We start from the raw sequence: 288,358 nt of genomic DNA, 5'->3' as shown, positions 1-288,358 counted from the left end.
CTTATTTTCAGTCCTTTAACCTAATTGCTTTCAGAGGAATGTTTGTGGTGGTTGTTGTTGTTTGTTGTTGTTTAACACTGACCTATGAATTATTACAAGCATAAAAACTTACCAACCCAAAGGGTGAATCAGTGTTGTGTCTGCACATAACAGACAGCTTAACCGAATACCTTTAGTCACTTTGTTACCAGCAGCCTGTCACAAAAAACCCAATGTGCTCCTATTTCTTTACTTAAATCAATCACAAATGCCAAAGATAACTCAGACAGGTATAAAATAGCATTTTTGCACCAGCAAGGTGTTTCCCAGAGAGCTATTACCTGAAAGCTTGGCATACCTCCGTATGGTGTGCAGTATGTCCTGAAATAAACAAATGCAGGACGAAAGAAGTGACGACCAAAAAAAATCAATCTCCAACAAATGGACAGTATCTGAAAATCATGTCTTTAAGAAATAGGAACAGATTCGTCAATGACCTGACCAAGAACGCAAGAGATGCTTCTGGCCTTTCAGTTGATCCATCTACTGTTCACCAAAAGACTCATTAGAAATGATCTCAGTGAAAGAGTGGCTGTTAAGAAGCCATTCTTCAGGAACAGAAACATGGAGAAAAGGCTGAGGTCGACCAGATTACAGAAGAACTGGACTGAAAATTAGAGGCAACTAAAGTCATTGAGAGATCCAAATTTGATCCAAATTTTTAGTTTAACTCCTCATCAGTATGGACGGAGTAGGTCAGGAGAGGCTCTGTCAGGGTTTGGACTGCATTTCACATTTTAGTTGTGGTGTTGGAGATCTTGTTAAAATTGATGCAATAATTAGCACAGAAAGGTACCGTCAGACTGTGAACCACCATGCATCACCATCTTGAAAGTGTTTGGTTGGCAATGGCTTCACCTGCCAGCATGATAATGATCTCAAACACACGGCCAATGGAGTAAAAGCATACCTGGGTAAGGAAAATAACACCATCAGTCATAGATTGGTCTCCCCAGAGCCTAGACCTCAACGTTATTGGAGGAGTGTGGGATCATCCTGACCCAGAACATAGCATCCAAAGAAAAGCTTTGAATGTCCTACAAGAAACCTGGAGAACTATTCCTGAAGACTACTTGAAGATATTACAAGAAAGCTTTCCTAAGTTTTCATATATGTTTTCCCATGTTTAAATTGTTTTACCAATTTCCCATTTTCCTGGTAAAATATAGAGAAATAAGGGGCTAATCGAGACTCTTGCACAGTATTATATTAGAAGCTATTTTTGGGCATGTATATGACCTTGTAGTTTTTCATTTCATTTTCAGATTTAAGCCCTTCCAGACACTTTTAAACTGTTAAACAATCTTACTGGTTTTATTTCAGCATCCAAAAGCTTTGATGTTTTCAACCAGTAATAACAGTGATCATCCCAATATTTCCAACACTTGATAAAACTTTTGATTACAGCACAAAACAGAAACTCGCAACACAATAGATGAGAGCAAAAACAAATTAAACTGGAGTCGACCTCAAATCTTCTTTAAATTCCTTTTAGAGATTATCTTGCGTTTGGCAGATCCACAAGAGAAAAGCCAAGGTTTATGGTCACGTCTTTCATTAATTAAGCCTTAACCTGCAAATATCACCTTTAAAACCCTTTATTGATGCAGACTGGCATAGCTTCATAGATTGAAATGCCCTCCTGTCCACCACTTCCATAGCTATGCGGAACATTTACAAAGCCCAAAAGCAAAAAAGAGCTAAATAAAGCTGCTGTTCAATGAGGCAGTGTTTATCTACTGTAAAAGGGGGTCTAATGTACAGAACTCTATATATTCACAGCTCAAACCTGCTGGCACCCTTTGCCGGGAAACCAGTAACTCATGTGACCTGCCAGAGTTCTGTACTGGTGCCAGCCCTCACTGCCCAGCCAACGTTTATCTACATGATGGACATGCCTGCCACAACGTTGACGGCTACTGCTACAATGGCATCTGCCAGACTCACGAGCAGCAATGCATCACTCTGTGGGGAGCAGGTAAATCAGTGGATGCTTGCCACCTGCAAATTTATGCATAATCTTTGCTTTTCTAAGGTAAAACATTGTTTCATTTTCATGATTACATTGTGGGGGGTGGTTTCTTGTTTGTCTCTGTACAAAGGAGCAAAGCCCGCCCCTGGGATCTGCTTTGAGAGAGTCAACTCTGCAGGCGATCCTTACGGGAACTGCGGGAAGGACTCCAAAGGCTCCTTTGCCAAATGTGATGCAAGGTAATGCTGCGGCTGCACTGATGTGGTAAAGGTAAAGAGAAATTACTGTGGAAAACAAAGCTAATTAGCTCACGTAGTGTCATTGGCAATCATCATTATGCTGTGATGTGATCTTCAATCTAAAGTTTGCATGGCTGAATAATGTAATTTCAGAAAGATAGCAGCTAATTAAGAAAGTATTCATGAATCAATTTATTCTATTTTTGTCAGCTAATTGTTCTTAAGATCTTCTCCCTTCTGGTAAATTCTGTAATCAAGCTTTTTGTTAATTGATGTAATTGCTTTGATGACCGGAGGACTGAATCACTGCAGGCCCCTTCAGCACTCTCTCATCCTCCTCTGCAGTTACTGATCTTCCACTGTGATTGACAGAGCAGCATTATGGCTTTTTTTTTTAAGTTGTACTATGTGTGTGTGTTTCTGTATGTGTATGTGCTCCATGCAGTGATGCAAAGTGTGGTAAAATCCAGTGCCAGGGTGGAGCCAACCGCCCAGTGATCGGAACAAATGCCGTTTCCATTGAAACTAACATCCCTCTGCAAGAAGGAGGACGTATTCTGTGTCGAGGAACACATGTTTACCTGGGCGATGACATGCCTGACCCTGGACTGGTGCTGGCTGGCACAAAGTGTGGAGACAACATGGTGAGTGATCAGTAATATAAAGGCCTTCAATTCAACCGTTAAAACTTTATTTATATTCAAGATTTAATGTAATGAATCGAGTACTGCTCACCATTATACCCCAGTATCTACAGCAGAATTTTATAATATTGTTCTTTTCTTTTTTTTCATTAACTACAGTATCGGTTAGCTTGTTGTTTGTTGTCCTATAAAAACAGGATGCAGTTTAATTCATATTCTCTAGAGATGCTAAAAGGCTCGCAAGTGCATGAACCTGAAGTTGCATTCCCTTGAGGAGTACCCGACCGTACAGCAAGGTTTTCACTTCCTATAGAAAATGGCCAATAAAGCTAACTGTGTGAATCCACTGAGCATTTTTGCACATCTTGCTTAGGGCTGAATAAGACTTTTTTTTGAGCTCTTGGTTTTATTAGGTGTGTCTCTCAACTTTTCTCTGTCTTTTTGTTCCTCTCCAAACTTCTCTCACCACATCACTGACATCAGTCCCTACTCCTGCCAAGTAGGAGGCTAATAGCTTTCGAGTGGATAACTTACCGACCTAACTGCCTCTTCAATCTACAACATTTGCTGATTTGATGATAATCGGTTGAGGGAGCACACACTGATCAGCCAGGACATTAAACCCACCTGCCTATTATTGAGTAGATCTGTTTCCATATTGCCAAAACAGCTTTGACCCATTGGGGCAGGGTCACAAATGCTGGGCTTGGCCCATGGTTTCTGGCACCAAGATGCTGGCAGCAAATGCTTTGAGTGACATGCTGGGACCACATGGACTCTTCATTGGACCCCAGCACGATGCCTTTTTCATGCCTTTTGATCCTCGAGTCATATCAGGTTTTGGGAGGGGTTTAAGGCCAGTATGCATGATCTGAAATTATTTTTATGGACATAGTAGGTGTTGGAGTTATCACTTGACTTGATTGGTGAAGCTCCTGCAAGTCAGAATAGGTCATTGAGCATTAAATCCTTGCAGATATTCTTGATGCCTGCTCGGGAGTTCTCAGGCATTTTTAGATGATTGCATTTACCAAATCCCCCCAGAGCTGTGGATTTGGACTTGTGAAAGTCATTTGTGATTGAAACTTGGCTAAACGTGTGAGGGCTGTGTCACAAAAGAAATTAACCAGGTTTCACACGGTTGTTCTTAACACAGGAGACATTTACTGTATTGCATAAGGTTACGTATAAAAAGTGTTTCAAATTGCTGTGTTTCTCTTACAAGCAGTGGAACTAAATAATAGGGTCTACAAGTGTGCTTTTTCGGTTGCCTCCGGGGATGTACCTTGGTGCCTTTGTACCTTCCCCATTGAGCTGTGTGTGCAAAATGGACGTCAGCCAGGTTAGTTTGTCTCCTGGCTACAGTCTCCCAAGTCATGACTTAGCGCCCTGGAAACTTTGATGGCCTGGAGGTGGCTGTTTGTCATGTGCCTTTGTTCTCTAAAAAAAGGATTTGTATTTCCATGCCAATCAGGGTATTAAGTTAGCAGCTCACAGCCTGCACAGCAATACACAGCAAAATCTCCAGTGTTAATTTAACACTGGTGATTTTGCTGTGTAGCAGTGAATAAGATGAGAGCTGCTTGCCTAATGCGGGCCTTATTTTCTACATAAAAGCAACCGTCTTTTTTACATTCTGATGTTTTTGTTTGATCTAAAGAATAGAAAGCTTATTGTGATTTTTGCCTCTTCAGCCCCGCACCGCATTGCAGCTACCTGAGCAGCATTCGGCACTTCCACCTGAGTGGGAAATTGCTTATTTCGCTGTAAATCTCCCACAGACGTCTCTTCAGATGTTAGCCTAATCATGACATTTATATGCAGCATGTGTAGTTTTAATTGATCATGTTAATTTCAACTTCAAGACCGTTTGATAAAAATTCACAGGGCAGCTGCACTCTTCTGTTTGAGTTAGCAGCAGGCATCAATGATGCTCCTTTATGATGTCCATAAATAAGATATTTTCCAGCTGTTCTGCAGAAGTATAAACCCTTCTTCTTATTCTTAGTATTTCTGTTCATCTTCATGGACTCTTGAATTCAGCACCTCCTGAAATATTTAATGGTGCTTTTCTCTTTATAGGTGTGCCTGAATCGGCAATGCCAGAATGTCAGCGTCTTTGGTGTGCATGAGTGCTCGGGAAAGTGCAGTGGACGTGGGGTGAGTGCAAGTACATATTAGCTCAAATTTTTGTGTTAAATTATACACTGTAGCCTTTGAAACAGTGTCAAAAGCCTGTGAGAACTCTGTATTTATCTATTCAGTTGCATTTGGAACAGCTACATATACCCCGTAATTGCAAACAACAGCAGAGCAACAATGTATTTACAATACAGCCTTGGACTTATGGCAGCTTCTCCTATTACGTACAATCAATCTTCATTGTTCCACCGAGGTTAAATCAATCACTTTTACAGCATCATTTAGGGGCTACTTAAATTGTTGTCCATCATCTTTTTTACTACACAAAGGGAGAAGAGCCAGTGCAGCACGTCAGGGTGTCCACCTGCACACAATAGTCCTTTTTTTGCAGCATAAAAGCAGCTCGCACTGCTCTAAAATGATCACCCTTTTCTCTTATTAATAATTCAGCAAAGGGTGCTTTTATGATTTATTTAGTTTGTTGTTTAGTTCTGTGAATCAAACATTCACCGCAGGCGAGATGAATTTACAGACACCAACTCAATTACGGCATCGTAAAGCGCCGAGATTTTGTGCAACAAGAAATCAAAGCTATGATTCTGAGATATTTTTTTTATCCTCTTATAATTTGCTAAATGTCTGTGAAACAAATTAGCTTGTAAATGGAAAATAACAGCAACAAACAAAATATTGTAGCCGCGTGTTGATTGGCTCAAAAATAATCACATTAAAAATGACTTTGTGGGGGAATTTGAGAAAATTATTTTCCCACTGTGCGAAGTAGAGCTGCATCTCCCCTCCTGCAGAAATATCTGCCAAGAATAATTTGCCTACCATTTTGTCAAACACCTCGCACAGTACGAGACCTGACTGGGAAAGCAGTAATGGTCTGAATTTACCTTAGGAGCTTGCCTGCAAGTCCTCTTGCTTTATCTCACAATGCATGCGCTGTATTGACGCTGGAATCTATTTTTTGTTACTTATTTAGCAGGTAAAAAAGCACTTTGGGGGCTTTTTTTCTGCACCTTTTAAACACAGATCAATGCCACGTTTTCTATAAATAATCGGATCAAAATGTGTGTCTGTGTGCACCAGAGTAGCTGATTGTGGTTTCATCTAATTACCATTTCAAGCACATAGATGTTCTTAGACTTTTAAAAGTAATTAATGGCTTTTACATGTGCGCATATAGGAGATGTAATCCATTTCTCTATAGCTGCCCCACAGAGTTTTAAAGAATTTGATGCCTACTTAGATTTCGCACATCTTTCACACATCTGCTTCAGTTTTTATTCATGACGCATTATGGTAACATTTCCCTTCGCACAAATATAAATCTCGCTCAATCCATAACTCCCTCTCAACCCCCCAAGTGCCTCTTAACCCTATCAGTTGATGCAAAGGAGTGTCCATGGCCTGGAGGCAGGGAAGTCTCTGGACTGTACGTCTGTGCTATATTAATCCCCTACAGCTGCTCAGCTCTCTATTTGTCTCCTCTTCTATCCACCTGACAGCTGGACTGCATTATTTCACCAGGGAATCCTCCTGGATCAAACTTCTGCACTGGAAACTCGAGGCTTTAGGGGACAGTCTCTCCCTTCCACATGCTTTATCTATTATAAGTGTACACACACAAGCACAGTCAGTGCTCTGTTGGATTGCTTTATTTAATGGTTTATGACCAATTTAGTTTGCACCTTGTTATTTTGCTGTTAGATCTAAGGCCGTTTGATACTATTTGATGCCGGAGACAAAAGAAATAGTCAATATTGCATCTAATACACACTAAAAGTACCTTGTTTACAGGTTTGCAACAACAAGAAGAACTGCCACTGTGAAGCACACTGGGCACCGCCGTTTTGCGAGACAGCCGGCTTTGGTGGGAGCATTGACAGCGGGCCAATGAGAGCTGCAGGTAGTGTGGACAGTTTAAGTTCTATCGTCACTCATCTAGGCAGACAAACAACAACACTAACTCAGAAATAAGCAGGAACACAAAGCTCCTTATACGTCTCTTTCTTGCAGAGTCATTTCTGGATTAATGTGTGGTTTGGACTAAAGTGTAACTTTCCTAGTGCAACACAACTCCCTTTCCACCCTGTAATACATTATACTGTAAACAGTTTTTATTAAAAAAAGAAAAAGAAGGAATAGAGTGAGAAGCAGAAATGAGCAGAGAAATGTGAACTGTGTGAACTGCTGGCCATGGCCGAGCTGTAACGGTCTTTACGTTATGTCCTGTCATTGTTCCGTGCTGTAGATGTGCGTGTGTGTGTATTAATGTGCGTGTTGTCATATATGGCATCAGCTGACAGCGTGCTGATTACTGTGGCAATCCTGGTCACCCTGGTGAGTCTAATGGTAGCCACCGTAATCATCTTTCTGAAGAGGAAGACTCTGCTGCGCTTCCTCTTCACCAATAAGAAGAGCACCTTGGAGAAACTCAGGTAACATTTCCCTCTGAAAACCCGTAAGAAGAAGAAAATTTCATAAAAATTTGCATTTTTGTTTTCTTGCAAGTTTATTTATGGGAAACTTGTACACAAAATATACATAGTTGACAATTTTCGTAACTGCTTATATAATTCAGGGTCATGTGGGCAAGGAGTCTGTTCCATCTCAGGATTAAACCGATCGTTTCACACTCACAGTCACACCTACAGCCAATAAGCAATCCCCAATTAACCTAATGTGCATATATTTGAACTTAGCCACCGATCTTTTCTGGACAGTTTACCCACCGTGCCACATATTTGTCACCAAACCTCAAACAAACACAGTCAGTGAAAGCTGGTGAACGTTATAAATCATTTCACTGCTGACAAGGCTGATATTTCCCTCAGGAGTTTTTAAAGCACCAGCAGAGCTAAAAGCAAATGAGTAACAGATTTACAAACTTGAAACTGTGATTTTCTAAGTTGATCTGCTTCATCAGGGGTGTGATCGCACTGTTAGATACAAATACAGCAGTGGTAGCAGGAGTGTGGAAGTATAAATAGGCAGACAACTATCATTTTTCGCTCTTTTTTGTTGATATGGGTAATATTTCTGCACTGAGAAACAAGAAAAGGCTTCATTTCTAATGTGCTCTACCTTCCCTATATCATACCATAGCAGGAGGCATGTAGTGAAATATAAATATAAATGTCTAAATTAAAAAAACTGCTTACACTGTGCTCATAGATCCGTGGAAGCTACCAGGCCAACCAGCCCCATCAGAAGCGAGTCCATGTACAGACCCACACCGCAGCGCAAGCCTCCCCCCAAACCCTCCGGGGCTAACATTTTTAAGGTCAGTGTCTCCATAATGTGTCTGTCAGACAGCTTTCTTTATGCGTGTCGGCCTACACCGTGTCTTCATACAACCGTGAAATTCCTCTATATGAGCGTGTGCGCGCTCATTTCTGTCACAGGCCGTTTGGTTTCTTTTGTAATGATGACATTTTCTTAGAGCACTTCACTAACATGCAGTCAGGCCTCGGCGTAGAGCCGTAACGCTTCCATGCTCGTTGACAAAACAAGATGATGGCATGCCGGCTAATCGATTCGGTCTCAATCTATCTGTCACTCGAAGCAGTATTAATTACAGTGTCGTTGTTGAAAGGATGCGGAGAAACTTTAATTGAAAGATTACACTATCTATGAGAGATTGTAATGTTGTTATTTGAGCCTCTTTAATAGTTGTTTGTTTGTTTCGCTGTGAGAATGAAGCAGAGGTGATTGATTCAGGCTGAGGAAGAAAATAGGCTTTGATTTGTTTGTTGGAAACGATAAGCACAGAAGGAGATTGCCTATCACTTGTGTTTGTGTGCCAGAATAAAGGCACTTGCATTTATTTATCGTGGGTGTGTGGATCTGGTTTGTGTTTGCACTCACCAGTATCTGCAAAAAATGTGCAAAAATTGTTATATTAAATATAATAACTGAGTGAGGTCGATCTGTCTGTCTGTTCTCGTTATTCTGATTACTTCAGCCAGTTGTCAGAAGTCCAGATGTCAGTCAGCTGTCTTTGAACACATCTGCATTTTCTCTTTATGTGAATGTGTGCTGTCCAGCAGCCAAATCCTTTATGGCCATTTTTGGTGTTATTGGGGTTTTTTTATTTTCGTTTTTTCTGGAGCGGAGGGTGAACAGCTGGTCAGGACATGTTGTCAGACTTTTACAATTTCACAACATCACATCTAATGATTTTGTTTTCCAGTTTTATGGCTGATTCTGACATCAGCTTTCTGACGCTAATGAGACTTTATGACTAAAGTTGGGTTTTACTTTTATGTTACCTCAGTTTCACCCTAATATCACAGGCTTCAGCTTTTAGAACCATTAGACAAAATTAGGCTGCACCTAATGACTTCATTGTGCAGATTGTGTGTTTGATTATTTTCATGTCTGAAAGGGTCTGAAAGGTTCAGAATATAGTGAAAATAACCGTCAAACCATCAGCTATTGGCCAGCAACAGATCAGTGCTTCAAACAGTCCTTTTGGAGCAGACTTTAAACAAATGGGTACGCAGCAGTGGCACACTGAACAACCTGTGTGGTATTTTAAGCTGAAACTTGAAAGACACCTTCTAGGGACATGTGAGACCTGAATTAACTGGCTAATAAGGGGTGTAATATGGGACCTTTAATTTAGGATCTGTGAAACCAACCGGGGCCAGACATCAATAACTGTTTTTTAAAGAGAGGCATGAGCCGAAAGGCCATAGGACACCATCTAATATAGTCTAGAGGGTAGTAAGATTTAATCCAAAGTGTGTGAGACATTTTGTAGTCTTTGTGTCACCTCAGAAATATATTTTGATGATGTTCTGTGTGCAGTGAGACTCGCTAATGAGTCCACGTGGATCCAGAATTAACATACAAACCTGACCCAGATACAGCATGTGGCAACCATTCCTAAATACTTTCAGTTGCTGCTTGAGCTTTTCAACATGTAATGTTTATCAAAAGGAGGCAGTTAAGCTGGTGCGAGGATCTGGATTCAGCCGAAGTGGCTCCTAGGTGAGGTCATTTCAGCGTGTCGTAGAAGTGGGAGGAAATGAGGTTACGTTTCTCGGCTGACCCGAGAACGTCGATGGATGGGTGGAAATGTCCTCACAGTTCAGAAGCTGCAGCTGAAATATTTGTGACATTTTGCTTAATAAGAGAAAATGAATCATCAAAATGCCTGTCTGCGGTTCACACATTCTAATTATTTTAGCACCAACAAGACTAAATTGCAGGGGTTTAGAAAATAATCTTGGTAAGAGAGAGTGGAAGGTAAAAGCCTGTCAGATGAGAATTTTCACATTTGCATATGTTATATTTAAAAAAGCAGGTAAAGTTTAATTTAGTTATAGTTTCATTCTTTATCTGTCAAAGACTAAATATAAAAACTGTGATCTCATGAGAGAAAAGATGCCTTGTTCCAGATTTGGCCGCAGTCCCTGAACATAATGTATAAAATCAGTTTGATTTCTAAGTTTTAGTTTCAGGATCATTTTATTATGTATGCTACCTCACTACAATTTATGTATTACTGGAAATAACATGTGCGATCTCTTTTCAGCCATCTCTCCTGAGTGCAGAGCCTCTTCTCCCACCGCACAACTTCCACTCTCACAGCCTGCGCAGACTGCCCCTCTACCAGCCCCTCCACATCAGTCAGCCCATGCCGGTGTCTCTCAGTGTGGGGCAGCCCACCCTGCCTCTTCTGCCGGCACACTACAAAGTCCTGCCGACGGACGCGTCCGGCTCCCCGCCACCTAGGGTGCAACCTTTTCTCAGCCTGCCACGCCATCAGTCGTCGTACAGAGTGGACCAGGTTAGTGTGAAAAAAAAAAAACGTTGATAAATGCTTTTATTTATTTAAACACTGACAGACCCTTTTTTCACAGCACAGCGTGACTCACACAGAAGTGTGTTTAATATCATCACTAACACTTCTGTTTACCTGCCACTTCATGGCATAATTGCTGTCGTGAAACAGGTTTAATGGACTTCCTTTGATCTCACAAGCTTTATCTTTGCCTTCGTCTTAAATTGTTACTGTAAAGTTTAAAATTGCAATTTATTTTTGTTGACCACAGCTTTAATGGACTGTACATTCTCAACAGCCCATTAAATTCAAGTTGTGTATATGTTCCTCTACATTACTCCAGACTATATTCTCAACCACGCCACACATTTCTACACTTATTTTCCACAATATCTAGGCCGCCATCAATTTTATTACATTTCAGTAAAGTGCCAAAGTAACCTGCCAAGACCTGAAGCCTCCCTGAAATAGGTCACGGTGAACATTCAGGTATTTTTTTTTGTTAAAGTTACATCCTCAGTCAATTGCAATGAATCCCTGGCATTTAAGGACACTGTGACAGCTTAGATTTGAGTCAGTTTGCAAAAAAAAGCAATCTTCCTCAGCAGATGAAGTTTGCTTAGCACTTATGGAATAGCAGATGCTCAAATTTCACGTTTTCTAAGCACTTTAAGCCCACCTCATCTGTAAAAGCTAAATTCTTTACCTTGGAAAAAAAGTCGCTGACTCGATCAGAAGTCCTTACGGTCCTTAATTTGAATATCCACAGTTCAATGATTACAGGGCAGACTCCATCTGCAGAGGAAGATTCATGTGGTGCGGCTGAAAGGTCCAGATATTGTGCTGAGATAAATGTGTGTGTGCTTGGAGATCAGAATCAGAAGCAGTGGTGTTATGAAATTGTTATGCATGATTTTGTTATGCATGATGATTTACTTTTTTTCTCTTTTGATTTCTTTGATACGTTTTATAGAAATTTAACTTCAACAATAAACAAAGCAGAATAGAGCTCGCTGTGGCAGATGAAAAGTGCATTTTAAGTCTCAGAACCTACTAAAAGTAACAGAAACCAATGGATTGTAGGGTAAGAATTAATATGAAAAGCTATGTACCCTTAAAAAATGCTCCACAGTAATGTAAAATATATGCAAATTGTAGCTAATGGCCTAAAACTTGAACAGCCACCTGTGTCGTCATTTTTAAAGGCTGTAGCTAAATGTTGGATAACAGAACCTGCTGGATTTCTGCACTGCAGTGGGTTCGCCTGCCCACATATCGACAACAAATTCAATCTGTCTCCCTCACGGTGACCCAGCTCCTGAGTAAGGTGCTGCTTTCTGCTGAGCCGGCAGAATCAGAGTCGGTGGAGATAGTAAATCCATCTGTCCGCTCTGGTGGTGGATCCAAATCCCGATTTGTTCCCGGAGTAGCACAGCGAGGAGAGCTGTGCTGGATGACGGCGCTTTGTGAGCCACAGCGGGGTGCAAGGGAAATTGGCAGATGTGTCTGTCTGTTTAAAATAGAAAAATAAGGAGGAAGACATTCGTTTTGCATCTGTTTCTCTGTTTGCGTTAGAACATAGTCCCAGATGTTAAAGCAGAGCACGGAGAAAGGTCCGGTTTGTATACCTCCGAGGATAACATGGTGGAAATTAAATGAGCACATGTGCTCAAGTTTTTTTGAGATTAGTAGACACAAATAGATTGTCTCAAGAATGGGATCAGGTTTTTAAAATGCAGCGATTTGCCAAACACTTTCAAATGCCTCCTTCTGCAGTTTTTATAATAGAGGCATATCCCCTGTAGGCTTCCTAAATCACTTTATTTCAAGTATTGTATTTGCTGTCCCAAAAACATACAATTATCCCACATAAGAGCAAAAAAACGAGAGAAAAGTTTTGTAGCAGAACTTTCATAAATTTCTGCCATAAATCACCTGATGATCATATACAATCAAAGGAGCTGCTACCTTTATTAGATCAACTTTATGTGGGGTAGTAGTTAAAACCATCAATATCTGTTACTGCCACTTATACATTGATGACTCTGTACTAACGGTTATATTTCAGTCATAATAATGCCTGACCATGCAAGAGATGCTTCTGCTTTTTTACATACATAAATTACTTTATACAATGTAAGTGTATTTTAAATATATATTAAAGCATTGGCTACTTTTGCATTAGTGAGCAGCAGAAACACCTGGCATCGCATCCACTTCTGGATGGTTTTGTGGTGTCCATGTTAAGCTTTGCAGCATATTACCCTTGATTGCAATGACTGCGTGCCAACTAAAGATGTACTTTAGCTGAAAGGCCACTGTTTGCTCTATAAATTGGCTGCTCACTGCCTGCCAAAACAGTGAAATCCCGCTACCTGCTAATATCTGTTAGCTCGTTTCATTGCAATGAAACAGATGGGCGAAGTAGAGATGGCACATGTGGGTCAGAAACAGAAGACAGAGTTCTGCTGACATTTAATAGCAGGCCAACAAGGACGAACAGGACATCAGTCCTTAAAAAGAAAGCGTTTAACAAGTTTATTGTAAGACTTGACACAAACCCCAACCTCCGCTCTCTGTGCCAGTATGTCTTATTTTAAACAGCGCCTTGTCTTGCAGTGTTTCTCTTTGTGCCGAGCGCAGTCCATTAATATCAAGGTGTTTCCAGGGCAGTAAATTTTATCCCACGTTTGTTGCGATGAAAACAAAACTGCATGGGACCCGTTTTTTTTTTTTATCTAGTCTTGCTGAAGGAAAAATACAAATCAGATACCCGTAGAGTCCAATAAATATGAAACAGATCAGTTTTGTTGCACTGCACAAGCATACTGCAGCGTCACACTGGCGAGGAGTGAAAATCGTGCCTTTCCAAAATGTCATCTTTTAAGGAACCTAGAAAAATAGTTTTGTTTTTGGCAAGACGACCGCGCATTTTTCAGTTCCTCCGGTGGGTTTTGAAAGGTGCTTGTAGGCTCAGGGCTCATAGATCTTTCTCAAGCCACAGAGGACGGCGCAATCCTTCATTGTGAATTAAGACATGTGAACACCACCAAGTTTCCAGTTACAGTTTGAGGTTTTCTGCCAAGAGTGGTATTACAATGCACATGGGTCTTGGATTAATCTTGCATTACAGTGGATGCATCTGTCTATTTACATCTTAGTTTTTTCTGCTTTTCCCTGGAAAACAGCCTGATTTTCTTCCCTTAAAGAGTTGGTCTTCACTTAAACTTAATTCATGTAGAAGCTTGGCAGTAGTGGAACGACGCTCACAGGAAAGGACACAGTGGGTGATACACAATATTCACACAGATATCTCAAATTGGATCACATAAAAATCCCACTGTATACACGTTATTACCACAAACACTACATAATTAAGGAAATTCGATTAAATTCAATGTTTTTTATACAGCCCCAAATCACAACAAAAGTCGCCTAAAGGCACTTTATATTGTAAGGTAGACCCTACAATAATACATACAGAGAAAAACCCAACAATCATATGACCCCCTATGAGCAAGCACTACTGCTTGCTCAAAGTGCTTTGGCCACAAAGGAGCTCTATGCAGTCCTGTGAAAATTTAAGAATACTATTACCGCTTCCACAAGAATTAAGCCGGTAAGTAGAAGCCAGGTGGTGCTATTCAAATGCACTTCATTATGCACAGAAGTGGTAATCCCAGCAAATTCACTCCAAGTTCAGACCGTCCAAAGCTCAGAAAAACACAAGAGCTGCATCTCAGACTCTACAGACCTCAGTTAGGATGTTAAAGTTCATGAGAGTATAATTAGTAAAAGACTGAACAAGTACAGTTTGTTTGGAAGGGCTGCCAAGACAAAGCCTTGCATCTGAACAAACAACAAGACTGCAGCAACAATGTCCTTTGGATAGACCACCAGACCAAACAGGCGATGTTTGGCCATGATAACTCGCCCCACGTTAGGCAAAAACCAAACACAGCATTAATTTGGGCTTGTTTTTCAGCCATGTGACCTTCCAGTCACTGAGTCAACCATGAATTCTTCTGTATACCAAAGTACCGCGGACTCAAATACGAGGCTATCTGTCTGTCGGCTTAAGCTTGGCCAGGTCATAAAACAGGAAAATAATTCCAAGTACGGCAGCAGAATGCTGAAAAGGAAAAAGTTAAAGTGCTGCAGTGATCAGCACTTTAACTGTGATCTAACTGTGATTTAACAGTGATCACACAGATACATTCACTTCATTCTTGCTAAAGGTGGTTCTATAAGCTTTTGAGCCAAAGGGTGTGTTTTTCACAGGGCTGCATGATGTCCTATGAAGACTTCCTTTTTCACATGACTGTCTTTAACAACATGCAGTAAATGAAAAGAGCTCTTCTTGTTCTAACTGCTTCTTGCAGACATGACTCTTGTTGTGGCCGAGCAGATGTCAGCAAAGCTGTTGTAAAGCTTTTATTTTGGACTGCTGGTTGGAAAAGACTGGCAAGAAAAATTGTTAGGAGGATTTTATTTATTTTCTGACATTTTATGGACCAGCTTCATTTCTGGTTTTATCCAGAAATTAAACCGCAGATTATTCTGCCAAAAAATGAAAACATTTGGTATTTGCTGCTGTAATATTAGTTTCTCCTTGCTTATTTCAACCTGCAGCAACACACTAACATACACTCCATGGACAAAGTGCAGGGTGAGTAAGAATAGACACACGATTTTTGGAGCTTGCCTGCATAGATTTACATCCATTCAATCATCAACACTAGACAAGGTAAGGTCTGACTCATATCTCCATTTAAGGTGGATGGGGTTGAGGTCAGGGACTGATACACAAGCTAGTCAGTTCTCACACACAAAACTATTCAACTCATTTTTATGAATCGTGTGTTCCCCTCAATCATGCCATAAATTTTGTGGGGTTTTTCTATTATATAAACATTCACTGGATATTTTATTAGGTTGATCTTGCTAGTACCAGGTTAAACCCCCTTTGGCCTTCACAACTACCCTTGTGGTAGCAAGTTTACTGGAGCAGCTTTTCTATTCAAGGCCATTTGTCAGGTTCATGAAACCAGTTTAAACTGGTTTGAGCTTTGTGACTTGCTGGAAGCAGCCATCAAATGATGCTACTCTGTTGTCATAGAGGGATGAACATGGTCAGCAACAATACTCAGGTAGGCTGCGCTGTTAAAGCAAAGCTCAGCCACAGCACACCACCACCAGCGGCAGCCTGAATTTTTGATACAGGGTAAGATGCAGCATCACTTCATCTTGTTTATACTAATTTCTGAATCCCATGCAAATGTCACAGCATAAACTGAGACACATCAAACCAGACAGACCTGATTTTTCCAGTCTTCTAATCCAGTCTAGTTTTGGTGAGGCAGTGCAAATTGCACCCTGAGTTTCCTGTCCTCGGCTAACAGGAGTGGTACCCAGTCTGGTCTTCTGCTGCTCTAGCCCATCTGCTCAAGGTTCTAGATGTTGTTTGTTCAGATATGCTCTTCTGCACACCTTGGTTGTAACTTGTGAGATATTGTTGCCTTCCTGTCAGCTTGAAGAAGACTGGTCATTTTCCTCTGACCTTTGAAATCAACAATCACCCAGCTGCTTTTTTTTTCTTTTTTTGGGGGTTGGGGGGGTTGGACTAATCTCTGTAAACCCTAGAGATGTTTGCGTGGGAAAATGCCAGCAGATGAGCAGTTTCTGAAATATTCAGACCACCCTGTCTGAAACCAAAAATCAAAGTTACTCAAATCACCTTTCTTCCTCATTCTGATGCTCAGTTTAAACTTTAACTGTGTCTGGTGAGTTTAAAGTATCACTGCATTTGAATTTCTTTATTGCAATTTATGTAAAAAAAAAAAAAAAACGAAGAAAAAAAGCATACATGCAGTTAGTGTTGCCATGAAAGATTGTCACATTTGAGGCGCCTGGGTTGCGCAGCAGTGAACACACAGGTTTATAACTCTTGCATGTAGATGTGACAAACTCGGTCACATCTTGGCTGCATTCATGAATGTTTTAAACCATCCAGCTTTCTGAGTCTTATCCATGCATGATGTGGGGATTTTTTTCTTCTTCCACATGCAGATTACTTAAAGTTTGCTCATGTAAACCTGCGTGCGTGTGCCATGGCGTGGGCAGTTGTGGGAAGGTTTTGTGCATGTCCGTTTGTGTGTGTGTGTGATAGCAGCCAGGCAGCTGGTAGCAGATGTTTATCAACTGCGCGCTCCCTCTGTGTAGATTAGTACCACATGATGACACCTCATCCAGATAACCTTCTACCCTCTCACAGCACTGCCACAGAGGTGGTGGAGACGAGCAGGGGGAGGTTTGGGATTCATCTCATGTTAGCTGTGGGAATTCAGAGGAGATAATGATAACACAGTGCCCTCTAGTGAAACGCATTTGCGTCTGTGTTCAGATAGCTGCTGCACAACTAATCCATACTGAAAAAAAAGCTTAGAAGGTCACTTGCTCTGTGCACTGACTCAAGATAAGACTGACGTGCTTTGTGGTGTTTTTTAAATTAGTACATGAACTAAATTGGCACTTTTTGTGTTCTTTTTATAGGACTTTGAGAAACCCAGTCCACCCCAGAAGCCCCTACCTGCAGACCCACTTGGGAGGAGCTCTCGACTGGGTAACAGTGTCGCAACAGCAGGGGGGCACATCCCCGGGAAAGCGGCCCTTCCCATACCTATCCCCACTGTGCCAAGGCCTCCACCCTCCATCCCTTTACCAAGCAGGTCTGTGGAGCATGACAAAAAAATACACTATTTAAAAGGCCTTTTCAGACGTCTTCATCTCTCTGTTAAATTGATGGCTTTTTTTGTCACTTAGTTTTTGGTAGTTTATTTAAAGAGACTTAATTCTTGTGTGACATTTTGCACCTAAGAAGAAGCCGTAGCAGTTCGGGAAAAGAGTAATGTCATCTTTTCTGTCACAGGCTGCATCACTAATGGAGTTCAAGTTATTTTGTGATTAAAGGCTAATTAATGATTGTTGTGAGCGCGAGGGACGCTCATTTACTTGTGAATCTTTTGACAAATTTGTTCACCAACCTCATCATTTTCAACTCTCACAACACTCATTAAATTCAGCTTTGCTGACGCGCTCTGTGTGAAGTATGCTGTTGGATATTCATAACTTCCTCCTTATAGTTGGGAGTGCTAGCCTGGCTATTACGGTGGTTATACAAGGATTATTACCTCTTCTGTCCCAAAGCATGAGGGCAAATAAAAAATTGTTTTTCGCTGCATAAACTTTTCGCATTTGTGATGCTTCCTGTTTTATTAAACCACTTTTATTATCGCTGTACACAAAAGCAGTGAAGTGGAAGATTTGATATACTGAAGCAAACAAAGCATGCTTTTAACGCAACAGCATTAAATTTCAGTTGTACGTCACCATCATGCAGAATGCACAACTAGTTTGGATTTATTAATTCCTCTGGATTACTTATAGTTAGTTTACTAGTAAAAGTCATATTTCTTGCAGTTTTGCCTCTGAAAACCACCACACTGGAATTTGAATCAAATATACACTGTTTTATTGAAGTTCAGCCTTTAAGCTTTAATTTAAGGGGATTACTGACATTTTTAGACACAGTCCCACATTTTGAGAGACTCAAAATTAATTGGACAAACTGACATAATCTTAAATATAAGGAAAGTTTTTAATAATCTGATGAAAAGCCTTTGCAGTCAATGATTGTCTTAAGTCTAATATCGCTAGACCTGTACTGCAGCTGGCTTCAGTTGCTTCTTGTTTGTGGCTTTCTCTTCCTCCAGTTTAATAACTGAAAAGCATACTCTATTTTGTTGGGATCAGGTGACTGAGCTGGCTGTTGAATAGAAGAAGAAGAATGTCCCATTTCCTTTCCCCTGAAAAACTCTTGGGAGTCTTTTGGAGTATGCTTTGGGCCATTATCCATTTGCACTGTGAAGCACTGTCCAATCTGGCTGAATCTGAGCAGAGAGTATAGCCTTGAACACTTCAGAATTCATCCTGCTACTTCTATCGGCAGTCGCATCATCAATAAACGCGAGTCACAAATCCAGCTTGGCTGAATTAGTTTCTTTTCATTTCGATCAAAGGCTCTAATCTGTCCTTCTTGATGTAAACTCTATATTTCTATTCATGAAGGCATCTCTCGATTGTACAGCGATGCTGAGTTTGTGTTGGTTTAGTGTTACTGAGCTCTGAGTACCCCAGATTGTTTATTTGGTGACTTGTAAAGCTTTTGTTCTCTCACTGATAGATTTGTTTTGTTTTTTAACCTAGTGATGGCCTCCTTCACTTACACTGACGTTTCTTTGAGCCTCATATTTAAAATTACAGTGGAAAAGTATAAAATATAAATTGAAAACTTTGAATTGACTTCAGATATTATGCCTGCTTCACTTGTCACAACACAGCCAGGGAACAAGACATGGCCAGACAACTGCCTGTCAAGTCAACTGTCTAGTGCGTATCGAGTGCGTAGTTGATTTAAAATAATCTTTGGTGCTGTACAGAGGCAAAACTACAAAAACTGTAAAAACTGTGTCTTTATTCAAAACTTATAGACCTGAATATACTTCTTGTCTCCAATCTAGTAATAAAAATAATGCCATTATCTCTTTCTGAGTGATGTCATTATCGACAATGAGATTATTCTTCTTTTGCCAAGTTACATTTTCACAGTCAGTCCAGTTTCCAGCATCGACCACTTTAGTTACTGGAAACGATACCCTACAAAACAAAAGCGCTATCCTTTTCCAGTGTGGGCTGAGCAATCCAAGCTCCCTTTCTCAAGCAGATTTCACAACTGGTGGTGAGCTGAAGTGCACAGTGAAAGAGACGCTTAAAGAGAACCTAATGGTGTCATTCATCTCTCCATGTATCTATTATTGATAAGCTAAAGCAAAGATGTTTTCCATTTGACTTCTCTCTGAATTTAGAGATCCATTCAAACTGGACAGATTATCATCATGTTTTAGATAATATACATTTTCAGAAATGAGACCAACCTGTCTGAAAGGAGATATTTATATAGTTACTTATTATTACCATTGTAATGTTGTAATCTATTTGTGTTGTGTTCACTCTTCAGACCTGCACCGGCACTGCCATACAGACCACCAAAGATTCAAAAGGACTGTTGAGCTCTCAACTTCATGGACATGTAGATCTCCGACTAATAGATGGAGACTTTCTTAATTTGCACTAATTTCTGAGACTCTGTTAGACCTTTGGGACAATTGGAAGTGTCACAGAGTTCCCAGCAAAAACGGGGGCTAACATCAAACCTTGATGCTACGCCTCTAAAAGGTGCTTTGTCATCCTTGCTCAGGTACCAGTGAACTATTTATCTATTTAACTATTTAACTAGGATACTACCGGTTTGTGCAAAGAGGACTCTGATGAGGGATGATTCTCTTCGTGGGAAACTCGAGGAAAAGACGAACGCGAGGCGTCATTACGGACACTTCGTTTTTGCATTCTGTGATTGTTTTTATACATTTTCTTCTAAGCAAAATGCTGAAATATAAAGTCTTTTTTATAACTCGTCACGTTGCTTGAATGATCAAAGTGCAAAACATTTTGTTTTTTGACTTGGATGATGATAAATGGAGATAGAGGACGAGTCGGTAAGTAGTGGCGCAATGTTATTTCTCCAGTTTTTCATTTTTTATCACGTACTGAACACCAAATAAGTCCTCTATGTCCTTGTTGCCTCAGTGCTAAAAAAAAAATCTCCTATTTTTGTGAAAATACAGCTATTTTCTTCATGAATCATCTAAACGCTGGATAAAAAGAATTTGATTCCCTTTTAAGACGTAGACTACATTTTTATTGTGGCATTAATCCGCTCACTTTACAGTCTGTGCACCAGGCTCTTTTATTCCTTATAAGTTCATTTTTGCAGGAAAGTACAAAGAGGAAAGTAATTTTCACACACCTCAGCCTGCCTCTGACATACTGCTCGGGGCATGCGTTGGACTCTAGACATGTTTTCTCCTGATACTGGCAAGTGCTGTGGAGTGTCAACAGACTTGACAGACTGACTGTGTTCCAGAGAATTACACCACCGCCGAATGATTCAACATCAATACTGGCGTTTGTATGTTTAACGTTTGCGCTCGCCTCGTCCTTGAGAGGGCGAGCCAAGCCGGATGACGCCACAAGCTTTCCAGCGAGATGTTTTACCGTATCCGTCCTGTTCTTTTTGTTGCTTTCACGACATTCCTTTTGGAGTTTCTATGACTTCACTGTTGTCGAACGCCGAGCTCACTCACGCATTCACAGCGGCGCTCATTGCACCCCAGAGCATGAGTCAGGCTCTTTTTCTTTTTTTTTTCTCAGTGTTAGTTGTTGACTTGAGGGACTCAATTGTTAACTTCACAGCGCAACGTGTCAGTGTTTGCATAAGGCATTTTGTACTTGCAAAAGTACAAAGTACTTGCAAAAGACTGAAGCCAGTCACGCCCTGCATACCTGCATTGTGTTTTTGTAGTATCTAAATGATGCTTTATTTCCCTTGTTTTGGATGTGTTCAGATGTGTTCAACAGAGTCACCGCTCTGCTGGAAAATATGTCTTATTGCTGTGTCAATTAGCTGTTCAATGTTTATGCCATCTGTAAAAACCTAAATGTACTGTGTTTATTAAATTTTAAGTGTAACATGTTTAAAAACCATTGTAAAGTGTAAATGTCAGTTTTTCTTTTTTGTTGTTGTTGTTGTTTTCTTCTTCTTTTTTTAAAGCACAGAAATGTAAAGAACTGCTTTGAGACGTTGCCACTATTACATTAGGAGGTGAAAACATGGTGTTGGACGATTTCCAACGTTTTAAAAGAATGACAAAGGTGTCAGGATTACATTTAAGCTGTGAGAAGACATCAGAGCCAATTAAATGTCCCCTGTTTACAAGACGGTGTTTTAATTTCATTCATACTTTGATTTATGACTATAAGAATGCAACACACCACATTAAAATCCACAAAGAAGCCACCATGACCAATAAGGACGATGCAATAAACCGACTGACCAACTAGCAACTGAACTGCCTTAACTTTTCATGGCGTAGATTCAGCAAGGTGCTGGAAACATTTCTCAGGTATTCTGATCCATATTGACATGATAGCACCGAACAGTTGCTGCAGATTTGTCTGCTGAAAATCCACAAAATTAATCTCCTGTTCCACCACTTAAAAGTGCTCTATTGGATTGAGACCGTGGTACCTGCGGAGAACTTTTGAGTACACTGAACTCACTGTCAGGTTCAATAAACCACTTTGAGATGATGTGAGCTTAACACGGCATGGCGCATTAACCTGCTGGGAGCAGCCATCAGAAGACGGGTACACAGAGATCATAAAGGGATGGACATGGTCAACAGCAATACTCAGGCAGGCTGTGGCATTTAGGACCCAAAGTGTGCCAAGACATTAAACCTCCACCAGCAGCAGTCTGAAGGGGTCATATGAGGCAGGATTGATCCATGTTTTCATGCTGTTTATGCCAAATTATGTTCCTACCATCCAAATGTCACAGTAGAAATTACAAGACTCATTAGAACAGGAAACATTTTGCCATTTTTCTACTATTGTACAATTTTGGTGAGTCTGTGTAAACTGTAGCCTCAGTTTCCTGTTCTGAGCTGACAGGCGTGGTAACCGGTGCGGTGTTCTACTGCTATAGCCTATCTGCTTTAAAAGGAGATGTTCTTCTGCAAATCTTGGTTGTAACCAAGTTAGTTTTAAAGCTCAAACTAGATGTGAAAAAACCATTTTAGTTACATAAAATAAAAATAAAAACTAAACTTGAACAGCCAAGTTTGTGAATGCAATGACTTGAGAACAAAGCGACGTAGGAGTTTAAAGCTGATACCATGGATGGTTTCTGCTAAAAACCTCTGGGAAGTTTGAATTTCGTTTACTTTAAAATGTCAGAGATCACATTTTCTGAAAACTGATGTAGGATTTTGAAATCGATACCATAGTTGTATCTATTTTTTAGTATATTAAAAAAATTGTAATTTTTATTTTTACAGTTTTATTGCAGCTTGCCCGATGAGCCTTTAATGGATGTGTTTATTGAGATTCTGAACGTGTACAAGACTGTGAGTGAACTGCTTTCAGAAAGGTCTGTTTTTATTTATTATGCCCTGCTTACAATACTAATTAAAAACTACTAAAACTAAACATTTTCAACATTGAAAGCTAAAATTAAACTTTTTTTATTATTCATTATGATTTTTAAAAAGATTGAAAAAACTCTGGAGGTAACAAGCGGTTATTTGAGTTGCTCTTGTTGTCATTTGGACCTCAACGCAAACAAAATATATTTTCTCTTTTCCGCACCATTGTGTGGGAAACTCCTAGTAAATCATCGATTTCTGGAATACTCAGGCCGGCACTAAAAAGCATCACCTTTCTGATGCTCAGTGTAAATTTCGGGAGGTCATTTTTACCATATCTGCATACCTAAATGCACTGAGTTGTTGCCATGCGATTCACTGATTAGATATCTGCATTAGAGAACCCTTGAACAGGTGAACCAATAAAGTGTCTGAATATATTACTCTGATGAAAGCAGCAAATATGAAAAGAAAGACATCAAATGTCCTTTCTTTTATTTTTCGTTCTATTAAGCAGAAATCTGTTAGCAGGGTTTCTTTGTGTCACTTAAAGGAGCGAGACTGAGCTATGGCTCATTTTCTCAGTGACGTCTTTTATGCAGGTCCTTTCAGGTACCTCATGAAGTCCTGCACTGCTTCAGCGGTTGATCTTAGTTGTTCAACAGTGCCACCTGCTGGAAAACATGGCTCATTACAACAACTGCAGCGCCGCCCTCTCTGGGGTTCAGCTCGTTATCTTGCCATAATGTGCTCGAACTACAGGCTGAAGTTGATTAAAGGTCAGCTCCCCCAGCACTTGTTAACACCACTAGCACTGGAAAAGCACACAAAAACAGGAAAACCTCAGAGATCTAAGCTGCCCTTAAATCATCATATAATCAACATCAGAGTCTAGACCCAGAAAGGTTGGACATCTACTTCTATCGCCACTCCATGCTGTCAGATTTTCATACTAAGCCTTAAATGTCTCAGTGGATATGGGCTGAGTCAGTTTGCCACAGAATCTTTTGTCACCTACAAACAGACATAAATTCATATTAACTACATACATTCAGGGTCCAGCCAGAACCTCATAAATCAGAAACAGAACTTAAGCACAAATAGTTCTGCATTCACTTCAGGGCAGTGATTTATATAGAAATATAACCATAATACAACCAATTCAGTTGAGTCCCGTGTTCCAAAAATAATCTTTTTCAGGTAAGTTGACACATCAGTGCAGACCGTTGCTCCAAACTGACTCTCTGCCTTTATAAATTAGAGGGCAGTTATTTACAACCCTTTCCCAACCTGCCAGAGACTGTAAGTCATTCTGCTTTGAGACTGGCAACCCCTGCAATCTCTAAAGTAGTTGCCTACAGTGGTCACAGGAACTAATTGCAATCGGTCACCAAATGCGAAACAGTTCACACAAATCACTGGACATCAAGGTTATTTCCTGGTTGCACCGAGGTTGCTGGGGGGGGGTCTAGCTCCTCAAATTTCCTTTTTTGTCTGATATATAAATTTGTTTTCTTTTAATTTGAAAAGTTTGGACCTATTTAAATGCTGACTGCAGTGTTGATCTTTGTAGAAATGTCATTTCATGTATGTAAAATGTAGCTAAAATAATTAGATGTGGTTTATTAAAGATTTTTTTCAGTTGATTGGTTGGTTGCCTTTCAAGAAGTTAAAGATTAAAGCCAAATGACAAATAGCAGTGATCCAAATCATTAGACCCATATTTCAAAGATCTTTTTTAACATTTTATCTTAATAATTTGTAGTGCTTTTCCTTACAGTTAGTGCAGTTTTAACAATATGAGACAGTAGATTTGACAGAAGTAGGGCTGACTGCTTACGGTTCTTCATTTGATGGCACTTTTGTTCATTTAATTTGAGTAGGATGACCACTGATGAAATCAATTTCTAAATTACACCACAGTTGATAAATAAATGCATTTTAAACTGTGCACAAGTTGTGATCTTTGTGTCGCAGCCAGATTTCATTGTAAACACCAGACCACTCTGAAACTCTGCCCACAGATCTCTGTGTGTGTGTGTGTGTATGTGTGTGTGTGTGTGTGTGTGTGTGTGTGTGTGTGTGTGTGTGTGTGTGTCATCTGTTGGTGTCCGCACTTCTGTGAGATTAGTGGCCACATGACAACACTGGGCTGGCCGCCTGGTGAGCCTTTCATTTGGCTTCACTTGCGGAGGCGGGCTGAGTGCTGTCCAACAGTTTACTGAGAGCTGGAGACCTACAAACTCAATTTCTGTGGCTCTGTAAATGAAGTGTAAACCTGACAGACCCGGAGCCTAGTTGTGATGGCGCAGGACGTTACAACTTTAACTGGAGCGGACTATTTAGAGGGGAAATCACCCTGTTGTTCAGACACAGGAGCTTTGAACGAAGGAGACAAAGAATATGACGACATCTTGGAGCTTAATCAGTTTGATGGACTGCCTTATTCCTCCAGGTTTTACAAACTGCTGAAAGAAAGGAAGGAACTGCCAGTGTGGAAAGCAAAGTGTGAATTCATGGACACTTTGGCCAAAGAACAGTTTGTTGTTGTCAGTGGCTCTGCCAAAACTGGAAGGAGCTCTCAAGTGAGTACTGTGGGGTATTCAACACTTCAGCACTGGATGGTTTTTCTTTTTTTTACAGCAAGACATTTAAGTCATTTTTCTGGAAGCATCTGTAATGTAAGCAATTTGTCTTGTTGATCTTACTCTGAAACAGATACCTCAGTGGTGTGCTGAATTCTGCCTGTCAGTCCAGTTCCAGCACGGCATGGTGGTTTGTACCCAGATACATGCACAACAGGCTGTAGATCTCGCCCTCAGAGTGGCTGACGAGATGGATGTCAACATCGGTCACGAAGTTGGGTACAGCATCCCTCTTGAAAGTTGCTGCACTACTGACACAGTCCTCAGGTGTGGTACAGCAGCACTTCCTACGTTTCCCACTTTATACATCCAATGTTTCTTTCTCAGAGTCTTTCTCTCAGCATGGCGGCTATAGTAATGCACGGTCATGACACACAAAGCTAAATCACCCCGCCTTTTCTTCTTCTCAAAGGGGAGGTGAACAAAAGGCTTGAGAGGCTCTTTTCAGCAGTTCGTCCACAGCTGCCCGACTCCCTGTCTCCCCGTCTCCCCATATGTCACACTCCCTTATGTGGGTCCCTCATAGGTTAGCCAGGAAACAATGAAACTAAGCACATTAAGGGGAGGGAGACAAGATAAACAGGCACCCGGCAAGGATCCCCCTTCTCAGACTAATTATTAGAGTAAATTACACTAATGGCAGCAAAGCTGAAGTGTAGACAAAGTGTTTTTCATTAAGTTGCCACCTTCAGGGATGCTGAATGGATTTTCTTTTAACATACTGGTTTAAGCATGCAGGCTTACATTATAGAAAAGATTAATTTCATGCTATATCAAAATAGATACAGTGTGCCTGTGCGTACATTTACTTGCTCTTTCCTAATGTCAAGCATCATTTTATGGCCTTTTAAAGATACTGCACGGATGACATGCTTCTGAGGGAGATGATGTCAGACCCTTTGCTCGCACACTACGGTGTTGTGGTCGTGGATCAGGCCCACCAGAGGACTGTAGCCACTGATGTTCTCCTGGGTCTGCTGAAGGACATCGTCCTGCAGAGGCCAGAGCTCCGTGTGGTCCTCCTTACAGCTTTCCCACCCAGCCCCAAGCACCTGGCCCACTTTACCGGGTCGGCAGCGCGTTTGATTCACCTGGAGACCCCGGGTGCAGGGGAGGTGGTGTACAGCAGCACAGGCGACGGCTATTTCTGCTCTGCTCTCCGTCTCGTGCTGGAGATCCATCGCTCCAGAGAGAAGGGGGATGTGGTTGTGTTTTTGGTGACAACGCAGGTAAAAAAACCCCCAAAAAACCCAAAACATCACCGCATGACCAGTAGATTCAGAAGCCTGAAACTAATGCACGTCTTTCTCTGATTTTCCTTTTTGTTAACTCTCTACCAGGAGATAGATCTGGCCCACAACATCCTGTCCCACGAGAGGAAGAGCTTACCCATCGATCTGGGTGAGCTACTGCCAATAGCTGTGCACCCTGGGCAGCCTGGGAGTCTGCCTGTCCTGGGGGAAGAGGAAACCAGCCAGACCCGCCGAGTGTTCCTCAGTTCAAGCCCAAATGAGGACTTTTTCTGGCCTGTTAGCTCGATAAGCTTTGTTATTGATGCCGGGCTTGAGAAAAGATATGTAAGTTGGTTGTTATTTGCATTATTTAAATCAGCACTTACATGAAGGCTGATTTCCAGGGTTAAAAATTACATCGCTGATGCAGAGACCCAGTTGCTGATTAATTAGAGAGTTTCATGTGTTGAAAAAGCAGAGATTTGAATGCATTGTATGGGACTTCCTATGCAGAAAGAAAATGAGAGAAAAACCGATATTCTGAAGTCTCACAAAAAAATGTTAAAGCTTAAGCTTTGGTCTGGAAAACAAGGTACATCTTATATTATAGCACAACACAATAGAGACAATAAGTCAAGTTTTAATTTTAGCCTCTTGTCAGTGTTATGTAAAGATAACAATTTAAATCATCAGTCTTTCTCAAATTATTTTCTAGATATTTCTGTGTTATTTGGGGTGAAAATATTTGCCATCAAAATGTAGCTTAGTTAACGTAAATCAAGGTTAACAGCCCGCTGTGCTGTTGTAGGTCTACAACCCCAGGATCAGAACAAACTCAGTCATCATTCAGCCTATCAGCACCGGTCAAACCGAGAGTCGAAGGCAACTGGCAGGTCCGGCAGGTGAGAAGTTAAAATGCTACAAAATCTGTGGCTGCTACTTCACTGCAGCTGTCCCATCTAAAAAATGATGTTTGCTTCCTGTAGGCAAGTGTTTCCGTCTCTATCCAACGGATAGACAACTTCCTACTCAGATACGCCCGCATATTGTGGAGTCTGACATCACATCCACTGTGCTGTTCTTGAAAAGGATGGAGATCGCCGGACTGGGTCACTGCGAATTCATAGACAGACCAGGTGAGATCTGCATAAAATCACTGTAGAAAAACTGATTTTTGTCTGAACCATTGTTCCCTAACTTAATTAAAAATCCGGTTCATTCAGTTCTTTGCCTTTTGTTCCAGCACACAGGAACTTTTTGTATTGGAGGGCAGTGAGCCGTGCTTCAGCTAAACTGACAGCTCCTGTTCTGCGTGCGTCCTTTTAGAGCTGACCTGCTTTCGTTTGCTTTTGTTCCCCCGGACTTATTCACCCCCACAAACACACAAACACACAGACACTGAGCCTCACATTAGCTGATTAGAGCACAGACATGGCGGAGTTGGTATGAAGGACAACACAAGATAATAGACAGCTGTGGTTTCATAATTTTTCCCTTCCTCTCATTTTGTCTTGAGGTCTGTGTTTGTATTTCTATAGGGGAAAAAACGCATTTGTTTAAAAAAGAAAATAAAAAATAAATAAACAGCTTTATTTTGCATAGTGATACATGGCAGATGTTGGTGAGGATTATAAAATCCTAATCTGCTGCTGCCCATTCACTCCAAGCATTCCCACTGGGGTGCCAGTCCACTGTGGGGGGCTGTCCTGGTGCTTTGGATTACTATTTGGACGGCATGAAAAAATGGCACACAACACTTTTACTCAACATGTATTTCAATGTAATTAATTATCTCATATGTTTTTATGGTGCTTAATCCAAAACCCTGTCCAACCCAGATCCTGCAGGCCTCATGCAGGCTTTGGAGGAGCTCGACTACCTAGCAGCTCTGGATAATGACGGCAACCTGTCTGAGATGGGCATCATCATGTCTGAGTTCTCATTGGAGCCACAGATGGCAAAGACCGTGCTCGCCTCCTGTGAGTTTGACTGCGTCAGCGAGGTGGTCATCATTGCTGCTATGCTATCAGGTAATGTGACTGTGTGGCTGTTTAGCACAAATATGCTATAAAGAGTCATGTAGATCTACAAAACCGTGCTTTGCTTTTTTTTTTTGGATTCTCTTAGCGCCATCTTGCTTCATGGTTCCTTCTGTGGAGCTGAAACCAGAGGCGACCCAGTGCTATATGAAGTTCCAGCACCCAGAGGGAGACCACTTCACCCTGATTAATATCTACAAGGCCTTTAAACAGTGCCAGCAGGATCCATGTGAGTGAGCAGAGCATCGCCACGCACAATCTCATAATGTTTATACCAGTGATAAGTTTCCTACAGTTTAGACCAACGGTGTCAAACATAAGGTCCAGGGGCCAAAATCAGCTCGCCAAAGATTCCATTCTGGCCCACTGAACATTCTTGGAGCATGTGAGGAAGGACATGAATTTTAGACTTTTTATTGCATTTATATAAGTTTTACAGCTTTTCCTACATGGCAGTTTATACAACACTAAAGTAAATAAGTAACAGATAAACAAATAAATAACAGAAAGATCCTGGTGTTTTTACCATCTACTATAGAAATTTGGGATTTTTACAGTGGGTTCACAGTAAAAGTTATGAATAATATAAAATATAAAATTATAAAAAGTTATAAAAATGTAAAACACAGCTTTCTATTAGACTGTAAAATGAGCTGACATGTTTTTTCTGTAATATTACACATTTATTTCTTACAATTACATTTTTTTAATCAAGTAGAAAAAGTGAGATTTATTTTTGAAACTGCACTTCTTTTTCTTATATTAAAATATCGCGGGGATTAAATGTGTAGTTAAACTTTTTTACACTGACAGAAAGAGGTGTTTCACTGGTTTGGCCCATTTAACATCAAAGTGGGCTGAACCACAGTGTAAGATGAGCTCGACTTCCCTGGTTTAGACAGTAGGCAGAAAAACTAAACACATGGCAGTTTTAAGAGTTTAATTACTGCCACCGATTCAGTAATTCAAACCCATCTTCCTGTTTTGTCAGACTGTAATATAGAGAAGTGGTGTCAAGACTTCTATCTGGACCACAATGCTTTGCTGATGGCCGACGGGATTCGCAGTGAGCTCACCGACACCCTGAAGAGGATCGAGCTGCCCATTTCAGTGCCCGCCTTTGGTTCCCGAAGTAACGCGGTCAACATTAAGAGAGCCCTCTTAGCGGGTTTCTTCATGCAGGTCAGAAAATGTAATTTATTAGCGTCCATCCTCCCATTTTCATTACTGCTTTTCAGAGTCAAGGTCACAAGGCAGGTAGGGAGAATCCTGCACCCATCCATGCACACGGCCATATTGGAATAAACTGTTAAGTTAGAAATCCTGTTTTCTTGTTGTTGTTTTTTATTCCAGCCCAGAAAGCACAGCAACTGTATTCGATCTGCAGTGAGAATTTAAATACTCTGCTTACAACAAACACCCACAGTCCTTCTAAAGACTCTTAAAAACATTAAACTCTCCTGAGTGGAACTAATGGCAGCATTATGAAGGGTGTTTTAATCATGTGTAATTTCACTCAGAGTTTAGTCTCCATAATTAACGGTCAAAGAATGGGGCCCATTTCGAATATTAATGCATTTCCATTTATTTAGCATGTAGGTGATTAAAGACATGCTGAATAATTTATGACTAATTTAAACAATCAAAGCTGACAAACATTATCATTATATTATTTAGCCCCAACAGCTTTACCACCATGTTGCCTTCAGCTTTGAATACAGATTTTGACTGATTAATTAAAGACTTCACTGGTTTGCATCTTCGCTTCTTTGCACACTAACTTCAGTTATTGAACTTAGCTGTATTTATATTTTAATTCTAACCACACACTTCAGTTGCGTTCATCACGTCGCTTTGGCTCGAGCTCACATTTCAGCTTCTGTCAATCTTAACACCTCATCAGACTCTTTAAACACCACGTATTTTGTGCTCTCAGAGTCTACCTCTCAGCCGACACTTCTACTCCTTTCGGAACTTGCACTTGTTTAACTCCTCGTCTTTAAATTTGACTTCACTCACTGCTTATTTAACCTCCCCTTCCCTTTCAACTTATTTCCATATTTGCATATAGACTGCCAGATTGTGAGTGTGAATTCAGCTTTTTTGTGTGTCATTTACTATGGTTTTTATTTTTAAAAACTGTATTATTTAAAGGTAAAAATGACAAGTATGAAATCACATCCTGCACCAACTCTTTTTCCCAGGTGGCACGTGATGTGGATGGATCTGGGAACTACTTTATTATAACCCACAAGCACATAGCGCAGATCCATCCTCTGTCTGGCTACGGAGCCAAGAGTCCCAAGCTGGGCCTGCCTGAGTGGGTGTTGTTCCACGAACACTCCTTTTCAGAGGACAACTGCCTCCGCACCGTAACCCACATAACACCACAGGAGTAAGTCTCAGCCTTGTTTCCATTTCCTTCCTTTAACATTTTCATTTGTTGACTTCTTTAACATTTGCATAAATGACTAGATGCAGTTTTTTTTTAGACCACCCTTCTGAGGGAGGCTTAAATGTAATCAGATGGACACATTCCCCTTCCCCTTTGAACCGTATGTATTTAAAGGCCTAGTTCAGCTCAGACTGGTCATGCTGGTTGTGGAGGGAGGTCCTATAATCCTGCTTTCTAAGTATCTGCTAGTTGAAGAAGGGATTATGGATTGCACAGATCTCTAAGAATGTGGAGCTGCAGCTTAATGGAGGGAGAGAAAGCTCTATAGCCTTTCTCATGCTGTCTTACGTTTCACATCCCGAGCATGTGCAAATCCGTTCACTGTAGCTCGAATATGAGGAGCAGACACACCGTAAGTCTTCTTTCCAACAAAGGCGTGTGCCGCTCAGCACTAAATGAGATCGAAAACAGCTTTGCAAATTGAAATTAAGTTTGCATTAGTTAAATTCATCACAAATTAGAAGGTCTACAGTTGTTTTTTTCGGTGCACAGAACACTAAAATATTCTCTCCTTCGTTAGGTTCATTCAGATGGCACCACAGTACTTTTTCTACAACTTACCATCGAGTGAGAGCAAAGACATCCTGCAAAACATTTTGAACCACGGGGCTTCTCAGTACCAAGAAGAGAAACCACCAGCAACACAAAAGGAATCCCATGAGGATCAGACTTCTGACCGCTGTGTTATACAGTGACTGATGGAGCCACTGTTTCAAGTTATTGGGACTTTTTGCACAATATAGTACAGAAAGAGACTGGATCATCAAGTAAAGAATCCTATAATTGTATTACTTTTTTGTGGCACAGTTACTGTGCCCTAACCCCCAATCCCAATATAGTCTTTGTATGTTATATTTGAATAGCTATAAAAAATGAACTAATATATGAAATAAAAATATTGCTCTTTTTAAGCCCATATTATTCGCATTTATACGTGTTCAAGATTTTTTACATTGCCATCGAGTCCTTTAAAGATTTTCTGACTTCCCTTCCTCCTCATCTCTCTTCAGCCATCAGACAGATAGCACTGTGTCCCCGGCCTGATTAATGAGTTGCAGTAGCAGTCTGGACATGTCTGCAGCTCCATCTGGTGTGAATATAGCTGACACCAGAGGGCTGACCCAGTTCACTGACACCACAGTGAAAACATCTTTCACCTCTTTGGTGGGCTTGAACAGCGCATCAAGGACGGTTGACCATAACCCACAGGGTGCCATGCTGCCTTGAAAATTGCAGGGGCTAGTTTGATGGCAAAGCAAACTGTACCTTTTTTTTTTTCCCCAGAGATACAGTACTTTTGCAAACTGGTGTCAAATGCATATCGTTAGCAAGCAACAATTTAAGAGAAAACAATATATCACAGGATGAAATTCAAAAACATTTTATTATTATCATCCCACAGCAAACCATGCTGATTTAAAAAACAAACAAACAAAAAAAAAAAAAAAAAAAAACCCTCAACAGCACTGTGGACGAACTAACCTCTAAAGCTTCCACTGTATGCTTCCAATTTATTGCACATTCTAGTTTTTGGAAAAGCAAATAACACGTTTTAGCTTATTTAAGCCTGTCACACATCAGTTTATTTTATTCACAGCTTCACTGGCATTATTGAATATCAAAAACGCCAATTAAATTGAAAAGAATATTTTCCTAAGCTTGTTATTTTTAAGCTCCTTTGTGTTGCATTTACATTTGGTAATAACCGCTTTTAAATTGTCATCACATTTTTTGTGTCTGTAGAAAAAAAAAAAAAAATAATAATAATAATTTTAGATGTTGTTTGGTACAGTCATAAATGCGTAAGAGCTTTAGAAGTGAACTAAAACTAGCTAAGCCATCATAAAATTAAATAATAGCATCTGAATTTACAAGTCTTCACAAAAATGTACAGTTTAAAACCTGTGATGCAAATGTTAGAAAAAGATGAAGGCGCTGGAGGTGAAGTTAGCCTTGAGACTGTAATTCAGAGTAAGACAGGTTGGCCTGAGTGTTTGCCTGTTATTGTGACTACAAGCCATTATTTTATATCATCGCATCTTTGAGGATGTCAAGTCTTCTCCAAAATGTACCCTGGAAGTTCGGCGAGGTCCAGAGAGCAGAGTCAGATTCTTGAGCGTCTTCCTTGTTATGGCTTGCGTGTGCCTGTGTCGTCACTTCCTGTCCGCTGCATCAGCTGCTGCAGGAGCTCAACGTAGAGTTCGACGCGGCTGACAAGAGGAGCGTTTTTCTCAGCACGAAGCAGCTTGGAGTATACATTCTTATAGGTTTTCAGCAGCTCATCGTCCTTATTGCTGCAATAAAGATGAAAGAGTTCAAAAAGGCAGATGAAAAGGTTGCTTAAATTCACAATTAATCTCTTTTGTTCTTGTTTTTTCCTTTTTAAATACATTTCATGTAGTCATAGTAAATGTTGCTGTACCCGTATACTGTCAGGTAGGACCGCTACTTAATTATTACAATGTGATAAACAGTAAAGAGTATGATCTATTTTAGCTTTATTATATCACCTTTAAATGTTTCTTGTTTCATTAAATCCAGGAACTTTTCCCTAAAAGTTTGATCTAGTCCCAATGGGTTTCTTTTATTATTTTATGGCTGTTTTACAGCAATAGCTTCTTGCCATCTCATGATGGTAAGCAATAAGGCAGTGACATTAAAGACTGATATTAAAATAAAGGTCTGTGTAAAATTTAAGTAGATTTCCTAACCAGCTTTCATACTGGAGCTCACCTTGGTTTACGTTTCACTGTCGTCGTCAGTTTGATCACCTGCAGGAGCAGGAAGGAGAAACTGGGCTCAAATACGCCAATTAACTTCATCACTTCCTGGAGGTTCAGTCCTGCCATTGGGCCATTGGCTACGTTGGAAGACTCTGCTGACTCAGCAGAGTCTGTTTCATTCAACTATGGAACAAGAAGTAGAAGGAAAAGACTGTATGTTACCAAAGCTTTACAAATTCAGTCATTTCCACCAAGTTATTTTTACTACTCAGAAGAATTTAGCTGTAATGGGGTTACTGGGGCTTCATTAACATAATATACACTCATTCGATTTATTAAATGGTCAGAAAACACTTAGATTTTTGTTAAATAAGGAATTTGAAACTCCCTGCCTGTGCTGTATGCTTAAGTGCATAAATCACACCCCTGAGCCAGGAAAAATCCTCCATGAGCTACTGTGAAACTCACCTCTGTCTGCTCCTCCTGTAGCTCTTTATGAATCAGCTGGAAAGCATGGCGGGTTTCTGTCATGATCTCTATTGCCCCAGTCAGGCTCTTCAGCTTAGCTGTGCTGCTGTTCTGACCTGTGGACAAACAACATGAAGAATTATCAAAAGAGGCTTTGAAAAGAAACACTGTTTTTCAATTCAACCCTCATCTGACAAAAATAAAACAAAACATTGCAGCCAACATTGTGATAGTCATCATAATGAATAGCTGCGCACCTGCCATCGTAAACTCAGCAAAAGCCACCCTCTCCAGTAACGTGCGGAGCAGCTCGCAGGGTGCGTCTTTGAGGCTGAGGAATAAACTGACAGCCTTGCTGTAGTGAAGCTCTGCCAAGCTCCGATGCTGCTTTCTCAAGTGTTCATCCCCCACCTGTCACACAATTACAGCCAGAAACACAGACATCCATCAGCTCATTATACCGCTACAAGTATAAAGACAGGCAGCGTATCCCACTTCTGTTCTTTTCTAGTCAGTGTGAACGTCGTTTCCTTACCCAGAGTCACATATTTTATTTTTGGCATGCATAAAAAGCATTGAGCCAAGAAATGCCAATTATTAACACAAAGAGCATCCAAGACATTGGAAAGGAGAATGGTTTTCTACTGTTCTATAATTTTACATAACTTCCCACCTGATTGCGAAAACAGCTGTGGTACATAGAAGCCAAGCGGTGGTGGATGGTGGCGGCTCTGTACTGGTAGAGTGGCTGCCGAGCAGAGTCAGTCTGCAGGTCGCAGTACTTGAGAGACTTCATCATTGCTTCGGTCACCTCTCGCTCAATCTGGTAAGACAAACAGGAATGGATAAATAAAAAATTACTGTGTATGAAAAATAAGAAATAAAATGTACTTGTAAATGTGATGAAAATATGATTAAAACACAATATTTATTTACTTTCATGGCTGAGAAATGATGATATCAGGTATAATACAATATGATAAAAACATAAAAAACAAACAAACAACAAAACAAAGCAGATAAACAAAAATACCCCCCTCCCCCAAAAAAATCTTGTCCTTGCTTTTTTTGGCGAAATGAGGAATTCTTTCTCAGCTGCAAGTGTGAGAGATTCAGCATAGCAAGGATAAAGCTGTAAACTGAAGTGCTACCAACAAGAGTGACTAATGGACTGAAATCATTTTCCAGCCAAAGATTCACTATAATGATTATTCAAGTGGGGTGTGTGGTGTTTGCTGACCCAATTCATGCACAGTGTGTGTCCCTTTATCAGCGCAGAGCTGGTCCTGACACAAAAAGGCTACAAGTCAGACAAGTAGACCAAAGTGATCTGATAACAAAGGGAAGGTGTCCACACATGCATCATTAGCAAAAGAGGGAGAACTGCAGTGAATATAAATTGCATGTACCGTGTAAACTAGCCAAAAATATATGCAAGTACGATTTTGATATCCTTAATAATGTAAAATGTGTTAAAGTCTTAATATTCTACCTAGCTCCAAATGTGTTAAAACCCACCTGTTCCTGGGCCTTCCTGGATACTGGGGCATAGTCCTGCAGAAGGGTGGCCAGTGTGAAGTACGTAGTGGACAATTCCCAGTTTACACTGTCCCACACTGCTGAGTGCTTCTCTCTGCTTGCCAATGCTTTCATGGCCTGCAGGTAGTAGTCTATAGCCTGAGGTAATATTGCAAAGATAGTATGATTAGGCACAGTCAAGATGCAGTGAGACAGATGGTTGAAAAAAAACAAAAAAAGCAGAGTGTTAGTAAGAACACTTAATCAAGAATTTAAGAAAACGTCAGTGTGGCACCTTGTTGTAGTAAAGAGCCTCTTCAGGTGAAAACTCTCCTCTGCCTTCATCGCCAGAGAGGTTACAGTGGGCCTGGGCACAGATTCTCATCAGCCTGCCAGTATTACACAGCAGTAAGGCTGTGTTAGTGCTGTCCCCAATGGCTTCAAAGTCCTTCATCCCTTTCTCAAAGAAGCCAAAGCTCTTTTTCCACATCTCCTGCTCTGCTGCAGACACAGACTTCTTCACTAGAAGGGGAACAGGAGAATAAAAAGGCTGGTGATATACTACAAAAAAAAGAAAAAGAAAGAATAACTCTCGCCGTACTCTTTTAAACAAACTGCATTTGCTGTAATGTAACTTACCCTCTTTCTCAGCCTGCATGGCTGCAGCCTGGTTCATGTAATAGACTCCCATCTCATTGCGTATGTTCCCCAGTCGTTTGAGAACCTGACTCAGCTGATCTGAAGTAAGATCTTTCAAAGGCTCAGAGACAAGTAGTTCATATGCTGCCTCATAGCACTTGCTGCTAACAAACAGCTGGTACTCTGGGTCCATCGCTAGGTCTGTTGCCATGCTGAAGGCTAGTAGATAGAGAATAAAAGGAATGGAATACTTTTTAGGACATTTTGCTAAACAATTTATTGTGAATGACTTTGAAGACAGTGAAATATTTAAGACACTGCACACCATAGCAGCAGGAATATCAATATACTGAATTTCTCTTTAGAGACTGACCCTGGCAGCTGCTCTCTCTGTGCAGGCTGTGCAGAATCTCCTGGTCCTCTTTGGTCTGGTAGCTGTATTCCTCCAGGTAAGCTGCTCTGTTGTTTGCATTTTGAGCCAACATCAGCTGGATGTCCCCACACAGAGACAGGCACTGGCTGTGAAACAGCAGCACATGTGGGTGCAGTGTACCGCTCACTGAACAATAGGCATCTGGAAGATGAGGGGATGGAAGAAGACAATTTTGAAGAAACTTGTCACTGTCGAGATTAAAATTAAACAACAAAGAAATGTAGTTTAAGTTTCAATTAATTGATTATGAAACAGTTAAAGAACCTCACCATAACACTGCAGAGATAGCTTGATGTAACGCAACGCTCGCCCATACTTCAGCAAGTTAGTGGCCGCATCAGAGAGGACGTAGTAGGCCTTTGAGGCTTTGAAGAAGAGTTTCAGCTTCATATGATGCTGCCAGGAGCCGGGGATCATCCCTGAGCGTGTTGTGTGCTTCTGCTCCCCTTGCAAGGGACCTGCTGCTTAAAAAGCAAGAAGACAGGAAAAGGAAGCCTCAGTGAAAACCATGTTTGTCTATATCACGTTTTCTTCTGCAGTATTATAAGTTGTTTTTACCCCTTTCAAGCAGGAGAGAGATGCCTTTCTCAGTTGCACAGGCTCCAGTAGCACTTCTGTCTTCATATTTGAGAGGGATGGGTGTGTTGGGGTCAGCAGCTGGAAGATCGCTCTCTTTCTTGATGCTGCCATCCACCGCCTTTAATCCCTGTGGATTATGTTACAGCATTACAAAACTGTATCCAATCAATTTAGTAACATATCGTTTCGACGTGTCCAAATTGACACCTAGACTTTTATACATAATGCATCTTGACCACCAACAGTCCAATAACAGATCCAGGCAGTAGCAGTTATTGTAGCCTGAAGCTGCTTGTCTGTAGCAGAGATGGGACACCGTCTACAGACATCTGACAACCTCACTTCTTTTCAAAACCACACTTTTCCCCCCCATTTTTAAACATCAGACAAACCAAACAGACACTGAGATCACTTCAGGCAGTTTAACAAAACAGTTTATAAACCAAGAGCTGCAAGAAGACTTTGATGTGTAAATGTGTGTAGGTGTATTTGTCCTTTAATATAGAAGAGAATGTCAAACTTTTTGAAAAGTCACATTTTTTTTGCACTGCAGGCAAACAAACATTCACATTAAACATTTAGAAAGTCACCTTAAGCACATAGCTCAGGACAAGTCTGCATCTCTCTTCCTTGTCTTGAGAAACGGGGAAAGCACAACTTGGCTGAAGAAGTTTAAAAAAAAGAAAAGAAAAAGAAAATATTAGTTTGTATGTATATAAAGATATTTATTTCTGTACTCCACTTTCCACCATTCAGTCGATGCTAAGAAGGCTGTGGAAACCTTTACAGATTCACTCACTCTGATCTGGTGAGTGGATCTATACTTCTCCGGGACTGAGAGCTCCCCTACAGAGCGGATCACAGCCACCGCTTTGCTATCATCCTGCGGGCTGGAGCAGTTACTGTAGGAACCATCATCATCGCTGTCCTCCGTCAGATCCTCCTCTTCTTCCTCCTCCCTGTCTTCGTCACTGTAGCTGTCCTCTGAACCACCGGCCCGCAGCGACTCCCCTCCATCTTCTTCAAGAGGCTCGTCGAGCTGGAACAGCTCTGACAGCATATAGTGGGCAGAGGCAATGATCTGAGCAGACAGAAGACAGAGGAGATCAGGGCTGAAGTCAAGTTCAATCAAATCGAAGTAATGGCATACTCAGAGTTAGTCAAGTGGTTTCACATTGCATTTTCTCCACTGTCTGAACATACATACGAAAATAAGAATATCAAAGAAGAAGCAGGAGAAAGATAGTAAGGACTTAGATCCATTAATAGTTGGACAAAGTCATCTAAAATTTGCCTCTTTATACCACAAGTCCATCGCTCCACATTTTAAGAGGCTCACACTGTTAGTGTTTAGTATTAAATTTAAATATTATTTTTAACTTAAGAAAACAGCAGCGAATAGAAAAACACTGCAAAAGCACACTTCTTCTCCCTCACAACATTCATGAAGCCTCTGCTTCTTTTAACCGTGTCTCAGTGCAGTCCTTCAGAAACACTTCCATTGTTTTTTCTACTTCCATCCATCAATTCTCTTCCGCTCATCCTTTTCAGGGTCTCGGGGGTGATGGAGCCTATCCCAGCTGTCTTAGGGCGAGAGGCAGGGTACACCTGAACAGGTGGCCAGTCTGTCGCGGGTTTTTTCTACTTCCTTTGTGTTTTATTCAACTTCTGTTGTGCTTTGTCACCTTTTGCAGCATTTTTTCTATTTTGCTGGTGTTTTCTTAAGTTGCAGTTCATTTGACCTTTCAGGGCCACCGTAAAACAACCTGTTATTAACTTGGAAAGAGTATCGACTTTCTCATTTGTCTGAAAATCTGCACCTACCTGAGGATGTCTGTCTTGATGTAGAAGTTTGACACAGTTTAGCAGCAGAGTTCTGATTGTGCCATAGTGCTTTCTGTTTTGTCGCGCGTTTAGCATCAAGTTGCTGGCCACTCTGTGTCACACACACATGAACATAAAGTTAAAACAACAAGAACACACTGACGTACTAGCATGCCCGGTAACTACTGGTTTAATTTGATTTACACCTTACAAAGCTCAACAGTTTATCAAAGGGCTATCACACAGAGACAGATGTCATTCACATCCTCATCTCAGGCCAATTTAGAAGAAATCAAACTAACATGACAGCTGTTAAACTGCACCTGGATAAAAACTGCAGTCACGTGACAACAGGCGGACTCCACACATCTATTCAACTGGTTTACACCCTGAATCTTCTCGCTGTGAGGTGTCAGTGCTATCCAAACACCCACCCCCACACTTCAAACTTTACAACCACTTTTCACAGCTGCAGGACTCCTACAACACAAGGCCGCTCGTATTGTCTGTCTTAGATACTTACTTGTATAATAATACAGCCACAGGAAGAGTGAAGGGATTCTGATATTTCTCTTCCTCAGCCTCCTCACACAGAGTTGTAAGATCATAAAGCTTCACAATGTCACTCCCACTGGCTGTGGATTTAAGAAATTACTTTAGAAAACACTTTTTCAAAATAATACAACTTTTAGATCATTCCTGCTCACTTTTCCCCCCACCTTTGAAAAGCCAGTACGTGTGACCCTCCTTAGTGCAGTTGGACTTCAGGAAAGAAAGGACATTTTGGGCGATGTCTTTCACGACTCTCGTGGAGAAAGTCGAGTTCTCCAGATGAGGGATGTCCTCTGTTTTTATCATCTCGTATTTCTGAAGTAAAAATCAAAAACAATGAGAAAATTTCCCACCATGAGCACCACAGCACAAACTGCTTATGCTCACAATACTTGCTGTTTTATTTATTTATTTATTTATTTATTTTTCCCACAAGCAAAGAAAAACTTTATCCTAATTAATATGCAAATTGTTTCAGTAAGGATTACCACCATTTAATTGGATCACCAATTGCATATGGGAGAACCTCTTGCGTAAGCATGAAGTTGAACTATGTATTCCTCTCACTATATTACATTCACACATATCCTTTTAATTAAACCAATCATCTTATCACATTTAACAGATTTTTCATTCCAACATGTTTGTCTTTTAATGTGAAATCGTTTTGAACTTGTAGACTAAGTCTAAGGGCAATTTTTCCCCTGATTTAAAAAACTAATTTATGCAGAGATTTGCTCCAAAAACTAATTGGATCATATATGCTGTACACACTGCTCTTTAGTGAAACTTGGTGGAAACATCGACCAAGTGCATTACATACAGGCACAGGCACTGCCTAGGCTTGTGGTTCGTGTTTTACTCCCCAATGACATTTGCAGCTTAGACCCGACACACAAAATGAACTTAATTAATGAACATGTGTTATTGATTAAAAGAAGCCATAAGCCTGCTGATTGTTAAGCTGTGGAGGCCTTCTTAAATTAAATCTCAAAAGGACAAGCAGGATTTTATTTACCACTGCACCCTTAATGTCTCTTGTGCTGTTGTATTATATTCTTACATACAGTATAGAACAATTTCAAATATCTCTGCGCAGCGAGTTACAGTCTCCTCCTTCTGGATGAAGCCTTATAGTCCCAAATTCTCAAAAACACATTATGCAAATAGCTTTATTCCAGCAGCCACCACTCAGATGAACAAATCAATATTAAAATTGTAAGTACCAAGTACCATCATCTTATCTAATGATTTTCTATTAGGCATGGCTACTGTATGAAATATTTTAGCTTACCTGAACAATGCCATTAACGTGAAAACACATGACAAGTTCTGGGACGTTACACATCAGATTATCAAGCCAGTAGTCGATACCTGTCAGAATGTTGATTGGTTTATTGTTGTCCCTGAAAAAAAACAAAAACAAAACACAGAGTTCGATGTTTGAGACTGAGCAGGAAGGATGTAGCAGGATGAATCCAATGATGCTGGTGCATCTCTTAAAGTCAGTTATCCTAAATTAAAAGATGACTCTAGGAACAATATTTACATGCTATGATGCCCTACATCAGCAGTCTCCAACCTTTTATGTGCCACGGACCGGTTTATGCCCGACAATATTTTCACGGACCGGCCTTTAAGGTGTCGCGGATAAATACAACAAAATAAAACTAGTACCGGTACCGAAAAAAAGAAGATTTATTCATAACACACATGAAAAGACCCAGGAAAGCTGAGTTAATGATAAAAACGGTAACAAAATAACGCTGAAAACCGATAAAAACCCTGAAAACCACACATTTCACACCTGAGCCTCAACTCTCGCGGCCCGGTACCAAACGAGTCATGGACCGGTACCGGTCCGAGGCCCGGGGGTTGGGGACCGCTGCCCTACATAATGTATGCCAACCTATTACATAACTGTTTCATTATGTCATAAGAATAATTTAACATTATGTTGGTGAGACAAATACCCAGAAGGAGCTAAAAGAATCAAATTGAAATACAATTAAAATGCATGACTGCACTGTCATTTAGCTCCTAACGAGTGCTAATTTCAGATCCTGGGTAGGAACCAATGAATTAAAATCCTACCTGAGTCTCAGACTGACGGCAGGATAACGACCACCACCGAAAATAGGCATGTTGGACCCAACCAACATGTGTATGTCTTCAAAAGTCCACATGATGTTTCGTACAAAGTCATTTCTTAAACCCTGTCATGCAAGGGACATCAAAGTGTAAAAAAATAAAAAATAAAAAATAAAAAAATCAGAAGATACATGTAGACACAGGGCATGTGCTTTTAGCTGTAGTATTATACTATTAAGGAAGGATGAAAAGATTGTGTTACCTGGCCGTTCTCTCCTTCGTTGAAGATTGTCGGGAGGTTTTGCTCTTTAGGAACAGAGGTCACCTGGCCCAAAGCAAAACTGCTGTCGACGGTAACACTTTCCTGCACATTTAACAGCACACTTCATTTTTATTTCATCTCATGTGACACAAAATACTTTTGAATGTGGAACAAATACAAAATTTAATTCCAGAGATGACTAAAAGCTTAACTTACCTGTTTGGGAGCTTCTGATTCTTCTGCATTAGACGTGCTAGTGAAGGCTGTAGGCCATGAAGAGCTGAACTCATCAGCACCACTGTCCTCCTCTCCTTCATTCAGGCCATCTGATTGAGGCTCAGCAGCCCCATCACCATTTATACTGCAAGAAACAAAACAATAACGAAAACAAAAAAGTTGTTTTACTATCAGATTGAAGAATAACTCTCGTTCAACTCCAGCATTTATTCGAGCAAAGCCAACTCCTCACCTATAATAGAGAAACTTTGACAGGATTGCTTTTTGATACCAGTGCTCTTTACTCTTCTTTTTTCTCTGCCACTTCTGATCTATTAGCCGCTGGTAAAACTCCTTCAGCCATGTCCAGTCTCCTGTCTACAACACATAAGTTGCATTGAGAGTTAAATAATATATTCACTTAACAGTTACTACCATGATTAATAACAATAATAATAATTTTAATATTGGTACTAGCCAATATTCACTTCAGCATATTGTCAAAAAAATAAAAATAAAAATTGCATTTACACATTTCAGTGGGCGAAACTAATCTGTTGTGTCACATCAATTTTGCACAGGGTGAAATGTTCTCAATGTTTTTACTAAATCTAAAACATCAGTTTTAGAGTTCTGTAAAAATGTATTTTCTCTGAAACAGGAACAGGAAATAAATAACACAAAAATAAATCAATCAATCACTGGAAAAATATCCATTGGGACTCCCTATTCATCAAGCTTTTATGTTAAACATTGATAGATGCCCCTTACTTCACAGTTAAAATTAATAATGGAGGCAATATCCTCTTGATTTTAAAAAGTGTCGCTCGGCTGTACCTGAGAGGATCTCATGAAAAGCTCTTGAATGTCCAGCTCATCTAAAAGCAAAGTCCTCCCCACACGATGAACTGCCATACTCAGATGGGACTTGCTGTAGGGAATTTTCAAAAGCTTCTTGATGTTCTGAAGGTAAAAAAAAGAATTCTGTTAACATCAACTGCATGCCTCTGAAGCTAACAAAGAAATAGCTCTGCAGCAGCTCCACAAACCTCTGAGTCTGAAACCACATCAACATCATCTCCGATGCAGTCGATGAACTCGTACGCCATCCCAAAACTGCAAAAGAAGAAAAACAGTTTACTCAATACAAACTAACTGCATAGCAATAATTAAAGTCTTCGTCTTCAAGCGTATCCATAATTTACCCACTCACATCCTAAATGAAAGTGCAGCAGCTTGGGGGGTTTTAGTACTTTGAATTATGTAGTGAAAAGTCCTCCACTGTGAGTTTGAACCATAGTTTTGCAACTATGCTATACTCCATTCCACACCTCGTTTATTGCGGATAGAGTATCAGTCTTCATGGGTCTCCACAAGTGCATAAGGACCAGTAACACAGGTGATCTGCTAAGCAGATTTTCACAATTAGGAAAAGAATATCTGCTGCTAATAGAAACTTTACCTAGTTTCTTCTCTCATCCAGACATAGTCGCAACATCTCGAAGACATAGAACTGAATGTATTAAAGCTGCATATCCTCATAAATGTAATCTTGAGAAGTAAACCATTTTTTTTAAATAAGGTAATAAGATATAACTAACATTTTTTTCTTAATTTCTTGTTTCTTATGATTTCATTCAGACACACCCACACCAGTGGTGGTGAAAGCCAAAGTATACATTGGGCATTTGCATTGTCCAGTGTGTACCTATCCATAATTTTAACTGCATTTGGTTCTGACTCATGCTGTGCCCTCTTTAGTTATTTTTGCCATATAGTTAACCATTTCGCAAATTACATTTAAGCAAAAGATTTAATACTTGGTGTAATGATAAAAGTGGTGCCTATCTACCTCAGTCATGAGCTCGACACCAATTCAAATTCAATCTTTCCCATAAAAACTAAACCCGTGCCCCCTTTTCTAAATTATACCTGGAAAAGGGCTTGCTCTTGCTGCTAGATCCTAATATAGTGGTCCCAGCGCTGCCCAGCTGGGGGTTTTCTCTCAGCCAGTTGGCAGGAGGTAGCTTCAAGTCGGTCTTTTCCTGCAGGAGGGCATAGCTGGTAGGTGGTGGGGCTGCGCAGTACTTGACCACAGCACGGCTTTTTATTTCACTGCTGCCTGAGCATATTGAGGATTCCTAAAAATAACAATATCAAGCTTGTGAGAATGAATGGACAGCACTGACAGAGTAACATTTAAATAAGGATATGTCTGGCAGTTGATTATCATGAGTATAGTATGCACACTGATGTTCTTCTGTCAGCTGCACCCTTTTAGGATCACCACAGTGGATCGTCTGCCTCCTTTCAACCCATCTGTACCATTATACTCTGTCAAACCAACTCTCTGCATTTCCTCCTTTACTGCTTCCACAAATCTCATTGGTTGTCTTTTTTCCTCCAGCTCCATATTTAACATCTTTTGCCCAGTAAATCCACTATCTCTCTCCTGCAAATGCCCAAATGCCCTTTTTGTCAGTGTCGCGGTCTCCAAACCATATATCACAGTAGGTTTGTAGGCCTTTTTGATGTCCTTTTATCACTAATCACACCTGGAACTCCTCTTCACCCACTCCACCCTGTTTGCACTCACTTCTTCAATGCTCTTGTGTACTGTCCGTTACTTGATGATGATGACCCCAGGCATATGGAATCCTTTACCTTCACTACTTCTACTCCTTTCATCTACACTGTCTCGCTCCCCTGTCACCTGTCTCGCTCTTATTCACTCACATGTATTATGTCTTGCTTTTCTTGACCTTCATTCTTCTCTCCAGAGCATTCATCCACCTCATCAGGCTCTCCTTCACCTGCTTCCCACTCTCACTAAAGTTATAGGATGTTTACAGATGGCACTATAAATCCACTGTAGCCTAACTCAACATTAGCACTTCAAATACTAATTAAAGAGTGTTATACATGACAACATACTACATACTAGATGGTAGATTATCCTTGCAGACTAGTTACTTACATGTTTACTGTTGTCTCCAGTGCAGGTAGGACCACTGACTTCTTCCTTTGCATTATCCAAGGGGGTGCAAGGCTCTCCGTCTCCAGCTGATGCGCTCATACTGGACATACAAAGATCTAATTCACCAAACAACTCCGATTTAATAAACAAATAACATGTCCATGGCTTCGACAAGCCGTGGACCGTCTATACATCAGTCGAATAACGAATGAGGTAAGTCAACATGTTGGCAAAGTTAGTTAGCTTGACAAGCTAGCTCCTCGATAAAGAAACCCTGGCACGTAAAGCTGTAAAATGGAAGTTTCACTAGACTAATTAAACCTAAACGACACGAAGGCGAACAGTTTTCCTTGCTTTGTAAACGACTAATGTTTAGCTCTTAGCTCCGTGACTACTTACACAAGCCTGTAGCCTGCAGCCAGTCTATTGACAGAGCAGTCGCAAGCGCTAGCAATAAGCCAACAACAACTTCCTGTTTCAAGGCAAAAAGAGTTACAAAACTAATTTTATCAGTTGTTTCGAAGAATAAAACTTTTCAATAATAATAACATCTTTACATTTACATTTTAAAGCTATAACTTTAGATATTTGTTTTAGTAAAGGAAAAATATTTTATCTGAAACGATTTATTGTGAAAAATAGATGAACCGGAAGTGTTTTCATAAGTTCTTTCTGGAAAAGTGGAGCACATTCTTCTGATACCTTTTATTCTGAAATTCCCTGTTCACACCATTGTTTTTAATTTAACGTGAGCTTTGCATGTGGTGTGACTTTTCTCTTTTTAAACAATTTGATTCAGTGTGAGGTACGCAAACAGTTCCAGTGCAATTCTGTTCAGGTATTTAGCTGTTAAAAACCTGTAAAAAGTTGTGATACTTTTTTAAATATGTAAAAAAGCATCTCAAACAAAAGCATTTAGGTGCAGGGATATTTTTATAAATTATGAGATGATAAGTCATGAAAATATTAGCAGTGGAGGGACAATTTAAGCATCTAAGTAATTATTATATTCGAGTACTAATGTTTCTGCTGTCCATAATATAATATAATATAATATAATATAATATAATATAATATAATATAATATAATATAATATAATATGGATCCTTGTAAGAATGTCTAGCCAGTAGTGGAATGTCAAGCTGGTGAGTGAAAAGGGAGGAGCTGTGAAACTTTGCTGAGTGCATTTAATTCCTGCGTGGATGACACAGACTTCATGTGAGGGCAGAAGACGCTGTGATCCAGCTGCTTTAGTATAGTCTATACTGGATGCGCAAACGTGACAGGTTTTTCCTTAAAGTGTCCATTATAATGGGAAGTTGGAAGAATCACGTGCGCCAAGGGCTGCAGCATAGAGACCACAGAGAAAAGCTCCCCTTTGTTGGCGTTTTCACAAGCTGTAAGATTAACTTTTCTCTGCCTCTCTTGATGCTGTCCTCTCTATCAGAGCCTAAGGACGTCTGCCTGTTTTCTTTTAGTGTCTCAGCTGGAGGAACGCTTTGAACTTCGCGACGAGATTTTGGCTGATGTTCAGTCTCAGAGGTTAGAAATGCAGAATTTAACTTACCCTACATCTTACCCTACATCTGGCGTTTGCGCTGATCGGTTTGTCCTCTGCTTGATTTTTTTTTTGTAAAGTATTTTAAATCTGCTCACTTGTTTTTATTTTCAGTTTAGAAAGACATGGAGTTGAGGTTGGGGGAAACGCCACACTGCTTCGACTCCGGCTGAGAGAGAGTGAGCACCTGGTAGATAAGGTGGGTTAAATGAGGAGTAATCCAATGATTAAACGCCCCAGCGGCTCAAACTTTCTACTACAGGGAAGACGTTTACGTAAAATGCAGAGCAGCATATTTGCACTGATATGCATGAACACCACATCTCACAATATGAAACAACTTTCAGAGCATTTGACCTTTATTTTAAAAAATGAATAAATAAATAAACATTCATTATTGCAACTGGTTCAGAGGAGTGGAGAAAATACTTTAATAATCATCTTTAATGGGTGTGTGCTGTTGTCTGCTTTTGATCTGGGTCACTTCACCCTTTGTTTTGCCTACCCAGTTATCTCAAACTGTCTCCGACCTTACCACCGTCCTCCATCTCAAAGAAGATGAAGTACAGTACTGGCAATCACGGTAATTCAAATACCTTTGTTAGTACTGACTATGATTCCAAGATTAAAAAAACACACTAGGTGACACAGACAATGTAAAAGCAACACATGATGGACCAGATTGAGGAAAGTGTTAATTCACGGTATATTTCAGATCTAGTAAAGGTATTTTTCAAATTGAGTTTCCCCATAATTAGTCAATATGTTGCCAATTAATCCTAGAGTAGTAAACAGTTAATTTGGTCATATAATAAATTTATTTTATATTCGTAGGAATACTGAACCACTGAAATAAAGAAGTATAATTTTCCAGGTTAGGCCGATTGTTGGGATTTTGCATTCAGAATATAAGGGATCAGTTCGTCACCATTATAATACTTTGCTGTTACAGTGTGTCTCAGTTCCATCAAGAGGCACTTACTCTGGCTAAAGGGAGTAACACCCTGAAGGAAGCCCTTTCAGAATATGAGTTCACCATAGAGTGTCAATCCAAAGAGTTAGCAGCCCTGCGTGTGGATCAGCAGTGCCTAAAGGAAGCTCTTGCAGATGCACTGAAAGAGAAAGAACGGCTATTACAGCGATGGATGGAGGAGAAAATAAAGGAAGCGGACAGGCTGAATAATTACAACATCACTCAGGCAAGGTGAGATAATGAGTTCAGGAGTTTCTGTGTGACTTGCAAAGCTCAAAAATTTAAATATGTTAACTTTATATGATAGCATGGTCACACTTTAAAGCTTAAAAGTTGTCTGGGACTGCTCCCTTTTACCAGGTGGCAACATTTGACCAAACATCTGAAGAAGCACCTCCAGAAAGGTGTGGGGAAAGAGCATGAGCCCACGCCGACCAATTCTTCAAGTGATGCAGCACAGTCTACATCAGCCATTCAGAGTAAGAATCTGCATATAGATATTAACACACATTAGATGCAAACAAATGGCTGACTTTTAGGCCGTCCTTTTTGCTCTTTAAATTAAGAAGCTTTAGGTCGTAGGTTAAAGACAAGTGTGCTAATGAAAAAATGAGACAATAGTGCAAAATGATATTTTTTTTGTTTGTTTGCTTTTAACCATCTAACTAGATAGCAGTGGCAACTTCATAAGAGTTACAGTACATGAAGTACTGAATATGAACTCTTGGACCCAGCTACTAATAAAACCTAATGGTAGTTAAGGATTTAATAGGAAATTCATATGCAACCACTTTGATATAATGCTATTTTTGAGCAAGATTTTTTTTCCAATTCAATTTATTTATATAGCACTCTTCACAGCATAAAAACTACAAAGTCCTTCACAGTAAAATAAAAACAGGTAAACAAAAAAAATAGCACAATCAAACATTCAGCACAAATCTAATTAAAAGCCAGTCTAAATAAATGAGTCTTAAGCTGCTTTTTAAAAGAATAAATGCAATCAATGCAACGTAATGATGGAGGGAGAGCATTCCACAACCTGGAGGCCACCGCTCTAAAAGATCTCTCTCCTCTGGTCTTAAAACGTGTTCGTGGGACTAGCAGCAGCCTTTGATTAGATGATCTCAGGCTGCGAGAGGGAGCGTGGGGTTCTAACAGATCAGAAATGTAGGCAGGGACATCACAATTCAAAGCTTTAAAAGTCAGTACCAAGATTTTAAAATGAATTCTAAAATGTATGAATGTTGCAATAATAGCGAATACATTAAAGTCTTTTTTTCCCCCACCACTTTAATCTACAGCTCAAGACCTTTAATTCAATGTTTGGTCAAAAGAATCAGTGGTAATTGTTTTGTGTCTGCCTATCTTGTCCTCAGGGATCAATAATCCAACAGATATGCACAGTGGACTCCCAGACCAGTGTCACATCTCAGGTCCACCACAGGCCTAATATTCCCTTCAGATCGCAGGGAGAACACTTTTTTTCTCCCCAGTGCTTATAGATGAAATGATGACATAAATAATGAAAATGTAGTTGGTTTTTCTTTGCAAATGTTAGGACAAATTGCTCACATGGATCTATTTTTATTATTTATCTAAAAATATATTTAAAGATCCACTATACTATGCAAATTTGTTTGTGACGTATAGTTAGAGTGCCTAGTTTCACATCACAAGTCACCCTGAAGTTTAGCTGATCACATGTGGACATCATCTTCATGATCAATGCATCAAACCCTTCCGGTTCTACGATTATTATTCTTTTAATCAGTTAACCTTTGAAACAACTTCATATAGTTTTCAGTTGTTTTTTTTTTTTTTAACATTTTAATTACTGTTCAACGAATTAAACATTTAGTAATTTTGAAAAATCAAGCTCAGTGTTAGTTTACTGCACACTCTTGTATGTAATTATGTGTTACTGTCTTCTTTATCACCTGTAAAAGAAAATAAAGAGACTTTTTTTTTTTTTTAAATCCCCTCTCCTGAACAAAGACTATTATTTTAAACATTGCATGTTGTATTCCTTAACTGATTAAATACTAAGAATTTCATTGTGGTGTATTTCTCATTCTGTTTGATTACAAATCTGAAATATTTCAAAATGTTTTGGGGTTGTTTTTTGTTTTGTTTTAATCATCAGAATTCAGTTTCTGATCTCTAGGATCTGATTGCAGTTTGTTTGCTGCCTGTTTCCATGGTCACCAGTGTTGGCATTAGTAGTTAAGTTGCACAGTTTGTGGAGTGCGTGTTTGGTTTTACTGATTGTGGTCTAAACACCTCAAGCTGTAGTGGAAAAATGGTAAAAGGCGGAAAGCGTCATTTTTCAGTGAGCACTGATTGCAAATGGGTAAGAAGTCTTCATTTCATTGGTTTAATTAAATCATAGCATTCTAAACCTAGATGTGTAATTAGGTTTTCTTTCATTTTGTTCCCAGTTTGCTCATCCAGGTTTATCAGAAAATGAGACAAAGACTGGAGAGAACTGTACAAGCACTGGGATCATGCTGACTCAAGTGAAGTCATCGTTGCCTCAGGCTTTAAACTTTCAACGCTATCCTAAATGGAAAAGTCAGCAGGTGTGTATGTAGATAAGGCATGGCCTTACTGCTTTTGATATCATAGTCACTGCCAGTGGCCTTGATAGTTTTTCTTGGACTTGCTATCACAGTTCTGTATTTAGTTGCTCTCCCAGTATGAGTTTTATGGGTTAACTTGCAGAAATCCAGAGAGTATCCCTTCTCAGACCATGACAACAAGCACGCCTTAAAAGACGACGTCATTGTATTCTCTCATGTAAGTATGTAGTGAAAGGTTCAAGGTTTTGCTGAACACAAGATTCACCACATTATACCTTTAAAAGGGGACCGTGTCTATTCTATGTTGATGTACTTCAGAGTGTGGGAAGAAGGAAGTGTCTTGATGATCGCAGACAGCATATCTCCCGTTTCTGCCTGTGCCATGGTGGAACTGACAATAGCACCAAAGAGACTCGAGGGAACGCCACAGCCTACCAGAGTGACTTCATAGTGAAGGAGGTTGTTGATTCTGCATCCAGAAACCGGCGCTTCCCTCACAACCACAGGCAGAAGTCTGCAGAGGCAGCTTTGGCACAGGCGGGGGAGATGTTTATGTGGTTCGGACGAGACGATTCTGACCAGTCTGACACCCTGCAAGTGCTGGCAGCTACCAACTGCTCAACACCATCCAAGCCTTAAGATATTCTTACATTTAATGCCCAGATGGCATCATTAGGGGGCCATAGCATGCACAGAGCTTCCTTCACTTGCATATGAGCTGTAATCCATTAAAAATTGTGAACCAAGATTTATCCCACAGCATACTCAATATCAAATGTTCCAAGATTGGAAAAAGCATTAACATAGTTTAAGTAACATTTATTGCATAGAAACTATGCAAAGTGATTACTTTCAAAGTTTAGAACCTGCAAAAACTACTTCAATACTTTTGCTAGTACTTAAGTGATTTTATCTCTGTATTTCTAATATTGTAAGGCTGGTGATAAAATGATCAGAATCAATGGCAGGTACTTTTTGTATCTCAACTGTTGAGAGTATAGTCAGCCTCAGGCAGAAGAATGAACTATCAGCTAATGTTGACTCTATTAAATGTGCCAAAGTTGCTACAAACATTTCATAAACGCAATATAGCAATGTAGCACAATGTTATTTGAACTCAAGTTAGCATAAGCTGAGTTAACGTAGCTATGGATGCATCTGAACATCAGTGTGCACAGGCCTGATTTGAGTGCCACTATTAGTCTACGTGAGGACTGTTGGTGGTTCACAGTTTTGCCAGCAGAGGGCAGCAGGGTTACATGAGCCATTTGGCCTGCCTAGCCAGTGAGTTGTTCATTGTTCAAGGGCCAAGTTGTATGAAAAATGTAATAGCCACAAAACCCCTGTGTAATATGCATGAGAGAAAATGTGGGAGGGGGGGGGAGGAATAATTAGAAAAATGATCCTGCTATTTTTATTCAATACATATCAACATGGAGATATTCAATTAGAGCATGCGAAATAAATTAAGTTTGATTTGAGTCATAATGCATGGGCTTGTTTCACCCCAGGGGATGAAAAGGATGGATATGTGTGTGTGCAGCCCATAAAGAGAGAGGAGGAAGCGTGGGAGCCAATGACAGCGAGCACTGCTCAGAGAAAAGCACTTAAGTGAAGAGTGTCCCCGACCACTCTCTCCAATAGCTGATGTTTTCTCCAGAGCATGCTCTGACCAGCTGCTTTCTTTCTTTAAATACTCACCGGGGAGATGGATTTTTCTCACAAGCTTTCTTTCAGCTGTTGTAATTAGCTGATCCACATACCACGCTGACCTTGTAGGCGTTTGTTTCACTTTTAAAAGGTGAAGCAGACCTCAGTCTTTTCTCAGACAAGATGGCTGAGAGATGTTTGTGTGAATCTGTGGGCCTTTTGCGATTTCACTTTGAGATTATCTGGCACATCGCCGTCAGAAAAAACGATCCCCTGATGCAGGTGCACAATTAGGAGGGGGATGTCTGATGAGGAGATTACTTTTGATGGTTTCCAGGTCTGTTTTAACCCTATTTCTGCCATGTCACTGAGACAACAGCCTGGAGCATTTTGCTATTTTGCCTAAACTATTGTCAAATATTTTGTGAAGGCCAGCAGTGTTGCTGATGAGAGAGAAAGAAGCGCTTATTAAGGAAAAACACCTGTGCTCTGGTTTGATGGTTGGTTGTTCCTGGTCTCGACTGGTTGTCTGGCACCTCTGTCCCTGTGGGTGCATTTCACAGACTGCACTTTTCTTTGGACTTGCCACAACTTGAACAACTCCTCCGCACAGAAGCCACCAACACTTCAAAATCATAAAGTCTCATTAGCTCTGTCAGAAGAGCAGTAAGGCTTTTAATACTCGACAGAAGAGTGAGAACGCTGAAATAACATGCCAATCATTAGTCGTGTCAGGCTGTGCGTACTGTATGTGCCATGTTTAGTGTGTTACTGCATGCCTGTTACATCACGTAGCCGGCAAGTATATGTAAATACAGTTGCATGGTAGAAAATCAATCCTTCTCCCAAGGACAAAAGGCACATCTCAGTAAACAAGCATTCAACCACCAAAGCCTTGCACTTCATGAATATTAAATCAGTCACTTTGAATCCTACCTCTTTGGTGTTGGTGGAGGCCCTAGTCTGGATTCTTACCATTTGCTGTGATTTATTCACAGGTGCATGTGTCTCTTTGATGTGTTGAGTTGAGAGGTTTTGCACCTGTTAGAGAAAAAAATGCTTTGAAAACAAGAGGTGGATTTGCCAGACAGTCAAAATAACAGCAACAGAAGGAAGATTTGTGTTGCCATGGTACATTGTGTGCGTGTATGCGTGTGTGCTTGTGTGTTTTCTTTTCAAAAAAAAGGCTGCTGCGCTGTTTTGACACATTCTGTTGTGTGCAGCAAAATTGGTTTTTGTCAAACAAGATCTACCTTCCTTTTTTTGTAAATCCCACATCAGTTTTGGCATCCGTTCTGACATTATGAAGTTGTGCATTTTTCATTTTGTGCATTACCTATTCATTAAAGATGTAACTTGAAAGAGAGTTGCTATGGAGATGCTGCGGTTAAATCGCATATCTCAAAGATTTTTTATTTCTGTTTATTCTTTTGCCAATTATAACTACGTCTAGCTATCTTGACTTCTTTCAATTTTTCACCCCACTTTCAATATCTTTTTTGATACGATGTCAAGGCTCACAGTAGGACTTTTCCTTATGCCTAACACTTAATCTTGTTCAAACACTCAGCACATAGTCTAAACAGCAACTATAGAGTCCAAAAGTCTTTCGAATTGGCTGGGTTAAACTACACCCAAACTTTAAGACTCCTTCCAATCTCCTGTCAGTCATTTCTCTTGCAGTGCTTCCAATTCCCTGGCAGTGTTATTTTTTCAGCAGCCAGTTGGTTGGTGTCCCCTGGCAGCCTTAGTGGTCCTTGTTGCAGTAACGGTCAGGGGCCCTCCTGAGTCTGAGGGTGGTGATAAAGGTGGCTGGCTATCTCATTTCCACAGAGGACTAGATAACATCCTGAGAACATTCCCATCACTTGAAGAGTTTGTTCAGTTGAGATAAGAGTTCCCCTGCTAAAACCCAGCTGGGAAGCTCTGTGTTTGCCTGAGTGTGTGTGTCTTTGCACTGTGCATGTGTGCCTTAACAGAGTACTTTGGAGCATGTTAGCTGCAGCTCTTTTCTGTGCTGCAGCTGTGAGGTCCGCCAGGCTCCGATCGAGACGCTGCCTCAAAAGATCAGGCCTATCCTTGCATTAAATCACATTCCCCCATGCATTTTTCAAACCTCCGACAAGGCTTGCATGTTAATTTGTGCGTAGGTGGTGAGAATAATTACATTAGCCTGGTTGTAAACAAAGACCTACAAGCAGCAGTCTGTTCAAGTATCCCACCAGAGAAAGAACAAGCAAGTAGTTTATACAAGGATGGATGAATTTATAATGCATGCTTTACATGAAGGCATTCATAGCTGTTGTATCTGTAATTAAATAGCAACATGAAGAAAAATGAGCTGTTTTTCAAGCAAAATAAGCCTTATGCATTCTTGATTTTTTGTCTTTTGTTATATATTTAAAATAAGGGGAAACAATGCACAAACCACAGAGGATAGTTTTCTTCAGAAACACACTTTTATAGCCCCAAAAGCTTTGACTCGATTGCTGCATGTGCACAATGTTACCAAGTGTTTCATCACTGCTTAAGAAGCTCCACCTCTTAGTTCCACCACACTGCTCCTTCATAACCACATTTTAATCTCATTAGTAAAAGGCATAATGCAATGTACAGAACCAGAGATAGGCCACACACACACATCCAAGAGTGCTTATGCAGTGTTTCATACTTGAACAAAAGGGGGTCATTCATACAGGAAGCTGATCAAAAATATGTCAACAAGTGAAGGCTGCCTCAGTCTTCTCATAGGAAGAGCAAAGTGACACAGCTAAAATACGGAGATTCTATTTTCTGCTCCGACAGAGAGCCTGTGTAACTTCCTGCTTTCAGCCCCGCCGCATACTGTATGTAACTGTTTATATAGTCAGCCCTGAAAACTGCTTCAACATCTCATAATCACAGCATTCTATTTCCTGCTGCAGACCTCACAACAAGTCTAATTAACCGTTTTCACACTTATTTTCCAGTCAAACGGGTAAATCTGCCTCATTTGCATTCTATTGAAGGCATAAATATGAGGCAATGAAGGCATTCTTATGTCCTTTAACGGATATGACAGAAGCCTTAATGCAGAGAAATATAATTAGATGTGAGTGTGGCCATTGTTATTATCATGAGATTTTGTGCCATCTAAAAAGCACAAACTGCTTCACTGTGTGTCTACTAAGTGTACAATGGCATATTCCCATGAATCTGACATTATTATCAAATGTAAATTACACTGCCATGAGCCGCTCATTACAATGTGTGGAATGTGTCACAAGTTGTTAAAATCTCAATTTAACATGATCTCCACATTTTAGCTGTGGATAAAGTCTTCTAGTGGTGAAGTTGAACTTAAATTAAATGCACTTCTCCTCCTCGGGAAGGACGAAAGATGTAAATGATGTAGCCAGTGTAAAAGTAGCGGAGTTATGCACACTGATTTATACAAGGTTATTTTTGAATAGCAACATATTGGATGCATGGACTGAATGAATAAAGATCTTCACAGTTTATGTTGATGTTAGAAGACATATGAATCAAAAGAGCCAAGTATTATAGTACGCACACAGCATCAAGAGCCAGTAAAAGGAAATGCTATGCAATAAGGTGATTTAAGCATGAGAGACTGAGTCAAGGTTGCAGTGAAATATTCATTCAAATGAGGTAAAGAGTGAAGCAGCATAAGAATAACCCGCCTTTAAAGATTAACATAACCCTTGGAGGTGTTATTGTATCCCCATAACCAAGTCAGAATTCAGCAGGTGCAGAACAGCTCTCCCTCTCTTTGAGTTACTGCATTAAGTCCCTCAAATTTAGTAGCACAATCATGAGCCTCCCGTTCACTCTCTGGAGTAGAAGAATCGCTTTGCATTTTAAAAAGGTCAAACACTCAGATCTCTGCCAGGAGGAACTGAGGGAAGAAATAATGTCTCTCTGCAGAAATATGCAGTCGCACACCACTGATCCTCTCCAATACCCACTGTACAGTGAATAGATTATAACTCTGTGTGTGTGTGTGTGTGTGTGTGTGTGTGTGTGTGTGTGTGTGTGTGTGTGTGTGTGTGTTGACTGACATCCTCTAACAACTACTGTATAAACAAAGGCAAATCATAATATTGTATCAAACCAAATGTGGTGAATATTTCAATAATGTGGAAGATAGCACTGATCAATTTTTCTACAATTAGACATATTCAATTATTATCAATATATAAATAGTGCATTTGTACTCTATGAGCCGCATCCACTCATTCACAACGCATTTTATATATCCTTTACACACTTTTTTACCTATAATGCATTCACATACAGACAAATGCATCAGAGGCTTCAGTATGTTGCCCAAGGACACTTTGATATGCAGACTGGAGGAGCCGTGGATCGAACCACACAGTTGCACAGTTCCTAATGGTTGTTTTTACTTTCAGATGTGCTTTGGCAAATAAAGCCTTTGCATATTTGTTTTTACAGCAAGGGCTTTAACTATGTAAACTGCAGTAAACACAAAAGAGGATCAGCTCATGATTAGCAAACATTGCATTTTGCAGGATTTAATTTGTCACAAAAAAGCTGATTTTAATCACCCTTTGCCTTCAAAATGACACAGAGATAACAGATGATGCTGCCACATATGTCTAATAAAAGCACATTAATGTATGGGTCTTACATACTTCATTACGCATGTCATTTGATATCATTAAATGATGTAATATGTCATTAGCTTCTAAATATATTTGTGGCTAACAAATACTCTCTGTTTCTTTATCCTCCCTTCCCCTCTTTTTGCGCTGTGAACATATGCTTCTATTGGTGTCCCTTGTTGGCTAGTGATGGTCTTTGGAGTGTTTGGGTTTCTGCCCAGTAGTTACATTGTGCCGGAGACAAGATGACCACAGGGAAGGATGGTCTCAGGACAGGGCCAAAACCCCCCAGGCCTGGGACCACACATGCAGGATACATGGTACAGCAGATACAAACAGAAAGTATGGAAATGATTCGTCTGCTGCTTGAGGTGGTTTTCTTTGTCTTTGTGGAAAGCTCTACTGGACGTGCTGGAAAACTATGCAGAGACTGAAGTGACTGGGAAATCCAACCATGCTCTCCGCCATCTGTGCCGTGTTATATGGCTGGCACTAATGTGTGAGTGAATCGAGGGTCTAAAATAATTGTACTGCAGGGACTGGAACTAAAAAGGAATATACGCTGCATGTTTTGACATGAAAGAACAGCTGCAGTTGCTGCTATCTGCACCTGTGGCACGAAGAACAAAAATCTTTGCATTTCATCTATCTATCACATCATATAACACTAAATTACAAGTTTCTTTACTTAATTGTTGGCCCAGAGCTGATATCAACTATGTGTAAGCTAATATGTTTATGGATTTCAGATAAAAACAAAAGGAGGCAGCTTAATATGAAATGTGGTTAACCTGACAGTTAATCAAAATGTTGTTTAAATAAGATTGGTTTTAAACTGCACTTCACGAACAAAGAGAATGGTGAAGCTTATCTCAAGTGATCAATCAGTATTATGCTAATGCCTACAGCTAAATGTGTTTAAATAGTGTAAAAGGGGTTATGTAATATCATACGGGTGATACTTCTGACCTGCGCATTAAGCAGTTGAGCTAGAATACATTTATCAATTTCATGGATGGTATTTGGGCATTTGGCTAATCTTATTGTATGTTAATAGGTCTAATTTATATATTCTTTTTATTTAATTCAAATTAATTAATTAAATTCAAAGTCTTAGCTGTCAGCCATATTTTATATAACATGGAAAAGCACCATAGGTTATGGCTAATGCTAGTTATGGGAGTTAACATTATCTGGCAAACTACTGACATAACATAACATGTTGTATTATGTTAGTTTTAGAATTTAGGCATCAGATAGTATTTTGACAAGTGTTAGCTCAGGTTTGCTAACTTTTTTTAAATTTGTTTTTATATGAGAATACTTTTAAATTCAAGTAGGCTGTTATTATTAGAAAGCTTGGCTAGCATGATTAGCATAATTGAAGTACACTCAGCATTAGGGTTATGGACATGCCCTGGGGTTCCAGAACCATCCAAAAAGGTCACTGTGCTTCCTCAGCTGAATCCTACTGACATACTTTTACAACTATAAGTAAAATATAACCAATCAGTTGTTTCAGCAACAATAATTCAATTCAATTCAATTTTATTTATATAGCGCCAAATCACAACAAAAGTCGCCTCAAGGTGCTTTAATTATTTAGTTAATAGTAGCTTAAAGTATCTGCACCACCATGACTGAGGACACTGATTTTAGAGTGCATGGGCTTATGCAGTATAACACAGGTGACAGTTTAAACCTGCACATAAGCATCTGAGTTAAAATTCCATGTATTACTTTAATTGGTGGTATTTGGCTAATAATAGTATATGTATGTTATTATTTTCTTTTTTTACTTAGTTAAAACCCCCCAGTTAAGCAGTACTCAAGTGCTAGCCATGAAGCACATTTTACATTACACCATATAAAAGCACCATCTGGGTAAGCTAATGTTAGGTCTGCTAGTTGAATTTTGGCAAATTACTAGCATAACAATTTAGAAATTTGGGCCATATTATATATATTTTTTGTAGAATATAATTCTGTTTTTGATTAAATATCTGTGCAGTGTGTGACCATCTTAGAATATACTAATAGTATATACTATTACTTTAAAAATTATATATACTAACAGGCTGTTAGTCTTGTCAGTTAGTTGTTATGTGACTAACACTGTTAGCATTATCCAGGCATGTTGTATTATGTTATTTTGAGCATTATATATATATATATATATATATATATATATATATATATATATATATATATATATCAGGTCATGATAGATTGCTTATGCTTCATTTTGTTTGTGTAGGCTGTAAAGGTGAGGCATTAATGTCTGTTCATTTTATTTATTTATTTTTAGGGTAACAAAATAGCAATGTGAGTTGAACATAACACTTGCTTATCCTGTCTATCTGCTCAGACTAAAACCCTGTGCACACTAATAAGCTGTACTTAAATTAGTATTAGAGACACTGTATAGATTTGTATATATTGTCTCTGTACTGGTCGGAGAAGATATTACAAGGAATCATTGCTGCATCTCAATTCAGACGTTCAATAAATAAGTTTGAAAGGAGCTGGTGGTAAGAAGACAAGAGTTTTCAGACAAACCATACAAACAACAAAGAAAAAGACAATGAATACAACCCCCCCCCCCCCCAAAACATATTTAACTGTAGTAACCGAGGCTTAACATTACGAAGGAAAATGTACTGAATAATAGTCGAGTCTGAATCGCCTATCTCGAAAATTCCTACTGTCCCATCTATATCAACTGGAAGGAGAGCCTCTCATCTGTGCTGTGCGCGCGCGGGCCCGCGTGTAGAGTGTTGAGTGTGTGTGTGTGTGTGTGTGTGTGAGGGAGAAGTGGGCAAAGGCTCCGCCTCACTCAAAAAGCGAGAGGGGGAAAAAAGGAAAAGCAAACTGATACACACCTCTCAATTCTGGCAGGAGGAAAAGAATAGGAGTGTTTATGAACCGTATAAGTAAACAGCAGGATAACCAGGCACACCGAGAGCCGAGGCTACTTCCCCCCGTAAAAACCGACACCAGGCACCGTTTCCCTGCGCCGGAGATTGTCCCGTTGCGTTCAGGATTAAGTTTTTATGTCATCTAAAGGTGGATCATTATCTAAATCCGAGATAACAAGCGAATTTGAAATGCGTAGCCTGCGATGCTATTTCTGGAGCCCCCAAAGCCGACGTTTGAACTCTCAGTAAACATCCAGTCGAGGTAGGATTCAAGATTATTGCAAAGGTGGTGTAAAATATGTCGGTGTGTGCTCCACCGGGGTATAGTTTTGAAAGCTATACTCGCATCGCTGTCCATGTGTCCCTGCGCCATCAGCAAGGAGAGACAAGGGAGGGTGGGAGTAGACATTAGCCGATACTCCACTTCATAGTGATGTGGAAATTGGCTTTATTAAGTTCCTAATGAGGCTGGGCAATTAAAAGGTAACGGTGAACATTCATTAAACGTCCAATCAAGATCAGCTATGAGTGCTTTAAATAAAATTTAAAAAATTGCATTGATAGATTTTTTTTTTTTTTTCATTTTTCATCCGAAACCAGGAAGAACATGCACGGAAGGAGTTTGATTAAAAGTTTAGTACTGGTGCAGGCCTATTTTGCAGTTCTTCCTGGCATCAGTTTGGACATCTCTAATCAGCTGTAGCATACTAATTAGTGAGTGCCAAATAAGTTAATCACTCAATCAGATATCTATATGAGCATCTGCACATTTTCACACAGAGGATGGTCCTTCTATTTTTTAATTTTGAGAAGCACAGAGTAGGCACTGATTCTCATAACTCTCACTCCCTTTTCTTTTCTTTTTTTTTTTTTAAAACTGCATTTGGAGGCTCTAGTGAAAGAAAGCTTCAAGTGGAGGAGGAGGACGAGGAGGGCGGCTCCATTGTCTGGCCAGTGAAGGGGTGGGGATAAGAGGCTGTATGCAGATGTGCTGCTGGCAACGGACATCTGCTCTACCCCCTTGGGCATTGTCACAACAGGCAAGGAAACTTAGTGTGGAGCCTTCCTGCGGAGAAAAGACCTTTGTTAATGATGTGCAGGCCATGACCTGCACCCTTCCAGATCCCAGGGTTTGCATTTTAAACGCTACATTTAGCCGAACATTTAATTCGGCTTGCTTTGAATCAGATAATGTGGAGTTTCAGATATTCTGATTTTGTTTTTCCCAGCTCCTTCAGTCCCACCTGCAGCACCACCCTCCCCGTTTGCCTTTCCCTATCTCTCCCCTCATCTGCCAACCTTCAGCTCTGATGGGGGAGTTGTGGTGGTGGTTGAACTTACTTTCCTGTTGTCTTTGTGGACTGTGTGTGTTGAGATATGAAAGCTGGCCTCTCAAGGCAAATGCATCACAGGCAGCATCAGAGTGTACATGGCAGCTCCTATCAGGCCTTTTGATTCATCGCTGAAGGGGAAAATGCCAAGAAAATGCAAAATCACCGTTTTAATATTTATGATATATACATACATACACACACAGACACAGCTTGTGCTTCATGGTAGCGCTCGGTGTTGATGTGCCTGTGCGCCTGTGTTTGTACTGGAAAACAGGAGTCTCATTTGCCTCAACAGATATTCCCTGGTGACTGCTGGAGTCACTGTACTGTGATTAGGAACATGATTTGTGCTTGTACTGAGCACCGTTGTATATGGCTGATTTGCTGTGCAACATGCTTGTGTAGGGACTTATTTGTGTGTCTCCACTGTGTTATACCATGCTGGAGAGTTGAGATGCAAACTGGGGAGCAAGTGCACCAGAGCAGGAAAAGATGATAGTCTTTGAAAGCACAGCTGCTCTTACTGGCATGTGCCCGCTTATTTGGCATTTGCTTTTCTTTGGACAGAGGTCGCATGTTTTGTTTATTAAGAAAGCGAGCACTTACTTGAACTATATCCATGTCCCGTTGTTGATATGATTACTCTGTAAAGAGGAACAGCTAGAAGCACAACAACAGCAAAAGGAAAATCATAATCATGCATCGACTGCCTGTTTTGAAGTCACAGAAGCAAAGCAATTACAATTGGTTAATCATATTCTCAGAGCCTAATTCTCCATTTAACACAGTAATTTAGATGCTGCTGGAATAGCTCTTGTGAGCTCTTCTGACAATTCCCATAATGGCCAGAGTACTAACGGCTCCCTAAAACTTCCCGTAGGTTGGTTTGAGAGGATTGTACTGTCATGTGATTTTTTTGCTGTGCATTGTGGAGAGGGGGTAACGGGTGTGAAATTGCACTGTGCCAGTTGCAAGAGGCTGAAAATGTACCAACTATACCACAGGTCTCTTTGAGCATGACTGCAATTAATCTTTTATCGGATAAGTCTAGGTTTTGATTTTCTTTATGCGAGTTTTGTTTGAAAAAAAAAAAATCAACTACAGCTAATTATCCAGTTCAGTTTATTTCGTCACAGTTTGAAGTTGAAATTTGCATGTTAAAAAAACAAACAAAAAACCCCCCAACACAATACACAACAACAACAAAAGTTTTTTTGCACCTCAGCGCATGTGACACAGATCTTTAGACATCTTACAACTCAATCCTCAGATTGCATTAAGGCTTTGATGCTGAAAACAAAGATTGCGCTGTGATGTAGTGCACTTTGCAAACCGAGGGCTGAGCACTTGAGAGGCATTACAATGATGAGGGAACAGTTGTACTTTAATTATTCTTTGAGCAACTGTTGTGCTATGTTAACAACTGCTGCTGCCTGGTAATAGTTTTTTCTCAAAGAACACACATTTAAAAATCTGCTGTGTTTAGTTTAATTGGTGCATTTTGCAAATCTTCTGCACCTGCTTTCTCCCTGTGCTGTTGTGCTGTGTCTCTGAGTGTGTCGTTTTTTTCCTTCTGCTTGTCAAGGATAGTTTTGGGAGAGTGGATGTGGACTGCAGCAGACAGCAGCAGGTGTCTGATTCTCCTCGCTGATAAGACCTGTTTGCTCAGTGTGCTTAAAAGTCGCTGCGCTCTCTGACTCGCTGTTTGTACATGTGGGTGCCATGCACTCTTGTCTGCCACCACTGATAGGATATACACAGTATGGAGAAAGGAAAACATCCTCAGTGGTTGCTCTTATGTACAGCCAAACCCTTTCCCCCCTCCCCATACTCTCATGGGTGTATTCTTTATTTATTTTTTTTTACTTTGGTCCTGCAACACTGGCGTCTTACAAGCCTCTTTGAAAGCTTAGCCAATTCCACATAATGTATTTGAATTGCAGTTTAGCTAATGCAGCAGCCAGGAAATAAGCAAGTTCTAGCCCACTGCTGTATTTGAAAGCATTAAGATTTTTAATTGAGACAATCAAACGCAAAACTGCAGAATCATAGTGTTGCCAAAAGCTACACATTAAATCCAAAGTGATGCCATCACTGAGGTGCATTGTTGCTTGTACTGTTTTTGAGAGATGCTGCGTAATTTCTGGATGTCTGGGATCATATTAGGAATGTCACGATGCCATAAATGTAATAATCGCTACCAACAGGACTAATATTGGTAAAAAAAAGGATTAATACAATTCTGGATACCCAATTTGCTACTACATAAAAAAAAAAGTAGCTACTTAAACACGAACATTTCAGCATATATGGTAAAGTGATAGGAAACAGACTGAAGTGTTAAGATAGTTGCTGAGTAGCCTACTAATGTTACTATAAGCCTATGGAACATTTTGAATTTCACAATAGCAGTGTCAGTGGCCTCAAACAAAATGGTAAATAATACTTTGGATGTTGTTAATATGGACTGAAACTTACTCAGCTTGAATTCTATAAAAAGATCCAAATGTCATTATTTTAAGTGCTTTCCTAAATTGGATCTGTTTCCTCCCTTGGACTGAAAGCATATTGCATTTTGCCTTTTTTGAATTAATTATTGCCCCTTGATCGTCCATCCCAAACACAGAGTACTTCCATACTAAGCTGGAGCTACCGTAGCAGCTCCACTAGAAAATCTAGATTTTGTTGTGCCATTTGTAGTTTTTCCTGTTTTTGTAGATGACCTTATTCTGCTTCTTCGCATGTAAAGAAAGACTACATGGGGCGATCGTGGCTCAAGAGTTAGGAGTTCACCTTGTAATCGGAAGGTTGCCGGTTCGAGCCCCGGCTTGGACAGTCTCGGTCGTTGTGTCCTTGGGCAAGACACTTCACCCGTTGCCTACTGGTGGTGGTCAGAGGGCCCGGTGGCGCCAGTGTCCGGCAGCCTCGCCTCTGTCAGTGCGCCCCAGGGTGGCTGTGGCTACAATGTAGCTTGCCATCACCAGTGTGTGAATGTGTGTGTGAATGGGTGGATGACTGGATATGTAAAGCGCTTTGGGGTCCTTAGGGACTAGTAAAGCGCTATATAAATACAGGCCATTTACCATTTACAGTACTTAACAGGGTCAATAGCGGCTGTTTTTGATATTTGGATGCTATTCTAGTGATTGCATGACTACTATGTAGATTTTCAAATGGAAACACAAAGACTACAAAGAGTCTTTGGTGGTGGAGTTTAACTCTGCAATATTTCATAACATATTTTTAATATTACAATAGAGATATGACATGCAGTAAACAATTATTGAAGCATGCATATTTCACGATTCACACTCTGCATGTGTTTTAGTAGATTGTTTGTTAACATACCCTCCAAACACTGAAGAGCCTATACCTACTGGAATGAAATGGATTCGATTCTCAAATGTTTGCGTTCTGAATATGAATGCATGGTGTATGTACAGAAATTAACTTTCCTGCTTATGATGTAAATGCTCATACTGCCCTGAAAGTCAAAAGCTTTTTTATCTATTAACTATAAAAAGCTGAGCTGCATCATCCATGAGGCAAACTGGGTATGTGTTTAGGGGCTTGGACCATTTGGGGGTCCAAAAGTAAGTTTTTAAAAAAAATTTTATTTATTTTTGAAACCAGTCAAGAGCATGTTTGTATTTTCCTACACAGAATATTACTCATAAAATACAATCTTTCCATGCCAATCCCCCTTTCACAGATTAGTTTTCCCTCTTAAACCAAGCTCGCAATTTCCTTATCAGTTGAGGGCCTACTGCCTTTCATAATCAGAGATCCAAATAACCTGCCTCCACTCGTGATTGTTGCTTAGGAGGTTAATTATGCTCTCTCACTAACAACCTTCTGACATGTCATCTTCTAAATGGTGAAAAAGTGTAAGAAGATTATATAAGATTATATATTCTCCGTCAATGGGGAAAAAGACACTTTGTTAGTGGTTTTTGTGTTTGTGAAAAAATGATCTGATCATTGCACTTGCATGTTAACTTTGATTTGTGCTCTTTAGCCGCTGGAACCGGGAAGGTGAACACCAAGCTAGTTCAGAAGCTTGAGGGAGAGATGCAGTAGTGGAGAGTGGCACTGAAGCATGAAGTTACTGACATGTTTTTAAGTTCAATTCAATTTAATCAAGTTTGGTTTTATTTTAATAGTGCCAAAGCACAACAACAGTAACCTCAAAGCACTTAAGGTGAAACCAGACTGATCACTTAGATCTCCAACTAACTGAAATCAATTTAAAGTTTGACTCTTTTCTTACTAAGCATATTAACAAGTTTGGACAAAAAGGGCAGAGGCAGCACATCTTATCTTTCATCCACTGTATGTGAGGGATTGATTCAGCAAATGGGTGAAAAGAAAAAAGCATATATAGTCACAGAAATACAGCAGGCAATTTTTCAGTTCAGTTCAGACTCTACTTCTGATCTCTCACATACTTGCTAGCTTACATTAATTTTGGATTCGTGGGGAGGGGAAAAATAGTTGAAAGATTTGTTGGCTTTGTACCAATTCGGAGTCACTCGGGAAAGCCTGCCTGAGGTCGTACTGGCCATGCTTGGCAGTTTAAACATAGATCCTAAAAACTGTCGAAGCCAGGCATATGATATGTAAGTAATATGACGGGCCAGTATAATGGGCTGCATTCTCACTTAAAAAAAATCCCTTAATCGATGTGCAGCTTAATCTCTGAATTTGGTGGATGTCAACAGTATATAAGGACGCAGCTAAGATGCAGAAAGTTTCTTTGACCTTTGCAGTTTTTATGTGTTTTGTACTTTTAGATTTTAAAAATGATTTTTTTTTAACAACATTAAAGTGGACATTATATTCACACGCTGTAGTTTCCATGCAGATGCATCTAAAGCACTTTGTGGAAATTATGTGCAATAATGGATGTTCCTAATGACATATCCTCTGATATGGATGGAAAATGCAATGCATGCCAAGAGGCAGCAGAACTGTTTTCCCAAGCTGTGCTGTCTTAAAATTCACGGCGCAGTTTTGGGACCGTGTTTTAAGCATATTCAAAGTGACAAAAGGCCGACATGGATCCACTCACTGCTTTTCGTCTCTTTGTGAACATGGGATAATTCACTTATAGATCAGCTTGATCACAAGATATGCAGTGAGTGTTCCCATTGTGTGCCAGTCATATAAAGGTGAACTGCAGCACACCAAGAAGCCTAAAGTGTTTGCAGATGAATCTACCGAGCACAAGTAACACTGAAAGGCATGGATCTTTAGGCGGTAGAAACATTTAACCTCAATATTGACAAGTGAGGTGCCTGTTTATACCACAGATTGGCAGCATTAGTGAAAATTTGGGATTCTACTGCACATGGAAGCTGAGGATGTGAATATTCATGCTCATAAACTAGCTGATGCACCGTGTGCTTATACCGGTCTGATTTAGATCATAACTTTGCAAAGGAAATGACCCAATTCTGATGCTTTGTACAGAATGAACAGGATACATCTCTAAAACATCTCAAAACAGCTTTTCCCATACGTGTTTGTAGCCCTTCATATGTTTTTGAATTTGGCTGTAACTAAACGTAAAAGACTCAACAGCGCCTCAGTGTGCTCTCACTGATCGCCATCGAATCTAAACTTACTATAAAGTTTGAAGTTGTGACAGAGTAGAACAATGACGGAGACTTAGAGGATGACAATCATGCAGAGACAACTTAAAGTCTGGGACGACTTAAATTTAAATTATTGCTAAAAAAAAGCAAAAAAGCTCTCTGTGTTAATTTTGATGTAACATCACTTCCTTTACATTTTTCTAATGAAGTACAGGGCTCTAAATAATGAATAAGAGCCGCTGTTTCTATCTCATATGTCTAAATTCCTTAATTTTTTAAATCCTGACATTACAAAACAGAATACTGGGTTATGTTTCGTCTTTTCTGTAGTATATGTGGCTTTTTCGCATTTCTAGAAAAAGACAGAGGTGAAGAAAAGAGAAAAAGATGGCAGATGAGGGGAATGTAAAGCTGATTGATAGACACAGAAAAAACTTGGAGAGCAGTGGAGGAAAACAGGAGAAAGACAGGCATTTGTAGGAAGACAGTGTACGGTGAACTCTGTATTCCCCCAATAAAAGAAAAAAAACCCCAACAGATCTGGTTGTTGTATTTCCCATTCAACATTAAATAATATAAGGCGTTTCGAGCAGTGTTGTGTTTCTTTTTAAGTGAGGTACACTGCACTCTCCATAATGAAGAGTGTGCAGTACATGCTCTGCATCTATGTCTGATTGATTAAAGAAAAAGTCTGGATATTTGTTTTAGAATTTGAATGAGTTTTGCCCTGTGCAGAATAATATATTAAGAAAAAGGAAAAAGCCTGACCACTGCACCATGTTGATTAGGGCTCCATTAAACATGTGTGCCTAGGAGTCTGTAACATCATTCGAGCCTTTTAATAAGCACACTCTAGATTTTTCAAGGGGGGTGACTGAAGCCTATATTATAGTGAATGTGGCACAATATGTGATGAGGAAAGAGATGAGCATTTCTCTAAATTATTAACTCATTATATGATTGTAGGAAAGCTCTTGGCAGCAGTGGAAGAGCAGTGGTGGATGTTTGCTCTTCCTTATATTTATGATTGAGGGAGTTTGCTAACTCTTGCTTGGCTGTGTAATAGCCTCCCACCTGGCACGAACTATCACACTGTGGATTCACTGTTCCTTCTTAATGACTGTCTATTTTCCTCCATAGAAGTCCTAATTACTCTCAACTGCATTCATGGACATTATGCCAGAGTAAGACAGGATGAGGAGGGGAAGGATAACAATGGATGAAGGGTCATACTTTGGAGATCTAACAGGACTGTAATACACCTTTTCAACATGGAAAAGTGTGTGTGTGTGTGCCAGCGGAGAAAAAAAAAAAGAGTTGATCTTCTCCCATTTACCTCCCCTCCCTCACTTGGCATAGCCGGAGCTTTAAACACCTGCCATTAACTTTCATGCAAACCACAGAGGATTAGGAATGAATAGTAGTACCAGGTTCCAGCTAGGTGTGCAAGTCGCTGTGCGTTTTTGCGATTGGTGTCTGCGTGTCACTTTTGCAGGAACTAGCAAACACAAAGCACCATCTGCACACAGCAGGCTGTCCTGACTGCCTGCTCTGCTCACTGGGGCAGAGAAGAAGCTTTCTGCGAGCATTTTTTAAGAAACTGACTCTGCTTCTGCAGTGGCTACGCTGGTTGTTAATGCTGACAGCTAATAATGTCCTCCTGGATGACTGTGCCTCGCTGGAGCCAAAGAGAATAGACAGAGACTAATGAAGAGAGGCAGGAAGTGAAGGAGAGAGAAAGACAGGAACAGATAGAGAGGAGAATACCAGTGGGGCGTTCAGCTCTCGCACTCCTAGCTGGTGAAGTTTCCTGCAGATTACACACATATACACACAGGCTGAAAGTGCAGGCACATGTACTGTATTTAAATTCTTCGCTTTTTTTTTCTTCCCCGTTCCTTCTTAATCGCTCTCTCCTGTCTCTTGAGGGAGGTGGCATAAAGAGGAGTAGGGGGGAGGAAGCAAGCTCCATTGTGTCTCTGCAGAGACCCTATTCCAGTGCAGCTGACATAGACTTGTGTCAGGAGGATCCATCCTGCTGATTTAGGCAAGCTGTAAACTGAAAGAGATGTCTAAAGTGCTGAAGTGGGCCCTGGCCAGTGGAGAGATGGCTCTGTTTGTTTGCCATTCTGCTGAGCACTACTTCACAGAGAAAACTTTTCTGTCCAAATTTGCTGACGAGGAGAAAAGGGATAAAAAAAAGATGGAGTTTGGGTTTTGAAAGTCACTCATGGGGGCACACAATGCTTTGGCCATTGTGGCTCTTTGACACTGACATTTGGACTTGGTGGTCGAAGGGGTGGAAAGAGTTAAAAGCTTACTTTTTTCAGCTGTCTCTTAACAGACAAACCTTTTTTGCCACTGCTCACAATTCTCAGAGACAGCAGTCATTGAACCTTCCTACGACATGAATATGCATGATAAGTCCGCTTTCTTCTCTGCCCTCTGAGCTGTATTTTTTTTTCCACCCAGAGACCTGTCGTGTTGTGTTTGATTGGCCCTGACATTTGAAAAGGTCCTTGAATAAAAAAAAGAAAAAAAGAAAGTTGTTTATGACAACTGGAGAACTCTCCTCGCAGCAGAGTAAAAATGGCATTTTGAAAGGAGCGCAGCGCCTGCATGTTTAAATGCTAATGGCTCTGCAAATGTGCGTGCTAATAGGATATTTTAATCTGGAGTAGTGCAGTACGTATACTTTCAGCATGCATGCACACTTTTTGAGTGTTACTTCTAATAGCAGTAGAAGGTGTGACAGCTTATTTTATTAACTGAATGTGGGGTTTTTTTCTAATAAAAGATTCCATTCTGTCTTTATGGAAGTGTGGACATTATCTAAAGACAAAGAACAGGCTTATACCCAGGAAAAAAAACCCTTAGGGAAATCTGTTTGTGAAAATCAGGCATCTGCTATGTATTATTGCAATGGTTATGATGCATATAAAGTGTAACAGCTTATTTTACAAGCTTACTGATGCTGTGTGGCAGAGTAAGGCTCTTAGTCCTTAAGAAAGGGCCCTTGGGGTTCTGGTTGGGTAGCACTGTTGCGAGGCATCGGCTCCTTGTTTTCTTTGCAGTAGCCAGCCAGAAGTGCCAGGAATCTCACTGGAGATTCATCGGCTTCTGAAGTGTTTTATCTAGTTGTTCTTTCTGCCCTTTAGGTTTTGCATTGTGTCAACATGAAACAGTAAAAGATGAAGTTGAATCTGAGGCAGTTTTCCCACATTTTTCTCCAAAATAAAAAAAAAAAATATTAAAAATTATAGATGTGTGTATATATATATATATATATATATATTCCTGTCATTATTGTTACTTTATGTTTTACCCACAAACCATGAAACAATTGCCAGAAAATTCAAAAACTCATGTATTATATATGATACACTAGGTTTAAGCCATGTCTGCACTGACCTGAAAAATATAGACATCTTTATTTCCAGCATATGGTTTTGGTAATATGCCTATAAGCATATAATATACTCATTACCTGTAAATTGCAATGGAATCTGAAGTAATAGTTCTGTTTTTTTTCAGTGATCATGTGAAGGACTGTGAACAACAGCAGTTTACTACCTACCTTTTTGAACCATCACAGATGATCCAACCTTCTTAGCACAGCCTCCAAGACACTATTTTTAGGGAGTATGGCTAACTTGTCGTTATCTCTGGAGGGTTTTTAGACTAATGTGCTTTGCAACATTAGTGAGGTAAAATGTGACACTGAGAAAAAAATTCTTTTTTCTAGGGTCTATCTACTCATCCTTGGCATTTTGTTTGCACTGTTATATAATTTCAGTTATGAGTCATTTAAGAAGGAACAAAGGGTTTTGATTTGGAAAGCTAGGTAACTAGATGGCAAGCTCCTTAGACAGGGTGTTTAAGTGATTAAAGGCTCAGTTGCACAGCCCTAGTGACTTGAACTATTTTCTTGATTTAAATCCACAAATTGATGGTTGTTCTAATTTTACACTTTCACTGTAATATTTATCTGTGTTTGTCTTTGAGTGGGTGCTTCAGACAACAGAACAATAAAATTCCAAATTTATATTTTTACTTTTTTTTAATGCCATAATTTTAGCTATCCAGTCCAGATTATTGCTTTCTGCGTGGCACATTTTCATGCATTGAACAGCCTCTTTACTTGCATAAATACTGGCAGGATTCCAGGCGGAAAAAATCTGGCTGATATCCATGAAACCATTTGACTCCTAAAGCACACTGTTAAGTGAGAGGATGCACTTCTCCTTGATTTAAATGAGCAGTGGGTATCAGCAGTTTAGCTCCTGCGGAGCATCAGCCCCACACACACACACATGCTTACACATTGTCACATAAGATAAGTTATCTACTTGTTGCTGTATGGAGAGCTAAAGCTTCTGTTATGAAAAATGGGCTATTATCTTCTTATTGATCACATTGTTGATGAGACAAATGGCGGAACTGATAGATGGAGTTTTATCACCTTAACTGTTGTCAGTATGAATATGGATATCATCAATGTTTGGCGAGCCAGAGGCTAACGCTTTGATTCTGTGCTGCTGAGGTGCTCAGTGGGACGGTTGGCTTTTCAACTCGTCAGCTTGTTCGCACAAAGACATGTTTGATTTCCCCCCCATGTAGAGATGTTTGATTCCTGGTCCTGAACAAAAAGGATTTACTGTGGGTTAATGTTTCACTGAGCCAGAGAAAATCCACAGACTTGGTCACTCCTACTCAGTCCTCTGTGAGTACCCCCCTCGGGACTCTTCGTGAGGTTGGAAATAGGTGTTGCTGGGCTTTTAAGGCAGCTTTAACAAACTCTTGACATCACATACATCTAAGCTCCACGTACTTTTATTCTTCACTTTTATTCTTAAACTAAATATCTGACATGCCGATCTACCTCCAAGCATCTTTTTAGCTGATCAACATTTTTCCAATAATTAAGTTTTGTGCCATGAGGAGAGAGGGGTGTGCAGTTCATTGCTATTGCCATTGTCAGCGATTTTGCTGACGCATGAGCTCCGTGTAATACCTACAGCTCTACTGAATGTGCTGTTTAAAATGGCAGCATAGTCAAATATAAAGAAAGTGAGAAGTCGCATTATCCAGGTTAGACATGGAGCCAGTGCAGCATTGCTGGAAGCAAATTTTTTTTTCATAAAATTCACATACAAAACGAAATACAGGATTTCCTGACACCAGTCATTGTGTCCTGGTATTCTAAATATTACCCATTAGATTGTGTTTTAACACCATTTTTCTTTTTTTGTGCCCTGAGAAAAGCGTTTTCATTTGAATGCGTACAGAAATGTGAAATGATGATAAACTTGAAGGTTATATGCTTTCTGCTCAATTCAGCCTCAGGGGAAGTTTGAGCTTGTGAGATATTTCAAATAACTCAAAGAACATAGTTTTTTCTGTTCCAGTTTTTACTTACTCGCCAGTGTCTTCTCTCCCTTGGTTAAACCTCATCCCTGACCTTTCTCTTCTCTGCTCTTTTTCTTCACAGTTAAGCTCTCTGTCCCTTATTTTTCTATGAATATCAGTCATGACTCCTAATCCGTCTGTGCCCTTGTCTTATCCCCCCTTCCAGTTTCATCTCTGTATGCTTTTACTCACAGGTGGTGATTTTTTGTTTTTTCATAGCTGGCTCTTTATGTTTCTTCTCTCTGGTGTATGAATACTGGCTTCTGTCCTTGCATGGGGGTTTCATCTTGGTATGACCTGACTTATACACACTTATATACATGAAAGCAGGTGCACACACACATGCCTGCACACAGACAAAGGCAGGAAAGTGTGCACATGTATGCAATTATATGTTGTCAAGTTAGTAATTTCACAAAGAAGCTGAAAAGAACTCCCACAAGCTTGGCTGTCCTCAGAGGTGAAATGAATAGAGATAAAATGTCATTAAAAAGAAGTTCTTTCAGTTTGTCCTGAAACTAAATGTTCTGTGCAGGTAGTAGTCAGAATTGAGAGAATAAAACCTTAAATGAAGACTATTTGGAATGATGTCCATGACCATTGTCACTATCTCATGTCTGGCTCCCCATCCTTTCATGCTGGGCAGACTTTCTCAGACCCCCTCCCTAGAGGCACGATGCAGCCAGACACCCACCTTGGCCCCAGTTCCCATCCGACACGTCTGTGTTTTTTGGTGTCTGTCTCTATATGCGCATACATACAGTGTGTGTGTGTGTGTGTGTGTGTGTGTGTGTGTGTGTGTGTGTGTGTGTGTGTGTGTGTGTGTGTGTGTGTGTGTGTGTGTGTGTGTGGCAGCAGCGTTCAGCGATGTTCTCACAGCCCAGCTGAGACTGACAGATGGAATCATTTCACACACAGACAGAAAGGCAGGATACAGGAAACCGGGGTGTGTTTAATAGTCCTGGTGCTGCTGTGGTTGGTATTAATCTAGGTCAGTGGCGTTCAGCTCACGGCGAATTGGCCTCTGGGGCAAGCTTGGCCTTTTCGTAACCCCATTTACTCCCTATTTTCTGTACTTACAGTCCAGTTGCCATATGTAGTTTACCATTATAAAGAACCTTACAAGATGTTTTTGGCTGTTTAGGGTTGGGCATATTACTACTGTACCTGCTTTAGTTGACCTTTTGTAATCAGAGCCCACTGGCTTTGTAGCAGGCCAGATGGCTCACACCAATTAAAGTCTCTCGACCTTGAAAAAATGCTCCAAGACGTTCAGCTCACAGCTTAGTAACTTACTTTCATTTTGTTCTAGTTATTTTAATGCGTACGAGACCGCTTACACTTTTGACAGCTGAGCTAAGCTCCTGGTGACAGTTTTTCTACTCAGACATACTGTTGGTAAGGCTGTGCATGGAACCACAAAACCTGAAATCATAAATGCTGTCAAGTATTCAAATGTTAGCATGAGACTGAACTTTTTTGGTTTTACAACAAAATCCAAAGTTTGATAAGATTAAACCAAAGTTCCAAAGTTTTAGGAGGCAGGAGAAATTACGGGGGAGAAACTTTTTTATTGTTTTGTGGACCCAAGAACAGGATCCAGGAGTTGAACACAAACTGAGCTTTTAATGCTCTTAAATCTAGAGCAGGGGTCTCGAACTTAGCAAGACTCTACAGAACTTGACTGCATGCTAAGGTGGCACTTCAGCCATTTGATTCATGTTACAGCAGCTCATGAGTGCATGAACATGGTGCAATAAAAGTACTTTTAGAAGTACATTTTTCCAAATACTTACATTTACTTAAATTTACTTGAGTGGGGTTAGTGGTTGCCACTTCAGCATGCAGTCAACTTCTATACGATTGTTAATGACCTACTAATTTTATTCAGGTGTTTTGCAACAGGGACACATAAAAAGTATCAGGACACCGACCCTCGAGGACTGGACTTCGAGACCCCTGATCTAGAGAATCACATGTCAGTGTGGATTGGTGCTCTGCAATGCATTAGCTAAGCAAGTCCAAAATCCAAAAAACCATCAAATATTCAGAAATTGCATGGACTACAAATTCAGGAAATACAAGAAATACAGGACAAAGGAAGACTAACACAATATATACACAGGAGATAGAAAACAGAAGAAGAAACAGGTGGGGAAGCTGAACACAATCAAGACAACAAGCTGGGGAAATAAAGCAAAACAAAACAGAAGAAGAACAAACAGCTTCCAAAATAAAACAGGAAATAAAATAAATGGAAACAAAAGACATACAGAGATGAGACAGGAGGAGCACAATGAAAAAACACAAGATAACTAAATGAGAAAATCAGTAGTATTTAAAACTAGCATATACTGTACGTCTCAGGAAATAAGGAATTCATAAGGGAAAAAAACTACTTGTGGTATACCACTTGTACCCAACATTTACCAACATTTGTGTTCATTCTTGAGTAGAACTTCCAAAAGTGTCCAGAAATATGAAGGCCAGAGTTTGCTTTCATAAATTGACTTCAGGTTTTTTATGCAAACTCAAAATCTGAAGATGTAAAAAAAAATTTAAACACTAGTCAATGGATTTGATGTTGGGCTTAATAAATTAAGAAGACAGCATTTTAAGAAAGTTCAGGAAACTTAAGTAATGATTTACATTTTTGTCTCATTACTTAGTTCTTTTAAAAAAATGTGAGCATTTGCACTCTTGTCATGAACTAATCTCTACAGTTTAATTGATTTTTCAGTTGGTTCATATTCATCAGGTGCTCAGCAGAAAAAGACAGATCATCAAGTTCAACAATTAATATTACCAATGGCCAACATCACCACACAGAAGTGTTTTTTATTAGACTAAAATCATTCTGAAGGGACTACTGAAGTTGTGGAAAATGGTATTTGTGGTGTTGTTTTATTTTTGTCTCTGTATTTCAATTAAGTGATTAAACAATTATTTGTGTTTCGTTTTTATTTATAGTAAGTGCACTGCAAGGATTGTTTGAAACATGATTCTGGCATTATTTATGATTAAACATCAAACATTATTTGATACAGGTCTAAATTTTTGTTTAGCTTTGACTTGGCACTCAAGTCCTACAAATATTAATTACATTACTGTGCAATCTGAAGAAGAATTAGTGAACTTCTAGATGGTTTTGATGATCAGTTCACACCTAAGCAGGTTTTTTTCTGGCTTAGAATGGGTCTTTTCGGAGTTTTTGTTAGTTTTTTTTGGCACAAATTTATGCACTTTCTTGTGATGTAGGCCCATTTGAGAAACAAAGATGTCTATTGTAATCAGGCAAATGCAATTACACTACTTTGGCCCTTTGGCTCTGGCTAAATCCTCTTTAGGGTTGCCAAAAATCCAATATGTTGGAAAAAGCCTGCTCAATTGGGCAAATCCAGTACAGTTTGTAAAACTGAAACAAACAGGGTGTGTTTACTCTTACTTTTTGAAAGAAAAAAAATAGAACTATTTGATTTAATTGGAAGAGAAAGTTGGGTATTAGCTCATGATGGCTCTTTTTTGGTGCCATGCAACTTATTAGACAGTATAACTCCCAACCTGGTTGCTCATGCTGCATCGTAACATTTCCTTAATTTCCTTTCATTATCATGTCTAGCATTCATCCCCAGGGAATTTGATCTCTTATGCTGACCTTGAAGAGAATCTGCCCAAAATTTCTAGTGTAATGCTCCTACATGTAAGAGTAGCACGCGCGGAGTTTAGCACCCAGGACTGGTCTTCGTCACTTGCAGAGATAGGACCGAGGTCACTGACATCATGTTGAATGAAAGCAGAATAGTATGATTTATTATCACAGTAAAAGCCTATTGCTAAAAAGGGGTTTATTGTGACAAAGCTCTTTACCTGTCAGCTTAAGTAATAGAAATTTAGGCATGATTGTTTATGTGTGTGTGTGTTTTTACACGAAAAGCGCTCGCTGAGTTGAGATCAGTAAATCCGCATATAGCCTGTCAGGCAATAGAGAAACAGCACCACAGCAGAATCATATTTAGAGACGTGTTTACAATGTCTTTTTTTTATTTAATTTAGACGTGGACCCTCTTTGTTGAGTCTTCAGTAGTCTGTGTAGTTTTGGGATGCTGTGTATAAATAAATTGCCAATTATGACAGCGGATATTTCATGCCAGACTTTGTTTATGTTCATTAGCTGTAAGGAACTAGAGAAAGGTGGTATGCAGGCTATGCTGAAAGCCTCGCTGGGTTAGGGTAACAGGCTACTGTGCACAATAATGTCACAGTTATGCGTTTCCTGGGTGACTTAAACGAATAGGCATTATTACAAAATTGTGCATTAGCCCAAGTCAGCAGTTAGTACTGCAGCGGTCTCATTTCATTTAGAGCTGCGAGGAGAAAACGACGGTGAGAATGTGAGAGGGAGGAGGGGGAGCCGGCGAAGGGGAGAAGATGGGGAAAATGGTTCAGAGAAAAGGCGATGTAAAGGAGAAATAGAAAATTAAAGGACGCTGACTGCCAGAGGCTGACAGGACATGCGAAAGGAGGTAAAAGGATACATGAAGAAGCCCAAAAATGGACGGACAGACATTGGGGATTGTGATGATGATGGAGAGGCAGAAAGAGGAAGGCTGTAATTGCCAGTAACTGGTGTATTTAGACAGGGAGGAAGAAGAAGCCTGCCAGGAGAAGGGAGGTGTAAATCAGTGGTCTGAGTGACAGCTTTACGTGCCCCTCAGAGCCCCAACTATCCGATTAATGAGAGGAGAGAAACCTTAACTACCTTCGCCTCGCTGCCTCCTCTGTTTCTGCTACCTTGCACTTTCAGGGACAATAATCATAGACTCTTAAGGTGTAATTTTTGGTAGCTGGCACAGAAGTATTTCTCAAAATGTTGACTGTAGGATTTCCCTGTCCATTGATGTGCTGCATTAATGAGATTTAAGGCAGTTAGTGTCCAGAAATCTTGGGGATTCTTGGTTTCTAAACTACATTCATCCTTGAATGAACTGAAGAAGCGTATTTCCTAAATGTCACACTTTACCCTCAAAAGGATGAAGGCTTTGACTGGCAGATGTAGACACAAGGCTTCCATATGAAAGATTTAAAGAAAAGGAGATGAAAAAGAAAGAAAACTGACAGATCTTGAGATTATTGCTAGAGGAAAGAAATTTGAATGGTTTTTTATAAGCTTTAGAAGGTTAAAAAAAAAAAGAAGAAGAGAAGTCTTTATAAGATTTATCTCAAGGCCACCAGGTCTCTCTTTAGCTTTTGTGAGTCTTTTACTGCATAACCATACTCGTGCAGCTCAGTTCTTTTTTTGTGTGTACAGACTGTTCATCACCAAGTTCACATAGTTAAACTGGTTCACTGAGGTCAAGGGCTGGAAGCTTGGTTGATGAGCTAAAAAAAGGATACAGCTCTTTTTTTTTTTTTTTCATGATGAGAACTCTCCCTTGTAGTAACTCCTTCTGAGATATTTAAGGCGTGCACGTGTTTTGTAGCTTTGCTTCATTCTGTGCCTTTTCACCTTCAGCCAAACCCACAGGTTTCTTAATCTGGAAAGAGGGCTCCTCTGAGAAATGGCCTCAGTCAGAAAAAGACCTCTTCACTTTCACTATTTCACTTTCTCTTCTCTCCGTCTGTGTATTTAGTGGTATTGCCAACCTAAACAAGATCTCCTAGGCTGCAATTTTACGCACTTCTCTTCACAGAAATTCACAGAAAAAGTTTGAGCACGAGTAAAAGAGATGTAACACCGAGAGAGATTTGTGTGTGAAGTGATAAAGTGGCTTTTTGTGCTCCTGAAATTTCTTGATGTCCACAGTGTCAGATTGAAAGGCGCTGTATAAATTCATAACCTCTTGATGATGCAACTGCTGCGACAAAGCAATGTAACTCCTGGCGAAGCACTCAAAAGATTTTATTGTGGCATTTTGATAAAGATTTTACTCTCTCTGCATTGTGCTTGGGAGCACATCTGTGGTGCACATCTGCCACCTCTCACAACCGTTAAAAAGCTATTAACTTTGAGCAAATCTCAGCTTGGCGCCTCATTTATTCACCGTTAAAGTGCATAAAAGAACTATTCTTTAAGTCCATCTTGCGAGTGGCATTTAAACTGCAGCTGAGTGCATTTTTTGGGGTCCGTGTTTTTGAGGGTTCAACTCTTACTGTGTTACACTCCGCAGACATGTTGGAAATGGAGTTATATCAGAACCTGTGTAGATTTCTTTTAGTTGAAACTGAAAACCTGTTCAAAATTCAGATACTGAGGACTGTGTGGTGGACGGCACATTGGAGGCCAAACTTATGAACCTATAGTATGTTATCCTAGATCAAGGCCATCATCAGAACAACTCATTTCACATTGTGGTCCACATAAGTCGGCCAGACAAGTGAAACTGTAGTAAATGAAATGAAAGAAACTTGTCAGCCTGACAAATTTACACAATTGTAAAATAATAAATGTTTCAATTAACAGAAAGGGTTCTTGTAGTTCATTGCGGGAGTATCCTATGATTATAAATGAGAGAGTTTCTGTTAGTTCACAGATAATGTCCGTTTTTTTTTTGTTTGTTTGTTTTTTTCACTGTGGACCAGCTGTATAAGACAGAAATTTCAGTAGTTGACCATTTATTTGTTTATCAATCAATTAATTAATTACAATAGTAAGGTATAAATGTCCATGGGAGAGCTCTTTATCCAGAGGAAAAGCTGTAAAACTTATTAAAATATGTTTAAAAGTCCAAAATGTATCCCCCCTTTCACATTTTTCAAAGTCGTCTAGTTCTGTAAGTCCATTTGGGGTCTGATTCTCGCCCCTGGGCCTTATGTTTATTACTCCTGCTCTAGATTAACAGTATACACCTTCAAAATGGTCTCATCTAAGCATTATGGCATGCAGTCCAACAGTGCATGAAATGCATCCAGGTATAAAGGCAAGATGCAATTACAAAGTAACACTTGTGGACTGGCTATACTGCAGAAACTGTGCGCACTAAATGTCGTGTGTCTTTGTCGTAAATCACACTGTAGCTCATAAAAGGCTGAAGTTTATATGTAGTTGTAGTAAATGTTTTTTCTGCCTGCGCAGTTAAGAAGTTACCAAGAATACTGTGAGGTTTGCATCACTCGACAGATCAAGCAACAGTTACTTTAGTCACACTCTAACTGGCTCACAGTCGCAGACTTGTGAACATGAGTACCTAAACACAGCTAACAGTCCTGTGTGTGTGTGTGTGTGTGTGTGTGTGTGTGTGTGTGTGTGTGTGTTGGGCAGAGTGAGCCCTCTTGTAGGCTGAGCCAGACAGTCTCAAGGGTTGTGTATTTCTGTTGTTTGCATATGTGTTGAGTGTGTGTGTGTGTGTGTGTGTGACTTTGTCCACTCTTTCTCTTCCTCTCATCCAACTCTGAGCACGTATTTTCTCTCAGGTCAATCCCCTTATTGTTAAGTTACATAACAGCACTTAGTGAAGTAACAATCTAGCGGTGACGGTGCTAAGGGCCGCAGGATAACTGTACTTCCTCTCTGGCACTCCTCTGACTGAGAGCTGTGCTTAAAGTTGTTGTTGACATTTCAACCCGCTTAGTGGAGTTGAAATGTTTCTTTTTTTTTTCTTTTGAAAATGGAGTGGATCTGTTTCTTACATGAGTCAAAATGTCTGGAATTAATTTATGGAAATGAAGTCATATTTACCACAGTTTGGGGTTTTTTGATGAAAAAATTGGAGCTCTCAAACTGCTGAGGAGGCCATTCCTGGAAGCCTGTGTGGTTTGCCATCCTGTCATTTGAGGCATGGGAATATAAATGTCATATTTGAAATGGTTTTTAAGGTGTAGATGATAGCAGCAGAGGTTTGGGGCTGCGTGTCTTTGGTATAATTGATAAACTGAAAATAGTACACTTGGTCATTGGTTGGTTAATGGTTTATTGGTTTTAATATTCAGTAATGGCCAAAAGTTTTGACCCATCCCTCATTTGTTTATATTTTTCTTCCAAGGAGCCAGGCATTGTTGTAATTTTTAAACTGGTCTTGAGCAATAGTTCTCCAGGCTTTCTGTGGGGTTTTCAACAGTTTTCTTTAAACACTGGTTTCTTTTTCACTCATTTTCAGCCAAATCCTTGCACCTGACCATTTCCAAAAGAATGCCTTTTGTTTGCTTGTTAAGCCACTTAAAAGTGATCATCCAGGCATAAAAAGCCATCTAATTCAAGGGATCAATCAGTATTCATGTCTGAATTGTGCCTTTAGTCACTTTGCTACTAGCAGATTGTCACAAAATCACGTCATTTATTTCCATTTTTTTTAGTTAAATATATGAAAAATGTCAAAGATAAAACAGTTTGATAGGACAAAAATCCAATTTTTGGGAACAACAACGTGATTCCTAAAAAACTGTTTGCCAAAAGCAGTAGCTGAAAGTCATGTCTTTAAGAAAAAAAAAAGCACATTTAGCAAAGACCAGACACAGGACTTCAGAGATGCATCTGGCCTTTCAGCTGATCCAGCTGCCTCATCAGAAATGCTGTTAATGGAAGGGTGGATGTCAGGAAACCATTCTTAAAGATAGAAATAGGGAGAAAAGACTGACGTATGCCACGTTACAGAAGAACTCGACTGAAAATCGGTGGCAACTGGTCTTAGGCAGGGATGAATCCAAACTGAAAATGTTTGGCTCAAATTGTCATCAGTATATATGGAGAAGGTTAGGAGAGAGATGCAGTGGGTGTCAACAGCCATCTGTAAAATACAGAGCAGTCATGGTTTGGAGCTGCATTCCTGCCAGTGGTGTTGGGGATCTTGGTAAAATTGATGGTAGATCTTCAGATTTGAATCCAACATACAATATCACCTGGAGAGCATCTGATTGGCTACAGGTTCATTTTTCAGCATGGCAACAATTTTAAAAAATGCCAATGCAGCTATTTCTCATGTCTGAAACAAGAAAAATAAAGAAACAGGGGGAGGTTCAAGACATCTGCACAGTATTCTATATAGGCCTAAATTATATAGTATTCATATGTAAATAACCTTATGTATCACATCAAAAGAACCATATAAAAGCAAGTTCTATTGATGTGGAATGTCTCACTGTTATACGTGCATATAGCTGCCATCACAGCATCCACTGGTTAGCAAAGTGCTGAATCTTAGTTGTTTGAAACTGAGTAGCTTTGACTGAATCCACACATTTAGTGATTCATAAGTCATTAGCCAATGAGTATTTCCTTTCTGAGTCCAGAAATAACTAACTTACAGCTGAACTTAATGTTTCAGTCAGTATGACTTAAAGTTGTTGGTTCGATCCCCATCTGCTCCAGTCTGTTTGCCAAATATCCTTGGCCAAGATACTAACCCCATGTTGCTCTCCGATGCATCCATCAGAGTGTGAATGTTAGATAGAAAGCGCTTACATAAAGCATAGAAAATGTGCTTGTATGAGAAAAAATACATCCATATTTTGTGCTGTCTATGATTGCATAATATAAGAAAAACAAGTGTGAACCCTATAATTCTATCACCCTAATGCAGTTCGACAAAGTATAGTTTTAAATTAAAAATTAGAGTCTGATAGATGCCTTGGGTGGTTGATATTCACCTATTGCACATGTAGTGGTACAGGCATATATAAAGTGCGACTACACACGTTTTTTAATCATGCATAATACACAAGTTTATTTGGAGTCTTTTAAAAATTGTACAGTATTGTATACGGTATACAATACTCGCAGTGCTGCAGCTCTTGTAGCACAGTCTGTTCTGCTTAACAGACATATGCAGAGTCTTCACTGTGAATTGCAAAGTAATTTGTGAAATGAATTCCTGAAAAGTTAATGAAATGTTAGCCTCTCCTTTTCAGAATAACTCCAGCATACAGTATGTATTTATATGTATGAATGTCAGCCAGTATACATAATTTTACTGCTCTTTGAATATCTGCATTAGCATCGGCCTGCGATATTCAGTATGCGTTATTAAAAATAAACGGAGAGCTCATTTGTTTCATCTTGTTTCTACACAAGCTTCTCTTTAAAAAGCTAGTTATACTAGATGTCACATCATTGTGATAGCATCATTTTCTTCCCATCATCACATTGTCTAAGCAACTCCGTGTAATTATACATCACTCCAAGTTGTTCTGTCTGCACCGGTCGCTGCATCATTACCGACATCTTCTTGTGTTACAGAGTTTGTCCACCAAGGCAGCCATCAGCAAAGTGAAGTCTGTATCAGGAGAGCTTATAATTAATGGCCAGATTCACTTGTGACCTATAGGGTTACGTCTTTTGCAGCACAGAATCAGAGATGCCCATGCATGTCTCCTCCGGTCTATTCATAGACGAGGCAGAGTGACTCCCCCGCCTCTGAGTGACTGTTTCCTGCTTTCACTCTTGCTCAATTACTTCTCCTCTGACTCCCACATGTGGGTCTCCAGCTCTTTGGCAGGGAGGCATATCTTGTGGAGGAGGCAAGCTGAAGCACAGCTGACTGGTGGGGCGAGCTGAACTGTGCTTGGGTTTAAAGAAAGACGCCAAACTGTGGCACCTCCTCCGGTGTTGCTTTTAAATTCCCTTTCACTGCAGTGCACTACACCTCCCCTCGCTCCCTCCCAACAACTGGCCAAATTAAAATGCACCATCAATTCATCACTCAGCCACATTGTTTAGCCCACCCCGCGCCCCACAAAAACACACCGGTTATAATTGCATTTAGAGCAAATATCGATATATCATCATGTAAATGGTAACGCGAGAGCCATTCTGAAATTGTAGCACTCTAGGATTAGGCCCAGAGGCAAAAAATGGAAAGAAATGGAGAGCGCAGAGTTATAAAAGTGCTGACAGACATACAGTTAAAATGTAGGAGGATAGTGTCACGCTGTACTCATCCTGTTAGATGATGTTTTTCTAGTACTTTCTCTCCCACCTACCCCCTTTTATGTCTTTATTCTGCTGATACAACCTCCTCCTGTCTGCTGACTAACTGACCCACATTCCTCTGTGTGCCCTCAGTGTGTGTGTGTGTGTCTGTGTGCCTTCCTGTACCATCCTCTCTATCTTTGCCTGCCTGGCAAAAAAAAAAAAAAACTAAAAAAAACTGTGCCGTGTCCCTCAGGCTTCAGCAGGAGCCAATTAGAAGAATGCTCTTTAGAGTAGCATCAGTCACTGAAGTTAATGATTGCTAAAATGCCTCATTTATTTACTCACTCCCCGTTTTTCTGCTTGCTGCTGTGTTTTACTCAATTTGGAAAGCACGGGTTGCACAAGTGACATTTCTTAATTAATTTAAATAAAATGTGCTCTCTGGGACGAGGCTCCCTCTGGTGGAAAGACCAGCCTCTGCAAGGTAAATTAATAAACATAGTAAACGAAGCGATAATGAATTGCCTGATGACACTTCAGACAGTCCAGAAATCGTGATTGGAAGATGTTAAGACTGTATTTAAAATCTATGGTAATCCCAAATAAAGGATTTGGCTAAAAGGCACCTAACTCTAAGCACTGGCTCTACATTTTATTGGCAGTTATATGCATGCACTGTGCTGCTTTGCATTGTTAAGTATTGTGTGCGAGGTGCTGCCTCCCAAGGGGACTGCTGATGCAAATTATCTTAACTCCAAGTATAGCTCATCACTTATCACGCTTACCCTGATATATGTGTGGTAGCTCACTAAAAATTTAAAAGTATAAATACTCTAAACAACCTCCCTCCATCTAGGCATCCTTTCATTAATGATCTTTGTCACTGCTTTCTTGAATTTCAGGTGTAAAATATCAACTCTCTTAGCTTCTTTGGGATTTTAAGGACAAGAGGTAGGGTCAAAAATCAGGAGAGGAGAAGTCACTTCATCCACCAAGCTGTGACGAGATGGCTCTAATCGACAAGCATAAAGTGAAACGCCAGCGGCTGGACAGAATCTGTGAGGGTGAGTGTGGCGAACTTCTTCATTCTCTGTTTCTGTGTGTTTACATTTGAAATGCTGGCTATACATTCAAATATTGATTTTTATTTTGTTTTAGGTTGCAGGCGTTCTTGTGACTTTGAGTGGGCACATATAACTTTTGAGTTTGTCTGAGTAATTCACTCTGAAGTTTCCACAAGTATTTAAGCTTTTTAGCCCGCTGCTACAAAATTCAGTGAAAAAGCCAGCGGGATCGTTTGCATAAGTGTGTTTGTGTGTGTCAAAAGGGAGCCTTGGGACCCGCCGAGGCTCCAAACTTCATCTTTGAAGGATGTCTAGCCCAGAAAAAAATGTGTGTGTGTGTTTGGGTTGATGGCTGAGGCTTGAGTTCGATGTTTCCACATTGCTGGAAGAATGAAGTAGGGAGACTGTAATAAAGCGAAGCACTCCTCAGAGCCCTGGGATTTGGTGGAGTTGGAGTTGATTTGTGTGTTTAAGATGGAGAGAAGCACAAAACAAGAAACTTTTCTTTTCTGCATTTTGTCTTTTGTTTTTTACCGAACAATCAACAGGCATCTGTCCAAACTCATCAGCTGCACCAACACTTTAGTGCCATACTCAGCACTTTGTCTTAGATCTACAAGCCATCGAGATAAATTTAGCACACAAAAAAAGTGTGTTTAAAAGCTAAATTACAAGCTCATTAATTCATGATTTATTTGAAAAAATGCGGGGATCTTACACCTCAACAACCTCGACAGTCAGATAAAACAAGCCTTGTGAATAATTTACAGGTTTATCGATTTATTGTTTAATCAAAGTAACTGATATTTATAATAATGATTAGCTGCACCTCCTTGCTGTTTATTTATTACCCCTGAGAATTCCTAGATGTTTACCAGTGGCGTTTAAAGTATGAATGCAAATGTCCAGCATAACATTAACATAACATAACATTCTTTAACCTGCCAGCTCCCTGGTATAATGCAGGGTGAGGAATATAGCCTCAAAATTATACCATGATATTTCAAGGAAATTTGCAATAGTGGCATCTCTGAACAACACTTTATCTGTGACTGCAGCTTGCAGCCAGCAGCATTTATTAGTGTGAACAAAGTGAAGGATATTTTCCATCCTTCTTTTCCAGTAAGCTTGTGTCGTTGATGACAAACTACCTCATTTGTTGTGGTTCTAGGAGCAGCAGCATTATAGACAAGGGTGATATAGCATAAGTTAAATGTAAGCAGACAAAGTAGCCTTGGCAGTTTTCCCTGGACATTTTCAGTAAAAGTATAAATAACTGCTTAACACTTTAACAATAACAATAACTAATGTTACTTGTAATTCTTGTAATTCTTCAAGAGCTTGCACCATATTGTCACATAATAAAACTTAAAGTGGAAAATATTTTCTGCCTGGGATGTTGTGCCTTGGGTTGATCTTTTTAACAAGTTATTCTCTTCTTCTTCCTGCACATCATCACCTGCTAGTGTCTGCTAATATAGTGTTTTTGACTGAATCCTGAAACAGGATTATTTTTTTTGTGTGGAAATTTTGCAAAGTATTTGTTGGCTTTGTTGGAGGTTAGATTCATTTTTAGGGACTGAATCATCTATGGAGGCTGACTCGCTGCTCTCTCGCTCTCAGACATCTCTGGGCTTGGGTCATTGTGCATGTTTGGGAATGTAAATGCATGGTGTTGTTATATCATTGATATCATGATGGGACACTTATCTATCCCATAAATGTTTTTTATGTCTGTATAGTGGTGGATGTTAAGATATGGCACATCCCCAGTACAGAGTCCAGGGGATGACTGGCTCTGTGTTAAAATAGCACAGGTGAAATCATAGTAAGCGAGTGGGCTGCATGTGTCCTACAAGAGAGCAGACCCTCGGCTAAATCAAAGAGTGTTTCCAGTAGTGAGAACACGTCTGCCTCTCTGTACTACATGTGAAAAAGTGCAAATTTGACAATGTCCAGACCTGATTTTTCTAAACTCAGCTGGAATTAATCTGAGAAAAAGAGCTGGACAGTCTGAATTGGACTGTCTATCAAATGAATGTAGTCTTGCAGTCAATGAAAATTGTCTTTATTAAAGCTGCCAAAAACTATAAGCAAATATTTTTTGCATGCAAAAAAAAAAAAAAAAAGTAATTTTAGTAATTTGCATGATATTATGGTATTCTTGGACACCTTCAACACATCACATATAAACTTACTTTATTATTTCTAAGAAGAAAAAACCCACTAAGATTGGGAAACACTACTTAATAGATTTCTTAATGAATCCTTGATGCTCTCAGTTTCCACCCTCACAATGAGATCCACATGTGGCATCTCAAACCTCTCCAAACCACCAACCCTGCATGGAAACACATTTCCCCTCCTCTTTTTTTTTTAATGGAGAGTAATTACAGTGTGCTGTCTGTGGAGGCAATATCTTAAACAAATCCAAATCCAGTTTATTTATATAGCACGTTTAAAAACAAAAAGTTTGCCCAAAGTGCTGTACAGAAACACAGGGTAAAACACAAGATACAACCACTGACACTCACATAAAACATAATAAAACACATAAAAACCATATCAACTCAAGCCAGTCTGAACGCTATCGAAAAAAGGTGTGTTTTCAAAAGCATTTTAAAAACAGGAAACGAAGATGCCTGTCTAATATTTAGAGGCAGCGTATTCCAAAGTTTTGGGGCCATAACTGAAAAGGCTCGTTCTCCTCTACATTTAAGCCTTGATTTTGGGACAACCAACAGCAGCTGGTCAGCTGATCTGAGGGTCCGTGAAGGAATATAAGGTTGAAGTAACTCGGAAAGGTATGGGGGAGCAAGACCATTAAGGCATTTATAAACCAGTGTTAGGACTTTGAAATTAATTCTGATGAACAGGAAGCCAATGAAGAGAAGACAGGATAGGTGTTACATGTTCATAGCTGTGGGTACCAGTTAAGAGGCGGGCAGCAGCATTTTGAATGAGCTGAAGACGAGCAAGAGATCGTTGGCTGACTCCAAAAAACAGTGCATTACAGTAGCCAAGCTGTGTTGAAATAAAGGCATGTATTACCTTCTCCATGTCACGTCTTGACAAAACTGGCTTCAGCTTAGCTATTTGCCTCAGCTGGAAAAAGCTTTTTTGCAACACCGAACTAATATGTTTGTCCAATTTAAAATCTGAGTCCATAATGACTCCCAAGTTTGTCACATGCTGCTTGATATAAGACCCTAGCCAACCACAATTTACAAGCGGGCTGCATGAAATATTATTAGGTCTAAATACAATCACCTCCGTTTTACTCTCATTGAAACTCAAAAAGTTCAGAGCCATCCAAGCTTTGATATCTTCAAGGCAGTTCAAAAGGATTTGGATGGAGCCTGGGCCATTTGGTGCTAAAGGCAAATAAATTTGGCAGTCCTCTGCGTAGCAGTGATAGGATATTTCGTGTTTTTTAAAAATAGACCCCAAAGGGAGCAGGTATAATGAAAAAAGAAGAGGGCCAAGGATTGAGCCCTGGGGCACCCCACAAGGAAGGGGGGCTGAGGTGGACTCAAAATTTTCAACTTTAACACTCAACGTTCTGCCACTCAAATATGAGCGAAGCCAATCCAGTGCTGCAGCTTTAATGCCAACCAGGTGTTCCAAACGAGAGATAAGAATATTGTGGTCAACAGTGTCAAACGCTGGAGTAAGATCTAAAAGCACAAGGATCACGGAACTTCCACAATCAGTAGCTGAAAAGAGATCGTTAAAAACACTTAAAAGTGCTGTTTCAGTGGAGTGTAGATGCTTAAAACCAGACTGAAAAATCTCTATGATGCCATTAGCATCAAGAAACGTATTCAGTTGGGTAAAAACTATTTTTTCCAATAACTTTGAAAGGAATGGAAGTCTTGAAATAGGTCTAAAATTTGAGCAAACTAAAGGGTCAAGGCCATTTTTTTTTAAATAAAGGGCTAACAATTGCATGTTTAAAACCATCAGGAACCACACTGGAAGTAATACTGCTATTTATAATAGCAAGGACTGAGGTTCCAATTGAAGGGAAAACCTCTTTAAAGAGCCATGCAGGGATCACATCCACGGGAGAACCAGAAGGTTTAATTTGAAGAGAGCAGCAGTGGAAGAATTAAATATTCGACAGCACCTGGGTGGAGCACGAGCTTTAAACTCATGCACAAGAGAAATGTCAAATAAAACAGGTTTGTGATCAGAAAACATGGAATCTCCAATTTCCAAATTAAAAACAGATAAACCGCATGATAACACCAGGTCAAGAGTGTGCCCCTGCTGGTGTGTGGGGCCCCACCACACACCCCCATCGCCCGATTGAGGCCGGGGAGCAATTTGACCGAACCTACTCCCCCCTGCGAACTGGGGCGAGACTCGGCCCAAAACATCGGCGCCCCCAGCCCCTGGCCAGGTGACGGCGAAGCTGGTCCGGAGGTCGCCCGCGTAGCAAGCGGACACGGCCCCACAGGCATGGCCGTGAGCTCCTGCTCACAGGCGGCTGGGCAGACGTCAGGTGCTGCGCCTCCGCCTCCAGTAGGCACAGCCCCTTTTGGTCCTCGTCCACCTCTGAGTGGAGCAGCTCCTCTTCCTCCGGCCGGTGCAGACCATCGCGCGCCTCGTCCACTGCCTCCAGTTGGAGTGCCGCTCCCGGCTGAAGCAGCACTTCTCGCAGCAGCTCCTCTACCTCTGGCAGGTGTAGACCCTCGCGTGCCTCGTCCGCCGCCTCCGACTGGAGCGGCTCCTCCACCAATTCCGGCAGGAACAGCCCTTCACCCGGCTGCTCTTCCTCCTCCGGCCGGAGCGGACCGCTGCTCCTCTCGTCTACCACCTCCAGTTGCTGAAGTGCCTTACGTGGCTCCTCCACTGCTTCACCACCGTCGGAACACCCCTGTGGGGGGTGGTGCCCAGGCCCAGAGCAGCGCCGCCAGATCCCCAATCCTTTTCAGGTGGCGCTCGGTCTGGTCCCGCAGCTCTTCCTGCTGGCGACGCACCTCCGCCGCCTGCTCCCGCTGGATAGCCGCTGTCTCAGCCATCATCTGGGACAGCTCTTCCCTTCCCTGGCTCTGTTGTGGGCCCGTCGTGCCGCCTCCTGGGTTTCGGCACCAGTGTGGCGAGAATAAGGCACGGCGGGACCACGGAGTAGGCAGCACGGTGGCACGGTGGTTAGCACTGTTGCCGCACAGCAAGAAGGTCCTGAGTTCAATTCCACCATCAGGCCGGGGTCTTTCTGTGTGGAGTTTGCATGTTCTCCCCGTGTTTGCGTGGGTTCTCTCCGGGTACTCCGGCTTCCACCGTCCAAAGACATGCAGCTTGTGGGGATAGGTTAATTGATTAATCCAAATTGCCACTAGGTGTGAATGTGCGAGTGAATGTGAGTGTGAATGGTTGTCTGTCCCTATGTGTTAGCCCTGCGACAGACTGGCGACCTGTCCAGGGTGTACCCCGCCTTTCGCCCTATGACAGCTGGGATAGGCTCCAGCGCCCCCCGCGACCCTGAAAAGGATAAGCGGAAGCGAATGGATGGATGGATGGATGGATGGATGGATGGGACCACGGAGTATCATTTAGAGCCATCTTTATTCACATCTCACCACAACACAACCCCAACCCCTGAGTCCCCGTGTTTTAACATGGCGGGCGTGATTGTGGATGCCGTGCAGGTGCGTCCGCACGGCACCGCAGACCACGCCCCACCACAGTCATTTAAAAAGTCTTTGTTAAACTTTGGTGGTCGGTAGATTACTGCACACACAATCGGTTGAAAACATCCCAGTTCAAACATCAAAAGTTAAAAACTGGAGGGGGGAACCGGTATATGGAGTTGCTTGCAATTAAAGTTACTTTTAAAAACTGTCAATATTCCTCCTCCTCTACCTGATATCCTTGGAGCATTTAAAAATGAGCAGTCGGAGGGCAATATTTCAGAAATGAAGCTAGACTCACCAATTTTCATCCATGTCTCAGTCACAAAAAGGAGATCCAATCCATTTGAAGAAAAGAAATCGTTTATGACAAACGTTTTACTTGCTATGGACCGGGCATTTATTAAAGCCATCCTCATTGGAGCTGGAGTCTGGGCAGAAGTTGTCTGTGAAGCCCAAATCAAATCAAATCAAATCAAATCACTTTTTATTGTCACATCACATGTGCAGGCACACTGGCACAGCACATGCGAGTGAAATTCTTGTGTGCGAGCCCCACAAGCAACAGAGATGTGCAAACACAACAACACAAACGAGCAAAATACAAGAATGGCCAACCTGAAACTAATAAATATATGTACAATATATAATAGTGTATGCATTTCTGGATGTGTATACTAAATATTTTCCTACGTGTGTGTGTGTGTGTGTGTGTGTGTGTGTGTGTGTGTGTGTATACACATTTTTACAAATTAAATAGTAAAAAAATAAAATAAAATAATAATAATAATAATAATAATAAAATATATAAAATATACAGAGTTGAATATGTGCAAAACAAGTGGCATTTATATACAGTGTGGAGTGCATAATGTTGAAGTTCCAGTAGTGAAGCTGAGGTGTCTATGACGTGTTCAGCAGTCTGAACAGTTTATGGCTGGGGTGACTGGAGTCCTTGATGATCCTCCCCGCTTTCCTCAGGCACCGCTTCCTGTAGATGTCTTGGAGGGAGGGAAGCTCACCTCCAATTATCCGTTCAGAGCACCGCACTACTCGCTGGAGAGCTTTGCAGTTGTAGGCGGTGCTGTTGCCATACCAGGTGGTGATGCATCCAGTGAGGATGCTCTCAATGGCACAGTGATAGAAGGTCCTGAGGATGCGGGGGCTCATGCCGAATCTTTTCAGTCTCCTGAGAAAGAAGAGGCGCTGCTGGGCCTTCTTCACTGTTTTGTTTGTGTGTACTGACCACGTAAGATCCTCAGCCAGGTGTACGCCAAGGAACCGGAAGCTGCTCACTCTCTCCACAGCAGCGCCGTTGATGGTGATGGGGGTGTGTACTTCTCTGCACCTCCGGAAGTCCACTATCAACTCCTTTGTCTTTGCGACGTTGAGGGTGAGATGGTTGTCTTGACACCAGTGGGTCAGGGCGCTGACCTCCTCCCTGTAAGCCGTCTCATCACCGTTGGTGATAAGACCCACCACTGTAGTGTCGTCCGCAAACTTCACAATAGTTAGTGGCTGTGCAGTCGTAGGTGTGCAGTCGTAGGTGTAGAGTGAGTACAGGAGAGGGCTCAGTACACACCCCTGTGGAGCACCAGTGTTCAGTGTGATGGGGGATGAGGTGATGCTGCCCAGTCTGACCACCTGGCGTCTGTCAGACAGGAAGCTAAGGATCCAGCTGCAGAGGGAGCTGCTCAGTCCTAGATCCTGCAGTTTCCTGTCCAGCTTCGAGGGAACGATGGTATTGAATGCTGAGCTGTAATCTACAAACAGCATCCTCACATACGTGTCTCTCTTCTCCAGGTGTGACAGGGCAGTGTGTAGTGTCAGGGCTATGGCATCATCAGTGGACCTGTTGTGGCGGTATGCAAACTGTAGAGGGTCCAGTGAGTCGGGTAGTGCAGAGCAGATGAAGTCCCTGACCAGCTTCTCGAAGCATTTGCTTACGATGGGGGTCAGGGCTACAGGTCGCCAGTCGTTCAATGAGGAGATGGTGGAGGATTTGGGTACAGGGACGATGGTGGCCATTTTGAAGCAGGCTGGGACTACAGACAGAGAGAGGGAAAGGTTGAAGATGTGTGTGAACACTCCAGCCAGCTGAGCCGCGCATGACTTGAGGACGCGGCCGGGAATCCCGTCCGGACCAGTAGCTTTGCGTACGTTCACCTTCCTGAAGCACTTCCGCACATCCTCCTCAGACACAGTGTGCGCACTGACGTCATCCGCGGTGTGCACACTGTCCGGTCTCATGGTGTTCGCTGTGTCGAATCTAGCGTAGAATACGTTTAGATCCTCACACAGAGAGGCCGTGGTCTGCGGTGTGCTGGTTTTCCCTCTAAAGTCTGTGATCGTGTTTAGTCCCTGCCACATACTCCGAGGGTTGTCAAACTGTTGTTCCACCCTGTCCCTGTACTCACGTTTGGCTGCTTTGATCGTCTTCCGGAGTTGGTAATGTGCGTGTTTGTAGTCCGATGTGTTCGCGGAGGCAAAGGCGGTGTTCCGTGCCGCCAGTGCCGCGCGAACATCTCCGTTAATCCAGGGTTTTTGATTTGGGAAGGATTTGACTGTTCTGGATGGGACGACATCTTCCACGCATTTCCTGATAAATCCACAGACTGAGTCTGTGTATTCATCAATGTCTCTGGCGGCCACGTGAAACATTTCCCAGTCCGCGTGATCAAAACAGTCCCGCAGCGCAGACTCCGATTGGTCCGTCCAACAGTGCACCGCCCTCCGGGTTGGAGCTTCCTGTTTCAGCTTCTGCCTGTAGGCAGGCAGGAGCAGGATGGAGCAGTGATCTGATTGGCCGAATGGGGCGCGGGGGAGGGCTTTGTACGCATCCCGGAAAGAGGTGTAACAGTGGTCGAGTTGCCGGTTTCCACGTGTGTTGAAAAGGATGTGTTGATGGAGTTTTGGTGAGACTTTCTTCAGGTTTCCCTTATTAAAGTCTCCGGCTGTGATAAACGCTGCCTCTGGGTGTGCGGTTTCCTCACTGCTGATCGCGCTGTACAGTTCCCTGAGTGCACGGTCAGTGTCGGCTTGTGGGGGAATGTAAACAGCCGTAATAATCACTGCTGTAAATTCCCTCGGTAGCCAGAATGGCCGGCACTTAATCATCAGGTACTCCAGGTCCGGTGAGCAGAAGGATTTGACCGGGTGCACGTTCGCATAATCACACCAGCTGTTGTTGATCATGAAACACACACCACCGCCTCTGCTTTTCCCAGTAAGATCCTGTGACCTGTCCGCGCGGTGCACAGAGAACCCCGGCAGTTGTATTGCGGAGTCCGGTACTTTGTCCGATAGCCAGGTTTCTGTGAGGCAGATCACGCAGCAGTCCCGCATCTCTCGCTGGAATGAGATCCGTGCCCGAAGCTCGCACAGCTTGTTCTCCAGAGACTGCATATTAGCCAGTAATAAACTGGGTAACGGTGGTCTGTAAGTGTGCCGTCTCAGTCGAACCAGAACGCCAGATCTTCTCCCTCTACGTCGGCGTTTGCGGCCTCCAGGGCCAGAGAACAAAGGCGTCTCAGGTGAGATGAATGGGGGGTCTGCAAACGGAGCGTCCGTGTTGCAAAACTTGAACTCCGGAAAGTTATAAGAAAGACCGTCTTTTATGTCCAGTAAGGTTTGTCGGTCGTACACAAGGAGACAAGTGCTGCTCGTGAAAAAATAAACGAAAAGTAAAATTAAACACAGAAGAAAGCCGTTGCTTGGGGGAGCTCGCGACGAGGCTGCCATACTCGGCGCCATCTTGATCACTCAAGTTAATGGGCACAAATTCACAAAGTTTATTCCACGGCGCCCAAGACGTGAGAAACACCAGCGAGCAGGCACACGTCCACTCAAGCCTACGACAGGAACCAGACAAGGAGCAACATGATTCAGGAGACGCCTTGGGATGCGATGGAACAGACTATAATCCACTGGAGCAGCCGCTAGAGAAAAAGTAAGGCAAGCTTTAAGCTTCACTAGCTGATCGGCTCGTTTACTGCGGCATCTGCGACGATGCGTTGAAGCAGGAAGCGCTCCGCATAGCAGGTAAGCAGGAACATCAGCCAGAGATGGGGGATACCCTGTTGTTTGTCCTTGCTGATTTGTCAGAAAATATTGAAGATCCAAAAGTTTTTGGCGTTCATATACCAGTCGCGAGTTGATTTGGGTGGCACAAATTGTAAAAAACAAAACAAACAAACACAAAATTGACAGAGACAGACGGTGAGCCGCACACACCGGCACCATCTTTGTTCAATATATAACAGTGTTGTGTGAGCTGCCTTGTTTGTTCCACAGTGTCAGCAGTGTCCATATCTGCACTACTTATCAACAATGAAGTCACTGCCAAAGATGAAGGGGGACTTTTTTTTTTCTACTGCAGTTAGTCATCACAGCTGCTCTTAAAAAAATCTGTAGAAGAGGGTGATTCACATCAGGGAAGTTAAAAGATCAGAGGGTGGTGAATCACGCTGCTTTCACGGTAGCATTAAATCTACTGAACCATATAAAAAGAGTATTTTAAAACCAGAGGCATGGGGTGTTCTACACCATAATGTCAAAGCCACCCACTATTATCTATAAACAGAGTGGTGGGACTGAGGCGTGAAATAGAAATCAAAGTTCATATCATGTGTATTGACAAAAATAAGAACGTTATGGAGTGATTGTGATTGTGTTGTTGTCGTGGGCTGCACTTGGCGAGACGGCAAGAGGAGCTTCTGTAATCTCCATTTATCTTCTGAGGATAACTGTGTCAATCCAATACTTGTTTCACAGCAGAGCGCATTGATTACATCTTTACTCATTGTGATGAGTGGCTAACTGAGCTGCGCCTGCGGCCTAAATCGAATTCGAAACGGCTGATCAAGTGTGGCTGTTTACTCCCATCAAAGGTAGTCACGGTGCTGGAATGTAGAATTTACTGGAACGGTGAGTGTTTTTCTGTTGAAGATATCCGATGTGATTCACCGTCCAAAGATATTCGCATCGCAGTATAGAACAAATACTCGGATTTGAGATTTTGAAAACAGATGCTGTTCGGCTTTTTGCCTGATGAAGCACTTCTGACGGTTAATCAATAATCAGTTTGGGCTTTCCCGCAAGAAGTTGTCTTAGGAAAGTTGGTAAACTTCCCAGAACTGGAAACAATGTTGTCATTTGTTCAGTTGTATCAGTGGACAAAAGGCACTCATTAGATGCATGAAACAGCACCACTGCCCTTTTCCCTAATGCTTCAATTTATTAAGATTTAGAGCTTAAATGACCAGGTGTTTGGGGCAGCACAGTGGTGTGGTGGTTAGCACTGTCACCTCACAGCAGATTTGTATACACCAGTCTGCTGGGGCCTTTTGTGCCTACTTAGATTCCCTCTGGGTACTCCAGCTTTCTCCCCAGCAGCGACATGCATGTTAGGTTAATTGGTGATTCTGCATTGGCTCTAGGTGTGAATGTGAGCATAAATGGTTGTCTCTCTGTGCTAGCACTATGATAGGCCCTGGCTGTTGCCTTATTATAGCTGGGATAAGCTCCAGCAGACCCGTGACCCTGATTTGGATAATCAGAAAAAGACCCGTGTTGATGCAGTAATCAAAAGACTGCACATTGAACAATGCTGAAATTCATGACTTTTAGTGACATGACAGATTAAAATAAGTCACCAATTCCTCAGGAAGTCTTGTCAAGCATATTTTACGATGTCTTTATTTATTTTATTTTATTTTTTATGAGACTGTCTCATTGGTTCTCTTCTTTTGTGTGTCTTCTGTCCTGTCTTCTTCCCCCTACCCCAGCTCTTTGGTGCAGATGCCTGGTCCCACAGGAGGTTTCTTCCTGTTAAAACGGAGTTTTTCTTTCCCATTGTCACCAGGGGCTTACTCACAGGGGGCTTTCTGATTGTTGGGCTTTTCTCTGTATTACTGTAGGGTCTTTGCCTTTCAATCAAAAGCGCCCTAAGGTGACAGTTGTTGTGATTTTGCACCATATATTAACTGTGACAGCGGTGATCAATAATCTCTTGCAGTCGATTGTGCTCTTGTTTTGAAAGTTCAACCACAGCACTTTCTGTATCCTATTTCTCTACTGGGAAGCTCTTCAGGCTATTATTGTGAGACTCATCTTGCAGTCCGACAAACTTCACGACCCGTTTCAGACTGCAGGTGACGGTACTCTTTGATTTGCTCTCTTTTCTGGGAACTGGAGGGTCACTCCAACCAGGACGTGCAGCTAGTTGAGAACTGGTTCTTGTGCTGCTACAGTGTTATCCTACTGATGCTGCAGAGCAGCAGAAGGAGTACCCTCACAAACTTCATTTTAATGAGGTGCACTTTGAGTCAGTTCAAGTGATGAGAAACATACATTTAGTATGATTTATGCATGTATTAAAAAACAAATCATGGGTAGCACAGGCCTCCTGCTGAAGCGACAGCTTTCATTGACTTAGGCCACTGGGGACTGGACTGAGATAGTGTGAGGGCCGGTTCCAGCCCCCGAGCTTGTACTGTACTGTATCCCCCCTTGTATGAACTACGTAATGAATCTGTAGTTGTTGGGAGTTAAACAACAACAGAATCAAATTAATTTGGTGCACATGTATGACAATACTTTTAAAAACTGCACCAACCAACTACTGACTACTCAGCTAATTGTGTCGACATAGAGGGAGTTTATTAAACTTATTAATCCATCATGAAAGTGAGTCCTATTTGATTACAGAGATGTTTCCGCTTGTTTCTCTTTTGTTTAGTTTTGATATCAGCTTCTAAAATTTATATAGTGCAAATGTTCCTCCTCTTTGTGGGTTTGATAAAGTGCCAAGAAGAGTGTAACCGCAATAAGGGAACTATGGCAAACATCTGTTGTGAGCATCAGTTCCCATACTCTGTCATTCCCCCTCCTTTTTCTAACTCTCTCCTCTCTCTGTCTCCTTCTGTTTGCTCCATCTGTGTACCCAGCATGCATTGGCTTGGGCAGCAATGCAAGTTGTTGCCATTGCTATTTAGCCAGAGCTAACTGACTGATCCAGGCAGAGACGGGGTGTGAATGGCGCTGCGATGTGAACTAGGTCGCAGCGACAGCATGTTCCTGAATGTTGATTTACAAGTTGAGAATCTGTGCTTGGACGCAAACACCACAAGGTGGGGTAGTGGAATTTGTCATGGCGACTCCAAGTGCTTTAGCTGGCAGTTAAATAAATATGTTAATGCCTGATAATGCATCTTGTTTTGTCATGTGTACAACGGGGAGAAATGTTTTAACAGAGAGTAGTAAATAATGTGGCCAGTCAAGCCGCTACACTGTAAAATTTTGCCCGTGAATTATTCATCTCCTCGCATTTAACGGACCTGCACGCTTTTTCATTATAACCAAACACTTCAAATTAAACAGAGAGGACAAGCAGGGACGTAGTGGGGGAAAAAAGGGTGGAGTTGTCCTGATGTCATCCCCCCCCCCCCCCCCCCCCCCCACACACACACACACACACACCCCAGAGGGGGAGGGGGTGAGGTGCATGGGGCCTCTGTATCCTGAGCTTTTTAGCACACTCGGGGCTCTGCTACATATACCTTTTTGCTTTTAACCCTCCCTTGCCCCCCATTATCCACCCTACTCTCTCCATACTCTGGCATCCAGCTCTTGTGTGAAGTCATCGGAGTGGTGTCTGGGTCAGAGCTCCCCCCGCCACCATCCCACCACCCTGCCTTCGGGCTTGTTCCAGGCTCCTCACCAAAATCCACGACCCCTTTATAGGCTTTATGGAGAGCATAACTGAGCGAGGGGAGCAGAAAAGCAAAGATACAACAGTGTTATATTTGGAGGGAAAAACACTGTCATGTGTGATTTTGTTGTTATTGTCATTAGCATGTGACTTTGCTTGTTTGTTTTCTTACGTCTAGTGCCTCTATTTGGCTTTGTTTATGCTGGCATACAGCACTTTTGTTAAAAGTTGGAAATGGGCTCCTGGAAGAAATCAAATGCACTCCTCAGCTACGACAAGGAGTATTTAATGACTTGTGGCTTCCTTGGATCAGGCTAGGGACTGGATGAAGGATGGGCTGGAGAGGTGGGATGATGGGATGCACGCAATGGAGATGGATTATGTGTAGAGGGATCACAGTGTAACATAGCTGACATAGAGGAAATTCTGGAGAATTTGCGGGCTTCTGCTGCTGTGTGTGTATATGTAGCAGCAAAAATGGAAAGAATTGTGTGTCACTTATGAATTTTGCCCTGTGTATGATTGTCATTTAGATAAGTACCAGCTTCATTGTCATCTACCTCCATTTTACTGTCCATTCATTCCCCATGGAGTTGCCTTTAGAGACAAATAATCCCACTGGAATCACATATAAGCCAGTCATGTACATAATGTCTGTTAAGGCTGCATTGCAATTCATCTGACAGCATTATTCTTTGCAGCAGTGTTGGCATTGTAATCCCATTTCCAGTTAGTGCCTCCTGCCTCGCGCTCATGCATAAGTCAATGTGTGTTTAACATTCGAATCATGCCTTTGGTACGTGGCGTGTCACACTCTAGGAGACAGTTGTTTTTTATTCCTGTTATATTCACTTTGAGTTAGCGTGTGATTCCTATTCATGTATGCACACTAGACCAAGGCCAAGGCTTTAGCAGCAGTCTGCGCGTGTGAATGAAAAGGAGCATTAATGAAGCACCGTGGCCACTGCTGTCTGTGCTGCATGTCAGAAGAAGAGCAGAGCAGGGTCAAAAAGCTGAGTGGGGATATGGGATTGCTCAAGCCAAATATCTGTGTGTGCGTGTGGAGAGACCTCAGATTTCTAAATCTGCTTGTTGCATGTAAACCTTCTGATTTGACATTTGGTAAAGCATGCAAACATTTTGCATGATAAGACCATGTGGACACATAAAGTGACCCACGTCTGGTTGTCCCGCTGGCTTAGCTGCAATGTTTGAGAGGGCTGAGTGACAGAGAGTTGAAGCATGTTTATTAAACAATGGCGTTCGTATTGTGCAATGGATTAGCCATAGGTCTAGCAATTGCACACCATTCATGTAAATTGCTTCTTAATGCGTTTCTCTTTAATACTGAGAAAAGTGCACTCTTCTGATTCTTAAAAAGTAAAACCAGAGAAAACATAGAGAAGTATTTTCTGTAATCTATTAATGCCATAACTGCATTTTCACTCCAGGTTCATTTACTTGAGGCTTCTATACGTTTTAGAGCTTTTGAATTTTTAACCAGTCAAATCTTATTCAGTCTAGGGTCTCGATAAGCTTCTGCTGGGGTGGTATTATATTTGTTCTAAAAATCCTCGGCTTAATTCCTTAATCCTGCTGTTACGGGAAATCTGGCGTTGTGTGCACAGTCGGGGAAGTATGGCAAATGTTGGAACATTAAAATTTGACAGTCAGACATTGTTTAGTTTGAAGCAAACAGAACGCCGTGATTTGCGTTCCTGTTAGGATTAGATCCGCAAACCCTGAGCACACACCTCTGCTCCCGTCTCTCTATTTGAAGTTGACTTTATGGGCATGAGTGATCTGCTCTGCTGTACTGAGTCGCTCGAGAACCAGGGCAGAAAAAGTAATGAGAGGAGCGGATGAGGTTAGGGAAGGAAGTCGGTCTTTACTACCCTGCTGCCCTTGACACAAATGTGGATATATTAATGAATATACTGACAGAGAGCTAGCGATATTTCTTTTTCCAGCTCTAAGCAGCATTATTCAGTTCTCAATAAAGACTGTCAGCCTTGCGATGATGGTTGTAGGCAAGCGTCTCAATTAGGAATGATATGTGTGAAGTCTGACTTTTGGAAATGAATAATCATTTTGGATTATGACAGCATGGAAAGTTGCTTCTGTGTTGTCCAAGTTTAACATTAAACACAGAAAATACTGCGTGTCTTCAGGTGGTGAATGACACCCGTAGATTGAATGAATGTAACCCCCCCAGTTGGTAACAGTTGGTTAATAAATTCAAAATGGGATTCAAAAGTGACCCCCCCCCCCCCCCCCCATTCCTCTGCTTTGATTTAATAATTCATCTTTACAGTCTGTTTTAGATCTTTGTGATGGTTCACTCGTGCCTCCTCTCCTTCCCTTTTAATTTCCTTTCTCACATGAAGCAGGCTAGCAGTTCAGAAAAGCTCTCAGAAAACAGCCAAAAAGTCTCCCTCTTTGGTCTCTTCCTTCTTTTAATTACACAACTCCGATTAAGCAAAATATTAGTGCCAATGAGTATTCAGGAGTTTTCCATTAACACCAATATTAACCAAGGCTTTGGTCTTATATATTACCACACCCTCGCTGTCTCTGAGAGGGAATTTCAGATGGACACTTCCTCATCTTACATGTGTTTTCATGCATTAATAAACAAGATCCAGATCAGGATCGGGTTTCAGCCACAACGGCATGAAGTAAGACCTGCAGAAAGCTGGGTAAGTACACCTTTAGCGCCACGCAATGAAAATCACCTTTTTTAATTGAAATGATAAATGTATCCAGTTAATTACAACTTAATGAATGTCTCTTGGATGATACATAGCACAGTTTGTTTTCTTTTCATACGCCTCCTTGTTTGAACAAATTGAAATGAGATTGTGTTTTGGTGCTCTTGCTCAGCGAAGGTTGTAGGTGCATTGGGATTAACTGCTGTTACAAAAAGATCCCTCCCTCCCCCTTCACACACATATGTGCACACACTCGTATCCCCCTCCCCGGTGTTTTAGTTTTCTCTGCAAAGGGGCAAATCCAGATTACAGAGCCTCCCTAAGTGAAGGAGATCAGAGGAGATTTGTGAAAGAGGGGGAAGGTGCTGTATTTTACTGACAGTAAGATGCATATAGATAGAACTGTAATATAAATGGCCAGATTAAATTATACTGAGGGTCTGTACAAAGTGACGTATTTCACTCATTCATTTTGAGGCCAGATGTTGCGTGTGGATTTCATCATGCATTCTGCAATCACAATTTTCATTGTCCTGCATTTTACGTGCAGACAGCAGGTCTGACTGATCCCAAATCAAAGAGAGTGAGGCACTGTCAGTAAGCACCACAGAGCCATCAAGGACATTTCACAGAGAGTTGGGCAGCAGTTGCGTGGTGGCTCTGCTGCAAGCATGGGGCCTGGAGGATTAGTGTCCAATCAGAGTGGATTTGATGTTTACTGACAGCACATGGGACTTAGCTGGGAGACCTGTATTTCATTTGTTTTCAATGAAGCTGTACGTCTTGCCTGGCCTCCCCTCCCCTCGCCATCACTCGGCCAAACTACGTTCTGAGACCTGTTGACGGCAGCGCATCAGCAGCAGCTTCAGGTAGGTGTCTCTGAAAGAGCGGGTAAGGGATTTGGGAATGGAATCAAAATCACTGGCATTACCATGATCACGATACTCATCACCATCACCAGATACGCTCGTATCTGGTTCACATGACGTCACAGTTGGATGTGGAATTAAACAGGCTTTATTTAGGTGTAATCCCTCATAGCAATCGGCAGAGCAAGTAAAATGTCCCGGAGAAGGGACAGCTAAACCCTATTGGATTAGTACAAGCCCCTGCCCATCCCAACCTATAACCCAACCTATCCACTTCTTCCCCCCCCCCCCCCCCCTTTTTTTTTTTTTTTTTTGGATGAATGTTTGCTGGCTAGCTCAAGCATGCACTCTGTTTCTGTGTCTTCTACCTCTGCAGTGTTTGTGTGGTTTGGTGTGATGTGGATATGTTTGTGTGTGGTGTCCTCTTTCCTCATGCGCAACAAGCCAGCATGGCCAGAGATTAATTATTCAAGGGCTGCCAGCAAAGGGGGAAGTCACCTGATAGCACGGACTTACAATATTACAAACAGATATCAGGTGAAACGCTAGACTTTGCTTCATCTTCATCCTTTCTCACTCCGTTCAATTTTTTTGTTGCTGCTGCACATGAAGACCTGAAAGAGAACTTTCTCTCTCACACACACACTGCCTGTTGGGAGCTCTTTATTTTTTCTATTTCTGTGTTTTTTTCTTTCCTCTGTTAACAGATTTTCAGCTTTTTTCTTTTTCGCCAATGCTTGTCCCTAACAAAGTGAGCCTCGGACGCTCCCACAGTTGGGACACGTTAGGGGGGAATGAGGGTCAGTGGGAAAGACCTGACAGCGTGTACGAACAGCAGGCAAGAGTAACAGGCCGGCGGAGCTCTTTGTCATACGGAGAGGGAGGAGGGTGGTATGAGCCACCACCTGGGGTGCGTCTTCCTGACCTCGATTTGAAACGCGACCCGTATTCCTACCAAGATTCCCTTTACGGACAGGTTTACGCCGAGAGACACGACCCACGGGGGCTTAGGAAGGGCTCTGTGCCAGATCTAAACCACTACGAACGAGTGCCCATGGCTCATCGAGGATCCATTCCACACCAGGACTACTACTCCCATGACCCAGCCATGACTCCTCGGCCACCGGAGGCCTTTTACCGATCTGAGCATCAGCCTCCGCTGCCTCATCCTCTCAGCAGGTCGGGCTCACATTTAGGAATGACACCTGGGGCTCGTACTGCGTGGGATCAAGGTCAGGTAGTGCGGGCTGGATCTCAAGGGCCCCCATCACCTTTACCTCCTCCCCCTCCTCCAAGCACTCATGAATTGAATAGGGCATATAGGGAACCTGGTGCTATAACTTCTGCTAAGATATCCCCTCGAGACCCCCCTCCTGCTCACTATGGAATGGAGCAGCCGTCTCCTCGGTATGCCAGTGAGCCTCCGCCTCTGACAAGTCAGTCCGTTTATACTGATGCTAATGGCCGCCCTCTGGATCCGCAGCAGCAGGCTGCCACCTGTCTAGTGGTAGATCCAGCCAGTCAAAGCATGATTATGAGGCAAGAGACAGCCTCACCGTTAACCATCCAGCAACAGCATCAATTACAGCATCAGCAACAAATACAGCAGCAACAGTTACAACAGCAGCAACAAATACAACAGCAACAGTTACAACAGCATCAACAAATACAACAGCAGCAGTTCCAACAGCAACAACTTCAGCAGCAGCAGTTACAGCAGCAACAACTACAACAGCAACAAATACAACAACAGCAAATTCAGCAACAGCATCTTCAGCAAGAACAGTTGCAGCAACACCATCTGCAACAGCAACAACCTCAACCTCTGCCACCTCCGCCTACCATGCCGGTCACTGACCCTAACCTTTCTATGGCTGCACCACTTCCTGCTCCACCTACTCCAGTCCATACTGCAGCAATTGCCCCTGCTGCACCTCCACCTCTGCAAGTGGTTCCAACTCCAGCCCCTCCTCCCCCAGCTACTCCACTCCCTGCCCCTCTTCCCGCTCCTCCACCAACCGCCCCACAGACTCCTTTGCCGGTGGATCCCAAGAAGTCGGTCGATCCAGAGTTTCTTTCTCTGTTGCGAAACGAGGGCCTCTCAGAGAGCACCATCTCCTCACTTATCCAGCAGGGGTTTGACTCCACTAGCATGCTGGCTGTCATGGAGGAGAATGATGTCCGCACAGTTGCCCCAAACCTCGGTCAGGCTCGTGTGCTGTCTCGCCTGGTCCACCATTACAAGCGCCCAATAGAAGCTACACCAGCCCCCTCCCAACCTCAAACGCCCATGCGAGGTCGCTCTAATAGCTTTAGCCATCGCGCAGACATCTATCAACCACACCACCACCATCATCATCCACCACATACCCCACAACCTTTAGCAGTAGATCCCCAACTAATGCCCCCACCAACACCTGGGGCCATGCAAACTATCTCTCCGCGGATGGGAGAAGTAATCGGTAGAAGGCCCAGCAGTGCTCCCTCGCAGCAGTTACTGGAGGCCTCTGGAGGATACCCAGGCCAACCCCCTCGTTCACCAGGGCCATACGCTGGAGCCCTCATGCCTGTCCAGTCAAGACCCATGTCAGCCTACTCTTCTGGGATGCCAGGGGTGCCTATGCCAGGTATGCAGATAATGCCTCACCAGATGACTGGGTCAATGCCTGCCATTGCGGGGTCCATTCACTCGATGCCAGGTATGCCACAGCAGATGCCTATATCCATGCCTGCTTTACCACAGCCACCGCAACAGGTACCAAAAGCATACTCTACCAACTACACAGTGCCCATAGAGCTGATGAAGAGGGACAGGAACTTAGTGCCATTGTCACCCATGCACAGCCCTCACCCTAGTCCTCAGCTGATCCGAAAGGGTGGGGGACCAGGATCAGACAATGCTCTCGTTCCCGTGGGAGCACCCGTTCAAGGCCAAGGTGCCCTGGCTGCTAACCAGAAGCTAAGTCGACGCACGGGTCCACCAGTCATCGTGTCGACTATGGCATCTCCAGATACAAGTAAATCCTATTTTTTTTCTCCTTTTAGATTTATCTGGTATTTGTCTGTTTTCATGATAGATGTGCTCTTGGCTGTTTCACATGTTTTCAATAGATAAGGCTGTTTACTTGTGACAGAGCTCTTCATTTTGTGTGTGATTTATGTAAGATACCAGTTCCCATTCCTCTCATTGCTTTCAGGAGCAGCACAAAGCAGTGCTGCTGCTTTGTTAGAAATCATATCAACTTTTAAATATTACTTTGACATTTCTAAGAGCCATTCAGCAGTTGTTTCTTTAAAAAAATAAATAAAAGGAGAAGACACTGTAAATCTATTTTCATCCTTTGTCGTGATGAATCATGAGTAAGTGAATACCAGATAAGCCTTCGCTTTATACCAGCATACTTTGCTTTATACCAGCATTCAGACTAGGGGTATGTGAAATCTATTTAGCTCAGCATGGATACTGGTATGCTATGCATGATTCTTGACCTTAAAAAAATCCAAACACAGTTTGAATGTTAATGGAAGACTTTTTGAATCGTTTTATCTTTCTGGTCTGTGCTGTCATTTGTTTCCTCTCCTGTCTTGGCACTAATTACATCAACAGTAGATAAATGATGTGTCTTTTCTTGCTGCCCTTGTCTATTTTTTATAAAGCTGCTGTCCAGATTTTGAATTATTACCATAAAAGGATAACTTTTTGCTTTAAGCATTCTTGTAATCTACCCCACGTCCTAAGCCGATACTTACATCTCACTTTCTCGTCTGCTTATCTCTGCGAGAGCCTGATTTGTCAGAATTCCTGTTACTTTCTCTGAAGACCTTTTGTCATTTCACTAATCTCATGCAGTTCCTTTGTCAGAATGAGATATCGCCCATTAAATACAACACGAATGGCATTGACGAGGCGCAATATAGAGGATTTGGGAGGAACAGCTGTCAGCAGCCTTTCTGATATGTTTTAAAATTTAACAACTGTGCACGGTCTTCATGTTACAGTCTGTCAGTCACCGCATTCATGTGTGAACAGTTCACATTAGGATTTCTTTGACTAGAGAAGTCAGATGTTGTGTGCAATTATTGTGTGGGAACAGGAGGTAGCTTGTGTGTGCATCTGTGTGCAGTATGTGGGATTGAGTTTGCCACCGACTCCTTCTGCAGATATGCTTTTTTCAAAATAATTTAGCTCTTATCTGCTGTATCAAATGGTAACTATTTGGCGCAAAAGCAAAATCAACAGGCCATTTAAGAAAAAAAAAAGAATTTGTTCTGCCACAACTGTATAGGATTCAAGATGTTGCATAATGGTGATTGCAGCATTAGTTGTGTAGCTCTTCAGCTGGGGTGTCATTGTAACTGCAGCTGTTTTTGATCACATCCTCTTTTTCTGTGCCTTGCACCGTCTCCCCATGGCCCCTGAGCCCTTGTTGCAGTAAACACAGATATCTTCCCTCATTGTGATAATAAGGATGCATCACGGTAGCCTCGAAAAGCTTTATAGCCACTCGGGCCACACAGCATTCCTTCAGGCCCTTCTGCCTGCCAAGGTGTACCGCCAACCTGCGTAGAATAGCAATTAGCCTTACCTTGTTCCTCATGAACAGATCTGCTAATTCATTTTATTTCTGAGACTCCTCTTTGTTTCTGTTTTTTTAGTGTTTATTTAATGGGTTGTGTCCCAAATTCACTTTTCAATTCCGGATTAAATAAAATGCATTCAGTCAATTCATCCTCATTGTGTAGTCGGTCAGATTTATTTGGATATCAGATTAAAGCTTTAAATCAGCACAAGAGTGGCTACCTAAATTATATTTAAATCCCATGGCCTGATAGAAGTTGATTTTATAGGCTGGGCAATAAAGGCCGATTTCTCCATCAGCACCAGCTCACCCGAGGCTGACTAGCAGCATCACTGGTCAGATAAAATCGAATTACACTGCTGATGGCCGATGTGTGATTGTGTCATTCTCTCTTTGCAGGTTCTGATGAGTACAGGGAGTGAGGCTTAATCCTTCCTTTGCTGCAGTAATCCATAGATAGTCCCATTTTGCTCAGACCAGCCTTCTGGCTTTCCGTGAGACCTTCTGTACATAGATAGTGGATTGAAATAGACTTAAAATGTACAGGACAGGCTGGATACACATTATTGAATGGAGACAGCTTTGTTGTCCTCTTGTGTGTGTGTGTTTTGTTCCTTTGTTTTCTTTTGTTTTTAAGCCCAAAAGAGCAGACATTAAAAGAACCCCACTGCTCGATAGTCAAAATATGCTTTGGAAACAGATTTCTTCATGTCTGCGTCATACACATATATCACATTGTTAGTACACACACAGTCAGCAGAGTAGACCTCATTTGCATGTGGCTGACATTTGTTGCTTTGGTAATTTCATCTGTTAATGGACACGTCCGCAAAAGCTGCTCTGAAAGCATGTTCCTAAATTGTACGTTGCTAGGCAACATGGGTTTTGGTGGTAATCGTAGGCAGATTTGCTTTTGGTTAAAGGGTCGCTCCATTGTCATAAAACACTGCAAATTTACTCCATCCGTTTTTTTCCTTATACAAAAAGGCAGGCTGAGCTAATGCATTTAGAAAAAAAAATGCAAAAAAATCATCCACTTATTTTGGGATGGCTAAGTAGTTATTTGGAGGTTTTGGTTACTTTTTTCCAAAAAAGATAACATAATTCAGACTTAGCAATATAGTATGTTTCAGCCTGTCAGGTAAAATGTTGTAATGTTGTTTTATCAGGTAACACTATTAGTCTTAATAGCAGCATTAACTCCAGGCAGGTGAGGTGTTTCTGGTTTTTCCAACCAAGAGAATTCGTGAAGGTAGACTCGGGACACACTAGAGAGATGAGGTCTCACAAGTGGCTCGATATCACCCCTGAAGAGCCGAAAATGGTTGCTGGGGAGATAGAGGTCTGTCCCTACAACCTGAATCTGGACAAGTAATAGAAAATGGATAGATGGCAGCAATAATGCTTCTCTAACATTTTTTGTTGAATAAGTTATGAGATTGTAAATTGGATATTCTGAATACCTCAAATAATTCATTAGCAATATGTTGCATCCAGAAGCAGAAAGAATTTCCCTTTGAATTAATAGCCCATGTGTAAATGCAGATGGCATGGCCTCACCAACCTCACTATATGATGCTTTATGGAATACCCTAGAGCAGGGCTAACTAGGACACCCCCACCCCCAAACTGGCATAAACACAATATAAGCTACTCTAGGACTCTACCTTCTTTACTTCCACCCCTGCTGAGGGCGTTGACCCCCTCATCACGGACTTTGGCCAGGTGACTCAGTGCCAGTTCACGTCAGCTTTGCTTTGCTCTGCAATGCATGACTGACACACTAGCCGCAATTTTCTTGCTTGCTTAGGCCTGGCACGATGGTGGGGGAGGGTTGTGGCATGTTCGTTCTGGAGATAGCAGATTATGTATTAACGGGGTCCAGGTCAAAGCTACAGACAGTTGTTAAACTGACTGAGGGATTAAGTAAAAGGGAGAGAGAGCGATGGAGAGAAAGTGACATAGTTCTGCTTCTGATAGATGATGACTTCAAGCTGCACGGTGGGGTGGGGAAACGGGGCGTTGACAGCTGTCAGTCAACCTTAAACTCTCCATAGAGATGAGGTTGGCTGTCAATCTTTCATCTGGCTTTTGAAGGTCACATATTGGCCTAAATCTGGGTGGCAGTCAAAGGTTGTTTTGTTTGGTTGGTTGGTTTTTTCTGGCTAGCCACCATGTTCCTTGCTCACAATTTTTTTTTTTTACCCACCAAATAAATGCCATGCATCCATACATGCATAGTGGAGAGGTTGCCAGTCTAGCATAGGACTCTAAAAAGTGCTTAAGAACGTTTTTAAAAAAGGATTAAACAATTCAGTTTAATTCACTTGTATTTATATGGCAACAAATCACAACAACAGTCACCTTAAGGCACATTATGTTTTAAGGTAAAGACCCCACAGTGATACAGTGAAAACTCCAACAGTCAGAAGACCCCCAATGAGCAAGCAATTGGCGACAGTGAGAAGGAAAAACTCCCTTTTAACAGGAAGAAACGTACAACAGAATGAGGCTCAGAGGGGACAGCCATCTGCATACATGAATCACATTATTATCATTATTATGTAAGGCTAAATCATTCACTACTTTAAACCACCACTTTATTTGCATCAGAGTGAGGAAGGAAGTTGATTTAAGGGACTTTGAATGCAGCATGGTTGTTAGTGCTAGACAGGCTGCGCTGAGTATTTCAGAAACTGCTGATCTACTGGGATTTTTCCCCCAGAATCATCTCTAGGGTTTACAGAAGATGGTCAGAAAAGCCAGTGAGCATCAATTCTCTGGGAGAAAATGCCTTATTGAAGGTGACATTACTTCAATCTCATAGAAAGGCGACAGTAACTCAAATAACCACTCGTTACAACCAAGATATGCAGAAAAGCATGTCTGAACACAGCACATCAAACCTTTTTTTTTTTTTTTTTTTTTTTTTTTTTTTTTTTTTTTCTAAATGACATCAGAAACAGCAGTATGCGACATTACGTGATGGCAGAGCTTCAGTTCATCCTTTGTCATTTTTTTTTTTTTTTTAATAAATAGGACAGGGGGAATGAATGAGAGAGAGAGGGGGAGAGAAAGAAAGAAAACCAAAGGGGAGAAGAGACGGTGAGAAGGGGGGGGAAGAGAGACAAAAAAAAAAAAAACTCCTGGGTCACCTGTATGGAGAAAAAAAAAAAACCAAACAAACAAACAAAAACAAACAGAGGAGACAGCAAACAACAAAGAGCAACATAATAATAGAGAAAACAAAGCACCATCACAATAAACTAGCTAGTCATAGATATCAGTATTTACTAAGTAATAAACGATATTGTGCAGCACGCAAGATAGACAGCGCACAGTGTGCTTTGAGGCAGCAGCCAAGAAAGCTTTAGTCCGCGTCTGTGAATACCCATGTGTACACCTGTGTGCATACCTGTGTGGATCAGCATGCTTGCATTCCAAAGGTTTCTCCATGTAATGATCTGCTAGGGAGTGTGGGGGGGCCATAGCCCCGTCCTCCAGGGTGTGAAGCGGGTATGGAGGAGATCAAAACTCCAGACATCCAGAGGCCCCCAGAACACAAGAGACCATGGAAGACCAACAGAGGGGCAGCCGCGCCACTGTCCCAGTAAGAGCTGAGGAGAGTCCCAGATGAGGGCTCGCCCAGCAGCCGCGGAGCAGAAGTCAGGGGGAGTTGCAGTGACGCGCCCGTGAGCTCCGCCGGCCCCCAGCTGCGCCTGAGTGACCGAGCCCTAGGCCGAGAGGCCGGGGGCACCCCACCTCCAAAGGGGCCCGAGCGAGCCCCAGGCCCCAAGCCCCGACAAGCGGCCGCCAAGGAGTGAGCCGGTGTGTACCCGGACGCCCACCCCCAGATACAAAGAACCACCAACACACCGACACCTGAGGGAGTCCGCCACCGGCAGGGGAAGTGGTGGTGGGTGGAGATAGGCCTCCAAACCTTGGAGGGCCTGAGGTGTCCCCAGAGAGGTGGCGTCTGATACCCAACCTGACATATAGACACAGACATACATGCACACACAGACACAAACATCCATTCCCACCCTCATGCTCTCATGTGCACTCACTCCACACTCAACCAACGTGGAGACAGACATAAAGAGACGCTGTACACACAATCACACTCCCCAAGCGTACTCTACAAACCGGGTCTAGGTACCCTTGCCTCTGGAGGGGGGAATTGCACCCAGACCCAGGTGGTGTTACCCTTTTCCCTGCGGTGGGGAGAGGCAGACCACCCCGACTCCGCAGCAGCAGGGAGGCCCCACACCCCAGACCGCAGCCGGACGGCCAACTCCTCCTACTAGCCCTCCCGCTCCAGCAGGCCGCAGAGAATGGGGGTGGGAGAAGACTCCAAACCTCCCTCCACCCGCTCATTGTAGTGTTGATGCATATGTGTTCTAAGGTGCAATTAAAACCCAGGAGGGCATGGAGCTACCTGCCAAGGAGCAGCAGGTAAGCGCATAGTCCCTCCTGCTAACCCTCAATGACTAAGTGTATTTAAAATTGAGAGGTGGGCAACGACGTCAGGGGTGAGGTATACACCCTGATGGTGATTTGGACTCCGTGATTGTGCCCACCCCCAAGATCCTATATGTATGTGTAATGAGAGTGTGAATAATGTGAATGTCTAAGTTGTGGGATAAAATTGAGGCAGAGGCAGCCAGAAGGGGACAGGGGGGGGGGGGGGGGGTAGCCTCCTCTGCACCCTGGTGACATACCCCCACTCCAAGGCCCTGCATGTGTGGGTGGTTGTGGAGGAGCGGGAAGAGGGAGGCAGCTGGAGATGGGGAGGGAAGGAAGGGAGGGGCAGGTAACCCCTCCCTGGGGCCAGCTCCCCCGCTGACCCCAGTAGGCACTCCCACCCTCCGCGACCCGCCAGGGAAGGGGGGCCCAGGCCCATCAGACCGGGGCCCAGTGCAGTAGCGCCCCCCGGCTCCACAGAGCCCTGGACAGTCCACCCAACCCCACCACAGAGAAAACTGCACCCACCCCACCATCCACTCATCTTCCAGACTACATAAGACAATAAACACCCAGGCTGAGATCTTCCTCCACCTCTCCTGTATCTCCCCCTCCTGCAGAGAGTTCCTGAGAGAAGAAAGCTCCTGCAAGATGTGACCATCCCCCCCACCAGTTGAAGAGCCCCCCAGGCGGCTCGATGCACCGGCGGCACCCTGCTCCAGGGCCGGGCCCCCATGCACCCACCCGCCCACAACCCCGGCAACACACCAACCAGGACCCGAGCCCCCGAGGCCCGGCCCGGGCCCCAGCCCAGAGACGGAGCGCCCCCAGAACCCCACGCCCATCCCGGACCCACCCAGGGGCAGCCAGGTTGCCAGGTCAGTAACCCGCGTCCGTCAGCACAGACCCTCCCCTAGCCCCGCTGCACGCAGCCGCGAGGAAACAGTCACCTGAGAGCCAACAGAGCCCTCAACCGGACGTGACCGCTACCCCGGGTTGAGCCCCCCAAGGAAGATGCCTCCGGGGAACCCCCCGACGCCCTAAGCCTGTCCCTACCCCCTCACCAATCACAACAGTGAAGGCGGGACCAAACTATGACCCCCCACCCCCACTAGGTGATGGAGCTGATAAAAGGGGCCCAGAGCAATTGATCTAATGTGGTGGCAGAGGCTGTGTCAAGACTAATGTAATCTAATAGATAATTTCTATATTGGTTAGAATTAAGATTATTTTTATTTTTCCAGTTCATGAGGACTGTTTTCTTGGCTATGCATAGGGCAGTGAAGATCATATGGGCTATATTCTTTTCTGAAGTGACATTATCTAAGCTGCCCAACAAACACACTAAGGGGGAGGTTGGAATGTTACATTTCAGACATTTTGATAAGTCTTCACATATCTCGCGCCAAAACTTTTGCACTGGTGGACAGAACCAAAGAGCGTGGATGTAATTGTCTGGTGTATTGCCTTGACAGTGTGAGCAGTTGTTGGAAGATGTAAAGCCCATCTTGAACATCCGATGACCTGTATAGTGCACTCTATGAAGTATTTTGTATTGTATTAATTGCAGACTGGGATTTTTAATTAATTTAAAAGTTTTTAAGCAAATCTGAGACCAGAAGTTTTGGTCTAGGTTGACTGATAAATCTGCTTCCCACTTTGCAGTAGGAAGGGATATTGATTCATCTAATTTAGAAAGTGTTCTGTATATTTTAGATAATAATTTGGGGGATTTAAGAGTAAGAAAATGTGCCGCACTTAGTGGTGTTTGTAATTCAACTTGACTGAGGTTAAATTTCTTTTTTACTATGGATTTAATTTGTTGATATTCTAAAAACCTTGTCTTGTTGATCCCATATTGTTCAACTAGTCTGTCAAATGGAATAAATTCTGTTCCCTCTAATATATGTTCTAAGTATTTAATTCCTTTACAACTCCATTCTGGGAAATTAATCATATTATTGTTTTGTAATATGTCAGGGTTATTCCAGATAGGTGTACGTTTGCATGGGATTAATGAAGACTCCGTTATTTTTAGAAACTCCCACCATGCTGTTAGAGAAAAGCTGATGTTGATACTTTTAAAGCATTCATGTCTTTTGATGTTTGAGCTAATAAATGGTAGGTCTGAAATCTCTAGATCCTTGCATAGTGCCTGTTCAACATCTAGCCAGGGCTCAACTAAGAAGGTATGTTTTAACCATTCTGAGATGAACTGAAGCCTGTTGGCTAAGAAGTATTGGTGAAAATTAGGCAGATCTAATCCTCCTCTATCCTTGGTTCTTTGTAGCGTTTTTAAGCTAATACGCGGGGGTTTATCTTTCCAAAGGAATTTGGAAATATATGAATCCAGAGATCTGAACCAATCTTGTGATGGTTTGTTAGGGATCATCAAAAATAAGTAATTTATTTTTGGCAAGATCATCATTTTTATAGTGGCGACCCTTCCCATGAGTGATATGGGTAAAGATTTCCATCTAGTCAGATCGCCTTCTACTTTCTTTAGAAGTGGGATGTGGTTTAGTTTAGTTAAGTCTGAAAGCTTAGGAGAGATATTAATACCTAAATATTTAATATTTCCGGATTGCAGTGGGGCAGAGGAAGAATTATGGAAGGAGCAGTTAATGGGGAGAACTGTAGATTTTGGCCAGTTAATTGAATAATCTGAAACTCTTGAAAACCAGTTTATTAAAGTAATTACCTCAGAGAGGTTGGTTTGTGTGTTTTGCAGAAAAAGCAACACATCATCCGCATAGAGACTGATTTTATGTTCTATGTTCTTACATTTTATGCCCTTAATTGTTGTAGCCTGTCTAAATGCTGCTGCTAGAGGTTCGATAAAAATTGCAAAAAGTGAGGGGGAGAGTGGGCATCCCTGTCTGGTGCCCCTCAGGAGACAGAAGCTGGAGGATGTCTGGTCATTTGTTCTGATACGAGCCGTTGGGGAATTGTATAATATTCTTATCCAGTTTATGAAAGAGTTTCCAAAACCAAATTTGTGTAAAGTTGCGAATAAAAATTTCCAATTAACTCTGTCAAATGCTTTTTCTGCATCTAGAGATAATATTATGGCTTCGATGTTTTTATCGTATGAGTAGTCTATTAAATTAAGTAATCTACGAGTGTTTGTTGAGGAGTGCCGACCTTTTATGAAACCAGTTTGGTCAGGATGAATTAAGAGGGGGGTCATTTTCTCTAATCTCTTTGAGAGAGCTTTGCAGATTATTTTAAGGTCTACATTTAAAAGAGAAATTGGACGATAGCTTGAGGGAAATAAAGGGTCTTTGCCTGGTTTTAGCAGGAGACTAATGTTGGCAGAATTCATATTTGGTGGTAGTCTGCCCTTTTCCTCGATTTCCTGCAACATGCTGTGGAATACTGGTGCCAGAATTGTCCAGAATTCTTTGTAGAATTCTGCAGGGAAGCCGTCTGGACCTGGAGCCTTATTATTGGGCATACTTATCAGGGCTTCCTGGAGTTCACTTGGCGTCAGTGGCGAATCCAATTCCATTGCTTGACTGTCTAGTAATTTTGGAAGAGTTACGTTGTCAAGAAACAGATCAATTTCATTTTTAGATGGGTTTATTTGTGGTGAGTATAAAGTTTCATAGAAATCCCTAAAAATGTTGTTTATTCTTCCAGGATCATATATTGTGTTCCCCGATAAATCTTTAGCAGCACATATAGTTGTTTTTTCTTTATTTATTTTTAGCTGGTTAGCTAGAAATCGACCTGATTTGTTACTGTGTTCAAAATTCTGCAAGCGAAGTCTTTGTATAAGGAATTGTGTTTTTTTATTAATAGTTTCATTTAATTCTAGTTTTGTTTTGCATATTTTGTTCAATGTTTCCTGATCTTGGTGGGACGCGTAGGCTTCGTCTAGTGATTTGATGTTTTTTTCTAATTCCTGAATATTTTTGTTTTCTTCTTTCTTTTTGTGTGATGAGAAAGAAATTATTTTACCTCTCATCACAGCTTTCCCTGCTTCCCATAGAACAGAAGCAGATATTCCGGGAGTGTCATTAAAGTCTAAATATGAAGTCCATTCCTTTTTAAAGTATTTAATAAAGTCTTCATCTTTAAGTAGTGATATATTAAATCTCCAGTTTTTACTTGGCGTAGTATTATTCTTGTGCATTAGTGTTAAAGATACAGGAGCATGATCGCTGACAGCTATAGGATGAATCTCAGTGTCTGAAATGTCACACAGCAGTGAGCTGCTGACCAAAAAATAATCCAGACGAGAGTAAGAGTGATGAACATGCGAGAAAAAAGTATATTCCTTACTGGTGGGGTGAAGAGAGCGCCATGCATCGCAAAGACCAAAGTCGTTCATATACTGTTTGATTATATTTGTGGACTGCCAATTACGCTGAGTTCCTGTTGTGTTGAGCCTATCCATTTCTTCATTTAGTCCAAGGTTGAGGTCACCGCCAAGAATGAGTGTGCAATCAAGGTGTTCAGAGAGTGCACTAAAAAAACCGTGGAAGAATGAGGGTTCATCAACATTTGGACCATATATACTAACAATACATAGTTTTTTGTTCAATATTGATAGTTTAATAATTAGAAATCTACCCTCTGGATCTATAACTGTATCGAGTACTGTAAAATTAACATTTTTATGTATTAAAATTGCTACTCCCCGTTGTCTAGAATTATAACCGGCTGCAAACACGTTAGGAAACTCAGGTGTTTTAAGTTCATTTAAACCTGTGACAGGTTTGTGAGTTTCTTGTAATAAAACAACATCTGCCTGTAGTTTTTTAAGCTGGTTAAATATTTTTAACCTCTTTCCTCTGGTGCCAGCTCCATTTACATTCCATGTGACAAACCTCAGCATGCCCTTAATTGTGCGTGTATGTTTAATGATGTATGCTGGGTGTTTCGTTTAGACAGGTGGAGAGAATATGGAAACATCCCTTGTTTGTAAATAGAAAGAGAAAAAGAAGTGTGGTGAGAGACTCCATAAGTCTGACTATGTGTGTGAATATTCACTAATATGAACAAGCGTGGCTTGCTTATGTGTCCTGCAAGTCTGTGCGTGCTGTGAGGCTGTTATGAATGTGCTGCCGTTGAGCTGATGTGTTTGCGTGATCGTGTTGTGAAAATATGGAGAAATAGAGGGTGTTGTTTGTAGGTGAGTGGGGAAGTAGGTGACCACAGCAGTGAAAGACAAGAGAAAGAAAGAAACCACATGAACTGTGAGCGACAACAAAAAAAAGGAAACGAAACGGAAACATTCCAATTAAAGCAATGACGGAGGGTGACGGTGTTATATCTGCTATGACATCCTACTGATATTACTAGGTTAAACACATTTTAAAGGAGAAAGTGTGAATGAATAAGAAAAGAGTGTAGCGGGTTCTTATCTGGAGTGCAGTCAGTATAACCACGGTGTGGTGCCGGGGTCGCGGTACAGCTGTCCGTCCACGTAGAGCCGGTCCACAGCGATGACAGCACGGGAGCCTTTCTGGATAAAGCTACGTCGAACTGGGAACAGGACCTTGCGTCGTTCCAGGATCTCTTTGGGGAACTGGTCGTTCACGCTGAAGTCCGTTCCTTTCAGCTCTCTGCCGCGACTCTTCACCTGTTCCTTCTGTTTGAATTGACCGAATTTGGCCACAATAGGCCGTGGTCTCCCGGTCCGCGACCGCGCGCCCCCCAAGCGATGTACTCTATCGAAGTCGATGTTCTTTACGGTGTCCTCCGGCAGCTTCAGGTGGATTTTAATGAAGCTTTTCACCGTTGCCTCTGCGTCCTCTCCGGCAGTTTCTGGAATACCAGAAAACACAAGATTATCTCTCACACATCAAACCTTGAAGCTAGGGCTGGGCGATATGACCCAAAATTCATATCTCGATATTTTTTAGCTGGATGGCGATATAAGATATATATCTCGATTTTTTTTTTAAGCCATAAAGTAAGAACAAAAAGAGAGTTCTTAGTCAAAGCTGTGTCCCAGATGTCACACAGGCACTTTTATTAACATACAGCACAGATGTACATAAAAAATTACTCAAAATTAAATTATGAGCATTCATTAAATAATAATGCTCCATAAATAAAAGAAAACAAGGTTGTTTTTGTGCTAAACAAAGAGCTCACAATTGTGCAGTCAAAATGTAAACTAAAAGACGCTGAGCGTAATAACAAAGACAGACAGATTTCACAGCTGCTCTGTTCCCAAGTTTTACTGTGTGACTGATAGCCTGGAGTTTGAAATCCGCTTCATAACCACGTCTCTTACAGGTGCCATTTATGGTCCTTATACACACACAATACGGTAATATTACGTTGATGCACAGTACGTATCACTCCGCGAAGCTCCTCGGTAGCCGTAATGCGCCGACAATCTATCAAGCGGTGCAGCTCCGTAGCTTACCAAAGTCGTACTCAAACATTTTTGACAGATTGCTGAGCGCCGTGTACCACATAAAATCGGTTCGCGGCCATCAAGCACAACCAGAATTCATACATAAGGCGCGCTGTCAACTTTTGAGAGAATGAAAGGATTTTAGGGTTAGCGCTGTTAGCTCGTTAGCATGTTTAGCTCGTTAGCACGTTGACGCCGTCCAGCCCCATGCATGGGGCGATGCGCAGTAACTCGTTAACGGAGATTTGCCGTGTCCGTCTTGTCGCTGCCTGCACGTGAAGCGATGGGGGAGGAGGGGGAGTTGTCTTCAGTGAAGGCGAGGCGGAGTAACGTTGCGTAGAGACAAAAGTGGACGAAAGAGAGGCAAACTTGCGGCTCCACAACTATAATTATAACGTAACATAGACTATATCGATATAAAGGATATTGTCACATCTTATATCTCGTATAAAAATATATCGATATGTTTTAAAAACTCGATATATCGCCCAGCTCTACTTGAAGCTAAGGAGTACAGAAGCAGTAAACCACACCGAGTATCACTCCTGTTCTTAGTTGACAGGAGTGAAAGGAGGCTACAGGTCATATTGGCTTGTGAAAGTTTGACAATAGAGGAAAAATTCTGCCTTATCCGATGAGTCTTGATTGTTCCTGCAACATTCGGACGGTAAAGTTAGAATTTGGCTTAAACAAAATGAAAGCAAGGTTCCATCCTGCCTTGTATCAGGAGTTCAGGCTGTTGCTGGTGATGCAATGGTGTGAGAGATACTGTAAATTGATAGGCTTCTTTGCATACAAAGTAAGTAGAGGCATCACCTGTGATCCTCAATTGTTTTGTTAAGAAGAATCAAATTACTAATTGTAGGACAGTTTGGGATGAATTCAGTTGCTATGCTGTTGGATCTTGTCTTATTGGATCTTATCTCTTATTTATACCCCTTACTGGACCCTACGCCACAGCAGCCAAGACTACCGGGAGTGATAGTACAGTGTGCAATGTTATTAAAAACTGAAGTGCTTGATAAAAATGCATTGGATTGCACAGCTGTTCCCAGTTAAGTTCTTTGTGAGTGTATGTAAGATGTGTTTATGAGAGATTGTGTAAATGGACATTTGCAGATGGTATTGGTGGCATCTGTTAAGGCACGGTGCTCAGTCTCTCAGTCTCTCTCTCCCCCTCTCCCCTCCAGATGTTCCCGTTATCAGGCACTGACTCTGTTGGGATTACATCTATACGAATATTGAGTAGTCATTTTCCGTTCATGTTTTCCCCTCTTTTTGTCTTAAATTAACATTAAATTGTTTCCAGTGTTTCTTTGTCGTTCCCTCTTGTCTCATACTTGCCTCTTGGTCTTTCTTAGGGAAAAGAGAAAGAGGTAATGGGAGAAATATGTTTCAAACGTAATAGCTCAGCACATTCATTCTTGACTGTGGTTGTGGGTTGTAGAGCCTAGCTGCAAGAAAATGTGGGAAATGAGTAATCTGAAGATGTGAGGTGACTGAACCCAAGCAAAGACAGAAGAACAGATTGAGGAAGAAAGACCAAAGATCGCAGTTCAGCGCAGAGAAGGATGCTATAGATTAGATTAGAAATGGTTGAGGAATACAAATGGGTAGATTATTTTAAACTCTGTTGTGCCATCACGAAGCAAGCGAGTGAGGGAGTGCAGGGTGAGGACACTGCCAATCCATGCAGAGCTCTGTTCCCAGATCCAAAGAAGCTGATGTCATACTTGTAAATAATGTGGAAAATGGAGAGTGAAATGATAATGTGACTTTTTTTTCCCTGTGGCCTGGGGATTCAAGCTATGCAACAATTTGCTCAAAAACATGTCATCAGCAAAATGTGAATTCAAGCATTTAAAGATAAAAAGTGAAAACTTTTATACACGAGAAGCTAAAACCAGTAAATGATAAATGATTTTCTGTTTATTGACTGATGGCTCGACTGACTTATTTCAAGAACAGTTTTATTAATCTTCCCCTGGATTTGTATAAGTGTTATTTAACATGTCGTAAAAGCCTCTGAGAGTGGATAACACTTGCCAGGTGTCTGTTAATTTACAAATGTTGCAGTGATGGTACCATTTAAAAAAAGGTGGCCTTTAAAGAGAAAGTCTGACCTTTCTGGCTAAATTGCTCTGTTATTTCAGAGAGATACGAAGTGATTAACAGCAAAGAGAAGACAGGCAGTCGAGGTCAAATCCTCAAACAGTTGTAGCTCAAAGGTAGAAGAAAAAAGAAAGCAATAAATTGAGAAGCTGAAAGCTTATGTTTACTTTCCTCATCAAAAAAAGACCTTTTCTCCTCTCACTTCCTTCCCTTCGTTTTCTTTCCTACCACCTCCTGTCTAATTTCTTCTTGTTTTTTCTCTCTTTTCTTTTCCTCAGTGACCAGAGAGTCACTCTGAATTATTCATTTTGAGAAAATTAAATCTTCATGTGTTTTGAGGCGAACAACGAATAAGCTGAACGTGAATATGCGCAAAACTTGACACTCTGCTCGGCAGTGTTTTACCAGAAGCCAACGGGTTGGATATGTTTAGAGGTGCAGATGAATTTCATTTGCACCCAAGGAAAATATTGTACAATTCTCAGTAGGTATGTCAGCCGTGTTAAGGATCACGGGAGGGGGGCTGTAAATAGGATTTGTGTTTCACAGTGTTTTTAGTCTCGCGCGAGGATTTGCGTTTGTGCGTACCTGTGTTTTCATGCATATGAACAGCCGTCATTGGATTTTCCAATCCTGAATTTCTATTATGTTTTTAAAAATTATTTAAAAGAGAGATTACTGATAAATGAGTCAGCGTCTTACATTGAAATCAGATATGTGATTCCTGTCTGCACTCTACTTGTCCAAATTTGCAGCCGGGATGAGGGCTGAAAAAAGTGATGCCTTCCCCCCATTCATCGTGATCACAAACACACACACACACATAGACACACTCAGTCTCTCACATCTTCTTAACATCTCATCCTCTTTCTAGTGAAGCCAGTTGGCTCAAGTCACCGAGAAAGAGAAAGGTGGATGAAGAGATGATGGCGAGTCAGAGAGCTGGAGGGATGCGCAGAAGGAGAGTGGATGGGAACAAGAATTTATGTGGTGAAATTCAGCATCTGTTGTCCACCTGCAGCTGTGCCATGTCTTTTTCTCCCTTTTCTCTTCTTACTCGTCCCCCCGGAATGCCGTTTGTGCTTCAGTCATTTGGCAGCAGCACGACATGCAGATCACAGGAGGCAGATGGGATGGCGAATTTTAGAGGTCAAATTATACAGTAGGCTCTCTTAGTCAGGCACTCTCTTTTCATGAATGAGACTTTTTTACTCCAGGCCTGGTTTGCGGGCTCTGGTTACATGTTGTAACCAAACCTCCTCAATGAAGTCCTTTAAACTCACCACACTTCGGTTGGGCTTACACTAAACACATCACAATGTGAGCGCCAGTGTTACTATACACGTGGTATACTTTGTTCTTTATTTAATCAGAAGTGTTCAGTGTTTGCTAACATTTGCTTTTTTTTAACTTTGCAATATAGTGACAGTCCAAAAAGTATGCTGCGTTCCCATTGTTTCAATAAAAGATTGTCAAGGTTGTTTCTTTGGCTTCTTTCTTTGATTAACTAAAAGAAATAATCAGTTTACCGTTTCAACAAATTCACACAGTTCATTCATGTCATCCACTCTCATCTTTTATGCTGAGCCACACTGTGTGCTTTACATTGATGGCAGCATGTGTCCTTGGTTTATTGACTAAAACTAGCTTCTTCTTTTTTTTTAACCCTGCTCCAATATTTAAAGATTTAAAAAAAGTAAGAATTTATTCACTTCAAGACATTTACACAAAAACGTATATGGAAGACATTTTCACAGCTGAAATAGGATCATAATAAATAAAACATTGTAAGTCCACCATCAACTCCAAGAAATATTTTGTTTATCGTTGCTTATCTTAGATGTTTGGCCTTCGGTGTGCAGAATGATGCAAAATTTGACATTCGTTTTGGGCAGCTGGAGGCGGTCGGCTCTGGAGCTGTAGCAGGTCGTCCACCAATCAGAAGGTCATCGTTTTGACCTCCCGGCTTCTCCGGTACAGGTTTCAAAATGTTCTACTGCAAGATGCTGAAACCACCTAAAAAATAAATCTGCCCCGATGTATGCGTGTGTGTCAGTGGGCGATTGTGGGTTGGAATGTAAAACACTTTGAGTGGTTGATAAGGAAAGAAAGAGAGCAGTAGAAATCCTGTAAATTCACCATTTTTACAACAAGCTAGTTGGCATCTTACAACAAATATGAAACACATTTGTGTGTGTTAATTTTTCCAAATTAAAAATAAAACACTCTTGTTGCATATTTGGAGATCATAAATATATGAGCAGCCTGAATAGATATTATTATGTCAGGTCCTTAACCTCTTAAGCCCCAAGCCTAACTGATCTCCTGCCTTTTGCCCCCGTATCAGGGTGCGTTGGGGCTTAAGAGGTTAAACTTGTCTCAGGAGCTTCTTTAAACTTGAATTTAGAAACCTAAAGGTTAAATCTACCTTAACCTATGAAACAGGGGTGTCAGTCTCATTTTGCATCATGGGCCACACACGACCCAATTAGGTGTTTAGTGGACTGGATCAGTGAACATAGCCAGTGTAAAGAAGTTTAACTACACATCTAATCATTGACATGTCTTAAGAAAGAGAAGTGTAATTTCAAATATAAATCCTTGCTAATAGAGATGGCTCTTTGGGGTTAAACCTCATGAAATAAATGTGAAAAATACTGAAAATGAACTCATTAGGAGAACTTTGTCCCATAAGTATAAAACATAGAACTCTAAGTTCTTTAATGCGTGATACATGTATTTATTTTACTGCAAAAAACAAAACCCAACTTTTTGTAAATAATGAAACACATGGACTTTTCTGTTATTTGATGCATTACTAACAATAAAAACATCTGTTTCTGTCATTTTATCTGCCACTTACTTACCTTGATGATTTTGTAATTTAGAAGGCTGTAAAACTGACAGAAATACAGTAAAAAAAAAGTCCAAATCTTCTTCTTTAAAACCAACCAGTAGGCTGAATTAGACCCTTTGCCTTGCTCAGTTCTTGCCCCTAGACTGTATGCTTGACTGTATGACACCCCAGCTATAAAGCATTAATGCACATCATTCATATCTTTAATTATCTGTACTACTTTTGAACAATTTAGAAAAAAGAAATAATTCTATAAATCTAAATTTTTAGCTATTATCTGAACTTTAGAAATTGAAAAAAAAACCAACTTGAAATTAGTTATTAAGTCAAAATTTTAAGATAATAACCTGAAATTTTTGACTCGTGTATGGCAAAAAATAATATTTTGTATCAGAAATGAGCTGACATCTTAATAACTGGATTTCGGGTTCTGAAAAGCAGTGTTGTGGTACAAATAATGACCCAGAAACTCAGACAGACTTGTTAACCTTTACTATCAGAGTCCTTTTTTAGAAACGACGTCTCGGTATTTAGCCATCCTCTCAGACTGGTGTCGTAGTAAACATCCTAATCTGTTACTCTTCAAATCCCGGGATCCGTTAGACTCCAGGAAGGATTACCGTAACTTTAAAACTTTAATTGTAGGGATCTGCTGTACTTGCATTTGGAGGAGCTCTAAAGAGCTCAGTAGCAGGTGAGTGTCAGTGTGTGTGAGAAAGAGAGAGAGAGAGAGTCTACAAACTTTTAGATATTGGGAATTAATTTCGCAACTGCTGGATTTTCTATTAAATCAGAAATGTGCATGCATATGATAGCACCCCCATGTGAAGGCTCCGACCACGTTTTGTCCTTGTATGCAACCAAAATCTACATCTTACATCTTTGTGCAATCTTGCAACTGACAAACATCCTGGTGTTTAAGCCTTGAAATTTCATCCAAGGGGTTATAAAGTGAAAAACATATCTAATCATGTCCATTTCAAACAGTGAGAAGAGAGGGTGGCGGAAGAGAAAAATGCAGCTGAGATTGTGAAGATGAGTTTGTGAACAAGGGGGAATGAAACTGAGAAAGGGTTGGGCGGAGGGCTAGTTGGTGGTGGTGGTGGTGGGGGAGAGCTGGCACTCTTAAAGGACCATGAAGGCCAGATCACAAATAATAAAACAGAAAGGGAGGGAGGGAGGAAAGGCTGAAAGGAGGGAGGGGAGGGAAAAAAGAGCGAAAGGAAAATATGTTGAGCGGAGGGGAAGGTCGGAGAGAATGAAAGAGGGAGTCGTACGTGTGCCAGGAGCGCTGCACCTCTCCCCGTGACTGGTGCTCTTCAAGGATTTTTTTTCTCCCCTCTCCTTCGACTCTTTTATTTCCCCCCTCTTTCATTTTGAAATTCTTCTGCATAGCCGTGACACCGGATTGTTTTCTCTTTTTTTTCTCTCTCTCTCTTTTTTTCACATTTTTCTCCCCCCACGCCTTCCTCTCTCTCTCTCTGTCTCTCTTACTCTCTCTCTCCCTGGCTCTCTCTCCGTCTTTCTGTGACTTGCAACAAAAGGCTGACGGAGTGAGCCTGACGTCTGAATGAATAGCCCAAACCTGCTGTGAAGGGAGAGCAGAGGAAGACGGAGCAGGGAAGAGGAGGCTGAGGAGGAAAGATACGACTGATCTGGCTGAAGAGGCGGAAAGAGGAGAGCGCTAGAGAAGTGCTGATTGCTGGCTGAAGACAAATAGAGATCCCGATTTTTTTTTCCCCTCCTCCTCTCTGGAGATTAAAGGAGTTGAAAGCAGTGCCTTAACTGCACGGGTGGGGGGAGTGACGATCGTAGTTCTCGCTCTCCTGTCCTCCCCCTCACCCACTGCCCTCCTGTGCCACCATACGTTTTGGTTGGGTTTTCTTTTTCCTCCCCTTAAGAGTACAAGTCGTCTGAGAAATTGAAATGGAACTTCTGGGGGTGAGGTGACGAAGGAGGACAGATTTGGAAACAAGCAGAGGGGAGAGCAAGAGAAGACAGCATAGGAAGACAGAGAGGGAGGAGGGAGGCTGGAGTAGGAGGCAGAGAGGAGAGGAGAGGATAACCCCAGGGCATACTGTGTGAGAATACACCAACGCCCACTTCTTCTTCTTCTTCTTTTTCTTTTTTATTTTCTGCCCCTCATCAGTACGTTTCCTCTGCCATGTGCAGCACCTGATTTGAAGAATGTGGAGACATTTCCCAGGCAAGGAGCATGTTTCACATTGTCTTATGCATACGTGTGCGTTCGTACACTCATCAAGGATAATAATAAAAAGCTGTGGAGTGTGTGTGTTTGTGTGGGTGACTGTGAGGGGTGTGGGTGTGTGGATTGGGAGTGGGGGGAGGCTGGATTTGGCTTTAAGGCTAATGAGCCTCTTATGTTTTTGCAATGAAGTGTGTCATGAAAACAGTGTGTGTGCGTGCACGAGGGCAAGCACCCATGTGAGTGCGTTCAGTGCTTCCTTGGTTTGAAACCACAGAGGTCTCTACACAGCAGCAAGAGGACGGCGAGCTTGGATGAGTTGTCATTTCTGGGGTCAAAGGTCACAGGAGAATGAGCGTGTGATTAGCTGCGCGTAAAGGTTAATGGTCTGCTGTGCGATTGTGGCCTGTAACACATTTTTTGTATTGCCAAGTCTAATAATTTATTTCTACTTGAGAATACAGGCGCAATCGGTGCTAGCATGGAAATTGCATTTTTGGAATAAACTTGATCTGTAACCGTTTATGATTTTAATAACTGGTTGCAATTATTGCAAAAAAGGGTATTTTGTTTGATTTGTTTACTGTAAACAAAAAGCAGAGCTGCATCTTTTCACAGTAGTAAATGAAACCTTTAGTTTTCACTGGGATCCTGCAAAATTCAAACAAGTTCCATTTATGATGCTGCAAGGACATAGCTGATTGATTTTGTATCTGTGCTTTTTGTGAATGATAGCAAAGCTGAGATGTTATATCCACCGCCCCCCACCCCTCGTGTGTGTGTGTGCGTGCGCGCGTGCGCGTGCGCTCCTGACCTGGATGCGCTCTTTTCGATGTGTGTGTGTGAAGTAAAGCCGGAGTGCACTGTCTGCTGTTTATCAGCTCTGACAGCTGCTTTTGTCTCCAAACGCCGATTGTTTGTAGTCCACGCTAGCGGCGCACAAAGGGCAGCATTTAAAGAGGATGGATGCCTGTCTTCATCCTCACTTTGCATTGTGGTCAGTTTTTACCACAGACGGCACCTGTGATATCTTTATGCGAGCGTACGCTTCTCTCTCTCACACACACACATTCATTTCGTCCTGTTCTTCTATCCCCGTCACTCCCTCACCCATCTGGCAGAGCATTTTTGGTGGTGATAACTTTGGAGGTGGGGGGGGGGTGAGTGGGGAGGGGTGCAGGCAGGCAGAGGGGAGGACAAACAATGTCTTTGTGTTACACACAAAGATTACACACACCCCCTCTTTTTCTACAGATGCCAAGGGATCGTAAACACACTCAAGAAAGCAGACACTCCCAAGAACACAGGCGCCGGGTTCTTGTTAACATGTATGCACAGTTGCAGACTGTGACATTGGTGGTTTAGATTTTGAGTAGCATGTGAACGAACGTGCACGAAAGCAATGAAAAAAGAAGTAGAGTAGATGGGGGCTGTCGCATTCAGAGGCGCAAATGCCCTTCGGTGTTTTATTTAACAAGATCTGCGACACCCGGGATAAACGCTGGTCATTAATGGCTATCATCTGTGGGTGTGTGCGAACTTAAGTGCGGCCAAACTCTGTGTTGATGTGTGTGCGTGTGCACAGGACTGAGCTGTGTTTGTATTCCCAATGTCTCCCTGGAAGAAAAATGCCGCAGATAAACATGATTGTGCCACTTCTGCTATACAGACCTCATTCACTGGGTTGCCAGGTATGGGTGGCATGCGAAGGGTTAAGATTTGATATCCCCTAATCAAGCTTTTCCTGTCTACCTGCTGCACTTGCCACAGCTTGCCCCCTCCTCCACCTCCTCCTCCCCTTCCTCTCACTCTTGGACTATCCCATCACTGAGGCCCCCCAGCTTTGGAGTTGCTAGGTAACCAGAACCAGCTGTTGGTCCTAAGCCCATTGAGCCCATTTTGGTCCTGCATCAACTGCAGAATAGTTTTCTCTGAAAGCTCGCTGTGAACTCAGCGACCGCCACTGTGTCCCTGACATCATCGTGCCATGGAAAATCTTCCTCACTTCCTTTTGTTTTTGCAGTCTTATTGTTCCGTTGATACGGGGGCCAGTGTTTGAGCGTCCGTGGCATGTGTCACACCGGCTCGATTAATTTAGCAGCATCTCACCACCTTTCACTTAAGGAAATGAGAAATGGAGCAAGTGAGGGCAAGAGGAAAGTGAAAAGAATGAGCGGCTGGGGTGGCAAGGGTTTAATAAAAGCAGTCACCTGTAATTGAGAGTCAGTTAAAATGACGTCAGGATATAAAAGAGTCTCTAAAGTGTTTCATTCCTCTGTTAGTGAGGACGCTAACTTGTCTCAGAAAGCCATTATGAGAGATTTGAGATGGCAGACTACACAGTGAAATTATTCACGAAATCACAATAGTGCAGGTAAGTTAATACGTCTCTGCAGTCCCAGAGTGGACCATTTGCACTTCAAAGTGTGTGACAACCTAAAAAAAACGGACACACACAAAAACAAGCCTCAAGTAAATCTGGAGGGTGGGGGTGGGGAGAGAGTGGATTAACTTCCAAATAAATTGGTCTTTGTAAACCAACCAAGTCATGTTGAAAACCAGAGCTCAAAATCTGTGAGAAAATAGAGCCAGAGGAGAAAAAGATAACTGATGTAGTGTGATGTTATTAAAAACCAATTTAAAGAACAGTTTCCAAATCCAGGGGGAGAGACACAGGTTTGAGGTTTATTTGAGCAAAGGTTTATTTTCTTTCATTGATTGTTTGCGCTCTATTTAGGAAATGATTCTTCTCCCTCTGAAAACTGTGACTCACAGCGTCTGGCAGTGTCTGAGCTGCTTTTCCAAGATCAGTCCTTCCAAATGAGAGAATTAGACACCAGATCGTATTCACTAAGGAGAGATATTTCTACGAGTCCTGCTTCCTTTTCTTTTGCTTCTATTTCTGTTGTCACAATCCAAAAAGGCTTTTTAGTTTGGAACATCTGTAATCCATTTGTGGTTGAGAGTTCGCGCTTGCCAGCTCTGCCAAAAGTTTTCATACTTCCTGACAAATCATCCAGTTTGTGATTAGCGTTGGCTTAGGATGATATCAACTTTAGGCCATTCAAGCATCCCACGAGGGATGTAGCAACACATGACCTCCACTGGATAAGCCTATCTGCTGTCACACTGAACATGGTTTAGATTTAGTTAGTCAAGCTGTTGGCTTTGTTTCTTTATTACTTGCTGGCTTATACACAATGCTGGCTGTTGTGCTTTGATAAATACTTTGTGCACAATAACAGGAAATTGGCACAAGCAATTAGCATTTTTATCCCTAAGACTACCAGCCAAAATATCTTGCAGCCTAATGTAAACCGTCTTCATTCGTGTTGTTTCTGCTGCTTGCAGAAGTTTATGTAACAGCAAGTAGGACTTGAATAATGGCCGTGGTGAATTTTTGCCCTGCTAAAGAAGGAGTCTGGTATTGGGTGGGACTCTGTTTGGACACGGAGAGAGTTCTGGCTTTGCTTTTGTGTTTCCTTGAGTCCAGGTTCTGGGTTTGGCTGCTGGGTGGAACAGCTGGCAAGCTGCTGATAAACACCCCAGGCTGACGTTGACCCCACCGGGGAGGCAAAGAGAGGCACATAAACAGATACTCTAATATATACAGACAGAAAAGCAACCAGATGCAATCAGGTTTTCTACAAGAGACCAACAAATAGAGATGAATTATTGGGATAAGACTCACTTATGTGCTCTCCTGTGGGCTTTTTACCATCTGAATAAACAGCGGAGCTTGTCATGTGTTTGTTTTCCTGTGGAATAATTATTTTATGACCTCCACAAGCCGGCTTTGTTTTCTCATCAGCGCAAAATAACTAATGCATGATCCTAACACAACCCAAAATTGTCATCTTGTAATTATTAGGGGGAAAAAGTGTGCCTGATTCTCTTAAGCTAATCATCTAAAATCAGCAAACAGAAGGTACTTTTCTGCTCGCATTTATAAAGATGACTGTTATTACAGCCGCGTGCAGCTACAAGCTGATTAATTCCCAGTTATATTCCACAAGGACCAATAATGACACTGTGGTAATCAACGTGTGGTTTACAGAAGCCCGTAGTAATGAGACGTACAATAAAGCAACTATACTTCCAAAACTGATGATGAGCTTACGGCATGAAGACCTTAATGGCTTACAATGCAAACAAGGTGTTTTGACCATCTTTCTGGCTGGTTACCTCAGGATTTGTGTTGTGAATTTTTAGTGATAGTGTACCTGGTTTGGAACCCCTCAAAGTCAGTTGCCATCTGCAAAGCAACTTCCGTTTGTGATTCAGTGGAGTCAAGTTGACATGTATTCTGTTTATAAATTGACAATTACTTGTAATAAATTGACAAAAATCGCAAATATGTTGCCGTCTGTTGCAAACCTGTTGCCATCTACAGTAATTCACATTGACAGAAATTCCCATGAACTGCTTATATTCAAACTCCAGCCAGAACACCATGGATCTGAAACAGAAATTCCACAAATGATGATGTCGTTTTACTGCACAATGGTGCCCAAGACAATCTGCAATCTTGCGTAGACATAGCAATGTAACCAAAAAATAGTTGCAGCTGCAAATGAGTTGTGTTCATTTGTGCAGACAAGCATTCACTTCGACACTGTAGTCTCTTGACTAAAATTCTTTTAGTCTTAGTGGAGTAAATCTCATAAGATTATAGTAGACTAAATCTAAAGTTGACTGAGTTGACTAAAATATAAAGCGTAACATTTTTTGGGGTTTTTACAGTTAGAGTTGCTCCACACTGTTTACACTTGCTCCACTAGTGTTTTATTTTCCTAGACATCATATGCAAAATGTGTCCATATGTCGATTCTCGTCTTCCTCCCAATTCTTACTGCAGGAAGAGATCACCTCTGACTGGATCACTTCCAAAACTCATCCTGCCTTTCCACACAACTAAAATCTCCACAATATCCAAATGATTGGTCACCAATTTTGACACTGGTGCAAACTGAGTCAGCACGTTGGTAATCTGTCTGCGCTTAAAATTTTCAATTTGCAAACTTTCGCCAGTCTGTCTGAGAGTTGTTGCTGTGATGTAGAGACAGGCTAGCTCTCAAGAGTCATCGTGCAATCAAAAGTGGTTGCTTAGAGAATCTCTGGGCCATCAGTTGTTCGCTGCAAGTAGTTGTAATCAGTCTGTGAAATGGAAAAAATTCACTCCAATCACTTGGCAACCACCAATTTTTCCTAGTCCCAAGGAGGTTGTTGTTCTACTTTTATTCTAGTGTGGCTGAACCATAAAGTGAACCAGACATTCTTTGTTAGGAACTGAATGATCGAGAGGAATGATTAAAAACAATTAGCTATGAACAAAGTTTTTCATTTAAATAAACATGATAAAGGAAAAGTGTATGTTAGCACCACTGCTAGGTGAGCTTTTCCTCCTCATACTGTTATTGCAGTTAAAAATTGTTGCAGTTACTTTAATCGGTTGATTCTTCTAGTCTAAAATTTGCAAATGTGAGGGTAAAGTTGTAAGAATTATTGATGTTATACATCAGTATCTGTCCTGGCTGCTCTTATTGTGTGAACTGTCTCTTAATTGTAGTACACGAAACGTACAGTTGCTCATTGACACGCTGTCATTTTTTCTGTAGCTTAGCGTCTGAAGGAAGATTCAGTCTTTCTGTTCAGCACCAGTGAGCTCCTTCAAATCACTGGTCAGGGATCCGAGTCATTAAGACTCACATTAACAGCTTTGTTAAGTGTTAATTATCCGCAGATTCATCATGTGTTAACCGCGGTGCCACGTTCTGCCTTATTAGGCTGGAGAAAGACGATTAACCACCAGGAAATAATTAATCAACAGCTTTTTGACCTACTTCCTGTAAGTGACTGATTTTTCCCGCCAGCTGCAACTTGTTTATCTGTGTACAAAGTATGAGCAACTGATTTTCTCCTTTTATCTCTGGGTGTGTGTGTTTGCATTTTTCTCGCGTGTGTATATGCACAAGTCGAATATGTTTCCTTGTGTGTGACTCCTGGATGATAGCAGTATTTTGCAGTCGGATAATGAACTCGGCAGGAGTGTGATGAGGCAAGGCGCAGGGAAAGCTGTGGAGCCACAGGTGTGTTTGGCGAGCTGGAGTCCTCTCTCTGGACCTACCTCGCTAACACACATCAAACACACCTACACATACAAAATGAGTCCATCCGGTGAGAATAATAAAAGCTTTCATCTTATACTCTGAAGAAACACAGTGAAGCCACTTTTTTTCAGATTATACCTTCTGAAGACTTTGTATCAAGTACTGCTTTCAGCAGGAATTCTTAATAGAGGTGTAAAACATAATATATATTAAATACGAGCGAGACTTTCCAAAGATATATTCATTTTTTGTGTACTGAGAATTTTAAGTGGACAAGCCTCTCAATGTGTGTGTAACATTTGTGTGTCTTTTTATTATGAGTGAAAATTGTGAATGCTTTGCTTCAAAGGCTAACAAAAGACACTTTTTCACATTTTCTATGCTCCTCAGTTATGACAGCAAAGCTAGATGGAGGGGCCATCAGGAATTAACTAGTGACTCACCTGCCAAGAGCATGTGATATTTATTCAGTTTAGAGTACCTACTGTCAGTTTACGACAGGTAAGGTAAACTAGAGAACTCTAAAAGTCAGATGATCCCCTGTTAGCAAGCATTTGGTGACACTGGGGAGGAAGAACGCCTTTTGAACAGGAAGGGACCTCCAGTAGAACCACTCCCAGGGAGGGACTGCCATGCTTGACCAATGAGGAGTCAGAGGACGAGAAGAGCAGAAAAGAGAGACAAAACAGTCTATCGCAGCCTTTGCTAACACAGTTCCCCAATTTCCTCAGTCACAAAACCCTGCAGACCAGATGGCATCTATCTGGGAATGTCTGGTCGCTAGGGAAGAATATATGTATTCCCTGAACTGGTTGGCAGAGTGGTTGCTGCTGGTAATCGCTGTGTAAAATCAGTCATGAAGAGGGAGCTGCACCAAAAATCTCCTTGTGCTGGCTTTGCTAGGTGTCTTCCATGCAAACAACTGCTGCAAACTGCTGCAGTCTGCTGGTGAACAAATCGATTACAAAGAGGTTTTCAGCGAAGCACTGTTTACTCCTTTGCACCAATTTCACCTAGTGACAGCAAGCAACTGCCAACTAGTTTGTGAATACACATTTTTCCTTAGTAAATGGTGCTTACCAGGAGGACAGTCGCTGACTGGTGTCAAAGCATACTTGTCTGTAGTTTTAGCAGTTGATTTCACATGCAGCAAGTTGGGGAATACTCACTTTTCCTTGGCGACCAGTGGTTGCCAGGCAGTCACCAACTGGTCTCTAGCCCTGGGCGACTGGTGCCTGACTTTTTGCTTTTGATATACTATCTACCTTTACAGCCCAGCAGGACTATGGTTAAATCACTAGACACTTCCACCACTTTCACAGGCTGTAGATTCACCGCAAGGGAAGCAGAATGCAGGTGAAGTAAAATAAAAACCCTGGCTATAGAAAGACGACATAAGTGTCTTTGCTGGAAACTAATAATTATCATTTGCTCTTGATACTAATTAGTTAGAGTTTTCTAATTATTTTTTTGACTGCATTTACAGTTTTCTAAAGTTGTATACACATCAGCAAAACATATTATTGGTGATTGCACACATTTCAAGTGATGCAGTTTTAATCTGAAGACAGATCTTCGCTTGTATTCACAAATCAGATACAGACATACAGACTGAAATAGTCACAACTGTCCGCACACATTTGCAAATAATATTGCTTCAATAATATCCCCAAAGCGCTGCACAGTAATAATATTAGTAATGGCTGTCATATAATAGAATATAATAAAAACTGTCTCTTTATCTCCAAAGTATTTTATGAAGCTGAGTTATAAAGTGGCTCATATATCTGTTGTAAAACTCATAAATTCAGCAAAACATAAAACATAGAACCAAAGCAATAACATAAAAAAAATCACCAGCAAAACAATGGCAGTAATAACTAAGAGAGTATCATTTCATCTAAACAAGTCTATAAAAGTGAATTTCAAGCAGCTATTAACAGATTATAATCAATCTGCTAGTTTGAGCTCGCTAACAGAGCCACGGGGGAGGCCTGTGTGCTGTGCTTTCATAGAGTTAGAGCTCAGAAGAAACAGATTTTGAAAAGCGTTATTAAAATCAAAGCAACAGAGGCCTCAATGGAGAAACTTTTCCCATAATGCAACTCTGCAGCCTCTTTCATTAAACCCTGCCACCCTGCGAACTCCGCTTCTTTTATACCCCGCTACTTGAGTTTGTGACTCATGCCTTCTGTTAATAATGTCACACACTTTCGTTTCCCTCCGGGGTTGCAGAAGATTTCATACAATTGTGAGGTGAAAGATTGGCGTATTGCTCCTTTAAATGCCCATCCGGAGCTTTAAAAGTAATCAGTCTTGTCTTCAAATCCATCCAACAAATAGGCAATCCACTTGAGCTGTTAAATTTTAAAGATATGATGATACAGAGTCTCAAGTTTTTCCTCACTGCAGTTTTACTCCCTGGCCCCATATTTTGACATTTCACTGAGTATAACAGAGCAATAGAACCAGAGTATTCGATTAAATAACCCCATAAAAATACATGCACGTGTTTGTATGTCAGCTAATATCACAGCCAGAGCTGGGATGGTGACGACAATCTGCAAAGCTCCTTTTTAAATTAACCCAGAGTTTCCATTTCTCGATGTTGGATGTAGAACAACAGCCTGTTATTCGTTTTTTTGTGTAGCTTTATGTGTACAGACTGCGTGCACATTTGCTTGGCAAGCAGAAGGTTGCAAGTTTGATTCCAGCCAGAGTCACAAATCCCTTCGGGGTTGCGTCAGGAAAGGTAAAACCCAAACCAAACATGTTGAGCTACATGCTATGTTGTTGTGAGCAGTTCAAAGTAGCTCATGTGTGCAGTCATTGAATTCCCCATGAGTTACTCCTCCTGTTGCATGTGTGCATATGCACTGCATACCTTGACAACATGCGGTCTGAAAAGTGATGCCGCTGTAGAAATGTCTAACGGCCAGCTGGGGGCGACTTTATATGAGTGTATAAAAGTTTGCAAGCAACTGATGCTAATGTTCACTTCATTTATCACCTCATTAAACACTTTCCTGGTGAGTTTATGGTCTCAATCTCTGGTTTCACATCTTATTATTCACAATATTTTTTGTAATTATCTTCCCAGTTGGAGTCAAATAGATGATTAAACAGTTTATGCTTCAGATCTGTCCCTTCAAAAATCCAAGATGGCAGCAGCCAAAACACACAGCTCCATCCATCCATCTGTCCGTCCATTTTCTGCCACTCATTCGGGCTTGGGTCTTGGGGGCAGGACACTAAGCTCCAGCCCACCCTCTACCCAGCTGCTTCCTCCAGCTCTTCCCTTGAGATGCTGAGGCCTTCTCAAACCAACTGAGAGACATAATGTCTACCAAGTGTACTACTTCTGCTCCACAGTCTTCTTCTAGTGGGAACTGCCTGAAATCCCTCACCCAGGAGATGTTCAGTAGGCAGCCCTATCCAATGCCTGAACCACTGCAGCTGGTTCCCTTTGGGTGAGGATCTTGGTCTACTCCTCCTTATCAGTCTCCACCCTCTGGAGGAAGATCATTTGCTGCCCCTTGTATCCGCAGCCTTATTCTTCTGGTCACCAGTCATAGATGAAAGTGGGAACACTCAACTCGACAGATAAATATTGGACTCTTGGTTTTTCTTGAAATTCTGGAGATTAAAAATCTCTTTTGTAAGAGCAGCCTGGCCTGACAACGGTGGCAATAAACAAGTATGTTTGGTTTTATTTCTGCAAGAGAAACCAGAGCTGCCAGAGAAAAGGGCCCTGCCTGCTTTTGAAACTAGGACCCTCTTGCTGTGAGCCAAGAGTGCTAACCAATGAGCCGCGATGCTGCCAAGCTGCCATGTATTCCAAAAAACAAGAGAAATGCAATATCATTGATAGAGAGCTTCCCCCAACTCTTTGCACGTGCAAGAAGTGTTACCCCCCCCCCCAAAAAAAATAAAATGCACAGAAATGCCAAGGCTATTTAAACTTTTGCAGAAGTGTTTGGGTTTGTGTCAAACATAGTAACGAGCTGACTGAGAAAATTTATCTCCAGGTCCTTAAAAGAAAAGAAAATACAATTTCAGAAGGCTGTCTTCTGTCCAGAATAAAAAAAACCAAAAAAACAATCCTGCTGGCGCAGAAATACTGCTGCATGCACGTCTTCCTTTTTTTTTTTTTTTTTTTTTTTTTTCTTTCGCTTTACATTACTCTCTTCTGATCTGCCTGCAGTGCATATGTTAACATGGTGTAGTTGTGGAGGTCACAAACACTGTCCTTGCTATGGAGCAGTTAGAGAGACAGACATAGCGCGAGCAGGCTTGGACGTCCTCACCACCAGCGCAGATGCCACTAAATAAAATATTTCATAATCCTGCCCAAATCCTCTAATCACCATGACAACAGGCAGCAGGGAGCCAGAGAGTGGTGGTGGTGGTGGTGATGGTGTGTGGACCCCCCTCCTCCTTTCTTTTCCCTCCTTTTCCCTCTTTTAACCAGACTTTGGCTCCACACTGTGAGATTGTTTTTCTTAATAGAAGCTGCGCTGTTTTATGATCACCCAAAGAAGAGATCATCGCATTGATTTTCAGGAAAGTGTTTAAAGTAGAACACTCACTTTTTTTACCCTAACAGGCCACTGTATAGTGTCTCAGTGACCAGCTGCAAACTCCTGGAGAGGAGCATCAAGTTTAAATTGAATTACTGCAGATAGAGTGCTGTCAGAGTCCAGAAGGTACAGATATTCACACAGTGAAGGCCTGCTGGGTTCTGTATGGTGATAGGATAATGGAGGTGATGACCTCACAGGGTGAAAGGACCTGTTGCCTGGAAACAGTGTGGATAACAGCAAGAGACCAGGGGGGTAGTCATATCGCTGGTGTGTGGGTGCGAGTGTGTGATATCGACCAGTGTTGCCAGGTAAGGGAGATGATGACAGTGGTTTAAAGTCAAGTTTAAGTGTATCAATCTCACTCACGTGTGTGTGTGTGTGTGTGTGTGTGTGTGTGTGCCACTGATATCACAGCCCACACACACACCGGTCCAGCACTTCCCACTGCGACATGGATTTCCCTGCGTTTTCCTGCTTCTTCCTTCGCTCATTTGACGGTGTGTGCCAAACATAAATAATTAACTCCTTCTCCTCTCTGTCTCCCTGCAGGTATTCGGCCCCAGATTATGAACGGGCCTATGCACCCGCGCCCTCTGGTGGCGCTGCTGGATGGGCGCGACTGCACTGTGGAGATGCCCATCCTCAAAGATCTGGCCACCGTGGCTTTCTGTGACGCTCAGTCCACGCAGGAGATACATGAAAAGGTACACCGTCAGATTTCAGAGGGGATTTAATTGACTTTGAACGGGGCATAGTTGTTAGTGCCAGTCTGACTATTTCAGAAACTGGTTATCCGCTGGGATTTTTCCACACGGCGAGCTCTAGGGTTAACAGAAAATGCTCTGATACGAAAACTATCCAGTGAACTGCAGTTCTTTGGGCGAAGTCTTGTTGATTCCAGATGTTAGAGGAGAATGGCCTCGAAGCAGATGGGCTGCAGCAGCAGAAGACCACACCGTGTGCCACTCCTGCAAGCTAAGAACAGGAACAGGGGCTGTAGTTCACACGGACTCGACAAAATAGGACAGTAGATGATTGGAAAAAATGTCACGTGGTCTGATGAGTCTCAGTTTCTTTTTGGATAGTAGGAATTTACTGTAAACAAGATGAAAGCATTGAGCCATCCTCTCTTGTATCAGTGTTTCAGGATGCAATAGTGTTGGCACACTTTGGGACCAGTACTCAATAGTATCTGAGTATTGCTGTTGCTGGCCATGTTAGTCCCATTACACAAATTTCAAATCATCTCAAACTGGCCTTTTGAACTTGACAATAACCAGAGCTCAAACAAGCCATGAACCTTTGGTTTCCCAACACCTTGTCGAATCTGTGCCATTCTGAATTAATGGAGTTCTGAGGGCAAAAGTGGATCAAATCCAGTATTAGCAAGGCACGCTCACTGGCCTAAGTGGCCATTGTGTCTATTATTATTATATTATAATGTATTTTATATTATTATGTTCTAACTGAATAAAGAAGCCCAACATTTTCCATTTCTTTACTTAGAGATTTGACTCTTCCTCCTCATAATTTCCATATTTTGACATTTAACAGTTTTAAGATGCACTACATATTAGATTTATGTCAGACCAATTATTGACGTTTTCTTGCAAGGTGATGCCCCTCGCTGTAACACTTGTAGAAGCCCCAGTGGCAGTATCTGCAGGAGCACTGACTGTGATACTGACACAGTGTGGACTTTTAATGTTTTTCTTGAAATATTTGCTCTCAGTCGAGTGCAGTAGAATCATCTCTTTCCTCCCTCTCCGTCTCCTCCTCTCTAATGTTTTAATAATATTTCAGCCCACTGGCTTGTTCCACTCTCCCAGTTCAGCTATAATGGTTTCATCACTGACTCTAATCCCACTGGGTGCTGAAGTGCTGCTTTGTTAAATAAGGACGAGGAGGAGGAGGAGGAGGCGGCTGGTAATAGAAATGCAGTATAATTGTTCTCAGCCAGAGTGGGTGAAACATTTGTCTTATTTTACTGTCTATGCACTGGAGCCAGCGAGCAGCAATTTTACAGTCCAAGCTGGAGGGTTTGTGTCTTCACGCTCACAAAGAGGAAAGGAAGCCTTCCAATTCATGCCATGTCAGTTTCAGAGAAAATGCTACCATATTTCAGTTGTTGTAAATGTGTAATGAAAAATGGGTCTGATTGAATTTGTTGAAAACATTTATGCTTAAAAAGAAACCAAACGGTTGATATTTCACCTTATTTTCACCTTACAGACACACACACGACACACAAAAGCGTCCAGTAAGACATTATGAATAGATTTCTCACAGAGGATCCACCTGGGAGTATAGATGCTGGCAACGGTCCCATGACTGTAACTGCGCAGCAGAGGTTAAACACACAAACACACACACACCCTCCGACAACCTCACTACAAGAGCTGAAGCAGTGTTCACACACGTGCACATAAACAAACTCTTAGGGTGCAAACACAAGCATGCTGCCGTCTCTTTCTGTGACTGCCTGGAAGTGAGCAGATGCAGTGTTTGAGTTATGCTCCACTTAAAGACTCCGTACTAAACTGTAGCTCTTGAGCTCTCAATGTGCAACTGCAAGCCTGCCAAAAACACCCCGACTTCTGCCGAGCACGCGTTAAAAGGAATTTATTAGAAAGTACTTCTGGCGTATTCCCTGGAACAGTGCCGTCCTTGAAAGGACAAAGAAGATCCTTTGGATTTCTGAAGATACAAAGTGGTGCGCTTTAAAAGTGTCTTTGACGTCATTATAAAAGTAACTGCAGCTGATATTCTATTGAAAAGTGATCACTTTTGCAGATATAATTGAGAAAAAGATTTTATGTTGGAGAAATGTTAGTTAATTTAGTATTTTTAAGCTTTCGGTTGACAAGTGTTAGGAAAAGTAGGGCATTAAACAAAGATGTTCAGCTATAGTCTTAAAATATATGACCAGTAAATGTATTATTTAAAAAATTGATCGTGCTTGACTTGATGTGTCTTAGATTTTCTCTGTTCTCTGTATTGTTGTAGGGTCTTTACCATACAATATAAAGCATCTTGAGGCAACTGCCGCTGTGATTGGGAGCTATATAAGTAAAACTGAAGTGAATTGATTTGTTCTTTACATTCATCCCTCCATCAACTCCATCTTCACACTAGCTGCCGATCAGCAATCCTTTTTCCCTTTCCGACACAAAAACTCAACAAACCCAAGTCCAAAATTCAAAACTTTCCTCTGAAGCCCCAAGCCTGTGATTGCATAACAAGGTGCTTAAAGTGCAGAGGAAAGTGGTCAAATAACTGATTGAAGTTTGCTTCATTGTTGTAGTGAAATGGCTTTTGGAGCTAGAAGCAGCTGCAGGTGATTAACTTAGCTTAGCTTGTTGGTTTAAAGCCAACAATAAGCCTACCGGCACCTCAGAAGCTATGGTCATGTGAAAAAGGAACTACACCCTCTCTCTGTTCTAAGATTTTACAGATTAGGACAGGAATGAAAAGTCATCTGGTTTTGAGTAGGTCATGCAATTAGGTAAATATAACCTGGTGTGAGCAACAGTGCGTGATGTGTTACACAGAAACTAACTTGTTTGGAAGGGTTGCCAGGAGAAAGTCCCTTGTCTCTAAAGGAGCACAGCTTAGGTTTGCAAAGTTCATCTTAAAAAAAACACAAGACGTCTGGAACAATGTTCACAGTGGAGATGTTTGACTACAATGCACAGTACCAATTATAAAGAAAACAAATCAAAACACTGAATTTCAGCACAAATAACTCGTACAAACGGTGAAGCATGGTGGTGGAGGGGTGATGATTTGGGTCCTGGTCACCTTGCAGTCTTTGAGTCAACCATGAACTCCTCCTTATACAAAAGTATTCTAGATTATGTGAGGCCATCGTGTTAAAACTGGGTCATGCAACAGGACAACAATCCCTGAAATGGCTGAAATAGAAAATAATCAAGATTCTGCAATGACCTGATTGAAATGTGTGACATATTTACCTAATTTTAAGACCTGATATGGGCCAGCTGATTTGTCAGTGCATCCTGATATATAAAACCTTATGTATCAGAAAGAGGGTGCCGTTTCTTTTTCACATGACTGTAAGTGGCACACGCTTTCATTTGGCTAAAGGAGAGATATGTTGGGCTTAGTTTAGTGTAAAGACTGAAAACAGAAATATTCTTCTTCTCACCTTTCAAACACAACTGCAAACATATTTCAAGTTTAATCTCCACACAAATTGAAATGGATTGCAGTAATCACGATCCTTTGCTGTGTTTAAATGCGAAGGAGCACGTGATGTATCAGCTCAGAGCGGCACTTTTTTAAACAGCCATGAATACCACAGAAAGAAAACGTAATTTTTCTCACAGTTTCCACTTCATGTACACTCAGCTTGTATCCCTGTTTGTCCTTCTCCAGCTGGCCCGCTTTACTCGAGTAATGAGAGCGATGGACGAGGAGAGCTTTAACCTTGAGTTTAGCACCCAGCCCTTCCTTCAGATAGCTCCACTGTGAATGCTCTGTGGAAATTCACGGCTGCGCTGTTCTGGCTCGGCTAGGGTTAATTTAGTTAGCAGGATGTGAATTCAGACCGGTTACTTAACAGCCCTTGGCTTGCAGAATCTACTTGTTTATGCTTTGTGGGTTTCTCAGCAGCTGTCAGTCTACTTTATTGTCCTGCCTGCATCCATTCTAACCTTGTTTGCATACAGTTTGAATGGATGTGTTGTGACAAAAACCAGCTTTGGCAAGCACTCATTGTACAGTAAACACAAAGGCAATCACTCATATTTTAGTGCACATATAAACAATCCATTTGCATTTAGATGAAGAATAGCGGACATAAACTTTGGGAAGATGGGAGGTAGCGAGAGCACGCATATTCATGTTGGCTGTTACAGAAGAGCCATCTGAATATCAGTGCCGGGTTGAGGATGATTAAGAACAGTAATGACATTGGGGTAGCAATATAAATGCAGATGAAAATGTTCAACTAATAATGGCTGTGGACATAAGCAGTGATGATGATGAGGCCTTATCCTCTCTGATGTCCCCCAGGTGCTGAATGAGGCCGTAGGGGCCATGATGTACCACACCATCACCCTGACCAGAGAGGACTTGGAGAAGTTCAAGGCGCTGCGCATCATCATTCGCATCGGCAGCGGCTACGACAACATCGACATCAAGGCTGCCGGGGAGCTCGGTGAGACTGAGGGACAGATGCACACGAAAGATGAGCGTTGCGAGCAGGGCGGCTCAGGCGCGGAGCGTAATCACGCGGCGTGAATAATGAAGGAGCCTATCTGCTCGTGTGGCTAGCTCATTCACTACAAAGAGAAAACATAAAGGATGATTCATCAAGTGGAAAATATGCATCGCGGAGGAGGACCAAATCAAACTCTGCTCGCGATGTTTACGCGACACATATGTACAGGAGTTTACTGTAAACAGTAGATGTAACAGAGCTAATTTCACATGCAGAGCAGCTGCTCCGACTGATATCAAACTCTCCCTGTGATTCCCATTTGGCCCCGTCGGCATATGTTTGGTATGAGAACAGGATTTGTGTGATATCCTAATTATTGTCATTTGCACTCCTATATTTCAGTACGCTGCCAGTCTTTTGGTGGGCATAATTAGCAATTAGAACGATCCTCTTATCATTCATATTTCAGTTTTATACACAGCGGGATTTTATTCTGTAGTAAGTCATAAAGATGGAGAAATATCCTGCCATTTATTTCGTAAAATAAAATACTAGCAAATGGATCTCTCTCTCTCTCCAAAGCAGTGACAGTAATCTGTGAAGCAATATTGTTACAGCAGTAGTCGACTAAATTGCTATCTCTCCTTGTCCAGGCATTGCAGTGTGTAATATTCCCTCAGCGGCCGTAGAAGAAACAGCAGACTCGACGCTTTGTCACATCCTTAACCTGTACCGGCGAAACACCTGGCTGTACCAGGCTCTTCGGGAGGGCACGCGGGTCCAGAGCGTGGAGCAGATCCGGGAGGTGGCGTCAGGAGCAGCCAGGATCCGAGGAGAGACGTTGGGCCTGATCGGATTTGGTAAGTTGCTTGTTTTGGGTTTTATTGCAGAAAGCGTGCAGAGCTGAAAAGTGCATATTGAATGATTAGCCACAGCATTGAAACCAATGATACAGACCACCTGTCAAAAAAACCCACAAATATTTTCGAAATCTGTCAAAAACATGTTTAAAACTTAAAATTATATTGTTATTTATTAACCACAAAACAAACAGAATTCAATTCTCTGCATAACATTAGACCTGTTATTTGTTATTTGGCATCTTATTTTAAAAAAAAGAGTCTACTTTTCTACTTTTATGTAAATACATATTGAATATTCACAAATAACAATGACAATTATATTTTAGGTTTAAAAATATCGTTTTAATTAAAGAGCTTGGACATACTGATAGATTATTCATCACAGATTCATTACAAAATAATTTTTGGTAATTACCAGTACTGTTAGTGCAACTTTGGAACAATTCTTGCATTAAGTTTTGGTCTAATACATTTGGTAAGCTCTGTAGGTCAAGTAAATAACAATGATTATTTAGTTACAACTGCAAAAATGCTGAAAAACTTTCATGTTGGCTCTGAAAGAGAAGTAAAAAAACACATATCCCTCTATAACTGGAGAACGTCGTCCTCTATCCACTGCCCAAAGCAAATTCAGTAGACACATGAGCACCCAAACTTTAAGAAAGGTGGGCTGGTTGGATGAACCTTAACCCGAGATGAGAACAGACGTCAGTGTGATTCTCCGGGCAGTGTTCGACTGGGAAACCTCGAGTTCCAGCATTTGTGTGGATGTTCTTTGACACATACTATCTATTTGTCTAACAGTACCAAACTTCTTCATAGCTAGTGTATTCCCCAAGGACACTAGCTTCTTTTAGCAGGTGCACCCTGCCTCACTGCATAATTTTATAGAACAACTTGCCCAGATCCCACCACAATGTGCGTCTTACACAGATTAAAGGATCTGCTTCCTCCTGTGCATGACCCATCAGGACACCTTCAGAGTCTGATATTATATAATAGGCACTGAACACAAAGTATAGCAGAAGCTAATGATAATATTTAAATGTCTGACCTGAATTCCTATCAATACATTAAGCAGCTGCCGACACATTTCACTAACACCTATTAAAAGTAAGGTTAGTTGATGCTCTTTCTCCTCTCGTGGCCGCCTCAGGTCGTTCAGGCCAGGCAGTGGCCATGCGGGCCAAGGCGTTTGGCTTCAACGTGATCTTCTACGACCCCTACCTCCAGGACGGCTTGGAGCGCTCGCTGGGCGTGCAGCGAGTCTATACTCTCCAGGACTTGCTCTACCAGAGCGACTGCGTCTCCCTGCACTGCAACCTGAACGAACACAACCACCACCTCATCAACGACTTCACCATCAAACAGGTGGGGGGACCGGGAAATTCTGACATGAGGTAAAGGGAGATTGTCTCGCCTTGGCAGGAGCGCTTTCTCCTTGAGGCTGGTAGGACAGCTTCAGACCAGCAGCCGAGTCAGCCAGCTTTGGGTTTATCTAGACTGCCAGCGCTCCTTTGTTGGCAACTTAAAATAACAGGCTGTTAAAGCGAGCTTTTAATGAGTGCTAGGATCAAGCAAAGAAACACAGGTGTTTGGACAATCTCTGAATTCTGATTATATATTTGGGAGTGGATGGTGGTGGAGCATGATTCTGAGTTTTTTTTCTTTAGAGTGGTGGGTGGTGGAGGCACAAATCTCTGGGAGGACTGTGTCAGGAAGGGGCGTAAAAATCTGTGACAAATCAAATATGCGGATCCATCTGCATCTGTAAAGTGGTAGGCAGGGGGTGTTAACATAATCAGGCTGTTCTTCCATGTTGTTTCTGTCCTTTTGTAGCTTTCTAGTGTCTCCCAAACACTGCCAGAGTATATGTGAGTATGTGGGTGTAGGAGCATGTGCAGTCAAAGTATGGTCTGGTGCATGTTTTTCACAAACCATATACAGTACATTTATAGGACAGAAAATATATTTTTATTTTTTAAATGCTAATGAAATTAAATAGTTCTGACCCAAATAGAACACAGTAACTTGACTTTCTTATATATTTAATAAACTGTTTTTTAGCAGTATAACACATGTCTTGTCAAGTTTTTGTCTCTGTAGCACTAAGAATACAAGAAGCGCCTCTACAGTCTTTTCCTGGTCACTGCTGCCACCTATAGAACTTAACCTGTACTGCAAACGTACAGAAGCGCATATTAGTACTTGTGTTTATCTTACAGAAACAAAAATTGAGCTGTTTGATCTTAAGCATTATCATGAATGCAGCCAACTTGCACATTTGTCATATTTATATGGTTCAGATCATTTAAAGATTTTAATATTAGACAAAGTTCTCCTTAGTAAATCAGAAAAGCAGTGTTTAAGTGATGATTTCCACCCCCAACCCCCAGTCTTTTCACTAGACACACCCACATCTGATTCCTGCCAGTTCTGCTGAATCAAGAATCACATAAATAGAACCTGTCTGACAAAGTGAATTAGGCAAAAAAATCTAAAAAAAAAAAAAAAAAAACCTCCCCCAAAACCCCACACATCACACCATGCTCTGCAGAAACTCTCACTCGGGCCACACTCTAAAGATAAAAACTCAGAATCATGTTCCACCACCATTCGCTCCCACATCTTGCAGTCTGGAAAGGGTTAAAAAGCCATTTCTAGGGCTTTAGAACTCCAGCGAACCGCAGAGAGAGTCATTATCCACAAATGGAGAAAATTTGGAAGAGTGGTGAAACTTCCCAGGCGTGGTCAACCTACCTAAATTACTGCAAGAATAATTTTGAAGAGAACCCAGGACAACATCTAAAGAACTGCAGGCATTGTGTGCCTCAGAGTTCATGATTCAACAATAAGAAAGAGACTGGGCAAAAAAAAAGACATCCATGGGAGACTTCAAGGAGAAAGCCACTGCTTACCAAAAAGAATGCTTGCGAACAAACATCCTGATGATCCCTTTTTGAAAGGTTTGAGTCCCACTCAATAAAAGAACCATCATAGCAACAGTCAAACATGGTGGTGGTAGTGTGATGGTCTGGGGCTGATTTGCTGCTTCAGGACCTGGGTGACTTGCTGTAGTAGGTGGAACCATGAATTCCTTCCTCTGCCAGAAAATCCTGAAGTGGAATATCCAGCTATCAATTTAAGCCCTGCAGCTCATGCACACTTGGGTTATGCAGAAGTTCAGTGATGTGAAGCACATCAGGAAGTCAACCTCCGACTGGTTTTGCAGTGGCCGGGTCACAGTCCAGACTTAAATGTGATTGAGGTGTTTTGGAATGACTTTAAAAAGCCTGTTGATGTTCAAAAATCCTCCAATGTGGCTGAATTAAAGCAATCCTGCAAAGAAGAGTGCACCAAAATTCCTCCACAACAACGTGAAAGACTCAATATCAGTTATCACAAACACTCGATTGCAGGAATAATTTTTTCACATAGGAGTCAGGTAGATTTTTTACCTTAATAACTGAAATCATCACATAAAAGCAATTGAATTTGAAGGCATCGGTGTCATTTACGTGTCCCGTTTTATTATTAACAGAAGCCTTGTTTTTGCTTCCCGTGCAGCATTGAGCCAGTGACAGCAGCCCTCTGTGTGTGCCATCACAAAAGCACGCATGCTGTTATTTGTTGAAGTGAGACATTTTTATCGAGAGATGAACACTGAATGCTGCGCTGCTCTGTGTGTAGATGCGTCAAGGTGCTTTCTTGGTCAACTGTGCACGTGGGGGTCTAGTGGATGAGAAGGCTTTGGCTCAGGCCCTGAAAGAAGGAAGGATACGGGGCGCCGCCTTGGACGTCCATGAGTCAGAACCTTTCAGGTGCTTTCAGCATCATCCTTTGTTTATAAGTTCAGTTCAATAGAAATAATGTTTTCTTCCTCTTGTATTTAACTTCCCCGTTTCTGTCTTTATTTGCTGCTCAGCAGTTTTTCCCAAGGTCCGCTAAAAGACGCCCCCAACTTGATCTGCACACCCCACACTGCCTGGTACAGCGAGCAGGCATCGCTGGAGATGAGAGAGGCCGCTGCCACAGAAATTCGCAGAGCCATAACCGGTACCGACACGTCTTAGATGGCACACATTCCCACGCTCGCTCTCAAATTTCTCATTTCTCTGCTCACCATAGCTCAATCTCGCCCCGACACAGGCCGTATTCCCGAGAGCCTCCGAAACTGCGTCAACAAAGAGTTCTTTGTTACCACGGCGCCTTGGGGAATGATGGAGCAGCAGCAGCCTCAAGTTCACCCAGAGATCAACGGTGCCGCCTACAGGTAGGAGGTGGATTTATGTGAGCCCAGCATAACGCAGAGATCACCTGTCATTTTGAGCGCCTGCAGTAGTGAGGTTTAATACGTGGGGGAGGGGTAGCTTAAATATTCATATGTGTGTTTGTAACAATTCTGCATAATAGGCTGGGTCCTAGTTTTTGTGGCGTATTTATACATAGAACTTGGCCCAAATTAATGAATCCCATGTTAAGTTCTCAGTCTCTATATTGTCTAAACCAGACTGAACTGCTTCTCTCACACAGCCGAGTGAACCAAACCATGGTACAGGCCATAGCAACGGGGGGAATGCAGGACAAATTATATACCTAATTCCCAACCAGGTAAATGAATACCATCACTGCTGGCCAACAGGCCAGGGCAAATGAATAACATCATGAATAAAACCCCTGTGAAACCTGTAGCCTTTTTCTGCCTCTCACTCTAACCTCCCTGTTCTGTAACTGTACCCACTCTACCCAGCATCCCATCGATTCCCCCAGCTCGCCCTCCCCTCCCTGAAGTAGTGGAAAGCAGTACACAGGGTCACTCTAATGTTTGATGTTTTGTTTTGTTTTTTGTAAGGAAGTGGTACATCTGTAGTTATGTATGTGGACTGAGTAGAAAAAGGCGCCATTACTCTTACAGTTCACGAGGGAAGACTGAAAGCAGGAAGTTGGGGGGAGAATAAAAGTTCTAGAAAGGGATTTGGCGGAGAAATCTTAATTTATAAAATTTATTTGTGATTTTGTTTGCAGTGAGCGTTTTCCCCCCACAAGGATCAATTCACCCAAACTGCTGTATTTATTTTTTCTGGGAGGAGCTATAACCAGTTCACTGAAATCTTAAATCCTAAAATCTGATCAAATAAAAAAGGTTCACACTGCAGGTAAAAGTGGACACAAATCTAATTCTTTCTTTTTTTTTCAGAACAGCACCAAACACACAGAATCAGATATTTTCCAGTTTAATTTAGGGCCATTTCCATATGTGTTTTGCTACGCGGTGAGCACAGCCAACACTAAAACCTGCCATAAGAGGTAGTCAGCCTGCTCTCATCAAGTCTGTGATTGAATGAGGTCAAGTTGGCAATTACATGAAATCTATTTCCATCTACAGAGAGAAACTCACATTTAAATGTTACTGTTATCTCAGGCATGAGATATGAGGCTATTTAGTGTTCCTGTTTGCTACAGTAGTTTTGTTGTTCTATGTTACATGCCTACGTTTAAATTCTGTTTTATATTTATTCTAGTGCTGTCAGTGTTAATCTCGTTAAAATGACGTTAACGCCATAACCGCATTAACGCGATTAACTCTCAGTTAGTGAGTTAACGCAGATCGCCCCGTGCGTGGGGCTGCATGACGTCAACGCGTTAGCGCGGTTAGCTCGTTAACGGACGTTAATGCGTTTATGGCGTTAACGTCATGTTCGCGAGATTAACGCTGACAGCACTAATTTAATCTTTAATTTAATCTTTAATCTCACACACACAACCGATTAATTTAACTGAATGGATCACACACTCACCTCAAAAATGGTTGTTTTTGCATTCTGGACAATTCCCGACAAGGTTTAGCCACTTTTTCTTTTTTTTTTTTTTTTTTAAAGAAGCTGGATCTGATTACATCCATATTGAATACTAAGGCTCTGCAGTGTGAACGCAGCCTATCTCTCCTGTTTTGTTGTTGTCATGGGGTTTTTGTTTGTTTGTTTGTTTGTTTGTTTGTAGTTTGGGCGAATGACCCTTTTAGTTCAGATAAGATCCCCTGACATTATCATTTAGAGTTGTGGTCAGAAGTGTACATGCACTCATCATGAGCATGAAAGTCATGGTAATTTGGGGCTTTTAAAGATTTATTTTTCCAGGTTGGAATCATTGTGCATCTTTAATGACTCTTAAAAAAAGCCAAAACAAGAACGTTCCAGTTTAAATTGATTTTGGATTTTCTCTAAGACACACAAAAGTATACATGGTTTTCAGAAGGCCAGTCCAGAAGCGTAATGCTGGAGGTCGTCCTCCTCCGTCATTATTCTATCCAGTTTGTTCGATGTTCTAGCACCACTGGCAGCAAAACAGCTTCAGAGTGTGATGTTGAAAGCCTCACCTTCACTTCTTAAAAGATACCTCACGTCACTGTGGCCAAATAAGATCAATCTGTGTCTCGTCTGATCATAAAACGTTTCTTAAGGAGCCATTCTGCATCCTGTGTGGGCAACGGCAAATTTAAGTCGAGCTTGAAGGTGCCATTTTTTTTGCACAGGAGCTTCTTTCTTGGTCAACGTCTTCTGGGTCCAGTGGGATTCAGCCTTGGTGGTTCCTGGGCTTTTTCTGAACATCCTGACTAATTTGGGTCTTCTTCCAGGCCTCAGCAAAGTGGTGACACAACTGAATAAGTTCTGATCCATAAATGTTGATGCTCTTAATAATCTGCAGTTATTTGGAAATGACTTCACTAGACAATTCCAACTCTAACTGTAGAAATCTACAGTTCTCTTTCTCAGATCTTCACTCAGTTCCTTGGGCTTTCCATTTGCTCCGATCAATCCAGTGAATGATGTCAAACAAATCCTTTCAGATCCCGATCACCAACGACAAATAAACAGCCTTTGGCCTCGTCAAGTTAAAGCTTGGAGCTTCTTTAATAAGTAGAGCCATTGGCACCACTTGTATGGATATATTTATATAGCCCCAAAGTACCATGACATTAATCCCAGGATGATGCTCCTGTACCACTTGTACCATTATTGGACATTTTTAAGCTGATGTTACTCAGTAAGTTCACTGCATATCAGTTGTTAAGTTTCTGTTGGTTTATTTGCATCCTCAGTGCGTCATCGTGCATTACTTATTTCACATTACGTTTTTAATCATGATTTTTTTTTTAACATGCAGTTTCATACAGAAATGATCCTGAGTAACAAATATTAGTTTTTTATGGAAAAAAAAGTGTAAAATGTGGAAAAATAACACTTATTAAAAGGTTAGCTCCTTAACATATCTGCTGATCACGCTTTATCTATCTCCAGATTTCCTCCTGGCGTGGTGGGCGTCGCCCCCGGTGGGATTCCCGGACCTATGGAGGGGTTGGTTGCCGGGGGAGTTCCCATCGCCCACACCCTGCCCCCTGGCACCCATCCGTCACAGGCCACCTCCCCCAATCAGCCCTCCAAACACGGCGACCCCATGAGAGAGCACATGACTGAGCCATAGGACTGCTGCTGTAGCTGAGAAGAGGAGGAAACTAAAAATTGATGTAAACTAAAAAAACAAACAAACCCAGCGACCTAACAACTCAACCATCCGACTATACGTACGCTTGATTTCAGCCATCCGAACCTACCAGCAGACTGCCTGCCGGGCAACGTTTCACACTTTTTCTTCTTTCTTTTTTTTTTTTGTGAAACCACTAAGTGAGGACAGTGGACGTTAATACACAAATGAGCTGCCACACGGATCTGAAATCTCCCCTCCCTTCATATCTTTTATCTTCATTCCTTCTCGATTTACACAATACTTTTTGTTTTAGTATATTTTAGGGAGATTTCCTCCTGACTTATGGGACACGTTGACAGTAGCCACGTGCAGGATGGAAACCCTCCCCTCAAGCTCAACAGGACGACTCTGTTTCCTTCAGTCGCGCCCATTTCAGCACAAACATACCCTGTGTTTAGTTTTTTTTTTCTTAGACTTTCTTCTTTTTATCCTATATGACTGTGTTTCTGTTCTTCAGTGTGTGAAAATGAACAGATTTACAGTTTTCAGACAAGAAAAGAAAAACAAACTGCACTCCATCTTTGCCGGCTAGAGGCCGCCTGAGTGAAGAGATGGGATGCGGGGCAGTAGATGTGGAAAAATCATCCTTTCAAACCAAAAAGGAGGAAATATAAAGAATAAAAAATGGCAGGCTTTCATGGTTAAATATCGTACATGGACCGCGTCACTTAAATTATGTATTCCTGTTGTAACTTTTCCAAACTCTGCTGAACTGAGGTACTTTTATTTAGTTAAAGTGGCGAACAGTGTCCCAAATATTATCTGTTTGCATCCAAAGGACCTTTGGAGAAAAAGAAAAAAGCTTCTGAAGTATGACAGCTTTTGGAAAAACAAAAACAGCAAATCTCTTACTGACTCAGGAACAATATAATAACCTTCAATTCTGTCCAAAAAGGAATAGAAAAAAGTTTAAAAAAAGAAAATAGGTCTTGATTACTGCTCCTCACGTCTCCACGTCTTTCTCCATTGTGGTATTTTTTATATATCAAATGTACATTTTTTGATGTTCAAGCTTTTCACTCCTGTTAGATTTGTATTGCCTTGTTAAATGTTCATATAATCGTAGTCTGATGTGACCAACCGCGTCCTCTCCTCCTTATAGTTTCTTCCTCCTTGTTTTTCTGCTCTAATGAAAGCCAGCTGTGGCGCCCTCGGAGGCATCGAGCCCTCTTGGAACAACGGCAGCCACGTTCATTCCCTTTAGCCCCGTGACGTTAGCAAGAGGCGGCTGCTCGCAGATTGTTTGGTTTTTAGTGTGAGTATTTGTATTTGTTTCTTGTACAAGGTGAACATATAGCATACAGTGCAGCTGGAACCAATAAATAAAACTTACTGTTCTGATTGATCGATTGGCTCCGTGGAAGGTTTTTTGGTTTGCTTTTTATATTGTAAGGTAAAGACCTTACTGTTGTACAGTCAGATGACTTTCTATTAGAAAGCACTTGGCAATGGTGGGAAGGAAAATTAACAGGAAGAAAACTGCAGCAGCAGCGCTCTCAGGGATTGCCAGCCAACTGCTACGATCAGGTAGATATGAAGGGGAGAGCAAAGGACACACTGTGATCACGCTACAGTTTTTGTCAAATTTCAACAAAATTGTTTTCTTGATTGTTATGACTGAAGCACGGTAACTGCCGTCACAGTTCCATCACAGCGTTAGATGTATTGCCTGAAACTGCTTTTCCCTAAATCACCGACTGTTCATCCAAACAGTGAACAGTGAAGGGATAAAACATTCAAGTACTATAAAAATTGTCCAAATATCCCTGCCAGTCTCCTCTGGCTGCACAGCTTGTCACTTTGTTCTAGGTTCTAGCCATGGCTCACTTCAATCCATTTATCTTAAGTGCAAAATTCAAATTAGCCCATAATGTATATGCGTTTATATGTATATTAAAAAAAGAAATCTCCCTCTCACCCCCTGGGGGGTGGTATGTTTGTGATAATGAAGCTTGGGCCCTCGATCCGAGTCCTGGGACTTTAATGGGTTCTGCCTTTCTAAGGTTCTGGGATCACGTTGAACTTGACTTTCCACATCTGCTCCAGTTGTTCCTTAAGTTCCTGTTATGTCATTACGGTCTTTGAAATAATTGGGCGGGGGTTCAAATCCCAGTCAGTGCTTGCATCCAGTAATGGTACCCAGGTTAGCCTCCCCCCATGCTACACATGCCACTACCCTCTGATACAGGGGTGTCAAACATAAGGCTCTGATCTAATCCACCAGACCTTATGTGCTCCTTCATATTTGACCACAGAGTTTGACCTTTTAACTGTTTTCTGTAAATTAATGGAAACTTTATATTTGAAACTACAATAACTTAAGATGGACCTTCAATTCACCTGGTTTTAGTTCCACTAGAGGGCGCTGTAACCTGAACACATGACAAAAGCTTCAGAAAGTAGGTCCAATTAAAAAAAAAAAGAAAAAAAAAATACAAAAAAAGTGACACACTTAAACCCGTGGACATGTTGAGGACATCATTAGCTGATAAATGAAGTGACAGGAAGCGTTTTAGTTGGACATTCAAAAAGGTTCTTTTATTTTTTTTTCCTTATTTTTGCCCATTTCTTTGTGTTACACTCTGTTTAGCGAAGTCACGCCTAAATCCACAAACCATCGTAGTCACAACTGCAACTATTGCATAAATACAAAGCAACATACAGGTGATGCTCAAAAACGTGTATGACTTGAATGAAACACAAAGAGGTTACAGAGTGCGATGGCGAGAGGAAACAAGATGCAAACACTCACAGCAAAAAGAGAGAGAAAGGAACAACTTTTTTTTCTTTTTCTGTCAGCTTTGGTTTTACGTGGTGAAATCTGTCACTAATCAAATAAAAGTGGGTTCACATGATGACAACAAACGGGCTTTACAGAGGCAGCGATGTCACGTGTACCATGAGGGTGACCTCCACAACACAGGCTGTAAGGAAGGTGGGGGCAAACAGGAACTACAAGACAGCGATTAGACAAGCGTGACTCAGAGTGGGTGGGGGGTGGGGTTATGTCCACACTCACCTGCCCAGAAAAAATAAAAGCACCAGGTTTTAGGCATCCATATGAGGTACTAAAAACCATACGCAAGAAACCCAAGTAAACTTTTTCATTGATGGTTATGATTGGTTCTTTCCTCGCGGCAACAGTGTTTCTGTGCAATGTGTCTTCATCAAGATTGAATCATTAACAAAACCACAAAAAAAGAGAGAAAATAATATACAGAAAGCTCTTATTAGCTCAAATAAGTTTCCAAACAATAAATATGTAGAATAAATTCATAGAAGATAAAACACACACACACGACTTCAATCAGTCTGAAAAAGGTAAACCAAGAGATCCAACATGAACGTTAGTGCGCTAAAACTTAGTGAGTGTAGATTTGACTTGTGAAGGGAACATCTCCCTTTTCAAGAGCTTCATATGTGACCTCAATTCAAGCAATGATACTGTATTTATATAGAAATGTTTTAATAAATGTGCAGTGCTTAGTATTAAGGATTAAAGTCATTTGTGATTACAGAATCTCTCATTTTTTTCATTAATCTTCTGGAGATAATAAGATTTATTGGCTTTGTCCATGCCTGTTTGAAAACAAAAAGCCAAACAAGCCAACTCTTATCTGGAAAAAACTTGGATGTGCGCTTCTTTTTTTCCCCAGTGCCCATATTGAATGGATATAAAGTATTTGAATCACTGCTGGTATATTTCCTTACACTCTTTTTTTTGTTTGTTTGTTTTTTACAACCACATGCATTTACATCTATGGATAAAGATATTTTTTTTCTTCCTTTACATTTAAAACTCAAATCAAAAATTTGCATTCGTAAATCTTTTTTCTCTCCGTTAGACTCAGGCTGGTCTGAGAAAAGTGTTTGTGTATATCCAAGCGCCTGTGTTTGCCAGAAGAGCAGTAGTGTCTTCTGTCAGGTGGAGGTCTGGTGGGGGCTCGTGGTTCCCTGCCCTCTCCTGAAGATTTTTCACAGTTTGTCCGTGTCAGGAAAGGGGGGGGGGGGGGGATACTACTACAACAACAACAACAACAACAAAAATCCCCAACTCAAAGAAAAACTAAAAGAGAGAGGATGGGGGAGGAGTCCTGCCCCCCAGCAGATAGCCTCCCTCCACTTCAGCTTCGTCACTCCTCGTCGTCGTCGTCGTCTTCCTCCTCCTCGCCGTCGGACAGCGAGGCGCAGGGGCGGATCTGGCGGTAGCCGTCCAGCCACTTCTCCACCATCTGAGTGACGAGCGGGTGGTTGCGGCGGCGGGAGCTTTTCTGAAGCGCAACCAAAACGCCGCCCTCTGTCACGCAGCAGTCCAGCCACTCCCGCAGGAGCTTCTCCTGTTGCTCTTCATTACCCATCTGAAGGACAGGAGGGGACAGACATGACCATCAGAGGGAGCCCTGTCACCTCACTACAGCCCAAACACCGCTTACTCCTTCTGAACAGTAACTCAGAACAGAATAAGAGAAGCAAGGCTTACAAAGTGACACGGTCCAGACCACATCTACCTGCTGCTGAACTTCCTGAAACTGCTAGTCTGTAGTACAGGTTCTTCCCCCACGGCTTTTCTGTATGTAACACATTTGCATAACGCCTCTAGTGGAGAGTTTTAATACCCACAAACAAAGAATGGCAGCTCCAAGTCTGACATTGTTATTTACTGGCTAGATCTGCATTTGCTAACTCCTCAGATACTTTTTCCTTTCTGCACGTCTGACACCAGAGGAACTGCAGACTGAGTGAATTTCTTTATTATTGGCAGCACCGTCCCTGGAATAGTAATTAAATCCTTAATGTTAAACGCTGTGTGGCTATGCTGCTGTTAGTTTTGATCATTTAACCATTGCCCACAGCTACGTCAAAGCTGTATTTCAGAGGAACCACCGCCACCAGTCCAGTAAACAACACTGGAAGTGGGTCACTGTGTTTTCATACCACTTTTTATGCTGTAGAAAGAACTGAACTTAACTTCAGTGTTACTAATTAGCAAATCTCTGTGTGTTTGTTGCACACATATAGTTTATGGAAGCACCACACTAACCAGCTGATAACAACTCTCCACCCTTTGGTCTAACTGTGGCCATTTCTGGCTCCTCCAACTAACAGCGCTGGCCAAAACACTCACACTGAGGCTCCAAAATCTGGAGTCCAGAAATCATTGGGTAACATCATGATGGGTACATCCATCTTTTAAATACAGTCTAAGCAATTTATTTTGTAGTTTCTAAAAGCAGGTGAAAAGCTAAAAAGAAAAATGGAAAGCATACAGGCGACATCTGTCCTTACAGTCTTTTCCTGTACCTGTAAATGAGCATAATGCAGCCACTTAATAAAGTAGAAAAACACCACGTCTGTTGAGTGCCTTACTTCCTGCGCTGAGAGGAAGTGAATGTGAAGCAGCTTCCTCTCGCTGTCGACCAGAGGCAGGAACGTCACTGTCACGTCATCGTCCGTGTTGAGGTTGGCGCCTGCGCCGCGATTGTCAAAGCCATCGTTCTCCATGGCCACCAGCGCTGAGAAGTGGCCCCGCGTGTATCCCAGAGCGATGGGGCTCTTCCAGCAAAAGCTCTGCTCCCACAAAAGAGGCAGGTACACACCTGGAGGGACGTAAAAGACACAAATTCACTATACTATATCTTTTGGTACTGCATAAATATATACTGTACAAATATATAAAAAATAGACTACTACACTACTGCAGCAGAGTCTGAAACGCTGACAAAAAAGGATGCACATCTGTTTACTACTTTTGTGAGCAAACTTAAAATATTTAATTTGAATATTTTGAATTATTTTGGTGTTATGATTCAAGGAGAAGATGAATTATGACGTACTTCCTTTAAATAGAAAACAAAAAAGATCCAAACAACTACTAAGTACACCTCATGATTTAAAGGTTTGTAACAGCGATAACTTGACATAATATTTTCCCCTACGACTTTATCCATCTCTCACATCATTGTGGGGGAATTTTAGGTCACGCTCCTTTCAGATATCGTTTCATTTTATAGAAGTTTGTGGACATTCGTTCATGCACAACTCTCTAAAGATCCCACCCACAACATTGTAGTCAGTTGGAGATTGGCATGGTCTTTTACTAGTCCATTGCAACAGCTTGTGCATTTTCCAGTAGTTCATTTTGCTCAGTTAAGTTCCTAACCGAATTACATAAACTGGAAGTACCATAATAGGAGCTGTTTGACTTCTCCAAAGGCGTTTCAACACTTTCACTACCTCCTTTAGGATAGGATACACTGGGGCTGTCTTTTATGAAAGGATCATTGCGATGGACCATCTGACCATGTATTTTCCATTTCATATCATAATCTGTTTTGTATTTTCAGCAATAACCTGTTAAATGCACAGCTAGACTCTGAAGATCATGCTGCTGGAAGAAAATCTGCTTCTCATCCAGCCTTGCAAGCACTCTCTATGTCTGATCTCTAAATCCAGATTATGAACTAATTTATCAAAGTGTATTCTGTATAATTCCAGGGCATTAGTAAGGTCTGTTTTACTTTGAGTCAGCTGGGATAATTGATGGATGGAGAATATTTTGCTTCAGTCATAAACTTCTAAACAAGCAGGAGGGAAGGATTTACAATCAATCACTACATAAAACATGATGCATTTAATTTCACACATTTACAAAGTGATTATTGTGATGCCACAATTACAGGGGAATAATCAGCCTTCTTTGGTGAGCGGTGCAGGTTAGTGTCTCAAAAACGAGCAGACCCAATGAGGAAGCTGAGGAAGAGCTTGATGCAAACCTACCAATCAAAATACAGCGCACGCTCAGGTTTTACACGTTCCCCTCTGAAAATGCCATTTAGGTCAACAAGAGGAGGCTGAAGGAGGATTAAAATGTGCATGAGGTCCTGAGGACTGAGACTCAGGTGGAGCTCGGGATTTATTCAAAGAAGAGCTGCATTGTTATGAACTAATCCACCATATAAAGCTGAGATCTGTACGTACACAAACACTATTTACAATTATTAATGAGCCGTCTGTCTGTTAATGAATACACTTTTATTTGTTCTAGAAATAGCAGAGAGAAGTCGTTCACTGTGTGCACACTGCTGAGGAAAAATAAACAGCTCAGTTAATTAATTTCTGCTTTGTTTCATGAAAATCCCAGTATTAAAGTAAGTTGGGCTCAGCTTTAAATGCTCAAGTGAAGAGTTTTAGGACAGAGCCAAAGTGTTGGCATTGTACTCACAGTTTTGAGCCATCGAACCAAAATTCCAATTAGGCACTCCTTCTGATAAAATCTCCCCCTCTCAGTCTAAATAAATAAACACTCCTAGAAGCAGCGATCACAACCAGAACAGGCTTTTTTTGGTGTTCGATTTAGGGGAATTTGCAGTAAAACTGCATGCCATGAACATTAGCAAATCATGCTCGAGTGACTGAGATATTTTCCTCTTCAAAGGGAAACTCCTGCAAACACATATGCCAGAAGGTCAGCTGCAAAAACAGCACTATCCACAACTGGCAGTCACAAAACTGACACTGTGCCTCTTTAGTAAATCCAGAAGCTTTTTAATGATGAAAGAAAGCTTTGCACTGCTGCTGACTGTTAGCAAGTCTGGCTCTAGATGTTGACTCGTCTTTAAAATCCAGATTTTTGTAATGAATTGATATTTTTCACAACAACACGGTAAGGATATGTTATAGTGACTTTAGATGCACGTTTTGCCGTCTACCCTCTGCACATTGTAGTTTCAACACAGCAGACACACTGGTGTCACACTGTTGAGGTGATTAGTGTACGGTCATTCAGATTCTCAGCGCACCCCTTTGACAGCTGATATGAGGCATTTGTGTTTAAATGTGGTTGTGTGCATTATAGACAAACATCTCCACTTTGGTCTCAGCCGTTCAAATGACATTGTTCCAGATGTCTTGTGGTTTATTTAGCTCTAACACTGTGAACCCAAGCTCTGTTCTTTTTAGGAGAGAGGTGCATCATCTGACCACTTCTGGGAAGATTGTGGAATTTGTCTGAACACATACCTGAATGCTTCAGACCAGCAAACTGCTAGAACATGTGCTTTTATAGAGGTACTCTCACTCTCAAACTGTCTTTTTCACATACACGACTTTGTTTTACACAAGCTATTATAATCTAGAGTAGGTACTAACTAACCCTCACAAACAAATGTAGAAATAGTTATGAGAACACTGTGTGCTGACATGCATCAGGGTAAAAGAATAGCTCAGCAGAAATGAAAACACTCAAAGTTACCCTGGATTGAAAGCAATGCTTGAATAAATGTCTCACAACAGTCAATGCTGACTTGCAAATACCAGACTGATTATAAAACAAAACAATGCAGGATGACAACACAGAGTGTCTCATATTTCTTTAGTTCCATAACACACAAAGGCAGCTCTCGCATCTCATGAATACATCTGTAACCAACACCGCTATTGAGGAGCCTGTGTGTTGCTACTCTCCTAGTAACCGCTGTGGTTTTACTGGGTTCACTTGTTCACCACTTTAATTGAGGTACCCCACCCCTCTCTATAGGCGCCCATAAGCACCCTTTCCTCTGTGTGTGTGTGTGTATGTGTGTGTATACATTGGCTCCTGGCAACAGTAAATCACTGGTCCATCAGGCAGGCTTTACCACAAGCAGTTGGCCCTTACATAGCACTTTCATCATCCCCTGTACAGCATCACTCAGCAGGCAAATTGAATCCAGACTGTTTTTACTGCTAGTTGTAAAGGTGGCCCCCGCTCTCGGTGCTCTCAGGATTGTTTGACTGTTGATGATTTTCATATGTTCAGCTGTATCTGGATGTCTGCAACCACAATATGAATTCTCCGTGCTCCTGTGACTCATCCTGGCATTTTATGTTGTTTTTGTTATTTTGAGCAACATGGAGCAAAATTACCCATTAAATGAAAGACACTAGACTAATAACTGTTGTAAACAATAATTACTGACGGATCAGAGGGGCAGTTATGTCACCTATGAAAGTTATACACACACACACACACACGTAGGCTGGAACTATTTCACAAAGGAAGTCTAGTTCTACGTCCGCTGGAATGATGCTGAGCACAACAGCAAACAATATTTGACCGAAACGTTATTTCTTGCTCACCTTGAAAACGGGTGTACCCGAGTGTTTCACCACGGAAACTTTTGTAGTACTTTACTCCATAGACGATGATAGGCCTACGAAGTATGTGTGCAAGAACGAAAATGTGGGTCTGTTCCAAGCTGGATCCTGGCTGCAAAAGAAAGAAAAACAAAAAAACCCCACACACACACAAAGTCAGAAAAATACAAAACAATGCTCTAGGACTCAGGGAAGCGATAAAATGAGGGTTCTTGAATGCAGCCAGGATACTCTAAATGTGAAAACATGGAAAACACTAATTTAATGAGCTTTCACACCCAGATATAATAACAGCCCACCCAAATACTTAGTCAGTGAGGTCACAAAGAGCAGTGAGAAGCAGAGAAGTGCTGATGACAGACAGGATGCACTTTCAGAGGGCATTACAGGTTAAGTATACTGCACCAAGAGCAGTAAAACTTCTTGCATAATTCATGCATTATTAGCGTGTCACGTTTTAAGCACATCAAGCTCCTGTCCTCCATGTTTGTGTGTGAGTGTGTTTACTTCCATGTACATGTACCTGGCTGGCAAGGGACAGTATGAAAGCCCAGTCTTCCTGCCACTGTTCCTCTCGGAGGGAAAAGTGCAGACCAAAGCTTTGGGAATACCACGACTCCCACTCCTTCCAGCGGGTGTAAAACCTGCACAGACACACACAGATACACACGCACACAAACTGTTTAGCCTGTGACATTATTTGACCTCTGTGCAGCAAGGCGTGGGCTTGCAATTGACTACATTCCTCCACGTCTGTCGTGGTTTGGGCTGGATGGCATTACTCATTATATCTAAACAGCAATTATCTCACCAAAAAACCCACTGTTTCTCACAAATAGACGTGAGTCACGCTGGGCTTTGGAGTCAGACTCCGTGCCCCTCCACTCAAAAATGTGTTTTCTTTTTTTTTTTCTTGTCTCTTTCGTGTACAGAACAATTTATGTGAGTTTGACACCAGAAGCCTGCATTCAATTTTCATCTGCCTGAACACTTGCACCTATGAGCATGTTTTGGAACATCGCAATCATTTTGGAGCCACTCGTGATTCAGGGTGCAACTTAAATAATTTCGTGTGGAAGTTTAAAGAAGAGAATGTTTTGGGGGGTTTTCCAATTAAACTAAGAAGATGCAGGAGTCATAACAGATCTTTGAGGACATAAAATAAAAAATAAAAAAGCCCTTGTTTCTTATTTCCAGATCAAAGTCTCTGATCTCTTTATAAGCTGCCAATCTAAACTTAGGATTCGTAGACCCCGGCCTCTAAACCACATGTTCCATAGACACGCTGAAGGAAAACAAAATGTAACTTGACACTTTTGAAAGTCAAGCTTTTGTTTTCCTTCAGTGGTGCACTTGAGCTCAGTCATTTCATGATCCACGAATGTTTCTGTGTAAAAAGGTCAGCTAAGCAAAAAAAAAGGAAACACTGGACGAGACAGGGATGTCTGTCGGCAATAAGTTAAGAGTAAACATATCCCTGTTTATTCAGACTATAGTACTTAAAAAATGTAGCTTTTTTGCCTATTTAAGTTGTCTCCTAACTACTAGTCATTAAAAAGAGCAACATACAAGCTCCAATTTCTGTTAACACCTGTCTAAATTTTATGTTTGGTGCACTGTGTCATTCAATGTAACATAATTTGAATTGATTTAAAAGACAAGTGCAAATCAGCTCGAACTACACACTTAATCCCCGTGGCGTCGCCTTACCAGTGAGAACAGTCGTGCAGACTGTCATGGAGGGTTTTGCGGAGTACTGAGTCCTTGTCATAGATGCCCCACGTAGCCTGCAGCACAGAGTCAAGGAGGCAGTCCCCAGCTGTGCGGTTCCACAGGGCATAAAGTCGACTGTCTAACCTAGTCCCCAGCTCCAAGGACCAGTTGATGATGGGAGACTCCTCTTCAAGTTCTAAACAAGAGGGGAGACGGCAGGATATCTCTTCAAAAATTAAATAAAATAAAATTCAAGCAATAACGATAATAATAAGGAAACATGCTGTACAAGGAAGTGCAACAGTGTGGTTGTACAGTGGTCATGGTGTTTCAGTATTAGCTAATGCCTGCTCACATCTGTGAAAATAGTAGTGACATAACAATGTCTGCTTGTAAACCACAAAACCAAATGACTACTCAGGCTCAGGTTATGACAGGAAACCTAAAAAGAGATAAAGACAGAAATAAAGATACTGTATGGCCTAATACAATGTTTGACACACACTGAGACGGTGAACCACAGAGAAGGCTACACAAAAGAGCAGGGACCTTCAGGAAGAAAGGTGACGGCTTTTATAAGCGTTTATGTGTGACCTGAAAGGAAGTACAATCATTCAGCAATGATCAAAGAAATTCCTAAAACTCATTTAGGCTGATTAGGACAAAGGCAACTGGTACATATCCTGAAGTGAGAGCGCTTGGCAGATTGACAAACAGGAAGAAGAAAAAAAAACTGTTTGCAAGCAAGAAAATACCAGTTAGACAACATAGCCAGCCTTCTGCTGCCTCCCTGTTATAGTATACAGTTTGTGAGGGGACTCCCCTTGTGTGCCAAGCAGCCAGACCATCAGGGGATCTGGTTTCTCTCTCACATGCTAAAAATAAGTGCATGGATACTTGAGGACGGCATGTGATATGTGTTCATAAAGCAGAAAACAGTAAATATTTCCACCTTTTTGTACGTCTCGGTCCAGCACCTCATCAAACAGTTTTTCCTGAACTGCTGGAGGCAAGTCCTCAATGTCTGAAACACAAAGAAGAGGAATAGGAGCAGGTCTTGGTTTGATTTACATTTTACCCTGATAGATGTGTGCATCTTTGTTTTAACTACCTGTAAAACTTTACTAAAATGACAGAAAAATTTCTCTGACTCATTTCAACTCAAGCCACCATGTTTTGTTCTCTTCACAACAGCCCGTGGCTTTCACTCTCTGCCCTGAGCTCTGCTCAGCACAGTAGCTTATTCTTTAGCTAAAATAAATGAATGCATTGACTTAGTGGAACTGAACAGAATGGGTTTCTATAGTGGCCAGAAGCCAAGGTCGGCATGTCCTGAACACTCTGCAAAACAAAAATCCTTAGCTTAGCTACCAGCTTCAGACTGAACCACTAGATCAGTTCCACACAGTACAATTCAACAGAAATAGCACTGAATGCCTGCAATTTTACCAAAACACACTGGCAAAACACTAAATATGGCTTTGCTATGAATGAAAGTCAAGCATGGCTGGTGCATAGTTGGCAGTACGTGGTATTTTCAGTTTGCTATTACAATACACAAACAATGTAGCCTCCATGTTGTGGCAGCTGGAAACAGACAACCGTGGCATTATGTCCCCGCAGCGATCGAGCAACAAGCAATCTTATACGCCAGAAGTAAACAAAACAAGCATTCTGATACACACTCGGAAAGCCAGACGGAATGGCTTGGCTGGGTTTATTCAGCTACAGACACTTTGAACGGCTTCTGGAATTTATGTTATGATATTTTGTAAACTGTTTTTTTTCTGGCTGCATTTACTCGTTTGTCTGCTAATGCGGTGCTGACCTGCAGGCAGGGTGAATGTCACTAGATCGGTGAGGAAATAGCAGGTGAAGTCTCCCTTGCGCTGGTGAAGAGAGGCGGCTACCTCACGACGGATCTGCTCTGTTAGCTCGGGACAAACCATGGCTGGAATACACTTGGCTGCCTGTTGGGATACCTGCAGAGAGGAGAGCATATAGAGAGAGAATTTAAATCTACATAAAGCGTACAGGATGCACAGAATAAGAAAAAAGCAAGAGCATTTCCTGCAACTACAAAGAACCATAAAACAACAAACTAATGCAAAACCAACTGAATGCATTGCTCCACCGAGGCCTAAGAAGAATAAAATTTAACAGTCACAGCTTCAGCGCCCTGAAAGTCACTTGACTTTGATAATATCTGATGGAGTTAAGATAAAGAGATCTGGAGAGATTATTCTGAACAAATCCTTTTTGTCTGATACGTTATGTCAATTTAGAGAGGCCAAGAACAAGAAAAGAAGTCAGTTCATTTTTATATTCTTACCTAGACTGAAAAACCAAAACCTTCTATGAAGAGAGAGATTATGAGCAAAGCGGTAAAATTATGACTGTGTGAAGCATCCGATTTATCTCTCCTTTTAAATAAACCTAGTAAATTTCTGGAGATGCCATTTAAACAAATTCTACCACATTCGCTGTCTGAATACTTGGGAAAGTCATTCATTTTGGGGTCTGTAGGCAGAAGACTTAGCTCACTGTGTTCTGAGCTAATTTTACTTTCACTAATCAAATCTAAATCACCTCCAGGACACAGCAAGTTCACGCAGGTGTCAGCTTTGGGGCGTTTCAGAGACATGATCCAGTGGTTACTCACTAACCCTGTTGGAAAAGAAACTGGGGCAGCGGCTGAGTGTGGGTGAAGAGGTGTGTGTACAGATAATCCGGGATCACAGTGCTGAAGGCAAGAGGGGTGCAATCAACATCAGCACATGCACAGTTCAAGCAGACACACATGAACTCAGCGAGCCTCACTGCACAGACACACCAGGATGCTGAACATATAATACCAATGCTATTAAATAATTACTGACAGAGGAACATATTATTATACAGTTTGTGGAACAGGAGTGTGCAGCTGAATTTAGTCCCTCTCTTTCCTAAAAACACTCTGGTCCTAGGACTTCTCCTGGCTGATCTCACTAAACGAGAGTAGGAGAAGAAGCTTGAAGCCAATTTTGGGGTCATGCAGATACTCATATTCAGAAATAAAACTACATTTACTAGGTTGAGTAGAAGAGCTCAACCAATAGTATTTTTCTTATTTAATATTTATTTAAAGTATCCATGTGTAGGTGTTATCTAATTAAAAGTTGTTGTTTTTTTTAGATTGAGCCTAATTTTACTTTCCATCCATGCATTTTCTTAATCGCATCTCCAGCTAGGGGCATGGGGTGTATGAGTCTGTCCCAGCTGAGCCTGAGTGAGAGACTGGGTACACCCTGGACTAGGTCTGCACAATAAATCGAATGTCAATCACGATTGTGATTTTGGCTACCCACAAAACAAATGAACACAAACAGCCGACACTGAAAATGTGTGCTTCAACAATACAAAGAAAAACCAGATCAAGCGCTCCCTAAATTACAGTTCGATGACGTGCCTGCCTGTGCCAGTCGTAGTGGTTTTCCCTGTATTATGCAGCATGAAGTTTCCTGGATGTAGCCTGGACAAGTAACACTACATTAAAATGACAAAACTACAAAACAAAAATTAAGTGTCTGGCACAGCAGAAGGTGAAGAACCTGTTCCCAGAAGTGGATCATCATTGGTTGGTTGAAAATATTTCAGATTTAGGGCGAGTGGTATTAACCAAGAATGAACCATATTCAAAGAGTCCTGTAGAGCTGCGTCTGCACGACAAACCAACACAACTAACCCATTCAACCACCTGAAAACACACCACTAACTACAGTGTAATCAATACACGAAGGCCAAGAAAAATAATTAAATGGTTGCTAGTATGAATTGTCCATCATCAAGCAGCAAAACAATGCAACGGAAATAAAGGAGCAGTGTAGGGGAGTGTCATTTATAAATAAAACATTTTGTCGCTAAAATCAATAAATAATTCAGTAGATAACGGTGATCTTATTATTGATCCAAACAATTGTGATAACCATTTTGGCCATAATTGTGCAACCCTACCCTGAACATGTCACCAGTACATGTAAGCAGCGCTAACACAGACACAGACAACCATTCACACTCTCACATTCACAACTGCAGCTAATTGTAAAATCGCCAGTGAGTCTAACAGGTATATTTTTGGACTGTGAGAGGAAAGCAGAGCACTTCGAGGACACTTGTACAGACAAAAGAGACCACCATGGTTGTGTGTTGGTTATATGCAAAGCTTTGCAGACTATCATTTACAGTTGAGTACATCCTACAAAGAACACAGAAGTTATAATATACAAAGTATGCCTTTGTAGTGAAGTGAAACGGAGCGTTAAAAACAATTAAAATGCCAACTTAAGCCAACTATGCTCCTGCCGTTTTGAAGGACTTCAGGCAAGATCCCCAAATCCTTTACTCTGTGCAGCTGAAGCCCTATGAAAACAGACACAAACTGGGCACCACAATTTCTGCTACAAGGACTTAAAAGCTAAACATGAAGATCCCAGCCGACAAAGCGTCTTGTAATTAATCATCTACAGTATGACCTATATAGTCACGTATTTAATATGGTCTAGTGCTTTGATAATCTACAAACATAATTCAGAAAGTTGATACCTTAGGGTAGGTGATTTCTGAAAGCGAACCAAGTCTGCACTGACCTCTGTGAGCAACACTGCCAGCATGTCCTGTCTCTGGAAGCGGATGGCTAGGTGAACCAGCGTGAAGCCATCATCGAATGCTGAGGGCCGGTTTAATAGGCGCACCTCGTCGGACGTTAGCTGTCTTGCGATGTCACCTCCCGATGTCTTGTAGGCTTCCACAGCTGCCAGGTCACCTTCTACAACACCTTTCAGACAAAGAGGGGGAAGGAGAAAGCTCCCATCAATAAACAATGTTACCAAGTGATCACTGTGGACACAGTTTTGAAGAGAAGACCCTTTTTTTTTTTTCCTGCTTTGCCCCACATTAGCACAAATTTTGTGCATTTAACTGGCAATCATTTTCATGAAGACATTTAAAATATAAAAATGAAAAGGCTCTGCTGAGAAAAATAAATCCTTTAACAGTCCACTTTTGGCTGTGGAAAAAATAGGAAATGAGCAGACGTGCTGACCAATGCAGTCGAATCACACCAAGTCTTAACACAGCAGAGACATAAAAAGACAACCTTGCGCAGAGGTCAGTTTACACTACACTAAAATATATGAAATATTGGAAATCTGAATGTGCTTTATCTCTGTGGCAGCTGTGACAGCTTTGAGACTTTGCTGACTTTGAAGTCAAGGGGAAAAGACATCAGGGGGCAGAGTGTGATCATCAGAGTGTGATGTTTTTTTCACCTCCTTAATCTTCATGTTTATGTTGTAGCATAAGCGTTGATGGATATGTTTGAGCAGCTGTTGGTGTGTCTGTTCTTTTCTGGTGCAAAGTGTAAATGAAACAACCAACTTCCAGAGAACAAACTCAAATAGTTACCAGCTAATGAGACACTACTGCAGGAAGAGTCATTCTGTGAGAAAAAAACAAAAAAAAACAAAAAAAAAACCAGCAGATTTTTTTAATATATTAACTTTTGCATATGCAATGAAGCACTGCAAAATTGTATGTTTACTTGCAAATTGAGTTATAGTATAATTTTAATTTTTGTCCATGAACTCACACACGTGATTTGCGGACATGAACTGTTAATAGTCAGCTTTATGTTTTAATATAAGTTGACGGAGACTTTTATGAACACGTTCTGCTCAGAATGAAATAAATAAATTGACATATTTGGTTTTCACATCCTTTGTTAGGGAAGGTTAATGAAGTTTAAGTTAAACTAAAGAAAAAGCTCAAATTAAAGGAGAAGCGATCCATCTCGATGTGGCGAGGAGAGAACTTAGAGGTGAGTGATTGAAGTGGCTACCAATGAGAGCGAAGGATACTAACTGACAAATCACAGGGCTGTAAATATGGTAAAGGGTTACCTAGGCAACCGGAGCTAGGCTCATCTGTTAGCAGCCAACCATCAGCAACAAACCAATGTGTGATGAGCTTCTTGCCCGAATACCTCTTAGATTGTGAAGAACATTTATATAGAAGCTTTATTTTAGAAAATAAAAAAAAACTAACTCAAACATTATTGTGTAAATAAAAAAATAGCTATAATAAAAAAAAAATTAAAAAAAAATCAGGAACAGGAAATGTGCTCAGCTTTAGTCTTTGTTATTTTGATTTTTGCAATATTGAATTTTATTATTGCACTCTTCTGAACTTCGTAAATCTTACAATTTGCCAAATTATTATCAGCATTATAATCATCAAACTAATCCTGACATTGCAATTAATATAAAAACATAATTAAAACACTTATACAATAAATGCTACATTTAAATAAGAAAAACCAATACTGAAACGGAACTGAAAACAAAAAGTTAACCCTACAAAAAAACAAAGAAAGTACTGGTATCCCTCAGCCTCCTAGTAGATGCGCCTATGGTATCAATTTCAAAATTCTACGTGGTCTCGTTCTCGAGTTATCGCATTCACAAACTTGGGTGTCCACGCCACCTGTACGCTTGCCCTGCAGGGTGATGACAATACCCCATCAACCTTTTGCAGCTGAGGGGTAAAAACTGATAGAAAATACAAAGCTATAATAACTCTTGTGCAAGCCTCTAGTTCTGTGATCAACCACAGTGAGACAAAATAACCTATTAGTAGTTTAAGCAGAGTAAAACATTGAGCTAAATGTGTTTTTATGAGTAATGAAAACAAAATCAAAGTGTAAATTTCTTTCAAATATGACAGCAGCCACAGAAATATCCTCTTCCCATTTCTAGCGTATACAGTAAATTCTCATGTGGTAGTCTCTCGTACATTTGATAGCTTAAAACACTGTTGCGCTTTTGTTCTCGCGTCAAAGGACCACACACAATGCTCAGCTGCATAATCTGCATGTGAGTGAGAGCGAGAGAGACATGGAGTGGGTAGAAGGACTTGCTGTGCCATGTGGAGCTGGCTAGCGCGGTGAGGGATGAGGAGAGAAACTACACAATAGCAGCGCAGCGTGATAGAAGGATCACAAAACCACTTTCCAAAAAACACTCCATTAGCGTGGGTGTGCCTGTAGCCCTGCAGTCAGTACTGTACTCACAGATCCTTTGGTGAACACAAAAGGCTCCAATATGCAAACAGACATACACTTAAAGACAGACTAATTAGACAGAATGGATCAGGCTAAGTGATTCTTGTCTTGTCTATTTCTCCTACAAAGGACGCACATTTCAATAATGGTGATAGCGGGCGCCTCCATCATAGCAGAATCAACAGATGGATGTGGGTGATTCAAAGTCTATTTGTGATTGGTACAGTTTCCTGTTTAAACAGCCGCTTCAGAGAGAAAAACAGAAGAAGTAAATATTCTGTCAGCATACCTTCCTGTTCAAGGACACCTGGATTGGACATATTAGACATCTTTATTTAACAGGAGCACTGCTGAAAAAAGTACGTAAAAGTAGAAGAAAAACACAAATTAATAAAGCGCAACTGAATTTACAAACACATTTTATAGTAATAAATTCTTCTGTACTGTGTGGGTTGGCTAAGTGGCATTTCTTAGTGTATTGTTTTGTTACTGTTGGTGTAATAGTAACATGTTGGCTTTTCCCTGCAATCACATATCAAAATGATGGCCCTGAATGAGGTTTGTAGTAGTCTGACATTATATTGAGCATCCTGCTGGTATTGACACACCAGTCTGCTTTTTGTCTGAAAGGCTAGCAAGACAATCCCTTAGTATGTCACACCTAACCAAAACAATGAAGTTGGCATTGTTTTAGCATTTTATAATATAACAATATGATTTATAAACATTGTGATATGCTGCATCGTAACAAATGTTAGCATTTCCTTCGGGATTAATAAAGTATTCTGATTCTGATAATTCAACACTACTGTGGAAAAACAGGCATTAAGAAACAGTTTCATTGCATACACTTCTGTTGTTTTTCATATATTTAATGCCAGCTTGGAGTAAATATTACATAAGAGAATACCATAAAATTATTAATATTCATGGTCTTAAGGGAACTAAAAACAATCCATCATTACAACTGCATCTAGATAGAGACATTACAGATGGACCCTTACTGTGGAAAATCTGTCCATATACTGTAGATAGATATTGTCCATATCTGACAATGAGACTTCGGTAAAGACTGAATTAAATTAATGTTCTGATTGAACTATATCATAAACTATATAAGTATATATATAGCAACAATGTATAAATGTGTGGAAATATTGCTGCATTATTACTTTTATCCTTCAACCGGGAAAGGAGGACATGATTTTGTTTGATGTTTGCACATTCCTTGTGTTCACATTGGCTTCCGTTGACTATGCACCTGTTTCCTTTCACATTCCTAAAGTAGGAGGATCCAAGTCATTATGCTGTATGAGCACTCCCCTTTTTTACTAAAATAAAGAAATTTGAAATGTGTAAATGTAAATAAAACAGAATGTGATGGTTTGTAAAATCATTTGGATCCTATTTAACTGATAATTAAAAAAAACAAAACAAAAAAACAATATATCAAATGGTAAATCTGAGGAACAGTATTCTGAAAAATGTATGGTTATTTTGAATTTGATGCCAGCAACACAAGAAAATAAGTTCAGGTCAAAGAGGAGAGAGAGTAAGCAAAAGTTTAAATGTCAGCATGTTATGGCGGTGCATCTACGCACACTGCATGAGTATTTTGCACAACCGTAAATGTGCCGGTAATTCAAAATTACACCAGACTACACCTTTCTCAGGAAAGGCCTTGCTTATTTTAGGAAGATGATGCCAAACCACATCCTGCCCATATTAGTGTGGTTCTCTAGTAAAACCTCTGGGTATTTAATGACATAATACTAAGCATTTTGTTTATTTACCAACACAAATGCCACACGTGTTCAGTTTAAGGATCATGGGTCATGCACACTGTAGGAGTGACGGTAAGTTCTACAGCCACAGGCATTTTCTATTTTTGACTTATTTTACATGGATCGTGCTAATTTTAGTGCATCAGGCTCCTCAGTAAACAACTTTAGGTATTGGGAAACCGTGACCACAGTTTCAAAACTATAGGAGTGAAATTTTAACTTCTTTGCCCCCAGCACTTCATCACAGGTTTGATTTTGTGAGAGGCTGTTTGTCACATCCACTATTCTACCATAACATTAAAACTACTGACAGTGACAATCTGAAGTGAATAACATTAACAATCTATTTAAAATACAATGTGCAGGTGTGGCTTGAGGACCATGGCAAACTTCACAGCACTGACTTGAACTCATCACCCTTATGTGACTGAGCATCAGCAAGCAGAGTCAGCAGAACCATCCCAATTCACAGAGGACATCACTGTAATCACATTACATTTTTCTGTAATAATATAATGCATTTATGTACTAATTTCAATAATTACATTAGTCCCTAATCAACAATTATGCTGTTACTTGTATTATATAAACTATTCAAACTGGCTTCTGTAGGAAAACGGTCTACAGACTTTGAAGAGCTCAGATTACTTTCATTTTTAATGCATGAAAGGACAAGAATGTTACTGTAAAGTGGCAGAAACAACTATCCACTACTGCTAATACAACTTTGTGTCTCTTTGTAAGCATCAGCAAAGACGGCATGGTCATATGAAGCTAGCAGTGAAGAACCCTGGATCCAGAGTGCATGCTGACCCCAGCCTATTAGCCAAAGCTTGAACAAATAATAAAAGCTATGATGAGCAGACGGGCTTGTACCCATACCTGGTGCGACAGTAGACTCTCCGTGGCCACAGCACATCTGTGAAGTGCTCTTTGGGCTGTTTTTCATAAAACACTAAAAGAAAGATCCTCTTTAGGACTGGGATTTGTGTCAATGTGTGGGACTGTACATTCGAATTATATGACAATAAATCTCAGGTCATGTTGTACAGTACTGCAGAACATATCGAGTAATGTAATAAATTACCTTTCTGCAGGGAGTAATTAAGTAAGAAAAGGTTTTAGGTTTTTCAAAACATTATAAGTAATTACTCCAGTGTTGCTCAGGACACACCCTATTATGCACTTCACCCAAAGGATGTGCTGTGAGCATTCTGGTACCAGATGCCAAAAGACACCCCAAGGAGGTGTCCATGTTCAAAACAGAGTTACTTTGACAGCACCAGGGATTCCTACATATTATTATGCAGGTGATTTTATTGTTTTCATGCTGATCGGTGTATGTCTATGAACTTCAGCTCACAAAAATTTTTGGCAGCACAACAGATGTTGTTTGTCAAAACATGCAGGCTTAAAAACATGTGATTTCTATTACTCTTGCATGACGTGTTATTTCATATTTCACGCTTTAGTCTGGCTTCATGCAGGATCAGAACCCGTGACCAGGCCTGATGTAGAACCACATAACCACCGTGACGTCTCCCATTTGTTAGTGAAGACCTGTTATGTCTCAAGTCTCAAGCTGGGCGTTTTCACCATTGCCATCTTTTTTTCAAATGTTTTCTAATTAAAGCTGACAAGCAAGGAGTGGTTCTGACAGTGAGGACACTGTAGAGTAATGGGCTAACAATTTAAGATTAACAAATCATTAACCAATAGGGATAACCCTGGATGATCCTCATTTCTGTGTCTAATAACTACCATAATTTACAAACTGAGCTTCATGTTTTATTCAAAATTTCTTCAATCTAGTGACTTAACCAAAAAGTCATCAAGAAAATGCTCGAGATCACAAAGTGGGCTGAGGGCAGTTTTCCAGTAGACTTCTATACAAGTGAACTTTTTTGGCAACAAATAGAAGTGGCCCTGCTGGGTATGAAAAGCTTCTCAGGTTTAAGGCACATCGGCACATCTGCAGAGGCTTCACGTTTCAGACCCAGAAGCTGCAGCCGTCTTTATAGCATGTATCTGTAGAACTCATGCTGAACATAGCCCAAGGTTATCCAAAGCAGGTTTGATGTGTCAATGCTGACTGAAGTGACAAAGGTTGTATTAATTTGTAAAGCTTTGTAAAGCATCATTTTATACTTAAAAGTATACCAGATACTTTTAAAATGGAGGATTATTGACACTTTTTGTTATTTACTTTCTCTTATTAACAGTAGTGCAGCATTTGAGCACCTTAACGACAAAACAAACAATATGTGTCTGTGGTTCCACATGAGCAGCAGTTCTAAGACACAGAATAATGTCTGTGCTGATAAACACAGATATTATTCCTCAGATCAGAACAGATGGCATGAGGCAGATATTGATATAAAACTTTCCGAAGTATGTCTAGTGAACCTGCCAAATAGGGAGTGAATTTAAAGAGATGTCTTTGATTTCTTTTCCTTTAACAGAAGAGGAATGAATTAGGAGACATTTCCAATCAGATAAGGAATGTTAACACTTGAATAAGCCTAAACAAAATCATGCCTACTTGCAAGAGAAATTTTTGACCAGATGAGACTTTGTCCCACGGGAACAAGCGACACAGACATGAGGGAATTCAACATCTGACATGCAGCAAGAGACCCAGAGCAGAGCCAGAAACAAACTATCTGCAGTGATATTGCTCTTACAGGTTTTGAGGAATGTAGCAGGAAAAAAGGCACAATTTTTAATCACTAAAAGGACTTCATTGCGATACCAAATGCAGGCATGACTGTCAAATTTGTGCATATATAACACAGTATATATAACACAGAATAATCAACTGTCAGAGGGACAGATAAGGAAAACAGACGGGAGGTTGAGTGGGCATACAGAACAAACGCTACTCATCCATGAAAAAGGCAAGAGAAAGAGTAAGACAGTGGTGTGAGAGAGGGAAAAAAAGAAAAAACTAGTTGTTCCTACAATGCGCATCCTTCCTCCCACTCTGCATTCGCCAGTGTACAGTGTGGGTGGCAGGACACTTGCTGTCTTTATAGTGAATTTTTTACTAGCTGAATACAGAGGACTTCCAAGCATACATAGTGTGTCTGCAATGTTAAGATTACATTCAAGATAATCTAGATACAGTTCTATAAACTGCTTAGTAAATAGTTGCCTTGCAGGTTGTTAAGCAACATACTGTGAATCATTCACACAAATTTGGGAAAAATGTCATTTCACGGTGTTAGCTTGCCTTATATTATTCACTTGACTCACTGCCCATCTCATAACATAAGCAAAATACAAGTCAAACATACTTCAGTGAAGTCATCCATCCTTAAAAACTCACCAACACAAGCATTGAGGAACAGCCAATCACTCCGTCTCATCCTGTTCTTAATCTGCTTGAGTTTTTTGAAATCCACCTCAAGATCTTCTTTGCTCCCAATCCCAGCACCTGATGCCAGTTCAATCCTCTGAAAGTCCATGTTCACCTCTGACTCCCGCTTTAACGTTGGCGGTGACCTCCTCTGGCTGCTGCTACAACTCCCTACACCACCCACCACACCTCCTACTCCTTGACTAACCATGTGGCCAACAACAGCCCTCCTGTTGTCCCTGTCCTGGTCAAGTTTTGAGGATGATTGTTGACTCTCAGGTTCCGATGCCAGTTCGATGGGCTCAGCCAGCAGACTATTGGGTGTGGGGTGATCGCACACAACACACTTGAGAGCCTTGGCCCAATTTTCATAAGTGCAGGCAGTGCAGGTCCAGTGCTGTGTATGAGTGTTGAGCCTGTTACGGTCATTATATTCCTCACAAGTGTCTGTAGTGGTGGTTGGGGGAGAGGGGCGACATCCAGAGCCTGAGGTCTGGGGTGTTTCTGTGGGGCTGCGTGGCTGCTGGGTATGATGTCCTTGATGGGCTGCATGCTGCCCATGCTGTTGTTGGTGTTGTTGTTGTTGAGCCTGCTGCCTCTGGCACAGGCACTGAGTACACCGGATAGCTCGAGGCCAGTTCAGATAGGTGCACATGTGGCACGACCACTTACTACTAGGCTCAGGTACGTCAGCAATGCGAATGCGGGGTCGGGCGCTGGAGTCTGGACAAATAAGTAAGCTAGATCCCCCCTGAGATGGACTGTTGCTGAGGTCTGCAGGGCCCCACTGATGCACACTGGCATCCAGGGCAGGGCTGCACTTGAAGGGCTCCTCAGTAATGATGGCACCCCCGCTGGGCCTCTGAGCGCGGCACATGGTGCACTTGATGGCTGACGGCCAGTTCTCGTATGTGCAGTATTCACAGGCCCACTTGGCAACCAGCTCGGTCATCGTCGCACCACCGCTAAGGGAGGCTTCCTGCCGTTCAGAGGGACTCAGCTTGGCAGATCCACTCTCAAGGAGATCACACAGCAAGCAGCACACTAAGGTTTAAAGGGGGAAAAAAACCCAAACAGATATGTTAAATAAATAATAAAAAAGACAAACCACAGTATCTTATTAATCAAAGGCAAACACTTCAAGAAGGTAAAGGGATTAAAAATTAGCTTGTTTCTCGGTTTAAATGAGCAAAATACACTGCCAAATGTCCCAAACAAAGCCTACTTATTTACAGCCACCTGTGTATTCAAATTATTGACTGGCAAACAAAATTTTAATAAACAGATATGCCCACTCTTGATCTGGTATTAATTTGTAGTAATAACCAAACTATTGTTTAGAGACCCACAAAAACAAAGTGCAAGGGCAAAACTGCAGCCTAGAGTGCAACACTGACTATAAACACATACAGTTAAGTTATATACACCAGGCACATGCGCCCTACAACAACCAGGCAAGGTAATAAGAGACAAGGACAGATGAAACCTGACGCCCAGCAGGGAGGCGCGTGACTGGTTAAGAGACTTATGCACAGAAAGAAAATTCGCCGTAAAGCTAATTAAGACCTTAAATGATCCAACTGTATGTGTCCCACGCTGTATTCTGAACCATGAACACCAAAATAAAAGATAAGGCTGGCTCCGACAGGGCAGGTCTGTAGTCCCGTTACTGTTTACGCCACGCCTCCCAAGTTTACCAACACACAGTGAGAAATTCAACATTTTTTTTGTGAGCTGCATGTTCTGAAAACAACTGTGTCAAGTAGCTTTGGTACTCACAAGCAACTAGCAAAACTGTCAAGACACTCCGCTATAATATACTTGAATTTATTTAAATAAGCATTTGACTAGTGTGATTTACAGCCAGTAGTGGTAAACTAACAAATGACACTGTACGGCTGTGTCGTGTCTTAACGAAACCAGCTAGCTGTCACTTACCTTCCATAACAACCGCTCGGTTGCCATCCAGGATTTATGGCCAAGCTAGCTGGCTGCGGCTCGCTAACGTTACGGGATTATGTTTTGCTCGTAACCGTCTGAGAGGCCCTTATCAACTCTACGAGAAGGTGTCTTAACGCTGTAACCCTCACCTTTTGCTTTGCTGTGTTTACACTCCTCGGTCCCCCCTCCCCACGCCCGGTGCAGCCAAAACCAATGGAGTTTCTCCCCCCACCCCACCCCCGGTCGGAGAAACCAACTCCACTCCGAACTCAGGCTCCTCTCACTTGGACGAAACTAGCCGCATATTTACTTCTTTTGGGGGCGCCGTTTACTTGGCAGTTGACAGTCCACACATACCGCGTAGCAAGAACCCTCCCTCCCCCCTCCCCAGGTCCCGTCCCTCGGCCTGTCTCTTCTGAGTTTTTAAATCATTTTCCCGTTTTCCACAAACACCAAGCGGACGGACTTTAATGGCGGCACAGGGAAGGGAAGCAACCGAGGCAGGGCTTAAAAATACACTACGAGGGAGAGCAGAGAGCTCTGGGCCGTGTTACAGTCAGAGGCAGGATCAGGATTTACCACCCGAATCTGCTGAGCAAGCCGATTGGTTGACACATGTGTATCCCTTGACACGGACCAATCACATTCTACGTCTCTCATTCCAATTGTTAAAAGGCTCAGTCAAAGCAAAACAGACTCGAATATCACAGAAATAACGAAAAGAGCCATTAGAGCGCCCGTTCTTTTAGTCGCTAGGCTTAGTTAGTCAGAGTAAAATGTGTTTGTTTTATAATTTATGCATCGCAATATGTTGCATCTCTGGCAATCAACCACGTGGTATTCCCCCCTAAAAAGGGACGAAAGGATGATGTCATCGTAAAAAAATACTGCAGCAAGCAGTCTGCAGTAATGCATGACAGCTTGATCAACAGTTCCCAGCGTGAAACTAGTGACGATATTGGTGAGAAGCTCCTATCATCAAAGCAGATTTTTATATTCCACAATAATTAATGATTCCCCAATTCATTTTTCACATGCAAAAATAATAATAAAATTAAAATCTATGACTAGCTTTTTTTTTTTCTTCCCAGGAAATCCCAAACTCTTCTAAGCACAAAGTTTTCTTTACATTATAAAGACAATGCATCCAAATAAAATGCACGTATAAGGATTTACACCCACTTACATGTTAATGTCTTTGAAAAATGGAAACTTTAAAGCATTCAATGAAGACTGTTCATCGCAATAACAAAACAAAGAGGCATTATATCACATATGCATGTCTCATTTATTACCCTCCCAGTTCAAGAACCTTATTCTCTGTGCTCATCTAAGCAAGTCCTTGGTCAGCTATTGTCAAGTACACAAATCCAGATAAAAGCCAAGAAGATCTAATCTGCGCTCTGGACTTTGTGCTTTGGGGAGGTGTTTATGTTGCAATGAACCACTTGGGGGCGGAGGAAGTGAAAGGTCATCCTATACAGTAAGTACATGAGTGTATTGGAGCTTAAAAGGTATACAATCCTAACAATGTTAGGTCTCGCACTCTTTACACCAGTGGTCTTCTGTCCTTTTGGTTTCCTATCTGACCATCTGGTCATGATAGGATGGCAGAAGGGATTTTTGTTTTTAAAAAACAAAACAAATTTTCTAGGGCTTGAAGACCAGGATCAAGAGTGAGGACCAAGACTGAGAACTGCTGCTCGATACCACAACACTCAACTGAGACAAGCTCATACGGTAAGTTCAGTTTAAATGCTACCCCCCCGTGTTTACTATACATTCATTATTTATTTCCTTATTATATTCCAGTACTCAAAGGAAACACTCCTAACAAGTCGATTTTATCATTTCTTTTAACATTGCATGATTGTGTTACTCTGGGTGATTATTCAGCAACATTTCTGAGTGCCAGTTCCTGACCAGTGATGCATTGGCATTACACATCAGGGCAAATCAAATGCCTCCAAGGCCAAAAAAAAAAAAAGAAAAAGAAAAAAAAAAGACATAAAACAGGCTGTGTAAATAAAGCAGAGCTTGTTCACAAGGCAAAGTGTCTCCACCCTGAAATCTCTTCCAAATTGAGTGCAACCTCCTCACTATGTCAAACAACCTCCACAAACAGTGCAAACATCCATTCCATGCTTAATATAATAATGTCTAGAGAACACCCCCCACCCCCCAAAAAACCCCCACCACTCTCACTATGGCTGTCCTCAAACGGGCCAGAGGTTTAAAAAGCTGTTTGTCACCTCACCAACTTTGCCCTGGGTGCTGCTAGGTCGTGACACAGATTCGTTCTGACTTTACATTTATGTTTCCAGTTTCAAATAATAAAGCAAGCAGTCACAGCTGCAACATTAGGATACACATCCACTCAGAAGCCACCAGGAAAGGTAAAAAGAGGGGGGGAAAAAAACATCTTTGGGAAGCAGAAAAGACAGTTTCAGGGAGACAAAACATGACATTATGGAAATGCATGCTTTAAACTGCAAGGCTCAATTAAAATAAAAATGAAAAAACAAAAACAAAAAAAATGTGGAAGTTGATTATTGCAAACACAACACAGTATTTTTTTTTTTAAATACAACTTTTCCCCCCAAAGAGAGGTCTGTGAATGTGTTTTGTGTGCAGACTGAAACTGCCCTGAGTGGAAGGCACTGAAGCAAGGTCATGATGTTTTCATCACATTAAACCAGGTCCTTATACTTTACACTGAATCAGGCAGGTCACAACACATGAGGTCTGCATTCAACTATGCAAAAACGTGAAGGTGATTGCGCAGTCTCTGTTCCCAAAGTTGCAATTCACACTGTACAGGGGTGCCAGCCATAATTCCATTATGATTTTAATAAAGAACATATTAGTAAGAAGTAAGCTCAAAGTGGTTAAATGAACACAAACATGGTCAGTAGTATTGAGAAAACCAGCACTGTAAAGTGGAAGCAGCAGCCAGGTTTTTATATGAAGTACAGATGGATGCAATTTTTCTTTTTTAGTGGCAGCTCTCTGTGTGTGATGCAGCAGCAGAAGGGAACCATAAGCATCTGGTTAGTAAAGCTACAGTACACTGTTTGCCCTGTGAACCCCATACAATGCAAATAAGCTGAGCTAATTTTGGCTCAGGGTGGTCAAAGAGGACTACTCAAGTGGCACAACATGTCAGCATTGGTATAGCACATTATTAAAGAAATCTAAAATTTTGTTAAGTGCAGCAAAGCGCATACAATTTCAGTGTTATCCTAGAAGAACGAGACATTGACACTGTCAGTCAAATAAGATCAACTGTTAATCTGACAAAATATATATATATATATAAAAGCACCCATCCTAGAAGTGGCAGAGTAAATTTTGTTTGAAATCTAATCATTATTTTAATAGGCAACGGTACGGTTAATTAAAGACCGTGAAACATGGAAAAGACACTAACAAGTTGAAAATCGAAAAGACAAAATGTGCACATTGAATAAATTCTAGTTACATATATATTTCTTTCTTAAAATTAAAAAGTAAACAACCATTTGCCTACTTCACTGAAAATTGTTTGAAGGCCGCAGAATATTTTCCCTTCATTCTCATAGTTGGTTTGTGTAGAAGAAAGCAAGAAAACAAAAATAGTGCAAGAGGTAATGTAAGAGTGGGTGCTTAAAGTCAGTGATCCAAATTTGAAACAAAAAGATATACACTTAACATACAGAAAGCATGGGCTAATCTCTTAGCCAACCAGTTGGCCTGAATAATGTTTAAATCTTCACTGCTCGCCCTGAAATCCAACAACGCCACACTTAAATATCAAAACCGGCCCACTTTGAAACAAAACATAAAGACAAACGACTTTTCACCCAGTGAGATGCACCTGTTTAAGCCTGCAAAGCCTAGTAGGTTTCCCCTTAAAATGGAGATCAGACTAAGACAAGAATACACACAGTTGGACATCACTTGCACATGCCTTTCACTTTCAGGACTGGCACTTTTTTTTTGTCTGTATTTGCCCATCTTTGATTGCTTTCGATGCCCACCTCTCAAGGTGTGTCACATATTTGTGTCCCTTACACATCCTGTGGCTTTTTTTTTTTTTTTTTTTTATGTGGCCTGCGAGCCATGAGCATCCCCGTCAGGGCTGAGGGCAGCTGGTCGACCTTGAGCTAAAACGCTGGCAGAGACCATTGGCAGCTGAGCACCTTCGCTCACTAAGTTCTCATATTCGCTACTGTCCTCGTCCTCGTCCTCCTCATCGTCTTCCTGCCCTGCAGCTTGTCTGTCTAACGAGTCAGAGCTTGAGCCGTCACCATTGCCAAGGTACGGAGTGCTGGGAGTGGTAACGGGATTTGAACTTGCGCTGAGGCCCAGGCCCAGCCCGTGGCCAAGACCCAAGCCCATCACCGTAGGGCCAGGGGTAGGGTGTCCTGGGGAGCCCACAGCTTGGGGTCGAGGTAACAGAGCAGCACTAGTAGGGGGGGAAGAAGAGGGCAGGAGAGAGTCATCTTGGGACATGAGGTCAGTGTAAGATGGTGGGTTAGGTGAGGTACTGGGCCGCTCCGGAGCAGAGGGTGTGGGGAAAGTTATCCCGGACAGCGGAGAACCCTCACAAGGTTCTGTGTTCTCCTCTGGAGTGGAATGGGAGTCTGCATTTTGGGCTTCACGGAGCCCTGCAGAGAAAAGAGAAAGATGTAGCTATTAAAAACATGTAAGGTAAATGTAAATGCCACTTATATGCATATTAACTGTTGACTGGTCTAACATGAACTTAAAAACTTAAAACTGAATTTCTCTGAATGTGTAGCTTTGCATTATTAGCTACTAGCTTAAAAGGATGTTATAATCTACAAGATGTTAGTTCACTGTCTGCATCCAAGTGTAAGCCCAAATTTGTGGTTCTAAAATTTAAAGCAGCACGCATTTGAAATATTAATGACATAATTCCAGTATACTGAATGCAAATCAGTTACGTACTTCTCTCCTCTTCTGCAGTCTTGCGTTTCCTGAGAGCAATTTGTTGTTTGAGTTTGTTCACTTCCTCTTGAATTTTCTCTTTAACACGCTCACTTTGTTCCACTTCACCACAAACAGCCTAAAAATAGGGCAAACAATTTATCAGAAAAATTAAATCTCATGCAAAATAGAACAAAATAACATAAATATTCTACTGCCCAAAGAAGTTCATAAAATGTTTGAGGTGAAATAACAGGAATTATTCAACCCACCTGCAGTTTATCTTGTAGTGCACTGTAGACTTGGAATATTGTTCGGATATCCTTCATCACACCGTCTTTGTCAAAAAATTCAGCCCTGCAGACATATTCACCAAAAAAGATTTCAAACACATCTTTCAAGAAAACAAAACGATACACAGCAAAAACCTACATATTTTATCAATCAAGACCACAGATAAATTGTGGTTTTTGTTGCTGTCTTCTATAGTAAAGTTAAACCGTAGCTAACCACTGACTCTTCAAAGTACAAGCTGAATAAGCTGAAGAGACAGGCCTGACCAAACTCTTCCTGTAACACACACGGTACTCTTCCACAGCAGAAACAGAGGGTCTAAGTTTAGATACAAAAACAGAAATAAGAGATGAAGCACGTGCAGGCCTTCACATACCAGCTTTGCACTGCAGTCACCAACAAATATATGCTGATCCTACTTGCACAAAGTGTCAACCATAAACTTTCATAAACACATACACACATTGGGATTTAGCTGCTAATTATGCCCTTAAGGGTAAACTATACTATGGCATCAGGTGAAAAACAGGTGGATGCTGCAGCCCCATTCTTATCATAGGAGAAAAATGGCTGTACAATCCGTACCCCCCAAAATGGTAGTTACCAGTGGCATAGGATAAACAGTTAAACAAAACAAACTGGTAATTCAGACCTTACCCATGCTCTTTAATGACCTTTGCGTAGTTAAGTGAGGTATTGGGAACTGAAGAGACTTTGTATTCCTGCTGGCTCGTGTTACCAAGGTTTGGGATTGAGAGTGTAATCCTCTGGTTGTACCTACTGAGTGGATATAACCAGTTAGTGCTTTTAAACCATGAAAAACTTCTTCAGGAAACATAAACACTATGTTGCGCGTCATATTTTGCCATTTACACATCTTTAAAAAGTCCATTCTGCACCAGCTTGTTATCAGAAGTAACAAGTAGCACCAATCCATTTTTTTCTTTTAAATAGCTTAACTCAGATTATCTTCTGATACCAATTCACAATACAATCCCATTGACATAGAAATACATTAACTGTGGATAAGGCAAATAATTTATCAAAAGCTGTCATTACCTTCGATTAGGTCTGAAGAGCACATATTCCAGTGCGTGTGTGGAGCTGTTGGCGGTGGAGATGAAGCTAAAAAGAAGGAAGACGAGGTCGGGTACACCGAGCAGCTGGGTCAGCTGTTTGTGGATGATCTGTTCCCTGAACGACATCTGCTGCTGCGTATTCCTTCGGAACCGGTACCAACCAATGACATTCTGCACGGCCACAGAAACAACTCTTTTAAAATGTGCTCAAGCCTCTCTATGCCCTGTTTAGGACAAAGTACCAAGTATGTGCAGAGGCTAAATGAACAAAAGACATCATAGTATGTCTGCAAAAATAGAAACTTTTGGTCATTATGAAACTTATGCATTTAACAAAGGATGTACATGTAAGGAGGTGTAATGCCATTAAGCTCAATGCAATGATGATTTCACAAATAGGATTTGTTATGATTACTTTCAGCATAAATGTAACAAGACATTTCATAGCAATTCAGTCGTCTCACAAAAAAAGTTCACTTACTTTCCGTCTATCTTTAAGAATGCTGTTGAGACTTTCTTCATTGACTTTACCTGCGTAGTCATAAAAGCTGATGAGAGAGAGGAAGAAACAGGTTTTAAATGGATTCATCATGTTCCCACGCCTCCTCTGCTTTAGCCTTGTCATATGGGGCCATCTACTGTCCAACTGTCAATACCATAAGCTACTCTGTACATACTCTGTTTTTTTGAGAGAGAAAAAATGAGACTGAACAATAACACGTGGTTTCAATGAGTTACAGTAAGAATTCATCCACCTACCTTATCTTGTTAAGCGTGTGTTACAATAAAGTTTTACATCAAGTTTTCCTAAACCCCTAATGGACCGAATTGCTGATGTACAATGTTAGCTTGGATGAAACAATGTCTGTACTACACTATTACAACAAAAAACTAGTACATATACTGTGTACTGTACAGTGAACACTGAATGAAACCTGTTTAAGTGAACAAAGGTCATATCTTACCTAAACAACTGTGCACAAGGATCATGGTGATGGATTTCTGGTGAAAATAAGCAGTGACAAGATTCTTTAGTTACTTATCATCATGTATGCAAATCTTTATGAGTGTGATGCAAATTTAAGGCAACATGTAGACCCACAATTTAAATATATAACACAAAACAACATCAATGAGATGTCATTGACACTGGTGTATTTATCAAATTCAACAAGACACGTGTAACTTATAAGAACAAAAACAAATGTCTATAGGGCCCCACAAACAGCAAACATGACCTTGGAAAGCAGAAACGCTTCTCTTGCTGATTATTTTAGACTTGCTTGCTATTCCAAATACTTTAAGAGGAGATCATAAGCAAAAATAAAATAAAATAAGCAGAAGCATGAGAATATGTAGTAAACAATAAGAATGGTAAATGGTAAATGGCCTGTATTTATATAGCGCTTTACTAGTCCCTAAGGACCCCAAAGCGCTTTACATATCCAGTCATCCACCCATTCACACACACATTCACACACTGGCGATAGCAAGCTACATTAAGAACACTGACTGTCACTTCTAGAAACACTGAAGTATGAGTAGAAAGTCAGGAAGCAGTAAACTTAAGAACTCCACTCAACAAAGAATAAAAATTTTAAAAAAAATCTTCAGTAACACCTTACAGAGGATTTCCCCAATTTAAAATGCCTGACTGTCCAGCTGAATAATATTAGTCTCATAATGTTTTCCTTTTCCCCAAAGTCCTTAAACATCCTATGTCCTAGCAGGGATGATGTGATGTAAATGTAGATATTTTTAAATTACATTTATTATTAATAAATAAGCTTAGTTTTGGAGTCAATAAAAGTTACAAGTTAGTAAAAGGGACGTTAACATTTGTCTGTATACACCTGCGCTGTCTCAGGAAATGGAAGTTTCTCAGTAAGCCATGGCAGTGTGACAGAGTCAGAAAACACATACAAAAACCCTAAGATCAAAGCATGACAATTGAAATACCAGTACTTAATTTTAATCTGCTCATTTCCCGCTGTCATGTGTGCCATGAGAAGGAGGTTTAAAACGGTGATGTGTGAGCTTCTCTGTCCTGTGTTAATCGGTCAACGCAAAAGTGTTTAGTCTGTTTCAGGGCTTACCTACTACCTGTAGCAGTTCAGCGCTGCTGATCTGTGTGTCACTGATGCTCACAGTCTCTTCTTGCCTTACATCTCCTAATAGGAAGCCCTCCTGTGTAAAGATGTTTTCACAGAATAGTGGTTAAGTAGTGTTATTAATTTCCTAATTAATTAATGGCTTAAGCATAAGTTTGCTTGTCTCTACCTGACAAAAACAAAACAAAAACATTAAAAAAACAACAACAAACCCATAATTACATAAATGTTCACATTCCCTGATTATTTTAAAAATGCTGCTTTACTCCTCAAATTCTCCATAGGTTGGCTTTTAAACTTAATACTCCATTTTATAACTCAAAGTCATTTGGATTATCAACCAAACAGCTTCTACATTTTTCCCCTTATGTTTTTTAACCTATTCTTGCCTTTGGACCAACTCCTGTTGTTTTTAGATGTGTTATAAAAATAAAATGATCTGATCAAATGATGAAGTCACAAGTCATTTAGTAATAAATGCAACACATGATGTGAAATAAAGGTCAGTAGATTACCAATTCTGCTAATAACACTCTTCCATTAGAGATGCCCAGATCTTTGTTAAGAGTGGTGAACAGGCTGTACTAAATAGGATTTACAAAGGAGTCATACATAAAATAAACAAATGACCTGTTTTACAAGTATCGTTATGACTCCGTGTTATTGTATCTATTCTTCTAAACAGTAAATCATCCGGTCCTCTTTGGCAACTTAAAATATCTTTATAGAACTATTACATTTTTTGCAATTTCTGATGCCCTCTTGGCCAGATCTCTCTCAGAAAAAGACATTCAGAATCACCATGAGAATTTTTATGTGGATAAATAAATAATAATAACAACAACAATAATAATAATAATGGATTTCATTTATATAGTGCTTTTGGGGCCCTCAAAGCGCTATATAATAGATATGCTTCAAGTGTGTTTGACAGAATATAGGTCAACAAGTCATTTGCTTTTGGCAAATACCTGAAATCACTTTTTGGCACTACACAGGAATCAGATTTTTCAGCATTCTCAGCCTCCCATATGGCTGACTTCAAGCTGGTCTGTTGAAGTCAGCTACATGTTGACATGCGATTAGTGGTAAAATGAGTAAAAAAAGTCTGTCAAATTAAACCACTGGAGGAGCGCCGCAAAAACATTTGCAACAACAAACCTAATCAAACCAAACCTAATCAAATCGCGCTCACCCAGCTGAACATGGTCATTTTAAAGAAGCTAACAAAGTGGCTAAACATAAAGTTATCTAGCGCTCAGAGCTGGCTGCAAGCCAGCAGCCTCACTATAAGCAATAAAAGAATCAAAGCATCATCAGGAAAATTATGGAGACGAGTAGTCTTTCATATTTAGTTTTATTATGAAGACAATATTTTGCATTCAAGAAAATGTGATTTTTATTTGTATGTGCTGAAAATTGGAATCTGATACATTTCTACTGTTCATAGCAAACAACAACATAAGACCTATTTCACAGTAGGTAAACACATGTAACTAATCACCTTCTATTCTAGAAAATAAACTGTCATTAATATCAAGTCAGGTCAGCATATTTCTATAGCACATTTTAATACAACAGAAGTTGACCTAAAAGGCTTTATGGGCACATTCATTTGCAATCCAGGTCTCAAAAGCCCAATTGCAAACATAGGACTTACATAATCATGCAACATAATAAAATTATTACAAATATAACTAAATTCTAACAACAGCAAAACAGTCATAATAACAGAAATTGAAAACATTTATGGCGGGTTTGACCGAACCACAAGTAAAAACAAATTAAAACAGTCTTTAGAGCTGGTTTCACAGGCCCAGTTGCCTTTAGTTTTTATGCGAGAAGTGGGCTCTAACCGAGGTTGTGAGAATGGTAACCTCAGTAACCTGAAGGCAAAATGTTATTAGTAACACCTGTGTTTACTTAAGACTACATGTCAAAATATCTGCTGTGAAATAAGTCCACTGCAATTAAAAGACTCCTTGTAACCTGTAATATTAAACAACAAATACACTTTTTGTTCCTGTGTGAACATTCGGTCGCGCCAGCTGCTGGTAAACAATCAGCTCTTTCTGCCTATGCCAGGAATGCAGTCAGACTTGCAGCCCAGTCAAGCTGCAACTATCCACCTGCTCAGGGGCGACTATTAAAAGAGGAGAACGGATGTGAACAGAGGCTGTCGGCAGCCTGGTTTCCTTATTTCACATATGCTATTAAAATCATTTCTCATCGACGACGTTTCTTCGATGTTCTTAAAGAAAATAAAGAAAAACAAATCTGCGCATCCAGCCGTTTAAATAGACACACTGGTGACTTAAGAGTGAAAATCAGCGATTTGGCTACCAAGCTAATCTAGCAATGCGGAAACAAGAGAAACAAATCTGTTTGTATAACTCCGTTTTTTGATTTATGGCGTTATCTCGGTTTTGAGGATATAGCAAATTCCTTTAAAATAAAAGGTCAACATGACTTTAACTTTTAGGAGTACCTATACGCGGAAGTCACTTAACTTGGTAGCTTAGCTAGCATGCTAAGTAGTACGGGGTATTTCCTGGAATCTAAACTTTCCCAATATGATTTCCTCCATAGAAATAACAGGTGTTCTTTTATAGGCAAAACTATGGCTGTATATGTTACAGCTGTGCCACTGTAACACATGACATCACCTTAAGATTACTATCCCTGTGATCATGTTGCCCAAACTTAACACTCTGATTAAATATACTTGCCGGTAAATAGACGGAACCAATACTAGCTAGCCAGCAACAGGATGATGACACTGGGAAAAAAAACAACACAAACTAACGTCGCCGGTGAACGAACAGACACACCATTGAGCTACACACGTCTCAGCAACCATCGCATGACAGTTTGTAAGCACAGTTTAAAACACTTACATGATCCGCGTTGCTGTTGGCGCTGTGATAACACACAGAACTAAAAGTATAACCTGAAATGGATGCCGCCATGATGGAAACATCCCTATCAATCCCGATGACCCCTGCGGTTGGAAGCACGCCGTTTAGACGCAAAGTCTTGTGGGAACTGTAGGACACGTCTTGACAGGCTAGACAAGCATGGAAGACGCCGGAGAGAGCACGCGTGGCTGTGAAAATATCTCGGATTCCGAGGAAGACCGATGCTCAGAAAATGACTTTGGGACGTCCAAACTCGGAACTAAAGAGTTGTGAGTGTTTGTAACGTAAATTTATGATGGTGGACGTCTTGTGTCAGGCTACACAGTTAGCTAGCGGATACCACTCTCAGAGTCACTTTACACATTTTGTCCACTGTGCTATAAGATAAACACAACTTATAGCCATCAAATCGAGCATGAAGAGGTTTAATTCTTAGTTACAAGCTTACAGGTAACCATTGATAGAGCGAATGGTATAAGTAGAAATGTGTAACACTTAAACCATTAAATTAGAATAGATTAAGTAAGCATTAAATACGAGCTTTTTAGCTTCATGCTGCTGACTTGTTTATTTACTGAGCTACCTGAGTAATTTGTTTTGACCTAACAGCATGTCATGTGTATGCCATAGTATTAACAAATGATCTGGGGGGTTGGGGTTTGCAGCTGGGATGATGCATACCAAAAAGAGCTTGAGACGTTCAACGATATTGGAGATGTTGGTGAGATATGGTAATAATGCAGTGTATTGGCCACAGTGGTCATAGCCATAATAATTTCTTGAGACAAACTGATGGCTTGCTTCACTTCACAATAACCTGTGGCTTCTTAAAAGGTTTGGTGAGGAAAGCATGAGCCGTGTGCTGCGATGGATGGACAAAGCGAAGATCCCAGAAAATGCTGCCATTCTTGACATTGGCACTGGAAATGGAGCTTTTTTAGTTGAGCTGGTATGGATAGAGTAAAATTAATGACACTTTATGTTTGTTTTTTTTATGTATACGATGCTACCTGGCCCTATGTGAAAGGGTAATTGCCACCTAAACCTAATAACTGATTGTGCCCCCTTTACCAGCAATAATAGTAATCAAGCATTTGCAATAACTGGCAATGAGTGTTTCATATTGCTATGAATATAGAGAATTTTATCCCAGTCTTCTTTTCGTTTCGTTTCTTTTTTTTTTTTTTTTTTTAAATGAACACAGTTGGAGGGTTTGAGCACGAATGGCCTTCTTAAGGTCATGCCAAATTATCTCAATCAGTTTTAAGTCCAGACTTTGATTAGACCACTCCAAATCATCGAGTCATTGTCCTGCTGCATAACCCATGTTTGTTTGAGCTTTAGGACACAAACTGCTGGCTGGCTAGAGAATCTCCCTGAGGAGGTAGAAGAGCAGAATTCATTGTTCCATTCATTGTTCCTGAAGCAGCAAAGCAGCTCCAGACCATCACACTACCACCACCATGTTTGACTGTAGCTATGATGGTCCCTCTATGACTTGCTGTGTTAGTTAGACAGATGGAATGGGATACAAACCTTCCAAAAAGTTTACAATTTCTCTCATCAGTCCACAGAATATTCATCAAGATTTTTTTTTTTTGGCTAACATGAGACAAGCTCTTGTGATCTTTTTTTTTAGGCAGTGATTTTTGTCTTGAAACTCTCCCATCTATCTGCTCAAAACCTTAAAAAAATTGGTTTGTGACCCCTTCCAGACCTAAACATGTCAGTGACTTTCACTGACTTTTTTCTTTTAAAAAATCCCCTCAAGAACAGAGATTTTGGCATGATGCCTTGGGTTTTGAGACCTTTTAGCTTTCTTTACTTAGTCATATAGGTTCTGTTTCAGTAATTTCTTGATTCAGCATGTCTGACAGTAATCATACTAGGTGCAGCTAGTGGGATTGAACTCTGCTTTCCAAGAAAATTGTGGTTAATCACAATGCATCCAACCCAGTTGTAGTTTGTTTTTTTTTCTTACCAGAATGAAACTGAGACTTTTGCAAACTATTTTATCCACAGCTATTAAACCAAAAATCTACAGCTAATGTATATTTCCCATTTCCATGCCTTCCTCTGTTAACACTTGGCGCTTCTGGTACCACTGTAATAGAAAATCCCTTATCTTTTTCTCATTGTTGCTTTTCCTCTGAAGTATTTTTACAAGCAGCTAACTCAATGTCCTGTTTTTAGCAGCACACGCAGGGCCAGATCACATAAATTGTTTAGTTTATATCTTTACAGACATGTTAGTAAGGACAAAGGTTATTATTGTAACTGTTCATAATTTATTTATTATTTGTTTGCTTTCCCCCCCACCAGGCCAAACATGGATACAAGAATCTGACCGGCATAGATTATTCTCATGCGTCTGTGGAATTGGCCAGAAGTGTGCTTCAGGCAGAGAAACTGACAGATGTCACTGTAAAGGTGTGTCCAGTCAAGATTTGGAGTTCATTTAAATTTGTAAGGAAGATGATACATTGTGTTCATGTTCACAGAAATGACCAGCAGTAACGCCAAACACACTTTATAGCTGAAATTTTAAACGTGTGGATTTTGTGCATTAAGTTGCTGCCACTCAATGATGAGCGTAGCATTTAAACCTTTTAATTGATTCTGCATAAATATTTGGAGGGCTAAGTGAATCTTTTTTTTTCTGCAGTGTACAAATCACGCTTTGATACAAAATGAATCCCTCCTAAGTTCCAATAATACAATATAGTTTTCAGCATACAGTGAGCCAACCTAGAGCCTGGGAAGGTTGGAGGAAACTTTCTTGTGTTTACTATGTGGGAGAGTTGGATAGGAAGAAGGCCTTGAATGTGGTGGATGTCTGCCAACCTCATACCCCAAATAACTTGGCAGGCTTTAACACACATTTTCTATCATATACACGCAAGAAAAACAAGTTATGAATGCTGGCTGGTCTATAAGGGTTGTGATGAGTGACTTTTCCACTCCTTCATGCATAATACAGTTGCATATATGTTGTATGCATTTCACACCTATGATGCTGCGTGCTCTGCTTGTGCAGAAAGGCTGCCACTGAAGTCAATATTGACCTTAGCTGTGCAGGGGAGGGCTCAGTATGTGAGAGAGAAATATGTATGTTGGCATCTGGGTCATTTCTGCACAACTGCCAACGTAAGTTGTATGAACGTGACTGTCGCTCTGAGGTCATTCTTAGAACTATGTCAGAACCCCTTTGCAGTTTCCATTAGTCACTGTCTACTGCTCTTTTGACACTTTCACCTTCACGCATTCCTACAACGTCTTCCCACTTTTTTCTATTTTACAGACTCACACTAAAGTCAGTTGTAGCAGTATATAGCTGTACCTGTCCTCAGGGAATCTCTGTTGATCCTCCTCCATAAATCTAATATGTGTCATGAGTAGGTAGCTCTAGAGCTCACCCCAGAGATCTGGTGTTCAGCCATCTGTCCAGATAAAGGAGTCCTTTCACTAGTGGTATGGTGGGCCAGAACCCTCAGCAAAATTAAGTGCTGTCATGTCAACAGTTGGAATTTAGTTTTAAAGTAAACCATTGAAGTATAGCACACTTCATCTTGGGATCTGCTGAAAGATTTCTTCTGCAGGTAACTGCACACATTTCTGTAGTGTTGATCACTACATTTTTACCTTCTCGCTTTTTCTTAATTTTAGGAGATGGACTTCTTAAGTTGTCCGAAGGAGTTAAAAGGTTTTGACGTCTGTATCGACAAAGGAACATTTGATGCAATAAGCTTAAACCCAGTCAACACCAACGAGGGCAAAAGACAGTATGTCCAAGCCCTAAAAGATGTTCTGAAGGATAATGGATTCTTTGCCATCACTTCCTGTAATTGGACAAAAGAGCAGCTACTTGACAGATTCAGTGAAGGTGAGAAAAAATTCATTACTGTTTGGAGTGCACTGAGTTATCATGGCTGAGGATTGGTATTAAATGTCACATCAGTTTTGAGTTGGCGGAAATTTCAAAGACGGGATGATGAAGACCTGAACGCCTTAAAAATATGTACATGCTCACTGGCCATATTGTTGTTAAATGCTGATATCAATGCCAGTCAAATGGCAGCAACCCATGTTAACATGATCCAGATGACCTGCTTATATTTAACGGAGAAAAAGAATGGAGAAGAAAGGTGATTTTAGGCGACTATGAATGTGGTATGGTTGTTGATGCTAGATGGGCTGCTGTGAGTATTTCAGAAACTGCTGATCTGCTGGGATTTACCCACACAGGTATCTCTAGGATTTCATGAGAATAATCCAAAAAAAGAGAAAATAACCAGTGAGTGGATGTTCTCCTGGGAGAAAATTGGCTTGTTGGTGTCAAAGGAGAATGGCTAGACTGCTTCAAGCCAACAAGAAGGCAACAGTAGCTCAAATAACCACTTGCTACTGCTAAGGTATGAAGAAGAGCATCTGTGAGTGAATTACATTGAACCTTGAAGCAAATGGGTTACATCAGGCCCATTAGACACTTTAAGTAAACCTGACCTTTGATCACGCATTTAATTATGCAGCCAAGGATTATGTTAATTAATTCCTGTGGCAGTTTTGAGTCTACCTTGATATTACTTAAATGCTTCCTGATTTTTTTTATTTATTTATTTTTTATATGGTGTTGCAAAAGGCCAGTGCACTGGTCTTGGAGAATTGGGAAAATTATATATGTACCTTTTGGTATTTTGTGTTGAAAAAATATTAATTAAATATCTAAATGTGTTTAAAACACTTTACTAAGGCTTTAGTGGAGCTTTTAACTTCAAGTAATGTCATGGGGTTCTTTTTTTAATGAGCGAGTCCTAACATTGTTTAAGATAAGGGAGTGAATTGTTTCTTTGACCTGCTGATGACCTAACCCGGATCAAGAATTTGCTGCAATAAATCACACAAAAATCTTCTTGGCTGTTTTGTTTGGGGTTTTTTTGTTGTTGTTTTTTAATGAGAAAGGGAATACATTAAATTCGTTTGTTTGGGGGGGGGGGGGGGGGGGGGTTGTTGTTTTTACTTAAAGGATTGATAAGTTCAGCTTTCTTGAGTAGCCTATTTTCTATGGGGTTTTTATGTTTGTTTGTTTTTTAGGGTTCTCAGGGACTCTACAGGCACACTTGCTGAGTTGTAAATGGGTTAAAGCATTTGCCAAAACATGTTGATCATTTGGGTGTGCGGCAGTATAATTTAGTCGTCTCTTTTTTTTTTTTTTGTCTCATTCTCATTTAACAGACAGACAGTTCCACAATCGCTACCTGGCAGGTTGTTAAGCTCCAGGCAAAAAGAGCCTGTTAAGTCAAAATTTCAGTAAGATAAGCTGTCATCTGTTCCCTCATTGTAGTCACTCTGGAGAGCCTGCAGGGGGCCAGAGGGCCTTGCGATTGAATAAGGAGTCTCTGCAGAACACAAAGTGGCTTTCCTCAATTAACTCATTCACTGCCAGCCATTGGCAGTGAATGAGTTAAACCCATTGACTCATTCACTGCAATTGACGGCTATAGACGTCAATGGCAGTGAATGAGTTAAAAGAGGGTGTTCTTTAATGTTTTGAATGTGATTGGCTGTCATCAATTAAGTTGGTCCTAAGTCATTTCCACCTAATAGTTGAGCAATGTCCACTTTGGCTGAGGAGGGCCCACTACTTTCTGAGATCTCATCTTTCACAGTGACAGCCTGTCTTCACTAGCCCCCCAGGAAGCGTCACAGATGGTCAATGGATCTTCACTCAGTTCTGCTCCTTTTTTTTAGTAACAAAACCACAGAAGATGATAAAAGATTCTGGCCATCTGCTAGGTTTTTTTGCAATGTACATTTCATAACTTGCGCATTTTCTTTGTGTTGCTTCACAGGATTTGAGTTTGTGCAGGAGTTGTCTACACCCACTTTCCAATTTGGAGGCAAGACGGGCAACAGTGTAGCAGCGCTCATCTTCAAAAGAGTGCATTGATTTACGTCAGACAGGATATCACCACAGGAAATCGTCACATCTTTGCACTTTAAAACTCTTTTTTTTTTTTTTTGACTGTGTAATGAAACAAAGTTGATCAACGGAGTGGGGTGTTTTTTTTTCTTAAAATAAACCTCTTTTTTTTCTTGCTTCCTTTCATTTCCAATCAGCCTCATTACTAAATGCATATTAACTAAACACCAATTTAGAAATATTTATTTTAAAAGTTTATGATCAGAAATGCACATACAAATAATACTGATGTTTGTCTGTACTTTAAAAAGTGCTGAATTGCATGATGTTAACTGCTTAAATGAGTTAACGAAGTTGGCACACAATGTATACACAGTTAGGTTTATATTAGAGGTTTTCATTGAAACGGTTGGTTAACTAATTTAGTTTGATATGGCATGGCCATCCAAAGTCTTTCCATCTGTTACAACATTATTTAATCCAGTGGAAAATATTTAATGGAAATATAGCTTCGTCAAAGCTGATTGTAGCGGAAAGGCATCCAGATGACAAGTCAGTGTTTGATTTGATTAGTGATCATAAGCTTATGGGCAAAATGCATTATGTCATCTCTGCAGTAGCTTGTACTCAGTGTTTTTCCTTATTCCATAAATCATCTTTTGACCTTTAAAGTTGCTTTGCAGTGACCCCGTTATGAGTCCTGACACTCAGAAAACAAGTGTTCAGCCTAACAAGGTTCTTAATTACAGTCATCTTTCATACCATGCAAAGAAGCCCCTAACTAATTGGATAAACTGGAAGCAAGTGGCACTTGGGGGTCCTGGGTACTGTGATTAAGAGGTGCTAGCATAATGAATAAGCAAGAGGCCACGGCTTCAGTGGGAGGAAAGCTTGTCTGCCATTTCCTTTCTCAATGGCATCATTAATAACTGCCAAACCCTGGATCCTAATTGCAGGCTGAGACAGTGGCCCAATGGGAGCTGTCGATGTTGAGGCATGCTGTTGAGTAAACACATGCAAGCTTTACAAGAATTACTGCCTGGAAATTTACAAGGCTCTGGATATCCTGCCTGGATGTGCATGTTATGCCCACATTTGAAGCTCTCACAGAGATTTTCCCATGAAGAGAAATGTGCTTCATTGAGCTTCAGCTAAATAGGCTGTCCTTTACTTTTATCAACATTTAATCTTTCTGTGTCTATTTTTTTTAAGTTGTTAAGAAGCTCTTATGAGTTAGAAAAGTTTAACACCAGTTTAAATGAATAGGGGGGGGGGGGGGCTAATTCATCCTTCATCTTTAAAAATATTTTACTTCCAGCCACCCAATCATGAAGGAAAATTAGACAAGAAACGTGTTGGTTTGAAGTCAGCTGTAGTCTGCAGCAGATTTACCCTCATCAGCGCTTTCACAGCCTTTGGGTTGGCACATGGCTCAAGCTACACTTTTATTCCATTCATAATGTTAACCTATAAGGTTTTAGACTCTGTGCCATAACCCGCTGGCTGCACTACCAGCACGAATACCATGCTTTCATTTCAACTTCTCAAGTGTGATACTTCAAATATTTATGTTTTTTCACTCCATCTCCCTGGAAACACGTTTGAAGGTCTCCTAATAGGATTTTTATGGATTGATTGAATTACTTCAGCATGTAACGGTGAACTTTCCATGGCGAGAGGTGGACGAACAAGTATTTCAGACCTTTTCGCACTGAGTAATGACTACCACTGGTACACTGGGGCGCAATAAGGCATTAATTGACGATTATAAACTTTATTTACTCGTGGTTCACGTTCTTACGTGACGACACGTCTCGTTGTTTTAGGCAAAACGCATGGGTCCGGTAGCAACTTTTAGTTGAGTTGTTTATCTTTGCTTATTTTGACTCGTCAACACTCATTTATCTACTCAACATCAATGAAACGGGCTGCATAGTAATAAAAAATGACCACGAGTATTGTAAATGCCCGAGGGCACTGGAACGTACCAACTCGAAAAGGGTGGGGGTGCAAGTGGTGAATAAAACTTCGCCCCTTGTGTGTTGACATATTAAAGACTTTTAGTGTTGCTGGATAATAATTATAACTTTACGAGAACACTGCACAACAACCCGGTGTCCCCGTGTCCGCATTAGTTTGGTAGCCGGTTACCTTGTTGCTCGTCTCTCCCCCCGCTGACTTGAACTGCATGTGTACGCGGATATTGTTACAATCAATGCTGAAGGCAGAAGCTCAGCTCTCAGCTGCTTGCAGTCTTGCTTGGTCCTACACTGAGGACGCTGAACTGGCGGCTGCAACTGCGATAAACTTTTTCTTTTTCGCTTTCCGTTTGTTGAAGATGACCTAACCTCGAAAGAGCCTCTGCTAGCCAGGTAGTAGCACGCTAGTTAAATTGTATGCATTGAACGTCTTTTTCTTTGTTTCTTTCACTGCTCTGAAGTTTACTCTGTTCTTGCTGGGTTTCCCCATATAACTTGTTAGGTTACTTTAAGGACACGTACTTTAAGAAAACATAAATGGCTTTTTGTGGGATGAATTTCTTAAAAGAGTATAAACCTTTTTTGTTCATATAAAAATAAAAAAATAACAATGTGGCGTGTTAAACTCTTTTTGGGTGACTGCAACTTAATTGTTCTGCACTCAGTTCCTATGGAGCTTCTAAATAAATATATGTATATAAAATAATCTACATGACCGACCTGGTGCTGCTATAAATGTCCCCGCATAATAACCCGTTTTGAGGTTTAGGGGCTTCACGCAGGCAGCAAGCTCTTTGAGGCTGCAAACTCCCCCTTCATCTGTCAGGCAATGCAGTGAATCTGAGACTGCTGTAAACTACACAGTACCTGTAGGTGGAGAGGCAGTGTGGTTGCTTTGCAGCATTGACACACAGTTCCTCACCACAACCCATGAGATGATGTTAAGAGAAGCTTTAGTGCTTTGAGTCATAAGGCTTGGCTGCACAAGTCGCACCAATCTCCACCGCACATTTAGGTTTTTGTTCTCTTTTCAGAGAGGAATCTGAAATTACTAAATCTTGTGCTTTTTTTTTTCCCTGAGCATCAGAGTAGGTACTTTTTTTTAGGTTGAGGAGCCCGAAACTATTGGCCACTTTATTCTTCCTCAATTTCAATTCTGTTTTATCAGCTAATATATAAGGCTGAATCCTTGAAGTTCAACCAAAATGTACACTGTTCTTATGACTACGTGACAGAGATGAATGCATTATAAACTAAGACTATGATGTTATGCATATATGAAACTGAAACCTACATGATAAGAACTGATAAGATGCTGATAAGAACAATTATAATTTAGGTTTGTTATCCGCTGGCATAGCTATGAGGCCTCTGTTTTGTTTTAGGCTCAAACTGTAAACGAGGACTCTGAATATAGGGCACAGTGGCAGCAGAGCACTAAACTGCTTATTTGTCATCTTTGTTTCCTTTGTGGGTTAGGAAGTGTTGGCGCTTATGTTTTGGTGCTTATGTTTTGCCCTTTCCGATTCTAACCACAGCTGGCTGAGCTTTGTGGACACCATCAACACAATACCCTGAAGAACTGGTTTGGTATGAGGGTACATTAATTGGAAATATCTGGGAATTTTCACAGGGACACAGAAGCAAGAGGTCATCCTTGACTGGCTAGGTTGGTTGGTAAACTAAACGTTAATGGACGCATATTTGCAGAAAATGAAATGTCTTCGCAATTGCAAAGGTTAGCTGATGTTCAGATTGGAAGTGAAGCAGAGTGCTTGGGCAGATTTAATCACCTGTCAACTCTAGTGACTATTGGCATGCCGATAGAGGTGTTTCACAAATGCGGGTTTGACTTCGATGTAACCTGTTCTGAGTACTTCTTATCTACTTTTCCAGGTTGGGGAAGATTTTGATCACTACAAAATGCCTTGATTTCCAAAATAAACAATTGCTGGAATCTTTCAGCTTGGTGTGAACAAGTTTGTGAATCTGCAAATGTGCTGTTTGCTCTTGCGAATTATTATGTCTGACTAGGAGCAGGGTGGACAGCAGGGTGGAAGTGATCTGTCCTGGTGCCAGAGGTCCGCAAAGGTCCAGAAAACAAAAGCAATCTGTTGTCTTCTATATGTTACTTTGGCTGTTTTATTTAACTTCTAACACGTTTGGAAATGTTGCTACTGGCTAAGCAGGCATATTGAAACAAGTCAATCCATAGGACTTTTTCCAAAAAAGTGAAAACACTCCTCGCGTTGCGAAGGAAGCAGTTTACACATTTTCATCACAGTTCCTGGTGATCGCTTTTTGTACTTGGTGTACTGCAATTGTGCTCAACAACAGCTCTGGTATTGTTCATCTGTAGGCTTGTTTTGGACATACTAGAAACATAATATATGGAGGCAATTAAGGGCGGTGGGTTTTTAAAGGGGATTGCTCTGCACTCCAGTGTGTGCTTAAGATGCACACATTTGCAAGGTCTTTGTGTTGCAGAAAAAAGGCCCTATTAGAACTCTATTCTGTCAGTGGGCAGCTGTGTGCCTGTGTGCTGAGCAAGCCACTGGCCCATTCTCCGTCTGTGTGAACAACTCTCACTCAGTCCACACGCTGACGCACATGCTGCCACTTTCACCCCTCTCTGTCCTTTGCTTTTTGCCTTTTTTGCATTTATTAATCATGCTATTTCTCCTGTTTTTGACTGTTATTTGTCTTTCTGTTCCACTACTGCTCCACTGTTGCTCTCTTTCCCTCCCTTGTTCCCTGACCCAAGGCATTATGCAAACCTACCAGAAAAGGATTGTTAGCCATGGCTGTCTCTGCCACCATAGTACTCTTTATTCATTTCAGAAGCTTCCCTTTCTTCTCTGTGACCTGCAGTCATAATTGTTGTGGCTTCAGACACATTTAAACTCACCCCACCTCCCCATTTAGTCTTAAAGAAGTTAAAAACAAATACCTCGGTTATTTGACTCTGTCAATGTATTTGTTTCATTGTCAATATTCCTTGTTTTGTTTATTCCTTCCTCATTAACATGATGGATTTGTAAGTCTGGCGTCAAATCGCCCACAGAGCCACAGACCAGCAGCTGAAAAGAAAAGAAAAGAGGCATTCTCACATACACCAGAGAAGCACTCCCCCAACCCCCCAAGACAGGCACCAGACTCTACTTAAAGATGAAAAGCATTCTGGGATGCAATAGAAATGCTCCAATGACCACTCTGCTCTAGTCTTTATGTGGCGATAGTGAGGAATTATTTAAAAAAGGGAAAGAAAGGATGCCCACACCGTGTTTGACTCTCAAATAAGTATGTCTTTATTTATTTTAGTCGTTTGCATATGTTGTGTGCATGTGCATAACCTGTATTCTTCTGGAAAACCCCAAATCCCAGGTGAGCCAATATTTTCTCTTGTGTTGCCTTGTGTCATCATAACACCACACTTATGAATGGCAGCGGTTGGCATTCTTCTGTTTATTTTCCTCGACTGCTTTGGATTGGCTTTTCCTTACAATATGAGCCAAAGCATAACTCCAGTCTCATTCGTGCCGTTCTTTACCGTAGATCCAGCCTGATGAAGGAATCTCCCAAATGAGTTCTTTATTTATTTAATAAAAAAACAGACAGAGAGAACTGAAAGCTTCTGTTAGTGTACAGACAGCCTTATCTGATGTATTTTTAGAACCTGTTTTCCACAGTTGTGACAAAATCTAAGCATCTAACTTCCTCTTTCAAGTATTAGGACTCTAATTAATAATGACAATCATTTTTTTTGATATATACTAATGTGACACTTAATGTGTTACATCCTTTCACAAGCAGGGTTGTCTGGTCACACTGGCTTCTCATGACTAGCCTTGCACTAACATTATTATTGATTGGTAATCTAAAGTCATACTCTCGCCCCCCCCCCCCCCGGAGTTGTACAGCATGTTGGTTCTCAGTATTTGGGATGGACTCTGTTTTACATACTTGTTTTACATGCACCTGCATGTCATTACACAGAAGCTCAACAAGTAGCTTGCTGTGTAACATATTAGATTACTTGAATCAGATGAGCTTATTAACTGCCAAATAACAAACGGTATTATTAAGATGTTGTAAATGGAGATGTAACTGAAGTATTACAATTGAGAGTCTTAAGTCAGAGACTGATTGGAATTCTACTGTGTATTACTATGCAAAGAAAGCTCCTGGTCCAACTAGGAAATGTAAAAGCTTTGTCTACGGACATTATCTTGACCTTTACACAGTAGCAGTTTACTTTATTCCAGCACCAATTTGATTTGCTTTCGTTTTTCAACAAAGATGAGTTCAAACAGCGCAGCTCACAATTTGAATGTGAAATGGCTTGTTTAAATTATTCCCAGTCATCACTGTTGAAACTAACAGATGTGTTTTAAATCGATAATATGTCTTCTTCCTATTCAGTGCTGCTTAACATAGGACTCATGAGTCCAACATTTACTGTATGTGGTTATTTCAATGAAAAAAAACTTAAAATGACACGTCTTCAGTGGGATTTTCAAATATCTGTTTTACATTCCTGGTACACATTATGCTGAGCAGTCAGAGGGTCCATATGGTGAGCTGAGCCCCCTCATGAATGAATGAATGGGCTGATGGAATGCTGCTCATAGTTTTTGTTCTGAAATTCTCCCACCGATACTCACTAAAAACTCACCCACATCTCCAAAAAATGTATGTAATAGAGCAGCAGAAAGTAATTGATTAATTACTCAGTGCTGCCAACATATTTTAGAAACTATCGGTGGAACTTGGCTTCAACAGGGCCGCATGGCTAAACGGCCTCCCTCTCTCATGATGGTATGTGCAGCACTGTTTTGCATGGCGGCTTCATACACAAAGTCAGTGTAATTGTTGTTTTGTAGAGCCCTTCTGCTTAGACTCCTCTTGCATATAACAGCAGACCTACTGTATATCTTTATGTTAATAAGCATGAGTATGCGAAAGCTTATGGCTAATTAACATACCATTACATATGAATATTATAAAAGTTTATTTTTCAACCTTGATGTACACAGTTTGGCATTTACACAAATGCCTTTTGTGCTCATTTGGACTGCACACTTCACCACAAAGCTTTTCTAACTTACCACTAGTGCCGTATTTAATGTCAGTGAGGAAGCAATTCCTCCTGCTTCTCCAGTCACTGCTGTCACGAAATCATCTTCATTTGTTTGATTTGACACCATTGTGCTTCACATAACAACAGAAGCGCTTTTAACCTCATATCGGCTGCAGCACCATGGGCCACTGGCTCTATACAACACTTTCATGGACTACTTACATGCTGACGACACTATATAGAAATCAACTGGTTTTAAGAAAATGTATTTGTAAATTATGAGCTCTATCATTTTAGTGATTACAGTATACATGATAATATTATGTGTTAGACTGAAGATGACTGCTGCTCTGCCAGAAGCATGCGATCTCTCTTTTTCTAATAAGCATGGTTGTTAGAATTTGGTTAGCATTGCTAAACTATGATACAGTAGCCACATCTCTCTGACAGTTTTTCAGATTGACTTTGAGTCATTGATGACTTATGCTTTGACTACTGTTAAAAATCTCGTGTAATAGCACTAGTCAAAGACTGTTCATTTTCAAGCGTGTTGAATTTTTGGATTTGTATTCTTTTCATTAGACAATGTGGAGTTTGGATTGGAAGGGGGGGTGTATGTGTCTAGTAATTTAGTAATTTGTTGTTTTTTTTCTCATTCAAACTAGAGTTATTATATTGATCTTTAAAAATCTACTATATAGGGTACTTATTAGGTCATTGGTACTGACAGTAAGTATAACATCACTTGTTTATACAGCATAGGAATGGCCCCTCCTATTGAGCTAAGCAATTGCTTGGGATTGCTAGCAGAACTGGAGCCTCTGGTGTATGTAATGTACCCCTAATGGATTAGAGCTCTAGTGTGTACAGAACAGAAAATGGAAGAAACTACAGGCAGAAAAGCAAGGATTGCTGGGTCAGTTGGAGAGGACAGTATAATTAGTGTGGTACCTACTCAAACACCTGATCCTATGCCTGTCAAGCTCCTTAAGCTTTCGGTTAACTAAACCCTAGTCTAAGAAACAGAGGTCAACCCCTAATAAATTTAAGGCTACCCTAAATAGAAAGAGTGTGGTGTGTTTGCGGGTTACATGTCACAGTGCTTCACCTTAGTAAACTGGCCTTGCTCAATAGTCCAGTTTCCTATGACAAACAGATTTACTGATAAAGACTGATGAGCTGTCCAGACATTATTATTCACTAGATGGGTGACATCTGCCTTTTTCACATCACCAGTTGTCATTGTTGTCTTCTGTTGTGTGCTTGGCTGCTATGGCTACCTATTAAATCCTAGAAACAGTGTACTACCTAGCAACTGTTTTGTGTCTAAAGTCAGAGTGAAACTACCCCAGGAAGTATCAGAGATTCATTTTTGTGGGAAAAAAACCCAAAACAAAAACTTTGACAATTTTACCTAACATATAGTAGATAACCTATCCGCTCTCAGGCTGTAAATCTATGATTAAATAAATGTTAATGTGAAATGATGGTAGAATATGTGTATGTGAAGTTAACTCGTTGCCACAATGCTCTGTGGATATCACTTGGGGCTTTCTCCTTTCATGTATTTAGTAATGAAGTCAGTATGTTCCACACCCAATTCAGCAGTGGCATGTCATGTGACCACAAGGGAAGTAGAACTCCTGCAGTGCAAAGGGAAGTGTGCTTGCTTATGTGAATTATGTTAGTGTCTTCATGCCAACATAGTTGAGATAAGAAGACCAGTATTAACTGGACTTGCAAGTTAATTCTAAAGAAAGCTTTGGGGTTCATGTTTACTGCTCTTATTTCTATTGTAGATCTGTTGTTAAGAGTAACAGCAACTTAAATTGGAGCTTCAAGGCTGTATTCATGCAGAGATTAATGGTCACTGTCATGAGAGAAGCATTCAGGGTAATCTCCAAAAAACTTGACTACTTAAAATACATAAAGTTTCACTGAATAAGCTTTTCAGTGTTTATGTACCTTTGAAGGAGTAGACGGTACTAGGGTGATAGCCAAAAGATTCAATGGTATGTCTTGACCTCCCAGACCATTTTTACAACCTCGACCACATTATCCAAGAGAGGGGTCGCTGTGTGTTCACCCTGAATTAACAATGGACATCTTAGGCTTTCACAAAAGAAAGCCTCCTTTATTCTTTTTAAGGCTTTCATTTAGTTTCTCATGGACATCTGAACTATTTAAAACAGGTGTCAGCGTCTAGCCTTTTCTGACATTTAGTGCCACTTTGATTAAGGAAAACTGTGACAGTAATTTAATTTAATCTTATCAAAACAAGAATATGATCTGCCGAGGCTTTCCAGCCATGCCATATTTTGAATATTTGGGCTTCAACATTTCATTAGTGCCAATTGAACTGGTTTCCTCCAAGTACAGCAACTGATCAAAGTCCTGACACCAGACGCACTCCACACAAGTATGCAGCAACCAGAGCCAATTAGTGATGGACACCAAACACCCCGTTACAGAACTTTAGGGGGGGCGCAAATAGGGTTCTATTTATCTGCCTGTACAAATCACAGCCTGGGCAAAGAGCCACATTATCTTAGCTGCTCTTTCTTGTGCCCTCCTGAGTCACTAACTATTGTGAGCCAAGAGCTGCTTTCTGCATCCCAGCATACACAAATCAGTTCTTGAAGTACCAGTGGATTTGAACCCACTTATGGTCAAAGTTTTGTTAGTTCGATAAGTTACGACTCAGCAAATATCATATATATTTGAGATTTATTGGGAAAGATTTCCTTTATTTGAATCAAATAGGGCTGAGATGGGATCTGACAAAACAATTGATGAACCTCAGTCATTTTATCCTTGACAGGCAAAGCAGTATCGCAAGTTGATCTATAGCAGGGGTGGGCAACTCCAGGCCTCGAGGGCCGGTGTCCTGCAGGTTTTAGATATCACCCTGGGTCAACAAACCTGAATCAAATGATTAGTTCATTACCAGGCCTCTGGAGAATTATAAGACATGTTGAAGAGGTAATTTAGCCATTTGAATCAGCTGTGTTGGATCAAGGACACATCTAAAGCTTGCAGGACACTGGCCCTCGAGGCCTGGAGTTGCCCACCCCTGATCTATAGCAAGTGGAAGTCTTTGACTAAATCAGTCGGTGCTTTGTGTAGTGTTCACTGTTTTGTACTGTTGAGCTATAAAAAAAAAAAGTAATTAGTATACTAAAAGTATTAAGTTAAAAAAAAGCACCTGTCCCATCACATTCATCATAATATGAGACTCTAATGAAGGGAGAAGTAGCTCTTCCAGTTTCAGTTTTACGCCTCATTTAGTATCCACAATGTCTTCCCTGGTATCTTAACTGTAAAGGATGAGATAAATCGTCATTTAAGTCACTTGCTTTGTTTGATGATCAGCCTGACTTATGATAACAAAAACGACATTTTTCTGTGTGGGACATGCAGCTGAGTTTGTGAGATTTTGTCTGGCTTTATGAAACATATTTAACTTAAAGCTTAGTAAAATTGATAGTGTAATGTCAGGCTGTTTGATCATAAATCATAATCACAGCTATTTAACAATTGTTCAGTTACTGTGGAAACACAAATTTACTGAGCAGTAGATTTCCTCAACAGTGCATTTCCTTCCTCAGGGGTGGGGTACAACCCTCACTATCACAAATCACTCAGCCCACAGTACAGGTTCCACTACCCTGCAGTATTGTCACAACTAGGCAGGCTTTTGAGGTGTTCATTTATGGCCCCACAGATTTTATCTTTGCACCATGAGGCAAGCACATGAGTGAAACAGGTTCGTCTGCGGCCCTTTAAGATTGCTTTCACAACGACATATTATCCGTAGGATAAAACCAACTTCTCTTAAGATGGTATTTTTCAGATGATCCAACCTTACCTGTCATTTCACCAGTGCTTGGTGAACAATGCTTTTGTTTTCAGGGAGGCAAGACAGGAAAAAGGTTGATGTTGTGCTGGATATATAAAAACACAGTAATGATTGTTTTTATAATCTTTGAAGACCAAAGTTGTAAAAATGATATTTAATTCTTCTCTCAGTGGTGTGTAACAGGGACTCATCAAACCTCAGATGAACTGATAATTTCCTGGGTTTTTGTTAGGACTGACATCTAGTCAAACAAAAAGGCTTTTCAAACAGTGTGATGTAGCCAGCAAGGACTCTTGTTTTGAAGAGCAAAAGTCTGATCGGATCTGAAAATGGCTCTGCACAAGTGCTCTACACAGCCCATTAAGCTCTGGTTTCCCCATCATGAGAAGTCGGTTCATTAAATAAGCATGGCTCCAGGCTTGAATTCACACTCGGTCTGCCCTCTCCCATGACCCTGCTTGCCAGTCACTACACACACAAGTGCAGGTTAGCATAAGCAGACATGCATGTACAGAAACACATGCACAGCTAGCTCTTGTTCTCAGTGTGGAGATGCTGTTTCAGCCTTGATCGGACAAGTCACGCTTCCTACCTGCATCAGTCAAACAACAACAACAACAATATAACAACCTTTACACACAGCCGTCACGCTCCTCGACCCTTATTCTGATTAACACACACATACACACACACACACACTGCAATACATTGCCCCACCCATTACTCAGAGTCACTTCTAATCAGTAGAGTAATCTGCAAAACTGATTATGAAGAACATACTCTTTACTTTTTACTCCCACTAACAGTACCACCTTCTCTTGCCTGTGGAGGCCCGGTTGTGCTCCACCGACTCTCTGAAATGAATGCAGATAATGGGAGTCATATGCCGGCTTTTGGTTTCAGGCAGGCCTACATGAAACATTTATTTACTTAGTCTTTATGTAGTCATGGGGCTGGAAACAAGAAAAGGGACAGAGATGACATTGTTAAGTCAGAAGACATGACTAGACTGGTTTAAAAAAACAAAACACTTTTTATCGATCCATGTTGTTGTTGTTTTTGTTTTGTTTTTTTTCCTCTACAGAAGTCAGTTTTTTTTCAGTGGTGCACACTTCTCCCTAAAGCATCTTGTGTAAGTGCAACAACCCTTACTTAACACAAAACCACATGTTTCATGGGCAGGATAGCATAGTAGGCCTGGAAGATCCATTAGCCTCATGTGTTGCTCCGGAGTCAAAAGCTGTCATTAGCCAGCAGTTGATTGGGGATCTGAACTATGCTGGTACTCTCTAATTGGATACTGTCAGTGTGTTTGGTGGTTGGTAAATGACGGAGTCCAAAGTCACTGCAGCTACTTTTATTAAAGAAAGCATAACTGAACTTGCCCATCCTCCGCCATAGTCATTCACATGCATTGAAAAACATCAGAAAGGCTGAGTTGAGCAGATGTGACAAGGCATGTTTGTCCCCAAAAAAAAAAAGATATAGACCATCTGCCATACATATAAAGCTTTTAACGGTTGTGTTTACCGAAGCAGCTTCTGTCTGGGCTTTGCTATGTGTGGGTGCAGGCAGTCTTTGAGTTAACCGCAGCTCCATATATGCTTCTTTTCTGTTCGTGGTTTCTAGCCACATCTGTAGTCATGTGACGTGAGTAATGTCTTTTCCTGAATTAGCTAAAGCTAGCCTTCTGTTACAACATGTTTAGATTCCCCTGTGTTCAGGGTAATATTGCTGACAGGCCAAATGTTCTGTTATCCACAGGGATGAGGAAGCAGTTTAACATATATCAGCACATTTTCTTTTAAAGCTAGTAGGTTGATAGGTGTGTGTATGTAGTGTGTGGATCTATATCGATGACTGAAGTTGCTGTACGTTTTCGGATTTTAAATGCTGAATGGAAAAACTTAAGGTGTGCATATAGCAAACATGTATCGCATTCAACCGTGCCCCTTTCAATCACTGTTATGGGTATGTTAGTTAAAGCAGTGAGGAATGTAGATATTGAAGTGATTTATCTGTGAATGACAGTTATCACCTCACAGATTGATTAAAAAGGCAACCTGTTTGTATTTGTGAGAAACCTTTCTCTCAAGACACGTTTTAAGACAAAAATGCACATGCCATGCTTTTTGTTTTTGTGAAAAATCTTAATGAGAATGGCACAGAACAAGTTAAAGCAGCCACAATTGGGGTTAAGAAGCCAGATTTGGCACACTATTGATTGTTATGGCTATGCTTAAACCTGAGCTTTATTTAGGCCCTGCTTCTTGCCCATGTCTTGTAGCCAGAAACATCCTTTGCACTTTAATTAAATTAGTAATGTTTTTATTTCCCTTTTTTTCCATGAATACAGAGATTGGCTGACATTTGAGAGACCTACCTCCACCACCTTCACAAGTACTGCTCTTCAAATGGGAAATCTTCCTCTGCTTTTTGCCCAAATGCACTGTCTGCCCTCTGCTCTCGTATAAGATGGCTGCCTGTGGCCTTTTTCTGCACCTGAACAGACTGGAGCAGAGCTACTTGCTACCATGGTGATTGTTTTCTCACAAACACTGGAAAAGAAGAAGGCTGCCAATGATGTAACGTCCAAGAGCATCGAGCGACGGCTGGTGAGAGAAACTTTACGTTTTGACTTTAACACAAGGCAAGCTTGTAGGTAGTGTACCCACAAGCATGTTAGACCACGATAAGTTGTTCACTAAAGGATTTTAGATGTCTTTAACTGTCATTAATATGATAGATACATTTTCACTTTTGAGGTTCTCTTACTCAGATGAGACGTTCAGTGTGAGCTTTATAATTGTCCCTTGAAGACAAAGAGTTCTAGGATGTGTTAGCCTAGAACAAGAAGGAACCAGTTCCCTAATAAAATAAAGGGAACTGGTTCAAAATTATTCCAAAATGTCAATGCATGGTGGATCAGTGGTTATAGCTATTGGCTCACAACAAGAGGGTTTCTTCAGGAGCTTTTTCCTACTAGTGGAAAAAAATGGTTGTTTAATGTTGCCTGTGCCAAGACAGTCTTGCAAAAGACATTCTAAATGTCAAGAGTTTCACTTCCTGAGACCGGTTAACAATCCCCTGCTAATCACTGGTTGCTTGGGAAAAATGTGTATTCTCCAGCCAGTTGGCAAGTGGTTGCAGGAGGTTGCTTGCTGTCAGTTGGTGAAATTGGTTGCGAAGAAGAATGCTGCACTGAAAACCTCCTCCCAGATTGTTGCAGCCGCCCCCCCCCCCGTAGCACTCACCAACTACTCTGAGCGGTAGTGAAATGGTGAAAAGTGTGATGCAAAATGGTGATATTTGCTTTCAGTATAAAAGCTGTGCCTTTTGAAATTTGTTAGTTTGAGCGGTAAGGCTCAACTTTTATTTTACAGGCTGCAGCACTTTTTAACTCACCACCAAGCAGCAGTGAAAATGTAGAGTGTTTGCACTTTACATCAGAACTACAGGGGACTGTGGCAATATTCAAGCAAGCAAGTTTTTGGTACAGCATACTCTTTGCGACTGATTACACTCAACAAAGGTCAGTGGCCTCCAGCGAGCCAGTCAGGAGAATAAACGTTATTCTTTAGTGAATGATCTGTGTGACTAAAACTTTAAAAAAAGCAACGTATGGAACAAAAAAGAGCTTTTTTAAAATTTCAGTCAAAATGTTATTTTTGGTGTGTCACCCCTGAGAATTATTTCACTTTTTGTTTTTTTTAACCAGCACCTAGGTTTCACTTCTCAAAGTAAAATAGGGGTTATTTACATTTTATTTTTATCTCACTACTCCATTCAGACAAGCACGGGAGAGTAGTTTTCACTTTCCCGCTTTTATCATGCTGCTTATATGCAGTTTTTAATCTACAAAATCTCAACACTCCTTCAAGCGCTTGGATGGTGAAGGATCACAAACATTTCTTGACACGTTTAACATCAATATGATTTGTTCTGAAACGTCCAGGAATTATTTTCTTGGGCCCAACAAGTCTTAAATGTTTTTCTTTTGTTAAACCTCAGAGACTGATGTAAGTCTTATATAATATGCTGTAAATGTAATCGCATGCATAATTAAAAAAAAAAAAATCAAAAAGGCTTATGGACAGAGGTTTTTCACTGCTACCTTTGCACTCATCAGCTGCTCACGTTAAAGGCCTGGGGGTTTAGTGTACCAATTCTGTCATTTGATCGTCTCCTATGGCACAATAGCCTTTATTTTGAGTTCTAGGCTTGGTATCTTAGAAAACTTTTTTTTTGTTTGTTTTGTTATAATAACCTCAAGGCGAGTCACTGCAGTGAAATGTGGCATTTTCTTTTTTGTTCTGTGTGCAGATAGCCAACACCCTCTTGTAAGAAATTAACTATGGGATGGATGGGTGTCTGATTAAAAGATAAGTGGGTGTAGGCAAAACTGTTTTATACTCCCCTAATAGCCTTTGTACCTTAAACCCAAGAAATAAAACAGGTGCGTTACAAAATTTAGCTAAACGTTCTTTTGTATTGTAAAATCATTGTCCAGCTGTCCTTGAAGGTATTTCATGCACCTTGCAGTGAGTTAAAGGATAATCTTTAGGAAGTAGTTTCCAGCTCTGACAAAAGTGAAAGTGTAAAACCAGTCCAAAAGAGTGTAATTCACCCACTGGATAATGGACTACACTCTTGAATCCTTGAGTTTTAAGTAGCAACAATAGCAGCGATGGTGTGTTAAGCTGCTTGTGCTAGCTAGCTAGCTTGGGTAGGTGTAACTGTAATTTACTATGATGTCAAAGGACTTGAGACTTAACTAGCTTTAACATTAGAAACTATTTAAATGCGCAAGTCTTACAAAAATGTATTAAAATTTATATACAAGCGTAAATTATTATGAAGCGTAAATTAGTGCAGTTTTTTGTTTAGTAAGCTTGTTGGGAAACACCCTACATATTCAGCAAGAATGGAGCAAATTAGCATTCATTTGGAGTCTTTATTCATGGAGTCTAATGTTCACTCTTTTGTGCACTGCTTATTCTCCGCCTCCTCTTCAGAAATGTATCTAATTCTTTAGTCACCCGCTAGTTGCTGAGTATGAGCTAGTTGTTGCTGTGAACCAAAATGGTAAACTCGCAGACCATAAAAAGTAAACAGTAAGCTTAAAGTAAGTAACCATTTGCATTGGCTTTGGTTGACGCAGATCTTTGGCTATTTCACACTGGTCGTTTGGCAGCAGCGTGTAAATAATCCTGACCTCAAAATGAAGACAAATCAGTCTTCTCATTTGATTTGAGGGCTGAACTTTTGTTCCTTGGCTTTTGTTCTTGACTTTTGCTTTATGTTCGCCTGTGCCCTCAACAGTGTGAGGTCCCCACCATGAGCAGAGGGACCACCCTCCTCTCCCGTGGAACCGTAGGTGAGTTATCTTCATTATCACTCGTTATGTCTTTCTGTTTATCTTTCCCCCTTTGCTCCTGCTTCCATTTATTAAACGCCATCCCTCTGTGCTCTGCATTTAACATCTGGAAAAAAGCAGTGGCTGATTATTTGTTAAAAAACATTTCACAACTGATATAACACAAGTAATTGTCGCCTTTAATTCCCCAATAAGTTGAAGTATCAAAATCAGCGATTGCAGTTGTCTTGTTGTTTATCTCCTGCCACACTCGATCACTCACTTCTCCCTTTTCCATCTGTCACTCATCCCCCACTCATGATCAGAGTGCACCTGCCTCCACACAACGTTGCACAGCACTCTCATGGGAGTGAACTGTAATTGAATATTCTGCTGCCTATGTCAACAATTTCCCTTTAGCTGTGTTTGTGTAATTATCCTCTGTGTTAAAAGAAATACTACTGTCAATACAAGGCCAGCTATCTCCCACTGCCCTCTTTTTTTTCTTCCTTTTTTTCCCCCCCTCTTTCTTTTGGGTAAAGATTTTTCCACTGTTAATCCTGACATTAAAATTGGCTAGCGTGTTTTGTTAGTTCAACCACTTTGTCTTTTGCTTTCAAATGGTGGCCTTTTGAAGTTCATCCCTTTCTCCTTTTGTCCAGTTGTTTTCCTAACATTCCTGTCAGGTCGTCACTGTAGCCCCCGTACATTGTTTGTCCAGCCAAAACAATGATTTCCGTCCAGTAGTCTGGGAGAGAGCGTGCCAGAATTGGAGGCAAGCATCCAAAAGGATGGTTTTTGGATCAGCAAGGGGCTCTTTTTGACAAAAGCTTCAATAGAGTCGAACTTAGCCACACTTTACTGTAGGTGTATTATCCTCCACAAAACTCTTTTGTCCCGATGGTGAGACAGCTGGAAATTCATACTGCTTTGACGCATATCCTACTAACCACTTGACTAATGGGAGTGACTGCCCAACTGTTTCACTGGCTGATTCTTGTCATAATGTGCAGTTCATGTTTTTGGAATCAACGTTCTTGCATGTCCAAGTTTTAAATAGTCAGGAATGTTACTGCTGGAAACTTAAAAAAATGGCCAACATAGCAGTCAGTGGAGTGAGCTGGTTCAAGCTGAGGAAGAGAATTTATTGTAATCTGGGTTTTTTTGTGTGTTTTTTGTTTTGTTTGTGTGTGTGTGTTGGTGTTTTAAACCACAGTATTATTTATTTATTTGCATATTTAACTCTAAAAGTAATGGAGGCAGAAATGTGTTTCTCATGCTCGGAAACAGTAATGTGCCAGTAAGAACTCACAGCTGAGGTTTCACTGCATGTCCTGCAGCTGTTTATGTGAAAAACAAGCAGACAGACAGTGATCTTGTTGAGACCTACTCGGCATGTAGTGTGTTATACTGAGCATTGTGACTTTTTGGGGGGTGGGCAGCCAACTTTTTAAGACTTTTAAAACATTTCCATCTTTGAATGCACAGATTTTATTTTATTTTTTTCCAGAAAATGACTTTTTTGACTATTTTTTTTCTTTCAACATTATTGGGAATTTTCAGTCCAGCTTTCATTACAGTTACTGAGGAGCAGCACTGGTTTGAACTGTTCAACTGGTAGTTTTATTTCCTCTAGGCATAACCTTCTCAATCATGTTAAGACAAACAACCTCCCACCCCTTTTTTGTAATTCTCCAAAGCTCATGATTTCTTTTTTTTGTTGTTGTTGTTGTTGTTGTTTCTACTTAGCTGTTTCTTTCTTCTTAGTCTAATAGCTCACCATTGCAGTAAGCAGACAATAATCTCCCTTTATTCTTCCAAACAGTTTGTTCTTACACCAACCAATCCTCTTTGCCTTAAGCTTATTTCTGCTTGTGTGTTTCTTTGTGTCTTTGTTGTTAAGTACTAAATTATCCTTCCAGATATTGCTGCTAGAATTCATCATGCTCTAGTTAACAAATGCAGTTTTTGCTTAATATTGCTTGCCGCACAGATAAAGATGTGTCAGAAGGGCTGCTGTTGAGGTCAATTAGTGTGAGGCTTTTATGTTTTCCCTATTACAGAGGCAGATAGATGGTTGGATATGGGGCGAAGCTGTGCCATCCAGCAGAGAGCTCCATGCCAGTCTGGTACTCCTCTATGGGATGTGACGCCTGATCACAACAGCCACTGTGCCAAGGAACCAGGCAGCACCACAGCAATCACCAGCCTGATAAGAGATCTGAGTCTCTGCAACAGCACTCACGCCGTATCCGCCACTGCACACTACACCACTACGGCTACCAGCCAAACTCCTACGGCACCCCCGAGCAAACGTCAGTGTCGCTCTCTGTCACTCTCTGAAGAATTCACTGGCTTCCGCTCATCTTGGAGGCCCCAAGGGTCCCGAGTATGGACAACGGTTGAGAAACGAAGGTGCCACAGTGGAGGGAGTGTCAGAGGTGGGGGAAGCCATTTTCCCACCATGCAGCGTAGCTCCAGCTTTAGTTTGCCCTCACACTCCAGCATCACTTTTGATGGAATCCAGGACCTGCCATTCTTCAACCAGCCGCTGCCTCTCCACCCTCAATTCACTGCCTCTCCAGTCTCCCCTACCTCTCTTGCCACACATCATCACCACTCCCAAAATCACGTCTTCCTCAGGCCTCTCTCACTTTCCCATGAGCAGATCAGCCTGCCAGAACACCAGAGGGAAGAGGCATCGGAGACCAGCTCTTCAGACTCCACCCCAGAGCTGGGGAGACGAGCTAGCCAGAGAGCCAGGGGAAAGGGGTGTTTGTCTCGGAGCAGGTCTCAGCCCTGTGTGCTAAATGAGAAAAAGGTCGGCATGAAGCGCAGGAGACCAGAAGATGCTCAGGAGCAGCGGCCCTCCCTGGACCTGGCAAAGATGACTCAGGTTAGCTGGAAATGTTGAACATATGTTGACCTGCACAGACAAGCACTTACATATTCATTGATTTGAATGCATTCAATTGGAATTTGACTAATTTCAGAGTTTAATATTACATGTGTTTGCTGATTGCACACAAATGAGTATCAGCTTATTTCTAATCTTGCTTTAATGCTGGAAAATGCGCTCTGTTGCATTCACTTTAATCCTGAACCAGATGCACTTACAACACAGACAAATGCTTTTTTGTTCTTAGACTAAAGGGAAGTTCAAGACATCTTCAAACAAAACTAAGTCTGTCTCTTTCTCTCAGAGTTTGATCAGGGAGTGGATTAAATTAAACTGTATTAAGTTTTCTGCGTCGTCAGTCCGAGGCTTCGAGGCTAAGTGATCTCAGGCTTTCCTCCCTCTAGCTTAGGGAGCGGTGCTTACTAAGAAAGCATTCCTCATGTTCAGTCACGCTGCCTTGAACCACTCTCTAGCAAGGCCCTCTCGGGTTTATAATTTCATTAACTCTGTTGGGTAAACAAGTCCATCCAAAGGTTGGACTTCTCACCATTTATTTGCTTCCTCTCTGCAACTCCTACCCAATATTTCTACCTGTCAGAAAAAGCAGCAGTGAATTATGCGTATATTTGGATGCACAGAGCTCTGGATGGATTTCCCAATGTCAAGAGTTTTTGTTCTTTTGTAAGGTCAGAGGAAACAGTGCAACAGCCAGAGAGTAAACCCAAACCCAAAATAGATCCAGAGAAGTATTTTAATGACATGAACTCTTTTGATATTTGGCAGAGCTTTGTTTCTTCTTTTTTTCTAGTGCCCTGAAAGATCTTGATCTGATTCTTGTATCACATTCAGCTCATTATTTATGTGAATGCTCTGGGAATTTTACACATTGTCCTATTTACCCATCCTTTCCTGATCACTTAAGTCATTTGATACTCAAAAATCATCCTTCACAGTACCTTGTTTCAGGAAAATATTGTAATTTTCCTGTCTCTTACTAGAAAGTTATCATCAGTTCATCCATATACCCCCCTTTTCCTTTCTGGAAATAATATTAGTTCCCAGCCAGTCATACTTAGGACCTAGCCAGGGTTGGATTAACAAGGCATGGGTAATGGAGCCTAGCAAACATGTTTCCCCTTGTATTGCCAGCTTCTAAGAGGGGAAAAATTAGGCATGCAACATATAAAGAATGAATCCACAAACACACACATGGAGCCAGTTTTACATTAACTCGACTAGGGCTGTTCGATATAACGATATATATCGGATGACGATATAAAAACGTCTATCGTTTCATTTTACGCTATAGTTTGTTTCGTGGTGTCGCAAAATAAACTGTTTACAGCAATATTTTTTTCAGCGTTTTGATGGTCACTGTAGTGGCTATATTCATTTCCTAAAGTTCTCTCTTTCTCTTATATTTAATATAACCACACTACGGACGGACAAGCGCCTGTTTTTATGCGTTGTCGTTAGCGTGTCTGCTTGTTTATTTTCCGCATAAACATATTTTTCACAATAAAGCTCAAGATCCTGTTGAGACTTTTCAAAATAAACGGAATCACGTGAAATAGTATGCAGAGTATTGACGGGTGAGAAGCAAAAAAAGAACCGTCAGGTGCTAAAAAATAGATTGGACTCAAACGTTAGAACAGGCTTTTCCCTGCAGCACGCTGTGTAATAAATACTCATAAAGAAAACTGCAGCCGTTACAACTTATGTCTAAAAATATATATTTTCACGCATCAGTTAAAAACTCGACTCCAGGTACACGACGCCCAGCTGGAATCACTTCACGCAAGTTGAGCTTCCAGAGATTCACAGAATTTAAAGAAAATGTTAAATTTTTGTGATTTTATATCGTTATCGGGCGATAGATGTCTTATATTGGGATATGAGATTTTGGTCATATCGCACAGCCCTAAACTCGACTTGCCATTAGTCATTGCCATTACTCTGCCAGTTACAGATTATTGTCAGCAAATGATCTATTCTCAAAGGTTAGCGGGTCAAAAAATGTTTTCACTTTTTTCGGGGGTTTGAGTCGAGTTGCATGAGTGCATGTTGATGAAAGGAGTCCGGTCGTACAGGTTAGATGGGTCATTTCAGATCTACTGTAACCATGTTTAAATTCTCATCCTCATGCACACCTCGGGAAAGTTACCAGTAAAGCATTGCATACAACAAAGATAGTATGATTAATACGTGCTCCCTTGCTTCATTTTCTTTTCCTGTTATTGAGACTTGATGTCAATAACTAAACCAGGTCAAGTGTGGCCAGGAACTTAAACAAGCAGCGTTGTAATATCTCAATCTAAATTTAATAAACCAAAAGCACAAAGAAGATACCGCTGGAGATTGACATTGTTGTTACCAAAAGTGGTTGACCTTTGTGAGAGCCTAGGGAAAGAAAAAGATCCCAGCTGGCAGACTGTCTGGAAAAGGAAGTGTTAATGTGGAAAACTAGGGCTGGTTACAACCTGTGTCTGATCTACAGAGGATAGAACATGCAAAGTACTGCCAGGGTTGGGAATATAATAGATTTCACCAACTCTGATTGGAAATCAGTTATTTAATGTGATCTTTCTTCTGATGTTATATATTTGAGCATCACAAGGCTTCTTAACTGGCCTCTGTGTCATTGAAGTGGCAGTTTTTTGTTTTTTTTCCCTGGTTACGCACACACAATTCCTCCCACTCTTTCTCAAGAACTGGGTGAGCCTAATGACAACATTATTACTTTTCATACCTACGTAAACAGTAGATTTTTATTTTTTTTTCACTGTAGGTGTGTTTTGAGTAATGCTGTCTAACATTGATTAAAAGAATAGCAAACATGTTGTAGATGGGGCAGGAAACTGTGACATTTGTCTGAACTGCAGTGGATACAGACAGGTGTTGTTTGATTAATTTTCTATGGAACGTGCGCCAGAGACTCGCCGAGTGAAGGATCATGGTGGTCAACAAGCCCTCAGTGTGAGTTAGTGGAACATGGTGTAATTTGGCCTTTAGATTCCTCGACCACGTCAATGAAGGCGGGTGTGAATTCTGGGGATGCATGTCATGCTAATAAGCTATAACTTGACTACCGTGGGGATTTACATGCAGCCACCCCCAAAATTCCTTGAATGTCCTCCCAGTCAGCCATGTAGATAAGTTATCTCTGCCTGCCCTTCCACCTTGGCCTGTCATTGTTGTCTTTTTTGGGGGATTGTTTTTTTGTTTGTTGTTTTTTAATGGACTGGCTATTGGGCATAGCAAACTCCATGTCCTTCACTGAATGATTGTTGACACTTCTTGCACAGTGAATTTGAGGAAGCTGTGTGCTTAAGTCCAGCCTGGTCAGTTAACTTCAGCTGGGCTATTGTCCATTTTTGTCGTGTGTGTGTGTGTGTGTGTGTGTGTGTGTGTGTGTGTGTGTGTGTGTGTGTGTGTGTGTGTGTGTGTGTGTGTGTGTGTGTGTGTGTGTGTGTGTGTGTGTGTGTACACAAACTTGTATCCCTCCCTATTAATATTTTCTTTCTCCTGGCCCAAGTTCAAGCTGCTCTGGTCTTCCCCTCCTTCTTCCATCACACACACTTCATTCCTTGGATGGCAGACATGATGATCATAACTGAGCCCTGCATGCTTGTGGGAACACCTAGGTAGGCGTCTTGAGGTGCAGCTCTCACCGGGTATAATGACATGTTGTGACTTGTCATAAATGTGCATTGTAGAGCATCGCCGAACATTAGTCTGTAGTCACACATTATTATCGCCTACACTTTTTCAACATCTGACAGCCCAACACTTTAGTCTTTTATCATCATTTTACCTCTGGGCATTTGCATGAATAAGCCAGGCATTCTGTCTGCAGAGGAGTAAAATAGTAGATGAATACACACACCAAAACAAAGACTGTGTGCGTGAATGTCTGTTATAGTCTCCTGTCTTTGCTTGCACCTCCTTGTCCTCTCTTTTGCTTCACAGTTGTTTGTCGCTGGAGGTCTGATTGCATGTCATCCTCAGACCAGTGTGTCTCTGAATGTTTATGTGACCTAATTTCGGCACAGAGCTAAACCAAAGAAACACTATCGACTCGTATACTAATAATCTGAAGTTGCACAGTGAATGCAATGTAAAGTACCTGCACCTCCCAGTAGTGTACTATATGTGTGATTGTGGTTGTAGTTTGGTTCACAACAGGGCCTTTGCATAGCATTTAGCTCTGTGATTTTAGTTGTTTACCCAAATCATCAGGAGGGTATTTGCCTAACCTCCTGGCATGTGCTTGTGCTTCTTCGACAGCAGCTGCCTTTTGAACCCATGCTCTAAATAACATCCTTACAGTCCAAGCCATTGTTGTGTAGATCACGGTATAAAATAATCTACACTCTCTATGAAAACACCACTTAGCTCTAAAATATGTGTTCTTATAGGATTTTGGTGAATATTAAACGTAAAAACAAAAAAGGTATAAACCAATCCAGTGGATCTCATGTCTTGTTCACTTTTTCTATTCAACATTCAAACATGACTTGCTGGAAGGCATGCGTGGCTGTGGTAGACCTGATGTGTCAGATATAACTGAAAACCATGCTCTCATTTCCCTTAATGTGTATGGCAGCATTGATGAAGTTGTATGGTTAAAACATGGTACTGCTTGGGACTATGCTGAGTTTTGCAGAGGCATGTATACAGTGCTGTGCAAAAGTCTTGAGCCACCTTTCATTTCTCTATATTTTCTTAAGAAAATGTAAAAAAAAAATTCTTTTTTTGTTTGCTTGCGGGGTTTTTTAACATGTGAAAACATACAAAGAAGTGTACCTTTATTCTTCAAAAAAGCTTGAACTCACTTGGGGCGATCGTGGCTCAAGAGTTAGGAGTTCGCCTTGTAATCGGAAGGTTGCCGATTCGAGCCCCGGCTTGGACAGTCTCGGTCGTTGTGTCCTTGGGCAAGACACTTCATCCGTTGCCTACTGGTGGTGTTCAGAGGGCCTGGTGGCGCCAGTGTCCGGCAGCCTCGCCTCTGTCAGTGCGCCCCAGGGTGGCTGTGGCTACAATGTAGCTTGCCATCACCAGTGTGTGAATGTGTGTGTGTGAATGTGGATGACTGGATATGTAAAGCGCTTTGGGGTCCTTAGGGACTAGTAAAGCGCTATATAAATACAGGCCATTTACCATTTAGGCAAGCTTTCTTGGAATGTATTTAAGTATACTTCAGGAAAATGTCTCCTGGCATCGTGAAGGACATTCAAAGCTCTTCTTTGGATTTTGACTGTCTTTTGTTTTGTTCTGGGCTCTGGGGAATGTCTAAAAATACAATGTAAAATCGATTGTTTCCTAAGTTATCTATTACATGTAGGCATAACATAGGTTCATCCTATGTAGTAGGTGCCTTTTTTTTATGCTTGAGTGATTTATAGGTCAATGTTAAGTGGCTTAAGAAGTACCAAGAAATGAGTGAAAATGCAGCCAGTGTCTAAAGAAAAACTTTAAAAAGGCTGGCCCAAGACTTTTGCACAGTACTGCACATGTTGTAGCTGGAGCTGGAATGTAGGGTGCTCTTGGTCAAATTATCAGTGATAGAGAAGTCATTTGAGTGAAACAGAGTAATACACGTCAATGATTGAGCTGCATTATTGACTGGTATTTCTACTTTTGAGTATTACAGAAATTTATATCATCATGGGAATACTAATTATCCTTTTAAATTATCTGTTTAGATGACACTGTTGTTTTCTTTGTCCTTATTTATTAATTTCTTTACTAAAATAACATGATATTGCCTACCCTGTCAGTCCAAAGTTTTTGACTATAAGATTAACAGGCCCAATAATTCCTCTTTTGCATTTCTGCTTCTGGTCAATGTGCATTTTATTTTACAGAACAGATGTCCCAGACCCATGCTATTTAAATGCACTTGCCAAATCAGCAAGAACTGAAAACTGAAAGGAGCACATCACCAAGACTCCAGAAGTTCACTTTATTAGTCATAGTCTTTAAAATCTGCTGCATAGTATTTTCTGTGGATTAGGACGAGATGTGTAGAGTTTAAAATCTTTCAAACTCATGCTTCAGTTTTTGTTGTAGTTTTATTTTACACTTTTTTCCAGTAGCTTTGTTTGTGCTTGATTAATCATTTTTGACTAAAAGTAGAAATCTGCTCTTATATTCTTTTAAAAATTTTATTGTGGTTCTCCAACCTTAAATGAAGTGTGTTTCTAAATAGGACATTTGAGGATAATAACTTTAAAGTGGTTTTCGTCTGTGTATGGTTAGATTCCTGGTAATGGCAGTGGGTAATATGAGATATGACAGGTCCAGGGTAGCGAGCCCATGTGTGTGGTAATAGTGATTTGTGTGTGTACATGGGTGTTTTTCAAAGCTGGGTACACAGCAGAAATTTAACCCTGCTCCCCCAGCCTACCACCACACCCACCCAAATCCCAGTCAGGCTCAGTAGATTTTATAGAAAGCATATTGTATAGAGACAGCCTCTCCACCTCCTTTCTCTCTTGCTTTCGTCTCCTCCTCTGCTGTGATAATTAGTAGTGGGGTAATACCAGGGGTTGAACTGAGAGAGCAAGAGCTCTGAAATCCCCTTTTCCACTCCAGTGGGGTAACTACAGCAAAGGCTTCCCACTCCTCACATGATCACCTCAAGCACTTTCAGTTGAAGCATGGTGTGTTTGAGGTACTTGCATGTAAAGTTAATCCTGAAAAGTGAGCTAACCTTAAACTTAGCCAGCCTCACCCTATGTTATAGTTTTCTCTTGGACGGGGAAACGGCAAGCCTGCTAAAATGAGATTTGAGAAAGGGTGTCTCCAAGCTCATTGTAAAAGGAAAGGCAATGTCTCAACACATGCTAGGGAACATTAGAGGTGTCTGTCATGAAAGCCTGGGCTTTATAGAGAAAACCTCATCTCTATTCACCTCCATGCCTCCAACATCTGCTGCTGAGGGCACTCCAGAGATCATTAACCCCTTCACTGTGCTGCACGGCTGCCTTTCTTTGTTGCAGAGAGGAATTCAGGGTGGAAAGAGAGCATGAAAGCAAACCAGGAGCCTTTGTGAATTGAGTCTCTTTAAGGTCAAGTTTTGAGAGCAAAAACGCAGGCAATTGTTCACATCCAGATTGTCCCTGGCACTCCCTAGTGTGAGCTACAAAACATCATAACAACTGTGAACAACAATGACTGACATAAGAAATGTCTTTTACCATACAGGGTTGGGTTAGGTATGTGTTTCAAAGTGGTTTCCAGTGATAAATAAGCCTAGAGCACAGTTTGACACGAGATACATTTAGTGGTTTGGTGCTCATTTCAGTGTTTTGCTCAAACAAACCAGAGGGTTAGCGTTCTGTGTATACTCTTCAATGCCTTGTGCGTGTACTGGTGTTTTTGCATGTTTACATGTTCACATGCCATCAGTGAAAGGGAAAGCCGGCTTTTAAGATGCCCAACTGAAACCCAATCTCAAACTGACATTCTGGGAAACTCTGAGCTCCCTGACATAGTCTTTGACTTCTGTAGCTCTTCATCAGAAAGAGGCCATGATGTGAACGTGTGCAAAAATGTCCAGACTAACATGGTCTTTTCTTTTTCTTTCTTGTTTTTTCAGACTTTACAAAGCTTAAGCTGCCCTGGATTTTCATCTAGCGACAACTGCCAGTCAGTCTTGTCCCCGCCCACCTTGGACTTAATCGACCAACCGGATTCAGACTTCACAGGCGTGTCTGAGCTGGGACTAGAGTCATGGCAGGAAGTGATAGGAGATGACGAGGAAGCAGATTCATCTTACGAGGATAGCGACTCCGCTTGTAGTGTGGACTCACGGCCTGGGTCTCCTGTAGGCATCGAAGATGGTAAACGCACCCTCTGGAAGGGTGACTGTGGGACACAGAGGGACATTTTTCAGCTTGGGGGAGAGCTGGATCTTGAACAGATCGAAAGAAACTAAACTTTGCATCGACGATTTTAAGACTGTGTCTGGACTGTTATAGAGAAATGACTATTAAGATAAATATGAGGAAAAATAATAGCTAATTTTGTAAGGGAAAGGCTTTGAAAAGACAAGGATGGTGATACATATGATGAAGCATTGCATATGTTGCTAATGGCTGGCTTCTTTAATGACACCTTTGCCTTGAACATTCTTACTGTTTGTTTAAAAAGCAGTAACCTTAGTTTGTTTTGTGTTGGTTTTTTTGTTTTGTTGTTTGTTTGTTTTTTTTTTGGGGGGGGGGTTGGATCAGATATTCAGCTTAACTCAGGAGTGGGAAATTGAGGGTTTGTCTTAAATAAGTGTCTCAGCCCCCCGCTGTCTTTTAACCTGATGACCTTTCCAAAGTCAGCTAACCTTAAGTTTGTAGTACTGTAGCAGTAGCTGGGCTCTCTTATATTTAGCTCAAATTTGTTTTTCCAGAGAAAGTGGAGGGCATCAACAATGGGGTGACACAGAAAGAGGCAAAGACAGACTTACCCTTGGCCTTCCTCTTCATCTTTTGTGCACACGTGAAAATCTGATTTTTTTTTTGCTGAATGTAGGCTCAATAAGCTTTATGTGGAGTTCAGAAAATGTAAAGTGCCTTCTTCTGGATGCTTGCTGTCTCAGTTCTCTTCAAGAAACTTGCCTCAATCGAAGCCACCTTTTCTGACCCAAATAGACAAATTGTATTTTTTGAATTAAACACTGAATCTCAAATTGTCAGTTCTAACATCAGTGTATATTTTTCTAAGTAACAGTTTTGTTTTTTTTAATGAGCTGTTTGTGCAGGATTAAGAATATAAGGTCTTTGTTCTATAAGAATGAATATGAAATAAACGTACATCCTGCACTCACTTGTCTGGTTTAATTTGAGTTTGTAATTTTGTAATGATTGCTCAGTGGTAATCAAGATTTCTGTAAAAGATAGCTTTCACCCAGACAGATCAAAAGTCTGAACACGCTGCAAAGTTTCCAGATAATCTTTAGAAGCCATACCCACACGCAGTCGTTTCCTGCATAACATTTCAGAGCCATTTCATTGAAGCTCACTCAGCTTGTATTGTTTTGAATACCCGCAGGTACATAACATGATTATGCACCAAATCGTTTCTCTGTAAAAAAATTTTCTCTGTACAGTGGCTACCTAGGCTATTGAAGAATACAGCAAGTCGGGTTTAAAAACAAAACAAAGAAAATTATATTGGTTGTGTGCAGTTCCCAGACAAAATGGCAGGATATCTAGCAATGGAATATTCCTGTCCAGTAACCCTGCACTGGACAGAGGTGATGTCAGGAGAAAATGTGTGGGGAGCCAGACATGTAGACCGGACAGGGTTCTTCCACTCTGGGATTTCCTATCATTTCTGTTCAAGCTTCTGAACTAAGCTCACAGCACCGTCACCTTAATAAGACTTGCCTCCATTTAATCTATTAAGATTAAATTTGAGTCTTGTCTCATCATCATCATTGTTATTGGCCACGAGGGAGGCTGATTGCTGAAATTAAGTGATAGGACAGATTGTTTTTCCGGCATGGGGAGGAAGGCACTCGGTCCAAAACTGTTTATGCTGAAAACAGGATGTTGGAGTCACTTGCAGCCTTTCCTTCAATGATGGCCTTGAAGGAAGGTGAACTCCGACATCTCAGCGCTTAGGTGTTGGCTTACATAAACATGCACCCAAACATGTACACTTATTCAAAGGCCCTGAAATAGATACTGAATGTGCTATGTTTGTATACACAGAAAACCAGTCACCTGGCCTGGAAAACTGGATTAGCCATTGCTTCTCTTTCGTTCCCAGTGGATCGGTCCATCTGATGTTGGAAGAATAAGGATTTGCAGATGAGAAGAAGGTCACATGGCTCAGATTTTGAACATGGCACATGAAAAGAAGCACACGATGTCTGAAAGTTCACACTTCAATGGTGAACTGGACACAAAAGACTGGAAACATAAAATCATGTTGCTATCAACAGTAGTCTGGTTACTCATTGCTCCCAGAGGTCAGTAAACCACACGCACATACGCAGAAAACACACACACATATTTCCTCTTTGGCAGGAAGTGGCATGCTAAGCGGGGGAGAGAGTTAATATCTGAGGTAAAAGCACTATAAATAGGGAGCATTGTAGTTATGGTTGCCAAATGTAGACTTTGGAGAGAGGGAGACAGGAAAGGCCACGTTAGACAAATTTACAGTGCCCTGGACTGATCGACCTACATTACATGTGAGAAGACATTGGCTGCATTTTCAGAAAAAGCTTCACTTAAACACTGTCAGCAAAATGACTTCAACTGTCCTTTGAGAACTACAGAGGAGGGGAGATTAATGACATCAGATTTTCATCAGCCTTTTCAAGTGTAATCTAGTGTTTGCGTCCAGATGGGTGGGAGTCGTACTTGCACTTCAGCATTAAAGGATACTGAATTGCTTGATGCCTCAAAGTCTCCTTCGGTTATGCTCGTCTGTGGCTGTATACTTGAAGCAGAGGCTGCTTGTTTTGTTAATGGCTTTGTCAAGAATAGCAACAGGGAAACAGATGAAGTAAGAGTTGAGCAAAAAATAGCATTAATATGTATAAAAAAATACACTCAAGCAAGAGAAGTGGTTTGTTTTTTGAGTGTCACTGTGTCTCCCATTGTAATTATGCCATTCCTGTGTAAATGACTGTCTGAAATCTTTGTGGCACAGTTTCAACAAGGTCTTGGAAACATTCCTCAGTGATTTTGAACCATATTGACATGATAGCATCAGAAAATTACTCAAGATTTGTTGGCTGCTCGTTCAAAATATGAATCCACAATATCCCAAAGGTGCTTTGTCATTCTGTTAGATTGAGATCTGGTGGCTGTGGAGACCATCTGAGTACAGTGTGATGTTGAAGGAAAGCACTTTGAGATGATTTGAGCTTTGTGACGTTACGTATTGTCTTGCAGCCATCAGAAGATGGGCACACTATGGTGATACTCAGGTAGACTCAGTTGGTACTAGGGAGCTCTAAGTATGCCAAAAAATATTCTCCACACTATTACACCATTGGGAGGACGAGCCAAAATGGCAAAATGGGCCATGCTTTTATGTTGTTTACCACAAATTCTGAGGACAGGTCTCAGGGTAACTGGTCTTCTGCTAATGTAGCCCATCTACTTCAGGGTTTGATGTATTGTTAATCCAGATGTGTTAGCCCTGAGAACTGGCGCTCACTGCATATTTTCACTGTTTCACACAATTCCAGATAGGTTGTGTAAGAAATTCCCGGTAGATCAGCAGTTTCGGAAACATTCAGTCTAGTAAGCAATTATGTCACATTTACAGCTGCTTAAATCAGCGTCTTGATGATGCCTACGTGCCTAAAAACGCTGGGTTGCTGACTTGTGATTGGCTGATTAGATAATTGCATTAACACGTGGGTCAACAGGTGTACCTAATGAAGTGGCCAGCTAGTGTACATCATTTCAGGTTTTAGCATTTGCACTGTTTTACTATATACACCATAAACCACAAAAACCCACAAACTTTTGTGGGTTAACATTCAGGTAGTAAATGCAAAATAAGTGAACATCAATAAAAATGTTTAAACATTAAACAGTTGTATTGACATCAGTACTATTGCTTCCAGGCCTTTTATTACTTCACATTGAATCAAACTTTGTTAATAAGCACACAGTGTGTGTTACATGTAAGGGAAAAGAAGAGAAAGGCTTCAGTTAAAACCAAAGTCATAATTATGTAAAGGTAGCTCCCAAACGGGCATTCCCACCTCGTTGTCCATGAGAGAAAAATGCTGACAGCTGCACCTTCTGTTTATTGACGCTACATTTGGACAAATGAATCATCCTGCTTTTACCTGCATCTACATGTGTGCTTGGAAGTGCTTTGGCAGACACCTAGTTAGACAGGTGGCTGGGAGTGTCATATGTCAGTGACTGTCTAGTTCTCCTCACAGAGGTGATAAAGTGCAACCCAACACGTCGTCACCATGGTTCCCATGAACACAGTCCCATCCCTTCCCCCTCTCAGTGTGATTTACATCTTCATAGTATCCTGTAATGACTGGTTTTCTTATACACCAGCCCCAAGAGCACCTGAAAATCCCTGCTGCACAAGCTGTAGATATCTCAGATCCATTAATGAGCTGACTTTCAGTAGGCTTCATGAGTACAAAAATAATAACAATTAAAGTTAATGTGCTTATAAAATAAAGTGAAAGATTATTGGCTGCCTGATTTGCCTTTTCCAGCAGCCCTATTAATCAATAGACATGTATGTTCTTAACACAAAAACCAATAAAAAGCAGCTATAAACACTTTAGGCCATTTGAGTACTATTTGTCATCAACTTCAGAAATCATTTGAATTAAAGTAAGAAGTTATGTTGTTACTTGGAAGGTATGGAATGACAGAATAATTGTATCATCTGCACAGTACCTGACCAAAAAAAAAAAGCATCCAGGAAAACCCAGACTTAATTTTGTTACACTGCTCATAACGACTGCACAGTTTATGGGGAGCAGATGGTAATATTGTTTGGTGTTGATGTCCTTTGTGGTATTCCCAGCAGCTCGTTCAAATATTCAAATCAAGTGCTTTTCAAAGGCAATGATCAATGCTGCCAGCTCTCCCTGTTATAAGAAAAAAAAAAAGTGCCACAGGGCCACAGACTGACAGCAGACTTTGACAACACGTGCACTGCCAAGCATTTATTCCATTTTGGAAACGTGTTGCCATGCCACCCAAACATTTCCAGATCTACATGTGATGCAACCAAGCATGTGTTTTAGAGAAAATGAGAGAGATGAAAGTGGGAGAAGGGCATTTTACTCAGTGGAAAGACGTGTGCTGAGTGAGAGGAAACACATGCTCCTTTTTTCCTTTTTTTTTTTTTTTTTTTTGCAAAAGGGTAGTACACACAGGAGACTGGCTGTTGACTTGCTGTATACACAATGATGACTGAATACCAAACAATGGGAGACTGAAATAGGCATGTTTTTGCAGCGGCTAGTCCTCCTCCATCCATCACACCGGTTACATCTGGGTCAGCGAGTGCTGCCTGGATTGACTTTCCCCCTGCTGTACATCCAGAATGGCTGCCTCTCATGAATCAAGACAAAATATTAGCCATGTGCTGGAAATTTAAGTCAGTGAATATCTGGAGAAAATGTGCTTTAGTCTGTCTGTCAACAAGCAATAAATACGTCCTTGCCCTTTCACAACAGCTCAGTTTATATGTGGCAACAACATTTTCTACGAAACTGTAACACACTGTGCATAGAGTTAAATCCCTAGATCATGCAAAAGCACTGCACACAGATTTGTCATTACTGTATGAAAGTCTTGATTTATAATCTGGCTTCAGGTCCTCAGAGGACGCTGCCCTGTCAGTTTGACTCGCTGATGTTTGTTTTGCATCTCCAGTTGGCAAAATGACTGACCAGAGCAGACAGGGTTGACTCAGGACTTGCCACTTGGTCTGCAATCAAACTGAAATCAGCGATTACTCAGGGGTGACTATGAGAAACAGCTTCGGGAGCAAGAAGACAGTCAACACAGCTGCTGCTTGGCTATTCACCTTTGACCATGGGCATAAATGTAGATAGCAGTGGATGATAGCACGGAGGTGTCATGCTCACACTGCCTGAACTTTTGTAACCGCCACCTGCTGTGATATTGGATGTAAAACGACCCCCTGGGTTTGAAAACATCTTTACTGTACACATTTGTAAGGCAATATTATAGTTTATAGTACATAGTAGTCCCTGCGTAATAAAGTGTATGGTTAGGAGTGGCCTTGAGTCCTTACATAGTTAAGCTGCAGTAGGCCTAAGCTGCTGGGGGATTCCCATGATGGTGTTTCTTCTTCACTCACGTTTTCTCACTCTCTACGTGTTTATACACCCCTTTAGATTTAATCGTTAGTTATTATTAATCTGTAGCTTTCTTCCACAGCTTGTCTTTCTTTTCTTCCTGTTAAAAGAGTTTTTCATTCCCACTATCGCCAACTGCTTGCTCAAAGGTGATCGTCTGATTGTTTTGGTTTTCTCTGTATTACTGTGGGGCCTTTACCTTACAATAAAAAGCACCTTGAGGAGACTGCTGTTATGATGTGTCACTTTATAAGTATAATTGAACTGAACCAAACTGAATTAAAAATATCATAGTGCAAATGTTTAAATGGGAAGTAAAAATATGAGAGAGACAGAGAGAAAAAGATGTCACTGCATTTGTGCAATATTACACAAATGTTTGTTTGATATTGTTTTTATAATATATAATTATATATACTGACTGGCTATATATAATTATATATATATATATATATATATATATATATATATATATATATATATATATAATTACTGGCTTACTACACATTTATCCAGCCAACTGTTATAAGCTATTTATCAAGCTGTATCCTCTCACACATCTAGTACATCAGTTACTTCAACTGGCATGGTGACCTTGAAATGGATAAACTACTGCATATATTATGCAGTACAACACCTAAATGGCTTTGCATTAGTCAAATGTATGTGCAGTAGGTGTTTTTAGTTTGACCAGACGTTCATGATAGGTAACTTTATTTTATAAGGGGCTGGAAAATAGTGAGTTACAAATAGTATGTCTTTTTTTCTTCACATGAACAACAAGAGAGGGACAAACACACACTGGGCACTTCATTAGGCACACCTGTTGGGCTAAATGTTAACACAAATCTTTGATCTGACAGTCAGCCATGACAGAAACTCAATGCCCTTAGACGTCGAGTTGATTTGCTGAGGTTCAAATTGAGTATCAGCATGAGGAAGAAAGGTGGTTTAAGTTATTGGTGGTTGCTGGTGCCAGACAGGCTGCTGTGAGTATTTTCAGAAGCTGCTGCTCCACTGGGATTTCCCCAAATGACTAGCATTCTATTATTTACAGAGAGTAGTGTAAAAATTAGAAAATTAGAAAAGCGACAGTTCTCTCGGAGAAAATGCAGTGTTGATGCCAGAGGTCAGTGGAGAATACCTAGACTATGTAAGTAGAAACCCATCGCTGACATGCTGAACCCTAAAGCAGCAGAAGACCACACCGGGTGCCACTTCTATCAGTTAAGAAACAGGAAACTCAAGCTACAGTTTGCACAGGCTCACCTTAATTGGATAACTGAAGATTGGAAAAACATTAACTGGTCTGGTTCAACCCATAATTGGCAAGGTGTATCTATTAAAGCGACTTGTAAGTGTATGTCCAATTTAGTGAAGTAATAATGAAGGATTCACTGACCATTTTATATCAGCAGAATAACAACCAGTATGGCTTCGTGGTTGTCTTCAATGCTTGTCACCAGTTTTCTGCTACCATTTGTCATTATTTTTTTTATATAGTTAGCAAGTAACACTAGAAGATAATTTACAGTTCTTACTCCCACCTACCATATTCTTGTTGGTGTTATTTAAATGGAAATCTGTTTGAATTGCAAAAGAAATGAGGTATGTGCATGGTACTGCAAACAGTTTATGAAGCATGCAGTCCTTATCCTGGCTGAGGTTATTCATCTTTCTCAAATCTCTACAATACATCTAAAAACATGAAATCAGCCCCAGTGGTCACAACTGAAAAAATACAACCAAAACCTCAAAGATACGATATCTCAAATGATTCCAGGCGTGCAAAAAGTAGAAATGCTGAAATGTGTTTTTTTTTTTTTTTAGCACTGTAGCACTTGTAACAAGTGTCAAGCCTTTGCAAATTTGCTTCAATAAGAATTAAAAACATGCAGTCCAAAATATGACTAAAACAAAATGAATTGAAACCAGGCTTGAAATATGTTGTGTTTTAAGAAGTGTGTTGTGTAGATACGAGAATAATAAGTTTGCTGTCTATCAGATCTACTCTACCAACCTACAGCTGGGCGCTGTGGGTGTGTCCAGGAAAGGCGCCTGCATTGGCGTCTATAAACACAGGCAGACGAGTAGGCAGCAGTCGCCGATGTTATCACAGGAGACATTAGCTGCTGGGCAGACAGCAAATGAACATAAGAATGCTAATTAGGTTCAAATTAAGTCCCTGGATAAGCTGATTCGTGGGTTTCTGCCTGATGAACAAACACACCTATTTGACACTTGATTGTGTCAGTAGATTAAAAGGATGTAGTAACAAAATATGCTTGATCTTCTTAGTCATTTTTAGTCTTAAAATCAAATACGCAATTTAAGAGTTTTACAGTCAAACAATGCCAAACAGACTTGTCAAAATGGCACGAAAACGCTTTCAATTATACAAACCCAAAGTCATTACTGCTTTCTTGAAATTGAAAATAATTCTTTCATTAAAGAAGTTTCCCTGGGATTGTTTCTCAGGAAGTCTTCAATTAGTCCACTCATCCTTTGACAAGTAAATGTTAACATTTCTTAGACTGAAAATACTTTCAGCCCCTTTATTAGGATGAAGATTTCGTGTATTTTCCAGCTCATAGCAGCTGCATGTTTGGCTTGCACAAAAAACTTAAAACATTAATTAATTAATGAAGACACGCTGTTGTCACAGCTACTTAAGTCATCGTCAGACATATGCATGCACGCTTGACTTTGCTTAGGACACAGTGTATGATGAAGTTAATATTGCAAAACTGGTTTGTTAAGGGAGTTATTTGGCAATGTTCTTTCTTTGAACCACCTCTTTGCTTTTCCTGTAAAGCAATTATAATAATTCCCATATTTCAATTCGCAAAGTGCTCATTAAGGAGCTATGCCTGTTTGATGAATGGATTGAGTTTGATCAATGTTTTCATTTCTTTTCAAGCAAAATCTACGGGGAGGAGGAACAAACAGGATTCTGTGAGTGTGGGAGAAGATATTCTAGATGTGGCTGTTTTCAGTCTTTTCGGGTTCCCACCAAGCACTGACTGATTTCTAATCTGTGCGAACCAGCGTTGCTGCTTTGGTGCGAGTTTGTGTCAAGGATAGATACAGATAGTTTTGTTTGATCTCGGTGGGAAGAGAGAAAATTAGCGTGCGTAGAAAATCCCTAGTAAAGCACTGGCAGCTTGCCAATATCTTAGAAGTAGTGCATCGTGTGTTGCACTCTTTGTACGTCTCATTTTATCTGAGCAAAGATTTCAAGGTTAGAATGAATACATTCTTCCTTTTGCCTGTCTGCTTTGAAGAGAGGGAAAGGTTACACCTGTAACCGACACAAGGAGTGACAAAGGGAGGTTTTGCTGCGTGTATACACTCATCTGTCTGCAGCTCTCTGTTGGAAAGCTTTGACTTTCTTTATACTTGACTGTCGAGTCTGTCTCCTCATGTTTTCACTTCCCCTTACATCTTTGGTCTCTGTGTTGCACAAAGTAAACCAAACAAGCCGCCCATAAAAGCTCTACGGGGTGATCAAGAGCAAACTGTAGGTGTATTTGTAATGGCAAATGCTCCATGATAGATATAAATGAAACACAGAGGACAATGGAGCTCCAGGGTTAGTGTAGTGTCTGTTTTTTCTGCCTCCCTATAGGTTTGCATGACTGTGACAAAAGAGAAAGGTCTCTTCCCATGTTTGCACAGTGAGTGCTTTCCGAGTGTGCACCATGCTTCTGTACTTTTCTCTGCACAGTCTATGTATGCCTTTTAGCAATTAAAGAATGCGGTTGCCTGTGTAGGAGTAAGTCGCTGTTTGTGTATCGTACTGAGTGAGTCAGTTGATGCCCTTAATGTTTGTCTGAGATTTGGATGTTTCCTTTTATTTGGGCTCTTTTTACTGACTCCCTTCCTTTTGCATGCACTCATAATCAGTAAGATGAAGGGACGGGAGGGAGTGTTGGAGGAAGGAGTTGAGATATGGGGTTCCCATATCCTTTTTTTCCCCTACTCTTCCTCTTTATTCTCAATCTCTGCACTCCATCATGGAGCTGTGCGAGCCCTCCTCTATGGTGCACGTGGCAGCTCTTTCCCAAGAATAGGGAGCAGAGTCCATTCCAAGAGAGGAAGTTAAACTGTCACTGATGCTCCAATTTAAGCTTCCTGTTAAGATTTACAGTTGTAGCATGGCCCACTCTTTTACACACGGATCCTCATGCTGCTACAAAGAGTGACACGCACCCCCCCCACACACACACACACACACACACGCACGCACAGACATAGATATTTGTGCACACCCATGCATAAGCACTGACATGCATGCATACCACAGGCGTACAGTCCGAGTGCACACTGTGCACACTTCTCTCTGTGAGAAAAGAAGAAACATGATGGGGAGATAATGAGTTGTGAAGGGGAGAGTTGTTTAAAGTACTGGACCAAGAATGCAGCAATAACACATGCGGCCAAGTTTAAAAACTTGTCCTCTACAAATATACAGTGTTACAAGCCAAACTGTTGTTTTTCACAATGCTTGCAAGTGTGAGAAAGCCAGTCAGGCCACAAACATTTTTCATTCTTTGTCTCTCATCGAACACTGGATATTTTGTCACCTGAGGTAAATACGAGTAAAATTCACTACAATGTAGTCTATAAAGACCTTGTAAGAAGCTAGGATTTGGAAAACCCCATAGCATGCTGTTCATTTTCCCTCCCCTGCACTCGCCAGCCCACTCCACCCGGCTATTATGGCGGAGTTGCTCTCCAGGGACCCCCAACACAGACGGTAGTTTGGAAACCCCAAGCATGCAGACCGCGTGCATTTCAGTGAGGAGAAAAGGGGAAGGAAGGACAAAGAGAAGGAGAGAGCAGCTTTGTTCCTGGCTGCATCTTCCTGCGTCTGTGATTTCCATCCCGTGTGAATGTAAACAAACAAAGACATGAAAGAAGAAAACATGGCCAGCATGAAGAAAAGAAATGATTTAGAAAAGGATCAGAGGAGACTAACAAAACAGTCCAGAGGAAAAACATGTCTTGGCAAGAGGCGTGAGATATAAGTCACCAGCTCATTTAATGGTGCCACTGCCAGACACTGAGACAAAAAACACATGCGGGCAACAAACTTTGGCTCCTAGACACATTGGCACAGAGAGAAGTTACCAAGAAGCCCATGACAAACCTCTGACACTGTCTAAACTCTAGATACCCAGACAATTTGCATGTTTATGCACACTATATCACTTATACTTTACAAGCTTAAATGGTTGTAAAATATATTTTGTATTTCATTGTATACTGTCTCCTTTTCCAAGACAATATCAATTTTTCATGAATTTCGCTTTTCAAAGTGGAAGCCTGGGTGCAGGTTGCCTGTCTCTTCACACAAAACCACAAGGGCAAACATGATGACACTAGACAAAGTGGTTGTGCAAAAGAAGAGGAAGAACTGTTTGCTTTTTGGCTTTAAAAATAAAATGACATTGGCCTTGCAGGGATCTGTAAATGCCATTCCAGTTCAGAGAGCACATCATCCACCAACAAGATCAATGGCCTTTCAAGCAAATTTAAAGGAAATGATCTGGATTTGCTCCAAAATCTAATGGGTTCTTCTGTGACTGTACTCCCCCTCGGTTTGATTTTTTCATACATCTTGGAGTGAGTTGCACAAGTAAGTCAGCTCTTGCACTGCTGACAAGCAAACAAACAGATAAATGCCCCTGAAAAGAGTAAATGTTTCTTAAAGCCTGTCTTCAGGCAATACTTGATTATGGAGTTTTCATAACTTAGGATAGCCACATGATTTGAAATCAACATTACACTGACATAAAAATTGCAGTGAAATATGTATATGAGTACACTGTTAACAGGTAAAGTTCCTGTCAGCTAACAACAAACTGTTATGTAACATATGCAAAGCAAAATAGTTCAACATGAAGGTATGTGTTCATGGGTGGATCCGTGCAGAGAACTGAATGTCAAGGACTGATTGATTGGGTGTCAAAAGAGGAGGTGGAAGGAGCTTTATGAGATTTTAGCCCCAGTTTCTGTTTTCAGTATTAGTCACTGTGGGCCTTTCTTTCTTCCCCACTAACCTGTCTCCTTTTCCTTCTGTTTTCTTCCCTCTCTCACATGTAACGTTTGAGTGTTCCAAGCTGTACAATTTTGTTTCTGCATTAAACTAAACATAGCCCCTGTCAAGCGAAATTATCAGTATATCTTTTCCTCTTCTCTAATTTCCTCTGCAGGGGAAGACTGGTAAACATATACTCACTGGTTTAAGCCCATATGGAGCCATCTACATGGATCTGGGTGGACTCAAAGACTTGGAAAGTCTCCTTGCAGAAAGAAGGGAGGTTTCATTTAAGACAATTTCCTTCTTTTCTTTCATTTTCTTCACTCCATTTTATCTTCCCCCTGTGCATAGCATAGACGTTATAGTGGTGTTTCCAGCTGCCAAAATCAGCCGCAAAGTGCTTTAAAATCTGTGTCATATGTTTCGTCTCTCCTTTGCTCTCCCCACGGCCTCACCACTTAAAATACTGTGGCCGCACTGACAGAAAGACAGAACACACTGGGTGTTCATCTCATTTTTTTGTTTAGACATATTAGCACATAAACACTGTTGAGCTTCTTTTGGATCTTTACACACCTGTAATTTAGCCATCTAAATATTTGCTAAAAGCTTCCTCTAATTCAGAAAATTTAAGGTTCAGGACATTAGGAAAAAACATCCACCCATGTATAATATTTCGGAGCCAGTCATTTTGGCAAGCAATCTTTTAAGGATGTAACCCATAAGAACTGGATTTGATATACTGTACATTGATGTCCTCACACAGGAAGTAAGAATAACTGAAGTACTGTGTTTCAAGGCTTTAAGCGTATCTAATATAAGAAAGGAATGCAAGATAGCTGATGTTTTTGGAGCACAAATGGCAGATGAATAAGCTGAAAATAAGTTTGAAAAGATTTTTGGCTATCTGTATTAACTGTTTTTTTTATTAAATGTTTGCCTTGATTATCTCTTTTATGAAATATCTGCCTTTTGTAGTGGCAACTGATGCGCTATAGGCCTGTTGTTATTCTTGTGAATGCAAGACAGGTGGCATTAAACAAGTACAACCAAGTTGTGATAGAAATGCTAAAAACTGTAGTTCACCAAATGGTCCTTTAGGCAGCCTCCAAACAGAGAGCCAATCCCCATAGACTACCATGTTAAATTAACCAACTTTACTGCTTCAAAAAGGATATTAACCTATTAGCCTGGATTAAGATCTTTTTAGCCTTTTGAATCTTTTGAATGGCTTGTCAGGTGTCCCAAAACAAGCAACTGGAGTTGATACAGTAAATGTCTGCTAAGCCTCATCCACCAGTCATTAAACTAGACTTCGACACTGTGTAGACACTTTGGTGCTCATAATTTTTAACGGATTTTCTCACTAATACTATAACTTTCTAATTTGGTTACCCCATTGATGTTCCTGGTAACTAATTTGCTTATCATTTGAATTTGATTTTTTTAAATAATGTAAAATAAAGAAAACCCTCAGAAAACACTGACCGACATGAGTCACTGAACCAAAACTCAAACATATCTATTCAGTTATGTGTCTTGGTATGTGGTTATTTTTATTAACAGACAGCTAAAGAAGTTTCTTGGTGAGCAAATATAATTACTTAATTTATATTTTACTGAAGATGTCAAGCTTAGTCACACTCTCTGCAGACCAGTTGATCTCAACACCAGCCCACATCAGCTGACACCTTACCTGATAGCTCTCTATGTATTTGGTTTGCACATCTCATATAAGGGGTTCTTTTTAAGTTTATTTACTCTGTCTCCATTTGCTGTACACATGCAAGCTACTTTGCAACCACCTCTGCTGCTGCTTTCTTCTCCTGTGACTTTCCATGTAAGCATGTGGAAGGAGAGGTAGGTGTGATCTCTAGAGAGATGTTGGCATTATAATTATTGCAGAGGAAAATGAGAAATTTCATTATGACTGTTGGAGTTGACGGGCACAGCATGCTAAGCAAACTAACAGATTGTTACAGCTGGTAGCTTACCATTTCATCCAATCGCTTCTGGCTTCAGAAAAGCACGACATCAAACTGCCAAACTGCTAAACTGCCAAAATGCCAGAAATTGAGTTCAAAACATTAGCTCAAAGGTTGGTCACAGTGGTTACTTATCTTTATATACAGTCTTTGATTTATCCCCCAAAAATCTGCTTACTGCACAAGAAACAAGCAAATCAGCTGAAAGAACACTCTGTCTACTTAAACGCTCTGCCGAGTTGAGATCATCAAAGAAGTTGGAATAATTTTCTCTGGGTTCATCACAACAACTGAGATCTTTCACATGATCGCTCAGTTCTTCATTTACTTCATTAAGCCCATAGATGATACATGTATTGATTAAAAACCGTGGCTTACGGGGGTTGGGAAGCTCATCTGTAACTGGAAGGTTGCCGGTTTGATCCCCCTGCTCTCTCTGTCCTGGTCGTTGTGTCCTTGGGCAAGACACTTTACCCTACCGCCTACTGGTGTTGGCCAGAGAGGCCGATGATGCGATATGGCAGCCTCGCTTCTGTCAGTCTGCCCCAGGGCAGCTGTGGCTACAACTGTAGCTGCCTCCACCAGTGTGTGAATGTGAGAGTGAATGAATAGTGGTATTGTAAAGCGCTTTGGGTGCCTAGAAAAGCGCTATATAAATGCAATCCATTAAAAAAAAAAAGATTTTTCAGAATAAACAAAGTAACCGAATAAACAAACAAACACTGTGGCTTATTCTGTTTTCTTTGTCTGCTTCTATCTTTGACTGGAATAACTCCAAGCTTGTGGCACTGCCGGTTTTTCCAAGTAGATGACTCTTTCTGTCCCTTTTATTTTGCCTGTAAACCTGTTGCAAACACTGCCCTGTGTGTTTTACTTGGAATTACTTGAACACCGTGTCGTTATTGGCATTGGGCCTGTTGGATCCCTGAAGGTGTTGGTCCAACAGCAAATGTCAGTGAAGGAAAAGCACTCGGTGGTTATATGGAAATTGTGGCTTTATAAGAGAGGGAGTGATCTGACATGCAAAACAAACACCACTCTTCCTTCTTTTGTGAAACACTGAAGGGAGAATTCCCTGCATGGTGCTATCTTTAAACTGTCAGAGGGTGGTTCAACACTACATCGGCACAGGATTTTTTTTCTGATAAATGCAGTGCCGATGATGCAGGTTGATCAAACAGCTGTGGTACTGTAAACTTCTCAGAGGAGTCGTCTCTTCCTCTTCTACTGACTGGTGTAAGGTTTCTGCTCTCCATCTGTCTGCCTGCAGACCCCACAACGCGCCCCCCCCATGGCTGATAAAAATCAACAGGCACAGGTTAATGGGTCTTTCTGTTTTCAGTTTTTGTGTTTAATAACCGAAAAGCATGATCTACTGGACTGGGTCATCATTAAGCATTGGGTCATCATTTATTTGTGTGATCAGGTTTGCAGCATTTTAGAGAATAGAGCATAGCACTGTACACTTTCGAATCTATACTGTTACTTCTGTCGGCTGTCATATCATCAATAAACACTAGTGATCTGATCCTACGTGCAGTTATAACACCCAATGCCATAACATTGCCTTCACAATGTTGGACAGATAATGTGGTATGTGTCAGATCTCATTCTTCCCATCATACTGGTACAAGTGCATCTCCGCTTAATCTGTACAAAGAATTTTTTTTTCAAAGATGCCATTATTTGTAATTACAGTGAAAACCTATAAAATATAAATTCAACCTTAGATCTTATGCCTGTTTCATTTCTCATGAAATAAAAAGGGACCAAGCTTTGTCTGGCTGTGAAACTGCTTGTGGGAACTAAGTATTGAAACTGCTGCAATTTCTAAACAGTTAATGCAAAGATTTTTGTAAAACCTCTTGAATTACAGCTGCAAGTCTGCACTTCAATCACATCATGAGTGTTTGATTAAAAAACACCATAAAAGTTGTGTTTTTGTCCCAAAAATTATGGAGCTAACTGTAACTATTTTAGAATAACCTGATTTAATTATTACTTCCTTGTGATGGTGGTCAAGATGTAAGATTTGTCTAATGGTTAAATTAGTTACTTTTTAAATTTTACATTACTTTTACTGAATCATTTTGTGTTGGAATGTTTTTGCTGGTGCTCTCTATATAGTGATTACAAAACATCTGTGTTTGTAATTACCCATCAGGTTAGATATTATCCAGCATATCATGGATTGGTTACTTAATGGTTGTTTAGTTTTACTATATAGTGAAGCTGTTCCTTCCAATATGATAATCCTTCTTGATTTATCATTGTGACTTTAAAGGATGAAACTATAGCCAGCAGCAGGTGAGCTTAGCATTGCACATAGACTGAAAGCTGCAGGAGACTGATGGCACGGTTCTGTATAACAGTACATGACGCTCACTTTATTATTTTATCCATACAAGAAGCAAAGTGCCAAAATTGCAGCGTACAGTTTTATTGGGAGTTATCTAGCAGACTATTTCCTGGCTGGAACCATGTGCTAGGCAACCAAATGAGACTCAAGGAAGTTACTGTTCAGAGCCAAGAATCTGTCAGCATATGACGTCCTTTAAATGGGCAACTTGTTATTTTCATACTTAATGGGTTTAACGTGAACCAATGAGATATAACTGGTTAATAGGTAAGCTTTGAGGATGCTGGTAGCTACCAACAGAGCTACAGTTGGTGGCCTTTTGCCCCTGTGTTTCCAGTCTGTATGTTAAACTAAGCTAACCTGCTGCTGGCTGTAGCCTGACCACCCTCATCTATACCTCCACCAATGCAAATCTCAAAATGTCCAACTTCCTTGAATTTATATAAACTTGAATATAATTTAAAGGGTGTAATTGTGTCCTTACAAATGAATATACAGTGTAAAAATAGGGAAGTGTTTACTTCAATTCCGGGGGGGGGGTTATCTATAATTCAGGAAGTGCGTGTGTAATGAAGGAAGCCTAACTAAAAGATAAACACACCACACCTCATACTGTCTTGTCCTGTCAGATCCTGTCTCACTCTGCCTGACTTTCTGTTGCTGCTGCCATCGCTGCTACCTCTGGGTCGGTAGAATCGGCAGCTGCATGCGCATAGCTTCTTAAACTCCTACAAGGCTTCAGGTTTAGCGTGAGGACGTCAGAGGCAGCACTCTCAGAAGAGAACGCTATCAGTGTGGGCAAAGTTGAAGAAGAGAAAACGTGAAGAAAAATGAAACTAGGTGTGTTCGCTACACCCCAACTTATCTCAGTTTCAAGGGAACAGCTTGTACTTATATGAGAAAGATCCACCAACTGACACTCCTTAAGCATACTCATACTCAAAACCACATCATATCGCGATTTCATGAAAATCTTTTCATTCATGAAGCAAGCACTAGGCCAGACTTACCTGTCACTCCCTCATGTAGGCAAAAAAGATAATAACGTAAAAAGATTCAATCAAAAAAGAAAGTGAGAGAGCAGAGCACCGTGTGTTTATTTTATCAGCCCGCCATGGCACAGCCAGAACACAAGGCCTCGTTTTTGCCACACAATACTCCTTTACAGGTTATTTCTGTTGCTCTGGCAGTGAAGAAGGATGAAAGACTGGCCACAAAGGAAAGAATGTGGTTCCTGTTGTGGTCTTAGGGGGTCATGAGCTCGAGTAGTTGTGGGGGTGGGTGTCTGGCTTTTCACATTAGGTGGCCCCTGGGGTGCATGAGTCAAGGTCTGCTATGGGAAGAGGGTGAACTGAGGGAAAAGTAGGTGTTTATAGGCCGGAGTTGGAGGGGTCAAAGGTATGAGTTGCGCGATGGGAAAACATGGTGCAATGGGTGCCTCCTTGGTTTTAATGCTGCCAAAGATAAGAGTGTTTCATCAAGGAATGAAGACGGTCAGGCTTGGCACTGACTCACGATAGTGAAGTGGAGTGTGCTACGGTGTCTTTTTTGTGCTTTGGCAGCCCTGACAAATCCCCTGAAGGGATGTCTCGGCCTCTGCTAGTACGACAAAACAAATACTGACAGAGTAGATATGTAAATTCCTGTAGTAACTCTGTGTACACCTCTTGTGTTCGGGTGTTGCAGATGTGAATGTGTGCTTGTTCAAGAGAAAGATTATGTCGTGACAGTAAAAGATCCTGCTTCCATGTATGCATGTTTGTGTTGCGCTTATTTTTTCAGGTTGTGTGCACATGCTCCGTTTTTGGCAGACTCTCGTAACTGCCATCGAGAAACGCTGTCACAGCATTGAGTTCTGCCGCTGTCTCTCTTTGTGTCTGTCTATGTTTACTAGAGCCACAGGGCTGTCATTATCACACACAAAAAAGCCCTGTCATAAATGAACAGCTGATGAAAGAATGCATAGGCACGCAACTTTTTATTACCTTAAAGATTCTAATCTGAAAGTTGCAGAAGGAGCTGGATCGACTCCAGACAAAGCAGAAGAAACAGTTCGGACAAAATTAAAATCAAGAAAGACATAAAAATGATCTTTTGTGATAAGAAGGATGTTGAAAGAAAAAATAAATAAGAAAACACTCATACTTTTTTAGTGTTCAAGACACTGTGACCGCTTGCCTGGAAGACTGGCACAACAATACAAGAAGCCAGTGCTTATCTGGAAGATTTGAGGAGGCAAAAAAAGTCGAGAACTATGAAGCATTTCTCAGTAAACATGGCTGGATTCTTCTTTCAATGATAGATCAAAAGGAATGAAAACAATATTTACAGAGGAGGGCAGCATGTGGGAAATCAAGATGAAGTTCATGCCTGAGTGTAGAGGTTTAGAATCCAGAGGATGTTTATCATCCATTACACTGATGGATTTGAGTGTGTTGTCTAAAGTACACTTGACATACCTGTGGGAGGTATGGGCCCAGATGGCATACCTGTGGGAGGTATTGAAATGTCTAGGACAGAAGTGGAGTGGCAGAGAAGTATGTGAGGGTGGTGCAGGACGTGTATGAGGACTGAGAGTACGTGGAGAGGTGTGGGGTCGGAGTGACAAATGGGTTCAAGGTGAGAGGGGATTATGTTAGGGATCTGCTCTGAGCCCCTTCTTGTTTGCAACGGTAGCGGAGGGGCTGACAGATGAGGTCAGGCAGGAGTCTCTGTGGACTATGATGTTTGCAGATGACACTGTGATCTTCAGTGAGAGTAGGGGGCAGGTGGAAGTGAGCCGGGAGAGAAGAAGTCAATAGATGCAAGTTTAAATATCTGGAGTCGCCAACCAAAGCAATAGACAGTACACAAAAGAGGTGAAGAAGAGAGTTTACGAGACGGTCTTGATTCCTGCTGTGATGCATGGTTTGGAGACTGTGACACTGATAAAAAGACAGGAGGCAGAGCTGAAGATACTCTGATGTCATTTGAGAGTAGACACTATGAGATCAAGTTGAGTGGTTTGGAGACAAAGTTTGAACATGTGCAGGGGAGGGATAGTGGAGATGTTAGGCAAAAGATGTTGACTATGGTCCTGTCAGACAGGATGAAGAGAGGAATAACACAGAGAAGATTTATGGATGTGGTGAAGGACATGCAGAGGGTTGGTGTGACAGAGGATCAGCTGTGGCGACTCCTAAAGGAACAAGGTAGAAGAAGAAGAAGGAGAAAGTCTAGAATACCACTGATGTCAAAGGACACTCTGTGCTTGAAATACCCCAAATACAACATAACAAATTTCTCAGTAGCCAAATTTACGTCTTTCTTGCTGCAAAAGCACTTAATGAAAAGGACATGCACAAGTTAAAATTGCATTACTGTTTTTAATGTAAACAGCACGTCGTTATATTAACACAACTGACTTTAAACAGTTGCCACACTATTAAAAGTTCCAGTGACATTTTATTTGGTATTGCACAGTCACAGAGCTGGTGTGACTCTGGGACAAGATTTCAACACCATCCATGGATTAATTTTATGGATCTGATGTAATTAATAGAACTCCTCTATGCTGTGCACCACAAGGTCAGCTCCAGAGAGATGGTGAAAGATGATGAATCAAAACTTAAGCAGTCATTAGTGGAAGTGATTTATTATGCTATAAATCATATGAATGGGAGCTTTAATCATTGGAATAACCTGTTAGTCGTGCAATTCAGGGAGTATTGTTTTTTTAAATGTTGGTGACAAAGTTTTATGACTGTTCATAACCTCGCTTGTTGTGTCGGCACCAGATGAATGCTGGCACTATCTTGTTCAGCACTCCCTTTGGAGAATCAATAAATCTGAACTTATGCAAGATAAAAAAAAATCCTCCTGAGATAAAGAAAAAATGTGTTGATGTGGTTTTTCTTGTGCAATTATTTAAAGTTTAGTCTGGAAAAATAGACAGATTCTGTTAATGTGACCCCTGACACTGAAATGTAGAAATGTTTGGGAACCTGATTTCTCTGCTTTTAGTTTTTCCTATTGAGTCATGCTTACTATCCACATGAAATATTGTGAGCAAATCCATTTCATAACAAACATAAACACGGATATTATGAACAAAGACAAAGAACTAAATTTGCTGATGTTCTTTAAAGAGACATAATGATCTAAGGCAATGAGATAACAATACAGAAGGATGACATTTAGCACTCGGTGGCCACAGGGCTATCCACTTTTAGGTAGAACTGTGCAACTGCTCATTTCTTAGTACATTTAGGCACACGGTGAAGATAACCTGCTGAAGTACAGACCAAGAAAGCTGATTTCAGTGACTTTCATGGCACGGATCAGCTGGACTGAGTATTTCAGAAACTGCTTTAATATCTTTGTGGTTTACAGGGAACTGAAATAGAGAAAGCATCCAGTGAGCAGCAATTTTGCACATGGCTCCATCCTGTCCTTTATGAGTCATTCAGGGTCCTGGTGGTATAATAGTGTGGGGGATATTTTCTTGGTACACTTTGGGCTCCTTTGTACCAATTGAGCATTGTTTATTGCCACAGCCTACCTGAGTATCGCCATAGCGTACCCATCTTATGAAGACTACTTGCAGAAGGATAATATGCCATGTAACAAAGCACAAACCATCTCAAAATGGTTTCTTAAACATCTCAGTGAATTTTCTGTACACAAACAGCCCCCACCCTTACCACATCTCAGATCAACAGGGCACCTCTGGGATGTGGTGGAACAGGAAATTATGGATGTGCAGCTGTCAAATCTGCAGGAACTGCATGATGTTGTCTTGTCTATATGGACCAAAATGTCAGAGGCCAGATGAATGTTTCCAGTATCTTGCTGAATGTATCCCATGTCAAATTAAAGGAGTTCTGAAAGCTAGGTGTACCTAATAAAGTGGCCATAAGTGCATGCCCACATAATAGATACAGTTAAGAGAAATATAATCATGAAGTAAGAGCATACTGGATTAGAGAAAACCATTACTGGTTAGTAAGTAGCTTTGGTTCTTGGTTTTGAATTGGCAAAATAATGGTAACTAATGTCTTCCTCTGCAAAGGTTAACCCACACACACATCTGCACATAAACACATGCACAGAGTTAGAGTTGGAACATGGAGCAGGACATAAACAGGTTTGGGTTGGGCAGCAGATAACTATTTATGCAGTGAACCAAACTTTGTGCATCTGACCTTCAAAAAAATCAACATGTGAACAAATTATACTCAAGTTTTAAGTAAATGTAACTTTACATTAGCTGTAAACTCCATATATTTACACATAGTCTAAGGTCTTTTCCTGAAATGTTGTTTACACACCGAGAAAAAGACAACTAAATGCCTATCTGGCCTAAAGTTGGGAAATTCGAGAAGTCATAACTACACCAATAAATCTGCTGATGATTATTCAGCACCCTGGCAGAGAGGCAGCTGTCAGAGATATGTAGTCAGAGACAGCCAGTGTCTTTGAACCTGAGCAGAGTCTATGTGGCAGTAGATAGATGATGCCGGGTGGAGAGCTACACTGATACTTCAGCATGGCAGCTGTGTGTGTGTGTAGCTTAGGCAACAATCTAGCAGTTAACCTTCCTTCAACTGCCAACTGAGATGACCCAGAATAACACTGCTAATGTTTAACAAACACAGGTGACAGGGTGTATATATGTGTGTTTGTGTGTGTTTGTGTGTTTATATCCTTTGATGACCCCATCTTGACCCGGCTCATCTTCTAATAGTCCTTGTTAGGGCCACTAATCATTTCACAGACTGTTACACAACATATTTCACTCTCCCCCAGGAACACGCTGTGCTGCCGGTGACGCTCATACTTAATAAAGCCTATCCAGCAGCCTCACTGTGCAAAACAAGCACAGGCACACACGCATGTAGGAAACTGTATGTTTTAGGAATAATGTGGCTTGGAGAACTTTATTACTGTAGATGGAACATGTAAAGACTAAATCTGGTGATAAAAATATTAAAGTCTCCAGGAAAGAAATCCAGCTTGGACAACAGGACTTCATTACAGTACTGTGAAGAGCCAGCAGATGGCAGCATATCATCTTGTTTGCATGGAGGTGATTAGAAACTGAACAGCCAGTCTGGGCTGACTTGTCTTCAAGTTTGCTGTGCCTTTATTATAAAAATTAATTATAAAAGGTTATTAATGTTATTCTGTTTGTCTTTCTTTTCTCAGGTCATGACATCTTTGAACAGTGTGAAAAAGTCTCTAGATGCTCCTCATTTCTTTATATTTTGCTCTAAGGAGCAAAGAATTTTTTTAAAGGTGGTTTAAGTAGAAGCCTTCTGGTCTTTCAAAGTTCTTCTTCGGATATACGCTCTTTTTTCACTCAGTTGGTTTTTATGTTTTCTGGAGCTAAATTAGAAAAATGTTTTACAGTTTAACAAAAAATTGACCTAAAATGATTGTATACTCCTCCAGAAAATTTCCCAAGAGCTATTAGTTGAAAGCCTGGCATATCTCAGCGTGCAGAGTCCTTAAAACAACTTGAGGAAACTGGATAAGTTCTGATAAGTTCTGATAAATCACTGCATTTATTTCCAGTTTTTCTAGCAAAAGTCAGTATGTGACATTTTCCCTTCCCTCTCCTCTGCACTTTCAAGCTCGCTAACACATTTTGTTTGTTATTTTGTGTCATTTGTTTGATTATAACCTGTTCAGATGAATAAACTGAGGCTGCTGGGGAACGTTTGAGGTAAGATCTTTAAAGTCACAGCTCCCTCTTCTGACAGAGAAAATATTAAGCAGCAGCTCACTCCTCTCTCTGAGAGGAAAATAATAACCATACTGAATGACCATATTGCAAATAATGCTACGAAGGGCAATCAGAAGTTTAGGATAAGATATAAAGTGTTTGTACTTTAAAAAAAAAAGAATGACTTATGGTGGGAAACACAATCTTTAAAATCTGAATGATGTAAAATTATTTCTAATGCCTTTTTAAGTTTGAGTATTTTATAATGAAGTAAACTGATGTTGATACTTGTGAGATAAGCAATAATGTAATACTAATGACCTGAGATTTCAGCTTAAATAATACACAGAATGAGGCAGCATGATACTACCCTGATTCATAATCCAACGTAAGAAGTCATATGTTCTGGTTCCAGAGTTTAAACCAGTAATTTGAGCCAAACTTTAACCTTAAACCTTAGAATGTCTTCAATATATTCAGTTTCTATAACTGAATATATATTTCTGGAATATACTAAAAGATAACTTGGAGCTACTTTCCACCTAACTTCCATATCAACAAGACTTTAAAAAGCCCCTTAAAACAGATAGTTTTGAAATTCCCCTTGAGTTTGTAAGTGTTGCACCAACAGGCCACCTCACAATAAGTGGTTTGAATCCACTGGCCAGCTGGGGCATCTCCAAGTACTCCAGCTTCCTCCCACAGTCCAATAACATGCACGTTTGGTACATTAGTGATTCTAAATTGGCTGTAGGTGTCAGTGTGAGTGGGAATGTTTGTCTGCCTCTATGTATTAGGTCTGCCTGGATAAAACACTTTATGACTAAACAACATTCACATCCAGCATACTTGGGTTTAAAATCTTGAGTGTTATATTTAAAAAACTAAATTATCTGTGTACACATGACAAAAGGCAAAAGAAAATTAGTTTTTTTGTTTATTTTGGTTAACAGTCCTGCATTGAATTATCCTCTTGTGTTTATTTTTAAGTGTTTTAAATTTCGTTTACCCACAGTGCACTGATTTTTATGAGGCTTGGATAAGATGTGGGAAAAAGCAGTTGGTTTGGGCATATAGGACACCTACTAGGTGAGGGGTTTTGGGCATATCCTATTGAGAGAAGGCCCTGGGACTGACCCAGGACGCGTTGGAGAGATTATGTCTCTCAGCTGGTTTGGGAATGCCTTGGTGTCCTCCTGGATGAACTGGGGGACGTGGCTGAGGAGACGGGGGTCTGGGTGTCTTTGCTTAGATTGCTGCCCTCACATAATTGCTGACCTCCATAAGTGGCCAAAGATGGACCGCTGGATGTATTTGTGATTCTGTTATGTACTGGGATTAAAATTTGGAGATTTTTCAATCTGGAATCAAAAATAAAAGTTAAGAGAAAACAGATGGTGAAATGCAATCTTATTAACTCATACACTTGCAACCATCCTTTTAAATTAGACTTTTAAATTATAGACTATGGCCTGTAATTGACCAATATCTTAACTAACATAAATGGATTACTGGTAGGAAATTCAAGCTATTCCCTCAGAGATCTCTCAGTGTCCCAGAGGTCTTATCAGTTGCCCTCCTTGTCCCTTATACTCCCCTATTTGCTGCTAACTGTCACCCAGCCAGATAGATCGGGGTCTAATAGAGAGGCCTGCTCTGTTAAGTGATTGAGCTGTAAATACAGATTGTCCCGATCTAAGACTCTCATCATCTGTAAACTCATTCAACACTCTCCGTCCTCTCCCTTGACGTCTGGGAGAGTCTGAATCATTTTCATCACTGAGCGGGGAGGGGCCATCTCTGATCAGGAGACAGAAAGAGGAAAGAGAGTGAGCCACACAGCTCATAGTATAAATATATACGTGTGTGTGTGTTTCTGTGTGTGTACAAATGTGCATGTGAGAGGGTGCTGAAGCATCAAACTACACCCCCGAGATGATCTTTCTATCACCCCACAGAGAACTGAGATTGTCCCGGGCAAAATTTATGAAAATGGTCATAAAAGGTAAAGACTTCAGAAATGGAATATGTCGATAAAACCCACAGCGGCACGATATATGGCAGTTTACTGAAGAGATGAGTGGCCCGGCTGTTAGACAACTCAAACCTAATTTTCTCAAGTCTTGTAAGTCAACAACCCTAAAGGTTTCATAAATCTTAATATAGGACAGATTCATCTAGAACATATTTACTGTTTTGATGGCGTGCCAACGCAGCATTAATTGCATCAGTACAAGAGCTCTAAGGGCAAAATTTGCTGTTTTATGTCAAAAAGCATTAATGTGCAGAAAGTTACTCTAGCTCAGCGATTTTTAAAAATTGAAATGAATTATATTTTATGGGCAATGCCACAATTATTCCCTTAATTTTGAAGCATAAATAAAATACTTTGATGCTTTAAATGTTTCAGATTCTGATTCTGCAAAATAGGAAATGGATTTCAGAAAATATTGAATCATGATTAAGTATATCTTTCTCACTTGGTGGTTTGCTCCAAGTTTGAAATAGAAAACTGTGAAGTTAATGATACTGAGCTTATACAAAGACTTTAAAAAGAAATCTGGCAAGTGGCTCTTGAAATCAATCGGGTTAAAGTGAAGTCAACTCGTTTTAATTTCATGGACTGTCCAGTCATATCTTATTAAGAACAATTAATGACCCACTGCACCTCTGACAGACAATACTCTGATCAGCTGACCAGATTTATTGGTGAGTCACAAAATAATTTAAAGTATTTAGTGAAGAGTTCTTAATGTGCATTGAAAATCTGTAAACTCTTTAATCTGTTTTCATAAACCTACAGGTTTTATTACATCAACCTTGCTGGAATGGGAATCAACAATGTGCAGTTTGGTGTCTCTGCTTTGGACCGTTTTGGCCCTAAAAAAACACAAGTGCCAATTTAACTTTAACAAATATCCTACAATTTCCCCCTTCTGCACTCGGCCCTTTGACTACAGGATGCTCCACATGGGCAGTGGAGCCTGCAGAGCCAGACAACCAAGGGGGACGCTTTATGAAAGCCAGGGACTCCTCCCACTGGAATCAAACCTCCCCCTGGACCCTAACCGTTTTATTAGCACAGAAGGGCAATAAGCGCTAAAGGAAAACAATTACACCCCAATCATTTCCGATTCTTTGGCAGCCATGGGCCAAAACGTCTGAGGATGAAGGTTGCAGGGCACTAGAACAGGGCACAGCTATGAAAACCAACAAGAAAACATCTTCAGGAGATGCTTAAAAGCTAAACAGAAAAAGCGGACAATATTTTTGCTTTACATCCTTTAAAAAAACAATCTACTATGAAAATATCATCAACTATGCAATGAGCAAGAATGGCTCTAAACATGTTTGTTTGTTTTTATGCCAAAAAACTGCTTCTGTAAAGGGTCAGTACAAAATACAAAAATAATATCTTTAACTCTTTGTAGGTTACAGAAATAGTATGTAAAAAAAAATAATGAGGAAAGGCAGTATTGATTGTTTCAGTTATTTGGCAGCAGAGATATTAGAGGCTTGTATCTTAAAGTGGAAAAATAAATCTAGAAGTCTCCGTAATTCTACACTGAAAATGAAAGCATACAGTAAAGTATTTTCCTGTATATTATCAGGGTTATGTAAAATGCACACTGGGTAAATAGATCCATTCTAGCAGGTAGGAATCAGTCCTTAACTGCTATTTCATATGTGCCAGAGCATTAATTAAACCCTATGACTGCAGTTTATTACTACATTTATGGGCTTATAATAAATCCGAGATATATCAGGGCTACCTTTGAGTTTAATGTGAATGGCTAAAATATAACACAAAACTTTTAAGGCCTTGTATGAGTCATTGGTCATGCTCAGTGTCAGCAGTGAAGCTGCTCTAGGGAAGCTGGATCAACACTAATCCTCCTCCCATGGAGGTCACAGTCTAGTTATGAGAGGCAAAGGTTCCCTTTGCTGTTTGCAGCTCAGCTTCCATTAGCAATCTGTTAGCCACAGTCCATTGAGAGGGAAGACCGCAGCACAAACTCCTGGGAGCACACAAACGTACAAAGACGCACACACATGCTCACGGCACAGACCTTGTTTGATGAAAAAGAACAATTAAGGGAGAAATGAGGGAGAATCATCAGGGGAAATGGTTGATGAAGACTTTATTGATTAGAGCGGCTCCACTGATCCAGCTCTCACTGTAGCAATTACCACCGGCTGCTAGCGACAGTGGGGGCCTCACGATGTGGGGCCCCATTTGAAGACCGTGGATCTAAAAAAAAGAATTCTTATTTTGTGCAAGATTTTGAACAGAACATTTCTTTATAAAAATAAGGGCCAAATGCAAGTTTTTTCCACTCGGTTCAGTCAAAAAAAAAAAAAAAAAAAAAAATCAGAGAACACTTCAGAAAGACTGTTAATATATAACAGAGACACCTTGATTGGAAAGTATCTCTGACCTCAGGACAGATGAAAGATGGCAGATGATTACAATGTAGAATTTGCTCTTCATTATCATAAATCACTTACCAAAAGAACCCCCCCATCGTTGTGTAGTCCATATGCATGAAGCGGGCTAAATTCTGCATATAATTGCACGGAATAAAGCAGCGTCTTCCTCTTTTCTTTCCCCCTCTCTCTCTCTTTCTCTCTCACACACATACAAACGCCAATGATTAATTCAAATCCCTTGTGAATAAGGCAATAAAGTCTAATGGGGGCACATCTGAGTCAACATGCCTACATACCTACCAGAGAGGCCAGTTGCTGTTCGTTTGTTTGCTCAGCTAAGACAGCTTGGTATTTGTATTTAAATCAGACTGTTGTGCCTTCTCAGACCAAAGACAAAGGCAAAGAGTACGCTGCATTATCAGTGTTGTTTAATTTGCAAAACACAAGCTGCCATCTTCAAACCAGTGTTTTCTCTACTCACAGATTGCAGTGTAGTTTAAGCTTACCAGTGCACATCAATAAGACAAGAGCCTGAATTTCTTAACAAGGGGAAATAGATTTGATCTAACTGTGTTATGAGTTTGTGGTCAAGAGCTGTTTATGTTAATGTGGCTTACAACTTGCATCTTCATCACTGCAGCTGAGGAATCAAGCTCAAAGGTCAGATGAGGTGACCTTGGGAAAGCTTTATTTGACTAGAGGATTTGAAGAAAATGTAATCTAGGAAGTGACCTGGTTTGTTGCAAATACAACACGAGTGGCTTCATAAAGGAACCCAAGCAATGGCCAACTCCATTTTTGAGTTATTGAGGGAAATGCCTGTTGAGAATTTACATTTTCTGTAAACACACAATGCTAAAACTAGGCTGAAATTGAGAACTCATTTTGGGCATGGCACGACACCAGTCCTTCCAATCGCATCTGCCATTACACAGCCACTGCGCTCATTCTGCAGTTCACTAACTACAGTCTCACAAATTCACAACCTCATGAACTATTTAGCAAGGGCACAGAAACAAAACAGAGATAATGGTCAATGGAAAAATATAAAGGGACAAACACAATCTGTTTCTGCCCTAGATGGAGATGAATGGAGTGTAATCCACCGCCTTCCATCACACCTACGCGCCCTGCACCGTGGCTGCTCCCTGCTTAACTGCAATGATGATTAATCCTACACCCACTATTTATATTTCCTAATTGTAATTAGCGTGAATTATCAATTATGGTTAGTGCCTAATTGCCCTTCATAAAGACAGCTTCCCAGGTTTAAACGGGTCCATTTAAATAATGTAACTAATAGCTCTTGCCTTTACGTTGCAGATATATCTTCATTGTCCACGCGTGAACCGTGATGGTTGCTCGTAATTTAACAGGGCAATCGAGAGAAGGAGTGCAGGTGGCACTGCGGGACTAATTATTGTTAATGAATTATGATGTGACCTTCTCAGAACAATGGCTAATCAATGCTTGTGTTGAGTGACAGTGCGCTCTGTGCAGATGCCAGAGCCATTACTAGCAGGCCTCAGCCTTGTGGAAAACAGGCAGCTGCAGCTCTTTCTGCCTGTATCCTCTTGGTCTTTCTAATTGTGCACACTCTCCTCTGCTCACCACGACATTCACCTCCCTAGACTGCAATTGCATTTTTTGTGTGGACAAGAGATGCTGGCCAAAATACCTATGTAGACTAATTTGCACTCCATATAATCTATAGTCCAGCAGGGACAATAAATTAAGCCAACCTGGCTTTGTACAAATGACAAAACGCTGCTATGTAACACATTTACACCAAGCAGTCGTTGCTGTTTGTATTTCATTTCTAAGTGTTTTTACCAGTATGACATCAGTGTTTAATGCTGTTATCCAGTTACCGTGTGACTGAGGTTAAAGAATAGAAATGAGATCAAGAGCTCTAATCGCTCTCATCTTTCTCATGAGCCACAATCATGATTTTGATAAATTTATACCTATAAAGGACACAAACCTTTCTCTACAATCTGTCCTCAGATACTTGGATGAGTTCAGATAAATTCAGATATATTCATAAATTCATTTTGTCTCAAATCGAACACTGCATGTGCACTTTTATGCGCTGATTGCAGCTTTTCACTGTGATTGGTGGGCTAGATTCTGCATTTCCTGAAGCTTTTCAATTTGTAAAGCTCTGGACACAAACGTGGGATTAAATTCTTCCACAGTGAAGAGAACAGGCTAACACTAGTGGTCAGCACTGCTACTTTACAGGAAATATAGTTCCAAGTATTCGATCGACGTAACCATCGTGATGCCACCCATTGGTGAAGTCATGAAATGAAGCCTCCAGCTGAACATTTCCGCTGTCATCATTTTGGTGTTTGAAAGCTGACATGATGAGCAAGAAGTGAATCTGAACACAAAACTGGGAACACCCCATGCTCACTGGCTAACGACTTGCTGTTGACAAGGTGTCTGTAAGTGAGCATAGTGTCTGTAATCCTCAAATAATGACCATAATTTACAAAACTTCATGTTTTATTCAACATGAGTGCACAAACTCACCAGGAAAGTGTTTTAAGTTCAGTAGAACAGGTAGACTTTCTTCAACTAGAGAAGCCGCCCCCTGCTGACATTTAAAGAGAATGCCACTTCAGGGTACTTCCACATTGGCTTCGCAGATCTAAGAGTTATAATAATAATAAAAAATAATACATTTTCAATTAAAAGTGCTTTTCAAAACACCCAAGGACACTGTACAGAGCAAATAAGACAGGAAAAAAAAACAGGAAAACACATGTTTTACAATGTCCATGGTTGCAATCTCCAGGTTGGACGCGCTCTTTGTGTGTGGATGTCTTTGTGCCTTTGTGGGTTTCCTCTGCTTGCTCCAGTGTCCTCACACAGTTTAAAAACAGGCTGCTCATCACATTCTGTAGCAAAAGTGACAGCAGAAATAAAAAAGCAAACAAAGAGAGCAGGCACAGGGTTAATATGATGATAAACAGAGGGAAATGCAAGACTATGTGTATATGCACAGGCGGTTGACTGGTAAGTGAGACACAGGTGGGAAGAAGGCATAAGTGGAAACAAGCGAGGTAGGGCAGAAAAGAATAAAAGCAAGAGAAGGAACAAACAGAGGAAGTAAAATCACAAGACACATGTGAAAACTAACGTTTCAAAGTAAAATAAGAAGTAACCAAAAGACAAATAACTAACCTGCAACATTAGGACTAACACTAAAGTTGAAGAAAGAGGCAGAGAAACATGGAAGACAGGAGGAAAGGGAAAACTAAAAACACAAAAGGGCCACAGATATGGTGAGGACCGTAATGCTCTCAGTGTCTCTCAGTCCCCTGTTGGCTGGCGATGGTGATCTGTCTCCATCCATTCAAGGTAAGCTACAGCTTTGCATGCTCAGTCTCTGACCATTGTAGTACACCAGATGCTTGTAGCGTAGGTACATGATTCAGACACTGGGTATTCAAACAGAAACAGGCCTGTTTAGCTTTGTGCATCCAAAAAAACCACAAAAACTACCTAATAGAAAACACACATAAATCTAACTCAGGGCAGTTTTTCCATGACTGTGGATAAAACAAGTCTTGGGTAAAATGGCTACCCTTTCAACTCCACCCTCCAGTCATTATTTGGTACAAAGTTTGCACACTTTCCTGACCCGACTACACTATCCTGTGACGCTAGCTGACAACACCAATGTATGAACCGACCTTTACCTTGTTGTGACAGTAGTGTGGTATGACTGACAGTGTCCCTCAGCATAATTTACCCCCATCCCACATCGCCCTCCATCTCCTCTGCGAGGCAGTTGACCCCTTTACAAATCACCCCCAACTTTACACATCTGCTGCCTGTCAGCATCTGCCAGGCGCACTCACCCGTCCCGCCTGTAATGAAAAACTCTCATTACTCGCCTCCACCCAACAGGTATACAGGCCGTTAGGACAATTACTGGGCAATGCCACTGACCTTGTTGTCAGAGAGTCACACAAACACAGAGGGCTAACTGAAAGAAGGCCTGGCTGGTTGTAGCATCCACAGGCATTTGGTAAACACAGAAGAGCTGGCAAAAAAAGGTGAAAAAGTTTTATGCCCATTTAGGAATATTATACTGTATTGAGCTACGCTGGCACACATCAGTGCCAATGACCTGCAACACAGAGAATGCGTTGAGATAACTCCAGAAAAATGATTAAAACTACTAATGTGCATGTTAAATGCACTCTAAAATTGATTGACAGCAGGCAGGTTTTCTTTATGTTTCAGAGCTGTTGACTTCTTACACTTTTTGTTATTTATAAAACTGTCAGACCATCGGGTGCTTAATTTAAGAGACAAAACTGCCAGTTTGGTCAGTTTAGTTTAGTTTAGAACCAAAACAATGAAACTTCACTCTACTATGTTGGTTTTAAAGGATCAAATTAGACTTTTTTTTAAGTTCCCCTGAGTCATTGTTGTTATTTCAGTGAAACACTGCGCACTATAAAAACTTGATTTACTCAAAAATCTTATATAAATGGTGATTGCACTCAACTTTACTAAGTAGCTCCTGAGAAGGTGAGTGCTTTTTTACACTAAAATGTTGAACAGAGTTACTGAAAAGCCTTTGTGTTAACATTCATAAAATGTGAAATTCCATTAATTTTGATTTGAAAGAATCCTCTTTAATATTTCAGTTCAGAAAAGGCCTACATGATGTGGGAAAAACAAGCTCAACATCAAAAGTAAGTTACAAATATAACTGAAAGGTTATATGTCAGAAACACTGGAATGAAGCAACGAAGAAGAGCATTCAACCTCTTTTCTTTGCTGTTTCTATGCTAACAGCTTTTTGAAGCTGCACTTAGAAGCACAATGTAGAATTTTGCTAAATGTCAACATAAGAATGGTAACAAAAACTCCTAACAATATTATATTTAAAATGGTAAAATGGCCTGCGTTTGTATAGCGCTTTTCTAGTCCTTAAGGACCCCAAAGCGCTTTACACTACATTCAGTCATCCACCCATTCACACACACATTCACACAGTGGCGATGGCAAGCTACATTGTAGCCACAGCTGCCCTGGGGCGCACTGACAGAGGCGATATCAAATCAAATTTTCATGTTCTTAATTTCACATGTGTTAGTTTCCTTTCTTTTTTTTAATTTCTTTTTTTTTTCTGATCGTTCTCATTTACTCTTCCACACTCTTTTCCTGTCATCTTTCCACTGTCTCCCTCAACATTAACATGAGTGCTAAAGCATAAAAGCCCATGACTATATTCTTCAGTAATATGTCTTGAAAAGTTTTGGCAGCTGGTACAGAGGATATACTGGGCCCTTAAAGGTTAACCAGACACTTGCTGAGCCTTTGTTTGAGTCCCACTTTACAGGAGATTTGGGGAGACTGTGGACTTTTGAGAAAACAAAAGACACTACAGTGTGTGAGTAGAACTGGAGCTCATAATGTTGCTCCTGCCATTAAGACAAATTATCTGATGTTTAGCAGACTGGGGGCAGCCTCCCTGTGAAGTGACGACTTTACTGACCCTGGAGGGGGGTCTTGGCTGGAAGTGTGTCTCTTTGGCTCCCCACTGTGTTCGACAAGGAATTCTCCTCCTCTTTGAAGTCTCCTTCTGGCCCGTACAGACTCGGAGCTGAACCAGCTGCTGTTCCCGCTCACTGAAGTCTACCTGAGGGCCTCTTTGTCCTCGAGGCTCGTCCCTTTTGTCCCACTCAAACAGATGTCCAGCCACTGGGCTTTCACGTAGGAAGTTGTAAACCTCCAATGTGCACTGGACTCTATTCATATGGAGGGACTACAGTAATGGCCGTGCAAGGTGCCATACACATGTAAATGCTGACATGCGGACACCCTGTAGTGGTGGCTTCAACAAATGTTTGACTATGTAACTACAGACTGTGCCAGTCCAGAAGGCTATGACTGGAAAGTAATAAAACTCCCATGTAACACAGTAATCATCTTGACCTGTGTAAGTAACACAGGAAACTGTGTAGGGGGGCCTTTAACAGTGTGCAAACACGTGTAGATCCCCCATGAGCAAGAAAGTAAGTAATTTTTTTAATTATATGGCACCTTTCAAAACCAATGTTAAGAGGTACTTTGCAAAAGAATAAAGAACAAAGACATTAACAATCATTACAGCACTGGTAGCCTGTATTACAGAGATATTGCTTGTCTGCCTTCTGTCTCATACTCACAACATAAGGACCTCACAGGCTTAGATAGTAAAATTTACATTACAATTTTATTACACAAGTACATTTTGGCAATGACTCTTAAGTCTATTTCTAGTAAAACATGAAAAAGAGCGGGGATTAACTCAAAATAAAGTATTAAGAATAATTTAGATCATTCTAAGATTAAAAGAAGTTTGTAGCAAGACGATCTGTGCAGTTTCACTTACTAGTTTAGCTTCCCAGTATCCAAAATAACTGCCTGTTACCCATCAGGTTTTATCTCTATTGGACACCTGCTGAGAATATTGATCCGGTGCTGGTTTCACCATTTTAGCCATCAGCAGGCATGAAGCTCCAAACAATCTCATGTCACTTTTTATTGAATACTAATTGCAAGCACTATGGATCCGATTGACTGTGAATATAAATCGATTGCATGAGGTGAGAAAACAATCAGCTGCATTTATACCGTGCCTGCAATTTAGCTTTGAATGTAGCATATAGATTAGTGAATCCTCATGAATTCCCATGTCTTTGTTTAATTTCCTCTAGTATGCGTGTAAATTTTACATCTTCAATTATCAATAAAGAACAGACCTAGTCATTTGAGGCTTTATCTTCTATCCTTAAAATGTATACATTTCTTGCAGTCCATGGCTCTTAAAAACACTGAGACTAAGGCTATTAAGACTAATTTTGTGATAGATAAGATAAAAGAGTTATATCAGAAGGCTGCCATTATAAATAGGCAAACATTCTGGAGGGAAGGGTTTAAACTGCCATCAGAGATGCTTTTTTCTTTTTTCTTTTTGCAATATTTTAAGCCAAATCTAATGTGTTAGAAGTGACAATATTGTCATAATACTTGTAAATAATCATTATCAGTGTACTCCTAAATATTTAGTCAACATCTAAATATAATCTGGTTACTTTACAAGCCTACAATTTCAGTGGCAGCAAATAAACAGCTATCTGTTTACAGGGAGACTCTGAAAACCCCTGATTTCTGCTAAAAGATATACGAAAGTCTCCGTCCTAGTGATGTCTACAAAAAAAGGGAGAGAGAGAGGGTCCAATTTGGGGAGACGGGGCGATCTCTGATATGGATCAACTGCCATCTGTGCACAATTTACTTTCAGGTCGCGAATTGCGGAATTTAATGATATGGGTGATTATCGGCGAATACTTTGAGCCCATTAGGGGGTCGTGTGAAACGCTAATAGTGTTTGTGTCACGTGTCTGGTTTGGAGACGGGTGGGGGGATAGACGCTTTAAAGACTGCGCTCCGGTCACGCTGCGAGACTGACAGACTGAAGCAGAGGAGTGAACACAACACTAGGAGGTGATCACCGCCACAGAACCCGGTCTGATGAAGTTTGAAAACAAGGAGCAGACTAAGCTATGAGAAGTTTCTCTCCGGGCGCGTAATCGAGCACATCAGCACATCTATCTCCAAGAGTCTTTCTGCGTAAAGGATGCCTCAGCTGAAGAAGTGACAATGACGTCCAGTCATAAGATTTCCTTTTCTATAGTTGACATATTGGATCCGAACAAATTCAACAGTAAGAAGGTAAACGAACTTTCCATCATCAAGGAGAAGTTATTACCTGCGCCAAACGCGGAGAGAACAACTTTGGAGTCGGACAGCACTGCAGGTGGAGACTCCAGACTCGAGCGCACAGAAGCAGGTAGAGAAAACGCCTCAATTTTATTATTTTAAAACACACCTCATAGCTTGGCTCTAATCTTTTCATTAAATATATTATTGTTTGTGTGCCTGGATCTGTAAATTACCTTAAAAACACACAGGCATATCTTGTGCATATTTATAACTGAATGCCTAAATGAGACGTCTGAACACTGTAACATGAGGACGTATAAAAAAAGTTAAATATTTGAAATACTTGAAAAGTTTTATTTTCTCCAAGCCGAGACCAAATAGCAGAAAGTGAGGCGCTATCTCTCAGATTTATTGTCATCTCTGTATGACCTTCCCTTAATTTCCAAGGCTGCGTTTCCTTTCAAGGAAGCCACAAAGGCTTGCTCCCAGAGCCCCAGTATGTGATTGGCATTGGGACAGGCAGGCTAGATAATTGTTTAAATCGTCCCATTGAGGATGCCTCTGCGCGCTTTGATCGATATCCCATTACTGCATCCTGCATATCTCCCTCCAGCACCTTGCAGGTACAAACTTCACACCCCATCCATGTCTGATCCTAAATATCGTTCGATTAAAACTTCCCTTTAAATAGATGACATTTATCGATCCACCCGCAAATATGAAACTCCATTAGCACGTCATGGCTGAGGTGGCGAAGCTGGATTTAGACGGGATTTCTTTCCGCAACATGACATTTGAGGCTCTGTGTGGTTTATAAATTATTTAAGGATTAGTGACCAAATCTTCCTCTCCTCAGAATCTATGCTTTGTTCCGCTCCAGCGACCCCAGGATCCTAATCAAACGCTTTACAGATGTCAACTCCTAGGTAAACTGCAGTTCACACGGAACAAAGAGGAAAAACACTCCACAAGGAACACACATTTCCTAATCAGGTTACAAGTGATGTCTGTCCTGCCAGGAACTGTCCTTCAGCACCACGGAGTTAAATTCACTCCTTGGCGTTTGGTCCCAATTGTTTAAATAACAGACTCACTTAAATGTCACCGTTTTCCTCTAAAATCAAATAAAGAACCTCTTTAAAAACACAGCTCAGTCTTGCGAATCACCTCAAAAATTTGTCACCTAATTTTGCCCGAGCAAGGAAAACTCCGGTTTCTTCTCATACTTTGTCAACTAACACCTCACAACTGCAGCTCAACTCAATTTTAGAGGAAAATAAATAATATTTAAATTGGGCAATTCTCCACTGGGTTTGCTGCTGCGACTTTCAGGATGAGAACTGACTTTTCTTTTTCTTTTTTTACCACAGAAGATGCAAGAGATGAACAATCTGCACTCTCCAGGCACCCCGAAGTTGTTGTAGACCCCAATCTTCTCTCCCCACCTGCGGACACGGAGCCCTGTCTGACCGGGCAACAGGACAGTGGAGACGGGGAGTCAGCGGTCACCTTGCAGGACCAGTCAACGCACAAGCGCCGGCGCCCGGACCAGGCCTGTGCCAAACCACGGCGAGCCAGAACAGCGTTCACTTACGAACAGCTTGTGGCCCTGGAAAACAAGTTCCGCGCAACTCGGTACTTGTCTGTGTGCGAGAGACTAAACCTGGCCTTGTCACTAAGTCTAACCGAAACCCAGGTGAAAATCTGGTTCCAGAACCGGAGGACCAAGTGGAAAAAGCAGAACCCCGGGGCGGACAGCACCTTGCAGCCCGGCTCTAACTCCCTTATTAATGTTAGTCCGAACCCAGCCACGTGTGGGTCGAGCTCTGCCAGCTTCCATCAAACTTTCTCCAACTTCACCTCTGGAAATGTGATCTTCCACGCAGCGGGTGGTGTTCCGCTTTCAACCACTGGAGGGCTCCTGCATCCCTTCATGTCCAGCGGATTCGTCCAGCCGTCTTACTTTAATCCACATTTATAAAACAAACCAAGACTGATATGTTGAAGCTGGTTATACTCAGAGAAAAGTGAATTTTTGTAACACTTTGGGACAAAATAAATGCTCACGTTGTCAAACTGACTCACCACGATGAGAGTTTAAAATTATCAATGCCCTATAAAAGGCCATATTTCCAAAATAAGTGACCCATAACTTGTGAGCTCAACCATAATTTAAGCAATTATTTAAGTGTTTCTTAGTTCTGCACTAATAGCTTGTGACTGGATCTGCCGACACACCCTTCAACAGTTGATTTGACAGCTCATATTCTGTATCAGCATATTGTGTTACACCTGAACCTGTGGCATATTGGTAAACTGTTTCTACCTCCCAAGTGAATGTACATGTTTTTCTCTTGCCATTTATACAAAATTATCAGTGTAACTTATAATAATAAAAAACATGAAACGTGTATGTGTGTATCTTGTATCAGCATTAAAATGAGAGTACATTTGCAGAATATTCACTAAGACCTTTCCAATTTTAAGCGCCTGATGAGTCAAAACAGTGATTGTACTAAGAGTTCATTAATAAATGACTAATGACTTAAATATGAACTACATGCACCTAAAAAACGGGCTGTCCTATGTTAAAAAAATCACTAGGAATCTCACCAGGATCAGGCAAGATACACATACTAACAATGTCTCCAGATATTATTGATTGTTATTGATCATCGACGTGCCTTTTTGCTGAACATTGTGTGTGTGTGTGTGTGTGTGGGGGGGGGGGGGGGGGGGGAATCAAGATGTCTAAATAAATAAATAAATAAATCTGGGTAAATTCCCAGATGATTAAACATGCAACTATTTCGCTGGTAATAGGGGAGACCGGGGATAGTTGTAACATTTTTGACATTTCTGTCTGTAAATTGGAGCTCTTTTAAGGTAGTGGATTCAAAATGTAATGCAAAGTATTTACATGTCTCTGCTATTAAATAGTGCAGCTATTTTCTCTGCAGCACAATTACCCATTGCATGGTATGGTCTCAAACACAAAGAGTGAAATGTTACAATTAACCCCATAGTCTGGGTTAGTTGTAACATATCCCGGGGTGAAATGTAACACAATGAAATAAGGGTACTAACAAAATATTAACATGTAATCTTTGTTTATTCAACACATGAATGCACTTAGAGCCATTTCCTGTGTGTGTGTGTGTGTGTGTGTGTGTGTGACAGAATGCAGAAATCTAGCTTTTGAACATATTCCAACCCCCCAAAAAAGACAAATTCTGGAATTTTCTGCAACTGAATATTTCATTAATTTTGGTTGGTCTTCCTTGAGTTTGGCCTCATTGGCTCAGTGGGCATTATAACCTACAACTCTTGCACCAATTTTGAACATAACAATGAAGCTGAAAAAATGTAGTTGTTCACCAGCATCGCAATTGAATTACTTTTTATCATGGCTTACCTTGGTGTGGTTTGCAAAGTGCTTCAGAAAGATGAGGAAATCTGTTTCTTGCACCCATCCTGACTTATTTCCACTACCAGTACTTCCTACTGGTCCATCTCTGACACAGTGGTCTGCATAATGTATGTGTGGGAACACAAACAGTGGAGGAATTGTGTTGCCAATGGCATTAACCACATATACAAATGTGACCAGTGAATCTCTCTCTGCTGATGTCGTTGCCCCAAATTGTTTAATATAAGTTAAAGTAATAGTGTGGTAAGTTTTAACATCTGCATTATTGTTACAACTAACCCAGACTGTTGCTGTTACAACTGACCCAGACTCCTATAGCCATGAACTAGCTAGCATTACAGCCAACGGCTAAAACATTAGCACTAAAGACCTACACAGAATATATCCCCATAGACATACAAATAACATAATTTAAGTTTGATGAGTTTAACTGCAAAGCAGATAATGCTATTAGAAATTGAAATAAAGTAGAAAAACTTACTTTTTGGCATACAAATTACTTTTTTTCATGTTAAATTGTCTGTGTTTGACAAAATGTGCTGATTTTTCACATGTGATAGAAGAACTGAATTGGGCATGTACAGGATGAGTCACATCATTTGAAACTTAGCCCTGATTGGAGAAATTGGCAGTGTTACAACTGACCCAAGTTACAACTATCCCCGGTCTCCCCTACCTGAAATGAGTAAAGAAAATCAAAATCACCATCTTATTTATGTAAGATAATTCATAATTTTATTGTGGAGGGGGTAATATTGGTTGGGTCTGATTATTGGGGGGGTCAACCCCCCCCCCCTGGAGATTACGCCCCTGTTATTGATATTACTGATTATTCTAAATATTGTTAAATATTGTTGTTATTCTGAATTTGTTAGCAATGACTCATAAATTATTATTGTTATTAAGACTAATCAGTTTAGGCACATGACCTATTAGTTATTTTCATGCCCGGTTGTTTGTTATCCATATTTACAAAACATCAGAGAACATTTTCTCAGCTAGAAACTCACGACTATATTGAAAGAGCACCGGTTTTAGGTGATAAAAGATTTCAATTTAAACAATATTTATACAAGACAAAACTAAATACAGAAGAAAACACTAATAGGGCCCCAGAATTTCACATTCAGCATATCCCTACTTGGCCACCAATAAAGCAATTAATTCCAGTTTACACCTTACCTTATCACTTTATGCATATGCAAAAATGACTAATGACTGACTTTACTATGAGGATAATACTTTTTCAGTTTATCTCAAGTAAATTAAAAGATGTGATTTATAACTGAGTGAATTACTTTCTTCCAGTAGTAGTTCCTCTTTACAACCACACAGTGTCACTGTTTCATTTCTTTTGACATAATATGAGTTTATTTACTGGATTTTTTTTCTGGATACAAGAAATCCTAATAAATTAGAGATTATTTTCATTTTAGTATATTGTGCATCTCCTTTAAACCCATATGTATTTCTGCAGTGTTTTTTTTAACCAGCCTTGCTTTATGCCTTTTTAATCCTTGTAAGCCCCTTTCCTGGGAAAATAAAGTGATATGTGATGCTTTCATTGCTTTGGAAATAAAAGATATGAAGGGGAGTAGGGAATAATCCATTCCTGTGCATGCTATTTGAAATCAGAAAACAGTAAAACAGTTCAACCAGATGTAAGTATGGACCCCCTGCTGATTCAGCATCCTTTTAGTATAACTGGTTGAGGATATACCGTTCTCGTCACCTTCTCTTCATCTATTTCTTTCTCCATGCATGCATGCTTGACTGATCTAATGTATCATCCACTAAGCTGAGAGAAGCCAGCCAGCAGAAGACTACAGCTCTAGGTAGCCAGGATCATCAATTTAGTCTTTTAGCAAAGGTCTGGGAGCTTCAAATCCACTGTTGAGCTGTTGTCATTAGTTGACATCTTTCAACCGTGCATTGTGCGTTTGCTTTTTTGATCTACAATACACAAGCTGAGTAAATGGCTTGTGCTTATATCTGCAGATGTGCTTGTGCTGCTGGAGGAAGAGCAGACTATGGCTGGTGCGCAATTTTTTCCTGACATTGGTTTGATGGTTAGAGGGCTGACAAGCATCCCTCAGTTAGATGGGATTTGCTTCTTTCTGTCAAAACATGGAAAATGTCAACCTGTCGCCAAGGTGCTGGTATTGGTGTGGATGCACTTATTTTATCTACTGTTATTGGTATTTCTTAAGCCTTAATCCCACACCAGGAAAATATCCTCACAGACACATGAATATTAATACAAATAAGGTATTCTTTAAACTATTTTTTCTGTTCTGACTGGTCGATATGAATGCCCCCCTCATTTGATTCTGCCTGACACGCAGCTGAAGAATTCGACAGTTATGATGAATATTCTGACAAAATCAGCACAAGGAACCCATCCTTGTCATGGTCCGCGGCCCGGTGTCCAAGGAGCTGATGGGATGCCCACGCCCACGGGTGTGGCTGTTAACTCCACACCTGCATCCCATCTCAGGCGATTATCAGGTGGACTATTTGATCCAGCCCAGCCAGCTGCTCCACGCCAGTCTGTTAGTCGTCTCACAGCGGTAACGTACACCCACGGGAAGGCGGTTGTGAAAACCCTCATTTACCTGAACAAACGCTAATCTTTTCTTTTGCGCTCAGGTAACAGCTCGGCGTGTTTTTGAGCCACCTGCCTGTCCACCTGCCCGTCTGGAGTTTGGATCGCCTCCGGTACCAATCACCTCTACTTTCCTGGAGCTCCCCCGCGGACCCTCACCACTCCCTCCGGCTCCCACGGCCCCGCTTTGACTGTAAGACTCATACTCTCCCCCCACGTATGCTGCTATTTCCCGGCTCCCCAGTAACTCTCTCCCTTTTTCTGTTGCAGCCTCCCACAGTCCCGATTACTGCGTTCCTGCGTAACTCATCCCCCGGTCCCTTGGTTTTTCTAGTTTCTCGCGTGTTTTCCTTTGACCCTTCCGGGACACCTTTAGTTAAAATAAAGTTTATTTTTCGTACTCCTGTGCGTGTTGTCTCTGCTTCTGGGTCCAGCTTGCGTACTGAACTTCGGTTCATGACAATCCTATATTTAAGCTTGAGGCAACTGCTATATGACACCGTGATGAATAATTTTGCAAGGTATTTAGGGGTTATTTAGGCCTGGGTAAAGAGGAAGCTTGTTTAAAATTCATGTTGGGGAATGTGCAAGGTCAGATGTTAATGGTAATTGTGTTTTTAAGCTTTGATGTGTGTAATGCTATGGGGGGAAAATTTCATCTTCAATCCCTCATTCCCTGCACTTATCTTTTGCAGAGGAATGAGTGGGAGGCTTGAATAAATAAAACAGAGCTGAGGATTTCCTGGTGTTTGTGCGTGTGCTATCTTCAGCTGTGTCAGCCCACTGGGAGTGACATCCTTTCCACAGAGGTTCACAGGTCAGATAGGATGAATGGTGGGGTCGGGAGAGTGAGAGGAGATATAGAAAGAAATAAAGACACGGGAAGAAGATTACGAGAGTGATTCCTGAGGATATAACCACGCTGATTGGTTCTAATAATTTACAAAATAACCACACATTTAAATATTTATCTTTATATTTGATTCATGCTTACACAGTTATAATGTCAATTATTTAACAGTTACTCCTTGACTCAGCTACAAGAAAATGCATCCTGGAAAAGATGAGTAAATAACTAAAAAATTTAAACCAGTTATAACATGGTTACATTATTAACTTACCATGTCTTTTTAAAGGCTCTACAATATTCATTATAGTCACTAACTTTGCCATATTAAGTATTGATTTTTTTTGAACTGGAAAGCTTCCTGCTGAATATGCTTGTAGCTAGAGAGGCTTCTCACTGAGAGTTTCCTTTTTCACTGCCAGTCTGTGATGGGATCCATTTTTAACATAAAAATATTACTTGTAAGCACAAAGGTCCTCAAAGAACTTTAGATGGTAAAGCAACATCATGCACGGCACATCCTTTAAGTCAGGGAACAGAGGGTGTAAGTACCTTTACATCAAAGGCGAAAGTCTTTTCCTCGATTTTGGAAGCAGGGTCCAAAAGCTGACACACTTTGACATACTTTCCACTTTGTGGCTTTATCCAGGGATTTTTAAACCGCAAATCTAAGTCTTCCTCAACAGATGGATTTCACTTGGTTGTCATGGAAACAGCTCTTTTGTCATCACGACCTTGACAATAACAACTGAGCAAACGCTATATGCCAACAAGCAAAACTGCGATAGCTCGTAGGTGGACTTTAGGATAAGTTTAATAAATGAAAACACAATAAAAACCTTAAAACCGATCTTTAAATTGTGATTTTCAGTAATTAGTAAAACAACCTAACCATCCAGGTTTCTACTTTCTACTATGTGTAAGAATAGCAACAAGTTGGTGTAGAACCCAAAGTGGCAACAGCTCTGATATCTGCACCTCCATACACCGAGCTTCTGCAGTATATTAAAAACTCAGTGTCTTCCTCCTCTTTTTGCTTCCTTTTTGTTTTGCTCTAAGCGCAGTATGTGGGTTGTGCAGTCCTACTTTGGAGAGTTTTTAGAAGGGGATGATTTAATTCTTCTACATGCTCCAGAATACTGTGGATAAGGCAATGCCACACAAGATTTGCACATGAAAATATCACTCCAAGCTCTTTAGCTTTAATATCTGATCAGCGGGTCTACTTAAAGATTAAACTTTCACAAATCATTGTACAGCAGCCTGGGGTTTTACAATTACAGCTTAACCGCATCCACATTATGATATTTTACCAACTTCACATAATACAGATGTGTGTTCCTGCCAACAGTAGAATCACATGATTTTCTAATCTGTCTGTAAATCTGTCGTGCTGTGAGTAAAATGATGGGTCAGGAAAAGGATGGTTGAAGAGAGTTTGCATGCAAGGATCCTGCTTTTGCTTGAACTGCCAGAGTTTTGCTTGACATCTCTCTTAGATGCTTTGTATTTCAGCTGCATTCACCAGCACAGCAGGGGCCCCAGCTGAGACAGGAGGGGATAAAACAAATTTCTCCAGTACCAAGCTGCAGTCAGCTGGCAAAAGGAGCCGAGCTGTAAATGTCTTTTAATCAGCTGTGGAAAATAAAAGTCAGGTTGACTGAGCCTCTGAGGTTAAGGGCTTAACTGTCAGACGTGGGCTTCACTGTAGCACTTCAGCTCTGGGTCAGTTCAATGACAAACCGTGGAAGTCATAAAAACTTAATTAGTACCACTGTGGAGACCTGCTGAACAAGTCTGAAGATATTTCGACGTAGCATAAAGAATATTTACATTGTGAATGTGACACCAGCTGTTAAAATCCTTGAAGCTAAAACACAAATTGCACCAAGTTTGACAGTTTTGCTTGAAAAGTAGATGAATGCCAAATGCTTGACAAACCAAATGCTCCATTCTGCTCGCCCGCAGTCTATCATCATTTTAGCTGTCTTCTCCAGCTGTTACCAGTCGTTAGGAAAAAATGTAATGAAAAGAAATCTCCAAGTATAAGTAAGCATCCTCTCTTCTGTATTCATAATTAAACCAGAGTTTCCATTTAGTGTAACAGATTCTGTTTTCTACTGTATTTTGTGTTTGGATTTGCCTGAGGGAGAAAAGCGTGTGTGTGTGAAAGTCAATATTTTGTCTCATTCAGTCTGGCATTGCCCTGCCTTATTGATTTCTTCCTCTGTGATGAACAGCGTGGTTTTGATAAAGCAATTTCTACAAAGAAGTGGGAAAAAAACGTTTTCTGTGAGGGTCAGAAAATTCAGAGTGGCAAAACAATTAAAAGAGCCCAAGTGAGCTACAGGAAATGCTATTGTGATTTAGACTGAGACTTCAGGACTAATCTAAGTTCAGTGGAGGTATTTGGACAATTTCCCAGCTGGGGTTTTCCTCAAGACAGTTCTGAAACGGCATGCCAGTGTGTGAGGGATTTCTTCAATAAATCTCCTGCAGGCAATGCTGTTTAAGCTTGTCTGGTCCATCTTTTCCCTTTTTTAACTGCATGCATTTTAAACTTTGCACATAGGCCAACGCTGACATGCTGATGTGATTACAAGACCGCTGGCACAGGAAAAGAGCAGTGAATGAAAAGAGATTTTCCAAAGAAAAAGTTTAAGATTCAGTTAAACGTAAAATGAAGGAGGTTTCTATGTGCCTGCCATCATCCTGCTTTGAGAAGCCTGGAAATATTCTCATTACACACACGTTGGTTAAAGGAAATAATCCTACTGTCTTATCAGCAGCATTAGCTAAAGATTTTAGTTATGAAAAAACCTTTTTGCCATCCATTCTAGTCTAAATTTTGGGTTATTATCTCAAAATTTTAAGTCCCTAACTCAAACGTATGAGACAATAACTGAAGACTGAGAAAATATCCTGACGCTTTGAATGATTAAATAGAAAATCTGAGATAATTACCTAAAAATGTGACTTATGGATGCCGATTTTATTCTTTTTCCACTGGTGGAAGCAAGCTTCTGTGTTTGGTGATGAATCTGTAAAACATTTTGTCTGAAACCTTATACAGTGGTTTAAAGGGAGGATGAATAATAAATCAAAAGAGAATGCATGTTCAAACCAAATCTGTGTATTGATGTCAAAGAAACAGCAACAACTGTCACTCAATAACTCACTGACAGTCTCTGTTTAATATTCTCTTCACCTCTGCTTTTCCCGAACAGAGAAGCGTTACCAGATGTGTTGTTTCACTGATCTGATGCATTCAAAGGTCAGCTGAGCTAATAACACGGAGGAGGACAGAGTGCTGTTAATTACAGTCTGTCTCAAAGTCTACGACCACAATGGAGGAAGAGAGCTTGTCCTCCCTCGTGCATTTGTTCTCACTCCAATACGCTCCAATGCCATCATTAAAGGATATTATCTCCCAGTCGCTGCTGGGTGATGTTCTGGCGTTCTCCTGAAATCTGTCCCTGTTGTTAGATTTGGAATAAATATGCAAAAGTCGCTTCTTACCTTCAGATTCTGCAAAGCACAATTTCCAATCTGTATCGTGTGTTTACTGATGAAACCCTGTGCTGGAAAATAAAAACTTCAAGGTGACTGACATCCAAATATTTGATACAGAATTAGAATACTGGATGGGAGCAAAGTATGCAATGTGCAGAGAAGCTTTCGGCTTTTAATGAGCATTGCTTCCCTTCTAGGGTCCGCAATAGCAGTATAAAATAACTTCCGTACCTTGTAAAAAGACTGCAGCCCTTTGAAGAACATATAAACTTCCCAGAGACAGAGAAAGCTTGCAGATCTGTGCTGTGTGCTTGTGGTGTAACTTGGTGGATTTAATAATGTATGCATGTTTAAAAAAGAACTCAATTTACTGTTGATGAGTGTTTTTAAATAGTAATAGAGAAGAAAGTGAATATAATTATAAAGTACTTTACGTATCAATAATAATGTGAAATTACAAATGAAGAGTTGCCAGAGTTGCGGATGCAAAGGCCGTGAAAATACCATCTCTGTGAAAAAGCTCTTGCTTGGTGTACGATAACCGAAGGATAAGCTGATACTGTGTATCTGCAAAGCATGTTGATAAAAACCTCTAAATACCATTTCCTGTTATCTTAGTGGTAAAAACCAGTAAGTCCACGGCACCACCAATGAGAAGATGCAGTCAGAGCATGTGGCATTGATAATTCAAATCTTGTTTATCAGTTTGTTCAAAGCGTTATCATGATGGTGGTTTCCAGTTTGGTGCATCGCTTGTTATCTTAACTTACTTCACATGACATGACTGTTTTTCTGTTTATTTATTTTTGTTAATTTATTTTTGATACATAATTTTTTATATAAATGTTATATTTTGATCTTGATTTTGAGTTAGTTTTTTTTCATCCCACCCTGAGGTGCCAAGGGTTGGATGGAGATCTTCAAGGGCCGCTGTTTATTAATCAAAAAAATTGACATAAGCCTTAAATCTTAGAAATTATGATTGTTACAAGTGTGGTGAGTATTTTCAACATATAGAAAGTACTGTATAAATATTTAAACTTTCATGTAATATTGACCTCTTACCTCTTCAATAGATGCTATTAATGCTATACGGAGCTATTTAAAAGTATGTTTCTTACTGACATTGTTTCTTTTGATAACATATAGACATATAGGGAATGATATATGAGGATTCTAAATATCATGTTACTCTCTGAGATCTTCTTCAAGGTTAAATAAGGTCAAACTTTAATGAAATGCCTTTTATCTTCAAAATTAAACTTAAAACTTTTACATTTCACTCCTGCCTTTCTTTCAAGTTTATGCGTAACAACTTTAAAGAAAGTATTGTCAGCAGAAAGAGAATGAGCTTCTTAGAAATATAGCGTAGTGTAATATAGTAAGCTCAAGTTATTGACATTAGAAGCAGTGCAAGATCACACAAAGTCGCAAGTGCTAGGGTTTCAGCTAACTGAGTAGCAAAGAACGATCCTCGGCCACTACCTTAAGTAGTGGCTTCTTCACGAGCCTGTGATTCGCACAGGTGTGTTTGGTCACAGGCGGGAACTCGTGATGAATCCTACCCATGAAATCAGATACAAGCAAACAAGCACAGAGAGACGAGACAGAGAGAAAAACAAGGGAGCGACAGAAAGAAAACAACACCTGCAGCAGACAGCCAAGGAGGACTGGGGGACCAGGAAAGTTCTTGTAATTATTTTTTGCATTATGTGCTGGAGTTTCATGGTTATAATTTAGTTCCTGAGTTTCAGTTTATGTCATTTTCAACTAGCATGTGGTTTATTTTTTCCTAGCCTTCTCTGTTTTTCCTGTATCCAGTTGTTAAGTCTCCCTTGGTGTAGGTGTTCTCATGTTTTGCTTACTTCCTGCTTTATTTTATCCCCCGTCCCTCCTCTTGTGTGCTTTATGTTCAGTTTTGCTAGATTTTGTCCACCCGTGTTTTATTTTCCCCAGCTGTGTCCTCTCTCCCTAATTAGTTCATGTGTGTATTTGAGCCTTTAGTTTTCCTCAGGTCCTTTGTGTTTTCTCTCTCATGGTGTGTGTGTTTTCCATCTTGTCTCAAAGTTTTGCACTTCTGGCTCCAGCCTGGCCTTGTTTGTATTTTGTACTTTGTACCGTGACAGCCTATTATCCATTACCTACTCCAACACTAATGTTTGTGTAAAGGAAACATTTGTCAAGCTTTCCTTATCTGATTCTTGCTGTACTATTACTAAGTATGTTTAAAAAGGACAAAGAAAACAGAACAAATACAAACCAGATACTAAACTGTTCCCTTATTAAAAGTAAATACTGCCCAGAGAGTGAGCTGCCTTGGCGGAGGACCATGCTCTCAGAGTGCTCCCTGTTTTGTTTTTTTAAAATATCATTATATGTGGTTTTACTGTGCGGTTGCTGGTGTTCAGTTGGTTTGATGTTTCATTTTGAATATTGCATTTATCATTTCCAATGTTTCCAGTTGTGTCTTTAGAAATGAAGCACTCTGTGTCTCATCCAGATGTGGACTTGGAGGTTTCACAGTGGGTTTTGGTGGAAAGACAAACAAATGGGTTAAAAACCAATAAATTGACTTTGGGTAACATTTTAGGAGACATATAAACTTCTGTCTTTTTAAAAGTAAGGCTGGGCCCTATGGGTATGAAACTGTAGTGTAAGTAGTGGAAAGCAGATTTTGGTTTTGGTAGTTTTATGATAATAATAAATCGCCTGTTGTGGTTTAAAAAGCTGCTATGGGAGTGAGCTACAAAAGTACACAAAGCTCAAAAATATCCATAAATCATAGTTTCTACATTTCTATGGCAATCTACTAAACAGCAAAATATTCTAGTCTGGCCCTAATATAGTGCCTCCCTCTTAGTTTGGCTATAAATTCTTGAGATTAACTGTATTTGTGAAGATGGATAACCATTTTAAATTTGTGTTTGAATACAAAAATCAACAACGAGCTCATCCGATCCATTCAAACTGATCAAAACGGATTCATTAACTGCAGGAAATTAAACTTCTTGACTCCATTCATACACACAGCTTGTGCATCTCGATGAGATGTGAATAAATCACAATCAATTTAATAGGAATTAACAGCAATTAGACTCGCCGTCTCATGCATATGGATACATTTGAAAGAGGAGGCAGTTTATTCAAATGAGACATTATCTTCATATAGCAGCGTCAGTCTCCTAGGGCAGCCTCTTGCACTTGTCAGAAATTAATTATTTTACCTCTTTAAAGTTGCAAGCGGTGGGAGTTCCAAAGATGAACATCATGGCAGCCCTCAACATTTCATTTCATCCCTCTCGGTATTTTTCTCCCTGTTTATTCCCTGCAAGAAACAGATGTCATGAAAGATGTTGAGGGAGTTGGCTCATGACAAAGAGTTAGTTTCCTTCCTCTAAAGAAGAGGAAATGTGTCAATGACTTCAGCAATTCCTATTTTGTCTGATTTACAATAGAATGAAATGATTCCTTAATCAATAGTCCCCCTACTCTGTTAAACCACGTGTACTAATAAAACCAAAGAGGGGAGTTTGAATATTGGGCTGATTGTTGTTAAGTGGTGTATTCAGGGCTCTGTGGTGACAGCTGTGGCCAGAGTAACTAGGTTTTCAGGTTGTTTCCTTTTTAAGCGCTTCCAGAGAGTTGTTTTAAATTTAGCACAAAGCTTCACCTGAGATTTAAGATTTTGTTGAACAAAGGTCATAGGTCAAGCTCACCGTAGCCTCACAAAACACACTTTTATTTTACTTTTAAATAAATAAATAAAATCTTGCACTGATTATGGTGTAATTTATAAAGTGATTTGACAGTTTGGTCCAGATACACTCAACATGTGCCACTTGTAGCTGCATATTAGACTGGTGAAGAGGGCCGGCTCTGTCCTGGTCCCTCACTCAATGCCTCTCACACTGACCATGAGACTGTGGAGTCCCTGAGCAGTGCCTTCAGCAGCAGACTGCTACATTATGGAGAACTATTACAGTACCTTCACCCCAGCAGCAGTCAGACTGTAAAATACACACAGGATACAGGATAGATGCCTACTAAAAATACTCGAGTATATGTTTTGATTCCCACTGTATCTTTGTTACATGTCTTTTAGTGTATATAGTGCAATGTACACATTTCTCTTTATTGTTTTTATTATTACTGCATTTAGCAGAATTATCATCTTTTGTTGTACTTTTAAAAAATTATGTATTTTCTATTTTTATGTTTTTCTAATATATCTCTCATTCACTTTTTCTTTCTGATCCTGATGTAACAAGTAAATTTCCCCAGTGTTAGATAAATAAATAAATATATCTATATCTATTTTTATGAATATAGTCATGGTGAAGATGACTATCTGAAGCTCAAACTGAGATACAGAATGGGGAAGAAAGGTGACTTATTTGACTTCGAATGTTGCATGGCTGTTGGTGAAAGATGTGCGGGTCTGAGTGTTTCAGAAACTGCCGATCTGCTGGGATTTTTCAGCACAACCATCTCTAAAGTTTACAGAGTTTGCAACTGTAAGATGCTATCGTGTCACTATGGACAAAAATCTTTGAGGAATGTTTCCAGCACCTTTTTGAATCTTTGCAATTAAGAATAAAGCCAGTTCTTAATGCAAAAGCAGGTCCAACTCAGTACTAGCAACGAGCACCTAATAAGAATGTCATATGCAGCTTCAAGTCCTCCCAGGCTGATGCCACATTTTTTCAGGCCCTTAAATTCAAGCTGGAAGTCTCCACTTTAAACTCCCGTTATTCACATACCAAAGAGTTAAATGTGTTTTGAAACACGACTAAACAGCAAAAGTTGTGTCAGTGTCCAAAATCATGGTTGGATCTAATTGTGTAGATGTATGTGTCTGGACATGGATGTAATGTAAATGACAGCCCTGTTAGAGTGCAGTTAAATAACACTTTTGGGCTTTTTGTGTAATCAGAGAACAAGTGCTTGCTTCTTAACCAGTCGTTATGTAACAACACTGACACACACAAACACGCATCATGCTAAAAAAGTAAGAAAACATATACCACGATGTGTTATTAGTAACAAACAAGATAAAAATGTGTCTCTGAGCTGGCAGCGCATTGGCACAGGTGCTCAGCTTACACACTCGTGCCTGTTCTCAGAATTGTAAAAAATGGAAAACACTTCTCCGTGAGATAAAGAGACTGTGCGATAATCACTGAAATGCCTGTGGATTTTTTTCACACAGCATCAAGAGATGGCAAAGTGTAAATTATATAAGTGGTAATTTGTATAAATATGTGTCCTGTACTCTGTAAACAAAATGATGAATACCACCATCACACATTTGTGTGCACTTGGAGTTCACTTCAGCTTCAGCAGCTTGTGTTTTTGTCATTAGGCCCACTGACTCCTACTCATACAGAATGAGTCATGACAGCTAATGAAGGGAAAAAAAATCCCATTTATTTAAAAGAACATCATTTAAAGATTAGCAGCGGTGACCTTTCATGCGCACGACAGTTTTTCTGGTGATAAATGTCCCAGATATAAATATATCCTAGATATTTCACAACCCTGAAAAACCCCTGATTGCATAACTCTGTTCACAGCAACTATGAGAACAGCTTCTAAAAAGTTAGCAAAAACATTCAACAAAAGCTTGTGAATGTTGAACTTTTGAAGCTCACCTCCACTTTGTGTTCTGCATCACCATCTTTTCATCTTTGTTTCAAAGGGGTAAGCGCCCAGTAGAGATTAAATAGTAATACGCTTTATATCAAGGCTGGAGTGCTACTATGTATTCAAAGAGTCTGGCCTGTTCATGAAAGTAAAATCCCAGGGACGCAGCCAATCTAGATTAAATGGAGCATTTAGAGTAAATGCTGTATATGTTATGGAAATTTCATGTTATTGAACTCTGAGGAGTTTCTTGAGGACACTTGAGCAGTGTGAAATATTCACACTGAAATATATAATTTAGTAAAAATTAACTGGTGCCAAACACTATAGATTTTTCCCCCTCTTTATTTATAAAGTTTAGTTTTTTTAAACCTTTAGTTAACCAGGAAAAAAACAACACTTGAGATGAAAAATCTCTTTTACAAGAGCGTCCCGGCCAAGAAGGACAGCAGTACGATCATAAGCTGCACAAATTAATAGCAGATACACGTCAGAATCCGTACACGGGTTAAATACAGGTAAAGAGTAAAAAAACCAAACAAACACACAAAACAACCAAAATTATAAACGTGATTATCAATAAAGAATGAATACCTTAGTAATATCTTGTCAAATGCCAGAAACAAAGGTATTCACGCAAAAGATTTGCAGCCTGAATTAAAAGGTCGTTTAAAATGACCGTGAATGTATTAAGTGAGAGCAGTTCCTTAAGTCTTATTTGATTAAACTCTAGCTTTTATAATTAAACCATTAGACAGATAGATAAAATCGCTGCATCCATAGTGGTCACCCTTTTAACTCACAGCTGAACTATCTTCTACTTTAAAAAAAAAATCCCCTTCTCCCCAATCGACCAGCAGGAAAACGCCAATCTATTTTAGCTGATATCCTATCGGTCATATCACTCAGCAGCACAACAGCACTTCGAAGAAGTTGAAACGCAGATAAGACTGAATCTGCTGCTGGTGTTGGAGGTGGTGTTTCCTGCTACTTGCGTGTACCTCCCCTTTCTCTTCCACCCCTTCTTCTGTGATACGCGCAGGAGAGCTCAGTTGGATGGAGACTCCAGACTTCCGCGGTTCTTCGACGAAACCGAGCCGGCGTTTGTTATAAATGAAGACATCGTTCATACCTAGGTTCATCTGCTGTGCTGTTCTCCACCCCGCCTGACGCTTAATACAAATACCCATCAAGTCGCTTTGATTACCTTAAGTGGCGGTCTCAGTGGCTCTTAAGCGGCTGCACAAGAGACTCTTGGAATAAAACCGACTCAACTCCAGCGTGAGTATCTTTATTCAGCGGGATAATCACAATAACAGGAAAAGTGACGGGAAAAGGATTTGGTCATATTGTTGCTATGATTTAAGAAGGTTCCCAAGCTGATTTATAGATTTTTAAAAAGTTTATTTTTCTTATACTGAAGCATAATTGCGTACTTTATCTAATTAATCCTTTTGATATATATGCAAGTAAACGATAGACAATATGGTCCGAAAACTTGACAGCTTCTAATAGACACCTCCTCTGTGCAGTACCCCCCTGTGCTGAAGTGTAACCTTAACCTCCTAAGACCGGAATTCTTCCTTGGCATGCATTTTTAATTTCTCTGTGATATTTGGGCATATTGGGACCTGATGAATGTAAAAACAAAGAACTACCTGATATTTGTTTTACCTAATTTTTGTTTCTAAGAAAAATGAGAGCCACATATGAGATATTCATTTAAAATTTCGACAGAACAGTTGCAGTATAATGTCCTCGTAAGTGGATATCAGGCCCTTGGAGAGCAAGATTGAGTATTTTGGTCTAAATAACCCAAAATGTGATGTCCAAATATGTGGACGCCAGGTCCTAGGAGGTTAAAAAAGATATATGCCATAAGAGCACTGCATATGCTTTCTTTAACCCCCCTCCCCCGAAATTGCTGGAATTTTGCCTTTGCAATGTTTAAAACTTACTAACCCCTTATCTCCATCACTGAACAGCTGCAGAACATCACAGTGTCATGTCTCTGGGGGTAAAAGACTTTTAGCCCAGTTTGTGATTCACCGACTGAATCACAAACTGGGCTGTGTGATAGGGTTAACATAAACTGTGTACATGCTCTTAATGTCCTTGTCTTGTAATTATTATTCAGTTTATTGTTACAAAGCAAAACCAGAAGGTTCTACGTCAACATCGGACTATCTGAGAGTTCCCCTGGCAAATTCCTTTCATTATAAGTCTTTATCTCATGTATCCAGCAAATGATGCAAAGTTAATTGTACAATGTGTTTTTGTTTGGAGAGCTCATGTTGTGTGAGATGTTTGTGCCCTCCCTGTAGCTGTTTGACATTATGTCTTTTCTCTCAGTTACAGTCTATGCATGGGGTGCATAGCAGAGGCCCTGACAGGCAGGTGACCTTTGGACAAACCTGCCTCTCTGGGCTCTCTGTGCAGTGTCGGAATACCCAAAGTTGTATTTTTTTTTTGTTAATTGGAAGGACAAAGAGTTGAATCTGAAAGTGAGTGAAGGGGAATGTAGATTTAGTGTTTTTTTTGTAAAAGGTAGCACATCTCTACACCTCATTACACTGCACACACCCAAACTAAACCACATTATGGCTGCTGCACCTATCTCTGCACTCTGTATGGTCTGCTAGGAAGGAAGGTTTTAGGTTGCCCCCCTGAAGTTGTGGAACAAATTTCTAGAGCTGCTAGGATGTCAATGCCATGCTTCTTTTGGCCAGCGGTAGAAGGCTTAGGTCATGCTAGAAGTATGAGAGGGGAGAGGAAAAGCGAGCGAGTGAGCTGTACCATATCAGATTGTTTAGACTGGACTCTAGGGGTCCACTTCAAATGGAAGAAAATGATTCTGTAACAGAACATTGGGAATGTGGGAGGACTGCGTGATACTAAAGTGTTTTGGCATCTTGGTATCTCAGAGCTTCTATTTCAAGAGTTGGCTGTTTTAACCTGTCATGACAACAAGCCTCAGTAATCCAAGATTGACTTTATTATTTCAAGCATGAAAGCTGGTTTTGAACGGATGCTTTAGTGTAGTCAAACCTTTATCTGCACCTGTCACTCTCTTGGCGTTGAGTAAATTTCCTGATGGATGATGTTTTTCACTCTAATATTTTCTTTTCCATTTGTTGGTCTTTCTAGTTTGATTATCTGTTATGCGAACATCATACTTTATACAGATGTGGCAAACAGATTTACACTTGGGTGGAGTTGATTTTTCCCCTCTGTGTTTGAGTTGTTTTTTTAAAAGGGTTTTTTTTTTTTTTTGACAATTGAAGCACAATTTTAAAGCGGGTAAAATTCATCAATTTAAGTTTTACACACTGAATGAATTCTAGTGCGTTTAAGGAACACAGTAGCCAGAGTATATACTGTAATTGTTGAAATAACGTTTGTTTTAAAGTAAATTGAGACACATTAACTAATATTTCCAACATTTCCTTCTTAGTTTTATGTTAAAGTTGCATGCTTTATGATTTACCCATTAACAGCTTGGAAACAAAATGGAAATTTAATTATCCACATACTGTCTGTAGCCCTGAGTCAAGTCTGAGTCACTAGGCAAGACAAATATTTTCTGTAACATATGACAACATTATAATGTGATATTAGGCAGTGTTCCAAGTGAAGCAGACAAATAAGTGATTAGTTATTCTAAATATATAATTATTATTACTGACATTATAAACATGAATTAAAGTCAAAAGAGACAGATTTACGGGTTAATGATGAGTTCAAACTTTAAAGATATTAAGTCAAGCAAGTATGTGGACAGCTGTTGGCTAAAAATCTTTCATAGAAATCAGGTTAGGTCAGTCAAGCTGCTGCATGTCTTGTATCCACACCATTTGTGTGCAAATGGGATTTGCATGGATGTTTTCATAACCAGTCAAAAATAGTTCAGTTGATAAAAGAACATTGCTGACAAGTTCTTTCTTTAACTGTTTTCATTATTAGTGTAGTGGGCAGCTGAAGGTGAAGTCGCTCAAGAAGAGACATGCCAGGTTCAAGGAGAAGACAATAACCAAACAGAGAAATGAACAGAATTTCTGTCTCTTCTCTCCACTGATAGAGCAAGCTGTGCAACAGCAGTAATATTCAATGGGAAGAATACTTCAACACAGATTTAACTGTCTGGTTATACTGTGGTTATTCTTACTTGTAAGTTATTGCACAAGTTTACTATGGAGAAACTACTGGAAAAAAGTGGGTGTGGCAGTAAGATGATCTGATGTATATATGATAAAAACCAAGGTTAGGCCTAATCAGTCAATCAAATGTCAGCAAATAAATGCATTTAGGGATGCAGATATGTCAAGTCAACCTGCTGAAGCTTGAAATCAAGCATCACAATGGGAAAGAAAAGCGATTTAAGTGATTTTGAACGTTTTGTCACCGATGCCCACTCTTATTGTGTGTGGTGGGTCTTCCCACCTCTGGAGTTTCCATGTGTGCATATGGAAGGGTGGGGATGTGTAACTCAGAACAGAGGCATATGGCACAATATAAATTACAGCAGGTGGAAATAACAATCTTCTTTCCGCTGCAGTGATTCTGAGTGAATTACAGCAATTAACTCGCGGTTAATGTTATGGAAGATTTAAAAGAAACAGCGCAGATTATCACTTTAAAACAGGAAATGCACATGAGAGTTTCCTGCGTTAAGGTTCCCTGTTTTATTGGTCCAACTATGGCCTTTGTCATAATTACTGCAACAACTTTGCCACTCGAGCAAACACAGTGGCACAAAAGGCACTGTTTTTTAAAAAAATGAGAGAACAGTCACTGGGATGATGGATCGAGCACAGTGGCAGAGTGTGAATACTCAGTGGGTCCCTCAACACACCACAATCTTGAGCCTTTTGCTTTTTAGTTCTCTTATACCCTCACTTGTTCTTTTTTGATCTATTGTACTTCCTGCAGGCTTTCTTTGCAAAGGCAAAGGGAGGATTTCACATGTGATCACTGCTGCTTCTTACAGCGTCACAGCTCACCCATGCTGACCCCAGGTCCTCAGATGTTTCCCTTCCATTTATTAAACAGTAGTGATGCAGATGTTCTCTGTTTTCTATTGATATGACATTGGTTTTAAAGTCTTACTGAAGCAAATCATATGTTGATACTATAAATTCATATGCATGCAGATGTACATAGTGGCATGTATCCACTGACCCTCTTGAGATCTGGACTCCAGATGTCAAGAATGTCTATATAAGCATATTCTTGTTTTCTAGTTACGGTTTCTTTTTGACCGTACTAGTGGGTGTGGCTTATGAGTCAGATTCCTGTAGAGACAAAATGTTGTTGTTGTTGTTGTTTTTTTTAGTGGGAAGTAAAAAGGAAAGGGAGGCTTAGTCCAGCTCTATGAAGTAGATTAAGCCTGTTTCCTGAGATATTTGCGCTCTCGGGGTGCTTTTTCCTGCTGATTTTATTTGTAATCTCACTGTGAGGGCCTCTGAAAGGAGAAAAAAAAATAGATACATGAGTACCTCCCAGAAAATAAGTATTTGTTGTTTTCTTTCCTTTAAATTGCTTTAACTTTTTGATTTCTTTTTCACCCACATTGAGAAAGTTTTATTATTACCTCCGTTTGGAATCCAATCTGTCTTTGTTTGACTTCCCCATCACCAGGGAGACTTTCTTATTTCCTTTTGTGGCATCAGGTTTTCCTTGTGCCTCCCTTTTCCTAGCGCTGGCATTCTGCCAAATCCCACTCACAGAATGCCCTGGATCACATCAGGATGTGTTTACACAGTTATAAACATTAAGACATGATTAAAACATGTTTCAGGAGAAGCGATAATGTACGTGTATACTGAGTACTTACTCTTGGAAGTCCCCTCTCTGAATAATGTTCTGGTTACAGTGCATTCACTCAAAGGTGTTTTCAGAAGTCACGTTTCATAGACTCGTCATGTGAAATGCTATACAGAGCTGTGCCACAGTTGCATAGCATAAAGCATTTTGTTCACTGGATGAACTCTGCGGAGATGCTTGTAATCACTGTGTCTAATTCCTATCGTTTTATCATGAACACTAGAGATAAAGAGAAATTAAGAGTGTAAGGCATTGAGGAAGGTTCTAATGAGCGTGCCTTTGTGTAAGCATAAAAGCAGGAAGTATGCATACTGCAAACGTGTATGTGTGCAGGGCTCATGCTCCCATGTATAAATTTAACATCTCAAGCAAGATTTTCAGTTAGCAAATCAAACAGATGCATGACGAACCACCAAATATCATAAATGCAATCAAGCTTGAGTGCACCACCTTTGACACCGCCTATGACTTTTTTTTTTTTCGATCCAAAGAACAGAGGGAACACAAATAACATATGTGGAGTAGGCCTGTTGTTTGACAGTAGACATTGTTCATATTTATCAGTGGAGTAGGTTAAATTCCAGATCTGACACACATCTGTTAAATCTGTGCCGCTGGGGCTGATTAAAAATAATGAGCTCTCGTTGTTTGTCCGTTTTACAGCCACAAGCTCTTGATAGGCTAAGCCACCACTGAACATATTGCCATTAAGAATCAGAGGACATTTTATTTTCACTGTAACACTTGTGAGTAGACTCCAGACAGACGGAAAAGGAAGAAACCATATTGACTACATGGACTGGGATGATTTACTATAGCCCCACCATAAGGTGGATTTTTTTTTTTTCATTTTAATTGAAATGGGTAACATAAGATTTAGTTTCACAAAACTGTGCTAACTTTGATTGTATAAGCAGAAATGTCGTGTGTGATTTGCAAGAAAAATATGTTTAACTGCAACATGTTTGACCTAATCTTTGGCATTAAAGGAAAAAAAATAAAAGAAATAAAAAAAATAAAAAAAATTAAATGCTTTTCACATGATCAGGCTCAAGAAATCCCAGAAGATTTTATGGAAGTTTCCACATTAGCTCAAGGACAATATTGACCCGAAGATGGGGTCAGAGGAATAACAGGTGTTAAAAATGGAAGAAGTTTTCTCTGTGAGTATTTGGTTATGTGTGCGTGTGTTTTAACGGTGGCACTTCCTTTCCTTAAGTCATTTCAACATGACTCCTTGTGTTTGCCATTGGCCAATAGGAACTCACTAAAAACATTACCATTAATCTTTCAGGGTCAAGGAATGTGCACTGTAAGAAAACTCACATGTACGTGTTGCAATATGTTTATTTGGTCCAAAATGTGCGATGGACTGAACATCTGCATCTCATGAAAGATGATCCTGGATCAGCCCTCTTTTCTACCAGTTAGCATGGCCAAGTATTCTAAGGAGCCACTCTTGATGATTGACTCCTTCCTGAGCAAAGAACCCTAGGATGTCCGAGCAGAAATGCAGGATCAAGTTCCTCTTCCCACGGCTGATATGTTGTAACATGTATTTTATGTTCTGCTTTTAATGGTAAAATTTTTAAGTACAGGTGCATCCTGGCAGTCTCATGTATGCACTCTAGCTTAAAACAGAGGTTATATAGTTTACAACTGCATGCAAATTCTATTTGGATTCATGAATCCAGATAGATTTATTGGCCAGAGGGTTCCATCTATATTTAGTTTATATGAGAAACAGGTTTTATGAAGTCAACCTGTTGGACATAATTTTAGCTGTATAGCTCACGTGGTAGAGGATTCTACTCTTAATCTCCGGGTTCAGGGTCTTTTCCCCATGTCGGAAAATCTTAAACAGTTCTGAACATTTAAGCCTAGTCACAGACCAAAAGAAAAATCAAATGAAGATCGCCACTGAAAAAGGTTTTTAGTCTAAGACAAGGCTTAATCCACGTCTGGGAAACTAAGCCTTAGTATTTAAGAGATGTTAAAAACCCGTTGCTTTAAGCCACGTTCACACTACACAGTATAAGCACTAAAAAGCCAGACCGAAAACGAGTGTTCGTCATTAAAATTTATAGTTTTATCCTCAGTCATGAATTATGAAATACTTCGACTAGCGTGACAGAAACTTCTTCCCTTCTCTCACAAAAATTGAAAAGCAGACTGAAAGCAGCATAAAACAGCATCTGAATTGTCATCACTATCTGATCTGTGTCTGACTTTTGCTAAATTGTCTTTCAGTTTAAAAGTTCTAAACAATAGTTGTGTGTTTGATAAAAACTCTTTCTGGTTTATTTGTATATCCGCTGTGTGTTGTCCAAAGGAGAATGGGCAGCATATGACTGCACGAGCCATAAGCTTAGCTACTCCTACTTAAACTTCCTCTTGTGTTTACTTTGTGACTTTTGCCCGAGTGGGTGAGCTAAGGTGCTACGGTGCCAGAGTCATGGGTTGAATCTGTGTTAATGAAAGGCCCTTATGGTTTCCAATTTAATGTGTAGATTCAAACCGTTTGTCTTTAGATTTCATTTAAGTTGTATGATGGAGCTTCCCTTGTGTTTGCAAGCCAGAGTCTTTTTAATAACCCTCTCGAAATTAAAATGATGAGACTCTTAATTCTAGAGGCTAGAAGTTCAACCATGTCAGTGAGTGGTGAAGAGATTTCATCCAACTTTCTGTTCATCAACATCAGGGAGTTGCTTAAAGCCACATAGGCACAAAAGGACCTGAAAAATGTAGACCCACAGAAAGAAAATAAAATCTGTTGCAGTAATCATTCTGACTTTGATATTCTTGCACAGCCATCTTAACATTTTGTATGCTTAGGACAGCAAATGCTTCTAACTCAATGATAAATGCAGGTTTTTATTTTGGTTTCTCAGGATTTTTATGGTAGGGTTTCACCTCAGTCAATCCCATGTGGTGTTTATTGCTTCCCGTCGTTGATTGATTTTGAGACCAAAGAATCTAAAACCCGTCTTTCCTGCACGTTCTCATGCTGTTTTTCTCATCTCTGCTGCTTCCGTCCTCCACTCTGTGCTTTACCCTTGACTTTCACTGTCCTCTTTATGCTCTGTCACATTTCCAAATCCCTCGCTTCTCCCACAATTTGAAATTTGCCCAACCAGACATAAATCTTTAATGGTGATAAATAGATAAATAGATGCAGAGAACAGAAAAGATCACAATTACCTGGGTTTGTAGAAATAAAACATGAAGAAACAGAAATAGGGGAATGGAATAATTTATTAATATGATTATGGATCATTAAAAAGAATGAAAAAGCTTGTATATATGTGAATATATGGCATATAGGAAATAAAGATTAGTATCACACACAGCCATGTTTACTCAGAACATGAACTGTTAATTATGATGGATATTATACCTTCTTTATCCACCGATATTTCACTAAATTATCCCTCACAACTCTAGTTGGATCAAAAATAAGTTCAGTCTCTGCAGCTGCCCACGCAGGCTTACAAATATCGACATGCATTCCTGATAAGTCTGCAAGGGATCAGGTTGGTCCCATTATGAAATCTGCAAGTCTGTGGGAATTGTTTAGGATTTTTGAAGCTCTATGTGCACATATTTATCAAACATGCTGCAGACCTTACGTGAGTACTACACAATTTATATCAGTGTTGCAGAGTGACAAGTGAAAGGCTATAAACATTAAACAGATGTGCATCTATTGCGGTAACACTGAATCGCAGTATGATTTTCAGAAAATTCCTTGATGTTAAGCTACAGAAAGAGTAAATTCTAGGTTTTACATAATGTAACTTGATATGATCATTCGTTAGACTCTCTGGTTTTGAAAGGAGTGCAGCCATGTTTATAATCCAGGCTTCAATTAAAAATTGTTTGAGGTAATCCCAAAGGCTTGAAGTATAAAATCATCCTAGTGAAATGAATAAATTGACTCGCATTTGGGGTATGCCGGTACGCACACAGTCCACTTTGTTAGAACTGCTCAACTGCTTGTTACGCATTCTTATCAGCTAATCAGATGTCAACAACTCAGTGTATTTAGCACACTGGATGCCACTTAGAAAACTGAGGCTATAATTCACCCAGACTCACCAAAACTGGACAGTAAAAGTCTGAAAAAATGTTGCTTGGTCTGATGAGTTTTGATTTCCTCTGTGACATTTGGATGGAAGTCAAAATTTGGTCAACATATTAAGTGTTCAGGCTTCTGGTGGTGGTGGTGTTTTAATTGTGGGGAGCATATTTTCCTGGCAAACTATGGGGATTATTGTACCAACTGCACATTTTTTAAACACCACAGCCTACCCTGAGTATTGTTCATGACCATGTACATCGATTTATGACCACAATGTACCCATCTCATCTATGCCATGTTGCTCGCCTCAAAACAGAGCAGATTTTTTCTGTCTGTTTTCAGACAGCAGTACCTTGTGAACACCTTATAACCCTCGTCTTCTCTTCTTTCCAAAACTGCTTGAATTTTTTCTCTAGCACAAACTGTAATGGAGTTATAGTCATTTAGTGCTTTTAAAATAGGCCCGCCAGCGGGCCCACGGGAAATAAAGGGTTAATCTGACGTCAGTAACAGACGAAATAGGTTACAGGAGAAACCTGCTCTCAAGATAATATGACAGACTTCCAGTAACTTGTTAGTGCACAATAAGTAAACGGTCATGAGCAGGTGGGACTTTCTCTTTCACTTGAAGTCATCTAATTACTGGAACTGCTTGTTTGGTTGAAGCACTGAAGCACTGACGCATAATCACGTTTCACTATAACGGATTTTGTGAACGGGTTGAGATAGCATCGCTAGCGTGGTTGCATTTTAACAGACCCTTTTCCATAGTAAGGAAAAAAGAAGTTGTATCCATTAGAACTGGTGCAGGATTTCATTCCTTGCTCTACTGGGATTTTTAAGTCAACAACAAAAGAAAAATAACTGTAACTGGCTGAGGACATGTCAGAGTAAAAAGTCTTTTAATAATGTTTTACACTTTAGTGCTGGGATTTTTTTTCAGTACGACATTCTTGAAATAATCTACTAATTTACTTTCTTATTATTCATGTGGTGGGAAAAGAAAACAGTGTGTGCACTGTTTGGCCACCTGTATCAATACCTAATGTGGTTTCCCTGTAAAAATAAGTTAATCTTGAAAATAACATTCATAGGTTAAAGGAATAAAGCTCAGAGTGGGCTTTTAGCTCGAAGAGAGTAATCGTGTGTTTTTAGTTTTGAATTACAGAGCTACCATTATTCTGACCTTGAAAATTTTCTAGAAGAGCTTGCCTTTGCATGTGCTTTATACCCCAAATCATCAAGCCGGAGATCTCCATATAGCAGACCACACACATGCAGCAGCTAACCTCAAACATTTTAGAGGTGACTCCTATTATAGAATGGAGAATAGGATGAATTTCACATACTGGTGTGTGAGAGTGACAATGACCCGTAGTGCTAAAAATGTTCACTTAGTTTGGGTGACACTCTATAACTTCAAAGGAAAGCACACTGCTGCACTTTGATTGAAAAGACATGTGTTGTGTTTTAACAACTGTTTCTGCTTTACAGGAGGCCACATTGAAGACTCAGACACATGTAGGAAAAAAGAAGACAAGCGATGACCTGCAGCTTAATTTCACTAAATTCTTATGGGTGAAACAAAGCTTTTTTTAGAGAGTAATTTCCTTGCTTCTATTTCTACATGCCTGCTGTGATTCTCGGTCACTATGTCACTATCAGACTGCAAAAATGGGAGCAACACTCCAAGGCTCCACAACCACCTTCACAGCTTGCACATTGCTGAAAACTATGCAAAACGGCCCGTCCGGACGTTTTTGGACTTCAGGGACACAAATGTGGCTGAAAATCTGGACATCAAACATGTTCCTATGCTGTTTTTCAAGAACCTACAGCGCATCTCGAAAATCAAAGTGGTTAGCTTCCTCCTGGGCTTGACGTTGACATTTTTCATTATGGCTTCTTACGTCCTAATGTGGGATAAGAAAGGACCTTTGTTCACTCCATCACCATATCAGCTCAGACCTGCAGCCATCCCGACCAGCACAACAGCAACAAGAGCTTCTTCTAAAAAGAACCCAGTAAACGTGAAAGTGCTTGTAAAGCTCATCAAACAGGAGTACACACCCAGGAAAGTGCCTGATGAGAAGGATGTCATTGCCACAGACTCTCATGTAAGTTTGCTGCAGAATTTTACAACAAGAGCTTTCACTGTAAATGCTCCAGACTATTGTCACAAACAGAGACAACATAGAAGTGATAACTGAATTTATTTTTTAAGTGTTTTTTTATTTGTTGGCAAAAATGAATTATAGGTGTCAGTTAATTTACAAGCACCTTACAGTCAACCCTGCATTAAATACCTATTTGGTGAAGCTCATAATGACAGGTGTTTGCTAAGAATGGTTTCACAAAGCATTGCTAAGGGCCTATGGACTACTTTTACTACGTGCTTTTGCAGATGTCCTGTGTTTAGCGTGTCATCATACATTTCCACATTACAGTGCGTAATTTTGCACTATTTATGCAGAGAGCATCATCAGTTGTTGCTGTTGAGATGTACAGTTATTACTACCATTACAAGTGAGTCATTAGGAGCAACAGTTAGTGGGAAGTTTGTGTCAAACATTTGGAAACACAACTGAATTTTTCCACGCGGCCATATATTCTTTACTGGCTATTAACAACTTGTAAACACTGGTGTGCAAAATATATGACATAACTGACAGATGCAGATACCGAACTATACAGAGGACAGGATTTTACAAAAACAGCATCATACAAAAATGACAGATGAGTATCTCTTCCTCTCCAGCTTTTTTCAGTGATTCCTCACCGTTTCTTGCCTGGTATCAAGAGCCCTTGCTGGTACGAGGAGTTCTCCAGTAAACCTGGCAATGACCTGTACAGGAAGAACCTCTTCACACTGCGCTCAAAGTCCTTCAAGACTGTGTGTGACCGCCTGAGGGCCAATTTCCACAAGCATTTATACCACAAAGATGGGAAGGACTTTCGTCTGCGGTGCCTGCCATACTTCTACATTATTGGTCAACCAAAGTGTGGCACGACCGACTTGTTTCACAGAATGCTACTTCATCCAGAAGTCAAATTCAACATAATGAAAGAGCCACACTGGTGGACCAGGAAACGGTTTGGTAAGTCATCAGGAAATGGATGTCATTTTGGACTTGTTTTTGTAAATCTCACAAGTTTAAGTAATACTTTAATCGATCATTATGACAGATACTTTAATGTAGATAAAGCACGAGCAGATGGTACTAAATCAACTGGTTTAAAGTGACTAAGAAGTGAAGCCTCAGTGAGAGTTTATGTGAAAAACTGACCTGGAAATAAAATGTCCACAAAGTGTCAGATTATTCCCATGGGAGGGTAGATGCCATTTATCCCGTCTGCTGCACACGCTACCCAGGCAGAAACATTTCTTCATCCAAAACTAGAATATTTCCTCTGGCTATAACTAGTCTGACACATACAACCTCACATTCTGTGCTGCATTTGAGGGCAACTCATTCAGGGGCATTTACCATTTTTCACTTCTTCTGTTCCTTATGTATAACCCAAAAATGAGTGTGCAGAGTTTTCATAGTGGTTGTGCAGATCCTTGTGTGCGTCATCTTAAAATTCCAAACTTTAGCGAGCAAAACAAGTTTAGTTTGTGCAACAACTAAACATGAGTTCATCACTTACCTGCAACATGACAAACAAGATGACACATTCATCACTGACCTTCACTGGAAGCTCAGAAAAAAATGTCAGGCTCGAAAAAGAGTTTACAAACCATAAAAAATGTTGCTGTAGCTAATGTTACATAAAAATAATAATATTCAGTAGTTTGTTTTAGTTACATCATTTTCCCCAGTAGCACTAACAGCTATATTAATGGATGGAAGAAGTGATGTCTGCTTCGGTGAGGCTGTAGTGTGCTCTGCATGGAAGAATTTTATTTAGGGAAGTCCTTTCCCCTGAACAGAGAGCACGGTGTACTGTTTACTGAATGTACAGCATGGAAAGTTACACAACTCTTAACTGCAGAAAGTAACTTCCTGAAGCTATGAGGTCACTGCGAGGTTAGAAAGGTAACCAGTGGAGACCACAGGAAATCATGGTCACGACACATGTTCCAGCAACCGCATCCACTGTCCACATTTTACACAACCGTCCGTGATTAAACAAACAAATAGTGACTTTACAAGTATGAAGAGCAGCTTTAAGGAAAATGAAAAATGGGTGATCTGTTTGCTGTGTTCACTTTACCATTTATGCTTCCTACGCTGTCTGTTTTCACCTGATTGAACTTGTGCTCATTCCCATTCTTCCAGCATTAAAAAAGTACACATTTTTTAGAGTGTTTGTATAATCTTCATCACTAAAAGTACTTTTTGAGTCTACAAATAAAAATCCTGTTAGTCTTACTGAATTAGTTGCAGTATGCAGTGATTTTGTTGTCAGTGTTTGGCTGCTTTTTCAATGAGACATGCAATTGAAGGGGAGAGTATCAATTTGATTTTTCCTTCTTCTATACAGTTAAATACATAATAAATAAAATGGAGCTTTTAAATGTTTTTAGGAAAATAATCTTGTAGTGTGTATCTGTATAAAGTCACCATTATTTGCTGATTGTATGTCATGTAAATGTAGCTAGTGTGCAAAATGGAGTCAAATTATTGCTTATTCATAAACAGAAGAAAAACAGTACTGTTTCAGAGTCCGGAGTTTGTTTGTCCTGCCAGGGTTAAAGTGTACACACTTCATTCTCTTAATTTGATTACAAAGCAGTCTAAAAAGAAATACATCATAAGTGATGTTTTGGTGTAAATGGGGTTGCAGGTTATATCCGTTTCAAAGATGGCTTCCAGGAAAGTTTTCGTGTGGAAGATTACCTGGATCTGTTTGACTTGGCAGCCCACAGCATCCAAGAAGGAATCACTGGAAATTCATCTGGACACCACCGTGCACTCCAGCTCATAACAGGTGAACACATGTGAAAGTGTTTGTGTGTGCAAGTGGTTATGATCTATTGTTAGTGTCACTGTGCATCAAATGGAAGAATGTCTTGGCTTTTTATTTCTCATTTTGTATCTTCTGAGGGGCTTTCAGCAGCCAAACAACTGTATCCTGACCATAATTCAATTGAGTTTTTTTCTCTCTCTTCTTTTTCTTTAGCGTCAGGCCATGATCATTTTCAGCAAATGGCTCTCGTCTCAGAAGCACTACAGTGCTCAAGAGAAGAGCTGGAAGGACACAATGTCGGCATTATTCATGATATATATATTTTTTGCGATGTAGAACAGATAGCTCAGTGTATTTATAAGTGTACACAGAAAGCCAAATGACTTGGGGCTCTGTCACGAGAACATTTCTTGCAGGTCATTCTGTTGCACGTTGAGATTCAAAATGGAACTGGTTTCAAACCTGGTAGTGAGAGACAGCAGGACTACCAGCATCTGTTTTAGTCACATGCATTTCCACATTTTTACATGTAAAAAGACAAAACTGTACCCTTGCAAAGCAGCTCAAGCATATGCATTTACTGTATCAGGCTGCTGTTCCCAGTTAACTAGTGAACGCAAAATCTTTTTCACAGCTTTGCTTAATAGGAATCTTCTCTATGCTATAGTTTACCCAAAGGACTGCACAACTGTATTAAATCAACTGTTGTTACCCAGAATGATACTGAGACTGTCACTGTCTTGTCAGGTGAAGCCAGTGCATCCACTATGTGGGACAACCAAGCCTGGAGCTATCTTCATGCAGACAAGGAGACAGAGCCCCCCTTCCTGGCCCAGGACTTTATCCATGCAGTCCAACCCGATGCCAAAATTATCATAATGCTCAGAGATCCAGTAGAGAGGTAGAAAGAATTTCTTACCCACATCCATCTGTGTAGACACAGACTTGAATTTCTGTAGATAAACAATTTCTAACACTTCTGATTGCTTCTATGGGACTCCCTTATGTTTTTCATTGTTGCAGAACATATTTGTTTTCAATCAAAATTTCCACTGCACAAATTGTGCAAAAATGTGCTTTCCTGCTTCCAGTTGATTTATTTCACTTTGTTGCCAGGCTCTATTCTGACTACTTGTATTTTAAGACGGCCAACAAGTCTGCAGAGGACTTTCATCAGAAGGTCATAGAGTCTGTGCAGTTGTTTCAGTCCTGTGTCTCTGAATGGTCACTGCGTTCCTGCGCCTACAACACCAGCCTCTTCAACGACATGCCAGTGAGCTAAAATGATTTTCTCATTTTTAAGAATATTAGGAGCCTTTTATAAGCATTTTCAATGATGAAACATTTGTACTTTGAGAATCCACCTGACACTGTAAATGGATGTTGCTGTGCTGAAGTGAAGCAAACAACTATCATGCAGCACTCTCTTGGGAATAAGCTGAGTTATGAGCTCTGGCAGTTGGTCATTTTTTATGATAACATACAGATGACAACACTGTTATCTTGAAAGATTTAATACAGTAAAAGCCAGTTCATCCTGAAAACACTGTGAGCCAAAGAATGTGTCTCTGATCTAACAGCAAGTTCAGAAAAACAAACTTAATCCTTTATTTACATGACTCTTCTCTTACGAAAGAGAAGATGACAGAGAAAGGCCTCTCTGTGGCACTCGATTTGACCAGTATCACAGCTACAATAGGTGATGTTGTATAGTGGCGCCCTCTGGAGGACTCAAAGTGTCTGTGCATTTAGATTAAATAATATACTGTCTTGCTTCGTGTTATTATTTAGGTTCAAGAAGAAAATTATACTAAATAATCACTATAACCGAATCCATGCATGTGGGTCACATTAGTTTACTTGCTGTTAATATCTAATTTATCCAGAAAAGGTCTTGTTGGCTTTTTCCATAGTTCATCTGTGTTTGACAACAGTTGTTATGGTTTTGAGAAATATTGAGACTTTTGATGCACTTTGCCAGATCTGTATAAAATCAAACACATTTCCATGCAACATTTCTGTGAAAGAAGGAGACATTCTTAAGAGCTCTCCGAAACAGTAGTTAATGATTAATCATCTGTTTATTAATGTAAAATACACTACTTACACATTCTAAGAGATCTATATGTCAAAATTTGGTATAAACATAGAAATCATACCGTAAAGGTATCAAACGGTATGTAATAGACTAAAATGAGCACTTTAAAGTGGTCAAGAATTTAAGATCAGTGCTTGATATACTACTACTATGTCAATAATGTAGTATATTAGTAAATCCCATGACAAAGGACAAAACCAAAAATCAGTATTTACGCTGTGTGCATTTCTTCACTTAAGCATCATAATTTTAACTGATGATTTAAACAGTTAGAAATAAAATACTTTTATCATATAAAAAGCTCAACTGTTTTTTAAATAATGTATTTGGTGTTTTGTTTTTTTTTTGTTTGTCTTTTTTTAGATATCTACAGGAGGACCCAAATTTTGACTTAAAACTTTCAATTAATTAGTTGATAATAAGGAAAAAAAAAAAAAAAGCAAGAGCAGCTGTGCCCCTTTAATTTCAATGACTTTAGATCAACAGGTCATATTCAGATTTTATTTTTGGCCTTTGTAACAGCAGCTGGCTCACCACAGCAGATTTGTCATGTTGATTTGTTGTTGTTGTTTCTCACCTTTGTCCCACAGGTGAGATTAAATCTGGGGATGTACATCGTCTTCTTACTGGACTGGCTGAGTGTTTTCAGTAAGGAACAAATCCTTGTTCTTCGACTGGAGGACTATGCAGCAAACCTTAAAGAGACAATCCAAAAAGTTTTTGATTTTCTGAGTGTAGGTAAGTGTCCAAAAAGCTACAAAAACATCAGTCAGAGTGACTTTGTCTTTGTAAGTGAAATAAAATCCATTTTCACGGGTTGATTATGCATTGTTTTACTTTTCTTGTAGGTCCTCTGTCACAGCAGGTGGAGGCAGCACTGACCAAACAGCCTATGTCTAACACTCGGCGGGAGGAAGACCGGAGTCTTGGTCCTATGCTTCCGGCTACCAGGAACATCCTCAGGAATTTTCACCAGCCTTTCAACCATAAACTGGCCAGTCTGCTGGACAACAAGGCCTTTCTCTGGAATAACTCCTGAAGGAGCACAAGCACTGATAAAATTCTTGTTTGAGATATTTATTTGCTTTTGGAATATTGTGAGCCTTCGATATAAGATAACAATAAAAATAATTGAATTTGTTTTTTGATTTTTTAAATTGTGGCTTTGATGCACTGTTACAATAATAACCAATACATTAATCTACACTGAATTTAGCTTTCTCTTCTTTTAGGCCTTAAAATGCTTTTATTGAATATCATAGGATCATGGTACTATTTTATACAGTATAAAGAAACATTACCTGTCCTAGTATTGAGTTTTCTCTTTCAAATATTGTTTGCAAAGATTAATGGAAAATAATTTACCCCTGTAACAATACAATTTATGAATAATCCTCAAATGAAATGGATGTTTATAATTATAAAGACTATTGTGTACTTTGATAGCACTGGTCTGTGCTGGTCAGAAGGTCCAGCAGGTCTGGAGAAAGTCAGGCTTGATATTTCATTACTTGAAAGTGAATCTCTTAAACCGTAAGCCCTGATAAAAATGCAAATTCAAATTAGAATTACAAATATAACACTTTGAATTAACTTCAGATATTTCTGCTTCATTTTTCATGAAATAAAAAGGGAAGAGGCCTCACCTGGCTATTAAACAGTTGCCAGTCATTTGTCCAATTACTTTTGAGCCTCTGAAAATGGGGGACAGTTTATAAGACTAAACAATCTTGATTATTTCATTTAAATCCATTGTGGTGGTATACAGAGACAAAACTACAATAATTTGTCTTCGTCCAACAATTTATGGACCTAACTGTAGAACTAAACATTATCAGTATAAAATAGATGCCAGCTATGTGGGATAATTTATTAAAGCAACAAAACAGTGCTGCAAATAACTACACATCCTGTCATTCCATGTGGCCACAAAATCTCACCAAACGCTTACCTACAAACATGACTCTTGGGTTTGAAAAATTTTTGTCGGTGTAAATATATACACATAGATTCAGACAGAGTCAAACCAACTTTGGGGGAAATAAAAGGGCAAATGTGGATGGTAAGTAATTAAATATATGATACGTGAGAGATGGAGTGACGTCTGAGTGAGACAAATAATACATCATGCTGAAGTTAAGGCATTAATCACAAGAGGGCACTAAAACACACTATAATTCAACACTTTAACACCATGCAACTAGACACTGAGACATCTCAAAGTATTATAGGTATTATACTACAATGTCACATTGATAACAATTTCATAATGTAATATGTTATTAATATTCCAATTTATTAATATTAGGTGTGTGGACACTTTTCAAGCAAGAAAACATTGAAATTCCAAGACACTTATTCAAGTACAAAAAGATGTTCTCGTGAAATTAGGAATTTTTAAATAACCAGCACTTTAGTTTAGCAGAAGAGTCTCCTTTTCTGTGATCACCAGTGTTTTGGTTTGTGTCACTGAAAATTACACTTTATCTTATATAATGACCTGCCTTCACATTCCTTGTCTTTAAGGACTAATTGGCTTTCAGCTCAAAATAAACTACTGCCTCATGATGTTGCATGGAGTGAATTAAAGTGCCATCAAAGTTTTGCTCACATGAACTGCTGTTTTACGCAGATGAGTTACTCATGCAAACACTTTTCTATAGTCATGCTCAACTGTTATTTGCGGAAATTACAACTATTAACTGTGACATTTTAACTCTTCAGCTGTTTCCCATGTAATTGGTGAGAGAAAAATCAAAGGTCAATGACTGAGAAAGGACTGTGTGTGTGTGTGTGTGTGTGTGTGTGTGTGTGTGTGTGTGTGTGTGTGTGTGTGTGTGTGTGTGTCTGGTGTGGGAACTCTACTTTGTCTGATTGATCCATGGAGTGAAAAC

The 288,358-nt window shown here is 40.7% G+C and overlaps 12 protein-coding genes across 25 annotated transcripts in view; 9 read left to right on the top strand and 3 right to left on the bottom strand.

Annotated features, from left to right (window-relative positions):
- adam12b (ADAM metallopeptidase domain 12b) overlaps positions 1-21,724 on the top strand; it is a 103,946-nt gene extending 82,222 nt beyond the window's left edge. Inside the window, exons 14-23 of one of the 2 annotated variants that reach the window (XM_085296598.1) lie at positions 1,822-2,017; positions 2,142-2,250; positions 2,696-2,894; positions 4,977-5,054; positions 6,843-6,951; positions 7,345-7,483; positions 8,220-8,328; positions 10,588-10,842; positions 17,389-17,564; positions 19,913-21,724. In XM_085296598.1, the coding sequence (XP_085152724.1) occupies positions 1,822-2,017; positions 2,142-2,250; positions 2,696-2,894; positions 4,977-5,054; positions 6,843-6,951; positions 7,345-7,483; positions 8,220-8,328; positions 10,588-10,842; positions 17,389-17,564; positions 19,913-19,964 (1,422 nt within the window). In that variant the 3' untranslated portion in view covers positions 19,965-21,724. Of the gene's footprint in view, positions 1-1,821; positions 2,018-2,141; positions 2,251-2,695; positions 2,895-4,976; positions 5,055-6,842; positions 6,952-7,296; positions 7,484-8,219; positions 8,329-10,587; positions 10,843-17,388; positions 17,565-19,912 lie in introns of both variants that reach the window. The other variant, XM_085296597.1, reaches the window with a different exon arrangement.
- A 3,407-nt stretch (positions 21,725-25,131) lies between these two features.
- dhx32b (DEAH (Asp-Glu-Ala-His) box polypeptide 32b) lies at positions 25,132-32,227 on the top strand. The gene is made up of 11 exons (XM_085296593.1): positions 25,132-25,525; positions 25,659-25,852; positions 26,439-26,814; positions 26,926-27,162; positions 27,626-27,719; positions 27,804-27,953; positions 28,656-28,847; positions 28,945-29,085; positions 29,848-30,038; positions 31,061-31,251; positions 31,832-32,227. The coding sequence occupies exons 1-11, from the start codon at positions 25,244-25,246 to the stop codon at positions 32,004-32,006; spliced, it is 2,223 nt and encodes a 740-aa protein (XP_085152719.1). The 5' UTR covers positions 25,132-25,243; the 3' UTR covers positions 32,007-32,227.
- A 201-nt stretch (positions 32,228-32,428) lies between these two features.
- On the bottom strand, positions 32,429-47,266 carry edrf1 (erythroid differentiation regulatory factor 1). 5 transcript variants are annotated; one of them, XM_085296591.1, is made up of 26 exons: positions 47,162-47,266; positions 45,594-45,693; positions 44,549-44,757; positions 43,666-43,732; positions 43,454-43,579; positions 42,870-42,994; positions 42,617-42,761; positions 42,401-42,502; positions 42,142-42,263; positions 41,342-41,453; positions 40,215-40,362; positions 40,019-40,130; positions 39,496-39,607; positions 38,471-38,752; positions 38,262-38,333; positions 37,651-37,798; positions 37,362-37,556; positions 37,033-37,233; positions 36,660-36,878; positions 36,316-36,542; positions 36,021-36,179; positions 35,176-35,325; positions 34,760-34,913; positions 34,503-34,618; positions 34,045-34,217; positions 32,430-33,605 (listed from the first exon to the last, which is right to left on the bottom strand). In XM_085296591.1, exons 2-26 carry the CDS (start codon positions 45,690-45,692, stop codon positions 33,440-33,442), a joined length of 3,741 nt encoding a protein of 1,246 aa, XP_085152717.1. In that variant the 5' UTR covers position 45,693; positions 47,162-47,266; the 3' UTR covers positions 32,430-33,439. The 5 variants fall into 5 exon arrangements, with proteins under 5 accessions (XP_085152714.1, XP_085152717.1, XP_085152716.1 ...); XM_085296590.1 differs by lacking the exon at positions 47,162-47,266 and adding an exon at positions 45,993-46,080; XM_085296588.1 differs by lacking the exon at positions 47,162-47,266 and having other exon boundaries at positions 32,429-33,605; positions 45,594-46,024.
- On the top strand, positions 46,803-50,218 carry LOC146560953 (autophagy-related protein 16-1). The gene is made up of 7 exons (XM_085296594.1): positions 46,803-46,993; positions 47,073-47,136; positions 47,267-47,351; positions 47,662-47,735; positions 48,105-48,356; positions 48,486-48,604; positions 49,505-50,218. The coding sequence occupies exons 1-7, from the start codon at positions 46,864-46,866 to the stop codon at positions 49,576-49,578; spliced, it is 798 nt and encodes a 265-aa protein (XP_085152720.1). The 5' UTR covers positions 46,803-46,863; the 3' UTR covers positions 49,579-50,218.
- An 83-nt stretch (positions 50,219-50,301) lies between these two features.
- tex36 (testis expressed 36) lies at positions 50,302-51,453 on the top strand. The gene is made up of 4 exons (XM_085296595.1): positions 50,302-50,478; positions 50,567-50,707; positions 50,850-50,924; positions 51,026-51,453. Exons 1-4 carry the CDS (start codon positions 50,428-50,430, stop codon positions 51,344-51,346), a joined length of 588 nt encoding a protein of 195 aa, XP_085152721.1. The 5' UTR covers positions 50,302-50,427; the 3' UTR covers positions 51,347-51,453.
- Positions 51,454-59,853: 8,400 nt separating this feature from the next.
- On the top strand, positions 59,854-149,304 carry LOC146560951 (C-terminal-binding protein 2-like). 6 transcript variants are annotated; one of them, XM_085296581.1, is made up of 10 exons: positions 59,854-60,165; positions 83,989-84,150; positions 134,915-135,069; positions 139,403-139,547; positions 140,204-140,410; positions 141,570-141,784; positions 144,104-144,234; positions 144,342-144,469; positions 144,563-144,686; positions 147,712-149,304. In XM_085296581.1, the coding sequence occupies exons 2-10, from the start codon at positions 84,093-84,095 to the stop codon at positions 147,893-147,895; spliced, it is 1,347 nt and encodes a 448-aa protein (XP_085152707.1). In that variant the 5' UTR covers positions 59,854-60,165; positions 83,989-84,092; the 3' UTR covers positions 147,896-149,304. The 6 variants fall into 6 exon arrangements, with proteins under 6 accessions (XP_085152707.1, XP_085152703.1, XP_085152705.1 ...); XM_085296577.1 differs by lacking the exons at positions 59,854-60,165; positions 83,989-84,150 and adding exons at positions 100,850-101,077; positions 101,785-104,094 and having other exon boundaries at positions 144,339-144,469; XM_085296579.1 differs by lacking the exons at positions 59,854-60,165; positions 83,989-84,150 and adding exons at positions 101,381-104,094; positions 144,947-145,024 and having other exon boundaries at positions 144,339-144,469; positions 147,712-147,848.
- A 1,164-nt stretch (positions 149,305-150,468) lies between these two features.
- Positions 150,469-173,579, bottom strand: zranb1b (zinc finger, RAN-binding domain containing 1b). 2 transcript variants are annotated; one of them, XM_085296583.1, is made up of 10 exons: positions 173,135-173,579; positions 171,015-172,088; positions 163,432-163,619; positions 160,635-160,788; positions 159,759-159,830; positions 158,804-159,002; positions 157,617-157,737; positions 157,076-157,205; positions 153,326-153,555; positions 150,469-152,316 (listed from the first exon to the last, which is right to left on the bottom strand). In XM_085296583.1, exons 2-10 carry the CDS (start codon positions 171,994-171,996, stop codon positions 152,092-152,094), a joined length of 2,301 nt encoding a protein of 766 aa, XP_085152709.1. In that variant the 5' UTR covers positions 171,997-172,088; positions 173,135-173,579; the 3' UTR covers positions 150,469-152,091. The 2 variants fall into 2 exon arrangements, with proteins under 2 accessions (XP_085152709.1, XP_085152708.1); XM_085296582.1 differs by having other exon boundaries at positions 172,983-173,187.
- A 1,596-nt stretch (positions 173,580-175,175) lies between these two features.
- abraxas2 (abraxas 2, BRISC complex subunit) lies at positions 175,176-184,466 on the bottom strand. 2 transcript variants are annotated; one of them, XM_085296585.1, is made up of 9 exons: positions 184,299-184,466; positions 181,387-181,477; positions 180,256-180,292; positions 179,772-179,838; positions 179,271-179,461; positions 178,869-178,991; positions 178,190-178,274; positions 177,939-178,056; positions 175,176-177,634 (listed from the first exon to the last, which is right to left on the bottom strand). In XM_085296585.1, the coding sequence occupies exons 1-9, from the start codon at positions 184,368-184,370 to the stop codon at positions 177,069-177,071; spliced, it is 1,350 nt and encodes a 449-aa protein (XP_085152711.1). In that variant the 5' UTR covers positions 184,371-184,466; the 3' UTR covers positions 175,176-177,068. The 2 variants fall into 2 exon arrangements, with proteins under 2 accessions (XP_085152711.1, XP_085152712.1); XM_085296586.1 differs by having other exon boundaries at positions 178,869-178,988.
- Positions 184,449-190,420, top strand: eef1akmt2 (EEF1A lysine methyltransferase 2). 2 transcript variants are annotated; one of them, XR_014894822.1, is made up of 7 exons: positions 184,449-184,588; positions 184,985-185,050; positions 185,154-185,268; positions 186,642-186,749; positions 187,986-188,202; positions 188,565-188,731; positions 190,169-190,420. XR_014894822.1 is itself a non-coding variant. In XM_085296587.1 (6 exons), the coding sequence occupies exons 1-6, from the start codon at positions 184,479-184,481 to the stop codon at positions 190,264-190,266; spliced, it is 714 nt and encodes a 237-aa protein (XP_085152713.1). In that variant the 5' UTR covers positions 184,449-184,478; the 3' UTR covers positions 190,267-190,420. The 2 variants fall into 2 exon arrangements, 1 of the variants encoding a protein (XP_085152713.1); XM_085296587.1 differs by lacking the exon at positions 188,565-188,731.
- A 2,051-nt stretch (positions 190,421-192,471) lies between these two features.
- On the top strand, positions 192,472-218,235 carry LOC146560947 (protein FAM53B-like). The gene is made up of 5 exons (XM_085296575.1): positions 192,472-192,611; positions 203,514-203,772; positions 206,480-206,534; positions 208,577-209,409; positions 217,016-218,235. The coding sequence occupies exons 2-5, from the start codon at positions 203,692-203,694 to the stop codon at positions 217,352-217,354; spliced, it is 1,308 nt and encodes a 435-aa protein (XP_085152701.1). The 5' UTR covers positions 192,472-192,611; positions 203,514-203,691; the 3' UTR covers positions 217,355-218,235.
- Positions 218,236-252,447: 34,212 nt separating this feature from the next.
- Positions 252,448-254,491, top strand: nkx1-2a (NK1 homeobox 2a). The gene is made up of 2 exons (XM_085243206.1): positions 252,448-252,637; positions 253,881-254,491. Exons 1-2 carry the CDS (start codon positions 252,448-252,450, stop codon positions 254,489-254,491), a joined length of 801 nt encoding a protein of 266 aa, XP_085099332.1.
- Positions 254,492-269,572: 15,081 nt separating this feature from the next.
- Positions 269,573-287,057, top strand: LOC146560945 (carbohydrate sulfotransferase 15-like). The gene is made up of 8 exons (XM_085296574.1): positions 269,573-269,829; positions 279,947-280,569; positions 281,211-281,550; positions 283,244-283,387; positions 284,114-284,267; positions 284,483-284,639; positions 286,055-286,202; positions 286,313-287,057. The coding sequence occupies exons 2-8, from the start codon at positions 280,105-280,107 to the stop codon at positions 286,501-286,503; spliced, it is 1,599 nt and encodes a 532-aa protein (XP_085152700.1). The 5' UTR covers positions 269,573-269,829; positions 279,947-280,104; the 3' UTR covers positions 286,504-287,057.
- Positions 287,058-288,358: the final 1,301 nt, after the last annotated feature.

Source organism: Mchenga conophoros, linkage group LG13, assembly GCF_057382185.1.
Source record: "Mchenga conophoros isolate Kocher_MC1m ecotype Shallow Benthic linkage group LG13, M_conophoros_male_GT1.1, whole genome shotgun sequence".
Lineage (NCBI taxonomy): Eukaryota > Metazoa > Chordata > Actinopteri > Cichliformes > Cichlidae > Mchenga > Mchenga conophoros.
This window is presented reverse-complemented; position numbering and strand designations above follow the sequence as displayed.

Bases quoted from the DNA above. Each gene is read 5' to 3' on its own strand.
- dhx32b (XM_085296593.1), top strand. From the start codon at position 25,244: ATGGCGCAGGACGTTACAACTTTAACTGGAGCGGACTATTTAGAGGGG. The intron at 26,815-26,925 runs GTAAAAAAACCC...ACTCTCTACCAG, and splicing joins TGTTTTTGGTGACAACGCAG to GAGATAGATCTGGCCCACAA. The intron at 28,848-28,944 runs GTAATGTGACTG...GGATTCTCTTAG, and splicing joins CATTGCTGCTATGCTATCAG to CGCCATCTTGCTTCATGGTT.
- edrf1 (XM_085296588.1), bottom strand. From the start codon at position 45,701: ATGTCCAGTATGAGCGCATCAGCTGGAGACGGAGAGCCTTGCACCCCC. The intron at 42,264-42,400 runs GTAACACAATCT...CTTGCATGACAG, and splicing joins ACGAAGGAGAGAACGGCCAG to GGTTTAAGAAATGACTTTGT. The intron at 39,608-40,018 runs GTAAGTATCTAA...TGTGTGACACAG, and splicing joins GTGGCTGTATTATTATACAA to AGTGGCCAGCAACTTGATGC.
- LOC146560953 (XM_085296594.1), top strand. From the start codon at position 46,864: ATGCGCAAACGTGACAGGTTTTTCCTTAAAGTGTCCATTATAATGGGA. The intron at 46,994-47,072 runs GTAAGATTAACT...GTTTTCTTTTAG, and splicing joins TGTTGGCGTTTTCACAAGCT to TGTCTCAGCTGGAGGAACGC. The intron at 48,605-49,504 runs GTAAGAATCTGC...TCTTGTCCTCAG, and splicing joins GTCTACATCAGCCATTCAGA to GGATCAATAATCCAACAGAT.
- tex36 (XM_085296595.1), top strand. From the start codon at position 50,428: ATGGTAAAAGGCGGAAAGCGTCATTTTTCAGTGAGCACTGATTGCAAA. The intron at 50,479-50,566 runs GTAAGAAGTCTT...TTTTGTTCCCAG, and splicing joins TGAGCACTGATTGCAAATGG to TTTGCTCATCCAGGTTTATC. The intron at 50,708-50,849 runs GTGTGTATGTAG...GTTAACTTGCAG, and splicing joins CTAAATGGAAAAGTCAGCAG to AAATCCAGAGAGTATCCCTT.
- LOC146560951 (XM_085296577.1), top strand. From the start codon at position 101,811: ATGCTTGTCCCTAACAAAGTGAGCCTCGGACGCTCCCACAGTTGGGAC. The intron at 135,070-139,402 runs GTACACCGTCAG...GATGTCCCCCAG, and splicing joins CGCAGGAGATACATGAAAAG to GTGCTGAATGAGGCCGTAGG. The intron at 144,687-147,711 runs GTAGGAGGTGGA...ATCTATCTCCAG, and splicing joins ATCAACGGTGCCGCCTACAG to ATTTCCTCCTGGCGTGGTGG.
- zranb1b (XM_085296582.1), bottom strand. The intron at 163,620-171,014 runs GTGAGTTTTTAA...TTTGTCTGAAAG, and splicing joins GTTCCTCAATGCTTGTGTTG to GTGTTGTAGAAGGTGACCTG. The intron at 160,789-163,431 runs GTCAGTGCAGAC...TCCTCTCTGCAG, and splicing joins TGGCAGTGTTGCTCACAGAG to GTATCCCAACAGGCAGCCAA.
- abraxas2 (XM_085296585.1), bottom strand. From the start codon at position 184,370: ATGGCGGCATCCATTTCAGGTTATACTTTTAGTTCTGTGTGTTATCAC. The intron at 180,293-181,386 runs GTAAGCCCTGAA...TATTTTCACCAG, and splicing joins TGAACTGCTACAGGTAGTAG to AAATCCATCACCATGATCCT. The intron at 177,635-177,938 runs GTACGTAACTGA...TTTTCTCTGCAG, and splicing joins GACTGCAGAAGAGGAGAGAA to GGCTCCGTGAAGCCCAAAAT.
- eef1akmt2 (XM_085296587.1), top strand. From the start codon at position 184,479: ATGGAAGACGCCGGAGAGAGCACGCGTGGCTGTGAAAATATCTCGGAT. The intron at 185,051-185,153 runs GTAATAATGCAG...GCTTCTTAAAAG, and splicing joins GGAGATGTTGGTGAGATATG to GTTTGGTGAGGAAAGCATGA. The intron at 185,269-186,641 runs GTATGGATAGAG...CCCCCCCACCAG, and splicing joins GAGCTTTTTTAGTTGAGCTG to GCCAAACATGGATACAAGAA.
- LOC146560947 (XM_085296575.1), top strand. From the start codon at position 203,692: ATGGTGATTGTTTTCTCACAAACACTGGAAAAGAAGAAGGCTGCCAAT. The intron at 206,535-208,576 runs GTGAGTTATCTT...TCCCTATTACAG, and splicing joins CCTCTCCCGTGGAACCGTAG to AGGCAGATAGATGGTTGGAT. The intron at 209,410-217,015 runs GTTAGCTGGAAA...TTGTTTTTTCAG, and splicing joins ACCTGGCAAAGATGACTCAG to ACTTTACAAAGCTTAAGCTG.
- nkx1-2a (XM_085243206.1), top strand. From the start codon at position 252,448: ATGACGTCCAGTCATAAGATTTCCTTTTCTATAGTTGACATATTGGAT. The intron at 252,638-253,880 runs GTAGAGAAAACG...TTTTTACCACAG, and splicing joins ACTCGAGCGCACAGAAGCAG to AAGATGCAAGAGATGAACAA.
- LOC146560945 (XM_085296574.1), top strand. From the start codon at position 280,105: ATGTCACTATCAGACTGCAAAAATGGGAGCAACACTCCAAGGCTCCAC. The intron at 281,551-283,243 runs GTAAGTCATCAG...ATGGGGTTGCAG, and splicing joins GTGGACCAGGAAACGGTTTG to GTTATATCCGTTTCAAAGAT. The intron at 284,268-284,482 runs GTAGAAAGAATT...CTTTGTTGCCAG, and splicing joins CTCAGAGATCCAGTAGAGAG to GCTCTATTCTGACTACTTGT.